The sequence below is a fragment of the Meles meles genome, chromosome 4, assembly GCF_922984935.1.
Source record: "Meles meles chromosome 4, mMelMel3.1 paternal haplotype, whole genome shotgun sequence".
Classification (NCBI taxonomy): Eukaryota; Metazoa; Chordata; class Mammalia; order Carnivora; family Mustelidae; genus Meles; species Meles meles.
Window position 1 is genome coordinate 61,437,668 of NC_060069.1, and position 288,358 is coordinate 61,726,025.

The window sequence follows — 288,358 nt, forward strand, 5'->3', positions numbered from 1 at the left end:
ATCCCAGGGTCCTGGGATCAAGCCCGGCATCGGGCTCTCTGCTTAGCAGGGAGCCTGCTTCCCTCCCACTCTCTCTCTGCCTGCCTCTATGCCTACTTGTGATCTCTGTCAAATAAATAAATCTTTAAAAAAACAAACAAACAAACAAAAATTGTTATCATCTCTTCATGAAGAAGAAAACATTTCCGGTTCCTTTAATTTCATGCCAAAAGATCTAAATGGATGCAAACACAATGGGGAAGGGGGAAAAAAGAACATTCTGCCACTTTTTCCACTCTGTACTAATGGGTATTGATGCCAGTGTTGGAAGTGGTTTTCAACATTATTGAGATGTACCAATTCTCAAGCTTTTGCAGTAGAGAAACTCTTTCTCAAGTTGATTTATCAGAAACAAACAAACAAAAACAGCATTGTTAAAAATTTGGAAGGGGAGGCGAACCATAAGAGACTGTGGACTCTGAAAAACAACCTGAGGGTTTTGAAGGGTCAGGGGTGGGAGGTTGGGGGAACAGGTGGTGGGTAATAGGGAGGGCACGTTTTGCATGGAGCACTGGGTGCTGTGCAAAAACAATGAATACTGTTATGCTGAAAAAATAAATAAAATGGTAAAAAAAAAAAAACAGCATTGTTTTTAAGTGTATATATTTAACCATCACATTCAATATTCGGGGCCCATGAAAAGCAACAGAAAAAAAACCTCATGCCTTTCTCCCCACTGTCCCTGCGTGGCCTGCCGTGCTTTGGGGCTGACGTTCCTGATCCTCTGATGCAAGACAGAGCCAGCCCTCTCTGGTCCTTCTCAGAGTTAACCAAGAAAAAAAGAAAGCCTTCAGCTCACTGTATTCCTCCAAACAATTTCAGGTCAGTGATTAGTCTGATGAATCCCATGTAACCAAAACTCTGAGCTCCTTTCAAAGCTTATGATTTTTCCTCCTCTTGAGGCTGAGCTCCAGAAGTAGGGAAAGAACACTGGGCAGGCAGATTCTTTAGCTTCCAACTTTCCCACCTTTTTGTATCTCTTTTGCCCCCAGCTAATTAACGAAGTTTCTGACACTCCCAGGATGAAGGGTCAGGAAAAAGCAGAGAGGCAAAGGGGCAGGGAAAGTTTGACTCAGCAGGTGCTGTGATGTGTGGCACAGGTGTCTGTGGGACCCAGGAAGTATGTAAAGTTGCCACTTTCTCTCCTGGGCTGCTGTCATAAGTTCTTGGGAGACTCTTGCTTCTACGGACTTTCATTCACTGTTCCTGTGACAAAGGTCTTTAGACTGGTGACTAATGAGACTTCCATTGATCCCTACCTCCAGGCTCTTCTCCTGAGGTCATCTTGCTATCCTAGGTAGCTCTCTTACACAAAATCCAAGGCAAATCCCAGCTAGCTCTTGCTCTTTCTTACCTTTATCTTGTCCCCAAGAAGCATGAACCTCTGGTCTTTTATTCAAGTGCTGCCATGTCCTAAACCACACCCTCCACTCCACGTGGAGGGCTTTCGTCAGCCCTGGTACTAGGTCTCTGACAGGGTCCATGGGGTGTGCTCAAACCGCAGGAGGCACAGATCAAGTACACCAAGTGGTCTCCCTGAAGCTCCGCTCAACGATCATGGGGTGAAGGAAAAGCACCCACCTTTACCCCCTCCGTGGGGAAAGAATACTAACACCATCCAACAACCCTCTCCAAAAAATCTTCCAACTCCATCCATCCTTGGCCTCTTCAACTTTAACTGTTTTGTCTTCCAAATGGGGTGAGGGATAAAGTTTGTAAAACTAGCGTTGGTTCTACATATCAATCTGGTTTCTCCAGCTATATTTTAAGTTCACATTGGTAACAGTTGAACTAAAATACTGTTGAATGAACTGAGACTTTTGTAAACAGGAGTTAAAAACAGTCAAAGATCAACCTCTGCCTCCACGCTGTCAGCTAGGCATTTGCAGAGCGTTGGAAACACCCACATGAAGCCATCCCACTGACAAACACTGGTCTGGTCGAGCTCTTCCTATTAGAAAGGAGGAAACTGAAGCCTCGATGAGTTAAGAAATTCTCAGGATCACACAACTACAGACAGCAAAATGACAACCAAATCACAGTCCCTACATGTGTGGGTGGTGTAGTCGGTTGAGTGTCCAACTGGATTTCGGCTCAGGTCATGACCTCAGGGTTGTGAGATCGAGCCCCAGGTCACGCTCCACATGCAGAGCAGAGTGTGCTTGAAATTCTCTCTCTCCTTCTCTGTCTGACCCTCTGCCTACTTGTGTTCTCTCTCTCTCTTTAAAAATAAAATAAAATAAAAATCACAGTCCCTTGATGCCTACCCTGGTACGTTTATCACCACATAGTCCTGGCTGGCTCCTGGGTCTCTTGGAGAAGTGTAGGAAACTTGCATGGGCTGGGTAGCCCCGTGACTCTAGAGTCAGAAGCCTGGCCTCACATCCTAGCTCCTCATGCACCCCCCCCCCCCAGTGATCATGGGCAACTCTTCTGTCCTCTACAAACCTCGGGTTTCTATCCATAAAATGACATTGATAATGGTATGAGGAACATAATGGGTAATTTCCACAGAGATACTTCCCAAACTACTATGCCTTGGGCAAATGTTAGTTGTTGTTATTATTATGACATGAGGGAGGTGGTGATCACAGTTTGTTCAGGATAACCTTCGTCTTAGAATTATTACGAGGTTTATAATTTGTGACGGTGCTTAGTCACAAGAAATGCATGACCTAAACAAATTCCAAAAGCCTTTTATATAACCTTTATGCAACTGTAAGGCTATCTATTATCTAGTCTATTTATATCTATTTATATATATATATATATACAATAAATATATATATTTAAAGAAAACAATACCCATGTTCTACAAGTACTGTGGCATTATTTTTTTTTTAAGATTTTTTTTTTTTATTTACTTATTTGACAGAGAGAGATCACAAGTAGGCAGAGAGGCAGGCAGAGAGAGAGGGAAGCAGGCTTGCTGCTGAGCAGAGAGCCCGATGCGGGACTCGATCCCAGGACCCTGAGATCATGACCTGAGCCGAAGGCAGCGGCTTTAACCACTGAGCCACCCAGGCGCCCCTACTGTGGCATTAAAGAACAAACAGCAAAGGACAGATACATTTAGTCTCCATCCAAGAGCTATAAAGACAGAGCTAGATAAACAAAGGGAGATTACAGAACACCATAGAACAAAGGCACCGGCAAGGGCCTTGCCCTGAGGAATCATTCGGTAACAGGGCACAGGGCACCCACTTCAACACCACATGCTGTCTGATAGTCTTCCCAACACACAGAGGTGTGTTGGATGCACAAACGAGGTGCATCCCCCGACAGTTGACGTGGAACCTAAGCCAAGTCAAAGGCACAGAAAATGTCAGGCGACCTCAGGGAGTGTCTACAGAGGCTCTGAGGGAAGGCTGCTGGTGTTGGAGGGTGCCCCAAGGAGGAAACCCCACCCTTTACCCTTGCTTGATCTCTTTGGGTTGCAAAATATGTGCAATGCTCTTGTCTGACCTAAGAGCCCTTCACAAAGAGGAAAAGACGGGGGAGAGAGAAACACTCTATAAAGGGAAAAGCTTTCATCTTCATGTCACCATTTTGTGAGAGAAATAAGATGTCAAAAGGGAAAGGGCTTCACTCAGACCAGAAAACTCGAGTAGTTACTAGCCAATTTCAGCCTTCCTAGAAGGGATCATAAAGCCAAGCTTATATCTGTTGTTGTTGTTGTTGTTGTTGTTGTTGTTGTTGCTGTTTTAAGATTTTATTTATTTATGAGAGAGCGTGCGCGCCTGCGCGCATGAGTGGGGGAGGGGTAGAGAAAGAGGAAGAAGCAGACTCCCCACTGAGCAGGGACCCCCAACAAAGAGCTCAATCCCAGGACACTAGGATCATTACCTGCGCTGAAGGCAGACATTTAACCTACTGAGCCACCCAGGGGCCCCTACATCTGTTTTTATTTACATTTATTAAAAGCAAGAAACCCAAGTTTGGGATTAACCACATGTAAGTAAAAGCACTGAGCTAAAGGACCAATGTGTGGGAAACTAACACCTGGGTACACCATGACATAAGGTGACTCAGGTCCACCAAAGGGCACAGTGGCCCAGCGAACTCCAACAGGCAGCTCAGATCCATTTACGCCTGATACTTGGAGCTATGTCAACTGCGGAATTTTCTCAATATAATCATACATATACATGCTGAATCAATTTAAGGACATATGCACACCAACTTTATTTTGTTTTCTATTTAAAAGGTCATTTCCTCTTCAGTTTTAGGGCACAAGGGCTCTGAGAATGATTGCTCCACCAGTCTCATCTGTGAGTCTAGTCAGACTAACCCTATTGCAAAAGGCCAGATCTCGCCCAGCCCTGAAGAGATACTGTGCAGCCTATTCAGGACTCCTGGGAGACCCTGGGGCATCTAGGCAAGATATGCCTGAGTGTGGTTAAGTGGGGAATGGGAAGAGCAGTGAGCAGTTTGGAAAGTGGCCTTAAAATTAAAATCTCTTATAAAAATCTGCATTCAGCCAGCATCCATTGGCCAAGTTGGGAACCCATTCTGGATGTGCTCCTGAGTTTTCAGACTTACAGAGTATGCGTTCTGCGACTCTGAGCCCTTCCGCTGGAGACATAGAGTTTTAACAACGCACGTCCCCAAAGACAGAAGCCTAGTTCCTGGAACATAGTACTGGCTTAACGGACATTGAACTACATGACTGTTAAGCCCCAAACGTTATTTTTTTTTTATCTAACCCTCCCCTCCTCATTTACTTCTAATCTCTCATAGGGATCGGTGCTGTACAGGCAGGAACTAGTGAGTGAATGAATGAATAAATGGTTGTGTTAATTAATGCATATTGTCTGATTACACATGAAAGTATTTGTATAGCTCACGAATGTAATAGTGTTTTTTTTCCTAATGCTGTTTGCTTGAATGCAGTGCCATTATTCATTATGATAAATGCACCTTTATATTTGTAAGACTTTGTGCTATTTACAAAATGCTTTCACATGCATTATCTTATTTAATCCTCGTAGTGCTGCAAAGTGGATATTATTATCCCCCACTTTAGATAAGATAGGTGATTTGTCCAAAGTACACACTGAGCACAGAGCCAGACTTGAATCCAAGTTTTGCTGCATTTAATGAGCAGTCTTTTCCCCTGGGCTGACGCATGAGTCGGGAGGCAGAAGTTCTATGCATTTGTAAACAGACACCTGTTTCGGAAGATGTACTAGTGTTTACTGTCCAAATAGGGGAAGTGGCATCTCTAAACTCTGACAGGCTCTGCCACAAGGCACCTGGCTTGCTGCTGGCTGCATCTGTTCTTGAATCACAGCCGTCTTACGCCAGGCCACTCCACGGGACTTACATTTGATGATAACCACTTGATTCTAACATAACTAGTGTGAAGGGAAGATATTCAGACAATTATCCAGTTATTATTTTATTCACACGACGATAAACAATCTTTGGGGGAGATTTTTGTCTTTGAGTTGAGTTGCTCTATTCACGGAGATACCACAGTTGTTTCCTTTCCAGTTAAATGTCAGCCCACAACAAAGAAGCCAGCAGGCTCGAACAGCAGGAGTCAATATTAAAAAAAAAAAAAAAAAAACTAGGCTCAAAATGTGGCCTGCTTCTTAAGGCCCCTGGTGCTCTTTTTGTATACTAATGATCTGTGTTGTGAGCACTGCGACTATGGACGTCCTTATGATCCTAGAGCTGTAAGGACCTTAGAAACCTTTCAGTGTAGTAGTTTTCAAGCTTTGGAAAGATGGTACCGAACAATTTATTTAAATGAAATCTACTATAGAAGCCTGATGAGTAAAGCAAATCAAAGCACATTTGTTTTGGTTGACAAGGAGATTGTGTTGAACCTAAGGGTCCCCTCCCAAAAGAATTCTAAAGGTAGGGGATCCCTTGTTTTACATATGAGGATAGGAGGCTAAGAAAGAGAAATGACAAAGGTGAAGAATGAGGGAACACACTCATGTAGTTCTGCTACCGTTTGGGTTTCTCCATACCCCATCTCCATTCAGTTTTCATTTCTACACGGTTTCCAGTCTCCTCCCACATCCCATCCTAATTCCACAACTGACCCCCCACTTCTGGCACACAGAGCCACCCTGACATTCTAAGTGTGCCCCCACTGCTGAGAGAACATCCTATTTCCTAAATATACTGGTCAGAAGACTTAACAGAATCCCTATTTCCAGAGTCCAGGGAAGGAGGATATTAAACTCATGTTAGGGGTTTCCTCATGGACGAACTCTAGTTACTAGTCTTGTTTCTGTCTCTTGAGGTCTTCAGAGAGATCTCCCTCCATAATCCCTCACTATAGGAATAAGGATCCTCTCTCCATAAATTATATTTACCCAACATACACACACCAACCATACCCATATTGTTCCCCAACACACACACACTCTCTCTCTCTCTCTCTCTCTCTCTCTCTCTCACATAGGCCTATATGCATGCACATCAGGACAATTCATAAGATAAATAATCTATAGCAGCACTCTAAGAATATCACACCTATTCATGAGCAGGGGACACGAAGACAGTTTGGGCTAGGCTCCAGGGTTCCATATCCTGTTTATTACAGGGTTGTGGTGCACACAGAAGATAAAGCTATACCACTACGTTATTTTGTAGTTTCCTCATTATAAGTTTCCTTCTGTTAAGATATCGTTGTCCAATGATCACCAACATCTACTGAAACAGTGGACTCCCTCTAACCTAGGAGCTTAAGTGTACAGCACTTCTGGAAACAATGACTTCTTTGTCTTTGGCAGGTTTTGCAGGGAATTTACAGTCTTGAAACTTAAAGGCAGAAAACTTATAACCAACAAAGATAATAGAAGCTTTACAAATAAGTAGAGGAAATGGAAGGTCTAAATAATGAGAGCTGATTTCTACTGACTCAGTAAATGTAACTCTCTCCCTCGATCCTTTTCCAACAATCCTGCTAAGACCCACAGTGGGTAAAAGTGAAATGACCTTATCATTGCCAAAAAAAACCACCGGGAGGCAGAAATTTAATTTTAAACCACCATTTCTCAACCTCACCAGGAAGAATAAATCATCATTTGACAACTCCACGCTAACTCCATCCAAAGAATGGATGTTATTAACTCCATTTTTGGATTTGCTTTAATAACTAATAAGCAAACTCATGTAGCATTTACTATGTACCAAATAACATTCTATGCTTTTCACACACTGACTCTCCTTTTCCTTACACCTCTATAGGTACAACTGCTGGTACAATTATTTTTCCTATTTTGCAGACAAGGAAGCCAAAGGCACAGATATATTTCACAAGCTCACTAGTAGACTAACTACATCTTAGTAGGTGTGGAAAATGCCATCTTGCAGAGATTTTTTTGTTGTTGTTGATGATATGCTGAGTATTAGTTTTTGATGAGCTGTGACTATTTACAATTTCACTCACCATTTCCCTTCCCCAAAATTACACTTCACAGAAACTAATCTGCTTCCTCAGTGTGGGGGGGGGGGGGAATCTACCTGACTGTGCTCTTGTTCAAGAAATTACATCTTCATGATTTTTTGTTGTTTTGGGTTTGGGGACTAGGGGTGGGGGGTTGTTGTTGTTTGGTTGTGTGTGTGGTTTTTTTGTGTTTTGTTTTTTGGTTTTTTATTTTTATTTATTTATTTGACAGAGAGAGAGCACAAGCAGGGAGAGCAGCAGGCAGAGGAAAAGGGAGAAGCACTCACTGAACTCCTCACTGAACAGGGCACCCCATGTGGGCTTGATCCCAGGACCCTGGGATCATGACCTGAGCCAAAGGCAGAGGCTAAACAACTGAGCCACCCAGTCACCCGGCATCTTCATGTTTTATAGAGCACAGATCTCAGTGTTGAAAGTTTTCATGTTTTACAATTTATTTATTATCACTCTGGTTTTTTTTAATAGAACATCTGGTTTATTGCTATATAAATGCCCATAAGAACTAGAATACTAATATTTATCTTTGCTTTAGGGAAAAAAAATGAGTATTTAAATACTTTCAAAAATCTATACTCAGTGAGAATCGACACTTAACAAAGACTCCACAAAAGGTACAATGGATTTTGAACATTTTAGTTATGAGGCAGCTCTTCCAATGGAATTTATTTGTAACTCTGTTTTCGTTGAATAATTCCAAAGAGTTTTATAGCTTTTTAGTATCAAGACAATACTATTGTATTGTATTGTCACATTGTTTTATAGTATCCAATTCTACCATTGAAATGTTGAAATATTTTGTTTTGCTGCTTGTCAATTCAAACAGTCCAAACTGCTTTTCTTCTTTAAATAATACTAATTTTTGCCTATGCTATACATGGCAATAATTCAAAATTTTCTCCATTCTCACCTTTTTCCATTTGGAACAGCAAAATGCTTGACTAACTAAAAAACTAACTAAATGTCTTAACACTATTCCCTTGCAGATAGAAGTGGCCATGTGTTCTGACCAATGAGATATAAATGGATGTCACCGATTAGGACTTTGAGGAAACCTCCTTAAAAGTAGCAGTACAGGGGCACCTGGGTGGCTCAGTCAGTTAAGCACCTGCCTTTGGCTCAGGTCCTGATCCTAGGGTTCTGGGATCAAGCCCTACGTTGGGATCCCTGCTCAGCTGCGGGGGAGGGGGACTGCTTATCTCTCTGCCTCTGCCCCTTCCCCCCCACTCATGCTTACACATGGGCACACTCTCACTCTCTCTCAAATAAAATCTTTTTTTAAAGATTTTACTTATTTATTTGACAGAGAGAGAGAGAGATGGCAAGAGAGGGAATACAAGCAGGGAAGTGGGAGAGAGAGAACCAGACCTCCTGCTGAGCAGGGAGACTGATGTTGGGCTCGATCCCAGGACCCCAGGATCATGATCTGAGCCAAAAACAGACGGTTAGTGACTGAGCCACCCAAGCGCTCCTCAAATAAACAAAATCTTAAAAAAAAATTTTTTTTTAAAGCAGCAGTGCAGACTCAGCTAACAAGTATTTTCCTTTGCCCTTACTCTTCTTCTTCCTTCCTTCTAAGAGAGTGGATACAATACCAAAACTGGTACAGGAAGCCTGGGCTCAGGAGGCAACACGGGTCCAGTAAGGAGAGCAGAATGGAGGCACAGAAGGGGCCTGGATTATATTGGGATTATACTGGTAACAGGAAGCTACCGCACCAACCCTGTAACGCCTGGCTCCAGACATCACATAATTTGAAGAAATAAAAACCTTCATTTGTTTAAGCTTCTGTTTTTCTGGTTTCTGTTACGCACAGTCAAGTTCTAGGTGATTAAACAGAGGATATAAAGGTTTTCAACATCCTGAAGCTTAAAAATTGGGATAGGTCTACGAAGCATGGTTAAACATTCTGTTATACAGCCATTAGGTATTTTCCAACAATATTGGAAATCAAATCATCTGTTGGTGAATCAGATCAATCATTTGAAAATATGATTCAGTTATTAAGAAAGACAAAAATACTAATGCTACCATCCACCCTCCATTTATTTCAATAAAATAAATTTGGACGTAGGGGGAAGAAAAACATGCAGTATGATTTTTTTCCTTTGGAAATTGATAGGAAGTACAGAAGGTCCGGGGGTTTTCAACATGAAAAATTCTTGTGCTCAGGAATATGCATATATGTAGTAGGAGCCTCTAAATTATAGAGTCTTTAAAAGTATGAAAGTATTAATATATAGGTATACATATAGATGTATATCACCATAGTGACAAGAGCCTCCATTTAGAACGTGTCAATCATGACCAAGCTATGTACCAGATCTTGGGACCCAGAGGCAGGCCTTTAGATTAACCCTAAAATCTGGGTTTTCTTTCTCTAAATCACCATTCAAAACGTAAGAATCCTATACCTGAAGAAGAGAGGTATTCAGCTGGTTCAATGATGTATTGTTGAGTTTACTCTCTTCTTGTCCCATATCCCTGAGAAGGTCTCCATTCCCAAAGCAAATATAAAGTGAAGAGGTAGGGCACATGTGTGGTTCAGTCAGTTAAGCATCTGCCTTGGGCTCAGGTCATGATCCCAGGGTCTTGGGATCAAGCCCCACATTGGGCTCCCTGCTCTGAGCTCCCTGCTGAGGAGGAAGCCTGCTTCTCCCTCTCCCACCCCCCTGGCTGTGATCCCTCTCTTGCTATGTCTCTCTCTGTCAAATAAATAAATAAAATCTTTTTTAAAAATAAAAAATAAAGCAAAGAGATGTGGAGAGGTATTTTACATGATTAAAATTTCTCTCAGTGATAGCTCCTAACCACAACTACATTAGTTTTCTATTCCTGTATAACAAATTACCACACACTTAGTGACTTAAGCAATAACATTTGTCACTTTCAGTAGATCAGAAGTTCAGCAGGGATAGTAGGTTATTTGCTCAGGGTCTCGCAAGATTAAAACTAAAATGTCAGTCAAGCCACATTTTCATCTGGAGACTAGAACTCTCTTCTAAGTGCACTCAAGTTGTTGGTACAACCCAGGTCTTTGTGGTATAAAACTGAAGTCCCTATTTTCTTGCTGGCTTTCAGCCAGAGGTATTAGGTTTTAGCTTTGTATCCTCCTTCTCTCACCACCTGGCAGTTAGCTTGTCTTCAAGTCCAGAAAGAGAATACTTTATAGGTGCTATACTTTTTATAAAGAGATCATTTGATGAAGTGAGACCCACCTAGGATAATCTCCGTTGTGGTCCATTCAAGGCATTTGTACTCCCTCACATTCCCTGTTGCCACCCACCCTCCAGAGGAGGGGATTTTGGAGGGTCTGTGTACCAGGGGACAGAATCTTGGGTCCATTTCAAAATCCTTCCTACCACAACAACCAGGAGCATTTTGTTTTTCCAAGAAGTAGTCATGATGGTCATTTTTAGTGCGCAACTCTGAAGAGGGAAGCAATGCCTACATTCTCAACCTGATCTGGGAATATCACTGTCAACGCTGCTCTGAAATTAGGCATTCAACATTTTAGGATGACTATTCCTTCAAACTAGCATTTTTAAAAAGATTAACTGTTTCTATTTCATTCTTTTGTATAAATGCCATAAGCAGTAGCCCTTCGACACCTACCCATGGGGTTGGAGCCAAAGAGTCACAATGATGACAATCCCCTCATTAGGCTAATTCTTTAGTGTGGCCCTGGGTTTTACTGATGGAAACTTAGCAGTTTTCTATAGCCTTCTCCATTATCCACCAAGCTACTTAATAACCTTTATGAAATCTATTTCAACTAAAGCTAGCCAGAGTGAATTATTATTTGCAAATAAGAACATTGACCAAGGGGCACCTGGGTGGCTCAGTGGATTAAGCCGCTGCCTTCGGCTCAGGTCATGATCTCAGGGTCCTGGGATCGAGCCCCGCATCGGGCTCTCTGCTCTGCAGGGAGCCTGCTTCCTCCTCTCTCTCTGCCTGCCTCTCTGCCTACTTGTGATCTCTCTCTCTGTCAAATAAATAAATAAAAAATCTTTAAAAAAAAAAAAAAAAAAAGAACATTGACCAAGGTAATAGTTGATGGCAGATGTGGTGATAGTGAGAATCCAGACCATGGCAGCAGTGGGGAGGGAGTTACTTAAATTATCCCTTGGTCAAGGATACATGAGGAGTCTATCAATGGCAGGAGTTTGGCAGAGATCAAGTGATTGCAGGTGTACAAGAGTAGGAAGGAATATGGAAGAAAAGAGTGAAGATCAGTCTGGGTGCTTCTAGTAGTGTTGAGACAAAAAGACAGTGTGATGGCTAATTTTATGTGCCAGCTTGGCTAGGCCATCATGCCTAGATATTTAGTCAGTGTATACATATATAATCATTATATATATATACATCTCTCTCTCTCTCTTTCTCTCTCTCTATTGGTTCTGTTTCTCTGAAGAACTCTAATACAGATAGGCTTAAAGTTTGACCATGACCTGAATCAAGTTATGATAAACAGAACTCTATATGATCTTAAAAAGAATGTCTTATGTGGCTTGTAAGGTTGTAACAGAAAATATAACACACAGGAGTATCCTATGTATTGTTGAACTATACCAGTTTATTTCAGTCTTATCGTTTCTCTTGTATGAAAATGAAGATATTTGGGGAAGAGTAATATCACTCCTCAGACCCCTAATAATAAGAATGGGAGATATGGGAGGAGTCTGATGATTCATTACACTTTAAACTTCTTAATTTCACTGAACCAATTCTCAAACCTCAAACCTCAGTGAGGTTGCTCCTGTCTTTCTTGAATTCCATGTAATGGCCTAGACAGAGGCAATTATTTTATAAGGAAAATCCACTTCTCCTTACTCTCCTCTTCTGAGAATCCTCATGGCCTATTGGCTAATAATTAGGAATTTCCAGAGGCCTGTTGCAAAATCAAACCAGAAAAGAGAAAGCTTACACCCATGAATATTACACACATACAAGCAAGCAAAATTTTGCTAATTTAAATCAGCCAAAACCTACCAAATACATGTGGGAATGGATTTTGAACATGTTTGAAATAGACAGATTTTCTAATAATGGCAGAACAGTATTTTCCATCCCATATGCTTCCCTTTGATTTTCCTTTCATTAAGAGTTGAATTCTCTTGTTCCTTCACCTTGAATTTGAGTGGCCTTTAGCAAAAGTGAAGTTACAGAAAGTTATACAGCTTCAAGACTGGGTCATAAAGAGCAGTAGTTTCCACCTGGACCTCTTTTTAGAATGCTTACCCTAGACATCATACTGTGTGCAATCCAAGTAACCCACAAAGAGGCCACATGTGGAGTTCTTAACCCATGGCATCAGTTGAGTTCCCAAGCAGAGGCTTGGCATCAGTCACAAGACAGGTGAGTAAGCAGACCTTCACTTGGCTCCCCACCATACCCCAGCTTTTGAATCTTCCCAGTTGAGGCCTCAGACCATCATGGAACAAATATGACTTGTCCCCACCACACCTTCTCAATTCCTAATGTTCAGAATCCATGAGGTCAACAACAACAAACTTTATGGCACTGAGCTTGGAGTAGCTTGTTACATGGCCCTAGTAACTGAAGCCACACCAAGGCCAATGAACATAAATTTAGATTGGTCCTGGTGACTGATAGGATTATACATATTACAGATTCTAGAGTCAATATGCTAGGTCAAGTAGTTAGAATTTAAAGTTTTATTCAACCGGTTCACTGAAATCTGAGTTCTATAACGGTCTTCTCTAAATGAAGATGTAAAAGAAGTTGTCTGACGTTATGAAGAAGAAGAAGTACAAAGATTTAGAGATGAATAAGAATGTTGCTGAATATTTATAATTTGTAAACCACACACACACTGTGGCCCTCAAAAGAGCCCAGAAAAAACTCCTTCCACCAAACCATTGAAAAATGCATTGGTGAGAGACTATACCCTTGAAAAGGGCTATTCTCTGTGGACAAGGGACACTGCCATGGAAATGGGCTCTCTGATTAGCAGATCTTTAGTTGATTTAGTAGCTGTTCTTAACTTCAAAAGACAAAGTGAACATGGGTATGGTAACAGACAGTTGGGCCAGCACAATAATCATTTGATTCATGAGAAAGTGATCTTTGACAAGTGATCCCCAGTACAAAAACATAAGAGCAACCCACTGAGATCCTTTTTGATATAAAAAGAAAACAAAAATGGGGCACCTGGGTGGTTCAGTTGATTAAGCAGCTGCCTTTGACCCAGATCATGATCCTGGGGTGCTGGGATCGAGCCCCACACTGGGTTCCTCATTCATCTGGGAACCTGCTTCCCCTTTCCCATTGCCTCTAACCCTCCCCGCTCTCGTGCTCTGTCTTTCTCTCAAAATAAATAAAATCTTTAAAAAAAAAAAAAAAGTAAATGACAGAACAGTAAAACCTTCATAATTTTGAAGAACAAAGGCATAAAATGATCTGCCATGATAGAGTTTGAGCCCAACAACCAATGCCCAGGTCTGAGTTATTTCACAGACCTGGAAGCCCACCAGTGAAGGAGGGAGCCCAAAAATCCTTGAGAAAATACCCTATCACATGTAAATTATGTATAAATCTTTCTTCTGGCTTCTGTGGGATCTACAGCCATTTTGCAAGGATGAGAGAAAGAAAAATACTTTTGGATATTACTGAACTTTGGCTCTGAGCTATAATTAATCTATGAAAATCCAAGTTTTTACTATGGCCCACTGGTCAGAATATAAGCTAATGGGGGCCAGTTGATAAGTGAGTTTGGTAGACTTAGTCACTCTTAAAGGGGATCTGGGACTTCCACAAAACCATCTTGTTATCTTTTTCCTGGTTCTTAAAATAGAATTTGAATAGAAATACTCAGCAACTGGCAAAAACCCCATATTGGCCCTTAACTCCCATGATAAAAGTTTAAATTATGGTAGAAATGACCAAATGTAAGTCCCTAAAAGTACCTACACTCCCAAAATGTTGAATCAAAGGCAGTACCACACACCTGGGGTAATCATAGAGACTAAAAGCCACCATTTGACTATTATCATATTCTTATCTAATTTACCTATCTGGCCTTTGCAGAAGAGAGATGGATCTTGCAGAATGACAAAGAATTATTTTACAGTTAGTTGGGCTTTCACATCATAAGGATGCTATCATTTGGCAGAGAAAATCAATCCAGCCCCTGGATACTAGCTGGAACATAACTATTGATCTGGCCAATACTTTTTTCTCTGTCCCAATAAATAGAAAGCACTAGGTATAGTTTGTTTTCACCTGGCAGGGACAGACGCATACCTTCACTGGCTTAATTATCTAAGAGCACTGAACTCACGGAATGTGCCATAATTTAGTCCACAGAACATCACAGTGGTCTATAAACTGATAACTTTATGCTAATGCAACCCAGTGCAAAGGAAGAATAAGTATTCTAGACATGTTCCTAATGTACACATACATATCAAAAAATTAGAAGACATGAAAAATACAAAGACCTATTACTTCAGTGAAATTTCCACAGACCAATCATCTCAGAACTTCTCAAAATATCACTATCATCATGAAAGAAAAGTATCTCCCTTTATATCCCCTATCACTAAGAAAGAGAAGCTGTGTTTGCTCAACTCTTGTATTTTGTAGAAAATACACATGACTTTAATTAGGCTTCCCTAAATAATCAACTGGTCATCCAAAAGTCTTCAAACTTTGAGTGTGGTACAGAGCAGTAGAACATTCTTTAGAAGATCTATACTTTAATACATATCCTCAAATTTCAAAGTATGGTATCTTTTTCAGTAAGTATAGCATTTTCCTTTTTAGAAAGCCTTAGCTTTCTATTGGACCCTGGTAGAGACTGAATGTTTGAAAGCAGTACACCATGTGACTATAGAAATTAAGCACCCCACCATGAACTGTGTATTATCTCATTTACTGAGCTCTAGTCAGCTATTTATTGCAGCATCCCATCATCCTTAGGAAATGGTTTTTATTTGAACAGGCTCAAGTAGGTCCTAACAACACAAGTTGCAAGAGTAGCTGACTCATATTCTCAGTGCATCTACTCCTGCCAACCTGCTGGTCTTCTCTCAAACCACACCTCTGCTTCATTAAGAGAGCTCTATGACCAGGTGACCGAGAATAAAAATAATCGAGTTTATATTGACTCCATTGGACATAACAATACTAAGAAGCTCCCTATAGAAACCTCTGTATAGTCCTCTGGCCTACATTGTGTAGCAGTATTTCTTTGCCCCCTTTAATGCAGCTCAGTCACCCCTCCTATAGATGTGGACTGCGACATCATGCCAGTCTCACTTGGGGGTGACATGACGGTCAGTGTAGAAAAGTAAATAATCCCAATGGGCAGAACTTCAAACAGTACCCATCATAATCCACGTACCTGTAAAGGGAGATAAGCTACAGGTCTACATTAATTTTTGAACAAGAGCTAATAATTTCATTGACTAGTCAGGGATTTGGGAAGAATAAGATTGGAGAATTAGTGATAACAAATATTACAGTAAAAACCAGTCTAGACTTTTAGACTATTCTATAGTTGAGAAAATTTGTGTCCCATGTGAATACACAAAAAGACTGATAACTTATACAGAAAGTTTTCAGTAGATGGTTGGACAAGATGACCTGCCATGTGCATTTGCTAACCTCTTTCAATAGTCACGCAGTAATTCTTGAATTATAAATATATATAAATATAAATAAACACACATAAATAGCTCATGGGAAAAAAGTGGTCATTGTTTCAGCGCTTATGCATGAGCTTAACAATTTAGACTTCCTCTTCCCCAGATGTCTGGATATTACTTCTGCTGAGTACCCAGTTTGAAAGCAACACTGAACAAACATGAGCTCTGCCATATGGTACCATACCCCAAAAGGAATAACCAGCCACCTGATGGCAGGTTAATTACATAGGGCCTCTTCCAACATGGTGAGTGTTGGAATCTGTCCTCTCTGAAATTGATACATTCTAGATATAGATTTGTCTGTCTTGTCTACCGAGCTTCTGCCAGCAACACCATCTGTGGACTTACCAAATGCTCACTTGCTGTCACTATAATTCACATAACATCACTTCCAACTAGGGATCTTATTTTATACCAAAATTATTAGGACATTAGATTGATGCATTTACAATGCATTAAGATTCCCAACGAGAAGCAACTGGATTTAGAAACCAGTGAAATGACTTATTATAGATTTAGTTTTGGTACCTATCGGGAGATACCTTACAAAGTTGTGACGACCTCTTGTAAAACACTATATCTACAAAATAGTAACCAATGCTTAGTGTTTTTTCAGCCATGGCCAGAACATAGGAGCTTAGGAACCAAGAAGTGAAAATGGGAGTGGCACTTCTCATTATTCCCTTAATGGCCCACTAACATAAATTTTATTTCACATCCTTGCTACTTTCAACTACATTAGCTTAAAGATCTTAGTACTCGAGGAAGGAATACTTTCACCAAAAGACAACAATGTCTCAAACCACATGATGAAGCAGACAAGAAGATTACTATGTCGGCTGCAGGGTTAAGCAGGTTTAAAAAGTAATAATTACAGTACACAGTGTAAACATAAAATAATATTTCTTTAACACAAGAATCTCCATAAGGTGCTCCTTAGTATTTCCATGTGCATTAGCAAATATTAATGGAAAGCTAGAGTGCCCTCATCGATGCAGAACCACCAGGAGCTCAAACCCTAAGGAATAAATTTCTTAAGTAAGGAATGCCAGTTAACTGAGCCAATACTAAGCTAAAGATAAAAGTAATATGGAATGGTTAGTTGTTGATGAAGAAAGGTATACACATCCAACTAAAGACAATATACAGAAAACATAACAGATTTTCTGTTTTATCCTTGCTTTATTCAGTATATTTTGATAATATTTACTTTACAATTCAGTCCACATATAAAAATATCAAGGCAAGGTTGAGGAAATATAACCATCATTACATAATTAGATCTAAAAATGATTGTACTAAACAGAGAATCTTAGAGTCTCCTCATCTGGGAAGAGGGCAAAGATTTTGTTTATAAGAAAAATTATCAACTTATTGGGTGGGAACATAGTTTTTGTTGCTATCGTGGTTTTAAGTCTGGAAAATGGATATATGTCCAGATAAGGGATGACAGCTGTTTTTCTTGACTGTGCAAAATATTTTCAATGCTCGTCTTGTTTTGGATTGTTTCTTATTTTATAAATCTTACTTTCCCAGGTAGAGTCCCAGAAACCTCCTCTTTACAGATTCCTTTACAAACAGCACAAACCATGTTATCTGGTTTCTGCCTTGTGGGAAAATAGGATCTGCATGAGGAATTCTTTTTTTTGATGGTGTAAATGGCACCAGAGGTAGAGGTAGAGATGGAGGCCCTCTATGGAACCAATCTATGGCGTGGTTCTGGAGTTCATGGTGGTGACAAACCACAGCTCCCCAATTAGTCCAGTTCTGTGGTGTACCTCAAGGTATTGTCCCTGGAAACTTAATTTATTTTTCTGGCTCTTCCAATGACCCTGTGTAGGGAAGCTTATGGCTTATCATTTGAACTAAGATACATTTTGGTAGGATAATAATTAATAATAATTAATAATTAATAATGTCAAGGATAACACTGAACAGATGGGACATGTAGTAACTTTAATGCTGTGATTTACTTCATACGTTTTGCTGATTGAATTAGTCAAAATAGACTTGTTTTTTATTAAGAACCCTAACCAAAATACCATCAGATTTTTAAGATTATAAAATGAGTTAACAATATAAGTGGACCCTGTGTACTATATTGTGCTGATATAATGTGGGGGAGAATATTCTATTCTACAAATTCATAAAGCAAGTTCAAATTAATTCAAATTCATTGTATCTAATATATAAATATTAGTTGACTTAATGTAATCATATGTTGTTTGCCTAAAGAACTATGACTTGCACTGATGTTATATGTCTTTAATGAAGCTTAGGGAATGGAAATAAAGATTGTAATGTTCTTATAAATAGTGACTCCCTAACACGTAGGTGAGTTAAGGTTGTTAAATGCAATCCTACTAGTACAGAATATATACTTTAAGAAATCTTTAATTTCCATGTTAAAATTGGCATTATCGAATTTCTATGTAAGTTGTTATTTTATGCTATAGACATATAGATATAGGCATATTGTTGTGTACTATTAATATAAATATTTGCACTATCATACCACTGATGTCAGAAATCCAAGAAGAAAAAAGTGTCAGTCTCACCCATCATTCCAGTGTCTTTATTCAAAAAATATTACTGAACAGTTACTGGCACTTTACTGACTATTCATATAGTCATACTGAGCAATTCACATAGGCACTAGGCTAGCAGTTGAGAAGACCATGACAAGCAAAACAGACGTGATCCTAGAGACAGGAATCTAGGTTTCTCAAACAGGAAATGGAGCAATCAAGTCATAATACAAATAAATAAATGGTTACAAATTCAAATCAGTGCTGTGAAGGCAATGTATAGGACGCTCCGGAGCCCCAGGGTGGGTGCTGGGTCAGGGAAGAGCTTTCTGAGAGAGTGGATTTGGATGGATCCTGAAAATGAGGAGACAGTGACTGAAAGTAGGAGTTTGTGTGGGAGAAGAGGCAGCTCTAGACACAGAAAAAGCACAACAAAGGCTATGAAGTATACCTGGGCGTGGAATTCTGTTCAAAGCACTGAACAGAGACTTGTGCTGGTAGAGCTGAGAGCAAGGGTGAGTGGCACCTTGGGGATACTCGAGGCAGCGGCCACCCACCCCCAACAAAGCCCTAGGGAGACGAACAGAAAAGAGGTCTTGCCTAAGTCCCCTCTGCTATGCTGGGGCACTGAGTAGGTCAGTAACAGCCTTAAACAGAACACCAGGAGCTAGTGCAGAAACTCAAAGCAGAGAGAGGAGAGGGACACTCACACCAAAGCCCTTGCGGGAAAGCCCAAAATTAGGAGTCCAGACAAAACCATCAACACCAAAAAATGGCATTTAGATCAAAAGGCCAGACTGAAACAGATATTACCTATTCTCTCTTTCCCAAATCCCTTCGCCTAAGGGGGAAAAGAATTAATTTTTATTTACAAAGGATAATTGTGCTGAAAAACCAACCAAACTAATTATACCATCACCTAACCAGAAATTCGAGGAAGAAATAAAGCAGATGGGAAATTGGAGGGGAATAAGAGCCAGTAAATCCCAAACAAAATAAACAAAAACTCCACCCAGCCTAAAATGTAAACAGGAGAAAATTATTTAAGTGAATTTGCAGTTTATAAAAATTGTTTCTAATCAAAATCACCATTGAAGCAGGCTTTATTCTCACTGCACTCATTTGTATATTTAAATGTAATGCATTATGCATGTATTATGTTGGAAATCATTTCAGGAAACCCAGGTCTGCTAGGGGCTTAGAACACCTGGAAAAACAGCCCAAGAAATTGATCTCCAATTCATCCATTCTTAAAGTAAGCACTCTGGAATGTGCTGGGGTGGTCACGAGTCAGTTTGCCTCTGGTGAGCATTAGAAATTTAACCAAAGTCTCCAGAACAGCTGAGAGTGATCAAAAGGGAGTAAAAACCTCTGAGTAAAAGCAAAAAGACGTTTTAAAAACCCGGAAGAGTTCTCTTTGTCAACAGGGGGTGCTACGAGCAGCAAGACGCCTTGGGACGAATGACGGTCTCCTACATATGCTATCACTCCAACAGGGGGATTGCCATTGGGCCTTTTGCCCCCAGGACTGTCCGGATAGAGCAACTCCCAGTTAAGGAAGTTGTGTTGTGTACCTGAAATTGTGTTGTCTTCCAGTCAACACAATCATCTTTATAAAAACTGCACAATTACCTATTTTTCAAAAATAAATGAAAAATTATCCTTGTTAAACTCTTGAGAATCAAAATATCTCTGAAGCTCCCAGCACAAGTGATGTTTCCTTGTTGGACCAGAATATTTCTTTGGTTAAACACCTTACATTTAGAATCCATGCTACAAAGGACAAGGCTGTATCTCTAATCATTATCGTCACAATAAATGTAGTGAATGCTTTCAGGACAAGAGGTGTGTGGATGCCAAATATGGTGGAAAGAACAACAGAAAATATCTCCCATCTGAGATTTGCATGATCTGGGACAAATCTGATAGAACAGAATGACAGGCAAAATCACTTATCATATTTAAAATTTTGTTTTTCTTTATGTTTCTCCTATAATGTTATTGAATTCTGGAAAATTAAATATGAATGTAATATAATTCCACTGCAAAAATAAGAGCCATTCCAGATATACTCTAAGCTTAGAGGCAAGAAAAATAAAAAGTGGAGTAGCTTCAACACAATTATCAGAGTAATTCTTAAAATTGTGAATTCAGTAAATTCATTAAATTCAATAAGAAAGTGATTTATTAAATCATTTGTGAGTCAGGAAATTGGGCGAATGTCAATGGGGTGATTTTTCTATTCCTTGTGTCATCAACTGATATCACTTGATCATATGCAGCTGGCAGAAAAAGGGGGCTAACGTTTCAAAGACAGATTTATTCAATACCCAGTGGTGGCTAGAAGAATGGACTTAGTGGAAACTGTCAACCAGACACCTGCAAGTTGACTCTCAACACGGCAGCCTCAGAGTAGTAAAACTTCTTACATGATGGCTGGCTTCCCCAGAACAACGATTCCAAGAACGTAGTAAAACTTCTTACATGATGGTTGGCTTCCCCAGAACAACGATTCCAAGAAACCCATGTGAAAGAGTCTTAGGACCTAGGGTTTCTTATGAAATCCAAGACTGTCACTTTGCCCGCATTTTAATGGCTCACATAACTAAGGCCACACCAGATTCAAAGGTAGAGAATGAGAGTCCACCTCTGATTGGAAGGAATAGCAAAGAATTTGTGACCATGTTGAATCTACCACAGACAGATAGTTTGCACTTATAGCCATGATGGAATATATGCAAGGTCAACATACAAAATTCACTTGCATTTATATATATTAGCAACAAATAATGGGAGGATGAAATGTAAATAATATCATTTAAGATAGCATTGAAGCACAAAAGATACTTAACAAAGTATATATAAAAACCTGTATTTTGAGAATTATGAAACACTGCTAAGAGAAATTAAAGAAACCCTAAATAAATAGAAAGATATACCATATTCATGGTTTTCAAGACTAAATGCAGTTATGATGTAAATTCTCTCCAAAGTTATGTATAAATTTAAAGTAATCTCAATCAAAATGTTTTTTTGCATAAATTGGCATATTGATTCTAAACTTACATGGAAATGCAAAAGGCCAAGAAAAATCAAAACTATTTTGGAAAATAAAATTGGAGGACATACACTACCTGATTTTTAAGATAAAGAAAAACATGATATTGGCATAAAGACAGACATATAGATTAATAAAACAAAATTGAAAGTCCAGAAATAGGCCTAAACATATATGGACAGTTCAGTTTTTACAAAGGTGCCAAAGTAATTCAATAGGGAAAGAATTGTCTTTTCAACAAATTTGCTGAAGCAACTGGATACCTATGTTTCCAATTGGGGGATAGGGGGAAAGAACCTTGAATAATTCATTGCATCATACACCAAAAGCACTAACCATAGAAGAAAAAAATTATAAATACAATTATAAATATTTCATGAAAATTAAAATTTTCTATTCTCCAAAAGATAGTACTTTTCAAAAAATACCAAGAAATAAGAAAAGAAAGTTAAGCCACAGACAAGGAAAATCTATCTGCAATACATATAAAGGTCTTGTAACCAGAATCCTTATGAATCAGTAAGAAGACAAATGACTCAATTTAAAAATGGGCAAAAAGATGGGGCGCCTGGGTGGCTCAGTGGGTTAAAGCCTCTGCCTTTCGCTCAGGTCATGATCCCAGGGTCCTAGGATCGAGTCCCGCGTCGGGCTCTCTGCTTGGCAGGGAGCCTGCTTCCTCCTCTCTCTCTCTCTGCCTGCCTCTCTCCCTACTTATGATCTCTATCTGTCAAATAAATAAAATCTTTAAAAAAAAAAATGGGCAAAAAGATTTAAACAGGTATCTCAAGGAAGATGCATGAATGTCTCCAAAGCACACAGAAAGATACACCACATCATTACACATTTGGGAAATGCACGTTTGAACTATGACATACATGCCTATTAGAATGGCAAAAGTTTGAAAGTCTGAAAATAACAAATGTTGATGGGGATGTAGAGCAAATGAAACACCCATACATTGCTGGTAGGAATGCAAAATAGTAGAGCTACTTGGAGCTACCATTCTTAAGAACTTAAACATATATTTACCATACAACCTAGCAGTTTCACTCATTGGTATTAACCTAAGAGATGTAAAAGCACATGTCCACACAAAGACTTGCAAGTGAATGTGCATAGCTTCATTCATAAGGATCACAAATGGGAAACAACCCAAATGCCCATCCACTGGGAAGGTGATAAATAAATTGCGATATATCTATACAAAGGAATACTACTCAGGACTAAAAAGAAGAAATTACTACTATATGCAACAACATAGATGGACCACACAGACATTATAATTAGCAAAGAAAGCCAGATAGAAAAGACTACTTATTGATCCTATTTATATAATCCCGTATGATCCTATTTATATAAAGTTCTAGAACGTGCATAACTATAGTGATAAATTGCAGATAAATGGTTGCCTGGTATGAGGAGAATCAGGGAGTATTTCTACACCAAAGCACCATGAAACTTGGAAGTGATGAAGATGTTCTATATCTGGGTTGGAGGAGTATATATTCTATACAAGAGTTTATACATTTGTCAAAACCCATCTAACTACTTAAAATTGGACTATGTTGTTATATGTACATCATACCTCTATTAAGTTGATTTTTAAAAAATAAAAACCTTGGGCTGCCTGTGTGACTTAGTTGGTTAAGTGTCCAACTCTTGATTTTGTCTCAGAGGGTCGTGAGATCGAGACGACACCCCCCCCCCCCATCAGACTCTGTGCTGTCTATGGAGTCTGTTTAAGATTCTCTCTCTCCCTCTGCCCCTACTTCCTCCAAAAAGGACCAAACAAAACAAAACCCCACGTTATTTTATAAATGAGTAAAGTATATCTCTGAAATTAAAAGGTCAATATGTGGGATAAATATGTACTATAGACTCAGTCGAAGATCAAATCAGTAAACTAAAAGATCAAAAGCAATGTTTCTTAGCCCAAAAGGTCATGGCAATCTGAAATATTATAAAGTAGTAGGATATTTCAGAAAACTGAAAAGTTCCAGCAGTCATCAACAGAAGTTCTATAAAGAGGAAATAAAGAGAAAGAATTTTTTATAGAAGGAAAATACAATTTCCCAGAGCTGAAGAAATGTCAAGAGGCTTCACACGATGAGTATCACTGGCTGTGGAGAAATCACGACAGATGAAAAAATTTTTTTCAATTCCAACATAAATACTGGTGAAACTTTAGGATTCTCAAGAAAGCAAGAAAATCCTAATAGCTTTTGGACACCAGACAACATACAAAGGAACAAAGATCAGTTGGAATCAGATTTCACATTGACAACACTGATTGTTAGAAGACAATAGTGTCTTTAGTATTCTGAGGAAAAAGAAATGATTCGTAGTCTAAATTTTAGAAGCAAGTCAAACCAGCATCTACTTATGAAGGTAGAATAAAGATATTTTCAGACACACAAGAACTCAGAAAAGTCACCCTCCTAAGACTTTTGCTCAATACCTCAGATCTTTCCACTGATTTTCATCTCCACTTGATTTACTCTCTAGTCTCTCTACATCTGCTTCTGGTCTGTCCCATATATTTTTCACTCTGCTGCTAGGACGAGGTTTTGAAAATGGCATATCTCTTGGGCCTGGGTGGCTCAGTTGGTTAGGTGGTGGCCTTCAGCTCAGGTCATGACCCCAGAGTCCTAGGATTGAGCCCAATGTTGGGCTCCCTGCTTAGTGGGGAGCCTGCCTCTCCCTTTCCCTCTGCCTGCTGCTCTGCATGCTTGTGCTCTCTCTCTCTCTCTGTCAAATAAATAAATAAATGAAGAAGGAAGGAAGGAAGGAAGGAAGGAAGGAAGGAAGGAAGGAAGGAAGGAAGGAAGACAAGACAAGAAAAGAAAATGGCAAATCTCATCAATTACTCCTCTAGTAAAACCCTTCACTGAATTTCTTCTCCACACTCATCTCTAGCCACTTTCCTTTTACTCCAGTTACTTCTGTCTCCTAGGAGCCCTTCCTTCTCCCCTATTTCTCTCTGAGCTATAGTCTCTGAGTCTCTAGAATGTACCATGTACCTTCCAGATTATCTTTGCTGGGGAATGCTCTTCCCTTGCCTCATTCTTCATCTTCCTTCAGGCCTTGGTCTTAATGTTATTTCCTCAGAAAAGCATACCTTGGACCCTCACTCCCACCCCTCACCCCTCCAGCAGGTTAGATTTGACTCTTGTTCATGACGCTAACAGCACCTGTTCTTTTACTTATAATTATAGTAATTACATGATACAGCTATAACTAAATACGTACTTGTATAACCATTTGTTTAGTGTCTTGTCCCCCAATAGGCAGTAAACTCTACAGATGTAGTCTCATTTTTCCCAGAGCTCTGTGGGTGAGAATGCTGTCTGTCCCTAATGTTTGTTCTTCCCTTCATGAGGAACAGACAAGATTTTCCCATCTCCCTTGGCTATGTGTCCAGGTTCTAGCTAATGAGGTGTGAGCACAACCTGTGGGTTGTACACTTACAGGAAACGGGTTTGATCTTCAATTCCCCACTTCACCTTCCTGATTGCCAGTAAACCAGCACAAACCTTACTAAGGTCAAAATCTTAGAGAAAGATAATCGACAAGGCAGGAACAAGCAAGCATCCCTGACTCTGAGGGGCCACTCATACCAATCCTGGCATGATATTCTTGAACTATTACATGAATGAAAAAAGAAAAACACTCCAGATGAGATTGCCAGACCTCAGTTTGAAAAATACTACTCCTTCCCCCAAACAAAGAGCTCTAGAATTGCCTCTCGTTTCACTTATGATTTCTTACACACTTTCTCCTTTCACTCCTGGGTACCATAAATATTTATTATATTCAATGATCTATTTATACAATCTTTCAATTTTTTATTATCCACTTATCTAAATGTCCTCTATAAGACCCCCTGCTTCCACGTTATCAATCTTGAATTATAATGGGGAAAGAAGATGTAACTGCGAAATACCTTCTTATGAGTTCTATTTGGAGTCCTAAAGTGTCCTCACCTCAAGCAGAGATAGGCTTGCCATGCCAAAACAAGCAAATCTGAAGTCAGTCTGGAAAGGTCTTACTGTATCTTGAGTTTCAAGGGCCACTGGCAAGGACAAGCTCACACACAGACGGGACAGTCAGTTGTGTAAGTGTAGCTATCCACAGAGGAACACACTAGTCCCTGAACTGATCTACCTATTTTCCACTATGAAGCCCTCAAACTGTCTGCAAAAATGACCTTTCTAAAATGAATTCAATGATGTTATTTCCCTGCTCAAAATCCTTCATTGGCTTCCCACTGCTTTTCAGACAGACACCAAACCCTCCGTGTGGCTTGCAAGCCTCTGTAGGATCCTCTCTCTGCTTCTCTAAACTTCATGCCTCCTCTTTCCTTGCTCTCTGAGTCACCACCATGCTTGCCTTCTTCAGTGGCCTCCAAAACACCAAACCCTTACCTTTGAAGAGCAAAAGGTTATTCCTTTTGCTTGAAATGTTTTTCTCCCTCATGCCTCCCTCTACTTATTTCATTCCTACTTAGCTGACCGAACTCACACGTTACCTTTTTAGGAAAGAAGGCCTTGCATGAGTCTTCAGTCACTCACACTCCCCGTTCTATACGTATACACTGTTGGGCTTTTTCCTAGAACTTTTACCACTAGAATTATCTATTTGTAAACATATCTGATTCAACTATATCTTGAATCAGAGTTTCTCAAGTATAGCTCATGGGCCACAAGACTCATGAGAGCAAGGGCCCTATTCTGCACACCATTGTATCTCATGGTTTATGAGGGGATTTAATAAATATTGATTGAATAAAATGAATAAATGCATGGTGCGTGATTTATAAGGTAAGGGTAAAAGGCAGTCCTGCCTATCTTTGTTTTTTTAAGATTTTATTTATTTATTTGACACAGAGAGAGAGAGCATAAGGGGGGGGAGAGGGAGAAGCAGGCTTTCTGCTGAGCAGGGAGCCCAATGTGGGCCTGGATCCTAGGATCCTGGGATCATGACCTGAGCTGAAGGCAGACTCTTAACTTCTTAACAGATTGAGCCACCCAGGCACCCCTGTCTATCTTTCCCAACAGCCTGCTATTAGGGTCTAGAATTCTGTTTTAATCAAATCCAACATGGATTGAGGGCTTCTGGAATTTAACTGTTAAGACAGAAACATATGCTTATGAGGCTCTATTTCCACATGTACCTGCCAACTAGAAGTAAAGAGCTATGCCCTGTGGAAATGTTAGGCAATCCCCTACTATGTATATTCTGGGGTGAAAGGGGAAGGGAAGGCTTCCAAGAAAAGAGGTCGCATGGAGTGGTGGTTATGAGCTTGGACTTTGCACAGTGTTGGCCTGCATGGCCCAGGCCCATTCCACCTAAGCAAGGGAATGAAGAGTTCTCTTCAGTAGATCGTGAACGAAGTGTTGGGTGGTACTTTCAAGCCATGATGGTTCTACTCTCCTTTATACCACATCTAAGAATCTTCTGCAAGACTTTGATACGCTCTTGGAGCAAAAAACCTTCTCCAATTCCAATCCAACATTTCTCTTTGTTATGTGAGTTTAAGATAAAGCCTAGGGGTCATTTCAATAGGTTATTACTGAGAAACTTGATGAATAGCTTTATATTTAAAAACTATAGCTTACATGAAGTTATAGACTCATATTAGACTATTATGGGAGCAAGAAATAAAAATTTTATTGTTAAACCATTGAGACGTGGGGGTCATTTGGTACAGTGTACTCTGACGAACACCCAAGGAATGGGTTGGGTACTTGGATCCATTTATGTAATTCAGTTCCAACCAAGATTTCCACAACCATTGTAACCCAGCTATGCCTTTCAATTCTCAAGTTCTCCTGCAAGATTCCCAGACGTCTATGAGAGTATATTCTTTTTTTTTTTTTTCAGTGAGAATTTTAGGCCATGCTGGGCATGGAGCCTGACTCAGGGGTCGATCTCACAACCCTGAGATCACGATCTGAGCCCACATCAAGGATGAGAAGCTTAACCAACTAAGCCACCAGGCAACCTTATGAAGGTAGATTGTTACACTCACCTCCGGTACTGATCTCTTGGTTCTGCAGAATTAAAACTTACTCTGGCCACTTCTCAAGTGCTTCTTTATCCTCAGCAGCATCAACTAAACATGAAATCCAGGCTCTCCTCCATGTCCCCCTCCTCCTCCCCCTGCAAATTCCACTCTCACAATACTTTCATTATCCGGTTAACTTTACTGCACACTGGAAGCACAGGGAGACAGTACGGGCATATTTACCTTGTACAGTCCATGGAGCTTCAAAGAGAACAGCAGGCATTTTGTGTGACATTCTGTTTAGCTCCACTCCACCCCAGGAAATGACGAGACATGATCCACAACCTCACTAGAACCTTTTTATTCCTTAATGCTCTGCCTTTGACTGCCCCAAATATGAGAACATCAAATTTTTCTCCCTCAAGTATGGACTCCAGCAGTTTTAATTTCATGAAATTCACCTCTAAACTCTAACGTTCACGCCTGTCTTTGCAATGCCACACCCATTAAGGTCATACTCACTGTAAGAGGACCCTCTGCATTTCGAGATCCTTTTCACAGAGACCCCCAAAATACATGATCACCTTCGCAGGATATGTATAGTCTCGTGGAAAAGAAAAATACACAAATAATGATAAATCAGAGTGTGTGATTACACCTTCACAACCAAGCTACTTCTTTCACACCCCACAGGATTCTGAGAGGGAAAAGCAAAGCTGGCACGTTCCTCTCCACTCTGCTCACTAACAAAGATCTCTGAGCTTTGAGGGAATTAAAAACCATTTCCCCTCACAAAAGGAGAAAGACCTTTGGTCTACAGCTTTTTAACTTCATGACAGTCTTCTCTCTCCCCATGGAGAATGAATTAAATTGCAACTCTCCATTCCAACTCCTCAAACAGTAAATTGAAGCTATAAAGACAATTCCAATTCAAGGTTTCTTTTTGTTATGTGAGCTTAAATTGGAGCCCTGGAGTTATTTTAATGATACTTTCTTTGCTGAACAGTGTTGTGAATGGTTTTATATTAAATACTAGCTTTGTTATTGAAGCTATAGATAAATGACTCTCAGTAATAGTAACCTTTGGTGCTTCGGTTCTGAGACGGTACATTTTAAGTAAAGTGCAATGCAGAAAACAACTCCAACCCTGTAACAGTTTGATTTCAGCGTATTGCTGATCCTGGGCCAAATGGTTTAGTGCATCAGATGATGTAAATTAGAGTCAGAGTGCAGAAGGGAATATTGAGCACTTATAATCACCCATTACAGGGCTGATAGTTGATAAAAAGTGTTAATTCATTTTCATTGTAAGTATCCCCTGAAAATGCTATCATATCATAGTAGTATGATATAGATACTATCATAATAATATGATCTCTGAATGACTCATATTTTTATTAGAATCTCATGATTAAACATGTCTTCACTGATAAATTGAAATAATAAAGCTTTTTCCACTTAAGATGATACATTTTTAGGCCTCAAAATCCTTGTTTTCTCTTTTGTCCTTTAAATATTAATAGATATAATCTTCCTTTTACTGTGGTCATAAAGAAAAGTTAAATTCTATTACTATTTACTTTTAAAATATAACATAGACTCTAAGTTTTTCCTCTGATTCACTGGCTTTATTCCTTTTACATAGAAGATATAAAGATTAATATGAAACTGAGGTGAGTTAGAAATATTTTAGCTGCCCTTATTTAAGGATGAAAAATGAAAATACTACATATGATTTCTCAGTTCTATATTAGCCCCATTGAACTGATATTCAAAAACAGCTGAAAACAGATCTTAGATAAACTATGTGTTCTAAATTATTATTGGTTGACTGTACCTTTGAATCAGTATATTATGTTTTCCTCTCCCAGAAAGAGCTGAATTTCAATAAACCTTTTATGTTAACATGTTCCCCATAGAGTTAGAGTCGGACCTGCCAACAGTGTGTGTATTTTTCTAGCATCTATAAGACTATCTGAAATAAAATCATAGATTTTCAAAACTACAAGTGGCTTCAGACTCTTCAATTATAATCCAAACGGCCCACTTGCCATTCGTCAGATGGCATCTCTTTGAACACCAAGAGAAATCTTAATCAGGCTTATCAGGCTTTGAAAAAGAATAAAATGGAATTTGGGGGAGAATTTATTTAAACCAACATTTTAATAACTTAAATAATAGATAAACTAATAAGAGGCAGCAGAAGTGAGATTATTTTATCTTGGTTTTAATCTGGTTTTTAAAAAAGATTTTATGTTTTTATTTTATTTAAGGTGGGGGTGGGGAGGTGGGGAGGGCCTTGATCCCAGGACCTTGGGATCATGACCTAAGCCAAGGACAGATGCTTAACTGAGTCCCTTAATCTGCTTTTTAAAAATGGTTCGAGAATATTTTTTTTAACTAACTTTGTTTCCCTGTTTTCCTTGTGCTATTACACATAATCTATCTGGCTGCAAGGAATACTGTGTGGGACCCTAAGGAGATGAGGAGGGGAAAGGATGAAATAGTTCTAGTAGAGAAGAAGACCTGTTTTAGTAGGTCCCAGGCTGCAAGGCATTGGAAATACTCAGGGAGTTTCTAAAAATGCAGATTCCTGGGGCACCGGGTGGCTCAGTGGGTTACAGCCTCTGCCTTCTGCTCAGGTCATGATCTCAGGTTCCTGGGATCGAGCCCCACATCGATCTCTCTGCTGCATGGGAGCCTGCTTCCTCCTCTCTCTCTGCCTGCCTCTCTGCCTACTTGTGATCTCTGTCCATCAAATAAATAAATAAAACATTAAAAGTGCAGATTCCCAAGTCTTGCCCTAGAAATGTAGATCTGAAAGTTCTAAGTCAAGACTCAGAAATAGATATTAAATTTCTCAGGTAACTCAGATGATCAGTTGACCTGTTGTCCCTCATCTTAGTCCAGTTTCCCATGTTAAAGAATCTGAAATGGTTTTCATAAGGTTAAGTAATTAAAATTGAGATTTAAATCCAGTTATCTCTAACCCATGGATAATAATTATTCTAATTAATTTCTGGAGTAACCAGAAATGAGACTGAAATCCACATCCATATTCTTTTGATGTTACTGTGCTTGAGGAAGAGAGGAATGCAGGTACCACAGGCTAAACGTTGAGAACAGATGAACCAGCTACATGCTTGAGCCTTGAATAGGCCTAATATCTGCTCTGGAGGATTTGATTCAGCCAATCAATTGGCTTAATTAATAATCTTAATCAATTAAGATTAATGAAGATAATGGAAATTAGAAACATTTTAACTAACCAACAACAGGATATTTGGTACATAAGTTATAGTACATGATATGGTACAAGGGAAAATGTGTGTCTTTAACAAAGATAATATAGATGTATTCTTGGGACAGGAAAATATATTCACAACATATACGCATACACAGAAAAAAATCTGAATGATGTACATAAAAATATTGACAGTGATTTTCTCAGTGAGTGGTTTTCTCAGTGGTAGTAAAATCGGGGAAAATTTTCTAAAGTTTGCTCATCATATAGTTCACATGTTTTGACAACAATCACGTATTGATTGTAATCAACATGCACACACAACACATTCACATACAAATCCTAAAGTTTTATGGCTTTGGAGGTAACTGTTCAGTGATTCTGTTGAACTGAAGTTCAGCCCAACTAGAATAAAGATGGTGAGAAGGCTGCAGGTTTTTTCTACTTCTCTGTGGGCTATTTAGTGTGTGTGTCCTGTAAAACCAAAATAAAATTATGCATATGTGTATATTTAAATTAATTGTGTAGTTGTTGAAGGTCTGTATTTATGTAATGACTCTCCCACAGTTCCTAACATATAAATGTTAGTATAACAATAAACGTTAGTTTCCCTTTCCCTTAGGGATTTGATTGGTGGTATAGAAGGGGTTATAATAATACAAACGTATAGCCATTTTTTATTGGAGGAAAGGAGAGATTCTGTAATTGACCTAATAATAGATCTACGGTTCTACCAAAGACCTTGCCTTTTACTGTGTCTATTAATAATTTAGCTGTAGTGGTATACAAAGGAAGTGGGGTGTATTTATAGAGAAAATACTGAAACCTCCGTTGAAGATAAAGTTGTGCAGTCTAGCAATAAAATGTGTGCTATATAGTAATATATAGTAATATAGTAATATATAGTAATATATTAAATATATAGTATATATATATAAATATATTACTATCTTTTCTGTGTGGACTACAGCTCTAGTAAGTCGAAAGTGGCTATTTCTTCTATAATATATTATATATATTATTATATATATTAATATATTATATATATTAATATATATTATATATATAATATAATATATAATATATTAATATATATATTAATATATTACTATCTTTTCTGTGTGGACTACAGCTCTAGTAAGTCGAAAGTGGCTATTTCTTCTATAAGACAGGGTGTGAAGGAAAGATCATTTGCTGATTTCATAATTCCTGTACTAGTTCTGCGGTTTGGGGTAACAGATAAATGTTCAGCTTGGGAGTCAAGACAAATCTAACACCCTCTGTTGGAAGTGCCACACTGAAATGTGTATGGGTCTACACAATTGCAAGTATACGTCTACACATGCGCTATGTATCCATAAGCCAAACACACAACGTTCTTACAATATATTCCCTTTATTTTAAGTTTTTATTTAGGTGAGCTCTATACCCACCATGGGACTTGAACTCATGACCCCAAGATCAAGAGTCGCGTGCTCTTCCGACTGAGCCAGCCAGACATCCCTCTTATAATATATTCTTAAGCTGAGGATTTCAGAGTCCATAAACCAGACTTATCACTCTTTTATAGGCCATCTAAAAATAGATCATTATCTTTGGTTAAGTCAGATGCCCTGGAACATTAAAAATTAAACATTAAAAATAGAGGGATGACAGCACAAGGTGCTTTTCATAATCCCTGATTCTTACTGCCTTGGGAATTTTTTGCTCGTTTTCTGATGGTAGGTACAGCATGCTGGGGCACAGGGCAAACTGCTGGGTTGGGGATGGGATTTGGTGAGGTCGACTCCATATTCTGAGGGTATGACTTTGTATACCCACAGGAACCTGGGCGAAATCCTGGCTCATGGTCCCAAAAGTGATGATAACTAGTATTTATTGAGTGCTTATTGTTTGCCAAGTCCTGTGCTAAATATTTTATATAAATTAACTGATTTACTCTTAATTTCTAGATGAGAAGATGAGGCAGTAAAAGGTTAATTAACTTGCCTAAGCTGGTCCAACTAATAAGAGGCAGAGCCAGAATTTTCACTTAGGGCACCTGATACTGGAACCATACCCTTAACAGCGTCCCATGCAGCCTCTTCTGATATGACGGCCATGCTCCATGAGGAGAGAGGCCAGGTCTCTTGTGCTGGTATTTTATTCACAAAGCCTGGTCCTGAGTAGGTACTCAATAAATATACCAAAATAGTGAATAGATAATATCAGCGTTTCTCAAATCGGTTGCAAGGTATTTTGCAAATGATTTGTTTCAAAGGATAAAGTGCCAAAATTTCAAACTGTTGACTTCAAAAAAATAAAATAGAGGAGAATCGAGGTTGACTGGGGGGAGGGAAAAAATGTGATCATTCTTTACTCATTTGCCTTTCGATGTCCTAATAAACAAGCCCAAATATCTCAGTGGCTTAACACCTAAGAATTTATATCTCACTTACAACATGTTCACTGGAAGGTGAGCAAGTTAGCCAGGTACCTTTCCTCCATGCAGTGCCTCCATACCGAGGCTGCTCCCATGAGGCCCCACCATCCCAAGGTAAGACTCAGGAAAAAAAGTTGCAAGGTCAAGCAGGACTTCACACTTCAGCCTGAGGTGACAGATTCAGGCTATACCCCTCCCACTCAAAAGTTATTGGCCAGAACCAGTCACACAACCCCAGCCAACTACATGGGATCTGATAACTACAGTCTTCTGTGTACCCAGGAGAGAACTGTATATAGGTGAGCTCAATAATGTCCTCCATAGAGAGAAAGGAATAGGTGTTTAGTAGGTGCTGGAATTGCTCATAACCTTAGAAAAGTCTGTGGAAACGTGTCACACTGACTAGTGCGGCTTTAAGGGTAGGAGAGAAAAAAGAAGTGGGAAGACAAAATCAAAAAGGCACAGGAGGAGAGAATGTTATCATATCTCTTTTCACTTGTGAGTTGGAGAATTTATACACAATTTGTCATACACACATACAGAATGAAGGAAATTACCTCATTGTATACAAAAAAAAAAACATTTTCAATGGGTTAAGGAGCTAAATGTAAAAAGAAAAGCTATACAAGTATTTGCAAACATGCAAAAGTATATGAGTATTTCCTTAGGCTAGGAAAGTCTATCTTAAAACACAGTACAGGGACGCCTGCGTGGCTCAGTTGGTTAAGTGACTGCCTTCGGCTCAGGTCATGATCCTAGAGTCCTGGGATCGAGTCCCATATTGGGCTCCCTGCCTGGCAGGGAGTCTGCTTCTCCCTCTGACCTCCCACTTCTTCTTTTTTTTTTTTTTTTTTTAAGATTTTATTTATTTATTTGACAGATAGAGATCACAAGTAGGCAGAGAGGCAGGCAGAGAGAGAGAGAGGAGGAAGCAGGCTCCCCGCTGAGCAGAGAGCCCGACGCAGGGCTCGATCCCAAGACCCTGGGATCATGACCTGAGCCAAAGGCAGAGGCTTTAACCCACTGAGCCACCCAGGCGCCCCTGACCTCCCACTTCTCACGCTCGTTCTCTCTCTCACACTCTCTCTCTCAAATAAATAAATAAAATCTTAAAAAAATGTATTTAAACAAAACACAGTACAGACTCTATAGAGGAAAAGACTGATTTTTAACCACACGAAAATTAAAACTTCTCTTTGACAGAAAGTTGAAAGAAAATTGATATACCAGGAAAATATACTTTCAACCTACCCAACAGAAAAAAGAATTAATGATCAAAACGTATAAAAAATTCTAAATGTAAAAAAAAACACCAACAGCACCACCGCATCAAAGAGGAAATGCCAAGTGCCACTAAACTTATGAAAAGACACTTTACCTTAATAATAATTAAGAAAAAGCAAATTAAAACAGCAGTGAGCTAATTTCAACTCCTCTGATTGGCAAAAATCGACATGTTAGGAAGAATCTTGGAAACATTGTACAGAATTATGCCTTTCTGTGTAATGTTGGCAGAATGTAGATGGCAGTACTTTTATGAAGACCACTGGCAGTAGTTATTAACACGTATATTCCATTAACCAGGCGATTCTACTTCTAGATTTATATTCTACACAAATTTGTATGTACACAAAACTACATGGGCAAAATGTTCATTAAAGCATTATGCATAGCAGGAAAAAAGTGAAAGCAATTTAAATATTCAACAATAGGGAACATGACATAAATTACAGTGCATCTATGTCATAGACTATCACACATTGCAGTAAAAAAGAGAAAACGGTCATTAGAAACACCAGGGAAAGGGGCACCTGGGTAGCTCAGTCAGTTAGGCACCTGCCTTAGGTTCGGGTCATGATCTTAGGATCCCGGGATTGAGCCCTGTGTCAGGCTCCCTGCTCAGTGGGGAGTCTGCTTCTCCCTCTCCTCCACCCCTCCCACTGCTTGTGCTCTCTTGCTCTCTCTCAAATAAATAATTAATCTTAAAAAAAATCAGGAAGAATAAAACAGAACTCCATGAGAAAAGGTATGATGCTAATATTTTTAAATGAAGCATGATTTGAGCAATTGGTAGACTAGAATAGGGAGAATTCAATTGTAGTATTCCATCACCAGTGTTGTGACATTGGAACAGTAGAGAAGGAAGTACATTAACACTGTTTATCTCTGCAGTGAACAATATTTACAGTCAAGATAATGTAAGTGCTGCTTATTACTTTTCATCTTTCAGAACCAAGTTACAAAGCATTAAAGATTTAATCAAGGTTATAAAAGACTCAAAAAGTTACCAACAGAAAATTGTTACTGACCATAATAACATTGTTACAATAAAAGTAACAATGGCTAATGTGGTTGGTAGTAGAGGCTCAAAGCAATATGATGGCAAAGTCAGTCAGCTCACATCCTGTCTCTCGGAGGAGAGACCTTCCAGGGGGACTTTTGCTTGGTGTGTAGTTTCAAATTTTTGTAAATATCATATATTCTTTGTAGACTTACTAATAAATTAAAAATTCTAACTTCAGCTTTTAAGAAAAAGAAAAAGAAATGAGGGCATAATTTCTCGAAAGCTCTCTAAGACCTGTTTAAATGTCTGCATACATCTGAGTGTATTTTTTAATCTAATTATCTGAAAAACTCTATTTTCCATTTTAAAGCAGAATCATTGTTGAAATCCAACACACTTTTTAAAATGTTTCCTAGATGAATGTAGGTATGTGTGTGTGTGTGTATACACACACACACACACACACACACACACATATATACAAAGAAGCCACAGAATCCACCTTTGATTTTCCTATTTAGATCAATGTGTATTAAGTAACACATTTGAAATTCCTATAACATTAATATAAGACCAAATGAGAAAAACAGAACAGAAACATCACCCTTAGATGATGTTAAAGCATTTAATCAGGAGCACCTGGGAGGCTCAGTCCGTTAAACATCTGCCCTCCGCTCAGGTCATGATCCCAGGGTTCTGGGATCAAGCCCTGTGTAGGGCACCCTGCTCCAGGGGAAGCCTGTTTTTCCCTCTCCCACTCCTCCTGCTTGTGTTCCCTCTCTAACTGTCTCTCCCTCTGTGTCAAATAAATAAAATCTTTAAAAGAAAAAAAGCATGCACTATAATTCCCTCTTAAGCTCCAATTATAATATATTATTATCCTTACTGAAATGTCAACTGTCCTGGTTCATAGATAAAATTAGTAGCCTTTAAAAAAAAAAAAGCATTCCTGGTCTGATAGTCAACACCTATTTACCATTTAAAAATACCTTGGTGTCCTACAAGTTCCTTTGCTACATCGCTTCCAATCTCAAATTAAAAAGAAGGGGAGAGTTGAGGCACGTGAAGTGTGTGAGTGAGAGCATTTTACTCTTTGCATTTTTACTCTTACTCTTTGCTCCCTCTGTATCTTCCTTGGTGCCTGCTATATCCTTGCACAGAGCATCAAAGAGTTTCTGCCTCCTAAGGTCTGGAGACTGTCAGAAAATCTGCTGACGTCATACGCTTGAGCTCCAAGGGCTGAAATGACAAAGGCTGCCCGTCACCATCAACAGAGTAAAAAGCCAAGGGAGGCTGCTTTCTGTCTTCTGCCTTCCAAATCCTTCACCAATATATTTGTTTGGCAGAGCCCAAATTATATCTGAAACCCTACTGGCAATGAAATATGAAATATATTGTTCCCAGGTTTCTAGCCCCTGCAAAACAGGGGAGATATAAGAGTATAAAGGGGGACCAGATACATATAGACAATATCTAGCCCCTTTGTGTATTACTAAATTAATATGAATAGCCCTGTTTGACTAGAATAGAAGAAGTATTGAATATATACAGAGAAGACTGATACTGATTGGAGAGAGTTGAAGAGGGGCAAGGAAAAGGAAAGAAAACCAGACCTAAAGATGGAATGGGGTAAATGGCTATTTACTAGAGATCTGTTATAGACCATAACTGGGAAAGTTATGTCATTAAAGCAGTCCTGGAGGACAGCGATATCACTGACGTGGCAGAAAGACTTTGTGTTAGTGTGTTATGGGAGTAGAAAGAAAAGAGGAGGGTAGAGACTTGAAGTAGGGAAGCTTTTTAAGAGACAGTTTTAGGAAATCACAAGTAAGGTTAGAGAGGCTGTGGATTAGGATCAAAGTGGCAAGAATGGAGATAAACATTCTAGGGTTCTCAGCAGCAGCGTACCACCTGACTCACCCCTGTCCCCTGGAGGTGCAGCTGGCTGACTGAAGAAACTCAGAGCCTCACCAACCAGCCATTCATGTTTGCTTCTGCCATGTTATCTCCTTTTCCAATTTCTTCGGGGTAGATACACTAAATATGGAAACAAAACAAGATGAGCTGAGGAATTCCATGATGTTTCCTCTCTCTCTCTCTCTCTCCCATTGCCTAAAGAAGACCCCAAACTCTCTTGTCTCAAAGCCAAAAGTTTTATAACGAACTAACTGCACTTTCTATCCCAGCCCCATTGGAACACTGTCCCCATCAGACTGATCTTACCATTCATTCATTCACATGCTCTTCAGTCAACAAATGTTTACTGAGTAGCTACTCTATGCTTAGCCCCACTGAAGATTGAAAAGTTAAAGTCACAACAACAACAACAACATCCTCGCATTGCGGATCATACATTGTAGTAGGGAGAGGTCAACAAGTCAAGTACAGCATGTGTCATAATGGAGGAACAACAGAGCAAGACCCACCTTCATAGAATTCTCTCTGTACATTTTTTCCCCCACCTTCCCAAACTCAGTCCATTTTTCAAAATCCAAAGTAAATTTTCTGTCTACTCTATGCCTTCCATAACCCTTCAGCCCAGAATGACCTCATCTCACTCCATTTCTCCTATTGTCCGTGTCATGTTTTTGTGTACTGTTCATGCCAAAAACACTCCTCTCTTCTGAAAACCATTATATAGATGTGGTTACATGTAAACACAGGAACTTGAAAATTTTTCCTTTTTTTTTTTTAAGATTTTATTTATTTATTTATTTATTTACTTACTTACTTACTTATTTGACAGAGAGATAGAGAGCACAAGTAGGCAGAGTGGCAGGCAGAGGGAGAGGGGGGGGACTCCAAAGCGGGGATCAATCCCAGGCCCCTGACATCATGACCCAAAGCAAACGCAGACACTTAACTGACTGAGGCACCCAGGCGGTTCAAGAATTTTTCTTTTAAATGTTCAGTGAGATCACATGGTTTTTATAGCAAGATGATAATATTTTATATGTTTGATTCATGTATCTGAAGTAACAAAGTAAAACTTTAAAACACAAGACATAATGACTTGTATTGGAAATTCAGGGTTAAGCAATAAAAGGGAAGGATAGGGTCACAGTTTAAGTGGGATGGATTTAAAAGAGAAAGAGAAGTCTTTGCAATGAAGCTATGGACACAGAAGTGATGGGATAGAAGGAATTTATCTGGAATAGAATATTTTGAGAGGAACACATGAGAGTAACATTTAAAAGAAAGAATATGAGGACATAGAACTATGCTAATATAACCCTGTTCATGATGATGTCCTAAGAAGTTGAGTATTTATGACCAGAGCAAGAATAATCAGAAATAGCCTGTGAAATAACATCCCTCAAATTTGTTCAATAAGAAAAAAAATCCTGGGGCACCCGGGTGGCTCAGTCAGTTGGGCATCTGCCTTTTGCTCAGGTCATGATCTCAGGATCCTGGGATTGAGCCCCCACATTGGACTCCTTCCTCAACGGGAACCTGCTTTCCCCTCTCCCTCTGCCTGCTACTACCCCTGCTTGTATTCTCTCTCTCTCTCCCCATCTCTCTCCCTTTCTCTCTCCCTCTCCCTCTCTCTCTCTATATATATATGTCAAATAAATAAATTAAATAAATAAATAAATAAGAAAAAAAAATTTTTTTCAATCCACTGGTGTCTGTGTGTATGTGTGTGTGTGTGTGTATACACGCTTGAGTTTAATAAAATTCCTGACTCTCTCTCTAGACCAACTAAGTTAGACTCTTCTAAGGAAATGCCAAGGAATGTGTACTTCTGTTTATTATGTATTCTAAGTGATTCTTTTGATTTGGTAAGTTTAGAAAGCAGGTTGACTAAAACCATGATAGTAGGTATCAGATTTTCCTATCCATAGGCTTTCTGGTTGTCATTAGCCTTGAGAAGAACAATTAAAAACAATGGTTTAGGTCTAGGAAAATGCTGGCAAAGCTGGTTATGTCAAATCTCCACCATTTATAGTGGAAATCTATGGTAGATACTGTTGCTTGGCTGACCAAGAGTCACTCTAAGCTCCCTTGCCATTTTCATTAGCGTCTGGAAAAGCTAAATACTCACCTTCCCTGGTATTCTTATTGCTAGAGGAGTCTTTGTGACACATACTGGTTGATGAGATCTAAGCTGAGGTTTCCTGGGGTTTCTAGGAATGCTTTTGTTTCCTTGGCCTGAAAGACAGATATGACTGGTACCATTCCATGTTTTCTTCTTGGCCCAAAATCAGGTATGATGCTTCTCTAACCACAACAGCCCTTGTAGGATTGAAGGGAACTAGCAGGAAGGACAAGTCAAGAGAGACAATAACCCTAATATTGTGGACCCGGATTGTTTTCAGTGAAGAGGAAGAAGGAGGAAGGGGTGGAGGAGGGGGGAGAGGAGGAAAGGGAGCTGGAGCTCGTTCCTCAAGAGCTGAGGAGAAAAAAGAAGGGGAAGGAGGAGGAAAGAAGACTTCTATTTTTAAAAGTGGGTTTTCTATTACTTACAACTGAAATCATTGCTAACTGAATCAAAGAAAATGTAGGGTAAGCCTAGGCCCGAGGCAAGAAAAGACCCTTCATCTTTAGAAGTGCGCCTGAGTGAAAGAATAGTCTCGTCTTCTCATTAGGGCTAGATGAGAACAAGAGTGCAAGGATTTGGAACACGGGAATCTGAGTCTGAGGGAGAATTACAGAAGGGAATAGAACAGAGAGAGCTGATACTTTAGGCCTGTGCTATCTCAATAATATATTTGCCCAGTATAAGGCAAAATTAATTTGCCTTAACCACATAAATAGTAGCTTCACATTCCCTCAGTGAAATGTAAAATGGGCCTCAGCAAAGTATAGTAGTAAAGGGATTTCAACTCTTAGGGTATCTTTTAGAGGTCTCGCTGCTAAAAGCAAAACTTGATAAATTAGTAATTTGTTTTTCTGAGAATTTCACCTCTGATAGGGTAAAGAAAACAACCAGATGAACTGGTACTTTGTATTTAATTCTAACCAAAAAGATAGTTGGGACGCCTGGGTGGCTCAGTCAGTTAAGTGTCTGCCTTCAGCTCAAATCATGATCCTGGGGTCCTGGGATCAAGCCCTGCATCAGGCTCTTTTCAGCAAGGGGTCTGCTTCTTCCTCTGCCTGCCGCTCCCCTGCTTATGTTCTCATTCTCTGACAAATAAATAAAATCTTTAAAGAGAGAGAGAGAAACAAGCTGTACAATGGATGTAGAGTCAGAGAAGAAAGGGCCCAGGTCAACCCTAGACTCTTAATTCAACTCTCCATAATTCTTATTCTCAAGGAATTTATATTCCGTGGATTGAGGAAAATAAGACAAGTACTCAAATGTACAGCTACCATTTATTGAACATCTACTGGGAAAAACAGTATGATTAATCATTTATATATAATATTTAAAATATTTACATATGCTCTGCAAGGTAGATATTATCCTCGGTTAACAAACAGAGAAACTAAATGTTTATCCTGGTTAAGTAAACTGTTCAAAGCCATGCAGCTCATGAGGAAACTTGCCCCAGTCCCACTTCTCTCTCATTTATTGGATCAGCTTGATCCTAGGGGGTTAGTAAGGCAAAAGGAAGCTTTGCTCTCTTCTGCTCTCTCCTACGTATACTCAAGAACACCAAGAATTCCTTTGCATGGATTCGGCCCTTAAAACTAACAACTTTTTTTTTTTTTTAGATTTTATTTATTTATTTGACAGAGAGAGATCACAAGTAGGCAGAGAGGCAGGGAGGAAGCAGGCTCCCCACTGAGCAGAGAGCCTGATGTGGGGCTCGATGCGGAGCTCGATCCCAGGACCCTGGGATCATGACCTGAGCTGAATGCAGAGGCTTTAACCCACTGAGCCACCCAGGTGCCCCAAAACTAACAACTTTTTAACAACTGACTACAAAGGAGTAAAATTAGTCCCACCTTTGAAATCAGAATATCTGCTGAGCTTCTGGTAAGAGAACTCATTCCTTGAACAAATGACCATCATCAATCCTTCCATAATCTAAAAATATTTCTCCTAAACTGTCAGGAGCACTTAAAATGGAACTCCTTAATGATACAATATGTTAAAGAAAAAAAAAATAAAAAACGCTTTATCTTAGCATTGTAAGAGAATTTACATGTTAAAAAAAATAGAAACTCTTTAATGTTGAAAATAACAGTTGTGCAATGCATTGAAGGCTTAAAATGTTAAGTAGATAAAATTATAACATGAGAGTTTTTTTTAAACTTTTAATGAATTATGTGCTAGATTAAATGGTTGACTAGATAATACTGAAGACGACCGATTACTGACCAATTCAGGCATATATATATATATATATATATTTTTTTTTTTCCAGTTTCAGTGAAATAAGCTAATTATTCACGTTCTTCATTATAGCAGTTAATCCTTGACTGAATTATTGGAAAACTAAATTTACACTCCATATTTATTTACCTATGTAGCATCAGCTTACATGTTTTATATATAAATAATAAAGTCAATGAAGTCACTAGATGTGACTATTCTAGCAAACACATCTTAGGGTTCACAGGCTTTGGTTAGATCCAGTAACAAGAGATGGTTTCAGCCAAAGATCTTCACTGAATTGAAAGAGCCACATAACTAACGATACTCTAGATCTTGTATATCCCTGGAAGGGGAAAATATCCAATAAACTGAACACAAAGATAACATTACAACAACTTTTAGGGTACATAACACCAGCTCTCCTGAAAATTGAGGGAAAAGTTGTCCATGCTGTTCTTTCAGTGGTAAAAAAGAATTATGTTCAGAAATAAGTAAAACAAAATCTGGTCCATTCACATTTCTCCAGATGCAGAGAAATTAAGAGAAAAATCACAAGGCACATTGAATTGGTTATTTGCTTTGTACTGAGACACACGTAGACTATATCAAAATCTTCTCATTACCTTTAGTGCTGCTGTGTTGCTAGGTAGGGCTGAGCACACGCAGCATGACTGGGGGTTTAAGCCTAGCCTGCCCCTCTGGCCACACCCTGCAGCTTAGCACTCAGCGAGGTCCCACTGGAGGAAGGTATATCTAATTCTAACTGGTCCACTCAGAGGGAGCACAAAGGACCTGCATAAGTTGCCAGAGTTCCTCAGTGGCCCTGCTCTCATGAGTGACAAGGACAGAAGAGGTAGTCCAGAAAGGCTTTCTTATGGGAATGAATGTATAAGTGCGAATTCGATGGGGCCCTTCTGGGCTCCGGGTATTCTGGACAGCACAAATCTGAGACGGCAGCATGAAGGGCCACATCCTTGGCGCTTTGCTAAAGGGAGTGGGATGGTCCTATGGCTGCACATAAATGTGCACTTCTAGACAGAGGGCATTCCTATGATCCTGTCACTCTCCTTACTGGTCTGCTAAAAATCTGATCTCAAAGAGACCCCTGGCCAATACTATCATATGGCTCTGATGGAAAATATTCAACAATTTGCTCTCCTCTAACTGCCTTGCAGTTCCTTTTTTTCCCCTTGACCCTAATTACTCCTTGACCTAGAATCCCAGGGTGTTAGAAAGTGAAGAATCCTTTGAGGTCAAACCCAGCAGCCTCTTGCTTTCTGCATGATAGAACTGAGGCCACTTTGTGCTTTCTGCCCCACTTAATTCTTCTGATATCTGCTCACATTCTGCATCATTCACAAGCTCCTGGAAAATATGAGCTAGAAAATTTGCTTGCTGCAAAATCTCGCTCTGCCTTGTCCCAAACCCAAACTAAGGAGTATAAGAAAAGGAAAGAAAACAAGAAATCTACATGCTTTGAAATTTAAGGAACTGTTGATCTTCATTATATTATTTATACCCTATATGAAATTTTTGCTTCACTGGTTAAAACCTGCTTTGAGTGTAGGTAGGGGCTGTGTCTTTTAAAGTATCTTTTAATATACACAGAGTCTAGTATAGCATCACAAATGCCCAAGAGCTTAATAAATATTATTTGTTGATGATGAGCTGGTCTATTCCCTTAGCTGACTAGCAGTATCCCACATAATCTTCCTAGACAAGTGAGAATCCATCTTGCTCTTAAAGACTCCTGGGAGTGAGAATCTAAACCTTCTTCCATAACTCATTTCAGTGTCTAATAAGGCTTAGACTTTGCTAGAAAATTCTTCCCAAAAAGGTGGCATTTAGGAATGTTGTGTAGTAAACCCTAGACACTCCCTGTAGTATTGGAACCAGTCACTCGAATGACAAGGAACTGTCCTGGGAGATGGGGTGAGGGAGCCTAGGTAAGTGTTTGAGGGGAAGGTAGTCACATGAAGAAGATATTAGGTGTCTTTCCTGTTCAGAGGAAGTGACAGTGTTCTTACTTGTGAGAACTGTCCAGCATTAAAGGGATTTGGCATAAGTAGAAGTCAGGAAGTTGAGAATGTGGGGAGAGCTCTATGAATGGTGGTAGAAGGCAAGTCTGGCTACCTAGCTCTTTACATCCCTCCCTGGAGCTGTCTGTGAGGATAAAATTGCCATGACTATCCCATGGACATCAGTGTTAGTCCTGTTCATAGAAAGGAAATCCTCATACCCTAACCATGCTACAAGTGATCTGGATATTTCCTCTGCAGAGAGAGAGAGAGAGAAAGACAGAGAGAGAGAGAGAGAAAGACAGAAAGAGAGAGAGAGTGAGCACACATAAATGAAAGGGCTTGTGGAGGCAAAGGGCTACAGTGACAGGAGGTGAAGGAAAGGTTAGTAGGCACATAGCATCCTCTTAGCCCAAAGTGGACCCAAGTCGGGACTGAAAATCCAAGCTGATGCCCAAACAGAGGAATTGCAAATTCAGTGACAATCTGGGAGTGGAAGTGGGAGGGCAGACTTGGAGGGAGAAAAGGGCAGAAGTTAGGCAGTGAAGGTCAGATAAAGTAGGTGTGCTGAGATACCTGTCCTGGAAGGGATACAATAAAGCTGTGCCTCCAGGAAAATGGGTTGGCAAGATCCAGTTGAGAAGTCAGTTTCAGCCTAATGGTTGAGATACACATCAGGGCTTCCACCTACACTGTGCCCACGTCATGGGCTGCTGGAAGGGCAGGAAGAGTGCTGTGATCCAAGGACCTGGGCAGGGGGAAGGTAGGTTGGTGGCCTGGCTTTCCTTCTGGGGGCCTGGGATGAAATGCACCTGGATAAAGTAGGTACCACTGGATAGATCTGAGGAAATACTCAGATTAGGAACAATTAAGACAAATTTCAAATTCTGCCATGCTCTGATTGTTTGGAGGAGAGACATAGCGTCCACCTAGCTAGAAGTTTGCTTGAGGTGGCTGAGACCAGGCAGGGTTGGGGAACGCAAAGCCAGCAGAGTGAACGGGTACATCCATGTTGACCAAATAATTAGTCACTTAGGAGAACCCAGGTCAGTTTGGGTGACAAATGCCCTGGTCCACCATGCCTTAGCCAGTCTTTCTCAGGGTCCCCATAAACATAAAAATGTAGTTGATTGGAGAACAGTAGGAAGCAGTGGAATTAAAAAACTGAGATAACACAAGAAGTCCAAAGTGGTATTAAGAGTCTGGAGAGGAAGTGTGGGTGGAGGGGAATGAGTCATAAACAGTGGGTTACAAGCCTTTCTAGGATTGTCAACCCCTTGGAATAGAACAAAGGCCCAATACACTTGTTCCATTCCCTATTTCTTACTAGCTCCCACAAGTCATTTTCTATAGCCCTGCAGGAACCTGATGTTACTGTGTTCAAACTGTAAGTGATTTATTTTATAAATGCTGAATCACAGGACCACGATTAAAGAAAATAATCTCCACATGTAAGAAAAGAGTCCCTAATCTGTTCCCCAAATTCTTCTTTTCCTTCCTCACTTGTGTGTGCAAATGTGTGTGTTTGTGTGAATGTGTGTGTTTGTGTTGATTTGGATGTCTGTTGCAGATATCAGCATTGTCCTTAAAACACAAGTTTTGAGGAGGCTTCAAGTCAAAAATTTGAATTCAAATCCAAAGTTGGCCAGAGCCCTAAATACCAGTCCTGCTTTTCTTGGCATTTTCTGATTTCTCTGGCACACACCCACAAAAAGTAATGAAATACCATTTATTAAGTATTTTGGTTATAGTTGTCCTTACACACACTCTTGCTTATATGTTATTAGGTCTGTGTTTTACATCAAATCAAGCTGGGTAACTTATATACGGTGTTTACTAGATGCAAGGCTGATCTGTCTGTGATAGTACTGGGATAAGAGAATACTAGCTCAAATATTTCTTCTATAAATCAGAAAGATGTATATATTCCATATATATGTAAATATATATAATATAAATATAAATAAATATATATATTTAAAGCTGAGACTCTGCCCTTTAGAAAACAATGTTTTACCACATTCTGATTCAGGCTTAAGAAATTGCTAGGGTGTGGGCATGGATATTACTTATTACTAATATTCTAATCTCACATTTTAATAAGATTAGAGAGAAAGGAATCCTTTTTCCATATTTAGGATGTATTTTATAATCTTTTTTCTGCACTTGTCAACATTCCTACTATGCTATACTTAATGGTAGAACTTGTGCCCCTATAGGATGGCTGAGAATGGTAAGTCTGAAGAGCATGCCCTAAAGGTTCTGCCCCCAGCTCAAAGGTCTTTAAATTTTCTTTTATCTTACAATTCTATAATATCTCTTTGTTATGCTATAAAAATGTCCCCCACAGTACCCAATGAATGAATTGACCCTTCCAAACAATATGCGAGGTTTATCTAACAGCTTGTTTTGTGTTTCTTTTAATTTGATTGACTACTTTGGCATCATCCTTATGCATTGGTTAATTTTTGTGAATGTCAATTTTGTTAGTAGTAAACTTGTAGAGAGCATTCTAAGACTCCAGATGAAGCATTGGTCTGCTGTTCCAGATGTATATAATGAAAGCTCACCTTGAATGCTTACCTGTGCCTTGTACATTAATAAATAAAACAAGCATAATCTTTACCATCCAGAAGATCATGGTCTAGTGGATGAGACAGACTGTAAATCAAATAATCAGACAGAAACATACAAAATGGCCATTGTGATAAGCACTGTAAAGGGGCAGAAACCTATTGTCAAGAGACCATATGAATGATAGGGAGATTTGATTCTTGTTCAGGGGTCAGGAAAGTTTTCCCAAGAAAGTCATGCTTGAACTGAGATCTGGAGGAGGAGTAGAAGTACTGGGTTAAATACGGAGAGGGCATGCAACATGGGGGGGGTCCCCCAAATTTGTGAAAATTTGTGCTGGGAAGGAGCATAGCACATATGCAGAACCAGAAGAATCCCAATGTGGCGGCAACACAGAGTCCAGCATCAGAATGGGGCATATACATTCCGATCAAAATTCCACCGATATTTTTCAAAGAGCTGGAGCAAATAATCCTAAAATTTGTATGGAGCCAGAAGAGACCCCGAATTGCTAAGGAAATGTTGAAAAACAAAAACAAAACTGGCGGCATCACGTTACCCGATTTCAAGCTTTACTACAAAGCTGTGATCACCAAGACAGCGTGGTACTGGCATAAAAACAGACACATAGACCAGTGGAACAGAGTGGAGAGCCCAGATATGGACCCTCAACTCTATGGTCAAATAATCTTCGACAAAACAGGAAAAAATATTCAATGGAAAAAAGACAGTCTCTTCAATAAATGGTGCTGGGAAAACTGGACAGCGATATGTAGAAGAATGAAACTCGACCATTCTCTTACACCGTACACAAAGATAAACTCGAAATGGATAAAAGACCTCAACGTGAGACAGGAATCTATCAGAATCCTAGAGGAGAACGTAGGCAGTAACCTCTTCGATATCAGCCACAGCAACTTTTTTCAAGATATGTCTCCAAAGGCCAAGGAAACAAAAGCAAAAATGAACTTTTGGGACTTCCTCAAGATCAAAAGCTTCTGCACAGCAAAGGAAACAGTCAACAAAACAAAGAGGCAACCCACGGAATGGGAGAAGATATTTGCAAATGACAGTACAGACAAAAGGTTGATATCCAGGATCTATAAAGAACTTCTCAAACTCAACACACACAAAACAGATAATCATATCAAAAAATGGGCAGAAGATATGAACAGACACTTCTCCAACGAAGACATACAAATGGCTATCAGACACATGAAAAAATGTTCATCATCACTAGCCATCAGGGAGATTCAAATTAAAACCACATTGAGATACCACCTGACACCAGTTAGAATGGCCAAAATTAGCAAGACAGGAAACAACGTGTGTTGGAGAGGATGTGGAGAAAGAGGAACCCTCTTACACTGTTGGTGGGAATGCAAGTTAGTGCAGCCACTTTGGAGAACAGTGTGGAGATTCCTGAAGAAATTAAAAATAGAGCTTCCCTATGACCCTGCAATTGCACTGCTGGGTATTTACCCCAAAGATACAGATGTAGTGAAAAGAAGGGCCATTTGTACCCCAATGTTTATTGCAGCAATGGCTATGGTCGCCAAACTGTGGAAAGAACCAAGATGCCCTTCAACGGATGAATGGATAAGGAAGATGTGGTCCATATACACAATGGAGTATTATGCCTCCATCAGAAAGGACGAATACCCAACTTTTGTAGCAACATGGACGGGACTGGAAGAAATTATGCTGAGCGAAATAAGTCAAGCAGAGAGAGTCAAGTATCATATGGTCTCACTTATTTGTGGAGCATAACAAATAACATGGAGGACATGGGGAGATGGAGAGGAGAGGGAGTTGAGGGAAACTGGAAGGGGAGATGAACCATGAGAGACTATGGACTCTGAAAAACAACTAGAGGGTTATGAAGGGGCGGCGGGGGAGTGGGGGGGTTGGGAGGTTGAGGGACCAGGTGGTGGGTAATGAGGAGGGCACGTACTGCATGGAGCACTGGGTGTGATGCCAAAACAATGAACACTGTTATGCTGTAAATAAACAAATAAAAAAAAAAAAAAAAAAGAAAAAAGAAAAAAAAAAAGAATGGGGCATATAGTTGGGCTTCAGAGAAGTTTGGACTTCAAGGTTTTTAAACTGCTTTGTGCAAACATTTTGGAGGGAAGCAGAAAGGAAGCAGGAAGTTAGGAGTTTATTGCCAATGAGAGATACCATCTCTCTGTTTATGTATATTTAATCAATTCATAGGATTTGAAGAGATCTCTAAGATAAAATTTATTTCAAAGCTTCCAAGTATTAATTTACCTAGACCACTCCAAGTAGACCATTGTTGATGATCCCCCAAGGATCAAGTTCCTAAAATTTGTTATGGGACAATTCTCTTATTACTGTTTCTTGGTTAATATGTAGTCTAGGTGGCATGCCTTGGTCAACACAGGTACCCTTATCATGGAGATTTTAATGGGCTGCCCAGAAAAGGGGAAATGCAATGAGTGCATTAGGGAATTCCTACAGTTACTGTTAAGCAAGGAATTGTAGGTTGGGTAAAACGGCTTCCAAAACTTTTCTGCACAGCCAGTGGCTCTTCTCTGGCCTCTAAGCTGTGGTGAAAGAAAACTGCCCTACTGGGCGTTTGGTTTGGCACCCGTTCTCTCATCTTTTTCCTTCTCAAACTTCGTGTTCCTATTGAAAACTTATTGCCCCATACCATAAAATCTTCCCCTCTATTCCATTTTAAGAGGTCTCTCTGACACAGTAATTCATGTTAAATGTACTGGAAAGTTCTAATAATTATTTGGAAACCATGGATTCCTATTCAGTTCTTAGGTGAGAAACAAAAAGTGAGTTTTAAGTACCCTCCCCTCCCCACCTCCCTGCCTTAAAACCAAGGCTTTGTTGTTATGGAAGAGTCATTTGACTTTCAGTTCAAGTTCAAGGTGAGGTGAGAAGACTCTTTTCTGTCAGATAGCTTTGGGCAGATGGTAGGACAATGAGCTATCTCTCTAATAACAAGATATATAAAGTTGCTTGTTTTTAATAGATGAACTTCCTTATTGTATAGCTAGGCTCTCTAAGGGAGACATTATAACTGAGAGTCATGTTTACTAAAAAGTACAGTTTCCTGGGGTGCCGGGCTGGCTCAGTCAGGAGAGCAAGAGACTCTTGATCTCGGGATTGTGTGTTCAAGCCCCACATTGGGTATAGAGGTCACTTAAAAAAAAAAAAAAATACAGTTTCTTCCTGCTGTGGGCAGGCTCTTCCTAAATACATTGAGAGTTTCCATTTTGGGGTATTGAGTAAGGTGGCTCCTCCATTTTCCCTGAAATAGAGTAACACTGAGTTTCAATGCTTTGCGATACTGTCTTGGGCCTAAGTTCCTAATGGAATGTGGCATGAAACAGAATTCTTGCCGCGTTGCTCATGTGAGCAGCTGGGCATGGCATGAAAATCCCCAGAGCAAACCTTCAGACTGCCAGAAAGAGCTAGTCCCGAAGCTCCTCCGTGGAACGTACTTCAGGTTTCACAAAGCATCACCAGAGTCAAAACTATATGCCTGTTCCTCACCAGAGAGTCTCTCCAACTCCTTGGGGCCCTCGTTTGGGCTAAATGGTCAACACTGGAGAAGGCAGGGTCGGACTCAGGGAAAGTGGTGAGGTTTACAGTTTATTTCTTTAGAGCAGGAGTTGGCAAAATATAACCCGCAACCAAATCCAGCCACAGCCTGGAGCTACGAATGGTCAATAAATGTCTAAAGATACGGCGGAAAACAACAGCAACAAGGAAGCACATGGTTCGAGAAGCCTGCTGAAGTTAGTACCCAGCTCTTTACAGGAGAAGTTGGCCCACACAGCTCCAGAGCCCTCCCAGCTCCCTTTCTCTGCCCTCACTGCTCTTTGGCTCCCAGGAGGAAAGGAGTCCAGCCCAGCCCTCAGCTCCAGGTTTATTTATTCAGCAATTAGAGCTAACCCACCCACCCAAAGGCAAACCCATGGAACTGACTGTCCTTTCCCAGATGGAGAAAGAGTTCCTTCCCCACTTCTTCCTCCCCTTTTCCCCCTTCTTACTTCCCTTAGATTCCGCGATATGATAGGGCTGGAGGTGCCCTCCTCAGGCTGTGGGTACAGGTTTCTTTGCTAGATATCCCAAAGTAGAGCATACCTATGGAAACGTTCATAAACCAAAGTGGCATCAGGCAGAGGCAATTACCGTCAATTTATATGGAAAAAATTTCAAACATTCCCAGACACGAAAAACCGCCTCTCTTAGGTGTTTTCCAATACATTAGAGCCCATCTTGCTAATGGATGCACAAAATAAATGGAGAAAAGCACAGATGCTCACCAACACAGGCCAACACCGTGTGACACGGTGCTGGACGCTGAGACCAGGAGTATAGCTTCCAGGGAAGGAGCCTGGTGGAGCCGCACTTCCTGCTAAGGCCATGCACTCCTCTAGAACAACCTGCTACCCAACACATGGTGAGTGCTGCTTTTTCGCTTTTTGCCTCGGCTGTAAAAGGGAAAAGTCTCTCTGGATTTTTTTTGGCTAGCGAAAATGGATATGAATGTAGGACTTTTGTAAAAGCAGAGAGATGTAACATTAACTTTGAAAAGTGAGGGATACCTGTACTCCAGTTTTCAATGCCCAGAGGTAAGCATTCCCACCAGCCAAAAGCATCTGGAGACCCAGGGGCTTGTATATTCTCTGCAAAAGTAGTGAAGAGGTCTGCTCCTTGGGACTTCCTTGAGTTATAAAACCCGAGAGAGGCTTTCCAGGACCCCTGAGATCAGCTCGTGACCCATAATGCTCTCTGGTTCCGCCCCTAGAGCAGTTCGCTCCCCTGCCAGGCTCGGATCTGTTTGCTCTACGGAGAGGTGGTTAAGGGCATGAACTCATCCACCGAGATGAAAACGAAACTGATATTTACAAGCTAGGAAACCTCAGGCAAGTCACTTAATCAGCCTGTGATTCAGTTTCCTCATCTGTGGACAGGGGATAATAATGGCTCTTCACTCATCTGTCTGTGACTGGGATTAAATGAGTTAATCTGTGTAAAATTAAACAAGGCCTAAACACATGGTAGGTACTCAATAAAGTGCTAGCTCTTCCTACTGTTTGATATTCTGAGATGAAGCTGTGTCATGGGCTGGTCTTGGCTCAGGTCTCCACTTTCTCAGGCTCTTGCTCAAAGTGTTGTCTGCTCTCAAACTTAGTCGGGCTACCTCCAGAGGGTAGGCAAGACTGTTAACAGGTGAAATGAGTTTAAGAAGCTTCCCATCTTCCTTATTCTTTATACCTTTAGTATGCTGGATAACAATGACTAAAAATCCCTTGCTTCTTTACGAAGGCAGTGATCAAACATTTGATTCACAAACATTATTTAATTAGGTGCATACAACAGCCCCGTGAAATGGCTGGCATGTGGTAGGCCCCCCTCAATGTGGACTGAGTGAGCTGCGAGGCTGCCAGTTAGCAGAATGACCTGGCATGGCCATGTAAAGCAGGTTAATAAATATTTTTAATATTCGCTCTTGAGCAATATTGTTAATGCGGTCCTCATTTTATCAACGAAGATGCTGAATTTCTGAGTTGGTTCAAGTGTTGTCTAACATCACACAGTAATGCGGGTAGAGCTTCATCTAAAGCCAGGTTTCTCGGGCTTCTAAACTAGCCCGATGGCTGTTATACGGTCATTAAATAGGTATAAAATCAAATTTGTTTCACTTTTTCCAATAACAACCTTGTTACTGGGCGGTACAGTCTTCCCAGTTTGTTGCCCAAAGAGGATTGTGGTATTAGAAGGTTGTAGAGGGGAAGGGAGCTCCCCTACCTCACGGGAAAGTTCTCTGCAGGCCTTTCCCCCCAAAGGACAGGTGACTTACAAGATTGTGGGAAGGAAGTGAGAACAAGGTGCTCAGTGACTTCCCCTCTCATTTTGGTGGGGACTTGCCACAGGACAGAGTTTCTCTCAAGGGTGAGCAGTTTTCTCTGTAGGGAAGGGCTGCAACTGTTCAGTTCTGTCTTTGGCTGGGTGGGATAAGTTTAGGGAAGGGAAATATTAGGAAGCTCACTTGGTTGTATATCTGAGCTTCAACCTCCCGAAAACAAAAAAATAAGAGTTTAAGAAATGAAATAAAAACATTTGACTAAATCCGAACACAATTTACCAGTGTTCCACAGAATGCGAGCTCTGGCAAGTTTTAAAAGGTATGTGTTTAAAAAAGAGATTCTCCAGTGGGTGGCTCAGTCTGTTAGGTGTCTGACTCTTGATCTCATTTTGGGTCTTGATCTCAAGGTCATGAGTTCAAACCCCTCGATGGGCTGTATGCTGGGTGTGGAACCTACTTAAAAAAGGAAAAAACAAACGAACAAAACAACATTCATTGGGTTTACAAGGTTTTCATACTGCAAAAGTATCTCAGTCTTTAATATGCTAATAAACACTGCAAATCTCTAGAAGGTGGATTTAACATGTGAGATTTCCCAAACTTCTTTAATCCTGGAAACTTTTACTCCCAAAGCAAAGTCTATGTGCCCACGATGAATGGCACACAGTTGAGAAATCTTGACATAAGGATATAATAGTATCTGTTTTTTAAAAGGGAAAAAAAAAAGGCTGTACCTCTCAAACGGCATTTTGGGCATTCTTTTCCTAAAGCGAAGTCTGCTCACTTTCCAGCGGCTACAATAAGGGGTGTGTGTGTGTGGTTGGAACTGCAGAGTCAGTCACAGACATGAGAGTGTGCAAAGTTAATTTTCATAAGAATTGTAGTCCTGCCAGAAAAGAAAAAAGAGTGAAAACAATTCAAAATAACAGGAAGTAGTAGATAAACTGTTTGACTCCGGCTATGTGTGTCAGCAATCTACCCACAGAGGTACAGATTCCAATCTTTTGGAAGCATTAAGCGCAGCCAGCATCTGTGGATATCAACTATGGCAAAACCACCGATTTGAAAGAAAGAATGTAGCGTTCCCATTGGTGGTCATTAAGGAAGGTTCAGCATGTCTCATCAACTGTGGGAAATACTGCCCTGATGTCTGCATCAGAGCCAGAACCTCTCAGGACAATAAACCACTCAGCCCACTGGAAAGGCATTCCAGCTCACCTGGGCCAGTAGCATTGTTTACTTACTGCATCAATTTTTTTAGCCTCAGGAAAGCATCAAGTAAAGAGATGAAGTCAAGTCATAGTACTATTATTTTTATTTTTAAAGATTTGCTTATTTTAGAGAGAGAGGGAGCATGTGAATGAATGTGCATGAATTGGGGGAAGGACAGAGGGAGAGAATGAATCTCAAGCAGACTTCCCCTAACCCCCAACCCACCCAACCCCCTACGCTGAGCGCAGAGCCCAATGCAGAGTTCCCTCTCTTGACCCTGAGATCATAAGCTGAGGCGGCCGAAATGAAGAGTCAGACGCTTACCTGACTGAGCCATGCAGGCACCCTGCTATTATTTTTATTTTATGTTTGGAAATAATTTCTGTATATTTGCATTTGGTGTTTTAAACATTTGTAATGTTTAAGATAATTTGACATTTTAGAATGCCTAACAGGTTGTACTTGTGATGCCAATTCAAAACATCTATGTGGGGGCGCCTGGGTGGCTCAGTGGGTTAAGCCACTGCCTTCAGCTCAGGTCATGATCTCGGGGTCCTGGGATCGGGTCCCGCATCGGGCTCTCTGCTCAGCGGGGAGCCTGCTTCCCTCTCTCTCTCTGCCTGCCTCTCTTGTGATTTCTCTCTGTCAAATAAATAAATAAAATCTTTAAAAACAAACAAACAAAAAAAAAAAACAAAAAAAATCTATGTGGATCTGTAATTGATTTAGGTTTGTGATTTCAAGTGAAAAGATACGAGGATTTTATTAAATCTGTAAACATTTTTGCAATGTTCAAGAGAACTTAATATTCATCATATTTTATAATTAGTTTATCATATTTATAAGCATTACTTAACTACTTGTGATTCTTTTGTTTGTTGAGCACTGTAATATTTTAAAAAGAAAACTGAATACATTAAATGTATAAATGCAGTTTAATAATTCAAGGGAATTTAATTAACCAAATTGTAAATATTTCCTTAGAAGGACAGTAAGATATACAACTTGAAATTCAAAGCTTAAAGGAAAAGTAGGTTTTCAGATTTGTAATAAATGAAATGAAATTACTGTATATTATCTTCTTCACCCACAAAACTTGTCTTCAGGAACATTCCAGACCCAAATCGCCCTGTGGTGGCAGGGGTGATAAGAGGTAGGGAGCGAGTGGGACAAAAATCTTTCCTGTGAAATCAGTAGACACACTAAGAGTATCAAAGAGTGGATCTAATTGATTGATTACAACCACATCTGTATTCAATAAACATTTTTTGAGATTCTGACCTGGGAAATAATGGGTCACATAAATGTGATTGAGACACGGTTCCTCCTCTCAAGCAGTTTCTCCTTTTCCTCACTTTGCATTTTTCTGTTCTCCTCACACACTGAAGGGCTGTTCAGTGAACGCTTGCACTTTCTGGCTTGAACTGCTTAATTTCATTCAGTGGGTTAACAGATGCTGCAATCAGATAGCCTTGAGTTCAAATCCTTATTTTGCCATTTGCAGCATGTTAGATAAGCTCTTTGGTCTGATTACTTGATTTCCTCATGTATCAAACCAAGATAATATTATTTACTGCTTCAGGTTGTTGAGAAAGTTGGCGACAACAAACATGCAAGTGCTTGGCAACAAGCTAAATAAATGGTACCAGTTAATATCATCTACGGTGTCCATCAACACCCTCTCCCAAAGAGAATGTCACTTTATGTCCATCTATGATAAAATGTTTGGGCTTCTGACCCCATCAAGGGCAGAGGAGTATTGATGATAAGAGAAAACATTCAGGGTAGGAGTCAATTGAAGGGAGTAGAGGACTTTTCTGACACTCACCCTCTAGTCAATGGTATCCTGACCTATGATTTCAAATATCATTACTGAGAAACCCCAAAGTTTCCAGCTCCAATACCCCTTCTAGAGGTACCTACGCTAGATTTGTATATCTAGCTGCCTATTCAACATTTTCACTGGGATATCTGATAGCCACATCAAACTCCAAAATGAACCTCTGGATTTTTCTCACAAGCTTTCTCTTCTCCCAGCCTTTTCCATCTCAGTAAATGGCAACTCCATTCTTCTACTTGTTTGGTCTAAAATCTTGGAATCACCTTTGACTCTTCTGTTTCTCTGACATGCCACAAAATATATCTGGATTCTCTTGTTTAGCAGGTACACAGAGTGTAGCTGTACTTTTAGTCTGCTGCGACCACCATCACGCATGCTACCGTTCCCCACGGGGATTTCTGCTGGCCCCTAACTACGCATACCCCCTCCACTGTTGCATGTTGCAGTGGATCTTCGGCCCAGTAGTCTTTTTAAAACAGAAGGTGGATCAAGTCTCTTTTCTGCTCAAAACCTTCCAGTGGCTTTCCAAACTCGTGAGAAGAAAAGGCCCTTCATGTCAGACCCCTGGCTCCTTTTCCTGCTACTCTTCGGTTTACTTCATGCCAGTCAACTGGGATCATTTTTATTCCTGGAATAGAGCACTCTTGATTTTTGCCTCTGTTCCTTAGTACTTGATATTCTCCGTACCTGGAATGCTCCTTCTTCTGGTATTTGCACCCCTTCCTCCCAGCCCACTCCCCAGCTCCCTGGCTTCACTAAGTTTTCTGATCACACATCACCTTAATTGAGCAGCCTTCTCTAAAAGCCCTTTCTAAAAGAACATACACTCCCAACTCTCTCCCCACCTTATTTTACTTAGGCTGGGTAGCTCTCATTTACCTGACTTGCTAGGCTAGGTATGGTCAAATGCCCAGGTTCTGGCTAATGGGGTATGAGTGGAAGTGGCAAGTGCCACTGCTAGGACAAGCCCTGAAGGGGAGGCATCTGCTCTCTATTTCTCCTTTTCTTTTCTGGCTCAATGCCTGGAATCGGAATGTGATGGCAGGAGCTGGGGAAGCATTTTTAGGTAAGTGGGTAGAAGATGTATGTGGAGATACCAGAGCTATCTGGGTCCTTGATACCGTATCAGCTCTGGAATGCTTATATTTGAATGGCCACATAAGAGAAGAAACATTCATCATGCTTAAGCCGTTTTTATATTACCTTTGTTAGAGAAGTCAAACTATAGCCTAACCCAGACAAGTTTCTGGGACATCTGTCTGTCCTTCCAACCCTTACTGGCTGGACTCAGGACTGGCATGTACATTCCATGAGGATAAGAGCTGTGTTTGGTTCATTGTAAATAGCTTCTGGAACAGAGTGTAGCACACTAAATATTAAATAAATGTTGGTTGCATGAATGAAAATAGCAAAACCATTGACATGATGCAGGATCTTGGTGAGTGCTGCCCTGAGGAAGTACAGGGCTGGTCAGTATAAGCAAGTGATGGCTATGGAAAAGAGCTCTGCTTGTGGTTGGGTTTCTATTCTGACTGAATCACAAAGACAGGATACAACCTGTTATTCCCATTATCTGAGAGGCATAAATACCTGTAAGGCGGTTGTGTGTTGCTTTTGTAATTTAAATGAAGACTCCCAAGTAAAGTTCATTGTTGTAATGAAATCAGGTCACAGAGTCATGGAAAACTGTGACAAGGTTCACACTGATGAGGAAAGGTCACAAGTCGCATGCTAAGCACAGATGGAGAAAAGGAGCGTGTATGTTGAGATCTTGAGATGTGTGGCTGAGATGTGCATCAGTCCGGATGGCAAAAGCTGATAGCTGGAAGAACCACAGACGAAGAATTGCACAAACTGAGTCAAAATGAAACAGAAACATATCACAGGGTATCAGCAAGATGTTTGGGGGTAAATACTGCAGACAGAAAGCCACTGAGTTCCTGGGTGAGTAAAGATATAAAGAGTTATAGTTGCCAGGATAGTATTTTTGGTATTAAATATCTTTTTATGCTATTAAGTTTGTTCTGAACACTTTAATTAAGATATAAAGAGTTATAGTTGCCAGGATAGTATTTTTGGTATTAAATATCTTTTTATGCTAGTAAGTTTGTTCTGAACACTTTAATTACATAGATTAACTAATGTAAACAACTTAATATATGGTGGCTTTAAAAACATGTATAGTAATGAAAACTTGTAGACTTGAGATTAAGCCACTTTAATTAAAAAATGTTCTATTTCCTGGGTAAGGAAAGTTGCAAAGGTTAGGCAATCTTGCCATACCACACCCCCTCGGGTGTGATATTACTGAAATAAAACAAGTCAGGATTTGTTTAGTCATTTTATAATATATATGTAACTTCTGGTAACAGTTACTGGTACGAGGTTTCTCTTTGTTGAGTAATTAGCTGAAGAGTTCAAGGGAACTTTCTTAATAATGTGCCTCTTTGCTTTAAAATTTCTTAGTAACTGTAATTCCTCCTTTCTAGAAACATACTAACATTTATATTCAAAGCACAAGGATAGTTTTACGATTAGGACAAAGCACTGAAAATTAGTAACAATGGTTATTTCTTTGTCTTTGCCTCACTCTTGCGCCTAGTTCTTGTTTGAATTTTGGTGAGATCTCTGATGATGTGTACTGGATATGTTGGAACGATTAGAGGGTGCGGGTGACAATACATGTGACCTTTTTTATGGCTGCTCACTTATCTGAACATTTCATGTTGAGGCGACCCTGTCATTTCAGGTAGGTGCCAGGATGTAATTCAAAGTGATCAAAATATGGTTTCATATAAAACTCCTTCCTGATGAAATCATGGCTTTTCCCATTCAGCACATTTTATTTGTTTGTTTGTTTTTGTTTTTTTGTTCAAAGATACTTCAAGTAAAGCCTTGTTAGCATGGCAGAAGAGGTGTACTTTACTGGAACTAGTTCATGGCACAGGTCCCACCTGTGATTTTTATTATGATATTTTTTTATTATGATATTTTTATGAAGTAATTTATGCACAGAGATACCTTGTAAAGTACAAAGATGTAAACAAAATACATGGATTATTATTATTATAGATAATAATTTCATTAGGAAAGGAAGCAGCTTGGTGGAGCATATAAGAATTTCAGGCTGGGGGATTGGCTTTTTTGGGAAAGAGACTGTGACTCTGGATCTCGGGGTTGCGAGTACAAGTCCCATGTCGGTTGTAGCAATACTAAAACAAACAAACAAAAAAGAAGATAAAACACAAAAAAAGAATTTCCGGCTGGAAGACTCCAGACCCTGTTACCTGAAGGAAGGTGGGCAGAAAGGTAGAGGTCATTTTGAGGGAGACCAGGCTCCAGGTATGGAGTTGACTCTATTAAGAATCAGTGTGGCTGGGAGGTTTTACTGCCTGGAAGAGTGGTTTGACTTCAGAGTAGCTATTGCCTAGAGATGACCCATGCATGGTGGCACAAAGTGACACTTCAAAAACAAGCTAGGGCTATACATTTGTTTCATTTGGTGGCTCAGATAATGAACTCTAATTATACTGAATTTATTTATTGAAGAGAGGATTATGTTTAGTGAAATACATGTGTCATTAATCAAAGCTTAAAAATAAAAAGATACTATACTCATCACTTCTGAAACAGTCTTTTTCAAGGTGCTGGTTCTGCAGTAAATAAGCCTAGGCTTATAATCTTACTAAAGTGCAAACCTTGCTTTCTTTGTGTTGTTTCCCTGTATACTCAACACAGTGTTTTGGAAACCTTCAGTTATCTAAATTCCCATCAGGTGACATTGTTGAATCTAACATTCTCTCTTTCATATATGAAAACAGCTCTAAGGACAAACTGTGGAGATGCTTTGAACTCTCTGGTGGTTGGGTGGGAATTTCCAATATCTCTCCCTTTCCTCTGTGCCCCACCCCCTCAGGAAAAATCTCTGACTGCTTTCCCCCAACCCACCCTCCCACCCTACCCAAGCAAGGGCACAAGGGGAAAGAACCTTTGACCTTGGCTAAAGGAAGTCACTGTCTAATCAGTGAGCATTTTAGGCCACCAGGAGTCCACATGTGTAAAAGGTACTTGGAATGAACTTTTTTCTTTTTGGTGTGAAAATTTAGGTCTTTGATACTAAATTGAGAGGAAAAGGCTATGCTTTAAAATAACGAATACACCTATTTAAAATATTATGACCAAAGTATGAAAACAGAACCCCTTTATCCAAAAAGGCTGCAAAAAGTATTTTATTTTGAAGACAGCAATAACTGAAAAAAAAAAAGCACCCCACACAAAACCTAAAACGACAAAAAGATTTCTTTCAGGTCAAATCTTAAAAAGGTCCTAGGATTATGCAAAGATCTAAAACCCCCAACCCCTGCTTTCTGAGGGCCTTAGAAAGATTAACATATATGTTTTAAAAACTGGGGCGCCTCCCTTTTAAAAAACAACCCGCTGCCCTCCTTTCCTTAATCATATTGTCCCATTATCACTCATCTAAGTTATACTTTATAAACCGCTTTGATGTGGTACACACATGCAAAAAGTACACAGAGTGGATAAACTTCTACTGTCAATGCTGCCGTAGAGGTATATATTTAGTAAACATTTAGTTACATTTTTTTATTTTTGTGAAATGAGAACTGATCGACCAAACCTTTCAAACAGACCCACCAGACGATAAATACCACCATATGTTTGATTCACAGTACATTTGGGCATAAACACTTCAATTACAGCTTTGTGTTTAGTATCAAAAACCTTTTCTTGTGTGCGTGTGTTTTCTCTTACAGATCCCGTGCTCTGGATTACATTCTGAAAATCGCTTATTACAGATAAAGCCCCCTTGCAGGTACGCTTCCGAGAAACATATGTATTTATGCACACAAAGGTGTGTGCAGATCTTTTCACAAACAAATGTCCATATGATGCCTGCGTCGCGCTCCCCGGCACCTGCCCACCGCGTGGTGCGCCCAGCCGGCCACGCCACGCAGCCGGGGAGCCCATGAGGACAGGCTTGTCCCCGAACACGCGGGAGCCCCGCGGGCCTCCCCGGGAAAGTTAACCGGCGTTTCTGGTCTGGCTGCGGCGCGAGCCTCCCCGCCCCCACCCGGCCTCCGGCCGCGCGGCCAACACCCAAGCCGCCCCGCACCCGGCAGCGCGCGGCGGTGGGGGCGGGGCGGCCAGTGCCCCAGCGGCGCCTCGCAGCGCCTGCGGGTCTTTATTTTGAAAAGACTGCGCCGCACAGTTCCAGCCCCCAGCACCGCCAGGACGGGAGGGAGCGAAAGGAGCGAGGCCCGCGGAGGCCCCCACCATCCCCCCTACCACACCCCCCCCCCCGCCGCGCCGCCGCCTCCCCCGACCCCCCCCCCCGGTCGCGGCGCCCCTCCCCCGCCGGCCCCTCCCCCGCGCGCCCGCCTGGCGCAGGCCGCTCGGGTTTGTTTTGCTGCGCGGCCGCCGCCGCCGCGGGCCTCGCGAGCTCATTTGTGCCTGGCTGGTCCCCATTCCTCTCTCCCCAGTGTTGAGTGTCTGAGCCGTTGGCTGCTCCGAACCGTTTGGCTCTTTCCCTTAGTAACAGCTTTTACCTTCTGCCTCAATTCCTCTCCCCGCTCGCGCCCTTCCCCCGCGCGCCGCCTCCCCCCGCCGCCGGCCGCGTGCGCCCCCGCCCCTCCCCCCGCGGCGGGAGCACCTCCGCTCGCCACCTGGGGACCCGCGCCGCGCTCCCCGCCCCCGCCCGCCTGGCGCCCATCCCCCGCGCCCTCCGCTCGCCGGGGTTATAATTGCCTCTCACCCCCCGGAGGGGTTATTTTGGGGGTGGTTGGAGGCGGCGGCGGCGGCGGCGAGGAGGGGAATTTCCTTGTGCCTCCATTCCCGGGAGGGGGGAGCGGCGTCTGAGGCCACCGTTTCCAGGTAAGCGCTGGGGGCCGGACCCCGGGGTGGGGGCGGCCGCTGGCGTGGCGGGGGGCGCGGGCGGAGACGGCCGGGGGGCGCCGGGCCGCGGGGGGGGGATGGGCGCAAGTGGAACAGGCATTTTTCAACTTGGCCCTTTGGGGAGCTGGGGTTTTGGTGGGGGAGGGGAAGGCAGGGAAGGCATTTAGGGTGTCCCATCCCCCCTTTTCCTCTCTCAGGCTTCTTTGAAATGCTCACGTGCCTGCCCACCCCCTACCCTTTCCTGATCTCCGGGGATCCTCACCCTTATTATGTTGTTGTCCCCGAAAATGTGCACTTCGGCCTTCTCCCCTGCTTCCACCCTTCGTGCATTTACACCCCCTTTGTGTGTGTGTGTGTGTGTGTGTGTGTGTGTGTGTGTGTGTGTGTGTGTGTATGTGGGGGGGGAGGCTTTCAGGAAAGAATTTGCAGCAAATTGAATCAAGGAGCCATCATGAGGCCGACTCTTTTATAGCCTATTTTTAGCAGAGGAGAGGGATCTTTTCGGTGCATGTTATTCTGTTAGCCATGGAAATGTGCTCCCCTCCCCAGGCGCGTCCCCGGTGCAGGCGCGGCGACCCGGGCCGGCGTGCTGGGGGCTGCGGGCGGCTGTTGGGGCCGCGCGTCCCGGGCGGGGGCGCCGGCGGGGGAGGGGCGCGCGGCCGCGAGGCCGCACTCCGGGACGTGTTTATTTGTAACTTAGAGCCTTTTATCGTCTTAAGGAGGTATTTGCTAGAGCCTCTTTGAAGTTGGGTTCAGAAGTGTAGAATTGGCAAAGTTATTGCCAGCTTCCTGGTAAGTTTTGGGTGGCACAAAGTCACATTATTTTCTGACAGTGTAAAGGCCACGTTGTGAGGGTGGTTTCTCGGGAACTTCCTCTTTGCAACCGATGTCTTTTTTTTTTTTTTTTTTTAACAGAAGCAGACTTTTATTCAAATGAAATTATTAATCTTAAATGGCAGCTCGAGGGAAACCATGCATGTGTTAACATGTTCAGTATTTTTGGAAGTTCCGAATTTGCTGAAAGAGGCATCACTTTGCAGTGGCAAACGAGATTAAATTTAGGTTGTGAAAATGGTGTGTTTCATGTAAAATTTGGGTTGTAATGGTGTTTAAAAGAATGTTCCTTTTACTAGGTTACCCAGTAACATTCTCTCAAATGATTTGGTGATTACAAATGACAAATGTTACCTAATTAGAAATTAAATTTTTTTCAGTGTCTGGAGTTTACTTAATACTTAAAATCTTGGACTATGCAGGCACCAAGGTGAGGAGTTTTAATAGCTATGTCATTTACAGTCGGCTTAGGAAGTTTACTATTGGTTTTCTTGTTTTCCCAACAAGAACCTTACGCTATTTTAAACAAGCTTGTTAATAAAATGTAGTGGGAGAAATGATGGGTTATTTTTAGTGTGAATTGCCCCCCCCTCATGTAATTAAGTAATCATTTGCCTTCTCCTTTTTTCCTAAAGACTTCTTTATCAGATTGGATAAAATAAGGCCCTGGTGGTGGTTTCATCTACTTACTAAAGCAAATTATAAAAAATGTCCTGGTTACACATTGAAGGTACAGAAAGTGACTTTTTGGCTTTCCCATTGTTCGTTTTCACTTTTGTTGAATAAGATCTGTGCTACCTTGGTGTATTTAAGTAATCCTATTTCCTGGGACTGCGTGTTCTCACCATTTAATAAGTTTATAGTCTGGGGAGATAGGGCAGCTTTGTCTCCATGAAAACTGTGTCTGTTGTGTTCTATCATGGGAGTTCATGGCAAGCAAGCTTCAGAGAGCATCACTGAGGGTTCTAGACATAATTATCATTTACCTGTGGAGGAAGCGTGGGGGAAAGAAAATATGCCTGAGAGTGGTTAAGCATGTGATGTGTGTTTATACTTTCTGCTCTGAAATCGTGTTTTCCTCCCTGTTTAGAATATTATTTTTTTTCCAGTTTTCTGTAATGCATTGTGCAATGTATATAACCACAGCTATTAAATCCACAAATAACCACTATTTTTTTGCTATTTGAGTAGTTAAGATTCAGACCTATAGAGCAAAATACTACACTGTATGGAGTAGTAAAACAATATGTATGTGGAAAAAGTTTTTCTTACTGTTCTGGAACTTAATTAATGGACTTGTTAATGGCTTAAAAATTGTTGCAAGGATCACCATCAGTTTTTAAAATGCTTTTCTTCTATATCAACTTCTGTTACTAATATGGGAGACCCATTTGGTAAATGGTGTGGCCCTTGTGGAGCTTGTATTTTTGCATCGGTTGCCTCAAAGAAGTGAGAATCATTTTAATAACTTTTTACATGTGCCAGGAAATTTTTTGTTACTTGTGTTCTTAATATCCAATGAAGGTTTATCATGATTACCTTAATATGTGTCTACCAAGAGAATAAGAAATAACTATTTTCTGGGAGCCTTTCAAGCTAATAAGCAGAAAGGGCAAAAGTTTAATATAAATATAGGGGTTACTGATAAAAAGAGATGTGACTAATGGACCTTTGGAACAACGACCTGTTGAATAAATACATCTGTTCATATATAGCAATGAAATGTAAGTACAGCCTTGTCAGTGAGTAGCTGACAAAGGAATTCCTCTTGTACAAGTTACTCCAACTGTATTACTATAAAGAATTTTTTACTTGATGTGCTTTGATGAAGTTAGTAGAAATAATTTGTTGGGTTTATTCAGTTCCTGTGTTTTTTATATAAAAGAGGAATGTGAATGGAAGGGGACAGAGATGCCAGAAATATTGGCACCATCCGGGACTGTATTTTTCTAGTGCATGTGAATTTGACTTCATTCATAAAAAACATTGACAATATAAGTCACTAAAATGCAAAAAAAAAGAAATCAGTAACATTAAGACGTTTATAATCCCCATAGTATAGAAGGGTTAGGACCAGGGATTGTTTAATAAGAATGTGGTCCAGTTTGTAGACCACCATAGTGGTATCTCCTGTTATGACACCAACAGAAACTTGAGTTTAAAAAACAAGAAAGCTGTGTGAGAGCACTGATGCTGGAGAGGTTTACTATACACCACCTACGGGATTAGACTCCAGAAGAGTACGATTAATTACCCTGTTAACAAGAGCCCAAGGAAAGGGACTTCACTTGGGTTATGCTCTAGGAAAGGTGTGAGGTGCTTTCTATGTCATACTTCAGGCTAATCCCATGAAGTAGGGAGTACTGGCCTCTGCAGATGATGAAATGGAGAGGTGCAAAGTTAATTCGCTTGTCCATCAAATGATGTGTCAGGGTTCTTATCTAGGTCTGTCGGAACGCTAGTCTGTGCTCCTTCTAGATGAAAGCAACACTGCCAAATTTTCCAGCTGTTTTGTCATTGTCCTTGCAAAAAATTAGTGTTTTTAATCAAATTTATAATTCTGTAGTTGGGCAGCTCTATTGACTGGGTCAAATAATTGCGTGGATAAATGGAATTCATAGGAATCAAACATTACTGTGTTTACTCTCTAGAACCATTTAATAAGGTGCAGTCTTCTTGCAAACTGCTGTATTTCCTATTTTAGGACTGACAGTGGTGAAGTAGCCTCTCCAGGTACTGCCTTCAGAAATAATAAAATATGGTTCTGTGCCTGCAGCTAAGAAGGAAAAGCAAATAAGAGTATGTCCAACTATTCTTCTGAGTTAGTTTTCCTGAAAATTTGTATAAGAACCTCACATTAAAGCTTTTGTGTAGCATAGTGGTTTGTCAGGGGTCCTTGGGGCAAACTGCCTGGGTTCAAACTCAGGCTCCATCCCTTACTAGCTATGCAACTTTGGGAGAGTAACTCCCTCTTTATCTCAGTTTTCTCTTCTGTGTAATGGGGACAGTTAGCTTTGTATAGTTGAGAAGATTGAAAGAATTGTATGTGTAAGGTGCTGAGAGTAGTGCTGGACATACAAGCATTGTGGAAATGTAGGCTGTTAAGGATAATGATGGGTTTGGATTTGAGTTTTGCTTCTTTGTATTATATTTTGTGTGCTTGTTACTTATTTTAGTGAGGACATTTCATAGAATACATTTGGCAGTTTTATTTCCTGAGTAAAATATTTGAAATAAAGTTTGCTTAATGTATTTACTCTTGAAGTTATGATCGAAGGCTTACCTTGAAGAATTAGATTGGATTTTAACACCAAGTATCACGTTACATTGTGTAGGTACAGTGTTTGTTTTTTTTGGGTGACTTATTTTGTCTGTTCTTTTGTCCCTTGGGCTTGGACTTCTTAAATCTTGCACCATTGGAAACTCTTTAATAAGGAGTTTTTTTCAGCTCTTTAAATTTTCCAACTCTTTAAATAAAGGAATTTTGTTTTTCAGGGCTGGACCCATCAGTACACCTAGGATCTCCTTTGTAGATTGGAGTGATGACTTTAAGTAGGTTATTGTTTTCTCCAAGCTTGACCTTTCATCTGTGTTCTTGTTCTATATTTTCAGCTGCCATCAGGTCAGTTCTATTTGGGAGTTCTGTTGCTCTGACGTATCTGTAAGCCTTGTCTTATTTTCGCTTCCCATTTTTTAAAACCATTTTTAATTCAGCAATATTAACTACTAATATAATTGATGTGTCAGGACTACACAGCTGCTTTGACAAGGACTTTGACAGTCTGAGTGGCTGATACCCAGGTTTTGCAGAGGGAGGAAACCTAGGCTCAGGTAGTAAGGGATGCACAGAGGGCTTTAGGCCCAAAGTACATGGTTTTTAGGCCAGTATTCTTAACTAGAAGTTTACGATCTTCACTGTGAGAGAATGAAAGACTGAATGAATGGCTTTAGGTCTGCGTTATTACATTAATTTTTGAGCGGGTTGCTCTGTGCCGCCTTTCTTCTCCATTCTGTCTTCTTTAACTTCTTGGCAGTGTAATTTATCTGAAGTACTGGTTTCATCATGTCAGTTTCTTTGCTGGAGAACCCATAATGGCTTCCTTTTGCCAACTGGATTGAGTTCATAAGCTTCAGTGGCTTTTAAAGCTCTCTTCTACCTATTCAGCTCTAGTTCCCTCTCTTCCCTGACTGTGATTCTGGCCTGCCTATCAGAGAGGGCAGATTCTCCATACTCATTACTCCTCTGCTTTTACTTATGCTGTTCCTTCCCTTTGTCCTTTCATATTCTAGTTTCAGTCCTACTTCTTTGCTGAAGCTTTTTCTGGCCGTCTTGACTCAGGATAGTTCTTTACTGAGATTCCATTTTGTTTAATGAATATCACAAACTCCATAATTATTTATTGTTTCATGGGTTTGTGTCTCATTTATAGCCCCAACTACGTGTTCTATTTTTTGAAGGAAAGGATCTTTTTTCTTAGGTATTAGCAGAATTTTTTGATTTTCGTACCATACCATCTCTGTGTTAGACTGGATTGCTTCTACAGGGGACCATGTTAAAACAAGCAGTGATGATCTTGTACTGCTGGTGTTGATGTTGTAGAAGTTTCTTTCTGAATTAGGCCTTCATGATTTAGGTGTACTATGGTAGCACTTAGCTGCTAATTGGAGTTTTAATGCCAGTGTTGACAAGGAAGAGAAAAAAAAACTTTATCAAAATTTAGAATGAAATAAAAGTTGCTAGTTTTGTTCTCTTAATCCTGGAATTGTAGCCATGACATTGGTGAAGGACCTAGTCTGGTTGGAAATCCTGTCACATTAAGTTGGCTTTGTTTGGTTATATTTGTTACAATGAAACCTAAGATTTTGGACTTTTATTTTTTTTAATCTCCTTGGGTTTTTTGCTCATTTTCTCTGTAGTGTGTCAAGTAAGATGGTGTTTTTAGCTTTGTTTGACAACATTCTGACCACATTGGAGTCTCATTTGAGTCATTACTGTGAGGGTATTAACACTTCATATAGAGTATATATATTGTATAGTGTAAATGGGTTTAATCTACCAGAAGAAAGTCATCATAACCATCTCTCTCCAGTAGGTAAGGCTGTGGTATATCAGTTCTACATAACCTGGGTAATTTATTCCAAAGTGACTAAATTGGTATTAGATCCTTTTGAAATTTTTAATATTTGGAGTTTTAAAGTATAAGCTTTCAGCATAATTTTATTTGCGTCAAACAAAACGAGTTGGTTGTTACCCTGGTTTCTGAGAGCTTAGATTCTTAACTTAGAATTAATACAATCAAACTGTAAAGGTCATGTTGAAAGAGGAACAATTAAATTTCAGTAAACATAGAAAGAGTATCCAGATTAAGGAAAAGATTTATGTGAAATGAATAATTTGAAGGGTGAATGAGGAAGAATAGGTATTGAATGTTTAAACTGGGGAGTTTTCCACTTGTTTTCCTCTTATGTGATTGTAATTTTTTTCAGGAGGTAGAACAGAAAAGAGCATGGAAAACGCAGGTCAGAGATGGTCATTTCGATATCTTAATAGAATAATTTTTCTTTATATGAAATTGTACTCTGGACTCTCCAACTTTTATTTTCAGTGAGATGTTTGAAATTTTTAATTACCTTAAAACAAAAACAGTGAATTTTTACTTTTTAGGAATTAGATACCAGTGTACTTCTTCTTATCTTCTTTATTTTGTCTGGGATCAAAGGTGGTATCAGTACTTTTCTTTCACTTTTTTCCCTTATGTCCTTTTCAGCACACTGTGTGATAGGATGTTGTAATGAGATAATCAGTTGTTATGTGGATGTTTGCTTTATTGGTACTGTGCATCTACTTGAATGGTGGGTAGCATTTTAACATGGATTCAGCATTAAGCAAATGAAGTTTGACCATTTTTTTGCAAAGCCATAGTTACATGGGTAAATCATTTAGTTTCTAGAAATGCATATGAAGAAGGGTCATGTGAAGTGTTATGTAAAGTTAGCTAATTTATTCAAGCAATACGTATATAATCAATTACTGTATTAAAATTCCGAGATTCTGTCATTTAATTTTATGTAATTTTTTTGAGGAAGATCTACATGGAAAATTTGCTTAGAGTGTTTAAAGGCTAAAAATCTATAGCCTTACATAGAATAATAGAAAGCATTTGGCATTAGCATAAGCAAACACCTCCAGAGAAGTTATAGTAATAGTGTATTTTGCTAGTTACCTTCAGCTGCTAATAGAATACAGTTTATAGGATAGCGAGAGGTGTTTTATGCTTTTCCCTTAATTTGAACAGACTAATTGGGTAGAGTGTATACTAATTTTGTTCCATTTCTATTTTTTGGCTATCAGTAATCGTTAACTCACAGTATAAGGCAGTTGGGTCATCTACTTTGGGTTTCTGAAATAAGGTAATGGAAATAGATAATGAATGAATTTCCTTAATGTCTTTTTTTTCCCCCTGTATAATTGTTCTTTTATGGGATAGAATTTATCATACATGAGTGAATTTTTAGATTCTATTTGTAGCTGTAGTAGTGTTCTTTGGCACCTTTTTATATAAAAATGTGATATATTCTGTACTTAAATTTTGGCCCACTAAAGTGATGAGTTTAAATCACCTTTCTCTGTCTTCATTAATAAGAAATGAACATTTGTAAGATCATAGACTGGGGGTATATGTGCAGTTTGTTACTGTGTTAGGGAAATAGTCTTCCTGTTCTGTGTAAAAACTAACACGCTCTCATGAGGGGTGGGGTTACTTCTTTGACCTTGGACTTCCTTCTGTCCTGCTAACAGGTCACCAGTTTTAACATCTGTGAGAAATGTTTTGTGTGAATTGTTCCTTTACAGATTTGTTTAGAATTGATGTTCATGACTTTCTTGTTAGTATTTATAGGATATTTCTCAAAAAAAATTTAAGTGAAAAAAAAAAAACCAGGCAGAAGATGAAGTCTGCTGCCATTTTAGTTTATAAAATGAGAAGAGTAGAAGGGACATAAAACATAAACATGATGGGAGGGTGTATGAGTTCCGTGTGTATGTTTTATATGCTTAGAATGACTCCAGAAAGGTACACAGGAGACTAGTAACAGTGATTTTAGGGGGTGGGGTTGGGATAGGGTGATCATGTGGTCAGATGTGGGAGAAACTTACTTTCATGGATAATCTTTTGAACTGAATCTTGCAATGTGAGTATTACCATTTTTTAATAAGTATTGATTTTGAAAAATCAAGGCATCTGGTTAGGAATTCTGAGTCTTTCTATTGCTTTCAATTTGGACAGTCAAAAGAGAGGGAAATTTTTTCCCATGTTTTTCAGTTTTTAAAGAGTTGGAATTGTGTACATTTCTGCAAACACTTCTTTTTATTTCTCAGATTTGTTGACAAAATTAGAGCCACTGAGTGATTAGAAGCTGTTAGTTATGTTTCATGATTGGGTGATCAGAGCAGTTGAAGTGTTTAGTGATAGTGATGTGATTTTTCAAGTCCTGTCCAATGTTGATAATTAGGAATTAATTCAGTGGAAATATTAGAAGGAGATAACTGGTACAGAAGTGTATAGGTGTTGTCGGATTTCAAAGGTGTTTTGCCAAGGGTTTGGAAATCTGGTGAGAATTATGTTTCTTACAATTCATGAGTTGATTTTTAATAATTGTGATAGTCTTCGGTATAATGGGATTTGTGGGACCATAGATTCTAATATGCACGGACCCTGCCATGACTTGTGAATTTAGATATATGTATTGTTGACACAAAGGAGACAGATAAATTCAATTCTCATTCCATTTTAGGTTGCAGTTGGTGTTACTTGTAATTGTTCATTGGTTGTTTAGTGTACTGTAAAAGATTTTGCCTACTAGTTGTGCTTTTCATTTTCAACTTAATCCATTTTAATGGAAAATTTCAAGAGAAAGGTGGTACCTGTTTTTGTACATTTAATTCTGCTTCATTGTGATCTGCTTCCCTGAGAGTTTTGCCTCTCTAGTGATAAGAGGGCTGGCTAGGTAGGGTGTGTGTCTGATCTTAGGTAATTAACTCTTAACTGGAGTATGTTTAGTGTGGTGAGAAGCTCAGTCTCTGGAGCCTGGCATACCTGGCTTGTCACCCCTACTTATTAGTTGCATGGCTTTGGATGATTATGTAACCAATCCATTTGGTTTCCACTGTGAACAATGGAAAAAAAGAATATATAATACTTTCCTTATAGAGCAGTTGTGAGGATTAAAATGTGACTGTATGTAAAGCAGTTATAAGGGCCCAGCACATGGGAAGCACTCCATAAATGCTTGCTACTACTTGATAGCTTTGTGAGCTACAGCAGCAACAGCTGTAGAGGGAGGGAGAAAAGTGACACTTGTCGAGGCTTCCTGTGGCAACTGCAGAGAACTGGATGCTAGAATTCCCGATTGAGAAGGCTATGACTGCATTTGGTGACTGAGCTTTTGTTGCTTTAATTCTCTAAAATGAGAATGTGGGGACCCTGGCTAGCTCAGTTGGAGGAGCATGTGACTCTTGATCTGTCTGGCTCCTGAGTTTGAGCTCCATGTTGGGTGTAGAGATTACCTAAATAAAAATAAAACTTAAAATGAGAATGTGTACTGTGTTTCGTTTCTAATACATATGTCGTTTTGTATAATATTTTGTATTGAGTTTGGTCACATCTTGATATTTCAAGAAAAAAGTGTTACTGCCTTTCTTAAAAAAGAATTCTGTTTGCTTTGATCAGATACTGCTCTCTGGCTCTCCAGTGGATGCTGCTTGTATGGTTCAATGATTTCAAATACACATATTACATGGTAGGCAAACTTTGATTTGCACTTTCATGTATATGATATGACAGGGTATGTATGTGTGCAAAAATACTGAAGTTAAGTTGCTTTAATAGCTGGTACACCTTTTCTGTAGTCTTTGATTTAAAAACATGATTTTACAAACTTCTAATTTGATTTTATTATTTTATAAGTGATAATGATTTTTTTTTTTTTTTACCAAGTTTAGGGAATACTGGTTTAAAGTAGTGTCAAATTATAATTCTCTTAAGCTTTATGGATTTAGAGTCAGTAATCAAAATTAGAAACAAATTTCCATTTTGAGTGATAGAACACAGCACATTTATTGGTGCTGATTTCTTTAGGTAGTATTCTGAGGCTCTATTAGGATTCTGAAGTTCTGGTCCTCCAGTTTTTTAAAATATGTAGAGTAAGATAAAAAGGATAAGGAAATCTGATTGCTAATAAAAGGGAATACAAGAAAATTTTTTGAGGGTTAATCTGCAAGCAGATTAAGAACTATGAATGCTTCTCATAAAGAACAGTAATTGGGGTACCTGTGTGGCTCGGTCGGTTAAGCATCTGACTTTGCTTTAGGTGGTGATCTCAGGGTCCTGGAATTGAGCTCTGCATCTGGCTCCTCACTTGGAAAGGAGTCTGCTTGTCCCTCTCCCTGTGCCCCTTCCCATGCTCCTGCAAGCATGCATGTATGGGTGAGCGCTCTCTCTCCATAAATAAATAAAATCTTAAAAATAGAGAATAGTAAGTATTAACCAAAAGAATAACCATCATACTCAGTTTCTTATATTTCATTAAAGAAATTGGGTATATTATTTTATATAGTTTAAAAACTGCTATACCACAGCATGTTGGCTGAATGAAGTTACACCATCTGATTGAAGATTAAGGTTCCTTCTGTGAGAGTCTTAAATTGACATCCTGGCCTGTGACCACTAATCATCTGTTTCTAGCACAGACCTCTCCTTGACTGAATTGTTTGTTGACTCCTGTCTCACTAGGCAGGGCCTTCTTTGATGACAGTTGTTTTTCACCCATCTTTATTGTTGCATCTGGTACAGTGCTTAGCACAGCCTTCAGTGATATTTTAATTAACTGTATTTGTAAATCAAAGTTTTAAAATTCATCAATAAAAATGTTTTGAGACTGTGTCATGCACATTGAGTAGGGGAGGGGCAGAGGGAGAAGGAGAATGTGGACCCCCAGACAGGTTTAATCCCACAACCCTGAGAACATGACCTGAGGCCATATCAAGAGGCATAGCCACGAAGCCAGCCAGGTGCCCTTCCTCAACAGATTTAAAAAGTACCAGGGATGGTACATTTAAAAGATTATTATTTTCACTTTTCTCAGACTGTTGTTAAAACAGGCAAGGTATTATGAAATGAGAACCGAATTTATCTTAGAAGGTTTTGTATTAGTTACTCTTTTCTCCTTGTCTGTAGGAAAGTACTTTTTGTTGAAGTAGATAGCTTAATCTTTTGTATCCTTAGACCCTCTGCTTCTTGAATGTGGGTATGTTTTCTAGTTTGGTGCTCCTCTGCTTGGTTTGTTCCCTTTTTTGGGGTCATATACTTTCATGAGTAGCTAGTTGCTTTACTTCATCTAGTCTTGTTTGCCCTTACTGCATTTTCATCTGAATGTGACTCATGTGTATTCTAGTAAATAACATTGGTTGGTTCATTTGGTCTGACAAATCAACGTAGAGGTGACTTCCTGCAAGTGAGAACTGGTACTAACAGGAAGAGTTACCTGTTTTTTAGATTGTGTGTAATAGCATACTAATGAGCTTTGATAAATACGATAAATGCACATGGCTTAACTTACAGAAATTGCGTATATTGTTTTCTAGAATACACAGTGGAAACATTTATACATACTGTTTTGCTTGGCACTGTAAAAGGTGCTCAGTAAATGTCAGTTTTCTTCTCTATTCCTTATCTGATGGGTTTTTCATCACACTTGCTATAAAATCTGAAAGTCCTTCCTTTTTTTTTTTAAAGATTTTATTTATTTATTTTTTAATATTTTATTTATTTATTTGACAGAGACAGAGATCACAAGTAGGCAGAGAGGCAGGCAGAGAGAGAGGGAGAAACAGGCTCCTCACTGAGCAGAGAGCCTGATGCCAGGCTCGATCCCAGGACGCTGAGGTCATGACCTGAGCTGAAGGCAGAGGCTTTAACCCGCTGAGCCACCCCCACGCCCCAGTCCTTCCTTAGACTGTGAGGGACCCCCACCATTAATCTGCCCTGTGACCACCTCACAGTCCTTACCCTGTTTCACATCACCCTTCTTCCCCTGTTCACTGTGCCTGGCCATACCAATTGCACTCCCACTGAACAAGCTTGTTCCTGTCTCAGTGCCTTAATTGCTTTGCTCTCTGCCTCAGGCTTTGCCCTGAGATTGTCATATGGCTAATTCTTTTATGTCCTTCAGATTGCAGTTCCAGTGCTACCACCTAGGAAGTCACACTGAAATAGTTGCTCAGTCCTTAGTCATTTTCAGTTTCCTCATAGCACTTACCTCTCTGAAATAGCCTTGATCATTGTTTTTGTTTATTTGTTTTACTCATCTCTGGAACTTATACTCTATAAGAACAGGGACGGGTTCTGTCTTGTCACTCCAGGACATAAAACAGAACCTGGTAGGTGTTGTGTAAATATTTGAGCAAATTGTTCTCTCAGAAATGCTTTTGTAACAATCTGATAGCTTTAACCTGGTTCATCCTTACAGCAGAATACTGGAAATAACTCATTAAAGGTCAGCATTTAGGGGAGGGTCAGAAGAGGCTTTATTACATTGGTATTTACTATTTAGAAGCCCGGGGACATATGTGAGCGCTAGATGCTTTTCTTGGAGGAACTACTTACGGATGGTATTTGAATCAATCTGGAAGAAACAAGTGGTTAATTGAACCAATTTGAAAATGTGCTTCTGTTATAATAAATGTTAGATTTTAAGAAGTAACTTTATTTTTAAGTTAAAGTACATATTCAAGTTTATAATTTGCCTTAGTTACATTTACCTGTGTTAATTCTGTTGTGGATTAATCTTGGCCAGTTTCACCAAGTTGGTGTATAAGTCAGAGCTCTTAGTTGTACAATAGAAACTCAATTCAAGTTAGCTTAAGCCAAAAAGGGGGATTCATTGACACATGGAATCCCTAAGTGGATTGAGTAACTCAACTAGAGGGAGAGCATTGAGGCTGTAAGGCTTTAGGCACAACAGGACTAAAGCCATTTGAATGTTAACAGAAATCTCTGCTCACAGAATGTGTGTGTTTTTGTAGGTTAGTTTCATTCTCTCACAGAAGATTTTGACTTTCTTCACATGGTGGAAAATGTAACTCGTCACTGCCAAGAGTTTTTTGTCCTTTGTTTTCCCCTGCTGTAGAGGAGGGACTGCCTCCATCTCATTTGGAAAATTCTTGAAGTACTGATCAGTTAGGTTTGGGAAGTTGCCCACCATGGCCAGAGGCCGTATAGAAACTGTAGGTGTGTCCAAGTACCTGGTGGGGGCGGGGTAGAGCCGTGGGAATGACAGTTGAGTAAGCAGGGGAGCTGTTGGGCAGGCAGCCTTTTTTCCCCATCTGCCACACCAAAATGTATGCCCATTTCGACTTGGGAAGGTTGTGCCATTAATCCGTGATAGATTGTCACTTAAATTTCTCTTTTAACTGGAACTGGCACATACTTTATTGTCAACCTTTTCAAATGGATATCACTTAAAATGAGAAGTTGAGGTTCCTCATGTGATAGTAACTGTAATCTTATGTACTCTGTGGCTAATATGAGTGTTCAAATGAATTTATCTTCTCAAAATGAGTTACATATGAGTTACATAGTAAAAAATTTGATACTATTTGTTCTGACTTTGTTTTTAACATCATTCTGCTACTTTAGCAGCCAGTGGAAGCCTAAATTTGATGTCAACTGTTAGAAAAGTATCAATCGGTTAATTATACATATTTAGGGGACATTTTAGATCTTGAGGAAGATATAACTACCTAGCATATAGCAAAGTTAGTGAGTTGTATATTCTGAGCAGTTATTTTCAGTAATATTTCATCAGTCCATTAAAATAAGAAAATTGTTAGCCATGTAGAAAAAAAGTAACCCAAGAGATAGTAATTTTGTGGACTTCAGTTGCTTCATTTTTAAAATATGAAGTGGGTCTCTGAAGGTCTCTTTTGGATCAAATGCTCTTTGACCCTATGATTGCATATATAATTAAAAATTAAGTCAGTGTTCAGCCAAATTAAGTGGGAAATAATGCAGTACTGATTTCTTCAGGTTGATTATTATCTAAACTGTTTTTTTCCCTAAAGAAATATTTCTCTGACATCATCTCCATTTTAAACAGATTATTGTCAGGGAAAATATTTTTTAGATATCTGAAGAAGGAACTTCTGTTTTATCCATTAATCTCTGAGTTCTGATGTATTTGTTACCTCCCCATTTTACCATTGGGAAAACTAAAAGAAATGGCACCAAACATATTGATGACAATTTTTTCTTTAATTACCTTATTTTTAATTATATGATTATTAACTATCATAGCCAGTAATTTTTTTTTCTTAGCAGTTTAGGTTTGATCTTTATGTGCCACACATTTTAGAAATTGCACTAAAAGTATGTCTAAGTACAATGAGAAAATGCTGTTTACATGAGTAGTTTTTTAACTAAAATAAAAGTGAGGTGTTACCCACATTAACTACTAATTTAAAATCTGTGTATATTAAAAGAATTTACAATGAAAAACAGATGTGTGAGTGATATAACAGAAGAGCATAAAGATGCCAAACATGTTGGTCTTTTCTGGGAAAGTTTGGTTTATGTGTAGCATATGGTGGGTGAATTGTAGAATGATGAGAACCAACAGGAAAGGTAAGCAGGGGTCATATCATGAAGTGACTTCTTTGCTGTGTTAAGGGATTTGGACATTCTTCTGTGACAGGAAACTCGTGAAGGATTTTAAGCAGAACAGCAGGATTATGTTTCAGCCCTGTTGATGTAGTGCAATGAAGGATGAGCTGATGGTTTGAGAGGGAAAGGGGCTTAGCTCTGAATGGGAGAAAGTGGAGCTGGTAGTGTGATGATGGGTGAGAATGTCATCACATAATTCTGAGAGTATTGCAGATAGGTCCACATTTCCGAATTCTGAAAGAAAGCATTTGAAAATTTAAGAAAGAGATACTAAAAAGAGCTAAGCATCAAAATTTTCTTCTCTCTGGCTTTCTTTCCTTGTGGAGAACAGGGGTATAAAGAATGGGGGTCTGTAGGGATGAGGAATTAATATGATAATCCAGCTAGCTAATGGAAAGAAACTGGAGGGCAACACCAGGCCGGGGGGTGGGGGGTGGGGGGGATGGGGAGTGGGGGGGAGAAATGGCCATATGGGAATGGGAAATTCCCTTCTCATCATGACACCTTAACCAAGGGATAATTAAATTAGGTGCTTATTTGAGAATAGTTATAAAAATAGATTGGTATAGAATAACTAGTTCATGAAGTTTCTAGTGAGTGTAATTTTTATGGAGTTCTAGGTTAATTATTATGTATTTTCAAAACTTTTTTCTAAAGGTTTTACATTAATAGAAGTAATTCGAACCTCAGTTTGATAACTTTAGGAAGTTGATCTGACTTAAGTACTGTTTAATTCATTAAAATTACATAATACTGCTTTTTAAAAAAACATCTTGAAATAATTTTGGACTTATAGAAGAGTTGCAGAGATAGTGCAAAATTCCTATGTACCCTTCATTCAGCTTCCTCAGTGTTAAAAATCTTACATGATTGGTGTGCTTAGCAAAAGTAAGAAATTAGCATTGATAACAATTAACTAAACTACAGACTTTATTTGGATATCCCAATCCCCCCCCCCCCTTTTTTTCCCTATTTAGGATTCAATCCAGGATCTACAAGTCAACAGGAAATAATAAGAACTCGAAGATAGCAAAGGTTGCTTTTAGGAACATATGGGAGGGAGTTCTTAACCCTCTCTCGGGCCCGGTAGAGAATGGAGCAAGTCTTGGAAAATGACTATATCTTAGTTGGATGTGGAATTGAGTGGGGAGGTAGAGGAAAGGTAGGAGGAAGGGAAGCCATTTCATGATGAGTGATAGCAGTGTAATGACTACTAGGGTTAATAATTTATGAATTAGATTGAGAGGTAAGCACCTGGCTATGAGAGGTGATGGTGGAGGGGATGGGAAGAAGTGGTGGCAGGATCCATATCATGAAAGTCCTGAAGGTAAACTAAGGCATTGGAAAGTTGAGGGACTTTTGAAGGAATTTGAGTTGGAAGGTAATGTAATCAAACCATCTTGACATCACCTTGGAGTGTCTGTTGACTTCTAAGAGGCTATTGCTGTGATAGAGGTGAAAAGTGAAAGTCCTATCTAAGAACTGTGACAAGAGTTCTCAGATGTAGGGTGGATCAACAGGAGAGCTTATTAAACACATATTTTAATATTGTTCAGCTCTACCCCCAGAGTTTCTGATTTACTGGATTTGGGTTGGAGCCTGACAATTTACATTCTTAGTAGATTCCCAGGTGATACTATTGATGCTGATATTGCTGGTTTGGGGACCACACTTGGTATTTTCTGGGCTGTGATACAGAGAATGAAGAAAAGTGAATAATAGGTGGAGGGATTTAAGGAGGTGGCCACTGGATATTTACACTTCCTGATCTTTTTGTTCACTGCTGTATGCTGTCTTGATCTTGGTTTCTTATGTCCTTTAGAGTTCCTGGTTTTTTTGACTAGTGAGGAAGGGGTGGGGATTAGTTTTTGAAGACATTTATGTGGACATATGTGCAGTTTGTTCTGTATATTAGCTGAAAAATTGTATGCTCCCTCCATTACTAGAAATCTGTCATTTCTCTGTTGAGGCCTGATTATAATAGCAACTGGTTTTACAGTGGCGCTGCCTAGTGTACATGCAGTGCCTAGTTTCTGTGTGGCAGAGTTATTTCAGATAGTTTTTTATTAAGCATATATGGTATGTCTCTTTAGCTTTGACTCTTGAATGATGTTCCATGGAGAAATGTGACTAAGGGGAATTTGATTTTTTAAAAAATAATTATTAACCTGAACATGTCAGAATAGTGGTTTTTTTTTTTTTTTAAGTATGAATAGTTTTAAGATTTGGAGATGTAGCTTTTTTTTGGTTGAAAGGTGGTTATAATTTTTCTTTAGACTGGTGATTATATAGTATATAACTCTAGAATTAAAATCTGTAAAATTTGTATCCATAAGATTCAGTTCTTAATGAAATATGGACATACTGAAGTGATTAATCCCCATTTTTCCCTGTTGACTGATCAGTATTATCCAAGAAAATAATAAAACGTAAGGGCATGTGGGTGGCTCAGTTGGTTAAGCACTCCACTCTTGATTTCAGCTCAGGTCATGATCCTCAGAATGCTGAGATGGAGCCCCATGTTGGACTCTGTGCTCAGCATGGAGCCTGCTTGAGAGTCTCTCTCTCTCTTTCTCTCTCTCCACCCCTCATCCACTTGTGTGCATGATCTCAAAAAAAAAAAAAAAAAATTAAAAAGGAAAGAAAATGTAAGCACCATCACTACATTAACAGATGAAATGGAGTTTTGATTTTGTTAAAAGGACATAAATAATGTGTGTGTATGTAAACATGCATCTAAGTCTTAGGGTTCAGGAATACTAAAATTGTAAAGGAAAGCAAATTTTGTGAAAGGTTAGAGGACAGAATGATAAAAAGCTGATTGCATAGATTAAGATGATTGGTTATGGAGATAGGTACATGTTTTTAGAGATATATGTCTTTTTCAGACTTGGACAAAGTAGTGCTTAATAGTTCCTATTCAATTGTAGTAACTTAAATTCAGACTATTGAGGGGGGCCAGGTGGCTCAGTCGGTTAAATGTCTGCCTTTGGCTCAGGTCATGATCTCAAGAGTCCTGGGATCCAGCCCTCCATTGGGGTCTCTGCTCTCCCTCTGCCCTTCCCTGCCACTTGTGTTCTCTCTTGCTTGCTCTGCTCTCTCAAATAAATAAATAAATAAAATATCTTTAAAAATTCAGACTTGGTACTTTTTAAGAGTTAAAAATATAACAACAAAATAGGGGCTCCTTGGTGGCTCAGTGGTTGGGCCCCTGCCTTCAGCTCAGGTCATGATCCCAGGGTCCTGGGATCGAGCCCTGCATCTGGCTCTGTGCTCGGCGGGGAGCCTGCTTCCCTCTCTCTCTGCCTGCCTCTCTGCCTACTTGTGATCTCTCTCTGTCAAATAAATAAACAAAATCTTTAAAAATATATATAACAACAAAATAAAACAACAAAATAATCAGATTAAGGTACTTTTTTTGGAGAATCTATGATCATTAGATATTTTGTACATTTATACAACTGTATAGCAAGTGATGTGTAGGAAATGAAGCTAATAACTGCTTCAAAAATGATTTGACTTTCTAATAATGTGAACATGTTATCTGAGCAAAAGTATTCTTTCTCTTCTTGTTCCCCTAGACCCCTATTCAGTTACTTCCCTGGAGTCAGCCAGTGTTACCAGTTTCCTCTGTGTCTTTTCGGAGAAATACTATATACTATGTAAAAAAGCCAGTAAATGTGTACTTTACGTCCTCTCCTTGATATTGCTAGAAACATAAATGTAGTCATTGCTGTAACTTCTTTTTTTCACTAGTATGTTTGGATTTCAAATCAACACTTAACAGAGCTGTCTTCCCTCTTTTTAGTGGTGGTAAGGTATTTTACTCTGTAGATATACCATATTTTAACTGGTTCCCCCAGTTGATGGATATTTAAGTTGTTTTAGTCTATTGCTATGATAGTGTTGCAATGAATAACCTTGGTGCATGTATCATCATGTGTGCATGCAAGGATGTCTGATGATAAATCACTAGAATTGGAACTGCTGGATCAAAGGATGTGTATATTTGAAAGTAGATAACTACTACCAGACGGACTTCACAGAGGCTTCCTGCTCCCAACTGGAGTCTCTTTGCCTATACTCGTGCCAACATAGTATAGTGTTGCCAAATGTTTTGCTCTTCCCTAATCCGATAGTAAAGATGGTATTTTAGAGCGCCTGGGTGGCTCGGTGGATTAAGCCTCTGCCTTTGGCTCAGGTCATGAACTCAGGGTCCTGGGATCGAGACCCAAATCACCCAAATCGGGCTTTCTGCTCAGCGGGGAGCCTGCTTCCCCTCTCCCTCTTGCCTCTCTGCTTCTCTGCCTACATGTAACTTCGATCTCTGTCAAATAAATAAATAAAATCTTTTTTTTTTTTTTTTAAAGGATGGTATTTTAGTGGCTTTTTTTTTTTTAAAGTAAACTGCATGCCCCAATGTGGGGTAGATTTTAGAAGCCCAGGATTAAGAGTCACGTGCTCCACTGACTAAGCCAGCCAGGCACCCCTTGTTTTTTATTTTGAGTGAGGTTGAGTGTCTTGTATATATTTGAGTCCTTTCTTTTAGTGGACTGTTGTATTTTGGACTCTTCCACCATTTTTAATGGTGGCATAGTTACATAAGGTAAAGTACTACATAAATTTTAAATGTATAACTTTGTAAACTTTATTTGAGGTATAATTTACTTCCAATAAAAATAACAGATTTTAAATGTACAGTTCTAGTGAGTTTTGACGGCTTTATATGCCCATAAAATTCATCCGAGTCAAGATTTAGAACATTCCCTCTCCCAGAAAGAGGTGCTTTCAGAGCCCCCTTTCATTCAGTTTTCTTTGCACTTCAGGTAATCACTTTCTTCTTTCCTCTTACTGTAAATGAGTTTTTGTTGTAGTATACATGCATATCACTACCAACAAGATCAAGCTACAGGACATTTCCTGCCATGCAGCAGACTCCATTGTACTCTCTCCCAGGCTCTACCTACCGAAAGAGACCACTACTGGCCTGTACCCACTGTGGAGGGTAGATTAGTAGAGCTGGGAGTCATCATCTTTGTTGCCTCCAGCAAGACTTGTTTTCTTTTCCATTGCTATGAATATGGATATAGCACTATTACTTACCTTTTTGTGGAAGGACACATTTGGGTTTTTCCACCTTTGGGCTGTTTTGATTAAAACTGCAGTTAATATTCCTATGTATGTTTTGGAAGATTTAAGTACTTGTATCTTTTTGGTTTATTAGAAATGGAATTGATGGGTTACAAGGTATATGTATGTGTGTGTTTAACTTTAGTAGATACTGGCAAATATTTCCTCAGTTTGTACCAATTTGTACTTGTGCTAGCAGTGTTTGAGAGTTGCATTTGCTCCATATCTTTGCTGGCACTTAGTATTTGTCATTTAGCCATCCTGGTGGGTGTATAGTAGTTTCTCATGGTGATTATAATTTGAATTTTATTGATGACAACTGATGGTGAATGCCTTTTCATGAGTTGATTGTTGATTTGTTGATGCATGTTCTTTAACTGGGTGATGACCCATTTTGGAGGTTTTTGGTTTTTTTTTTTCCCCAGCATGATCTGCAAATATATTTTTTAGTGGTTTTCCCAGTGTGTCTGCAAATACATTTTTTAGCGGTTTGCCATATGTCTTTTGATTTTTCTGGCAGATTTGCTGGATTTGGTATGTAAGGTTTAAAAGAGAGGCTAACTATTGTTTCAGGATTTTTCTCTCCAGTGGCTGACTGCCGTTCTACAAATGTTGTTGCTGATTGTATACTTAAAAGCTAGGTCAGAGAAGATATGATGCTAGTTGGCCCACACCAGTTATAACACAAAGTCTTATTTTACACTGTGTCTTTTAGTTAATGAATACAGAATGAAATCAAATAAATGCATTTTTTTCTAGATTGACCTGTTTGAATTATTGCCCTAATTTAAAAAAATGAAAATATTTATCCTGTTAAATGACTGTAGTTTTTACACATGCATGTGTGTGTGTGTGTATGTGTATAAAATTTAGTTCGGAAAGGGGGAAAATAAATTGTTATGTGTGTGGCTGAACTATTTACTGTCTTTGGGTATTCACAGCCTTGCCCAGTGTTTCTTGGGGGAATCAGTCTGGTGGTCATCGTACAATCCTTTATGTAGAATTATACATACTTACTAATGAATTCAGAGTCTTTGACTTGCATTTTATTAATTGAAAATGGAATTAGCCTAACAGGTTCATTAGGTACATAAAAATGTGAAGTAGTGCAGGAAATAATCTGTTTATCTACTGATTGTAGAAATCTCTAGTAGTAAGAGATTTGGGGAAAACAAAAGGGCACATAGACTAGCTAAAATATATGAAAAGTAAGAAAGGCAAGAACTGGCAGGGTTATTGAGATAATAGGAAGGCAGAACAGAAAAACGGCAAATCATAACTTAGAATATAACAAATGGGAAAGTATGGTGTTAAATAAACATTTATTAAATAAAAAAAATCCCTAGGGGTGTTTGTGTATACTTATGTATATAAGATTGTTATTTAACTGGCTTTGATTGTTTATTTAGGACTTAATTATACATTTATAACTTTATTAAAGATTCTAGAGTGTTGTAGACTTTAGACTTGTTTGATTTAGGGCTCTTGAGTTTTCAAGAAAACCCAGTAATTGAGAGGTTGATGAAAAAGCAGAAGTTACTGGAAAGTATCTCATGAACTTTGTGCAGGGATATGTCCTGGAACAGTGGGAACTAGGGACTCAGTGGAGTCTGTGTTGGACATTATTTCATTCCCTTTTCTCTCTGTAGACCAGATATTTCTTACGTGGTCCACCACTCCACAGAACAAGGCATTCAGCAGCTCTTTAATTTATATGTTATTTGTCTAAGCTCCTAGAGAAAAGGACTTTTTTGTTCCTCTTGTCCTCATATTTTTCTTTTTTTGCTCAGATTAAGTAATATACTCAGCATCACAGGCAAATATGGCTCACTAGCCAGCTTTTAACCATTACTACATATTAAGTTAAATGAGATCTCAACTATGAGGTTAGGTCTGTGAACCCCGGGGTAGTATCAATGACCTTGACCTACTAATAAAGCTTTTTAAAAGTTTTAACAGATGAATGTGCTAAATTTTATTGAAACAAAATATCGAGTCCTTATGAAGATGTGTAAGTAGTGTCTTTGAAACTCAGCAGCATGGCAAGTTAAGTTTGGGGCCAGCACAACTTGTGGTAAAAGCATGAATGGCCATCATCAGTCTTAGCCAAGCCTTCTACACCAAGGTGGCTGCAGGAGTGTTACCTGCTTAGAGAGGGCTTTCTTGGTGTCATAGGAGCTGGTACTTTTTCTTAATACTTACTGCTGATTAAAATTGTACATTTACATGGGTGACTTTTTTTTCTCCTTTCCCAGTAGAATGTTAAGGACTAATATACCTTTGTGCTTGGAAGGGGTGTTACAAATGCTTATTTTAAGAAAGAAGAGAGAATGGATATAAGAATCCATGCTGCTAAAATGGGATGAGAATTTTATGTCTTTGTGTTTTCAAGTAGTTATTTTGATCAGATTTGTCATTTATATGTGTGTAAATTATATATATTGACTTTATATAGTTTTCTTCTTAATAAATCATGCACTTCTCATAACAGCATTGAACGTGCCCTATTTTAAAATAGAGGGTCCTTATTTTCATAAATTGGTGCTCTAAATTGTACTGTGAGTGGTAAATTACTTACCATTTTAGAGGGAATCTTTTTAGCATTAGAGAATTGATATAATTTCAAGAAGCTTGTTCATTCAGTTTTGGAACTGAGCTGTTTACTTTCCTCAGTAGCAGGAATCAGGCCTCGCATTTTAAACCCGGGGTGGAGACTGATTTCTATTCTTTTCCCTTTGAGAAAATCTAGCTCAGTGCCACATAAGTGAGAAACATCTTTGTCATTACAGGACTTAAAAAAGATTTTTTCCTGTTATTTTTACATTTTAGAGTAGGAGAGCTAAGGTTCTAACAGAATATTTCTACGTTGAGGCTCTTTGAATGTTAATAATTTTTACAGACCATATTGTATTTTTATAGCTTTTATAGTTTTGGAGGTGGGCCGTAGGTCCTTTTAGTTGTCTCAGTAGTTTAAGTGTGACCCATAAGGGTGGATGTTCCTGTTATGATTTGTACTGAGTTGTGTGTAGAAGAATGATACTAATTTAGTATTATTGCAGGAAGTTACATTAATATGGGGAGTTGATACAACCTTAAGGTTTGTTAGTGGTTGTGCACTTTTCTTGAAGGTAATGGTGGTTGGTCAAGGTGTTTAAAGTGCTACAGATGATTTCCTAATCACTTCCACACACAGGTTAGTCAGCTTCTTAGCTCCTCTTGCTGTTCTGAACTGTCTCCTAGAAGCAACACCATGGCACCACACAGGATTCCTAGTCATCAATGTATAATATGTAATTTAGGAATATGTGACTACCAGAGTTGTAGCCTTGTTGCAATTCCCATATTTGCACTGGAATTTATAACAGGCTTTTCTTCAGAAATAATCTGTAAAAGGTATTTAGTTCTCCAGTGGTTAATATTATTTCTTCCCTAGTCCTAGCATGTTTTACTGAACAATGCCATGGTGGGAACTTAAGGTATATGAGAAAGACAGGTTGGAGAATTGAAGTTACGGCAAACCTGTTAAAGCTTTTGGTGGGGGACAGGGATATGTAACCAAAATGAAACACCTGATAAAGATACTATTTATGACTTTAAATATACACTGGGTTGAGGTGTACTTTGCCTATGTAAAATACACCCATTTGAAATGGTTAATTCACTGAGTTTTGATAAATGTATATATTCATATATACATATGTATGTGTGTATATATATGTTTGTACAACCACAATTCAAGCCAAGGCACATGTTCATTACCGAAACATTTCCTTGTTCTCAGGTGCAGTCATTTACACTATTCACTCCCATCCCAGGCAACCACTGATACGCTTTTTAACACTACAGATTAGTTGTGCTTCTTCTAAATTTTGTATAAATGGAATTCCATTGCATTTTATGGTAGGGAGAATAAAAGCCTTTCAAAGATGTCCATACTTGTATCCACAGAACCTGTGATTAAGTTAAAGGCCTTGAGATGGGAGATTGATTATCCAGGTGGGTCTAATCTCATCCTTCCAGTCCTTAAAAACCACAGTCTGAGAGATGACTGCTGAAGAATAGTCAGAGAGATCCAGTTTGGCAAAAAAGCAGGCTTTGAAGATGGAGGAAGGAAAGTGCAGGAGCCAACGCTGCCTCTTAGCTGGAAGGGTCAAAGAAATGATCTCTTTTGTAAGCCTCCAAAGAGGAATGTGGTCCTGCTCTCACACATTTTCATCCATTGAGACCTGTGTCAGCATTTGGGATAATAAATTTGTGTTGTTTTTAAGTTACTAAGTTTGGTAATTTGCTACAGAAGCAATAAAAAGTAATACTCTGTGCTGTTTTCTTTTGTGCCCCCCCCCTTTTTTTCAAGATTCATCATACTGTTTCTTATATTAGTAATTAGTTCCTTTTTCATAACTCATACTGTGGAAAATCATGCTTTTTAAAATTTACTCACCTATTGATGGACATTTGGATTGTTTCCAGTTTTGAGCTTTTAGAAGTGAAGCTATTTGTGGGTATTTGTGTTCCAGTCTTTGTAGGGACATGATGTTTCTTCTTTTTACCTTGGAGTGGGATTGCTGGGTCAGGTGGTAAGTGTATGTTGAATTTTATGAGAAACTGCCAAACTTGTTTTCCAAGTGCCAGTTTACATTCCCACCAAAAGTTTCTCCACCTTGGACTCCCTTACCTTTTTATTCTTAGCCCTTCTAATTGAACTGTAGTATTATCTTCTTGTGTTTGTTCATTTTGTTGAGGACATTCATGTATCTTCTGTGAGTGGTTTAAATACTTTGCTCATTATTTGGGTTGTATATCTTCATATTACTGTGGTTTTTTAAAAATATATATATTATTTTTTGGGTACAAGTCCTTTGTCAGAACTACATAGAATATTTTTTTTCCAGTATATGGCTGGCTTTTTTTTTCATTTTTTTTTTTGTAGAGTAAAAGTTTTAAATTTTATCAAGTCTAGATTATACATTTCTTTATTTCATGATCTGTGCCTTTTGAATTTATCCTATGTTGTCTTTTAGAAGTTTTGGGATTTTAGCTTTTACTTTTAGGTCTGTGATCAGACATTAAATCACTTGGATTTAATTTTTGTTATGGGATGAAGTAAATTCATTTCTTTTTCTATGTGAATACCCAGGTGTCCAGTATTGTTGATTGAAAAGACTATCCTTTCACCATGAATGATCTTTGCACCTTTTGTAAAAAAAAAAAAAAAAAAAATTTTCAACTGAGTAGGCGCCTCCAGTACAATATTACATTAGGTGTTGGTGATGTAGGACATTCATGCCTTGTTCTCAGTTTTAGGGGCAAAGCATTCTTTCATCATCAGTTATGATGTTAGCTGAAGGTTTTTCAGATACTCTGTCACATTGGGGATGTTTTCTTCTGTTCTGACTTTGCTGGGAATTTTTATTGTGAATGGGTGTTGGTTTTTTTTTTTTTGTCAGATTTTTGTTGAATCTATTGATATGATCACTTAGGTATTTTCTCCACTATATTGTTCATATAATGGATTATATTGCTTTAACATTTGAAATCATCCTTGCTTGCACTCCAGAGTCATGATGTATTATCCTTTTTTATATATTGTTGATTTAATTTCCTAATATTTTATTAAGGATTTGTCTGGTTATGAGGAATTGAATTACAGTGTTAGTGTTTTTGCTACTGTCTTTGGTTTCGGTATTGGGGTAATGCTCATTTCAGGAAATGAGAAATGTTTGCCTTATGTATTTTTTCAGAATTTATATAGATTTGGTGTGTTTTTAATGTTTGATACAATTCACCAGAAAAGTCATCTCAGCGTAGAGTTTTCTTTGTAAGGTTTTTAATATATCAGAATTCTTTTATAGATATAGCAGTGTAGATTTTCTCTTTCCTTGAGTCATTTTGGTAATCTGTCTTTTTAAATTTTTTTCTTTTAATTGCAGAATTTACTGGCTTAAGACCCTTATTTTAATGAGTGTGGAATCTGGTTAAATTACCATTTTCATTGCTCATGATTAGCAATGTGTCTTCATCAGTTTAGGAAGAAGTATATAAATTTCATCGTTTTTTTTTTTTTTTAAGAAATTTTTTTTTTTTTTAAGATTTTTATTTATTTATTTGACAGACAGAGGTCACAAGTAGGCAGAGAGGCAGGCAGAGAGAGAGGAGGAAGCAGGCTCCCCGCTGAGCAGAGAGCCCGATGCGGGGCTGGATCCCAGGACCCTGAGATCATGACCTGAGCCGAAGGCAGAGGCTTTAACCCACTGAGCCACCCAGGCGTCCCAAATTTCATTGTTTTATTCACAGACTTGTCTCACTGCTTTTCCTCTATTGTGTCTGTTTTCTTTTGCTCTTTTTTCTACTTTATATTCTTACATTTACAGAGTTTAATTTGATCTTTTTATAACTTCTTAAGCTTAGATTTGTGATATCAAAAGCTAGCTCTTTTGTAATAGTGTATTTAGTGCTGTAAATTTCTCTGTAAGTGCTATTTTAGTGGCATCCCACAATTTTTGATAAGCCCCTTTCATTTTCATTTAATTAGTGATGATTTCTAGTTTTCCTGGTGATACCCCCTCTTTGGCCCATTAGTTATTTTAGGCATGTGTTTCCGGATTTCTGTATATTTGAGAATTTTGTACATGTTTTTTCTTTGTGGTTAGTGAAAATACTCTGTGACTTAAATCTTTTAGATTTGTATATGTTTAGTAGCTCTGCATATGGTCTATCTTGGAGATGTTCTATTTACACTTACTGTGTACTATTTTTGTTGCATGGTACTTTTCATAGATGCCAATTGAAGTCAAGTTGGTTAGGTGTTCAGATCTTATATATTTTTATGATTTTTATATTTATTTTCATTATTTATGGACTGGAAAGTGTTAATATCCAAGTTGATTTATTTGTTTCTCCTTTAAGTGCTCCCAGGTTGCATATCTTATATTTCCAAGAGTGTTAGGTGTACACATTTAAGATTTTTATGTCTTTCTGATGGATTAAGCATTTTCTCATTATGAAATGTTCCTTAGTCCTTTTCATGAAAGTACTGTGTTTGATATCACTATAATCACTTCAGCCTCCTTACATGTGATTTTTGCATAATACATGTTTTCTATTCTTTTTACCTTTAATCTGTATATTGTTATAGTTAAAGTGGGTTTCTTTTAAACAATGTGTAATTGGGTCTTTAAAAAAAACTAGGTTGACAGTTTGTTTTTGAATTGGATTTAGATCATTTACATTTAATGTAATTACTAATGTGGTTGAATTTAAGTATACTACCTTTTTATTTTATTGTCTCAGTTGTTTCTTTTGTCAATTAGTAATTTTTAGCATTTCATTTTGTTTCCATTATTGGCTTATAAGCCATACCTCTGTTTATTAACTTTCTTAATGGCTACCCTATATTTTACTTTTTGCATACTTTCACAGTGTGTCTTCAAGTAAAAATTATAGCACTTCATGTATATTGTTATGATAGTCTGTTTTTTCTCCTCTTTTTGTACTATTACTGCTCTGCATTTTATTATCAGAGGTGTTACAAACTTGAGGATACATTATTTTTGCCTTGAACAGTTGAATACATTTTAGAGGAAACTTAAAGATGTAAAGTTCTTTATATTTACGCGCATATTTACCAGTTCTGGCCTTCTTCATTCTTTTGGGTGTATCAAAGTGTTTCTGCCTGTGATATGTTTTTTCTTTCTGCTTGAGAACTTTTTTCAGCATTTCTGCTAGTCAGGTCTGTTGGTAAGGAATTCTGTCAGCTTTAGTTTTCTAGTTTTTCTGTTTTTTGATGAATATTTTGACCAAATATAGAATTATGTGGTGTTTTCTTTTTATTTGAGCAGTTTAAAGAAGTCTTTCCATTATCTTCTTACTCCCATAGTTTTTGATGAGAAGGCAACAGTTCTTTGTTTCTTTGTTGTTATTGTTGTTTTCCTGGCTGCTTTTATGATTTTTCTCTTCACTGATTTTCAACAATTTGAGAGTAGTATGTATAGCTTTCTGTATATAATTGTGAAGTTTTCTGTTTATTTTACTTGGGTTTATTTGAGTTTCTTAGATCTGTGGATTTATACTTTAATAGAATTTTAAAAATTCCAAGATTTTTTTTTCTTTTCCATCTTATTTCTGCAGCTCCAATTCAATGTTTGACTGTTTGTTATTCACACAAATCACTATGACTTTCCCCCCCTTCAATTATAAATAATCTAACTTCTTTTAAAAATAAATTTAAGTCTTGCAGAATTGTGGCTTCTGATAGATGCTGGGTATCACTATTTTCTTCTCAGATTTAAAATATTTTGTGTTGTCCTTATGAGTTCACTCTGGCCCTGGAAGGTGCTTCATGGCCTCTTTGGGAACTGTGAGCCTGTATCTCTATTCAGAAATTTTATGAAGGTCTTGAGATCTACTCGTGTGTGTTGAGGACCTGTTACATACAAGTTTTATATTATTGAAGAACATACAAGTTTTATATTATTGAAGATGCTGTTCATTATCTACCAGTGTCTTTTCTGTAAGTACTTATGATAGAAATGTCTTTATGGGTTTAGGAATAGGAATTGATGTGCTGTTTAGTAGTTGTGGCTATGAAGTTTTGAATCTTTTAGCACATTTAGGTTGTTCATAGAAAACTTTTTAATTTTTTGTAAAATAGAATATAAAATTTACCATTTTAGCTGGTTTTAAGTGTACAATTTAGTGGCATTGAGTACATTCATGATGTTTTGAATCATCACCATTATTCATTTCCAGAACTTTTTCATCATCCTAAACAGAAGCTCTGTATGCATTAAAGAATAATTCCTCAATCCCTTTTTACCCCAGGTAAACCTTTATTATACTTTCTGTGTCTAAGAATGTCTATTTAGGTACTTTATGTAAGTGGAAACTTCGTATTTTTCTTTTGTGCCTGATTTATTTTACTTAGTATAATGTTTATATTATTTTAAGTATAAAATATGTAAGTATAACATTACTCCTCCAACTTTGTTGATATATAATTGACATAAACATTTCATTAGTTTAACATTTGCAACATAATAACTTTATATCATAAAATGATTATTATATGTGAAGCTGTATGGCTTCACATAGTTACAAATTTTTTTTTCTCGTGGTGAGAACTTTTAAGATCTACTCTCTTAATAGCTTTCAGATACACAATTCGGTATTGTTAATTGTAGTCCTCATGTTGTGTGTTACATTTCCAGACTTACCTTATAACTGGAAGTTTGCTGATCACCAATGAAAAAATATTTCATTTCTTTTCATGACAAAATCATACTCAGTTATGTCTGTGTTTATACTACATTTTGTATATCCTTTCATTTCCTGATAAATACTTGTCTTGTTTTCAGCATTTGGTTACTGTGAATAATGCTTCTGTCAGCATTGGTGTACAAATGTCCATGTTTTCAATTCTTTTGGGTATATACCCAGAATTTCTGGGTCAAGTGGTAGTTCATTGTTTAATATTTTGAACAGCCATACTGTATATTTCTCATAGTGGGTATACCATTTTACATTCTCAGTGTGCAAGGGTTCCACTTCATACATATTCTCACCAAAACTTGTTATTTTCTTTTTTTTTAACATTATTTTTGTTATGGTAAAATACAACTTAAAATTTACCATGTGTACTTTTTTTTTTTTTTAACTTGAGAGCAAGACAGATGGTGATAGACATAGGGAGAGAGAGCATGAGGTGGGAGGAGAGGGAGAAGAGAGGAAAAAGAGAGAGTAAGGTGAGGCTCCATCCCAGGATCCTGAGCCAAAGGCAGATGCTTCACGGATTTAGCCACCTGAGTGCCCCATCACCATGTGTGTTTTTTAAGTATACCTTTTAATCATGTTAATAAGTAAATTTATGTTGTTGTGCAACCAATCTCTAGAACTCTTTTTATCTGCTGAATTGAAGTTACATCCATTAAGTAATTCCCTATTTCCCCCTCCTAGTCCATGGCAGCCACTCCCCCAGCTTCTGTTTCTATGAATTTGAGTACTCTGGATATCTCATAAGTGGCATTATATGGTATTTGACTGGTTTCTTTCATTTAATATAATGTTCTTCAAGGTTCACCTTTGTTGTAGCATGTATCAGAATTTGTTCCCTTTTTAAGGCTGTATAGTATTTCACTGTATGGGCAGACTATGTTTTGTTTATCCATTGATCTTTTGATAAACAGTTGGGGTGCTTCCAGCTTTTGGCTATTATGGTGCTCGCTTCGGCAGCACATACACTAAAAAAAATTGGCTATTATGAATAATGCTGCCATGAACATGAGTGGATAGGTCTTCACATCCCTGCTCTCACTTCTTTCACACCCAAAAGTGGAATTTCTGGATCATGTAGTTAATTTTACTTGAAATTTCTTGTGGAGCCGCCGTACTGTTTTCCATAGAGACTGCATCGCTTTGTGTATTCACCAGCATTGCACAAAGATTCCATTTTCTCCACCTCTTTGCCAGTAATGTTATTGGTATTATTATTTGATAATAGCTTTCCTAATGGATGTGAGATAATGTGGTTTTGATTTGTTAATTCCCTAATGGGCAGTGATATTGAACATCTTCCCATATGCTTGTTGGTCATTTGTTTCTCTTACTAGGAGAAATGTCTTTTCAAGTCTTTCTCCATTTAAAAGTAGGATTTTTTATTTTACTTTTTTTTTAAATTGTTGTGTTGTAGGAGTTTCTTTATTTTTGATACTAATCTCCTACCAGATATAAGTTGCAAATATTTTGTTCCATTTATTATATTGTCTTTTCACTTTGTTGATTGTATAATTTGATGCACAGCTTTCTTTTTTGTTCATTTGATAGAAGCTATTCTAACAGGTGTAGGGTGGTATCTCACTGTGCTTTTGATTTACAAATCCCTAATGATGCTGAGCATCTTTTCATGTGCTTATTGGCTATTTTTGTATCTCTTTTGGGAAAGCAGAAGATTTAAACAGATGTTTTTGTTCATCAGCTTCATTCCTATTTCCATTTACTTTTCTGCTTTTATTTGTATTTATTAGTTTAAAATTTTTATTAATATTTTATTCATTTTTTTTTATAATCCTCTAAATTAGTTTTGAAGCCATGGCTGGTTTAATTCTAGGTAAGATGTATTTTGGCTGGTGGAGAATTACTTTACTGTATTATATGTCGAATTTACCATTAACCAAATAAGAGGCACTAGGCAGGTCAGTTTACTTTTTTTCTGGGTCCATAAAAGACAGTAATGGTACATGATTTGGTTGCAAACCAAGTCTTCAAGCACTGTGGTTCTACAGGGTAGCATCAGCTGAATTAAAAAGCAGGACCTGGACAGACTTCTAGGAAAGATGTGTGGAAAACTGAAAAAGAACAGATGGAAGCAATAATAGTTTGATTAGGGCTAATCAAGAGCAAAGTAAATGGGATGGGATGTCAGATGCAGAAGAGGCTCTGTAAATGATGGCTACGGAGATCGCCATGGAAAATACGGAAATACGTAGAACCAGGATCAACATTGCCTGAGTAGATGAGGGAAATTAAATATGGATAAGCCTTCTAAGTTTTCCGCAAAAGCTTAGAGTATAATGGGGCTCAAAGGAGTCAATCATTTGGCTCTGGAGAAACCAAAGAGAGAAGGGATAGTGGTCTAGGAGTGAGAAGTAAGTTGTATCATCCATGAGTATAGCAACTTAAAAGTCTTGTAGACTGAAAAAGGAAGATGATTGTTGGGAGCATTTTTGGAAGAAATTTTGCAACACAGCCAGGCCAATTTAATTGAGCAGTCTAAATAAACTTTTAATTTGCTGTAATTGTAATTTTATCCTGAAATTTCCTCATATTGTTAATCTGTTTGAATCAACTTAGAGCAAATTGTAGTTAGCAGCATTTAGGACAAAAAAAATATTGTATCTATTGGGAAAATTCCTTTTACCTTTAGGAGGTGAAAAATTACTCTGAGATTTCACCATACCTGATACTGGGAATATATCACAGGTGTTCTGGAGTAGACCTGGTTTCACACTCAGCCTGTTTACTACTTTATGTAAACCATCACCAACTGAGAAAATGTGATGCAACTGGTTTTTAAGACACACTGATAAAATTAAGCTATATTGAGATACATACATAAAAATATTTCATAAGTGGTGGTGGTGTAATCTGAAAATACAGGGTTTTAAGCGTCAAAGATCTGGCTCTCTTTCCTGCTTCTGTTTATTTTTTTGAGTAGTCTCCACGCAAGCATGGAGCCCAACGCAGGGCTTGAACTCATGACCCTAAGATCAAGACCCTAGCAGAGATCATGAGTTGGATGCTTAACTGGCTGAGCCACCCAGGTGCCCCACTGCATTGATATTAAATAGGGCAACTGACCCAATTTTCTCTTCACCAGAGCTGCATTATCTGTAAAATAAGGGAGTTGAACAGCGTCTTTAAAATCAGCATCACATCTGATTCTGTGATCCTGTTTTATTACTGTTTTTTTCTGAGCTACCTTAGAAACAAGTACATTATATGTAACCTTATTTCTAGAATAGAATGAGTTTTAAGTTCAAATAAATGAGTTTAAGTTTTAAGTAACCAACTTACATCAGTGAATCTTTCATCAGTGGTGGACTTGTATTACATGGTGAGATCAAATTGAGGGTCTCACAAGTTCTTTCAATGTTGTATCCTAATTTTTAGATAAAGGTAATGTAAAACTTTGAGTGTTTCTCATTAATTAATACCTTTCTCTTCTTCACTGTCAGCAAGTTACTTTAACTGGGATTGTGTCGAAAAATCCCTACACAGTTACTTTGGTGGCTTTCCTCATGGCACTTGAACAAAGACATCTATGGTCTGTATTTTTCCACACAGAGCCAGTCCTTGTGGGGGTTGCAGATATCAGATAGAGCTGGGAATACTACCAGTAAAGAGGAATTTTTTTTTCTTTTCCTTCCCCCCCTGCCCCTCCAAACATTGAACTAGATGGGAGGAAAAATAGTGTTCAGAATCTGAGTACTTTGAAGGTCAAATTATTTTCTTTTTGCTAGGTAACTGTAGTTGCTGAAAAAGGAAGAAAGAATCAGGGACTGGTCAGTTTTCAATTTTAGTGATCTAGTGACTTTTGAGCCCTGAATTTTGGTAAGCAGAGAAGGCACCCTGCTATGAACATTTCTTAACAGCTGCAAGATCCAGTCATTTGTCTGTGAGTTTTCTCTTCTTTTGACTCATTTTGCTTTGAGGACTATACCCTGCTTGAAGTGTCAACCCCTTTGACCCTAGCCTATTTTTTCCTCTTCTGAATTCTTGAACCATGTTCTCTCAACCCCCTCCCCTCAAAAAGAAAATTCAGTTATTTTTTAAAAATCTGCTTTGCTGCAAGTTTGTTAAGAATTTAATTAATTTCTAATTTAGAAATTAGACATTTCTATAATTTTTTCCATTTTCTAAAGGAGATGAATAGTCAGGCACATTTGGCTGTTGGTTACATGCATTCTGATTGACCTGAAAGTAGCCTTGTGACACTGACTTCTAGTCTGATGTTTACTCTTGCAATAGTAGAGGTAGGTGAGAGAAAAAAAAAGGGACTTTCTGGTTTAACCTTAATTATGGGGTAAATTGTGCAGTGTTACAGGTCTTTCGTTCTCAAAGTAATTAATCAAAGATGACAGAAGTACATATATTTCTGCTTGAAGGTTTGCCTACATTGGCATTTCCTCAGTTGTTTAGAATAATTTTAGAGTAGAAGATGGCATACTGTTCGTTCTGTAAAGGGTGAGGTAGTAAATATTTTAGGTAACCACTCAAGTCAGCTTATTTGTGGTACCATAGACAATATGTAAACGAATGGACAATATCGTTTTACTGACAACAGACACCAAAATTTGAAGTTCATATGATTTTTTCATTCTCCTCCCTCCCCAACCATTTAAGAATGTAAATACTATTCTTAGCTTGTGGATTGTACAAAAACCAGGTTGGATTTGGCTCATGGGCCATAGTTTTTAGAAGAATGACGTTAAGTTTGTTTCAGTTGCTGTCATGCTATTTAAGTAATTAATTATAAAATTAGTAGAATATGAAGTTAGCGAAATAAGCTTTGAGATCTAAGAAACTTGCCATCAGCATATTATATAGCCATTTTAAGCCTTAGATTTCTTATATGTAAAATTAGAATAATACAAGTTTTGGAAATTATACTTCTTTATTATAAACAACAATCTGCCCTGGCTATTATAAGCAGAGTAGGGAATTTTTAAAGATTCTCAGGTAGCTTCCAGAGTCACGGGGGGAATGCTAGAGATACAGACTTGAGTCCAAACTTCTGGGAACCTTTCTAAAGCCATACGGCGGAGCTAGGTTTTAGAAAGTCACTGATGCTGAGCAGTAAATGCTAGATACTCAACTTGATTACAGGTGCTATTACTGTTGGCTCTGGTGCTTTCCCAGTGATAGGAGCTCTTTTTAAGTTGTAAGCAGTTGGAAATGTTTGGTTTGCTGCTGCCGCCATCAAAAACCCAGTATGTCTGTTGCTTTGGTCATGAGCAAAAATGGACTCATTGCTTACCTCTATGTCAAAGTGTCTTGGAGGTATGTATTTTAGAAATAGATTAATATACTATGTCCTTTTGGGGATTTTAAATTCTAATTTTTACATGAGAAATGGTATTAGTAATTTAGAAATTACATTGATTTATTAGGTAGTAGACCATAAAATGTGGAAATATTCACAGTTAAAAGTCTGTTTAAATTTTTAGTAGTGATGAATATGGTGGTTGTCCACAATAGTAGACAGGTAATTGTCTTCCATTAGCATGTGTACCTCCAGTTGTATTTAAACTTCAAACAACTATAACATGCTCTTTCCTAAAAACTATAATTTATGAAAGGTTTGTTTAAGTTGGTGGGTGAGTTGGTTATTTAAAGCCTAAAACCTATTCTTCTCTCAAAACCAGGACATTATAAGTAATGGATGTGTTTCCCGTGTAGCTAGTATGAGATTGTTTACGTAAACCAGTGTCTATTTCATGGAGATATGTTCTTTCATGATGGGAGCATCCTGAGTGTTATCCTCTTGCTGCTACTAGGTAGGTGGCTTTTGTCCACTGTGAAATAATGTACTTCTTGGTGTGGAGGTGAGAGGGACTCAGTTACTGCTTATTATAGATTGTATTATCTAAAAATTTTGCTTCTCCTCTTTAGTGGGCTTCTCTTGCAGAGTTCCTACCTATGGGAGGAGTACTACTTCCCACCGACACCAGGCTTCGCCATGGGACTTGCTTTGGTTAATGGAAGATGAGAAGTGATATATGTTATGTCTAAGCAGAAGCTTTAGGAGCCATTTTGTGAATTGATTTTTGTTTATTTTCCTCTGCTGCAAGAAAAATAGGTGCCAGATAAAGGCTCATTCTTTTGCCAGGATCCCAGAATGGAGAAGATATTTGTAGCCAGCCCAAAGCCAACAGAACAAAAATGAGAAATACATTTTTGTTCTTGGAAAAACAGTTGTAAAAGTGCTTTCTGTTGAACCCAACGCCTGTTAAGGGTTAAAACCATTTTAGTAATAATAGGTGCCTTTTTTATTGTCTTGATCTTGCATTATGGTTAAGTAATAGTGGGGAAAACTGCTGGTGCCTTGAGAAAAATCAGCGCAGTTGCTTCAAACTGTATTCTTTATCACCACATTTTTATAGTAAACAAAAAAGTTTTATTTACTGTCTTTGATGAAGCAGTAAAAGTACTGAGAAAAATCTTGATCCTGAGCGCCCCCCCACCCAGAAGCCCTTCTGTATGCTGAAGTATGATGATTGTCACAGAGAAAAGTACTTGTGCAGTTATTTGAGTTATGGACTGAACTGATGGAATATCATTTTCACTTGAAACAGTGATTCATTAATGTAATTCTGACATGAGCATTTGACAGACGTTTTCTTAAGTGAACAAAGTAAGCCCTTTACATCAAGGAAAAGAACTGGCAGTTTTTGTTGCTAGTGATAAAATCTGAAATTTCAAGTGAAAATTAGAATTTTGGAAAATTATCAGGTAATGTAAGCTTGACAGTTTCCAGGTAGTTAGACTTTTTCTGATGAGCTTGGTAATAATAGTTGTGAATGTAATTTAAAAAAAATCTTGGTGCTATCTAATGAAATGCCAGCATTTGGGAGATGTATCTATCTAACTCAGTGGACCAATATTTATGATTGATGAATGATGTTACAGAATTATGCATGAGTAAAAAATTCATTCATATTGCCAAACCATTGGATTTTAGTGTAACAAATATGAAAAGTTCATTGATGGGGTTTAAGATTCCACATCTCAGTGAATTTTGAAGATACTGTCACTTGTTGAGTTTTGGTATAAAATCAGATACTATTCATAACTGCTTGAAAAAGGCATGAAATATTCCTTCCTTTTTCAACTGCATATCTTTTGAGAGTGAGGTTGGATTTCCTTCATATAGTTCAGTCAAAATGACACATTGCGGTTGATTGGGTGCAGAAGCAAGTAGGACGATCCAATATCTTCTCTTAAGGCCGACCTTAAAGAGATTTGTAAAACCGTATGCTTCTTTTAGAATTTTATTACTTTATTTTTTTGGAAAATATAGTTGATTTTAAAATAAAAAATTTACATTAATATGTAATTGGTTTATTATTTTTAAAATGAATTAATACATTTTAAAGATTCTTTGTTTTAATTTCTAATATAGTATATGAAGCTGTAATTCATATAAACCGAAGTTTTTTGAGATCCTAAATTTTTTTTTTTAAAGATTTTATTTATTTATTTATTTGTCAGAGAAAGAGAGAGAGGGAGAGAGAGAACAGGTGCGTGCGCACAAGCAGGCAGAGTGGCAGACAGAGGCAGAGAGAGAAGCAGGCTCCCTACTGAGGAAGGAGCCCTATGTGGGACTCGGTCCCAGGACCCTGGGATCATGACCTGAGCTGAAGGCAGCGGTTTAACCTACCGAGCCACCCAGGTGTCCAGAGATCCTCACTCTTTTAAGGGTATAAAGGGGTTATAAGCCCAAAACATTTAAAAACTGCTGTTGTAAATGATTAGGATTTTTAGGGACTGTTTGTTACATCATGACTTAGAGATAGTGTATTGGCAGTAAGTTAAGTCATCAGTCTTCTTGAGAAATGCAAGCTGATACTATCTGTTGACTGTACTGTGATGTGACTTATTTTTTTGTGAGGTCATTAATTAGGCATTGAGGTTGCTGGGGAAAGATTTTGACTGACTTCCAAAAAATGGATTATTGTGTCTTGTGTGATTCCACATGATTATGCAAGTCTCATTTACAACAGGGAGCCTTCACATGGGACAGAACTATTTTCACACTTGGTCAGTCCAGGCATCCATACTTCTCTTCCTTAAATCATTCTGCATACCTGTTTTTATGTAAGGACCTGACCTGGAAATCTAGCCATATCAATACTCCCCATTTAAGAATTGGTATGAATCTTACGGTGTTTGCCTTTCTTGATAATGTGGACAATCAGATGTATTACCCAGTGGGAGGATTTCTTCTTCTTTTTTTTTTTTTTAAGCTTTCCTTAAAACCTCCTTCAGATGGGGCAGGAGTGTGATTGAAAATAATCCATTTCTGGGTGATAATCAGCATGTAATGCAGAGTCATGTGTAATGTAGGCTCATATTTTTTCCTCTCTGAATTAGCTAATCATAGAGCATCTCCTGTGTAGTAGGTAGGCCTTGTTTGAGGGACAAGTCAGGAGGAGTAGGTACACTGAGAAGGTGAATCATCTGCTTATGCTTCACAAGCATCCTGAATCTTGTTCTGTATATACTACAGCCACTTCGTGATGGAATATTTCTGTTATGTCAGCTTTGGCTTTGTCAGTCAGATGATAATTACTTCTGACAGCTCAAGTTTCATAGTTACCTGTGGCTAGATGTTCATTATCTACCAGTATAAAAAGTACAAGAATTATTTTCAAAAGACAATCTTGGTTTGATGAAGAAGGTACGGTGTTGCCCTAGAAACTCTTAGTGATTTCTGCTCTGATAGTCCTGGGGGGGGGGGGGGTGCTAATAGCACCTTGTGGCACTGATCTTTTGACATTTGGCGCACCTTTGGAGTCAGAGTTCATTATGGTCATGTGGCAGAACTATTTGTTACTTGCATCCTAGATTGGCTAGAGAATTTTTCTTTTGCTCTGGGCCATATTAAAAACTGCTGGATTTCAGATCACTCAGTAAATATATGTATACATGTATATTGGTATATGTTGTTTCCACAGAGCTTTCTGCTGCTTTCTTTGTTGTAGGAAGTATCGAATTTTTATTTTGGAGGGGGTATTCTGACTTGCTACACTCTATTGGCTCCTAGAACTAAGTAGTGGTGGCAAGACCTATTTTTTCTCAGGACTTTTTAAATTTTTTATTTTTATTTTTTATTTTTTTGGCATATATGTCTTATTAAGACATCTAGAGTATTGCTATTTCTCCAGGTCTTACTGACTTAATTTTATCAGTGTAGTGGACCAGTGTGATGTGTAGTGGGGTGGTAAAACAAGGTCATACAAAAGCTAGAAATTTTGCTTCAGGCATTACAGGGAATATGTACTGCTGTCCCACCCCAATGAAAGGAAATCGCTTCTGAAGTTCTTTTTGTAGAAATAGAGGAACCATTTGTCAGAACTATAGCTGCATATCAGCTACTGTGCTAGAGATCAAATTTGAATTACCAGCTGTGCTTGTAGTCATTAGATTTAGAATACAGTTATTTTGTGTGAATAGTTGTATGTCCCTTGTTAGCCAAACAGTTGTATTAAATGAATATCTGGCAGGGATTGCAACCCTTGCATCTTGTAATTCTTTGATAATTCTTCCAGGGATGCAGTATTTTGTTTGGAAGGAGTACTGCAGGGGTTTATGTCTGAACTTTCCCAATTCAGTATTACCCCACTATTCCACCTGTCATGGCATCATTGTGGGATTTTGTCAGTTGGTAGTCAGCTGGAACTACCGTCTTCAGTTACATTTTCAGCACCTGGAGAAATAAGATGAGGGGATTGAGCTCTCTGATAAATGGGCTTAGGCCAAAACTTGATAATATTATTTGAATACTGTAATCCCTTATTCTGACACATACATCACAGTGGTGCTAAGAGGGCCTCAGGGATTAGTTTAAGAATTAGATTTTATAGTCCCCAAAAGGTCAGGGTATTTCCCTTTCCCAAGTGCATGGTTACCATAAGTGGCTGTTGCTCTTTTGTGGAAAGCCAAGAGGAAAATAATAGTACTTGTGTTTGAAGGGTACTTTGCCTTACCTTCATTCTAGAGGGTCTAGGTCTAGGAACTTTGAGAGGCTGTGATTTTGTTTTGATGGCTTATGTGCCCGTCAGCCTCCGTGTGCCATACCTCGAGTTGTTTTATTTGTGTAGGTTGGGGATCAGCAGACTTTTTCAGTGGGTGCCCACATATGTAATGTTTTGTGTGCTGTAGTCGCTGAAAAAACTGTCCAACACAGCCATTGTAGTGCTAAAGCAACCATAGAGAATACATAAGTGGGCATGTCTGTGTTTGCATAAAACTTGATTTTCAAAAACATGGTGGGTCATATTAAGGGTGTGGGTTGTAATTTTTCTACCTCCAGTACAGATCTTACAGGATAATGGTGGGATGTCCTAATATTATGATTTTAGGGACTTTCTGCGTTTCTTGCAGACAAACCAGTTTGATAACCACTGGGTTTCTGTTTCTTTAACCTTGTTTGTTTCCACTTGATGTTATAATTAAGCAATCAGCAAAATCAGACTATGCATTTTGGTCACGACAACTGAAGAGCAGGGTTGGCAAGCTACAGCCTACAGGCCAAATGTGGCCTGCGTTTGTTTTTGTTGACCCATAAGCTAAAAATATTTTCCACATTTTTAATTGATTGAAAAAAAATAAAGGATGATAATGTTCTATAAGTGAAAATTACATGAAATTCAAATTTTCATATACTGTGTGAGGATTTACTGGAGCACAGCCACATTAGCTTATTTACTGATAGTTTATGGTTGCTCTCACTTAACAGTAGCAGAGTTGGGTAGTTGAGACAGAGATCTTATTATGGCCTTAACCTAATGTCCGATCTGGCCCCTTATAGAAAAAACATTTGCTGATCCCTACTCTGAGATAGAAAAATTCTTTTGTTTCACACTCAGTAACTGCCTTGTTCTCTGTCAGTGCCTTGACTCAACAGTTTACGCTGTGAATATGTTGCTTTCTGGTTTTGAACTCTCCAGTGCTCTCCTTCACTGTCCTTGTGTATCCACCTCATGTCTTTCATAGCTTTCTACTGGTGTCTCCACTTGGTCCCCAAAGGTTTGTTTTAAAGGCATTTTATTACAGATGACTGCAGTTGGTAATTTAATTTTGCCATAGTCTCAACAAACTATCAGAGTCCCATCTTACATGATTGTTTCCTTATTGCCTTCAAACCCAACTACATTACATAACATTCTCAGATTCCCAATACCTTGAAGGTTTGCTCATCACCTCAGTGATTTCACAATTTGATTTTAGAATTTAATGGTATATTTAATAATATTAGCCAGTATTTTATTCAACTTCTACTGTGTGCATGCACTGAGCTAAAGCACTTCTTACAGATAAGTGCTTAGTATAGTGTCTGCCACATCATAAGTATTCACAAAAGATTGGCTGCCATTTAGAAATAAATAGCCTTACCCCTATACTACTATAAAAAAACAAAAAACTTCATTGGCCATTAAAATTTTAAAAATCACATTAAGGGTAAACTGGAGGAAGACATAAATTAGTATTTTTTGTATATAATATTTCTCCTTTTTAAAAAGTTTGTAGATAAATCTAATAGATTTCTCATTTGCAGTAGTTAGGTATATAAAGTTGTTGTGTACACTGAGTTAGCACATAATGAACCATTGCTCCTAAGGGAAATGCAGAATGAGGTTCCTGTGAACTTCTGGTCATAACATTTTCATCAGCTGGTCAATAATAACCTTGTTTTGTGTGTTTCTGTTCACAGACCTCTTATTTTATATGTATTTTGATTCATTAATGTGGCCTTCATGGCCAACAGTGTTATAACTTCTCCATGAACGGAGTCCGTCCATCACATATTTTCTCTATGTCATATAGCCAGGGACACTACAGAACTTTAGTGCTATGTTTGGTGCTGAAAAATGGTAAATAGTAAAATCACCAGCAAAAAAACACAAAATATAGAAATTTGGCTCTACATGTACCACACAAAGGACATTTGTTTATAGAATGAGAGCTGAAACAAGAAAGCAGAATGCCATGTTATTTGCTGGGTATGTGCTCAATAAGCAACTCCAGTTTTTTGCTGTTCTGTACAAGTCTGAAGATTGCAAAGGCACTACAAATACTAATTTTGTGGTCACATATAAATTGTTAGCAAGTAGGCAGATTTCACAAATACATGAGATCAATGAGTAATGAGGATTGACACTATCTCCCCAGATGCCGCAGGGTTTTTTTGTTGTTTTTTTTTTAAGATTTTATTTATATATTTGACACAGATCACAAGTAGGCAGAGAGGCAGGTGGGGCGGGTAGGGGGAGAAGCAGGCTTCTCGCTGAGCAGAGACCCCGATGTGGGGTTTGATCCCAGGACCCTGGGATCACAACCTGAGCAGAAGGCAGAGGCTTAACCCACTGACCACCCAGGTGCCCCTAGATGCCACAATTTTTCATTTTAATTCATCCTTTATTTATATTTTAATTTTTTCACTTTTAAAGCTTCTTTTTAAATTGTGTTAAATTACATATAACCTAATAGTTTAGTTGTGTATGGTTGTACAGTCTCCAAAACTTTTTTGTTTAAAGTTTTTATTTTTTTAATTTATTTGACAGAGAGAGATCACAAGTAGGCAGAGAGGCAGGCAGAGAGAAAGGAGGGGAAGCAGGCTCCCTGCTGAGCAGAGAGCCCAATGTGGGGCTCCATCCCAGGACCCTAAGATCATGACCCGAGCTGAAGGCAGAGGCTTTAACCCACTGAGCCACCCAGGCGCCCCTCCAAAACTCTTTATCTTTGTATTCATTAAACAATTCCCCGTTTCCCTCTCCCTCCATTTCCTGGCAATTACCATTCTACTTTCTGTGACTTTGAGTACACTAGATACCTCATATAAGTGGCCTTATAGTATTTGTCTTGACTAGCTTCATTCACTTAGCATTATATCCTCCTAGTTTATCTGTGTTGTAGCATGTGTGTCTTTCCTTTCTAAGGCTAAATAATACTCCATTTTAGATATAGACCACAGTTTGATTATCCATTCATCCCTTAATGGACATCTGGGTGCTTCCACCATTTGGCTGTTGTGAACAGTGCTGCTATGGACACAAGTGTGCAAATACCTCTTGGGGACCCTGCTTTTTTTCCAACACTGTTTTATCTTTTATATGTCATATATATATTGCAAAACTAAATGTGCTAATAACTAGAACAGATGCATATTGTGAAGCAACAGGTCAAAATTGTCAGTTTGAGGTGTCTGCGTGGCTCAGTTGGTTAAGCATCCGACTCTTGATTTCAGCTCAGCTCATGGTGTCAGGGTTGTGAGATGGAGCCTGTGCTCCATGGCACCTGGCTCATGCTAGGTGTGAAGCCTGCTTAAGATTCCCTCTTTCCCTCCCCTACACTCTCACTCTCTTTCCCTCTCTCTCAGAAAAAAAAAGAAAAAAAGCTCTCAGTTTGACTTCCTCTCATTCACCAGAGACCACTGTTACAGTTATTTATAGAGTTCTTTCATATGTACACAATTCAAATGTACACGTAAAATAGGTAAAAACTATTTAATATGACTTATTTACATTTACAGTTTAGTAGTTTAATAGTAGTTGAGATCCTGTGCATACTTTTCTATATATTGTAGCTTTTTTACATAAATATATATATATCTTAAGTACTGTCTAGTACTCTAATTTGTTTTACCATACTTTTTAGAAACCAGATTTTATTTATTTTTTAAAAGATTTTATTTATTTATTTGACAGAGAGATCACAAGTATGCAGAGAGGCAGGCAGAGAGAGAGGAGGAAGTAGGCTCCCTGCTGAGCAGAGAGCCCAATGTGGGGCTCATCCCAGGACCCTGGGATCATGACAGGAGCCAAAAGCAGAGGCTTAACCCACTGAGCCACGCGGCGCCCCAGAAATCAGATTTTAAATTTAAAAGTAATGCGTACATATGGTAGAAAACCTCCAAAACGGTACAGAATAATGTGAAGAAAACTAAGAATATCTTTTCTACCTTTAATTTTCCTATTCCTTCCCATCCTTATTTCCTGGAGGCAGGCTTTGTTTGCTGTAGTAACTTTAAATAATAAATTGTATTGGGTGCCTTTGTGGCTCAGTGGGATAAGTCTCTGCCTTCCCCTCAGGTCATGATCTCAGGTTTCTGGGATCGAGTCCTACATCAGGCTCTCTGCTCAGCGGAGGGCCTGCTTCTCCCCCTTGTCTCTCTGCCTGCCTCTCTGCCTACTTGTGATCTCTGTCAAATAAATATATAACTTAAAAAAAAAAAACAGGTACTAAAGAGTCTTATTTCTTGATATATTAACCATGAGGCACATCTAATATGAAAGTTTTGAGGAAATTGGTGCATTTACTCTTCCTTATACTTCCTCTTTACAACTTTCTAAGTATTACTACAGAGTACAGGTTAGACTTTGCAACTACTTAGTTCTGTATCTCCTTTTTTGCTATAGGATGTTCTTAGAAACTGAAAAAGAATTGATAATTTTTGTAGTTACTTACTGTGTGATATTAATGAGAAAGGAATATAATACTGTTACTACACTTCTGTTCAAGGAGGATCTCCCACTGTCAGTGAGAAGAGTGTCCTCTTTTGTTTTCTCATATAAGTAAAATTTAAATTTTTCAGTCTCTAAGAAGTATTTTGACTCCATGGCAAATCTGACTAGTGAGAGCAGTGCTTTGCTTTTCCTTTATGTTATGTGTATAGAAATTGATACTATTTGTGGGGTGAAGCTGCTTGTAGCAGAGGTCTCTGGTAACCCCTTTATTTGTAGCATACATAGTGGGGACACTCTGGGTTATAGGAATCTAGTTTCAATAAAATTTTTTTCCTGGAACTTGGAGGACACTGCTCTGCTATCTCCTAGCACCCAGTATTTCTGATGAGAAGATGAATGTTAGTTTGTTGTTTCTCTTCGGCAGCTTTCTTGGTATTCTGGAATTTCACTAGCATGAGTCTGTCTAGTTATGGGTCGTTTTTCATTTGTTATGTTGTTTTTGTTTTGTTGAATCTTTTCACTCTTTTTTTTTGAAGATTTTATTTATTTATTTGGCAGACAGAGCTAACAACTAGGCAGAGAGGTAGGCAGAGAGAGAGAGTGGGGAGCCGGAGGCACTGCTTGATCTCTATCTCCAGACCTTGAGACCATGACCTGAGGAGAAGGCAGAGGCTTAACCCACTGAACCACCCAGGCACCCGAATCTTTTCACTTTGATGACTGAATCTTTCTTTATCTCTTGGAAAGTTTACCACGTTTCCCCCAGCCCAGCACCCCCTTTTGAAATTTAATTTCCCTCCACCTCTCCACTTTTGGGTGCTTTGTGTAAGTGGATCTTGGACGCCCTAGATCTTAATTCATATTTAATTTTTTCTTACAGCTTTTACCTTTTTGTTTTTGTAGGGGTTTTGTCTTTTCTTTTTTTCTTTCTCTGTTTTGTTTCTGCTTTGCTTTGCTTTGGAAGGAAGGTAAATCACTTCAGCCTCATATTATAAATAATGTGGTGTTTAATCATGCCCATTTTCTCCTGGATTTCTGTTTTCTCTGTTAACAGTTCTGTTTATTTTGTTCCATTTTATGCTGTGAGGTTTCTCCACATGTTTAGTAGATCTTGGTTAGTGTTGGGAGTTGGGCGTGTTTGCTGTAGTCTTTAGTTCTCCTCCAGGCCTCTGTCTTGAATGGTAGTTTTGGTGTGGTAGGTTCAGTGAAGTTGGGATTAGGTGTGGACATCAGGCCTCCTTCCAGGGAGTGCGGGTATGAGTCGTTGCTTGGATAATAATGGTGTCCTTAGCTCTGCAGGTGGGGAGTGCTTTGATAGATTTCACTTGGCTGGTATTAAGAAATTGATCTCTTTCTCCCTCTTTCTTCACCTGCTTCCCTGACTTCCTTTATTTCCCTTTTTGTGTTGGAGGTCTGGTGTGCCTGCCATCTTGCTGCTCTGCTTTTCTCTCATGCCTGGCTGCTCTAAACAGTAAGACTAACCTAGGCGGAAATGCCTACTTCATAGAGATCAATTCTTTGGCTTTATTCTAAAGGCAGAAGCTGCCACCACCATGTGTCTGATCATAAGTCAGAGGAAGAGGGGTCATTTATCCACAGTAAAGTAATGCAGCACCCTGATGAAGCACCCCAGTTGTTTCCTCCTTGTAGCTGTGATGAGTTTGATTATAACTTGAAACTTCTCTGACATGTCCTTGAAAAGATTTTGGAGTCCTTACCTATATGATTTCCTCTTTTTTTTCTTTTTTTTTCCTGTTAATCCATCTTTCCTACTTTCTGTCTTCCCGGATTTCCTTAAAATTTATGATTGTTCAGTGATACCTTTTCTTGTTTTGCCACAGTGCTATCATTTCATTTTAATGTAAATCTTTTTTCTGCCCTTTCAGGGGGACCTTGGGAAGGAGGAGAGAAAGATTTATTTAGTCTGTTACCTTGAGCTATAATTGACTAATTTGTGACTGACTTTAAAAGGTAGATAAGTTCTCAAACACATTTTTCTTCTTTGGTGCCTTAGGAGAATTATTAAGTCATCTTTTTTGCCCCAGTAGCAAAAAACATTTTAATTTTTAGTCTATGCCATAATGCTCACTGCTGTTCCCTGGGCATATGGCTTCTTGTAGAAGAAAGCATGCAGAGGCGCCTGGGTGGCTCAGGATTAAGCCTCTGCCTTCAGCTCAGGTCACCGTCTCAGGGTCCTGGTATGGAGCTCCTCATGGCCTCTCTGCTCAGCAGGGAGCCTGCTTCTCCACCCCCACCCCTGCCTGCCTCTCTGCCTACTTCTGATCTCTCTGTGTCAAATAAACAAAATCTTAAACCAAAAAAAAAAAAAAAAAAAAAGGAGAAGCATGCAGAACCCCATAGTGACATTGCTGGTCATCACCTTCTTCTTCTTTTTTTTTTAAGATTTTATTTATTTGTTTGACAGACAGAGATCACAGGCAGGCAGAGAGGCAGCCAGAAAGAGAGGAAGGGAAGCAGGCTCCCTGCCGAGCAGAGAGCCCGATGCAGGGCTCCATCCCAGGACCCTGGGATCATGACCTGAGCCGAAGGCAGAGGCTTTAACCCACTGAGCCACCCAGGCGCCCTTGGTCATCACCTTCTGAGTGGTTGATTTGTTTGTTTTACATAAGGTTGTATGTTTGAGTAAAGTCATCTTTTTTTAGGAGACAATATATATTGGATAATATTTATTCAGTCACTCAAGAAAATTGTCAGAAAATGATAAAATTGGGTTGTTACCTCTAGTGAAGCATAGCAAAGCCGAGAAACATTTTTGAAAATGATTTAATAAAAGCCTGAGGGAAGAGAGTGAAAAATGAGCTAATTCATTTTTGTTTCTTACCATCTTATATAGATGTGTATTGCAGTTTTTAGCATAAACTTTGCTGGAGGGGGAGAAACATGGTACTTATGTCCCAAATACCTTTTCACTTACCACCTCGTAAACCTTACTTGCTTTTTGTTGTGTTTTGCTTTTGTAATGTCTTGAGGGTGTGAGGTGAAGGGTTTTACTGCTTAAATGCTTTTAAACATTAGGCCTTTGATGAAAAATTGAGAAGATAGGTCAGTGCATACAACTGTAATCAAGACAGTGCTTATGTCTGGCTCTCAGACTTTTTTGATCTGTAGTCCACAGTAAGGTGTGCATTTGCATTGCAGCCTTATACATGTGTGTATATGACACTGGGATTAGAGTTTCATGGAACAGTGTTTGCCCTTCATGTGATGCACTTACATTGCCTATTTTATTAGCAAGAAGGGTATCGTCCACTAACTTTATCTCATGATCCACTAATAGGTTGTGACCTGCAGTTAAAAACCCCTGGCTTAGATCCTCATCTGTTAGAATAGTGGGAAAATGGAGAGATTTGGATTCAGGAGACCTAGGTGGTTCTAGTTTTTGGTCTTGGATAATTTCCTTCTTGGAGTCTGTTTTTGGAAGTGTAAAATGGGAATAATAATATCTAGTTAGCTTGATTATGAGGTTTAAAAATAAATGCAAAGTGCTTAGCAGTCCTGGGATAATAGTAGATATTTAAAAATCAGAAGGTTTTTATTATCTTTGTTAGTTTTACTATATATACCACCTGTCCTGTTGAGTACGCACTGAGATTCAAACGTTCTTGCCTTTAGGGAGGTAGATAACATTTTATTAATATGGAGACACGTAGACATAACTGCCTTACTGGTGAGAAGGATGTTAATAGAGTATGTAAGAGGCATAGTAACCTAATGGAGGAAACTAGAGTTGGGCAAGTACAGGTATGCCTTTATTTTTGAAGTTTCAAGGAACAGAGTCCCTCAAATTACTTCTAGCTGTATGGGTTTTACCTTAAGGATACATAAAGGAGATAAGGAAAAATAGGAGTTATTTAAAGCTGCAGAGATAGGTATTTCAGAGAAGTACCATTCTATTTTGACCGTATTTGATTTCATTTTCTGACTTCATGGATAATTGGCACATCTTATAAAATATGATAGAATTCTCTTCTGTTTCCTACAGTAGCAGTAAGACCAGGTCTCCAAGTCCAGTGTGTTGTTATTATAACTCATTTCTCTCACTGGGTCATGTTCTACTCTTGTTTGCTTTATGACCTCTGCTGGAGTGTCTGCTGACCTCTGTCACACTCTTGGTTTCTTTACTCCTCATTTTTTGGTTGTAAGCAACAGAAGCAGACTCTAGATACTGAAACTAAAAAGAGGAAAGTGGTGGCTCACCAAAGCGAAACAAAAATGAGTAAGACATCTAGGACATAGGAATCAGTGGGCTGACTTGGCAGTTAATAATCAGTTCGAATTATTTTCCTTTATGGTTTTTCTCTTTATATTCAGATATCTGGGAAGCATTCTGATTTGTCTAGCTTGAGTTAGGTTTCTGTCCTTTGGCCAGAGGAGGAGAAGACACTCTGATTTAAATTCCAACCAAGACTCTGTGGTAGAAGCTATGTGGTTCCTTTAAAGTAGAATTAGAGTGCTGCTCCAGAAGGGAGACTGGGTACTGGCAGCCAGAACCAGCATATGCCCAGTACTGTGTAAATGCATGTTGTGTTTGTGGAGGGCTGTATGCATTTTAGTCAAACTCCAGAAAGACAGTGTGTCTGGTTCTTCTTCATTAACTTGCGTAGTGTGTATTAGTGGACCCACATCTGGTTTAAAAAAAGTGAACAGAACTTTAGAACAGTATGTGACTAGGGCTTAGGGCACATATTTTGTAATCATGTGTTGGTGAGAAGAGAGAGATACTAAAGATGATGCCGTCCCAGGGATTTTTGATTCATTTAAACTGTGAAATTACATGACTTTATTTATCTTCTAGAATGTTTAGAGGCATTATAAAGGTTGTAGTTAGGGCGAATGACTGTGAGGAGATAGAGGCAGCAAGGCCAGTTGAAAAGCTGTCAGATTAGTTGAAATCCATTTTTTTTTTTTTAATTTTTTTTTTCTTTTTTTTTACAGATTGAGAGAGAGAGAGAGAGAGAGATTACAAGTAGGCAGAGCAGCAGCCAGAGAGGGGAGGAAGCAGGCTCCCTGCCAAGCAGAGAGCCCGATACGGGGCTCGATCCCAGGACCCTGAGATCATGACCTGAGCTGAAGGCAGAGGCTTAACCCACTGAGCCACCCAGGCGCCCCTGAAATCCATATTTTTAAGGCCCTCTCTGATCGTCCCAGCTACTTCTCGATTTTTTTTTTTTTTTTTAGAAGATTTTACTTATTTATTTGACAGAGAGATCACAAGTAGGCAGAGAGGCAGGCAGAAAGAGTGAGAGGGAAGCAGGCTCCCTGCTGAGCAGAGAGCCTGATGCGGGATTTGATCCCAGGACCCTGAGATCATGACCTGAGCCGAAGGCAGCAACTTAAACCACTGAGCCACCCAGGTGCCCCTCGAATTTAATTTTTGCTATTTGTCCCTTGCTTACTCTTCTCTAGCCATACTTATCTTTTAATCCAGTCAGACTTGTTTGGGCCTCAGAGCCTGTATACTTGCTTGGAATTCTCTTATCTTTGGTTGCCATTTGCTTGGATTCTTCTCATTTGTACCTCTGCTCATAATGTACCTTCCTTCTTTCTTGGTTCTCTTTTCTAATGGCATTGTCTGTATGTATATTTTTTCACTATCAGATTATTCTGTTTTATTTTTTCCATAGCAGTTACTTTTTTGTTTGTTTGTTTGTTTTTTTGTTTGTTTTTTAAACTTATTCTGGTAACAGCGGCAGGGAGGTAGGGTTTGGTTGCTAAAGGAGACTCACAGGACCGTAAAACACAGTGTGTATCTGACTAATTTATTGCTGAAAAAGGATGTGTGGTACAGCAAGTGCCTTGATGTAAGGTGACACATCACAACCAAAGGTTGCCTCCTAGTGTGGACCTGCAGAGGTTAAGTGTGGACTTCAGCTTGTCTCCCCTCTGTAGAGTCATACTGTCCGTGTTTTCTCTTGCAGACCAGGATCACTGGTATGTGCAAGAAGCACCATGAAACCAAGGAGCTCACAGTGGAGTCTCACCTGGGACTTCTTGTGTCCTGCTGGTCATATAGGCTTTTGACATAGGCTTCTGGGTGGGCTCTTGGCGGGGGTGGGGGTGGGAGGGTGGGGTGGGGGGTGTCTCATCAAAACCAGGAGCAAGCCATCAGTCTCACTGTTAACAACGAACAGTGCTGACAAGCAGGTACGAACGGCCCAAAACTCACTGGACCCATGGTTTCAAGGCATCATTATTAATCAGCATGTGTCATGCTTTGATTAGGTGTCGGTGTTATGAAGGTACCCTTTTATTTAGGTGGTTTACTCAGGCCAGTTCTAGGCCTGCTGGAGTTTACTGAGTGCTTTTTGCTTACATGTTTGTTTCTTTCTCTTCCACTAGAATGTAAATGCCAGTAGAGTAGGGATCTTGTCTGTATTGTAAGCTATCAGTGATTTTGTTAATGTGTGTAAGATTCAACAATGTATTCAGAATGTCCAAAAGTATTTTTCAGTTTTAGGTCTTCTTCCTTTTCTTTTTCTTTTTTCTTTCAACTTTTAGGTTTGGAAGGGCCAGGTACTTTATGTGGTGTTGAGGTCAGGACACAGTGAATGTTCCCCTTCTTGTTATTCCTTCTTCATTCCTTGAGTATCTTGTAAGGATCTTTATGATTAGGCAGCTAAGATAGTTTACCTTTTTTTTTTTTTTTTTTTTTTTTTTTGCATTATGCCCTGTGTCTTTTTTTTTTTAAAGTAAGATTTTATTTATTTCTTTATTTGAGAGAGATAGAGAACATGAGCAGCAGTGTAGGGCAGAGGGAGAGGGAAAAGGAGAAGCAAGCTCCCTACTGAGCAGGAAGCCTGATGCAGGGTTCCATCCTAGGACCCTGAGATCATGATCTGAGCAGGAAGCAGATGTTTAACTGACTAAGCCACCCAGGTATCCCTGCCATGTGTCTTTGAGAGTTGGACATAAAAAAAATTTTCTCTCTCTGAACTGTTTCCCATTAAAAAAAATTATAATATTTTTATAAGCAGGTAAGGCAATTAAAACTACCTTTTTTGATTCACCAAACACTGTGCTAAGTTTTTGTTTTTTGAGAGTGAGAGAAAAGGTACATGTTCATGCATGGCAGGAGAGGGGCAGGGGTAGAGAGAGAATCTTAAGCAGGTTTCATGCCCAGCATGGATCCTGATGTGGGGCTTGAGCTCACTACCCTAAGATCATTACCTCAGCTGAAATCAAGAGTTGGATGCTTAACCCACTGAGCTACCCAGGCACCCCTAAGTTGTTGTTTTTGTTTGTTTTTTTTACATACATCGTTTGTATCCTTATGAGGACACAACAGGATAGACAGTAATATCCCTGTTTTAAAGAAATATAATGTGAGGGTCAAAAGTTAAGCCTCAGGGCTCCGTATGCTCAAGGCTGTTCTCAGTAATAACATGGAACAGGTAGATGTGGACCTAGGTTATTAGAGCTCCAAAACCAGAGTTTTCTCATTATACCACATGGTAGGAGGAGAAGATGGCAAGTACCGTACAGTGGATGCTAGGGAGGTAACTTTTCAACATATGGTAGAAATACAGATGAGAAAAAAGTCAAAGTTCTGCCCTTTACCTCTTGCTGATTCCATGTTAACCATAACTTCTGGCACTTTGTCTTCTGTTTCCCTTTATACTTAAGTATTTAAAACTTTCTTATCTCTTTTATTGAATTCTTGTCAGTCAAATAGATATCTTGAAATGATGGCGCTGATGTGCCAGATAAATTTTGCTCTTAGATCCTCTGAAACATAGTTTTCTGTTGCTCCTGTGTTTCTGACCTTACAATAAGCTTCAGTAATTTAATTCATTTTACAATGTGTATCTGAATCCCAAATATTTTAGCCTTTTAAAATATTTCTAGAATGTACTTCTCTGAGAGATTGTAAGCATTTTTATAAATCTAAGTTCCGGTCATCTCTTTATGCGTCTCTAGTTTTGCTTCTCATTCAGGTAATTATTTTTTAACTTCTTGTTTTGAACATTTGAACATCTTACATGGCTCAAAGTTTAAAATATTGCAAAAGTATATACATTGAAAAATCTCTTATCTGCCCCCCTGGCCACTTGGTTCTTCTCCTTGGAGCATTCAATGTTAGCATTGTCTTGTGTATCCTTCCAGAGATGATGTTATTATATACAAACAAACTTATAATCTAATCTGTTTCTCTCAGCACCCCCCCCCCATCTTATATATTATACATAGTTATTTTTGCCTCCCCCGCCCATCTCCTTTTAGCCTAACAGTATATCATGGTTATCGTGTCCTTGTCAGTGCCTGAAGAGACTGGATAATTTTATCACTATAACAGGCTCCTATTGATGGGACAGTAGTTTATTTACTAATTTTGTGAATGCTGCAAGAGTAATTATATGTAAGTGATTTTGTATGTATGCAAGCATGTTTTGAATAATAAATTCCCCACAGTGAGATTTTAGGATCAAAGGATATGTGCATTTTAACATTTGGCTGCCAGATTGTCTCCATGGAGGTAGTAGTAATGGACACTCCCAGCAGCAGTATTTAAGTATAACACCACAACATGTTGTAGCACTTTTATTTTTTTTAAGCACTTTTTATCTTTACCAAACTGGTAGATGAAAAATGCTATCTTGTATTTTTTAAGATAACAGACATAATACATAAAAAAGTATAAAATACAGCTTGATGAATTTTAAAAATTAAACACACCTGTAACTACTACCCCAGTTATTACTCTATTCCCAACCCCTCGAAAGATAACTGTTACGCTGACTTCACATCATCAATTATTTTCATACTTCTTGGAAATCATACAAGTATATGTCTTTATTTATGGCTTCTTTGCTTAGCATTGTATCTTTTTATTTTTTTAAAGATTTTATTTATTTATTTGACAGAGCATGAGTAGGGGAAGAAACAGTTTCCCTGCTGATCCCTGCTCCCTGGGCTGGATCCCAGGATCCTGGTATTACGACCTGAACCAAAGACTGAGCCACCCAGGAGCCCCTCAGCGTTGTATCCAAGTTGTATCAGCAGTTCTCAGTTAAATCTTAATTTGCACTTCTCTTATGAGAGAATCTTCATGTTTCAAGCTTTGAAAATTTTATTTTCTGTAATCTGTTTTCTGTATTCATACAGGGTGAATGATCATTTTCTTATGGATCTCTTAATATAAAGGAATTTAACCCTTTACATTGGATGGGAGTTGTACCTATTTTCTGAAGTTAGTCATGCCTTTTGACGTGGCATATGATGGTTCCTACATGAAGGTTTTTATTTATTTATTTTTTAAAATTATACTTGTTTATTTGAGAGAGAGAGTGCACAAGCAGAGGGAGTGGCAGGCAGAGGGAGAAGCAGACTCCCCACTGAGCAGGGAACCTGATGTGGGGCTCCATCCCAGGACCCTGGGATCATGACCTGACCTGAAGGCAGATGCTTAACCTGCTGAGCCACTCAGGTGCCCTACATGAAGATTTTTAAAAGTCATGTAATTTTTTTTATGGCCGTTAAAATTTTTTCTCCCACTATATTGCTTTCCTCAGTAAGCCTACTGTTTCCTGATCGTCCAATAACTTTTGTTAAATCACACTCTAATGTCAGTGAAGATGCAGGTGTAAGGAAGAAATGAAAAATGATAATGCTGACAAGTGAAATTTGAGTCAAATATAAATGGGGTAGAAGAAGAAAATATTACCACTGGTTAAGAGACTCTAGATATGCGGTCAGAGAAGCTTAACAAACTTAATGGGCAAATGGTGAAAGTGGTTGTAATGAGGAGGATAATGTTCCAGAGGAAGTGATGCTGGAAAAAAACTTCATACTGATGGGACTCTTTCAGAGACACTCATGACCTTTGAAAGGCAGGGGCTAAAATGTTAGAAGCTGGTCCCAACTCAGAAGGGAGTATGACAATTCCCTAGTATGTATAAAATATAGAAGATGCCCTGTATTATAAGTTACACCATAAGAGAAGACAAACGTCAAACTACTTGATAAAGTGCCTTAATTCATAGTGGTTTTAATTATAAAATTTTACTAAATATTTTTAAAATATAATTTTATATAATATAAATATATATTAATATAAAATTTTATATAATATAAAACATTTTAACTATATTTCTTATATAACAGAGTTTTTAATGTCTTGGTAATTTTAAAGGTCACAGAACGGGTCTCACTGATTAAGGTCATTTTACTTGGTTTACTCTCACATGGTCATTTCTATGACATTACCATACAAAATGAGGACTGACAGTATATGCTTAAACAGACCACCCCCCCCCCCCCCCCCCGCCAGCTCCTTAGAGGGACCTGGTATGTTTCAGAAAATGATCTCTTTATTGTCCATTCTGACCTTGGAGCCCCTCATTGATTAAGTAGAACTGCAGAAATGGTGTGTTTCATGTACTTAGGACTTGAGTTCTTGTTGCTGCTCTGAATCTCATTTCTTCCCGAAATTGCCAAATGTGCATCTTAATAGTTTCATGAGCGTTACAAAGTGGACTGTGCAAAATCATGAAGGACAAGAATGGTTTTGTGTATTTCTTTAGAACCTATTTATTATGTACTAGACACAGTGTAAAGGTGCAGACAGATGAAAGCTGATATAATGGAATTGTTTAGAAATATCATAGAAGAATTAAAAGTTCATGATGCTGAAAAATTTAAGGCATTTTTACAGTGTTGCTGAATTCTTTGCTTTTATTCTGTGGTAATGGTGATACCACCTTGTTTTCAAGGAAATTCGTAGGAACTGTGTACGCAAATTGAACATCTTTATATACGTCAGGTGGCAGCATGCTTAATACAGGCCTTGAAACACATTTTTTTTTTTAAAGATTTTATTTATTTATTTGACAGAGAGAGATCACAAGTAGGCAGAGAGAGAGGAGGAAGCAGGCTCCCCACGGAGCAGAGAGCCTGTGCGGGGCTCGATCCCAGGACCCTGAGATCATGACCTGAGCCGAAGGCAGTGGCTTAATCCACTGAGCCACCCAGGCGCCCCGTGAAACACATATTTTAATGTAAAAATACATTACAGAAATAATTATACTTGGGCAGCAGGTCCCATACTGATTGTAATCTATGGCAGATTGATGTTTAAAACACAAAGCCTAATTTTGGATTGTTAATGCTTTTTATAAGCAGAGTAAGTTAATTGATGAACTCAGGGCTTATATTGTAAGTTACCATTGAAACTAGGTTTTGAACCTCCCAATCCAGTGTTCTTATGCCTAAAAAACCTGAACCTGAATTGTTAATTATTATAACTTAACATCATGAGCAGCTACTTACAAAGGATTTGATTTTGACTTCATTTCTCTGTAAAAGCTTGGTTACTGCATCTTCATTTTTGAGGGGGGAATGAAATGAAAGTTGGTTCTAATTATTTACTGAACACATTTTTATTCAGAATTTTTAGAGAGCCTGTGCTAAGTTCTCTGAGGGATATAAAAATGGTTGTTGGCTACCAGGAAACTTTAATAGGTGAGGTAAGTCTGGATACAGATGGCCAAACAAATAATATAGCTGACAGTCATTATCTTATGGGTGGTACGAGTGAGGACTTAAGTTCAAAGGAGTAAGCAGTAGTTTCCAACAAGGAGAATGCAGGCAGTATTCATGGATTCAGTAGAGATCAAGAACTTGAAAGATAGCTTACAGGCATGTTAACAGTAGCATGTACCAAGTGGAGCAGACAATGCTAGGGAAGTCCTAAAGGTAAAGAAGCTTCTCTGATATGTCTTCATTGTATTACACCTATTTTGCTTAATAATGTTGGACAGTTGACTTTTGGAGTATTAATTTTACCAGCTTTGTTCTCAAAGGAATGTTGCTGTATGGCTCAGAATTGTACAGTAGAGTAGGTCTCACAGTGTGGTCTCTGGCAGCATCAATGGCTCCTGCATTAGAAATGCAGATCCTTGGCTCCACCCCAGGCCTGGCAGTTGGATCCAAAAGAACCCAGCAATCTGCTTTAGCAAGCCTTACCTTTTTTTGTTTATAGTCCATTATTAGCTTTTGAAAAAAATCTATCAGCTTTATTCAGTAGAGCTTACTTTTTTAAGTATGTGATCTTTCTCTAGAAGCAATTAATGGTTAATTGCCCTTTTGGTGATTTTGATTAAAAGTCCGTACTCTCCAACTTAGTTTACTTTGATTATAACATTTTTGTCAGTTTGAAGGATAATTTTTCTACTTGAAAATCTGGAAATTATTTAGGGGGCTATTTTAATTGTCAGTGATGATTATGAAGCAAATTGCCAGTAAATCTCCTTGGCACATAAAGTATACTTGCTATTTTATTGTCACCCAGAATTTAAAACTGAGGTATTGTGGTCATTGGCTATATAGGAAGGAAACATGTCCTGATGCAATTTTTTTTATTTTTATGAAATTTTTAAATGACACCTGTCAGTTTTATACTAATCTGTTCTGAAATTATAAAAATTCATGATTTCTAATTAAAATCTAATAATTGAGAACTGCCAGACTTTCCCATAGTGGCTGCATTTTACATTTTGACCAGCAGTGTTTGAGGGTTTCAGTTTGTCTGCATCCTCAACCACCATTATTATTATTATTTTAAAATTTTATTTATTTATTTTAGAGAGCTAGAGCATGAGAAGGAGCAGAGGGAGAGCGACAGACTCCTTCCTGAGTGCAGAGCCCAACATGGGGCTTGATCTCCCAACCCTGAGATCATGATCTGAGCTGGAATCAAGAGTCAGACCCCCTCAACCACCATTATTATTGTTCTCTTGTTTTAGTAGCCTTTTTAGTGGATGTGAAAGTGGTATCTTATTTTGATTTTGATTTACATTTCCTGATGGGGAAGTGATGTTGAAGGTATTATCATGTGCTTATTGGGCATTTGTGTATTGTTTTTGGTGGAATATCCATTCAGATACTTGGTCCATTTTAAAGTTAGGTTGTTTGCCTTCTAATTATTGAGTTGTACTATTTCTTCTCATATATTCTAAACACAGGTCCATTATTAAGTTTTGCAAAAATTTTCTTCTGTGGGTTTTCACTTCCTTTGTCCTTTGGAGTGAAAAGGTTTTAAATTTTGTTGCTTGTGCTTTAGGTGCTCTGTCAACCATTGCCTAATCCAGAGTCACTTAGTTAGGTCTTTGATACATTTTGAGGTAATTTTTTTGTATGGTATGAAGTGGGGTTCTACTTTCATTCTTTTGCATGTGGATATCCAGTTGTTACAATACCCATTTCTTATAGTGACAGATTTTTGTGAATTTTTATCTATATTTTCTAGATCTTTTTTTGCACTTGAAGAGATTGAGTTTTACTGACTATTCGCACCCCATTGTCCAAAAAAGAATAAATTTACTAACTATTAAAAAGATGCTGTGAATAAAGCACTGTGTTCTGTTTTAGGAGCCATATTGTTAGAAGGACACAAACTGGAGCAGGTTTTTGTAATTGTTATGTCACAAATTTTTTTAAAATGGGAAATAGAACACGTGGGGATGAGAGACTAGGAGAAACTCCTTCCAGTAGCTAAGGATTTTCATTTAAAGTGGAGTCAGACTGGTTTGGTATATAGCTCCAGAAGCTCTGAGTACGCATTCAGGTAAACACATTTGAATCCTAGAGGTGAACTTTGATAGAGCTGTCTAATAATTTAGCAAAATAGCACCCTTAGAAGCACTCAACATCAGAGGAGCTCAAGCGGAGGTTGAATGATGGGTCATTTTGTCATTAAAATTACAGAATGGATTTCTGTGTAGAATGAAGTTTGTTGAAGGTTTTCTATTTTCCTGTTGTAGTTTGCTTTCACAGTTGTGAAGGGTTTTCTCTTCAGGGTTCATCCTTTTCCAGACTTCTGTCAAGTAGGAGAATGAGGGTGAGTGAAAATAGATTATTGTCTAGAAGGATTAAATGATTAAATGATACTCCAGTTTTTGGTTAGCTGACATTATCATGGATTATCCTGAAAATCAGTCTTAATGCATGAGCAGGGTGTATTTTTGTGTTTTCTGTGTGTGCGCACACATCTCCAACCTTTTTGGGAAACATAATAAACAGTGGGGATGAGGCACCATAGCAAGAGTATTAGTCTAACACTAAATTTAGGCCTGGTTGTGATTTGTAGATTGTGGAATGAAGAAAGCTTGCATAAAATGCAGGACAATGTAAATTGTGACAGTATAAATGGGATTTCATTTTTTTTTTCCCAGAAAGATCTGTAAGTTACCTTTCCTGATTCAAGAAGTTAATGTTCTTTGTAAATGATCTCTTAGAAGAGTACATATTGTTAAAAGGAGAAAGTGCGCTAGTGTGTATTTATAATTTTATGATAAGTATATTTAAAGCATATGTCTTAAGGTTTGGAACAAACCTGATCATTATATGAGCCGATTGAGGCAAAATAATTTAAATACCTGGCTTTAGGCAAAATAATTTAAGGACCTTTTAGTGATAAGATTCACATATGCTCAAAATAGAATTGGGAATGTGAAAAAATCAGATGAAAGAAAATTACTTTCTTTGAAGTGAGACTTTGGAATGAGCTTTAGAGTTGAACTTAGTGTGTTCCGTGTTTTAAACATTTATCTTGTTTGCCCAACTTTGGAGGTTTTACCTTCCCTTTTTTTTCCTTTTCTTTTTCTTTTTTTTCTTTTTTCTTTTTAAGTAGGCTCTGTGAGCAACGTGGAGCTTGAACACACAAACCTAAGATCAAGAGTCACATGCTCTACTGACTGGGCCAGACAAGCACCCTATTATTTTAAAGATTATTCCAAAATCTCACTTTGGGTGTACCCTGGAATCTTGGTTGGGAGTGCTTGCTTTTTTCTTATTATGTTGTTGGTACAAAACTATTAAAATGAAGTTGTCTTCTATAATTGTGGCTTTTTAAGACTTTAATTGGAAATGTATGTTAATGTGTGTATTCTTTTATGCTTAAGAACGTGAAAATACTGTTTTTAGTATATATGAATTTTCCCCTGTAGTTACTACGCATTTAAAAAAATATAAAGCATACTATCCAGATTTCCTTTTCCTTTGCCTGTTTTTGAATGTATCACCTAAAGACTACTAATGTTTATAAGGTCTCTTTTTACCTTCCCTGTTGGTAAACTTGGAGTATTTCGGATTCTAACCTTTTAGGTCAGAGATTTTGTCGTCTTCAAGTGCACAAGCGTTCAATTAGTATGTATAGAGCCAAATTTGACATTTATGTTAGAGGCAGATGTCATCACAGTATTAAGGACTTTGGGTCAGTACTTGGTGATTTTCAGGGGATGTGCTGAACTTTTTGATGCTGTTCTCTCTGTTCTGTCATCTCGCCTCTTCTGTTAACCCAACCTGGAGTAACATTCTTTTCATGCATTTTTTAGATGCGTTGACACAGTCTTTCAGTGTTCATCACATTGGTCTTGTATATATTAGTTCTGGGTCTTTTATATGTCTTATTTTAGAGGAGCAGGAGGAAATACTTGAATTGTACCCTGTAGCACCTAATAGAACATATTTCATTTAGTAGGCATCGTATTATGGAATGTATAAATTTGACAGTTGTACCCAGAAACAGAATTTTGGTGAATTTGTCAACACAGATGTATTGTAATTTAAATATATCTTCTATTAATAGAATAAAACTTAGCATATTAATACTGCTTTAGTCTCCAGCATACTTCACAATTTTGACTTTACATAGATTAATTGAATTGTTGGAATTACCCCCATTTCTTCATTTGGGGGATTGGGGCTGAGGTGGTTTTTGTAATTCCTTTAATCACTGTCTCATTCTAGGTTTCTGGTAAGGCTGTGACTCTTCATTACTTGCAACTTCCATAGATTTTGCTTGTTTACTTACAAAAAAATCCTGTAAAATTTAAAGGTGATTCTGATGAGATGGCACCTTTATGAAAAACAGGCTTGCTTTCCTTATGTCTTGTAAGGGGTTGTAGGAATTTAGGGATTTTGTTCATTTCCTCTATGCCAAGTGTCAAAGAGAGACTTGAATTCAGAGCTAGTGGAAAAAGATGGTGCCTAATTCTCTTAGGTTAACCAAATTCATGATAATCACCAGATAAGACCCTTTCCCTCAGGGAGTTAGGGTTTAAACAGAAAGTTAAAGCACAGTAGCCTGCAATCTACATGAATTTAGTCTGGTTGAAAAAACGGCACATTGTTTGGAAGTAAAGAATAGTGGTTGAAAGAAGAAAGATGTGTAAAATCAAATTGGGACTTTTTTCCTGAGACGAAGGACTGACATATAGGAAGATTTCTCAACAAAGGGTTTATTTTATCAGCTCATGGTCAATCGTCAACCTTTTTCATCTGTCTCAAAAGTCACAAATTAAGATGTGGTTTTGGTAAATAAGTGTTTTGGAACATACCAAGCCCATTCATTGAATTACTGTTTCTAGAATGTCTTTGTGCTCCAATGGCAACATTGAGACAGACTGTATGGCCCCCATAGCCTAAAATATTTACTTCTTGGCCCTTTACAGAAAATGTTTGCCAATCCCTGATCTGTATGCCTACCCATTCCTCTCAACAATATATAATTTTTTACTTTTTCTGTAAATTTGAACTCTCATATACCTTTCACATAGATTTACCAATTTTTGGTATTTTTGCATTTTGCTTTATATTATTAATCATCTCATTTTTATCTCGTAATTATTTTAGTTAAGCCATTTAAGAATAAGTTGTACACATTATGATCATTTACCTCTAAATACTTGTGTATATCTCTTAAGAACAAGGATATTCTTGTATGTAATAGTGCAGTGATCAAATTCAGGGGACATTTAACCACTGATAACAGTATTAATACAACATATTATTTAATATATTCTGTATTCAGATTTTGCGAGTTGTCCTATTGTTCTTGTTAATATTTGTTTTGCCCTAATCCAGGATCCTAGCCAAGATCACACATTAAATAATCTTTAATTTGGCGTAGTTCCTTAGCCTTTCTAGTAACAGTAGTAAATAGTAATAGTAAATAGTAATAGTAATAAAACTTCTACATTGACAGCTTTTTTTTTTTTTTAAGATTTTATTTGTTTATTTGGCAGACAGAGATCACAAGTAGGCAGAGAGAGAGGGGGGAAGCAGGCTCCCTGCGGAGCAGAGAACTGGACATGGGGCTTGATCCCAGGACCTTGGCATCATGACCTGAAGGCAGAGGCTTTAACCCACTGAGCCATCCAGGTGCCCCTACATTGACAGTTTTAAAGAATGTTTTTCAGTTTGAGTTTGTTTCCTCAGAGCAGAATTAGGTTATGTTAACTGGTTTTAAAGGAATGAAAAGTATGGAGTCCTATAACAAGGAAAAGCTATAGGTTAGAATTGAAATTATTTTGGGCCAAGTATCAAAAGTGAGGTCTGAATTCTAGTTAATAGGAAAATAATTGCTTGTCTGCTATCTCCCATATAGTTTCCATTGTGTATGTTAAAAAAAAAAAAAGAATTAAAGTATGCTGTATTTAAAGACTTTGGACTTGGACTTTGAAGGTGGTGATGTAGTTTTAAATTTTAGCTGTATTCTAATTGTATAAAGGTGAGCAAATTACTTAGCATCTTGTCATTTGTAAAATATGGCTAATATATTTCAAGTTGGAGAAGTAAATGAGATAATATATGCAAAGTAAAAGGATGCTACACTGTGTGTTATTTAGTAAATTTAGAAAAGAGGAAAATCAGTATGAGTTAGAACTGTCAAAAAAATTTTAGTGGAGAGGATTGCACTTTACCTGTGATTTGAAAAATGGGTTGACTTTGGATAAACCATGTAGGTATGAAGAATCCAGTGGAAGTTCTGGAGTGTAAGGGGATATAGTCAGATTAGTGTAGGAAATAAGAGTGGAGGATTGGTAAAAACAAAAATTTTGGAGTTGGAGTTGGAAGGTCTGGATTATAAAAAAAGTCCAGCCTTTTCCATTAGCTAGTTGTATGACATGGGGTACCTCGTTTCTTCTGTCTGGACTGTGTTTGGCATATTACCAGCGATTTTCAGAGGAGAGAGACATCCCTGATAGGTTGGGAGTAGTAAGGGAAGGCTTTCAGCAGGGAGTTGAGATGGGTCTTGAAAAATGGGTAGGCTCTTGATAGGAGGTGAAGGAAAGGGAAAATCATTAGATAAGCATACTAAATTAAAGAAGAACTAAGCCTATGGTATCAGAGGTTAAGGAGTGATGCATGTTGGAGAGTAATGAGAAATTAAGGTTATCAACTCTGAGCTCTTTAAGTAGAGTCTTTATAATTATGTGTGGCATTTAGAGTTGGAGTAGAAAAATGACCCTCTTAGTTATTTAAATAATAAAGGTTGGTGAGACACATACTGGAATATAACTGGATTCACTTGGTGCAAAAATTTTGGGGGTGGGGGCAGGGTGATGGTATTTGCTTAGTTTCCGTAGAGAGCTTAAGGGCTTTCTGTTGGAGATGAAGTTACCTCAAAATGACACCTCCCAGAAATTTAATGTAAGAAATACCAAAACTTAGTGGAAAAAAAGGGCCATTACAGGACTGTAATCAAATGACCTTGAAGAAAAATGGGTGAGGTTGATGTATAGGCCAGTTAGGCCAGTTATTGGGTATATAGGCCAGAAAAACCTTTGGAATGTTTCTGCCTGTTAGTTGATTCTGGAGCTTCTGTAGACCCAGTCACTCAAATATGGCAGTTGACCTTGGAAGAAAGTTGAAGTATAAATAAAACAATTTGCAAAATTGGTGACCAGTTGTGTATCACCATGTGGTAAAGGACCATTTTCTATTCAGAATAAATTTCAACAGTCCTATCATGTGGCAGTAAAGAAAGACAGTAAATGAATAACTGTTCTCTGTACCTCTCTCTGCCTCACGATTAATAATTTTTCTTCTGTCAGTGATCCATATCTATTTGCCTATGTATAAATAAAATCCATGGAAGTCCTGATTATATATGAATCCAGCTATTCCTTGGAGAAATAAGTGGGGTGGGACAATATTTGAAACCTGTTCTGGGAATAAACTTAATTGGGTAGAGTAGTTATATTCTTGATCCACAGAACTGCTTTTTTTTCCCCCCCCCCCCCTCCAAAACCTGGCAATCCAGGTTTTTCTGAGCTAATGCTTTCAAAGTCCTATTCTTAGTGGTAAACATAAGTATCTCTTGGTTTTATAACAGTTAAGAAATTGGGCTTCTTTACTAGTCCTCTCAGGAGATAGCAGTGCTTAAGATACCTGTGTTTTGGTTCTTTTGGTGGTTATCATTATACGTTATGTCTTCATCTATTAGCTTTAGGCACAATTTATTATTTCTCTTCAGCTTTAAAAATGAAGTGTCCTTGATAATGTTTTAGTGAAATATGTATTCTTTAAGTAATGCCTGGCGAGAGAAAATTGTTTAGATTGGCATAAAACATGAGAGTGCAATAAGAGGTTCATTAGGCAAGAGAAATACTGGGAAGTGTCCAGAAAAACATTCCTGTGTTTTCCTTTCTCACACACATAATACTTCTGACACTTCTGATCACCACATGTGTGGTAATAATTTTCCCACCAAGCAGTTCTCCACAGCACCAGCTGGATGTCCTATAATTCAACTCAGTTCTGACACTGTCTGCGTGGAGTTAGCCTCAGTCCCACAGGACTCGACTTCAGATGCCAGTTGCAAGTCCCAGGTTGTTGGCTTCTGAGTGACTGGCTGTGAGTTAGTTCCCATGACCCCCTCCTGGGTTTGATAATTTGCGAGAACTCGGGAACCACGTACATTTACCAATTCATAGTAAAATGGTGTGATAAATGAATGAACATTCAGGTGGAAGGGATGCATGGGGCATGTTATGGGGGAAGAAGCACAGTACTCCCATGCTCTAGCTGCCAGTTCTACCCTCACAGTATCTCCATGTGTTCAGCAATCCGGAAGCTCTCTAAATTCCATACTTTTGAGAGTTTTATGAAGGATTCATCACATAGGGCATGATCAGTCATGAACTCAGTCTCCAGTCTTCCCCTTCCTGAAGGATGGGGGCTGACAGTTCCTGAGCTTTAAATCATGGCTTGGTCTTTTTGGTGATCAACCCTCATCCCAAAGCGTACAGGATCCCACCAAGAGTTACCTCTTTATAACAAAAGTCACTCTTAACAAATTCTCCTGCAAATTCCAAGGCATTTTGGAGTGTTGTGTCAGACCTGGGTCAAAGACCAAATATTGGAACAAAGACATCCCTAGTGCTCTTACTAGGAAATTAAAAGCTTTAGAATCTCTTTGCCAGAAGTCTAGTATTTCTCTCTGTCCTCCTTTAGACTTAACTTCAATCTAGGTATACATCTCTGATTAGAGTTAGACTTCAAGGAGATTTAGCCTCTGCCAAGTCATTCTCTGCTCAGAGAATTCTTTGGGTACTCGGAATCTATTCTAGAAGTTTATTTTTGCATGTATAGTATGGTTCTAACTACACTGTTCTTTTCCTCTTTATAGTGTAAAATCTGTGGTCCTTAAATAGGCTCTGAATGAGTGAATGTTCAAGAACACTTGAGAGTGAAAAAGATTGAATGGTTTTGAAAGAACAGGCCTTCTATATTGGCCTGGAATGGAACCAGTTTCTTAGAATGTGGTGTAATGGTAGTCCTCACTTGAACGTTCTACGATTATGTCCTGAATTTCTGCCTGAGAATATGGATAAAATAAGCCGGGGGGGGGTGGTTTAAAAATTTATTTACTATATAGTAAGAAACGTGTAAGAGACCATTGGCCCTAGCCTTCTAGTTTCTGATTGCTTATACTTTGCACAGTATGAAAAATAGCAAATTGATGGGGTTAGAATGTTCAGTGGTCTTGTTTGATAATTCACCTTATGCTGAATCCATTCTACTCTTCAGTACTGGTTCTCTGCCCTTTGAATGAAATAACTAGTTTTGGTATATATTTCTCCCAATCAATAACGTGGAAATTAAGTGGAATTTATTAAAGCTCCAAGTGGGAATTGCTGACTTCTTTCAGATTAGAAAATTAGTCTCTGTACTATGGAATTTAAAGTTAGACTCAAATTGTTAACATCTTTATTACAACACTAGAGAAAATACCTATTAATAGGATTTATAGGGCACGTTAAATTATCCAGGGTAGCAAACAGTAGGGAGAACTGAGAGCTTACATTGCCTATAAGGAATTTCCTGAAATGGGAAACTGCAAGTTATTTCCCATTACTTTTAAAACATTTTTTTGATATTCTATCTAGAAGGAAAATAATTTTAGGCTACACAGATATTCATTAATTTGTATGACATTCAAAACCAAAATAAAGGTACTATTTTTAAATGTGGTGTAATTACGGAAAAAGCTTAATGAAAGCCTTATTAAATTTACCCATTATTTGCTGTCACTGAAAGTATCCTTCCCAGGAATTCAGTGTTGCTGTTTAGGCAGTAGTTTTATAGCTTCTCAGCTACTACTTGGAAACCAGGGTACAGGAATAATAAACTGATACTTCTTTTAAAACATAGACATTTGATTATCCAGTACCCATTATAGGTGATTGGTTGTGATGTTAATTTTTAAAATGAATATTATTTTTTAGAGGCCAAAATCTTCACCCACTCCTGCTTTCGTGTCCATCCAGTAATTCTCTTTTTTTCTTATTTTATATCTAGTATTTAATCAAGACTGGATATATCATACTGCTAGTAGCAGTCTGTTTAAAAACAAAGTCACATTTTTATTTTATGAAATAAACTGTTAATTAACATTCATGAAAACAAAGTAAAGCATTCTAGACTTTTAGATGGGTGTACCGATTGATAGTTTATTTAATCAAGTCTGTGGTTCTATTAAAGGGCAGCTCAGTGTGTCCCATCATACCCAAAATCTGGTAAAATGATGACTGCTATTAATTAAGTGCTTCTTATATTTCAGGTATAATTACATGCTTGATATGCATTATTTTCTTTAGTTCTCATAACAATATCCCTCTGAGTAGATAGTGTTAAAATCCTCATTTTACAGATGAGGAAACAGGTTAAGAGAGATTAAATAAGCAGCCTCATGTCTGGTGCTTGTAAGTGGTGAGGTCAGTACTCTTGGATTTGGTTCTGTTGTAATTCTATGTGTGGTTTCTTCCACCTTAATTCCTAGAATTTGGCAAATTATGGATAAAGCTGTGGAATGGAAAGCAATGTAAATATTTACCGAATAAGCGAATGCACTAATGTAATGAGTAACTGTTAAAAACTAGACATTTGTGTATGACTTTTGCCTTTTGTTAAGTTTGGAAATGAATGTCCTGGCATAGGATTATTAAATGCATGTGGGAAAGAGTAGAAGATTTGGTATGGTTAGAGGAGAGTAAGAGTATGAAATATTCAGGTTGTTGGAGAGGGGGAAGCAAAAAGTAAAAGTAGGAGGAGGAATAAGGTAGGGATGTAATTTCACAGTAGCCGCCAGTATATCTAGAAGATCTGAAAATGCAGAAGAACTCATTATAGTAAATGTGTAAGGGACTTAAATCTATATTCTTTCAGATGTTATTTTCCCCAGTGTTAGAATGCCAGTAGAGCAAATTTATCTTTTTTGTCTTCCCAGGACCGTAAGGTCAGAATCTGGTAATGAAAGGCATCCTCCCGCTTACTGTAAGCTGTCTGATTTCTTGAAGTACTCTTTCCAGTTTTTGTCTATAGAACAATGAAGGAGAAATAGCAAACTTTAAGCCTTTCTCAGTGAACTTCAGATGCTGATACTTCTTCCTCTTCATTCAGTTCTCCTTTGCCTTCCCACTTCCCTCTGGCCTAAAGTAAATAGTGAGGTCAGAATCAAACTGTGTACCTTAAAAAAGCAAAACTTAAGTCTTTTAAGAGTAACTGTTGTTTTTCAATTTGAATGTGCATTGTAAACAGTAGTACAGCATTAAAATGTTTCACCAAGATGTGATGATTACAATAATGTGTTTAGGTTATAAAATATTTCAGAGCTGAGTGCTTGTTAAATAATTGGCCATAGTTCTTATTCTTTACCTTTGGAACAAAAATTATTCTCCCAGTATCCTGAATTTCAGATATGGTTTGCGTCAGACTAACATTTGACTTCGTTCTTCTTGAAATTATTTTGTGAGGGAGTGAAGAACAATAGAACAATTTTATTGTCATTGATTTCTATAGTACTGTACAAATAAGGTTTTCATTTTAACCACTAGCCCTTTTGTTAGAGGGGTACATTTATATCATGTATGTATGCTTTTTTCTAGGCATCTAGAGTTGTAAGGCTGAATAAGGCATCTTCAAAGATCTGTACCTTCTAGTGAAGGGGGATGGATGTATAAAATGAAAATCTGCAGTGGTGATAGAGCTTAGGTGGGATATAGGGAATCTAAAATTTAGCCAGATGATGTAGCATATCCAAAGTCATGAAGGTACAGGGAACTAAAAATGTACTTGTGAAGTAACAGTCTAGAGATAGAAAGTAATGGTGTTTGATGATTATTAGCTATAGCTGTTCCTAGGATATAAGGGAGGAGAAAGGGCCGTATTTCTAGTTTGGGTGGCTGGGAGGATGGAGCCATGCCCAGATGTAGAGAATATAGGAAGAGGAACCAGTTTGGGGTGGGAGATGCATTAAGTGTATGCATAGTAACTTTGAAATGCTTTGGAGATCTCTCTGGGGAAAATAATGTCCAGTTGGATTCAAGTAACTGAAGATACTAGTTTAAACAAATCCAGAGGTAGGAAGTTGCAGGTTTTGGGGGGTTTTTTTCCCCTCTTGTTTTTTAGTGTGAAGAATTCCATCAGGCCTTGGTTGCTGTTGCCTTGGTTGAAAAATGGCTACTGCTTCAGGAGGCATCAGGTTTAAATGGGAAGAAGTGCTGCACCCATTACCTGTTCTCAGGAAAATAAAAAATAAAAGCTTCCCCTGCTGCCTCCTGTGCTGGGATGGCTGGGAGCCCCTGTCCCCACCCTTATTTCTGTTTAGATCTTTTCCTTTTTTTTAATTAAAATTTTTTTCAGTGTTCCAAAATTGATTGTTTATGCACTACACCCCGTGCTCCATGCAATACTGCCCTCTAGACTGTTTCACATGGCTACCTCTACCCACAAGAAAGGCTGAGAAGGTGTTAATGTGGATGTGTTGGTGCTTTGAACAAAATTGCCATTATGTTAGTGGAGAAGCAGAAGGCCACTAAATAGTTGTTATGTAAATAAATAGCTAATTAAGCAGAGAGACCCGCTATTGCCTCTTTCACTTCAAAATTTAAAAAACAACAACCGAATTTTCGGATAATCAAGTGCTGTTGCATTATAAATTTTGGGATACATGCCTATTAAAAATAACTTGAGCTTTATATTTCATCAAAGTTGTAGGGGAAGGAGATTGAGGACTACAGGTGGTGGGATTCAAGGAACCAGTAGGCATTGTAGAGAGAGTTAGGAAAAAGAATTGACCAAATTTAATGATTGATAGGGCTCACAAAGGAGATAGAGCGAAGAGTCTAGGATGACTTCCAGGCTTTTGATTTGGGTGATGAAGATTAAGCCAGAAGCAACACAGTATTTGCTGCAGAAATGGCTTTAGTGCTTTTATATCTTCCAAGACTTTTTGGTAAACTTCGAAAGTAGGGGTGTTACGTATTTTAAAATTCCATGCTTTCTTATGAGTACTGATAGGTAATATAAATAAATTTAACCAAACTCAAATCAGATGAAGTTACCGATTTCTGTATATATCTGCTTTTTTAAAAAAATTTTGTTTATTTATTTGACAGAGATACAGGGAGAGAAGGAACACAAGCAGGGGGAGTGGGAGAGGGAGTAGCAGACTCCCCGCAGAGTAGGGAGCCAGATTGCTGGGCTGGATCCCAGGATCCTGGGACCATGACCTGAGCAGGTGGCAGACAATGACTGAGCCACCCAGGAGCCCCTGCATGTATCTGTTTTTAAACAATTAAATCCACATGGTATTTCAAGAACCTATTTAGTTGTATGTAATATTCTTAAGTCCAGAGTATTTGGGAGCTGGGTAGGGATGGGTGACAAAATGTATTATTTATTGGTTGGCGGGCTTAAGCTGTCTTCTGGTGGGTGCCTATAATCCTTGCTGTACTGATTTTACCCTACCAGTGGCAGTAAGAGAATATGGAGCTAGATCTCTTTCTCCTAATAAAATGATAGCTTCCATGAAAAAAATCTTTGTCATGTTGGAATAAAGGAAACTTTGGGGAAGCAAAAGCTTTGAAAAGAGACTCAGGAGGCGTAGAGGAGAGTGGTTAAGAATTTAACCTGGCATCTGATGTCTGCTTACTTGACCCCTTATTAATTGTTGATTGTGGTTTAGGAACTGCATTGAGCCTTAAGTAAACTAGTTTTTAAAACAGACACAATACAGCTTGTTATAAGATATAAATGATACTAAGTGTGCAAGCAGTGCAGAGTTTCATATTTTGTTATTTTTGGTAAGAATAGTTAACCTCTGGGCCTCAGTTTCCTTTTGAACTCAACTGCTTTTCTTTAGCTTTGTTTAGCCTTAATATCAGCAAATGAGATTTTTCTGTGCTATTTGTAGTTTTTTTTTTTGTAGTATGTTAGTTTGGTTTTATGTCTGTGTTGCCGTATTTCTCAGTTCAGTTCAGTCAAACCCAATCATTACTTATAGGAGGTGAATCAGTCTCATAGAAACTAAGTTACAGGCCCAGGACCACTGACAGCCGGGTGTGTTGTGAGGAAAGGGTTCACCAGATGTTTTCTCCTTCTGTGGATAAATAACTGTGGTTCAGTTTTTAGCGGTGTTTCACTTAAAAGTGGAATGTCCAGAAGTATTCCTGGCCAACATGGGGGTATTGCAGCGTGGCTGCTGACTGGTTAGCTGCATCTGGACTGGGAATATGAAGGTGTGGCGCATTCTTACAGTGGAGCATGTCCTATGATGGGCTGGGTCCCTAGGAAGTTATGCCCATGAAACTCAAAATGATATTGGTCCCTCTGTGGAGCTTGGAAGTTTTAAGCAGAGGTAGCTTCCACATGCTTTTTGATGCTTGTATGAAAAATAATTGGGCTAAATAATTATAAAAGTTTTGCGTGTGTGGTTTTTTTTTTTAAGATACTATTTTTTTACTTGTCAGAGAGAGAGGTAGCACGCGTGTGTCCACACAAGCTGGGAGAGAGGCAGGCTCCCTGCTGAGCAGGGAGCCAGACGTGGGACTCGATTCCAAGACCTTGAGATCATGATCTGAGCCAAAACAAAGGTAGACACTTAACCAACTGAACCACCTAGGTGTCCCTTCAAAAGTTTTTTAAATTTAACGTATCTTCTTTGTCATTTGAAAGCATTTATGATGACCTCCATATTATTATAGTGCTAAAGATTTATTTTAAAATTTTTTATTTTTATTTAAAAATTTGTTTTTCAAGTAATCTCCATGTCCAACATCGGGCTCAGACCCATGACCCCAAGATCAGGAGTCTCATGGTCTACTGCCTGGGCCAGCCAGGCGCCCCTATAATGTTAAGTATGTAGATAAACCTGTCATTTATGATGCCTGATATTTAACCTAGAATTACAGCTCTATTATATACAGGAGATCTAGGCAAGAATGGACAGTTCAGAGAAAAATTAGAGTAATTGAAACATAAATGACTTATTTGGTAAATATAGATGTTCCAGGTATGGCTTCCAACAAACAGGAAAATGACCGTAAGATGACAACAGTAAGGTAAGACATGTCTTTATACATGACTACCTGCATGCAGAATGTAGAACATACAGTAGCTTCTTGAGCATCTCACAGCTCTCACTTGATACGCAAACTGGTTCTGAGCATCCTACTTACTCCTACAACCTGGGGGCACCACCTCCTCCTCGTGAAAAAACTCCTGTATCCCTTACTCTACTTGGACTTGTTCTTTTTTCATAACTTGTCAACTTCTACATAACACTTAATTCTAAATTATGCTGGAATTCAAATTCTGCTAGGACAAAGACCATTATTTATTGATGTATTTTAGTAAGTTTTGTTCCATTGTTAGTAAAGGGCTAACTTTAAAAAATTAATAACAGTCTAGAAGAAAGGTTAATAAAACTTTTCTTCCCCTCTCGTTTCCTCTTTCTTCCCACTATGGTTCTATGGTCTATAGTGGGATAACTCTTTAACAGTCAGTAAAAGCAACAGCAAGAATGACAGTTGTGCCATCAAACTTGGCTGAGAGATAAAACTTAGGCTTTAAGTTACGTTGCTTTCTAATCTCCTGATGAAGAATTTGGCTTTTTGGTTTGTTTTGTTGAGTAACTAAAGCATCCCTAATGGAGAGAGTTCATTTCTAGTATGTAGGTCCTTTGTTGATGGAATCTTTAGTTGCTTCCATATTAGAGAACTGGGAAAAGATAAGAAAATCGACATTTTGTTTTAAATGCAGTTCTGTCTACAGGTAGTTATATGAAGTTGATTTAAAAAATAATTACAAATATACATTTTCTTTCCCATATTTGTTATATTATGACAGGGTTGTTAAAAAATGTAAAAAAATCTTTGCAATAACATTGTAATTCACATTATGGAAGTGATTTTTGATGTCCAGTTGTCATTAAAGTATGTAAAAAAAACTAAAATACAAGCTCATTTTCTCTTAATTTATAACACGCATAATAACTCTCATTTCGTCTCACCCACTCCTTGATGAACATCAGCTGGTTTTGGCAAAACCTATGGCCAACATGTTTTCCTGCTTCCATTTGCTCTAGTGAAGAGGGTTTATTTCCAGGATTAGTCTGTTACTCTGTGACTTCATTGTTCTCTTTCTTTGTTTGCCTTTTTTTAATACTTCCCATTTTTATGATCTCATGGTAAGTCATATATGGTGTTTTTGTTTGTTTGTTTTTGCTTAGCGCCTGAATTTTTTTCTTTTAATACTGTAGCATTCATAACCCTTTCATGTCCTTTTAAACTAAGCATTTATAATTAGCTGCTATTTATTAGTATTCTGTGTGAAAACATCTTTAGGGACTTGATAAGGTTGGTGCACTCTTATTTTTAAATCATAGTTGTCATCGTTTTATAATAGACTGAACTCTGTTCATATTGGCCAGGCTGTCAAATACACTATCTCTGTATAGTTTTATACAATAGCCTCATTTTACAGATGAGGGCATGCTTTTGGTTATATGAATATGATATGAAAGAACTGAACTTTTAAATAGAAAGAATAGCTGTTCTTTCCATTCTACTTCTACTGTCCTTTAAGTGTCTGAAGATTGATCACAGAGAACTACTCAAGTTTTAATACTTTTTTTTAATTGAACTTCATTGTTCTGTATGGTGTCACATAAGATATTTGAATGCTATAGAAAACTTCTTTCCCATAGAATGGTTATATGGTTTCAGCGGAGACTGCTCGAATAATTTGTTTTTTACTTCGTCGGTTAGTTTGATTTTTTTTTTTTTTTTAAATATATCTTTAGGTCATTTAACCTAGTAGATTTATGCTTCATCCTGGATCAGTAGACTTTTGGACAGTTTTGGGAATTACTTCAGTAGCCAAAATAGTATATTGCTTGTTGCCCTGTGTGTGTGTGTGTGTGTGTGTGTGCGCGCGCACGTGCGCGCGCACACGTGTATGTGTATGAACAGTTTCACTGGAAAAAGTAATACCCATTCCTTTATGTATCCTCTGTGACTGCTTTTGCATTATAATAGCAGAGTTGAGTAGTTGTGACAGAGACCATGTAGCTTGCTAAACCAGAAATACTTAACTTTCTGGCCATAGTTTGCCAGCCTCTAGACCATTGCTGAGGAAGGGCTAAAAAGTTAGATTAAGTAGTTGTAGTATTCATTTAGTTGCAATCTGTACTTTATTTTAACTTGAGTGGTAGGCAGTGAGAGGAGAGTTGTGTTCTGTATTGAAATAAATACATTGAAATTACTTAAGAAAAGTGGTCTTCTTTCTTTTCATGTCCCCTAGAGAGGGGTACGTGTGTGTGTGCGCACGCATCTGTATCCCTTTCTCTGTATCTGTGTGTCCTGAGTGGATCAGGCAGACAACATGGATTGTATTTGTTTGTTTAAATGTTTCATTTTCAATTTGGTGAAAACAGTTAAATGGAAACCAGTTTGGCAAACCAACATCAGATAACAGTTTGACATATTTTAGAATTATAAATACATCATTTGTCCTATGTTTAGAATAAATTACATTAAGAGAAAGGATAGCCAGCCCTGATTTCTTTAAGGATGGTATTCCTGATAGTTTTTTTTTTTTGATAGAAACATTGTAATTAAATGAGCTTGTTTGATTTACTGAAGGCAAAACACTTATTGGTACTGTCTAGATTATAACAATCTTTGAAATACAAGCTCAAAGCAACTTTGAGTTTCTCTGTTTCTATTTTTTTTATTTCTATGTTTCTATTTTTTTTTATGTTTTTTTCATGTGAAAATCTGTAAGGAAATGCTCTTAGTAAAGACAAATAAGACTGACTTTTACATCCTTCAGTAGTAAATAGAAATAACAACATTTAAAAATTCTCAGCTTAATACCTAGTTTAATATAATGTACATACCTCTATTTTCTCTGCTCAAAAGACTTCAGAATGACTTTTTTTTTCTTTCTTTCTTTTTTTTTGAGAGAGAGAAGGTGGGAGGGGCAGATGGAGAGGAGAGAGAATCTCCAGCAGACTCCAAGCCCAACAGGAGCCCACATGGGGCTCTATACCGTGGCCCTGAGATCATGCTCTGAGCCCACAGTCTAGAGTCAGATGCTTAACTGACTGAGCTACCCAGCCACCTCAGAGTGGCAGTTTTCATTTAAGTAATTATCTGCTGGCATGTTTTTAATTAAAAAAAAAAAAAAGTTAAGTTTATCCTTTTCTATTACAAGGTGGAAGCTGAAGATTAAGTTTTCAGGTGTGCTCGAAAGGCTCTGCTTCACTGAGACAGAGCGTCAGGTGTGTTCATTTTGTCACTGGGTGTTATCACACTAGTAAGGTGTACTCATTGTCACTGTGTGGTCACACAGGACAACTGCCGTGTTTGGGCACATTCCAGATCTGTTCTAACCTCAGTGTTTTATCAGTGTTTCTTTCTTTCTTTCTTTCTTTTTTTTTTTTTTTTTTGAGGAGTAATGCTGTTATAAATGAACTCATGAAAGATCTAATATAACGGGACTCTCCAGTCACAGTAGTACATAGCACAGCGGAATATGAACAGGCAGTTTGAACCCTGCATAGAAGTGTGCAGCCAAGGGAGTGGGTGCAGCCAAGTGGGTGCTCACATCTGGGCCACCAATGTCAGCTACGATGTTTCTCTGGTGTGGCACTGTCATTTCAGAAGGAAGGGCTCCTCTTACATATATGTGTGTGTGTGTGTGTGTATTTTTTTTTTTAAGATTTTATTTATTTATTTGACAGAGAGATCACAAGTAGGCAGAGAAGCAGGCAGAGAGAGAGGGGGGAAGCAGGCTCCCCGCTAAGCAGAAAGCCTGATGGGGGGCTTGATCCCAGGACCCTGGGGTCATAACCTGAGCTGAAGGCAGAGGCTTAACCTACACTGAGCCACCCAGGCACCCCTTTACTTATATATATTATTTAAAAATGATTGCATCTGAATCTTAAACCAGGCACTGTTTAGCACTTTACGAATATTAAGTTATTCAACTCTTAAAACAATTTATTTTCCATATGTGAAAACTGAGGTACCAGGAGGTTAAGTAACTTGCCTTTGATGGGCTAGTATGCGCGTTTCTGAGCCTGGGAATCCAGCCCAATCTGTGTGGCTCCACAGCACAGGCTCTTTAACCCCCTGTACTGTAGTAAAGCCTTTTTTCCCCTCTTAATTTGTCCTCCTGGAGTCTAATTTGCACAGAGGTGGCCACAGAAGCTACTGATGGGCCTAATAGTACACTTGAAAGCCGAGTCGGAAGAAATTGGACAGAGCACACGTATGACCCCTTACCACGTGGCACTGTAGTAACTTCCGTGCTGAGTGATAAATACAGGTTTTGTTCGAACATTTCAGTTGATTTGTGTGACAGTTTTCCATCATACTGAGCAGAAAAAAATACATTTCTATAATTCCTACCTACTACTTACAATGCTGTCACATAAAGAGTCTCTCTCGGGAAACTCTTTATCTAAATGTAAGTATCAGCATTGCTCCTTTTGTGCTTTTTAAATGATAACTTCTCTGTCTTGTAGTCTTTTTTCTGGGTCTCTTTCTAAGATGTCTTCACTATTGTCCTTTCTTTCCTAATTCATTTTTAGGGAGAGAGGTTGAATTTATTTTTTGTTTCTTATTGTTAACCTTAAAATCAAATTAATAAAACTTTTAATGTACTTGATACAGTATGGTTCCCACCCTAGTTCTGAGAAGTAGTCACTTTGCAGTGCTAATATTTGAAAGAACTGATCCCTCCATTCCACCCCACCTCCTCATCCTGCCCATAGATTAGTTACTAGAATCTGACTAGGAAAACGCCATTCTGCCCTTGCTTGCCACAAAGTCCAGTAGTTTGGTTTTTTTTAAAGATTTTATTTATTTATTTGACAGACATCACAGGTAGCCAGAGGGGGAGAAGCAGGCTCCCTGCTGAGCAGAGAGCCGTATGAGATCCTTGATCCCAGGGCCTTGAGATCATGACCTGAGCCAAGGCAGAAGATTAACCCACTAAGCCACCCAGGCGCCCAGTCCAGTGGTTTTTTGGTTTGTTTTTTTTTAATTTATTTATTTGACAGACAGAGATCACAAGTAGGCGGAGAGGCAGGCAGAGAGAGAGGAGGAAGCAGGCTCCCCGCGGAGCAGAGAGCCCGATGCGGGGCTCGATCCCAGGACCCTGAGACCATGACCTGAGCCGAAGGCAGAGGCTTTAACCCACTGAGCCACCCAGGCGCCCCCAGTCCAGTGGTTTTTAACCCCCACTAGGATCACCTGGGGAGCTTTTCATGTACCTGATGTGCAGATTCCACTCTAGGCCAGTTATATCTGAGTGAGGGACCTACTGTGTCACAATTATGTTAGATTCTGGAACTATCTTTCTGCTAATCAAAGACCCAACATCCCTGGCAGAACTGTTTAATTTCTGGTGGGAATGTATTGTTCAGCAGAATGATCTTTGTGTTGTCCTAATTTAGCTGTTCAAATACTTGGTATCTTGAATCAAATATTCAACCTTTGGGAAGAGTGAGAAACCTAATAAGATGTAGGTTATTGTATCAGTTTTTTCTTCTAACTTGCCAGGTGCTGAGGTACTTACCTACCTACATATGTAGTCACAGGCAAAGTTTGATTTTTCTTACGAATCCTGTTACTTCTTAGATCCTGAACTATTCCTGTTGCCTTTTGTCACCTCTCTACTTGTTTCTTTCTCCCAAACTGAAAAAATAAAAAGTTGAGCTGTTACCAGCTTTGTGTTAAGAAGAAAACAGTGTCACGTCTGTCATGTTTTTAAGGCATCATAGATTAGAAGTTGCACAATTTCGTAGCAGTTTTTTGGAAAAGGAAATTATAGTTACTTTGTTGATATGTTCACTTTTATTTTTAAGGCAACTGCCAATAGTGCATATTTATCCATATGTTTTCTGTCACCTTTCTAGTATCACAACTCGTTTGAATCTGAGCCTTTTCACATGCTCACATTCTCTTCACGTTTTGAAAGTTAATGAACTAGAAACTTTTGATGGGTAGATGTCATGCCTGAAAAATAAATTTGACTTTCAGTAACACTTGAAACTGCCCAAACCAAACTTTAATTTTAAAAACCTTGTGGCTTTCTCTAAGAGAATTTGTGTTTTTATTGTCTTTAATTGGATTGCTTACTCTCTGACAGGCAGATTTCAGGGTACTTGATAACTGTCTTATTCTTGCACAGTAATTTTTTTAATATAAATTTAATACAGAATTCAGCTGCATATGATGCAACCAATGAAACTAATTCAGCTGACATAAGTAATAATAGGATGATTAGACAGACACCAATGCATGTTTAAGTTGTTTTTGATGTGGTTTTGTGGTATTGAGTATATTTAATTTTTAGGAAAATGGGATCATAATATGTAGCTTTTGAATCCATTTTTCCTGAGTCACCTAAATAACAAAAGGAAGTGGAAAATCATAGCCAGCGATGGCAGAGCTATTTGATCTGCACCATTCTGCCTTTCACTCTGACCTCAGGGTTGGTTTCCTTAAGACACTCTTCTGTTATGGCTCTTTCCCCCTTCCCACTAGCTTCATCATCTCGATTCCCAGAATATTATCAGTGTACCTGATTGGGTGGGAGATAAAAATGGGGAGAGGAGAGCGCAGACATCCAGATGCTTAGCGGCCTTGATGAATGAATACGTAGTATGTTACTAGAAATTGCCATGTGGATGAAAACAAATAAAGTCTTTAGTGAAACGGATTAGTGGAATTGAGAAGATGCAGTTGAAAGTTTTTGTTTTACAGATACATATATATTTTTTATTGTTCCAGTTGCAGGTAATTACTTTTTGTTGTGTTTTCAGTCATGTGCTAAGCAATTTAATTTGGACTTTATCTGTGACTTTTCTTTTGCCAAGAAGTTCATTTAATAAACATCTTTCTTAGCAGATTAATTATGTTAGGATTATTATGTTTTTCTCTTAATTCCTGGAATGACTTCCCCAGATTCTCCACAAATTTAAATTCACTTGTAATTTCTATTTGTTAAGGATACAAGGTAAAATTTCTTGAATTTGTTTCTGGCAACAGGTTCTAGATTAGATTATGTTGCTATACTAGATAATAAGCACGTTTTTGTTTTGCTTGTACCTTTTCCTAAGGAAAGAACCCATAATCCATTTACTTTTCAAGTGTAATAATTTTTTTTTTAAGATTTTATTTATTTATGTGACAGAGATCACAAGTAGGCAGAGAGGCAGGCAGAGAGAGAGAGAGAAGGAAGCAGGCTCCTTGCTGAGCACAGAGACTGATGTGGGGCTCCATCCCAGGACACTGGAATCATGACCTGAGCCGAAGGCAGAGGCTTTAACCCACTGAGCTACCCAGGCACCCCTCAACTGTAATAATTTTGAAGATCAGTCAGAAATACTTTTGTGCTGTTTTAAAAGGATTTTTGCATCTTAAAAAAAAATTCTCCTAATTATGTGTAGGGGGTAGATTTTAGATGTCTGCTGAATTAGTGTCTATTTCTGTGCTGAAATCCTATTCTGAAATTAATACTTCATCTCCTTCAGGTAAAATGTCCTGAAATATAGATTGTAAAAGCAAAGCTTTGTATTTGGATACAAAACCAAAGCCTACAAACATTTACTGCATTCCAAGAAGTAAAGCAAATGGGTTTAGTTTATATAGTACACAAAGTAGTTGGTGGTTTTAACGCTAATTTTGTAATGTGACTGATCACATGCTCTTGAGTTTTCTTTTTTTTTTTTTTTTTTTAAAGATTTTATTTATTTATTTGACAGCGAGAGAGAGATCACAAGTAGGCAGAGGGAGAGAGAGGGAAGCAGGCTCCCCGCTGAGCAGAGATCCCGATATGGGACTCGATCCCAGGACTCTGAGACCATGACCCGAGCCGAAGGCAGCGGCTCAACCCACTGAGCCACCCAGGCGCCCCTTGAGTTTTCTTTTAATGGCAAAATATCAGCCTTTATTTGCTACTTCCTAGAAGTGGTACTAAAATTACTGGGAATAGCCAGGCTTTCCTAAACATTTTTAAAACAAAAATGCACTGTAAGTTGTCCCTTACCAATATAATTAATTTGTGCTGTAATAGTCTCTGTTGTGTTTTATTTTCAAATACATGTGTATCTATTCCTACGTTATATTATGAATAATACAGTACTTAGTCAACTTATGGATCTTAAGAACTGTGTATTTTCTGTTCACTATTCTTAGGTCTTTTGTGGTACTGCAAGGTGAACAAGTCCCTGGTCTCAAGAGGTCTGGTAGGGGAGGCACGATAAGAGTATAAGGCACTACACAGTTGTAATAAAGGAGGCTCATATGTGTCTCAGTGGGTAATGGGGTGAATAATCAAGGGAGAAAGCAGATTTGGGCTGAGCCTCAAAAGAGATGGACTAGGTTTGTGGCCAGAGTGATAGTAGAAGGTAATTTCTGGTATGAATGAGTTACGTCATGGCAGCCAAAGTGTGCAGAAAATGGAGGGATTGGTGACCTGCTATGGTGAAGAGTAGGAGATGTGTGGCAAGTGTGATTATAAAGGCAAGTGTAATAGATACACATTTTGGTTTTTTGGGACAACTTGAATTACTTTAGTAAAAATAGTTTTAATATATATTCTGTCAGATTATCTTAAATACACCTTAGGTTTTTGTAATCTTTTTGTAGGATATATAATTCTATCTTTTAAAATTCAAATAATTCATTTTATAAGCTGAAGAATTGTGTGATATGCTTTATAAATGCACAAAATGGCCAGGGCATGGCTAAATGAGTTGACTAGGAAAACAGCTAATGTAGAAACCAAAATATGGCCCAGGAAATATCAGATCATATTATATCATATATCATATATCTATAGTTTTGAAATCCCTCTGTTTTGGGGCACCTGGGTGGCTCAGTTGGTTAAGTGTCTGACTCTTGGTTTCAGCTCAGGTCATGATCTTGGTCATGAGGTTGAGCCTCATGTCCAGCTCCATGCTCAGCGGGGAGTCTGCTGGAGATTCTCTTCCTCTGTCTCTCCTCCTACTCACAAAATCAGTCTTTCTGTGGAATAAAGAAATAAGTTTTTTAAAAACAGGAAATTCCTCAGTTTTTCGGATTGTGTTGTGTGTGCAGATGGGTGTACCTGTTGACATATTGTTTTCCACCAATTTATTTACCCTTCAGATCTTAGAATCAGATATTTATTTAACTACTTAAATGTTTATTAAATTGTTGTTATGACCCTCTCCCTTAAGGGGGTATAGTCTGAAGGGAAAAGCTAAATGAATCAATGAAGAAAATAAAAGTAGAGAAAGGATAATTAGAGACCTCTGTGAGAGTGATGAAAGAAAGACTCACTAATCACAGAAAAGTACGAGAAAACTAAGAGAGTCAAGCAGAGGAGGAACAAGAAAGACTAGCAACTGGAATGACCTAATTTAGGATTTTCCAAAGGTAGATAGATTGGTGTGAGTTTCTGTGTGGTATGTGTGTACACACCCTCGTAGTGAAAATAAGTATCCATTGGAGTACAAGGCTCTATTAGTCTCTTTATGTATTTTTAAATTTTAAAAATTAAATGTTATTTAATGTAGGGGTTCAGATTTGTACCTTTTATTCAGTCCAATGTCAGAAAGTCCTATCTAAGGTGGAAGAGTGGGAGCTCCACCAAGCAGCAGTGACCCTTCCAGCCCTTCTTCACCCCTTTTCTGGGAGAGCTTACTTTTATAAGTTTACTTATGTTTGATCATGTTGATTTATGGCTTATATTATCTAGTTTCTACCAGACCTCCCAAAACAGACTACTAATTTAAAAATTTATACAAAAAAACCTGAATATAAGAAATGTGAATAGAAAACAAGGTAATGATAACATTGATACTTTAAACTACTAGAATGAGCTTTTCACCTGCCACGATCTAATCATTTTAGAAGATAGTTAAAATCGTAAGAGATTATCAAGAAGGATATTTGACATATGAGCACATATCTTTTTTTTTTTAACTTTTGTTTTCTGTGTTTTAAGATGTACGTAATTTAGCAGCACATGTTAATTATTTATAAATAAGTAGAACAAATGTATGCAAAACTTTTCTCTGATATGTTGTAGCCTGCCAGTTTTTAAATAACAAGTAGTCCAATATAGCTTATAACTCAAAAATTCATGAAATCTTTAGGATAAAACAACTAATATTTGTAACAGATAACCCAGAGGTAAACAGAGCCTAGTGGTAACTCTAATTTAGTTTTTGTTAGGACTCAATCATGATGTCTGTAGAACATTTCTCTTTGTAGGTGTTAGAAAGGATCTACTGACTAGTTCACCAGGGTCTTGTGCCAAAACACCTTGGTGCTCACTACAGTGTTCTGAAGCGCCAGTGACTGATGGGATATTGTGTGTTGATGTAGCTATCCATAATTTCAGTGTGTTTTTGCCATGTTTAATATTATTTTAATTCCTAAAATTATAACTTCTTGGAAGTTCTGTAGTAGTAGCACTGCACTTGTTTAGTATGACCATGGAGTTGGCAGCGAGCATAAATGAGAGTTCTAGTCAATGAAAGATCAGATCAGAGAGGAGTAGACGTCAAGGGATTAAATTCTTCATTTATTCTGTGTATTTGGTTGTTATCTTTGTAGCGTTTGCTGACTTAATTCACCAGTGAGATATTGGCAGTAAAGCTCCTGCTTTCCTTTCTCTGGCAGTCCACTTGCCCTCTCGCCTGAAGCTGTGCTCCATCCAGCCCAGCACATGGTGGCGTCTGCTGTGGTCCATGTTCCACCTGAGAGCTGCCACTTTGGCAGAGTATGGGAACAATAGCTTGTATATTGACACAGAAGGCTCACAGAAAATAGCGGGCTGTGGCTTAGCAATTCAGGGGACTGTGTCAGCTCTGTCAAACGTAAACTCTGAAGAGATTGAACTTGAAACCAACCATGTGTTTGTCTTTATTAAACAGAATATGTAGAAGACCAGTTGATACCAGTCTTCATGACTCATGATATGATCATAGATTATGAACACACTGTTCTGGATCCTGTTGCAGTAATATTTGCACAAGTTAAGTTGAATCAGGGTGAAGTGTACAAAATTGCACTTTGTGCAGTTTCATCTCTTCCACTTTCATTTTGTTCATTGTGTCAGCCTTCTAGGAATGTTGTAAAGATTCAGGGCCTGCCACATATTACTCAAAAGTTGCTGTTGCTCCTCATAACAGTTGTGGAGGGAGAGAAGGATAATCACTGGTGATGGGGACCTTACAGACATAGAGTTTGATACATGAATATTTGGTATGTGAAATTTCTTAAGCTGAACTTGTTTTAGGGCACACTGAATATTTTACTCTCCTTTTTCTCAGCATCAGAAACTTGTGATTGGCGGTACCGGATATTCAATTGCACATCCCCACATCAATGCACTGCCAATGGTAAGAATCCCTCCCACTCCAAATGCTAGTATTCTAATTGGTCTTTTTATTATTCTCTTATTTGTCAGCATCTATTAAGAATTTTTAAAGTTTCTCACAGTTTGACAAAATACATCTATGTTCTGGAGTAAAGAAATTGTTTAAAAAAATGTGTGTAATTACTTAAAGTAATTTTTATTATCTAATTAAAAAAGAAAAGGGTGAACCCTTAGTTTGGAGATTTCCATTATCCATAGATTTTATAACCTCTTGGCTATGGTTGCCAGGATGAAAAGTATTATATAGCAATGATACTCTTAACAAGTGGACTATATTTTGTGAATAGAATTTTCGTGTTGAGGTTATAGCATCAGTAATAGCTCTTTGTGTTTTGTCAATCATCTTACAAAAGTCTTTTTGCATATTGTATTTATCTTAATATTTACAGATAACGGGCAGTTAAATGGCTAAAGGTCTACCTGTTTTTAGTGAGTGAATGATTTTCAGGAGAGCCATTGTTACTATTTAAAAACAACATTTTAGAAACCTTTCTCTGTGGAATAAAAATCTGTGAACTATATTATACAGCGGAAAAGCCATTCTGTAGGAGTTGAGATTTGCTTTCTTTTCTTTGTATGTCTGGGATTTTGGCAGAAACTTGTAAAGTTAGATGATAAAATCAGACTAGATTTCTAAAGTTTATTCTCACTGTAGACTAAGTGATGTCATTACTGGTAAGTAAAATCAGAATGATTCTCCCATACAAAAAGTAATTCCTAATCTAAATGGTATTAGTATGTATTTTAGAGTTCAATAAATGTAGAAGAATGAATCTTTACTTTCTGGTTTTTTAGAATTAATGACTATTTCAAAATACTTTCTATAGTACATTATTAAAATTTTTAATTATTTTACTTAATCAAACTTTTATTGTAAACATTAAATCAGATACCTTTAGAAACTGATAAAGGTTCATAGAACTTGGTGAGAAATAGTAGATGCATCAGTCTGAAATAAAAGCTACTAAAAACTAACTAGAACCAGGATAAGTGAATGAGATGAGTTATCTGTGAACGTATTCCTAGGAAGTGATTCATTTTAAAGATGAACTTGTCAGTATGTTCTTAAAAGGAAGATTTCCTCTCCCTGTTGCCTCTCTCTCTCAGCAGTTAATGGTAGATGTTGAAGAATATAAGAATTTTTTTGTACAGCCTTACCTAGCATGAAGGATCTGTGGTCTTTGTTAATTTATGAGACACTTGCTGGGTTAAGGTGCTTGGGTGACTCAGTAACCAATGTTAAATCTGCTGTTTCCTTTGGAGCGTTACAGTTTCTCATGCAAGAAACAGCTCTGTGGTAAATCAGCGCCATCATTTGGATTACCTGCCCTTGGCTTTATGTTTGAAGTTCACATTTGAAATCTGTTGGTGTTCTTGATTGTTGGAGCCTTAACAGTTTATGGCATGCCCCATTTGAGAATCCATTAAGCAGGGTATCTGAGGTTCTCATGCTGTGTGCAAGGGGAGCTCTCTTCTTCTTCTTCTTCTTTTTCTTCTTTTTTTTTTTTTAAGACTTTATTTATTTGTTAGAGATCACAAGTAGGCAGGCAGGCAGCGAGAGAGTGAGAGAGAGAGAGAGAGAGAGAGGAGGAAGCAGGCTCCCCGCTGAGCGGAGAGCCCGATGTGGGTCTCGATCCCAGGATGGACCCTGAGATCATGACCTGAGCCGAAGGCAGAGGCTTAACCCACTGAGCCGCCCAGGCTCCCTAGGGCTCTCTTTTCTTAGTGCTTATTTTCAAGTAAATTTTTCAGTGTGCCCCTCACAGAAACTATACATTGTGGTGTTTTCTGGAACAGCTCTTAGACTGTTTCAAATCAGATTATTTCCAACTCCTTTGCCAATTTTGTTGAGAAGTCCTGAAATAATTTTTAAGTCATGATCACAGAAATTTATGTTCACTTATGTTGGTTCTAAATTGGTGTCAGCGTTAGAGACGAAGAAGGCCAAGATTATAAAATAACTTGCTTGTGGTCTGAGGACACCACCGCCATTTGTACACATCTACATGATGTGCAAATACATTTATAGGTATTGGGTTCATGGTGGTAGTTTTCTCATGAACCTGAGAGATGCCCAAGTTTTTAGTGAAACCTGTGCTACATAGTATCCTATATTTTTTTCTCCTGAAAATGCCATCAAGGAATGCTTTGTGGGAATGTATAACTTCTCTCTACCACCCCCAGCCTCAACTTTTTCTGTGATACAAATAAGAATGGAGGATTCATACTCTTTTTTTGCTTACTCTTCACTTGCCTAGGTACAAGCTATTTTAACTCTAATTGCACCTTACATCTTTATCATTTACAGCTACTTTCCTAAATAAATGTTGCATACTCTTTTCAGTAAATATCTCATTGATTAATAGAAGCCATTGGCCAGCAAATATGTATTAGTACTTTAACTTTTTATTGAGCACATTTTCAGTTATACACTGAAGAAGACAGACTAGCATAATGAACTCTCACCCAGCTGCAGTAATCACCAGGTTTGTTTCGTCTTTAACCCCGTTGTTCCATGTCTCTTTTCATCCCTTCCCCCCCAGTTATTTTGGAGCCAATACATGTACCACATTTCATTCATAAATATTTTCATATGTATCTATGTAAGACACGGACTACTTAACAATATATACCACAATACCATTATCACACTTTAAAAACTGACAGTAATTTATTTTTTATTTGAAAAGGGATTCAAATATACTTTGAAAAATTATAGTAGAAAGCAAAATTTGTTATCTTAAATATTTTTAAGTGTGCAGTTAGTATACTTAAGTGTAGTGTTAACTATATTCTCATTGTACAGCAGTTCTTTAGAACTTTTTCATCTTATAAAACTGATACCCATTGAACAAAACCCTCCCATTTCCCCTTCTTGGCAGCAAGTGGCAACAACCATTTTATTTAATTTTTGGTTTTGAGTTTGATGTTAACTACTTTATACAGTATAAGTGGAATCACAGTATTTGTCTTTTGTGACTGGCTTACTTAGCATAATGTCCTCTAGGTTCATCAGTTTTGTAGCATGCAGCATGTGACAGGATTTCCTTCTCTTTAAAGGCTGAATATTCCATTATATTCATATACCATATTTTCTTTATTCATTCGTTATTGAACATTTAGGTTGCTTCCATCTTTGTCTGTTGTGAATAATGCTGCAGTGAACATGTGTGTGCATATATCTCTTCAAGATTCTTTTACTTCTTTTGGATATATACCCAGAAATGAAACTCTTGGATCATATGGGGACTTCCACAAACAGTTTTCCAGAGTGACTGTACCATTTTCCATTCCCACCAAAAGTACACAAGAGTTCTGATTTTTCTTTTCTCTACATTTTTTCCAACACTTGTTATTTTCGGTGGTTTTCTTTCTTTCTTTCTTTCTTTCTTTCTTTCTTTCTTTCTTTCTTTCTTTCTTTCTTTCTTTCTTCTTTCTTTTTCCCTTCCCTCCTTCCTTTCTTTCTGGATAGTGAACATTCTAATGGATACGAGATCATGAAAATAATTTCTTAATGTTACTAAATAGCTGTTTAAATTTTCCTCATTTGCTCATAAATAGTTGTTTCTACAAAATCACAACAAAATCCATATATTACATTTGGTTGGTATGTACATCTTCCTCTTCTGTCTCTTTACTTACTGCATTTTTTCCCTTTTAATTTATTTACCATGTGAGGTGCCTCATTTTGTGTTTTGTTAATTGCATCCCTGTAGTAAAAAGCCTCTCTTTCCCTTGTGCTTTTTTGCAAATCAGCAGTCATATCTAAGAGCTTAATCTAATTCAGGTTTTTCTTTATTTTGTGGTGTCAGGGTGACAGAATATTTCATAAGAAGGTCCTTAAGTACTCCATGAAGATGTACACATTTAGTTATCTCCGTGATATTAGGTCACTCTTGCTCACTTTAGATTTCTTATTTCAATGAGAACATGCAAGATGTTGATATCCTAATTATATCACGGCATTATTTATGACCTGTAGTATCTCTGTAAAGAGAAACTTTCCTCATCAGATACTTGGTTACTCTGTGGCACAGTTTGCACAGGAAAGGCATACGAAATACTTGATTCTTTCCTTTATTTACCAGTTTTCAAATTATTGAGTTGTTTCCTAGAGTCTTGGGAAAGTAGACCAGTGAGGACTTTTTTTTTTTAAAGTATCATTGAGCCTGTGGATTTAAATATTTTATATGTATATTGCATTACAGTATTTATTCTTAGTATGATGCTCAAATGCTCTTGGCTAAGGAGCCTTTTTAAGTTGGCTTTTACATAAACTTTTTTCTTCTATTTATAATATGTATTATTAAATATTATATATTATTAAAGTATAAAATAGCATATATTATTAAAGTATAAAATACAGACTATATAAATGAAACATGTGAGTTAAAATATATAAAATGCATATAGAACTGTCATATATAATACTGATTTTTATCTTAATACGCATTTCTATATTTAAACCAGTAGCACTAGTATGATTCCTAAATTTTGGCCTGTGTTCCACTGAAGTTTACAGTCAAAGTATTACTTTTATAATACTTGAAGTAAATTCACTTGGAAGAAAAATCCACAGTTTTTCTGCCATCTTATTATATAGTCAGGTCCATTTATTTCATTTTATGAAATAAATATTTGAAATATGAAATTTAATATTTCATGTTATATAGTAAGGTCCTTTTATTTCATTTTGTTTTTAGTATTTAGAATTTAAATATTTTGATAGTTTTGTTTTATAATTATATATAAAACATTTATGTTGCTTCGAAATAAGCTACATTTTTATTTTCTTACTCCCCTTCTAGGTAACTGATTTTTATCTGTAATTGCTAGTTTTAAAAAAATAAGCAAACCCATGTATGTACTTATATTGGAGATCATCTTATAGCACTGTATGGAGTCAGTCCTCATTCCTTTTCATGGCTGTGTGATAGTCTTCTACATGGATGTACCATATCTGTTCAAGAATGGGAGTTTTAGGTGTGATCATAAATACGCATTTTTTAAGGCAATTTGCCAAATTCCCTTAGGCATTATGGTATCTTAAATTACTTCCAGCAATGTATGAGGTTGCCTGTTTACTCACTTGCAAACAGTGTATAGTCAGAACTTTCTGGGTGTGTGTGTGTGTATTTAATCTAATCGATGAGAAATGGTGTCTCACTATAGTTCTAATTTGCATCAGTTTGTATGTTTTACAGGTGTTTGTGTATCTTCTACTTTGAACTGTTCAAAAGATAGATCCTTATTTTCAAGAAAATGTGTCAATTCTTTTTTTTTGACCAGTTTTTTGAGACCTCTTATTTTCTCTTTTTGTGATTTTGTGGTCATCCCACAACTTCTTAAAATTAATTTGACTTAACGGTAAGATTTTCCTACTAAGAAGAAATAACCATGCTGACCAGTTGTCTTAGATTTGATTTCAGTGGAATGAGACCCTTGAAAGAACTATTTTACTTGAAAAGTGAACCCAAAAATTTCCTGTGGGGGTGGGGAGTGGTGGGGAAGTAAGAGACAAAGAGGCCAGGACAGCTGCCTGAAACAGTAGGTACTTTTGGGGCTGATATCCTATACCTTGGGAGGTAGAATAGAACATGCCTCTGAGTTGTTGCATTCCAGGGCCAGTGAAGCTGTAGTAATTTGTCTGTCAACTCATTCCCTATTGGTGGAGTTATGCTGTGGGGTGGGGAGGGCATCAGCTTTTTGGCAGCTCCTCCCTGACTTAACTTCTGGCCAGAGCTGACCCTCAGGTGTTTGTGGAAAGAAGCTGCTTGGTTCCTAGGGAAATTGAGTGGCGAGATGTGCACTGGGTGCCACCAACACTTGTGCTTTAGTGAATTCTCCGGCTGCAGTTGTGTTTTTCAGTATGAATTAGTAAATCATTCTTCTTGTTCTCATGTTGCTCTGGTGTGTTTTGTTAACATCTGTTCACCCAGAACTTGATTATCCGATAAAACCAGAACTTGAGAACCGATAAAAGTTGTGGTTTGCTAGATTGAAGAAAAGGCCCCAAAGAGTTGTGACCCTCCCAAGTAGCTCCCAAGAAGCAGTGATCTCTGTTCCCTTCTTCTACTTTTTTTTAAAATTTTTTTTCTGTATTTAAAAGATTTTATTTATCTACTTGTGAGAGAGAGCGCACAAGCAGGCAGAGGGAGAAGCAGACTCCCCACTGAGCAGGGAGCCCAATGCAGGACTTGATCCCAGGACCCTGGGATCATGACCTGGGCCAAAGGCAGATGCTTAACCACTGAGCCCCCCAGGCGCCCCTCTTTTACTATCTACTTTTTAATCATATCATCTGTAAATTAATTTGTTCTTTTTGTTGTAGAAAAGTTTATTGTTGTTATTTATCATCTTTCACTGTCCTGTAATTTTGAAGTGGTGTTATTAAATGTGAGGAATGAATGGCATTACCATATAAATGGCATTGTGTGAAGTATTTTCTTTTGGTTGAGAATTTATGCCTCTGGAGAACTAATTTTCAAATCAGTAGTAAAATGGATATATTGAAAAACTCTTAGTCTCTAGAGTATTCCCCCCCTTAATGGATGAAGCTGATATATGTACAGGCTCAATTTCTTTCAGAAGGGCTTATGCCTTTGTATATGTCTGAGCAGTTGTCTCTTTGAAAATGTATAGTTTATCTTTTATTAAAAACAACAAAAAAAGATAAACTCAGAAAAGGAGAGCATATACATGTTGGAGTTATATTTAATTGATCTCCTCTATCTTTACCATTGGATGATGTTACATAATGTTGAGGCTTCTATAACTAAAATGGGACCTGAAAGATTGTAGTTATCTATCATCTGAAAGTCAAAGAAAGCTTGGATTCTTACATGGATTTAAGCCTTATATTAAATGTTGTAGTAGAACTTGTTATGGTGCGTTGTTTTTGTTATTTAAAAATTTATCTTCATGTTTCACATAATTTTGGTGTCAGTTCCATAGATTCTTAATATAGGCACCATGCAGTCAGAAACAAAACCTAGCTCTCTTCTTACCTCAAGGGACTCAGAGTAGAGTGACACCAAGAATTTAAAACCCACATAGAGGTAGAAGGATGGGTGGTTGATGGAATAACATTAAAACAAAAACTGTCCTATTCCTGACTGTTTTCTGGCCTTATTTCTAAGTATTTCCAACTTTTCACACTACCCAGACTATGTTAAATTCATTCTTACTAGGTTCTAACACATTCAGGTTGGGCCACATCCTTTCATATTAGCAAGATAGCCATAAAATTTGGAGCCTACAGGCCATTGCAAGTTTCTTGGGTGTATTGGAACCGTTAGGAGTCTCTTTTTATTTCCACTGCTCCTTTCTTTCATCAATCCATGTGTCTTTCTAGTGCATAGTAATGCATTTTGTTGTTGTTGTTACTTAATTTTTAATTTTTTTGCTCTCAAAATAAATTAACTTAGTAAAGTTTGGTATGTAAAAGACAGGAATTTTTGGTTTTAATAGGTGTACTGTTTGTTCTCTTCTCCTTGTTGGCCCTTTTTATGCCTTCAGTCATATCTTTTGATTGTTTTCCCTTGGTTCATTGGAATAGAGATCCTTCTCATTGACTGTTTTCTTCTTTCCTCTGATTACTGTTTTCCTCCTGTAAGGAGGATATTTTTTAAAAAAGAAAAAGATGCTAAAGTTCTTATTTCACTATATTATATAAAAGACAGTCTGATTTGATGTTTATTTTTATTCAGATGTTTAATGGGATCATTTTGAGTTCATTATAATCTGATACTTTAAGAGTGAGAGTGTGGAGAAGAGGCAGAGGGAGAGACTCCAGGAGAGAGGGACTCTTAAGCAGGCTCCAGGAACAGTGCTGCCAGTGCAGAGCCCAGTGATGCAGGGCTTGAACTAATGACCCTGAGGTCCTGACCTGAGCCAAAATCAGGAGTCAGACACTTAACGGACTGACCACCCAGGCACCCCTATAATCTGATACTTTTAAAAAATGACTTAGGAACGTAAGGGTTTGCGAATTTAGAACACATTACACAGAAATAATTTAAATGTGTAGGAGACACTGAAAAACATTTTGATTGATTTAAAAGTTTGGCTCAGTGGGTTAGGCCGCTGCCTTCGGCTCAGGTCGTGATCTCAGGGTCCTGGGATCGAGTCCCACATCGGGCTCTCTGCTCAACAGGGGGCCTGCTTCCCTCTCTCTCTCTTTGCCTGCCTCTCTGTCTACTTGTGATCTCTCTCTGTCAAATAAATAAATAAAATCTTAAAAAAAAAAAAAAAAATCAGACCAGAAATAGAAGGTGTAGTGAATGTTCTGTGTTAGTAAATATCTTGCTTAAATCTCTCTGTAACCTTGTGAGGTTGTTAATATCTCTGTTTTATCGATGAGGAATCCATTATTCCTGTTCATAATCACATAGATAATAAATTGTAAAGTCCACTCTGAACCAGGTCTTGTTTCCACAGTCCTTTCCTGAGTATGTCTGCAATTCTGAGAAGATTGAAACTGTGGCAGATGAAACTAGGGTGGGACTCTAGGTTCTCACAAAGATCACCTTTTTTTTTTTGGCATGAGAAACAAGGAATAAAATTGTTATACTGTCCAAGAAATTATATCTGTTTTAAAAATATAGAGAGGTTTTGGTATTTGTAAATTTACTTAAGGCTTTTTGTTGCTTTCATTCAAAGCAGGGATTTGATATTTTGGCCGAAATTTCAGAAACTAAGTCACAATAAAACCTTTGATGTTAATATTGTCTACTTTTGAAGTATATTTCGGGTTTCCTTCCCTAAATCTTTAAAACCATTTAATTGAGAAATATTTTGTTTTATAATGCCTTTTAATATATTCCCTACATGATATTTCTTCCCCACAGTTGTGGATAGGATGAAGTAAACAGTAGCTTTCATAAAAAGAAATACTTTAAATTCAGGTAGTTTGCAATGATATGGAAGTCATTTATATATCTTTTTTTCCCCCCCCTTAAAGTGGGCTCTACTCATAGTAGAGATGTAAATTTGTTTCAAAAAACAAACTTTCTCTGATCTTCTTGCCATGTAGGACTGTCCTTTTTATCACCACCGGTCTGTAGTTCGTGTATGTGTGTGTGTGTTCTGTGACTCATCCAGACACCATGGCCCTTGTTTGCCAATGTGTCCCTTTCCTCTTACCCTTCCACCTCCATATCTAGACCTGCAGTATATAGTGTAGCCACTAGCGATGTGTGGTATTGAACACTTGAAATACGACTAGTCATAGCTGAGATGTGCTGTAAATATAAAATATATAATAGATTTTGAAGACAAGGTATAATCTTGATTTTGAAATAATATTATAAGAAATCCCATTTGGGTTAAATATATATATATCATATGTATTTTATTGGGTTGTATACTGGGTTAAGTAAAATATATTATTAGAATAATTGCCCTGTTTCTCTTTAAATTTTTCATGTGACTACTAGAAATTTAGGATTATATAATGTGGTTTGCATTGTGGCTTGTATTGTATGTGTGTTGACAGTGTTGCCCTAGACTTTGCTAGTCATAGCTTCCTGACCTGTGGGTTCTCCTTATCTGCCAGAAACAAGTAATCAGAGCAGTGAAGAACTTGGCTAATGCCAAGGCCTGGGGAAGCAGGAATGACCTTTAGAGCATTCCTAGAATTAGATCATGGTGTTGCCAGGTGAACTGGGGGAGAGACCCAGCCTGTGTTCCTAAGGTGCTGTCACCAAAGGTTCTTGGTTTTGTCACAAGAAAGAATTCAGAGACAGAAACACAACACAGGGGGTGAATGACACAAACAAGAAAGGTTATTAAAGTGGAAGTACACACTCTGGGGATGTGAGAGCTGGGATGGGAGGAAACTGGAGCATGTGGGCTGCATGCCCTGGGGCCAGGGCAGTGGTGGGGGTGGGGGGGTTGGGGTGGGCTGGGTTTCTGTCTTTTATTGAGGGTTGTTAACTAGGGGTTAGAATATCCATTACTTGGAGTGGGGATGAGGGTTTTGTGAATTTTTTTCGTCATTGGGTCAGTGGTTTTCCCGTGGTGGCATCCGCCATCATGGGCCTGTCTGGTTTGATCAGGTTTCATGTGGAGTGTGGCCAGGCAGGCCTCTGATGTTCCCCACAGCTGGCTATGACTCCCTCACTGCTGACCTCCGGGTATCCAGTTAGAGCCTAAAACTACCTGCCTTCTCTAACAATGGGTCTGCATTATAAAGCTAAGTAAGTTGTCCTCACTAAGTAGATCCTAATTTTACAAAGAAGGAATTAGAGCTCAGAGAAGTGATGCCATTTCATCATTTGTCATAGTTACAGAACCAAGACTTGAACCAGATGAACTTCAGGTAGTCCGGCATTCTTTAAAATTCTGTATTCTACAAATCATAGAGAATCAGAATGTTTTTCAGAGATGAATCATGAGAGCTTGCACAGGATCTCAGGAGATAGAATAATGAGACATTTTAGTCTAGGTTTTGTGTTTTGTTTACTGTTTGGTGCTAAAGATGCAGAATGTCGGGAAATTTTTCTTTTATTATAATTAGATATTTTTCTTATCTGTGTTATTTTCTTTCTTGGGAAATCAGTTATTCAGTGTTCATGTTCCTTTGTGCTTGTACTTGTCAAATCATTTTTTTCTCTAGATTTTTCTCACTTGTAAAGTTTCCATTTGGTTCTTTTTATACTTCTGAGAGCTTCTGTCTTTTCTGTTAATATACTTTTACCTTGTGGAGGATGGATTAAAATAGCTGCCTTAACATTTTTGTTTGCTAATTCTCACATCTGAATAATCTCAAGATTGGTGTCTCATTCTGGTCTTTTTTTTGTGAATTGGTCAGATTTTCCTGATCCTGTGTATGTTAAATAATTTTGGATTGTATCTTATGAATGTTGCGGGTTTTCTTTTTTAAGTAAAACAGGTGATCCGCGTGGTTAGTTCTCCTTGTCTGTGGCATGGCAGTGTCAGCCTCCAATGCCAGTTCAGTGTTCCGAGGCTTTGCTGTGCTGCTATGGGCCTACTCCTTGCATGTACCACCCAGGTTTGTGTGGGATCTGAAGAGTGGTTTATGTCAAAGGTCTCAAAACCTTAGCTTCTTTGGGTGTGTTCTACATACATGTCTTGGGATGCCTTTGGGACTTGCATTGGTTCATGGACAGAATTACAGTATTCCCTCCTCCAGCTCTCAACATCTCCCACTCCCAGAGACCTTTTCTTGGTTTAGTTCGACTCTTTGGATCGAAAGGGACTAGATTATTCAAGCCCTTGAGGAAAAGAAAGAAAGAAAGAATCATTTTTCTGAAGTGGAAAAATAGGGAGTTATAATTTTAAAAATGAAGTAGTGGCTCCTCCTGGACAAATCCTCCCACTGATTGTGAATACAGCCTCTGGACGGTATGTGAAAAAACATGTGGACACGTAGAGCAAACAAAAACAAGTAGGAAATGGACTTGAAGCAGTTTCTTCAACAACAACAACAACAACAACAACAACAACGAAAAGGAATGGCGCTTGGGTGAGTTTCTCATCTTGCTGGTGTTTTGCTTCAGGCAGGCTTCTCCTGGCTTGTTTGCAGTCTTTACTGGCTTGAGGAATCAGATCAAATTCAGAAATACCACAGCAGCTGTAGAGTGATGGGAGTCCGGCAGGAGGAAGAGAGAGGAAATCCTGCAAAAGAAAGAACCATAATGGTGGAATACCAGATTCTGTGTAGAAACGGTGCCAAATATGTGGCTGACCCCTACACTGGAAACATTTCAGATGTCTGTCAACAAGAAAATAGATAAACTGCTGTGTACATACAACCCAGCACTGCTGAGCAATAGAGAGGAACAGAGTCTCGATACCGGCAGCAACTTGGGAGTAATTCCTGAAACAGAATGCTGAGTGAATATAGCCTTATATAAAACTAGGGCATAATGATGATACCATTTCTATCATGTCCTAAAAACAGGCAAATTTACCTATTGTGGGTTAGAGTGGGGCAGGCAAAATTAATGTTTAAAAAAAAAAAGTAGTTGGCAGGGCTAAGAAAAATGGATGCATGGGTGTTGGAGAAAAGGGTTTAAGCAGGAATGGGCATATGAGAACTTTCTAGGGTGATAGTAATACCCTGTGTCCTGTTAGGGATTTGGGTTACTCGAGTATATCTTTGAATGGTAAACCTAATATCTATCCATTGTATATTACATAAATTTTTTCTTTGAAACAAACACTGTATTAGTACTTTACTGTAAATAGTTAACAGAGAAGCTGAAGTTTATATGGGGAAAGTATACGGATCTGCAACTTACTTTGAAATGCTTCAGTAGTTAGATCAATTGAGAGACTGGTAAGACAAATAGAAATCTTAATTCTAAATCCTAGTGGTGGCCGTGTGAATACTTTTGTACAGTTTTTTAAGTGTTTTCTGCATGTATAAAATTTTTCACAATAAAATGTTATAAAATAATAGTAGGTAGTATTTTTCTTAATCAGTTTCCTATTTGTTAATAGGTTGTTAGTAATCTAATGAAAATTGATATTTTTTTATTTGAAAATACTTAAAATTAAGTTTATGGCTGTCATTTTTGTGCCTGTACATTGAGCTTTGAACTTTTTTAGGATACAGAAAGATACAGAAATGAAAATGAACAATAAAGGTGAGAAGACAAAACATACCCACACAAATAATTTGATTCCTTCAAAGTGACATAGCAAAGGCTCATTAAGATCATTTATAATACATAAATTCTGAGGGGATGGATACATAATTAGAGTATGCTTGGTGTCAAGTATGATTAATGGGAGATGGAATCCCTTGGGTTGCTTATTTTGAACAAGTTTTTGAAAATAGTATTAGAGACAAGTATTAGAATCTCTTTCCATTTTTTAAATTGACCAGTTGTCATTTATGAATTTTGGCTTAGGATGCATTTTTTTCTAAGTATGTTGTATTCATTTTTCAAAAGAAGACTGCTGCATAATTTTTATGCTAGAATTGTTAGCCAGGTTAAATTAGAATTTGGGTTTTTGAAATTATTTTTATTAACATAATGTATTATTTAGAATTTGTTTTTAAAAACCAGTATTTTAGGAATGTGGTTAACATTAACGTAGTATGTTAATGAGTTGTTGGATTAAAAGGCAAATGATCATTGTTCCAGAATTTTGTGGTTCTTTTATAACACTTGGAAAGACAGGTGTAGTGCCATTAAAATATAATACCCAATATTAAGTGTAACATTTATAAAATACTAATTCATTTCTTATCCTATTTACCCTTAGGAAATCTATTCTGATAGGCTAGAGTTTTAAAATGTCTACATCAGAATAAATTTTAAATAGGTGAGGATGAGAGAAAAGTAAAACAATATTAATAATTACAAATTAGTAATTACAAATTGTAATAATGAGATGTGAGATTTTTAGCCATTCATTTGATCAACTCATTTTCTTTCTTATTGGTAGTTTTTTTCTTCCCCAGTCCTGAAACAAGAATTTCCAACAAAACTAAGCAGTTATTAAATATATTTTAGAAAATAAAAAGTTATATGAAATTGCATAATGTTATAAGGGCTTCATGTTTTCTTAGTAACCAAAATAGTCTGAGTTGGACTTATTTTTAGCCTTTTGTTTCTTTTCCTCTCCAATTGTATTGCAGTAATAAAAAGAATTACCATTTCTAGATATTATAACTTTTTCAAAGCATTCGTGCTGCTATGTTGTGCCCAGCTTTAGCCATTTATAGTGTTCCAAGAATTCTATATTATTGATAACTAAATGAGGTATTCTGGTCTTTGAGCAAATTATACCATGTGATGCCTTACATAAGTGGTGGAAAGAATTACAAATGTGTTGATGTTCTATAAATAGAAATTTAGTTAGGAACAATCTAGTGGGCTTCATGTGATGTACCAACTAGTTATTTAAATTTCAAATTCTCCTTTAGCTGCTGCTGATCTTGGTGCCAACCCTTCCTGGAGGAGAAATTTACCCAAGTTAGTAGTTCGATCCTAAATTTTTGCAGGAGCTGGTTTTTACATCTGTATAATACTGGCTAAAAACAATATGGCTTACAGTATTTTATCATTTGTAGTATTTTTGTTAGTAAATAAGTCTCTCTGAAAAAAGTCATGGGGGTGGTAAGGTAGATGGAAAAAATTTTTGAAAACAGCTCATGCTTAAAATAGAACCCTGAATATGCTTTGCATATACATCCTGATTTCTGTTGTTTGCCATTAAGTGTAAGGTTATTTTAATCAACTCATTAGGATTATAAATCAAAATACCTAAATTAAAATGGAAAATAAATTCATTTTAAATGAAAAGTTTGTTTCACAGATTTTTCTATTATCTCAAAGATACATAGATATTACAACCATTTTAAGACTAACCAAGAACAAATTTCATTGCCATCAAGACTGCTTTATTTTTGCCTTTGTTTCTACCAACCAGAGACAATTTTATTAGTGATTCTGAATAACTTACTAGGCAATATATTGCCAAGGTGAAATGCTCAAATGAATAATTAATAGAATTGCCTGTATGCCAAGTTATTTTATAATCACTTTAGGTAGTTTTCATAAAACAGGCTTTAAAAAACAAATTTTAAGTTTTTTTTTCACTGAATGTTTCATTGTATCTTTATTTATAGCCTTTAAAAGATACAGATTACATTCTTAAAAAGAATAGGTTTGTGACAGACCTTAGTTGTGGAGATAGGTTTATCGATTCTTAGATCTTTGGAGTTTTAAGTCTGCCAGGTAAGAACCATAGCATTCTTGTAAGCAATAAATAAACTAATGGTAGAATGTCAGCTGATGTATGAACTTAAAAACGTAGTATTCAGTTTATTAGACCCTGAAGTATTTACTCAGACCAGGCAATTAATGTTATTTAGGTAATTGCCGTTAGACAACCACCAATTTTTTGAGACACCAGAGCCTTTCTATTATTTACTAGTAGAAGCTTGATTTCTTTCAGTGTAGAGAACTTAACACTTTTTAAATGTTCCTAAGTGTCATTGGGAAAAGAATTACCAGTTAGCTCTGTCAGAAGGAGAAGCCACGTTCTATTTTTAGAAATTATTATGCATAGGGAATATATGCTCATTAACAAAGAAGGCTATCACAAGCATAATTATTTTATTGCATATTAAAATTAAATAATTGTTTAATTTACCCTAATCATTTTTTCTTGTCATTTTATTTTTTGTTCAGTTAGTTAATTGGGGACGCTTGTGAGGCACTTTATCACTTAACATAATTGTTAGCCAAAAGGTGTTTCTGCACTGTTTCCTAGGTTTACTTGGGCTATCTGGCAGACCAAAGGTGAATAGGGTTTTTCAGGTCATAATTTGGTCACTCATTACTAATCTTATTTAGATGATAATGCTGCTAAGGCTGGTATATTGTAAAAACCTTTCTAGCAGTTAAAAATTATAAAGTAATTGCTGTTTGAAGTTCAAAATTTTATGAACATTGTTTTCATCTCTGTTCCCACCCACTGTTGACAATGTTAACAGTTAAACTTCACTGTTAACAAAAGTCCTACATTTTATTGCTGCTTCTTGAATTTGTCCATAGACTCCCTCAGTGTTAAAGGGAGAGGGAGAGGAGCCCTCTCAGATCTCTAATTCAGCATCCTCATTTTACAGATGAGGAACTGAGGCCTTGGGCTAAAACAGAGGTCCCCTCGCTCAGTCCAGGACTCTTTCTATTACGTCATGCTGCCTGATGTTTGTTTATGGGACTCAGCAACATCACATACAGGGTGAGCTTTTTTTTTTTTTTTTTTTTTTTTGAAATGAACACACAAAGTAATTTGCTTCTCATCAGCTGCTGTTCATCATTCCTGTCTAACTCATTCTTTCCTTTTTTACCCACATCTGTCTTAATCCATAATATGGCCTAGTTACTTGTGACTTCATTTTGGTGCTACTTGTTCTTGGCATTCAGCCATTATTTTTAAGAGTCAGACTCTTAGTAAGGTTTTTTATCAGTAACCATTGAAGCTTTACCAGGCACTATAGCAAGAGTAGTTTAAAGTTTATGACTGGATGATTTTTATAGAGTTTGTAAGTTTAGATATAAAAATGAATTACAGGTGTGTGCAAAAGTGTGGATATGATATATAAGAGCAGATGTGATACTAGATACGAGAGCAGTATTTTTGTGAAATAATAAAATGCCTGGAAATACTAGCCAGTGGTGTGACATAACCTGTGAACTCACGGATTTAAATAAGTGTATTTGCGTTTTAGATTTTTAATAATTTTTTGTATTGATGTTCAGATTCTCCCATTTTTGGCTAGGGAGTGCCTGTTCACGTTGGTTCTTGTGTCCTTCAGACAAGACTCTACTAATTTTAGGTAGCTTTTTTGTTTTCTGGTGTAAGATGGTACATGGTTTAAGATACAACATGGTTTTCAGGGGTAACTCAAGGACTTCAAGTTCTCATAGTATATGATTTACAGGTTTCTATAGGACCAAAGTGTTGTTTCCCCTCTCCTTTCCATTTTATTTTGAATTTTGATGAACACTGCCCATCATTAATTTTGCTTTTGTATAAGAAGGAAAAAACAATCTTTCAGTCATTTTTTTTTATCTGTTGTCTTATGTCACTGAAATAACCATTATGTCAGTATTTACAATTCTAAGGTAAACTAAAACACTAATGCTCAACTATGAATGCTGGATAAATTTGTTGGATTGGATAGGATACCACCATGACAGTCACCTCACACGGGTACTTTGTATTACTTACATATTATATATTGTAAAATTTTTGGAGTTCTTTGATTATTTATCAGCCGTTTTAAAGGGTCCCCACCCATCAGATAACTAATTGGGTTTCAGGTGAACTAAATCAGAGGTCCAGAAATGTCATGTGGATCTTTTTTTTAAAATCAGTGCATGAGTATATATGAATTGTGCGTGGATTGTATTTCTCATGCTGGAATGGGAGTACTGTGTTTTATGACATGAAATTAAAAAAAAAAATACATTTGAATAGCTACCGTGTGTTGGGTGCTGGATATAAAGTGTAGACTGTTTTTTAAAATATTTATAATTTGTGGTGGAAAAACAAGTATGCATAATAAAAGGTGATACAATGACATCATTAGCACTTAAATTATAATTGATCTTCCTTACATTCCTACCTACCTGTGAGGTGTGTAGTATGTTAATTTTATTCCTATTTTACAGAATAAGAAACTGGGGCTCTGGAACTTGATTTGTTGTCCAAATGTCTAAAGCAGTAGCCTTTGAAAGACGCCATCAACATTCTAATTTCTAGTCTGATAGTCTTTTGCTACTGCCCAGTTTTCAGAAAAGTAAAACAAAACAGCCAACTGTGATGTTGGTATTTGAATAGGCTTCATAAGGAGATGACATTTGAAGAATAGAATTTCAGCACCTACAGTTGGAACGAAGAGCTAAAGAAAAGCAGGGGTTTTAGAATGCTACACATGAATATATATGAGGAGCATATATTCAAGAGATGCTGTACGGCTAGATGCTCTGAGATCACATAGGGGTAACTTAAGTGCCTGGCCATTCTTTTTGGAGTGCAGTGTAGAAGTTATTAAGTAGCAGTAAATAAACATGATATAATCAGTCAGTTATGGTTTATGCCTTGGTGTCAGAAGATAATAGGAAGAGACGTAGAAGACTCTGAGGCTAATGTAGTAATACAGGTGGCAGGTACTGTAGAAAGAAAGGCCTGGCTGAAAGTGGTGCTTTACAGTAATAGGTGATAGACTCTATAAAGTTCCAGGTAAAAACCGAGGTTAAGAAGTTTATATCCAACAGGATACTAAAGTTTCAAGTGTTGTGAGTGGTAGAATCAGTGGTAATTATGGGGAAGAGGAGAAACAAATTTGGGATATAGGATATAAGTTGCCTCAGATAATACTGAATTATGAGATTCCCAAAAGGCATATAAATAGATGTGTGCATCGGTCAGCTGGAACTGAATTCCTTGAGTGGGAAAGATCAGGATATGTGGAGTGGCACATAACAGGAGAGGTATTTTCTGATTCTTTAGAGTGTTTGAAACCCTTAGTTGGGACAGTAGACAGAAGATCGGAAGGCTAAAAATGCTGTACATGTGTTAGGGCAGGAAGAAAAATGGGTTCAAGAGAGGAAAGAGGGCAGAGTCAGGAAGCCAACTGTTGAAAGTTCAAAGACAGTTGTGATTTTCTTCAAGTGGCCAGAAGTGGAGATTAAGGAGTATGAAAACCCAGCCGATTTGACGGTGATTAATAATAAAGTGTTTTAAATTTAAAAAGTCAAAAGTAGAACTTTAACAATAACAAAAATAATTTTCAAAAATATTTTTTCCTTGATACATTATATTTAAATGTGTAAATGTGGTTATTTACATTTTATACATAAAAGGAGACTCTTTCCCTTTGTCTCCCAATAGGGGGACACTGAACTAAATCAGAGGTCCATAATATTCATGTACTACACAATCAGTGTAGTACATGAATATTATGATTGTGTAGTACATGAATATTATGAATATACTATAGTCTTATTTTGGTACTCCTCTTTTAATGAACATTTATTTTATTTCTTTGTTTCCCCTTTTTTTCCACTAAAAAAACAACGTTTCTAAAACAAGTGTCCTTAGGAACTTACATTTTATTTCTCTAGGTTGTAGGGTATGTATATTTGTTGGCTGACCATTTTAACAACAAAATAACAAATTCTTATGATTTAGTCTAATATTTTCACTTGTAACAGAGGTTGACAGATTGTTTTCCAAAGAGCTTTTTCACATCTTCACTTGAAATATAGGGAAAGAGCCTTCCCCACATTTCTGTCTGAAATAGGCATTCTAGATCTTTTAAATATTTACCAATTTTAGTGAGTGTAATCTTACTCATTGTCACTTTGATATGTATTTCATTGATAAACGATAAATCTTTATGTATTCAGATATAGCTGTCTTTTCTTGCATAGTTTTTGAGTTTCTAGTCTTCGTTAAAAAGGATTTTTTCTGTTCTCTATATTGGACAGGTAGCCTCAATGTTTTGTTAAGGCGTATATGTGAAGTATGTGTGTGTTAGGTACATGGACACACACATTTATTTAAAATATCCAAATATTAAATGTATCTGGAATTTATTTTTGTCTGTTGTAAAACATGTGTGCCCACTTTTCAGATGGATAGTCACATGTTGCCGTACAAGTACAATACCAATCCATTCTTTTCCTTTGCTCAGTCTTTGTGTCTTTCAGTAGAATGCTATGTTTAGTCATATAAATTTGGTAAATAATGGGTTTTTTGCTCTTTTAAATGGAATATTATTTCTTTATCTATTTAAAGGTGCTTATTATTGGAGCAGAGAAAAAGCTATTGTTTCTGTTAGCCTCTGCATTAAATTCCCTAAAGAAAGGCTAGTAATTTTTGCTAATGATATGGTAGTATATCGTAGGAGACCCAACAAATTCTGTGGTACAATTTTTTTCTCGTTTGTATCTTTTTTTTTTTTTTTTACTTCTTTAGAAAGTCAGCACAGAAAAATAGAATAAATAAAGATTTTGAGGTAAACAAAAAAGTACTATTAGCTTTTATCAAAGAAGTGAAGTCACCTGTGATTGAGAGGCTTTTGTTGAGATGGGTTCTTTGAGGGAAGTTAAAATTTTTTTTAAGTCCATGATGGAAAATTTGACAAGGAATTAAAGGCATAATAAAATGATTACCAAATGACTCAAAAGGAGGGCAAAATGATGTTAGATACCATTATAATTTGGGATTTACATAAGTGAAAGGGCTTGAGTGGGAATGGAAAGGCTATTTGAAGTGAGTGTCAGGATCTCAGCATTTGTTGTTCATATGTCAAATCAGTAGATTTGCATCAAAGTGGAGGGAAAATAGATATGGTCCAGGAAATATGATGACGGATTGAAGGATACTGAGAAGTATCCTCAGTAATTTGAGATGACCACGAATACCTGTTGCGTTAGAAAAACTGAGTAGATGAAAGATTGAAGGAGCTTACAGTAAAAGAGAGGGGTCTGTGTGTGTTACAGTTACAGGATTCAAAGATAGCGAAGCTTTTGAATTTTGTGACATGATACACAGGTCATGGTTCGCGTGACCTGAGAAACTTGTCAAAATATGTAGGCCTGGGCTGTACCTCTGACTTTCTGAAACTTAAGACTTTTCAGGGTTGTCATGAACTTTATGACATTACTTTGAAAAGGCTGCCACGGGTGAATTTGATATGCCATACTAAGCAAGGACCGCTGGTGGGCTAGAAATGAGTGTGGTGGGCCTTTTTCTTTTTTCATATTCAGAGTTTGGCCAAAAAGAAATGGAGATACAAGCTATTAAAATTGCACAGGTAATGGAGATCAAATTGGGAATGGATGAGAAGGAACGTTGAATGTCATTGAAGATTGTCTTTCTTGTCTTTTAAAACACTATTGACTAAGTAGAAAGAGCGAGCTTTATTTACTGTTTGCAGCAAATAATAATTGAGTGTCTTTTGTGAATCAGGCTGTATTCCAGGCACAAGTATAGTAAGTAGTGAATAATAAGAATCAAGTATTTGTTGTCATGTACCTTGCATTTTTTTAATGAGCATAAGTTGTCATTCATAGAGTACTTGTTGAGTCATCAGTGTTTGAAAAAATCTCGCCTATGCCGCACATTTTATGATCCAGTCTAATTTTTTCTTTAGAGTAGTGATCTATATCAGCAAAAAACTTAATTTTGAAATGAATGCTTTCCCTGTTGCTGTTAGCTCTGACCACTTCCCTCTTGTTGTTTAGGTATTGACCTCAGTTTCTTTTACCACTAATAATACAAGCAGGGACAAGAAAAAGGTGAACCCATTTCTACCACGTAATGGAAAAAAGGAACATTCTTTTAGTTTCTAGCAGTCTTGAGTTTCAACACAGTATGCTTTTTAAATACAGAACCAGATGAAAGGGAAATAATTTTCATACTCATGCTTGCTGGCCATGAATAGACTAAATTTTTTTTTTTTTTTAAGATAATCCAGTGACATGTGATAAAATAACCAGACACAGACTAGATGGGTGGAGGTCTTCGTTTCATCTTCTCCCTCTTCCTCTCCTAATCCAAATCTCTATAGAAGTTTTAGAAATGATAGCAGATGTTTTGTATTCATCTCTGTTTTGCAAAGGCACTATTTTAGTGGGTTCAGTTTTCCATAATGTTCATACAATGCTATAGCAATCACTTTCAGTCTTTTTAAATCAGTTTTTTTTTTTTCTCTTTCAAAGAAAGTGATTATATACATGTAATGCTGTGAGATTTTTCATCAATCTGGGCAACCTGTAACAGGAAGGGAAAAATTCTCTTGTTCCATTCAGCTCTAAAGTCTGTGATTCTTTATAGGTTATTATCAGTTAGCAGTTAACTTTATATCAGCAGACCCCCCCCCCCCAAATACTACTTTCCTCCTGATTTGTGTTATACTTATTATAATTTATATTTTGAGCTTTTAGGTAAGTGGAGCACCTATAAAATGCCAAGACACCTTGTAGTAGAGTGAAAATAGGTGTGACTTGTGGGAACAGTTTTAGTCTTAAAAATGTATATAACTCACGTCAAATGCTTTTTTCTTTTTTTTTTTAATTGTATAGTTGGCACACACGTTATATTAGTTTCAGTTGTACAACTTAGTGATTCAGATACTTATTTCTAATATGTATTCATTTTCACTATAGCATTTTATATATAACATAATTCTAATTCTAACATTCTAATATTATATATTAATATAAAATTAATACTAGATAATATTCTAATATTCTGTAATTCTAATTATAACATTAGGTATTTTAATTGAGGTCAGTTTTTTTTGAGATCAGTGGCCCAAGCAGAACCTCATGTATTTTTGAAAGAATATCTCTTTTTCCTTTCATTTGTTTTAGAGAACTGTGCAAGAAAATTGTGTGAGGAAAAAAAAAAGGGTTAGTTACATAATTAATTGATAAAATAACAAAGGTTAAATATCTGATTACCATGTGATAATCAAGGGGTTTCACTCTTCTAATCGGAAAACTTTACTACTTACTTCTTAATATTTTTGGAGTAAATCAGATTCTGAAGTTGCTGTCTACAGGTGTAGATAGTTTCCTCTTTTGTCTCTAAATGCATTCCTTCTCTAAGAAACAGTGAGGTTGAGAGCAGAGAAGAAAAACACCCATTGCTCGGCCTTAGAATTTTGTTTCTTTAAAACTACTTATTTGAGCACCTTGGATACATTTGTGTTATGTTGAAGGAAGAAGGCTGTTTTTTAAGATTTTCTTTATTTATTTGACAGACAGAGATCACAAGTAGGCAGAGAGGCAGGCAGAGAGAGAGGAGGAAGTGGGCTCCCTGCTGAGCAGAGAGCCCGATGCAGGGCTTGTTCCCAGGACCCTGGGATCATGACCTGAGCCAAAGGCAGAGGCTTTAACCCACTGAGCCACCCAGGCGCCCCAGGAAGAAGGCTATTTAAGACCTGTACACTAAATTGATCTGATGAAAACCGTTGATATGTCTAGATGAACTTAGAGAGCATCAGCTCTGGAGCTACTTTCCAGAACAGAGTCAAGCCCAGGATATTATATTCAAATGAAGATCTTAATCTTTAAACAAAGTAAGGATTAGAAGACTACTAGGATACATGCTGAGTAGGAAATAACAGTCATTATATTGTCTCTGTACTCACTGCCCTCATTGTTAGTTTCCCCACCCTTCCCATTAATATGGAGAAAAGGTTAGGCTTTATGTATTACAGTGGTCCACAAAAGATAAAAGCCTTATGAGAAATTGAAAGAGGTAAAGAGAATTAAATTTTTTTCTTTTGTCTCCCAGTTGACCTTTTCAGATGGTTAGTTTTGTCAGAATTCAAGTAAGGTCTACGTACTGCTTTTGGTTTGCTAAATTTAAGCCCCTTCCATTTATTGGTATGAGAAAGCGATTCATTTGTTGAATTTCCTATATTCTGAATTTGGCTCTGCATCCTTATTCACTGTTGTCCTGTTTGTCTGTAAAGTGATAGTTGACCTGATTAAATTCACTTGGAGTTCTTTGATCATGACCATTTGCATGACACCGCAGGAGGCGTAGAGCATCTGGTTGTGTCACTTTGAGTGATGATGATACTGATTAGTTGATTCAGTTGTTGTTAGCCTAATCCACCCTTTACACATTTGCGCACCAGATTTTTCCCCAATGGGCTTAGCATCATTAATAAATTGTTGCTTAGATTCATTATTTTCTTAGGGATAGAAATGATTATTTTCTAATTATATATTTACTTTATTATTATTATTTTCTTGCATTGACTGGCTGGAATTCTGTAAAGGACTCTTCCTGATCAAGTATTGTAATATTCTGAAATAGGACTTGCACAAGAAAGGCAGAGTATGTGCCTAAATGTTTTAGTTACCAATTTTCAGAATACTGAATTGGTGGTACTCTAGTAACCTCTCAAGGTGACCAGTGATGTGGATTTTATTTTTATTTTTTATAATCTGTTTTTGAGATGGTTTAATTTACTTTATTTCTGTCTCCTTTTGACCTGACAGGAGTGGTCTTTGGTAGTCTTCTTGCTTTCTTGAATGACAAGATGTTCTAAGTTTCCTGCTTTAGCCCTGCAATTGGTCATTCCTGTAGGGAATTCTGACTTCTTTTAGTGGACAGTGTTTATTTAAAGACTGTAATCCAAGTATAGAATGCTTTTTACTACGAGGATGCTATTAACTCCTTGTAGGTTGTTTTAGGCCTAGGAAATGTGTATTTTTAGTAAGAGAAAGACAAATCACGAGTTCCTAGTTATATTTTAATTCATACATATGATTATAGGTTTCAAAACTTGATTATATTGTGTGAATTTTACTGAAAATATATGTGTTGGGTGCCTGGGTGGCTCAGTTGTTAATCATCTGTCTGCCTTTGGCTTAGGTCATGATCCCAGGGTTCTGGGATCAAGCCCCATATGGGGCTCCCTGCTCAGCAGGAGTCTACTTCTCCCTCTCCAGTTCCCCCTGTTTGTGTTCCCTCTCTTGCTCGCTCTCTATCATAAAATAAAATCTTTTTAAAAAATGAATATTTATCAGTGTATTATAAATATTAATTTTAGTTTTTTCGTATTCAGTTCCATCATATACAAGTTTCATAATAAAAGTGAAATGATCATAATGTATTTGCCATCAAGACAGACTGTTCTCTAGGACAGTGTGACACATTCAGCTTCTCACTACCTTCCTAGTGTATTGCTCTACGACCTCCAGACATTGCTAGCTTCTATAGCACTGCATCATGGAAAGAAGACAAAACAATTTTTACTGCTTCTCTATTTGTGTATATTTTTCCTTTCTGAAAATGTTGGTTTCAAGATTACTGAAAGCAGTTTAAAGTTTCTTTGCAATTCTTATTTGTCCGTAGGGATTACATGCAGTCAGAATATTGCTTTAAAGTATATTAGTTTTCTTTATGACTACAAATAACTTTGCTAGTTTTAAAAAGTATTTATTTTCTGTGTATCTTAAATGTAGATAATATTGGTTGACTGTGTCTTTGTTCTGTGTCTTCTCACTTGATCCAGGCTCTTAGAGCAGGTCCAATATATAGGACATCCTCATTCTTGTGGCAGGAGAAGAGAGTAAGAGCACCAGCAGATACTTGTAATACCTTTAAAATTGTGAGTGGATGTGGTATGTATCACATCTGCTGGATTTCCATTGGCCAAAGCATGTCACACTGGGAATGAGTAACTCACTTGTAGGAAAAGAGAAGAGTGATTTGAATTCTGGACAGTAATATGTTTGCCCACATAATGTCACTTAAATTGATCCCTGCATGTTGATGCCTTCATAGTCACCATAATTACTATTGTTTTGAATTCTGTTTTAAAGGATTTATCTATCTTACGGGCATGCTGAGGAGATAACTGAAGAGCAGGGAGAAAAGGCTTTTGTTAACCTTTATCTGTACCTGTCATCTAACCTTTATCTATACCTGTCATCTACACTTTTGAAGTACAGATGGTGGCATCTGTATTTACTAATCCTGGGCTTTATCAGCTTATTTGTTATGGATTGAATTGTATCATCCACAATTCATAAACTGAAGTCCAAACTCCCAATGAATATAAGCCTCAGAAGATAAGCCTACTTGGAAATAGGGTCTTTACAGAGAGATAAGTTCTCTGTAAAGTTAAAGTGCGGTCTCTTTAAGTTAAATGAGGTCATTAGGTAGGATCCAATCCAGTATAGCCAGTGTCCTTATAAAAATGAAATTTGTTTATAGACACAGGGGGAAAGAATGTGAAGAGTCCTAGGGAGACTTGGTGAGGTGGCTAGAGTAAGGCATCCATAAGGCAGGGAAGGTAGGAGGAAGGCCTGGAACAGACCCTTCCTTAGCACCTTCGGGAGCATTGCCCTGCCAACACCTTGATTTTTCACCTCTGACTTCCAGAACTATGAGGCTATAAATTTTGTTGTAAGCCACCTACTTTGTGGTTCTTCGTTATGGAAGGCTCTTTTGTTGATGTTCTGAGACTCAGTTTTGTTTTGTTTTTTTTTTTTTAATATTTTTTATTTATTTGACAGAGAGAAATCACAACTAGGCAGAGAGGCAGGCAGAGAGAGAGGAGGAAGCAGGCTCCCTGCAGAGCAGAGAGCCCGATGCGGGGCTCGATCCCAGGACCCTGAGATTATGACCTGAGCCGAAGGCAGAGGCTTTAACCCACTGAGCCACCCAGGCGCCCCTGAGACTCAGTTTTTAATGCAGGGTGGTGTTTCCCGCCCCACCAGCAAACAGTCCTCAGTGACCAGTAGGTTGCACCCCCTACTGGTGTCTGAGAATTCAGCTCAGTGTTGACACTGTCTGCCAGAGGTTCAGTCTTGAAAGATTTGCCCTCTCCCCCTCAGGATGCCAGTTACAAGCCCAGGTTGTCACCTGTGCTTCTGACCAACCAGCGATAAATCAGAAGTTCCCATGGCCTCCTTTTTGGGGTCAGTTATTTGCTAGAACAGCTCATAGAACTCCAAACATTTTACATACTAGATCATTGGTTTATTATGAAAGATTATAACTCAGGAACGGCCAAATGGAAGAGATGCATCAGGGCAACGTGAGGGGAAAGGGTGTGGTGCTTCCATGTCCTCTAGGCATTCCCCCCACCCCCCACCCCCACCACCTCCCAGTCTCCGTGCGGTCACCAACCTGGAAATTCTCTCTGATCCCTGTCTTTTTGGGTTCTTATGGAGGCTTTATTACACAGACATGATCAAATCATTGGTGATTGATTCAAGCTCCAGGCCCTCTCCTTTCCCCAAAACTTGGTAGGTGTGGAACTAAAAAATCCCAACCTCTAATCACAGAGTTGGTTCTCCTGGCAACCAGCCCCCATCCTTAGGTGTGGTCCCAAAGTCACCTCATCAGCATACCAAGAGAACACCTTTGCCACTCTCTTGTGGCACTCTTCTTGTGAAGTTCCAAGGATTTTGGGAACTCTGAGTCAGGAATGTGCGACTAAAACCAAATATGTATGAGAAATACATATCAAATGACCAAATGTATGTATTTTTTTCTTGTAAATTGCAATATTGAAAGCTTCACAGTTTCACAGTGACAGTTTCACAATGCAGCCTGGCTTGATTTTAAGAGTGGGAAGGAATAGAAGCTGTAACTGTAGGTTGCTGTATTTGAAGGGACTTCATTGCCAGACTAAGGAATTTTGGACTTTGCGGAAACAGTATCTTGAAATAGCAGTTTGGCAGCCAGGGCAAGAAGAAACTAGCATGAGGGTAGTTTATTTTTGTAATCTCATTGTTTAATAATGGAGTAGTCTAGCTCCTGAAGGGATATAAGAAGATGGATCCTCTGTTTAGAGTACCTTCACATCTGTTGTCCTTTTAAACTCCGAAAAAGTGTAGCATTTATGAGTTTGTTCTCTCAAAGCTGGAATTCTGTATTAAATCATACAACAGTCAGTTTTCTCGTTGATTAGAGTTTTAAAAGTTAGGTGTTACAGATTGAATTATGTTCCCCAAAAGATTTATTGAAATTGTAACCCTTGGTACCTCTGTGACTGTGACTTTATTTGGAAATAAGGTCTTTGCAGATGTAGCTAAGATAAAGTCATTAGGGTAGGCCCTATTCCAGTGTGACTGGTGTCCTTACAAGAAGCAAATTTGGACACAGACACACAGAGAGAAGACAGCCATGTGGAGATGGAGGCAGAGACTGGTGTTAGGTTGCCACAAACCAAAGAACACTTAGAGGTACCAGAAGCTGGAGGAGGCAAGGAAGGATCTACCCCCACCGATGCTTTGGTGGGAGCGTGGCCCTGCCAACAGCTTGATTTCAGACTTTAGCCTCCAGAAATGAGACAGTGCTTTTCAGTTTTAAGGCACCCACGTTTGTGGTGCTTTGTTATGGCAGCTCTGGGAAATTAAGGACGTAAGGATTTTGAGAAGTACTTTGTGATCTGCAGAGCTCTTTTTCTTAAGTTATCATATTTTGCAGATTATTAGAATGCTTTCAGTTGGGTAAACAGAAGATTCCCAAACTTTGCTGTGCATTGTATTTAACTGAGAATCTTTAAAAAAAAAAACTTGTATCTGACTCCCATCGCCTGAAATTCTGGTGTAATTAGCATGTGATGTGACACGGGCATCAGGATTTTTAAAAGCTTCCCAGAGGAGTAATGTGCCGCATTTTGAAGAACCTCTGGGGAACCTTCTAGTTTAGATATTCTCCCACCCCTCCCTACACATAAAATTTTGTTTTCATTTAGCTTTTATTAGCCCTTTACCTCCCATCCCCTGCTATTAACTTTTTAAACTATTAATAAAAGCTTTGGTCTTTTATGATTTTTTAAAAATTGCTGTATTTTATTCTTTGTTCTTGCCAGCCTGGCTAGACATGTGATTAAGTTCATCTTCATATATAAAAGCTTGTTTATAAAGTTGCTGTAAGATGTCCATTGGTATTAAAACCAAATTTTAGAAATTTCTAAGTCGTGCACATCTGCATTTGAAAGTTGAACTATATTTATATTACTTAAGTGCAAGTAAATGAAAAAATACATCTGTATTCAGGTAGACTTGCATTTCATGAAGTATACAAGTAGTATAATTATTTAAATCATTATTGGCCATTCTCCTGCACGATTGCATTGGGAATGATAAATTGAAGGACATGGAAACATTCATTTCCCCAAACACTGCTTTTTATTTTTCAGATCTCCCACTTTTATATCACTTTTTTCACACTCTTAGTTCACAAAGTAAATGACGGTCAATATCTGTGGATGTGTTCTGGGTTAATAATTTCTTTATGGAAAGTTTTAAGTTGGGAATATTTTTTGGTTTTTGTTTGGCCATGTGCTAGTCCTTATTTCTATATTTCTGTAGTTTCTCTTACCATGATTTCAGTTACCTGCTGTCAACCGCAGTCCAGCAAGCACATGACCTTTCCTCTGAGTGTTGTCAAAAACTCTCTAGTAGCCTCATACTATGTCACAGTGCCTATGTCAGTCGCTTAACTTCATCCCATCACAGAGGCATTTGATCATCTCACATCACGACTGGAAGAAGGGTGATTACTCTGCAATGAGATATTTGGAGAGAGAGAGAGACCATATATACATAACTCCTAGTATAGCATATTGTTAGTAAGCATGCCTTACTGTGCCTAATTTATAAATCAGACTCTCTCTTAAGTATGTATGCATAGGGGAAAACATAGTATCTATAGGGTTCCTATCTGCTGTTTCAGGCACCCGCAAGCCATCTTAGAATGCATTCCCCAAGGATAAGGGGGGACTTAAACAGCCCATTTTAGATCATCTGCACTTCCACTTTGTAACAAGTAAAACTATTTGTGTTTATTTTAATCCTGTAGTTTACATTAAACATCAAACACTTTGGAACTGATAAGTAATTTTTTTTTTCTTTTCAAAGACACTTGGTATATTATTCAAATTGGAGAAATTTAAGGAGATGTATTTATGCCTTTGCTGTATATAAGTTCCTTGGAAAGTAGACATTAAGTCATTATTATTCATTAACCTATTGTTAATGAAAGCATGCCATCTACCTGGCTAGAAGTGTGTTGGTGAGAGTTGAGTAATTCATGTAGAAAACCTAGAATACAAGCACTCTTTGAGGAGAGCAGTGAGCTCAGTTGGTTTTAGAATGTAGGGGTCAGAGGTGGGGTTCAGGGGAAGGTGGAAGGTGTTGTCAAAGCAGAGTTTCATTGGTAGAATAGTGGTAAGTTTGGGTGTTCTGAGTAGGATTACTTGTCCCAGGGAAAGGGATGGTGGGAGATTTTAGGGAGAGCCGTTTTTTTGCAGCACTTCTGCCTGGGCCTCAGCTTCTTTACCTGGCAAAAGGGTGACAATGGCATGTGTTACAAGGACTTCAAAAAGAACTGAAGCCCTATTATGCTTTGAATTTCTTTTAATGTATTCACAGCAGTTACTGATCTAGTTAGGAGTAATAGTGTGTGGATTACTTAGTTTACCATGATTAAACACAGATGTGTCTCTACTCCCTAGATTTCCTCTGTTCCCTGCATTTCCTGTTTTTTCTTTTGTGTCCTCAGAATGCAGAGGAACAGGTGTGGAAATTGTACCAGGTATAACCTGGAAATCTGACCAAAAAGGATTTCAGATTTGTTGCTCAGCTTGCCACCTCTCTTTATTTCTCGTGTTGCCAATAGATTGAGTACATGATTGGAACAATTCTATAGTGCCAAAGTTTTACATGATTTGATTCCATATATGTGGTGTAGAGGAGCTGCCATTACCTAGTCTTGAATGTATTCCTTTTGGGAAATAAAGGCTACGAAACAGAGACCAGCTTCGTTACAGAGGTGTAGTCTCAGAAGTGTCATTTTTATTCCTCCATATTTTATTTAGTAGATTCCATATGTTTTATCAAAAGTAGAACTTTTGCATGAGGTTGTTCGAAAAGTATCCTTTTTGTTTACAAGGTGTGAATTTACTAGATACCTATGTGTATTCCAGCATGAACATAACAGAATTCAAACAAGGTTTATATCAACTGTTACAATCTGAAAAATGCTCATGGCTTAAGAGGTCTTTTTCCTCATAAAAGTTGCCAAAAAAGATTAGCACTAATATTGCCAAGAAGAAATCAATTTTTGTACTAGCAGATATATATTCTTCATTTATGTTCTTGTAACATTAATGATGCCAAAGAACTTTTATTTATGTGTGTTATAGCAGTCAATATTTGCTGCATTAGAAATTAAAACTATGAAATTTTATGTTGCCAGTGCATTTTAGCATAACAAACCCAATCTATAACATGTTAACACTAACAATATATTTAATGAAAAATAAGTATTTTCCAAGAATTTCCAAAAAGAAGTTCATGAGAAGATTGACATTGATTTATATGCTTGCAGATTTCTATTAATCCCTGGTTTACTAGACTATAGCTAGGTTCTCATATATGCTTCTGCATTCACATGTTGAGATATGTTGTTATAATCAAAGTCTAGGAAAAATAAAATCTGGTCTTACAAAGATGTGTAATTGGTACTTTTTCAAATCAAAATAAAATTTATTTTTCAAATGAATTTGAATATTTTCTTTGATACTGCCAAGTCTCAAGTGGGTAGTTTATTGATTAGTTGCAATGCAAGGTCTGAAATTGTTTCCATGAACTTTTTGTATTATTACATTAAAATCCATTGGTCTCTTTTGAACTTAGAATAGTTCATTTCCTCATGCATAATTTTGTGTTGGTGTTTGGGAAAATATTTGTTTACTGAGTTGTGTATACTTTCCATATGTTTATTATGCAGTAGAAAAGAGTTATTGAACATCATGATCTATATAACATCTTGATCTTATCAGACGAGTTTTTGAGTATTGGGGTGCTCTTAATCTTAAATTCATGGTGGCTGATAAATTTTCCAAATCCTGATTTTTCTCCTAAAATCTTAGGTTTTATTCTTGCCAGCAAATATTGCTAGTTGTTTTCTTTAAAGTGACAGTTTCACTTTGTTTATTTGCAAGAAAATGTCTGCCAAATTCTCAGTCTGAAAAGCCATACTTTGTCAGTTGTTCTTTGAAGTAAAAATGGTGTTCCATGAAAAAAGTAGCTAGTTCAGCTTGCAGTTCACTAATTGCACAGTGCTTTTCTTGGAGACAGTCATCGTTTTAGTATGCAGAAGTGCTTTATTTGTACTTAATGTTTTGTTATATAGGATATATAACATATATGTGTTATATATATGTGAGGGCTAAGATTTTAATAAACTTAAGTGTTTTGGGTGCTTTCATGAAATTCTTCGGTGAAGGATTTGTGTGTTTTTTTTTTTTTTTCTTTTTTTGAGAGTGTGGTAGTGAAGAATATCTGTACCATACTTACTATCTGCTAAGATAGTAAGATGTAACCACCTTGATTTGCATTAGGGTATGAGCAGTTTACCCACTACTGCTTTGTAATAACATCAGAGTGGAAGTCAATTCTGTGAAAAAGGCAGGTAATGTCTTAGAACTATAAAAATCATTTTGACCTGTGGACCCCTTAAAAAGTCTTGGGAACCCTGAGGATCTACCTACCTCACTTTGAGACTTTTTTTTTTTTTTTTTAAAGATTTTATTTATTTATTTGACACAGCATGAGAGGGAACACAAGCAGGGGGAGCGGGAGAGGGAGAAGCAGGCTTCCCACCCAGCAGGGAACCCACTGTGGGGCTGGATCCCAGGATGCCAGGATCATGACCTGAACCCAAGACAGATGCCTAAGGACCGAGCCACCCAGGTGCCCCCTCACTTTGAAATTTAATTTGTATACTAAATAAAAAGCCAGTCAAGCTTTGTTATGGATAGGATAAAGATAGCAAATCTGATTTTTAGTTTTGAGCACTTTGAACAGCATAAGCATTGAAGTACATTTACAGTGAAATGGAAAGAAATATTTTTAATAAGATGGTACTAAAAGTCTGCCTTTGCAGTTTGTCTGTAGCCTGACTGGGTCGGGTACTTAACAAAGGATGGGCACTGCAGGGCCTCAGTGTGGTTATGGAGTGATTGCACTTGATTTGTTCCTATGTGGGCTTTTTTGTTTGTTGGTTTTGGGGGGGGGGGGGGGGAATCTTACCAGACAGTACTGCCAACTGTTTTCTTTCACCCTGTGAAATTGACCTCAGACACTTTCATGGTGGATTTCCCCCATTTTTCAATAAAACTTCAAAGCCTATCTCAATTCATTTTTGTCATCAGTTTCTACTCCCATTTTCTTTTGTGTTTTGTCTTCGCAGGTTTACTGGTAGCCATCCTGTGGCGGGGGTGGGGGGGTGTTTTGGTACAGGTGTGTACCAACTTGTTATCTGAGTATTAAACTTGGTTTCCCTTGTCTTCACTTGATATGAACAAGTGTTTATTGCCTGTTAGGATGGGTGTTGATCTCATCTTGTGCCCCCTCCCCATACTTGGACATTTGATGTATATTATTCATAAATTTTTGCTAAGAGACCAATCTTCTGCACATTTTTTACTTTTGCTCTTCCAAATAATTTACCAAATATAGTGTGTCCATGGACACTTGTTTTGATTCACTTAGGACTTAGTAATCTTAGCTTTATTTACTTAGTTCACCCCCCATCTTTTATTTATTTTTTTTTTAAGATTTTATTTATTTATTTGACAGGGAAATAGGTCACAAGTAGGCCAACAGACAGGCAGAGAAAGAGTAGGAAGCAGGCTCTCCGCTGAGCAAGGATCCCGATGTGGGGCTCGATCCCAGGACCCTGAGATCATGACCTGAGCTGAAGGCAGAGGCTTAACCCACAGAGCCACTCAGGCGCTTCAACCCCCATCTTTTAAAAACCAAAGAATAGGGGCGCCTGGGTAGCTCAGGGGTTAAGCCTCTGCCTTCGGCTCAGGTCATGATCTCAGGGACCTGGGCTCAGGTCATGATCTCAGGGACCTGGGCTCAGGTCATGATCTCAGGGACCTGGGATCGAGCCCCACATCGCCCCACATCGGGCTCTCTGCTCAGCAGGGAGCCTGCTTCCCCGCCTTTCTCTCTGCCTACCTCTCTGCCTACTTGTGATCTCTGTCAAATAAATAAATAAAATCTAAAAAAAAAAAAAAAAAAAAACCAACCCCCCCAAAGAATAGTCCTTCTGTGATAAACTATTTCATAAATACTATTATAAGTAGTATTTATTTCTAATTCTAAATTCATTATACCTAGTACCTTCTTCTCTTTATTTGCCTATATAATATCTCAGTTTTAAGCAACGTTTGCATTCATTCTTGTGGTTGTCCTTTTAAACTTTAGCTGTGTTCCCGTCTTTCATATTCTCATACATGTCTGTTCCAGAGCTGGAATGGTAAGTCAGTTTGTTTCCATTGAGAAAATTTTATTACCTTTCTTATACTGGTTTCCATTCAAACAAACTCAGAGCTTTTCTTGCTAGTCAGAGGGACTAGTTTCTTGATTTTCATTTCCATACCTGACTCTTTCCCAGACTGACAATGGTTTGCCTTAAGTCCTATGACTGATTTATTGTTCAACAACTGAAAAAGATGTACCAAAAATAAGGCCTGTCAGGGCGCCTGGCTAGATCAGTTGGTAAAGTGTGCGACTCTTGATCTTAGAGTTTTGAGTTTGAGACCCATGTTGGGTATAGAGATTACTTAAAAATAAAATTTCAAAGAAAAATATAGCCTATCTTCTGTTATTTAGTGTTTTAATTTCTTGTCCTTTTCATTGTGTCATTATACCTTAGCTATAATTTATTTAATCATTAAATGCGTTTTTTATTGAGTCCACCATGGAGTCAACGTAATTTTACATTTTAAAAGGTTGTTAGAATACATCAGTGTAAACCACTTTTCTTTTATATGTGTGGCAAGTTGAATTCCACACTGATGGACTCTGAGGCTGTTCTTCAGAGGCCTTTCGGGTATAAAAAGAAATGGGCCTGTAGGTTTAATGGCTGTGTAACTTAAATCAGGGTTGACTCATCACATAATAGATGCTTTTTTACTGTTCTCTGTCTAGAGAGCTTTGCCAGACTTAATATTGCTTAATTGGGATTCAAAATTAGTGTCCCCTGTTGTCAAATCAATGGCAAATGTTCTGTTAAAAAGAATGTATTGTAAAAACTATTCTTTGTTTTGTAAAAACCACAAGATGTTGTGGGTTGTACAAAAATAGGTGATGGGTTGGATTTGACACACAAGCCATAGTTTTTAGACCCCTGGTGTAAATCGCAGTTGGAATAAATGATTGACATTAGAAGTCTCAATCACTAATGAATAATTGGTTTGGTACACCATTTGCCCAAGTCTTTACATATATCGGTGTTACAAAAGATAGTTGATCCTAATAAGCATCATGCATAATACTTAACTGTTTTTTTAATGAATTTGTTTTCTCTTTCCCAAATTCTGGAGATGTCTATCTGAGATCTGACAGTCTTTAAAAATTTGTTAAAAGTGCTTTATTAAAAATCACTGTGTGATCTGGTAACTCTGCATAGGGTATTATGTACTTGGACTGACTTTAATCATTGAAGTTTAGAAGTGAAAGAGACCATCTAATATTTCCTCATTTTATAGATGAAACAGAAGCCCAGAAGATTCAAATCTGTTATCCAAAATTATATAAGCTATCTACTATCTTATTTTTTTGTCTCATATTATCTTTAATTTATATCTGAGAGCTCTGGATTCTGGTGAAACCAAGAAAGAAAGAAAAAAGTAATTTAGGAGTTTATCTCTTCTAAATTATTATCACCATACTCTAATTTTTTTTTTAAGATTTTATTTATTTATTTGACAGAGACAGAGATCACAAGTAGGCAGAGAGCCAGGCAGAGATAGAGGAGGAAGCAGGCTCTCTAGCAGGCTCCCTGCTGAGCAGAGAGCTGGATGCAGGGCTTGATTCCAGGACCCTGAGATCATGACCTGAACTGAAGGTAGAGGCTTTAACCCACTGAGCCACCCGGGCGCCCCCATACTTTAATTTCTTAAGACTCCTCAGCTTTGGAACTTCAGTGACCATTAATTTGATTAAAAAACAAAGCAACAAGAACCAAAAGAAAAAATGTTCACAGCACAAAAATTTCCTGTAATTATTAAAAGAAGAAGAAATTAGCCTTTACACTCTTAGAAAAATTACTGGAAGATGCTTATGTGCCAAAATTAGAAAGTAAAATGCCATCGCCTGCTAATTTCCCTTCACAAACTATCTTGTTCACCTTTTTAAAAAATATAAACTTCTCTTGAAGATGCCATAGATTTTTTACTGGCACTTTATATTCAAATCATTAAAAATATACCCCCTCCCCTCAAAAAAAACCTTATATAAATCAAATGAAATACAGAGGTTATTTTAAAAAGTTGTTTTCTCCTTTTTGGTGGGAATGCAAATTGGTGCAGCTACTGTGGAAAATAGTGTAAACCTTCTTCAAAAAAAAAAAAAAAATATATATATATATATATATATATATAAATACCCTATAATCCAGTAATTCCAGTATGGGTGTTTTGCTCAAGGCAAACAAAAACACTAATTTGAAAAGATACATGCACCCCTATGTTATAGCAGCATTATTTACAATAGCCAAGATATGGAAGCAGTCCAAGTGTTCATTGACAGATGAATGGATAAAGAAGAGGAGGTGGTAGACTATTACTCAGCCTTAAAAAAATGAGACCTTGCTGTTTGTAACCACATGGGTGGACCTAGAGGGTATAATGCTGAGTGAAATAGGTCAGAGAAAGACAATGTCTGATTCCACTGATACGTAGAATTTAAGAACATAACAAATGAGCAAACAAAGACTTTATTTTTTTAAGATTGATTTATTTTAAAGAGAGAGTGCAAACAAGCAGAGGAAGGGGCAGGGGAGGAAATCTCAGACAGACTCCCCACTGTGTGGGAGTCCAGTCATAGGGCTTGATCTCATGACCCTGAAACCATGACCTGAGCGAAAATTAGGAATAGGATGCTTAACTGACTGAGCCACCCAGGTGCCCCAAAAAACCTAAAGCCTAAAATAGGTGAAGAAGATTAAGAGTACAGTTGTGGGGATGAGCACTGAGTAATGTTCAAAATTGTTGAATCATATTGTATACCTGAAACTAACATAACACTGTATGTTGATTATACTTAAGTTTATAAAAGGATGTTGTCTCCTTTTTAATAGTGTGATTAAAAATTATCTCACTAGATTGGGTCTTTAAAAATACAGTTTAAACTTAACATTTGTCCTAATGTAAACAGTGGTAGAATTTTTGTTTGTTCTATGGAAACATACTTCTTTACCTTTCTTTGGACTTAATATCACAGGAAGCTTTAGAAAGATATCCTTAGAGTGTTTGACAATGAAGCCATAGTTGTAGTTCATGGTTAATATATAAACACGTGTATACGCTGTTGTTTGCTGTTGATACTTTAAGAAATCAGCCAGATAATTTGATTTTGTTGCACTGGGTTTTGGTTTTGTTTTAGTTTGGTTAATATTATATTAACATAAGCTGAAGTGTTTCATTTAGAGCTTTGTGTTTTTTCTTGAGATTATCTATTTCTAAATCTTAATGTTGCACTTTATAGTTTACAAAAGTAATTTGGTAAACATGATTTCATTTAGTTTAATGAAATTTTGTGAAACCTTGTAAGATTTAGCAAGGCAAAAGTTGAGAATGTATTTTATACATATTTTAAGCTATATTACCAATGACTTTCAAAGCTAAATCTTAAGATAATCTTTATTCTGCCACATTTTATACATACAACAGTGTTATTGCCTAACATTTGTAGGATTGTAATTATTTTTAATGAGGCAGGAAATTAAGGGTAATGCATTTTTCAGTGCTGTTCCTGAGAGTGTTTCATGGTGCAAAGGCGGGGCCAGTTCAAGGAGAAGGGGCATGGTGGGGCAGATGATTATAAAATGTTAATGTATCCTGTTAATCTCATTGTCTTTGAACAGGATGGGTTCTTGAAAATAGAGGCAAATTTTCAAAAAAGGCAGATCCTAGCAACTGTGAATTTTAACATCAATGATTTTAAAGGCTTCAGATGAATGATCAGAGTTTATAAGAATTGGTGATGATGGATATATATCTGTTTGCTAGGTCTGCCATAACAAAATCCACAGATAAGGTGACTTAACCAACAGGCATTTATTTTCTCATAGTTCTGGATGTTGGAAGTCGAAGATCAAGGTGTCAGCAGGATAAATTACTTGATGAGGCCTCTCTCCTTGGCTTGCATATAGCTACCTTCTCTCTCACTACAACCTCACATGATCTTTCCTCTGTGCACATGCATCCTTGGTGTTCTCCCTCCTCATCTGAGGACACTTGTCATTATTGGGTTAGGATCCACCCTAATGGCCTCATTTTACCTCTGTAAAGACCGAATCTCCAGACAAAGTCATTCTGAGACTTCAGAGGGGTTAGGTCTTCAGCATATGAATTGTACAGACAATTGTTCATCTCATAAGATGGTAGTAAAGCACCATGACTTTGCTAATGAGTAGATTGATTTAATTTCTCCCCTGTCTCCTTTCTTTCCCCCGACACACTTTGTTTTTTGTTTTTGTCTTTTAGTTATGATAATGTGTTTTGGTTTTAGCGAGACAGTTTGACCAGAGTTTCCTCAGGTAACTCAGTGGGTGATACGGCAGCAAGATTTTACTTTGCTGAAATAAACTATCTACTTTGCTCCACAGCAGATTGAGAACTCACACCCAAAGTAATTTTGATATATGATTCTGTGTGAGTTTAGAGACGGTTGTTGAGCGGGGTCCTGTCATCATCTGGAACTTCAGTGGGTGGCTGGTAGTCTATTTAAGCTGAGTGCCGACAGCCTGCACTGTATATGGGCCTTTGGCAATATATGTCACGTCTTGAAATTAGCACCTGCATAGGACCTTCTAGTGCTGAGAATTTTCATTCTTCATAGTCATTAAATTGTTTTACATTATATATTCCATCCTATTTTCCATTTGTTTTTTTCTGTACTGAGGAAATTTTAGTATTTTAATAACACTTCTAAATACATATGTCTATATATAGAAATGCTGTTCTCATATGACATTAAAATGAGGAAGTTAATACTGAAGAGGAAATTAAAGTGTAGAATGCTTCGTCCCATACATAGCACGTAGGAATTCCTCAGTAATCACAAATACTCTTCTGCTTCGTTTTCCTTAACGCTCGAATGAGAAGCAGTGTGCACATACATAGGAGCAGAGGTGACTTGGTACACTTTAGACATTTGAATTTAAAGGAAAATACTCTTCCAACACTGTGCCTATTACAGAAACCTGTAAGCCACTTGCATTTTACATCCTTTGCTTACCTATTCTCTCAGCCTTAAGGTTTATGCTTTCATAATTTCTTTATTTTTTCTTACCCAAACTAGTATTAATTGTTTTCTTCACGGCAACCTGTGAAGTTGCCAGTCTGGCCCTGGTCTACTTTGTTTAGCTTTGTTTAGCCACATTTCCAGCCCCTGTCATGGTGCCTGATGCATTGGAAGTGTTCCAGTTTTGACTGAGTAGTGCTTTAGTGCATTTGTCCCCTCTCAGGTTTTGTTAAAATTGCATGACTAATGTAGTGTTTACTTTCCACTTTTCACTACCCCACTGCCACAACTGTATCTCATCTACGTTTGTTTGGACTGGTTTATCACCCTAAATAATTGAAGTAACTTAGGAGAAATCCATTCCTGTAGGGGAACAGGATCAGAGGTACCACTTGGCATAGGAGATGAGCTGTAGTATTTTAACTACTCCAGAGCATTTCTGCAGGAATGTCCTCTGTTTTGTCTCTAGTTTAACACATATAAAGTGTGACTCCCCGGAGGGCTGTGCTCTCTAGGCACCCCACTTTTATGGATAATTCTTCATACTTTGTAGTCTGGAAACAATTCAAAAAAATGTGACCCCCTCCCTCCTTTTCTTGTTTCCTCAAATATAATCTATCACTAATTTTAGTCATTTTCTTGTTTTAAAAAATCTCTTGGATAATTCCCCCAATTTGTCTGCCTTTTTTTGTTGCAGCTGAGAAGTCTCAAATTGGGTTAGACAATAAAATTAATTTTTGACTTCTTTAACTGAATTAGAATGATAAATTGGTTTCTGAGAGTACTTAATCCAGTTGCTTAATAATTTGATGTCATTAATAACATAGTTTCTCTTGTCTATCTTCCCTGGTGTCCTCTGTTTTTCTCTCATCTCTGCTCTAGCCTCAATGAGGTACATAGTGTCTTTGTTATCTGCCCCCTCCTTTCTGAAAGGAGAAGGTTGTCTTTCCTAGAAACCAGCAAACGTCTTCTAGCGTTTCATTTACCAGGTGTGATTGAGATGGGGTAGAGGGAGGTGATATGTGTATATGTGTATATGTGGGGGTGGGGTGTCAGCCCTAAACTGAAGATGTAAATAAAATATGCTGGTTGACTAAGCTATTAAGTAAGTGCCTTCCTTTGGACCAGGAGGTCCATGTCATTTAAACCACAGGGCTGGGAATGACTGGAGTAGTCCTCCAGATGGAAAGCAGGCATAGTGGTGTCTTTTGTCAGACTGTGACAATGGACACAGTTGCAAGAGGCAAGCTGCAGTTTTCACCATCTTGCTGGTTATAGTCACTCAGCAGTTCTCACTTGCTGAGTTCCAGAGAAGCCTAAGGTATCCTTCCTTCTGGATGATCTCCCAGCACCATACCATCCCCAACATAACAATTACCTTGAGCACCTGTGGGTCATTCATATTTATTTTTAAAGGTAACCCAGAATGTCCCAAGGTGGCATTGACAGTTACTTGCCAAATTAAAACAATTTTTTAAAAAAGTTATTTATTTGAGAGAGGGAGCATGTGCGTGTATGTCTATGTTGGCAGAGGGACATCTCAAAGTAGACTGCCCACTGAGCATGGAGCCCATTGTGGGTCTCCATCTCATGACCCATGAGATCATGACCTGAGCAGAAACCAGGAGTCAGATGCTTAATCGACTGAGCTACTTAGGGGTCCCAAAATAATTCTTATTTTCAATATCAAAGTTCTTCTAATAGCTTTCAATATTGTTGATCTTTTTCATCTTTTGAATAAACAACTGTGGCAGATATTTGTAGATGTATTTACAGATGTATTTTTTGTTCTGTCACAATTTTGGTGATGTTGAATATTTTTAAATCTTTATTCATCTTTATGGTCAGAACGTTCTTGTGTTTATTGTTGGTGAAATTGAACATTTTCCTCAGTGTTTCAGCTAGAGGGGCCATAAATTGGTTTGTTCTCTTGAGTGGACCCAGTCTGTTGGTATTCAGTAAGAATCAGAATAGCCATGGGGGGGGGGTAAGTGGGGCAGAAAAATAGGCGAAGGAGAGTGGGGGGCACAGGCTTCTATTGATGGAAGATTAGTAAGTCAGGAGGTAGAAGGGTGCGGCAGGAGTATAGGCAGCAGAGTTGTAGTAGCTTCGTATGGTGACAGATGGTACCGCACTTGTGGGGAGCATAATATATTGTGCACCATGCTAGGCACTAGAAACTAACATGACATGTTAGCAACACTTCAGTTTAAAAGAAACAACCATTTATTTATTCCCTTTCGTCCAGTTACTTAGTTGTAGAGACTTTTCCTGATTCTGAGAACTTTAATTAAAGCACACCTACCAAAAAGAAATAAAAGAAACAACTTTAAGGTTAAATATCCTGATGGCAGTCTTAGAGGAATGAAGGTTTAGGATCATCCAAATAGTTGAGAACTCAAAAATTAAACTAATATGTCTGTTATAAGATAATATGCCACCACTACATATTGTGTAAGATAAAATAATTTCAATTAAACATTTGATTTTGGATCATGCAGAGGGTTTCCAGATCTTCTTAATAATGTGTGGTAGGCAGGGCACTTAAAATCTTTCTGGTTTTATGTCTATCCATAACTTTCCCTGTCCTTTCATTCTTTTACATTTAAAATGATGTGATAGAGGTTTATAGTTGGGAGCTGGCTTACTCCAGCAGTGGACCCAGAAAAGAATGTATGTCTGTGTCCTGGGAGATGATTAAATTTGTGAGGCACTTATTGTTCAGTGTGTGTTTGCTGAACTCAGTTTTGTGATCCTGGAAGTGTGTACATTCTCAGTTGAATGAATCCTAGCTAAATTGTCTCAGCAAGCCTGTTCTTGTAATAGTTGTTAAATTATTGTCTATAATGTCTTGAAGTAAAATATTTCATAGTGAACATTGAAAATATTAAGTGTACTTTTAATGTAAACACTTGGCTAAATATTAGTTAAGACTAATTTTTATATTTACTTTTGACTAATATAGCCATGGATCTGACTTAACTAATTGCCTGTAACTGATAGGAGTTTTGGATAAAAGCTCTTACGAGTTTGTAGGCTGTTCTGAGAGTTAGGATGGAAAACTACAAAGTCATTTACTTTTTTTCCATTTTTAGAACTCATTCATTTACTATTTAAGTAAGGCAGAATATACCAGAAATTGCTTTGGGTCAGGGGACATGTGGGTGGCTCAGTCAGTTAAGCACCTGACTCTTGGTTTTGGCCCAGGTCATCAACTCGGGGTCATGAGATTAAGCTCCTCGTCAGGCTCCTTGCTGAGTGTGTTGCCTCCTTAAGATTTCTTTCTCTCCCTCTGCTCCCCCCTCCCAAATCACTTTGTGACTTTTGGAAGTATTATTCATTTCGAATATCTTGTTCATTTAATAGTCCATCAGCTCCTTGAGGGCAGGACTTATTTTTACCTCTGCAGACCTGACACCCAGGTGGTATAGGATAGAGACGCGATGAATGTCTCGGTGCTGTTTTGTGATCTTGTTTAAAGGTAGTTGTACAAAATGGAGGAGATGCAGTGGTAAGACTTCTTGTATACACTTTGAAAATGAATGATAGCTGGTATCTGAATGTCTGGTCTTCACCTGGGATGGATGAAGAGTACTACATCACATTATAGAGGACCCATCTTAGCTGTGTTAGCCAACAGACCAAAATGGAGCAGTTGTACAAAGCCATCATGAATCCACTTAAGAGGTAGTCTGATTTCGCTCTTTGGCACACAGGCTTTTAAGGTATTTTGAAAGTGAAGACTGATGTTTTCAGTCAAGAGTGTGTCTTAATGTTTTCTTTTTGTTGTCCAATCTCCTGTTCTTTTCAGGTGTCTTTTTGAAATTACAATTTTAAAAGGGTCAGTTTAATACCAAACCATACTCTAGAATTAAGTGTCTTTGAAAATGGATAAACTTAAGTCTTTGTAGACTCTGTGTAGTTTTATTGCAATTGGGACCAAAACCTCTAGTACAGATTGCATTAAACTTACAAATCTTTTTCTTTTAATGATACCTTTGTTTGTATGTTTCTCTTCACTAACTGAACTCTGCAAGGCTTGGGTGAACCTTATTTTATCTGTCTATTCTACTCTCAGCATAGAGATTTGTCTGCCCTAGCAACATACATGAGGAGCAATAAGGTTCTTTCTAGGAACGTAAGAGCGAGCTGAAGTAGAACTACGGGTGGAACAATACTTTTAAATTTGAACAGTTTACCCCTTTCCCTTAAAAAATATTACTCTTGATTCCAGAAATTGTTAGAGCACTGTGATCAATGAAATAAAAAATAAATAGCAGTTTGAACAGATAAGAACTTTTCTGCTCTACTTCTTGGGCATTTTTTTGTGATGATCTTTTAAAATCTACCAGCATTATGTAGTTATTATAAGAACATTTATAGACAATAACATATCATTTTGGTTTGTATTTTTCTTTGCCCTGGAATATATTAGGTAATGCTGAAAAATCACTGATCACCGCTTTGTAAGTTGAGACATTGATGACCTTAGCTTATTAGAACCAAGCTTTGTTGAAAACCTATGCATCTTAGGTACTTCAGCACCAGTGTTTGAATGTTGAAGTGAATGATATATTAGAGGAAAATAATACTCTTTTTTTGTCAGTCTGTTTCACTTGGATTCCACCTAGCACATCTCATTTTGGGAAATCCTGTTAATGAAATAATGATGAATTGTTCCCCTTACAAACAGATATCCATGATTGGTCAAATTATGATTTAATTTCTTAGAATTCTGTAATGGTGTGGGATTGGGTTTGTTTTGTTTTTTGAGAGAGAGCACATGTACATGCAAGAGTGGGGGTGGGGTGCAGGGGTGGGGGAGAATCCCAAGCACACTCCATGCCCAATGCGGAACCCAGTGTGTGAGGCTCAGTCTCACGATCCTGAGATCATGACCTGAGCCAAAATCAAGAGTCAGTACTTAAGCGACTGAGCCACTCTAGTTGTTTTGTTTTTTAAAAATTATTCAGTTTAACAGGCTTTCAAAATTGACTATTTAATATATACTCTGAATGCCAGATACATTGCTACATATTACTGTGTGTCAGGATAAAACTGAGGAAGATACCCTCCAGGGCATGAGTCACCTAATGTACCATAGTACCATCTAGACAAGATGTCCTGAGCCAGAATCATCAAAAGAGTATTTACCTTTGTCATTCTAAACATCCAGGTTATTAATTGTACCTCCTGAGTTAATTTTGTGGAAGAGTACCTTTTTCTTTCTATGAAGATAATTGTGACTCTTTGTCCGTGGTTTCTCTTCTTCTCTTCTCTTCTGGATTGTGAATCCAGATTTCCTCAAAGAACCTTTGGTTCTTCCTTCCACCTCATTCCTTTGTCCAGCTGATCACACTTTGGAACCCCTGTACTTCTCCCTGGCTTCAGTGCCACAACCCAGGTTTCGTTCATTAATTAGGTCCCTGAAACACGCTACTACCGCAGCTCTTATTCCAGTCCATCTTCCTTCCAGTCTCTTCTACATGTCAGAGCCAGGATGATCTTTATACAGTGTGGTCTGGTGATTCTGCCACCCGCTTAAAACCTGTCAGTATATTTTCTCTAAGTGATGATGTCAGGGTCCCACAGAACAGGGTTTTGTTTGTGTTTTGAGCCTTACTTCCGTGTTTTGTTTCTCTTTCTTCATCCAGCCTTTCCACTAACTATTACCGCTCACTGGATTCCTTCCATTCCCTGCCTTCTTCCCACAAGTATTTATGTCATCCCTCTTGTAGTCCATCCTTCCGGGTCTAAACACCAGTGATACTTTCTTTAAGATGTATTTCCTGGCTACAAAATTTGGTCAGGAATTCCTCTGTGTGTGTCATTGGAAAATTGTTATTACTTTCTGGTTTGTCTTCTTTCCTGTGACAGAGCTTGTTGTGCTTAGTCACCACTTTTTCCACAACTTAGGGCAGCAGCAGTTTCCCTCACACAGTAGCCTACTCAGGTGTTTGTTAATTTATGACTTCTACATATCCCGTGAACTCTGCCTCATAAAGAAACTGATGATGGAGCAGGACAGTCTGCACAGGCACATAGTGTTAGATAGCCCTTTACTGAATAGATGTCAGTCTATCCTTTTTAAAATGCGGGACCAAAAAAGTACAGTCTGTGGTCAGATCTGGCCCACTGGTCTTTTATAAGGACCACAAGCTAAGAAAGGTGGTTTTGTTGTTGTTTTAAGTGCTTGAAAAGAAGTCTGAAGAGAAATATTTTATGATCCAACTTTATCATATGAAATCCAGATTTCAGCATCCATAAATAAAATTTGATTGGAACATGGCCCGACTCATTTGTCTACATCTTGTTTGTTGCTGCTTTTGTGCTACAACCATAGAGTTGAGTGGTTTTAATAGAAACTGTGTATGGGTGGCAAAGCCTAACATATTTACTGTCGGACTCTGTACAAAAGATGTTTGCTGACTTTAAAATAATTTCTGTGACATGAGAACAGATAAGTATAATGAGAACATATCTAAATTAGGTCTCCATTTCCTTTTTTCTCCTTTCTCTGAATTCAAGATTTAAGTATGTCCATTAAGAGAATATCATTTAAGTTTTGAAAACTGTATTCCCACCTCTCTGCTTTACAACGTAGCCAGATCTTTCTGAAACTTGAACATTGCAGGTTAGATGTTGAGAGAACAGAGACATCAAATCCTCTCAGATATGTAGACAAAACCAATGTAGATGGTTCATCCCTTACCCAGTGGTCTAAAATCATTCTTTTCCTAAATAAATAATATCTGATTCCTAAAATGTGCTGTTCTTTTTTCTTTCTTCTTCTTTTTTTTTTTTTTACAGTTGAGAAGAGGAAACAACTTTTTAATGCTATTTGATATAGTTATATAAAATACAGTGCTAAAGCCCTTCTCTAAATTTTGAATCCTTTTTGCAAATATGTTACCTTGCAGAAAAATAGACCAGCCACGTTTTGGTTGTATAATCTATTACTAACTATTGGAATAACTTTTATTTGTTAGGGTTTATTATTAGGCAATATAGAACCTTCATTTTACATCATTTAACAAAATCAAATGGTTTTTACAACATTGTTTACGTTTTGTTTAAAAAATATTTTATTGAGAAAATACTTAATTAACTTTGTTTTATTTTTAGGGTTATATCCTGTGTTGTGACCTCATGGTTTAAGTGGGAATAAAGATGAGTATAAGCAGTGATGAGGTCAACTTCTTGGTATATAGATACTTGCAAGAGTCAGGTGAGTACTCATAAAGTAAATAGGCCTCAAATTATTTTAATATTCTCAAAATAACCTTTTATGCATTTGAAATTTGTATCAGTCCAAACTGTTGAACTTTGTATGTTTCCTTAATGTCTGGACTGCCATTTTAAAGCTATGTGTTACTGCATGGTTTAACTCTCTGACTCTTTCAAATATGTTGGAATCATCTCAGGCAAATATTTGTTAACAAATGGTTTGGCTTTCAGTGTTCAAAGACCATTTTTTATAAGTTGTTATGAGATTGCACATGGTCAGTAGGAACATATAAACTTTCAGATAGCATCAATTTGATAATGTATGTTCAGAATCCTCAGCTAAATGTTACTGATCCTAATTGCAGTTAGCATTTCAATAACTAAATTAACCATATTTTTTCGGAATGTTTTCTTGATCATTATCCCTATCGATTTAGTTTATCCTTGACCTGAATTCTTACTGATGTGTTTATTGGTGGGTGTTCAATATGTTAAATCATTGGAGGTCATTTGTAATAAATATTAAGTAAATCTGTTCATTTTTAAACAGATTAAGAGGCATCTTAAAACGGAAGACTACAAGGGAAAATGTGGGATGGATTAAGCAAGAAAATGTAAAAATAGAAGAGGGAAAACTTGGGGTGGACGGGACACAGGACCTGGGAAAGATTGACTGCACTGGTGCATGCAGATTGTTAGTAGGACTTCTTACCATTTGGAAGTTGAAAATAAGCTGGAGAGGTTGAATTTTAGAAATCATAAAAGTTGGAACGTTGTAGTAGTAAGTTGAGGCATAGTGTTTGTGTACAAGGGTAACTGTGGTTTGCTCATGTGAGGGAGGACAGAAGTCTGGAAGTAGGAACTGAGCCCTCAGTTTTGACTTTGAAACTGTAGTTATTCTGATAGGGCTTAGTCATTGTCCTTTCCTATGCAGGGAGTGCAAATGCCCCTGTTTGCTGAGCTTTTGCCAGCTGCGCTCCAGTTCTGAGCTTTGCTGTCCCCTGGGGGTTCTAGTCCCAGGCACCATCGCTGCTTCTCTCTGGCCTGAAAGAGCTGAGAAAATGATGGCTAATGAGGGCAGAAAAGGAGAAACTAAAAGCCGCCAACTAAGGCAGAATAATTTATTCTGAAGCTTTGAAATGAATGCATCTTGTTTTGTTTTGTTTTTCTTTTTCAACTGGTGGGCTGGTATTGAAGGCAGATCCTAAGACGATATCCGTTGAATATTTTGAGCAAGATTAAAATGATTAATGAAGTGGAAAAAGTAGTGACCTGACCTAGTGATTATTAACATATATAAGACAGGTGCACATGCCTTAATATTGTTACTTGGTAACTTTGGCCAAAATTGAAAGAATTGTTGGGTTAAATGGAACTCCTGCTTTTTCTGCCTTTGAATCTGACTGCCATTTGAGCCAGAGCTTTGAGACCTCGGACACTAAAGTAGAAAATGCTGTGAAGGGCCAGTAGAGTAGATGAGAAATGTATGTAATGGCTTGTAGGTGTATTGTAAAGGCAACTGCTTAGGTTGAATCACAAGAAACCGTCGTTTTCTGGAAACAGTTGGAATAACTCAGCAGCATCCAGTCTATGCTGAGATGAAATGAGGCAACGTGAAAGTAGAGATGTTGATGAATGCTCAGATTTTGTTAGCAAACAGAAGCCTACAAATTGGTGTGTGATGTTGCCACAAAAAAAAAAAAAAAGAAAAGAAAAGAAAATACAGCAAGTAGAAGAGGCAGTAAAATAATACCCTGGAGTAATTTTTGTAAGAGTATCCAGTGGTTAAATATTATCAGAAGTCTTGAAGTTACTAATGTTCTCAGAGAAAATCCTTTGAAATTCCACGTTTTAAGGTGTTCTGTGTTGTAGTAAAAATAAAGCAAGAATTGTATTTAAAAAAAAAAACTTTGTGTGGTACACTGCTGCTTATCATAATAAGTCCTTTAAAATTTTTTACTGTATTCTATGTTGTGCTTTGTGTATTTAAAAAGGTTTATATTTTATAGTGTACCCATCATGAAGTGCGATGTTAAGCCACATCTCTGAAAATGTGAACATCAGTCCCTTTATTAAATGTGTAACTTCCTATTTACATTGTTATTTATATGGGGGAAAATCAGGTTCAACTAATGACATTTGACTTATGGCAGTTTTTCTAGGGAAAAAAAAAAATTTGTGCAACTTGCCACAAATTTAAGAACTGCCTATACCAGAGTTCTGAAATTTGATCCTCTGACCACCTGCATCAGAATCACTTAGAGAATGGCTGGTGGGGTTCAGGAATCTGCATTTTACAGATGTCCCAGGTGATTCTTTGGTATATAAAGTTTGAAAGCCACTGGTCCATATTAGTTGTAGGACAATTAGAACTTGGCAAGAAAGTTGACATTAGGTATGTAGCATGTTCACAGTATCTTGAAAGAAAAATTATATTTGGTAGCTATTTGAGATAAAGTAGAAAGCATGAAATGTACAAATTGAGATTGGGGTGTGAGGATATCTCCGACTAAGCATTATGGAGGTGCCACTAAAAGTGGTGTATTTGTATTTATAGGCAGGATTTTATAGGAATGATGAGGCATGTCTGTATTGTAAAGGATACCATGAGACAATCATTTGAAGTTACTTCCAGAAGTAGGAGATGGGAAAGAGTTTAGGAAATTGATAGTTCTGCCAGGTCAGACCAGGTTTCAGACAGAGCTCAGAATCTGGCCATCTCAGCACTTGGTGACTTATTCCTTCTTGATTCTGATCTCTAATTATATGTAAAAATGGCCATTTTGCAAGTAATTTGATTTTGGAATACAGTAATTCCTTTTCTGGGTGCATTTTGGTGTATTTTGGGGTACTGAATTAGATTAGGAGATAGGAAGAAAAGAAGCAATCATGACAAAGAAAATGCCTGTGAAAAGACCTTCACAAGACTGTTTTTTTTTTTTTTAAAGATTTTATTTATTTGACAGACAGAGATCACAAGTTGGCAGAGAGAGATGGAAAATATTTGGTAGCCGGCTCCCTGCTGAGCAGAGAGCCTGATGCGGGACTTGATCCCAGGACCCTGGGATCATGACCTGACCAAAGGCAGAGGCTTTAACCCACTGAGCTACATAGGCGCCCCAAAGAGAGAGTGGGAAGTAGGCTCCCTGCTGAGCAAAGAGCCCCGATGCAGGGCTCGATCCCAGGACCCTGAGATCATGACCTGAGCCGAAGGCAGAGACTTAACCCACTGAGCCACCCAGATGCCCCCCGACAAGACTGGTTTTTAAAGACTACCACTTCTAAGGAAAGTAAAATTTTTCTTGCTTGTCTCATTTTCTAAAAGCCCTCAGATAGAAAGTCCAAAAAATACCTTATGAAAGTTTGTTCTCTTTTGATAAATGTATAATTTAGATATAATGTTTTCCAACAAGAACTTCTAATATTTGTTCCCTGTAAATACTGTTTAACGTTGACTAAACGAAAATCTAACGTTGACAGATAATGGTATCTGTCTCCAGAGAGAATAAAATCCCTTAAATTGTTTTAAATACTTTATACTATGTGATGACCATCCTATTATTACTATTATCAGCACTAGAAGATATTATCTATTAAAAGTCTGTCCCTCTCCCCAAATTATATAACTTGATTTTTTTCTTCATCCATAAAAGTTGTTGCTTATTCAAAAGGGATTACATTATGATATTCAGCCTCAAATGTTTTATAGGCTTCTGTTTGAAATAAGTTATCCTTCCCTACTCATTAAACTAATTAAGAGGAAAGTATATTTATTGTAAGATGTTCTTATTAAATGTTGTAACTTAATTTTTCTCAGTTTTGTCTCTAGCCAGTTACTTTAGTCATCACCATTTTGTACTTCATTGAAATAGACATAGGCTTTCATAGGCAACAAAAATTTTCTAGGAAAGAAAATTTTTTCTCTTTTGAGATGACTTGAAAATCGAGTGAGTATATTTGACAGTGTAGTACTGATTGACTTGATTATTCAGTATGCTCCATTTAATTAGCATTTGCCCAAGGGCATTAATAATTTGATTGCCCTAATAACTCACATCTAGCAACTATATGCAGAATAAGCACTAAGGGGTTACTGCTAATGCTAAGTTGTATGGAGCAGAACTTGATACAGTGTTAATTTTAAAAGAGGTAAGGTGGTTTGGACCTTTTAAATTTCCCTCCCTCCCCCACCCCTTACATCACCTTTGAGTCTTCTAGTTATTGAGTATTTTTTTTCTAGAGAAATTGTACTGGCAATTATTTTGAATTTGTGCCACCTTATTTCTTGTTGCTTTGTGTAAGATATAATTTTATTTTGCTTTAAATTGTGTATTTGGTTTGGGGGAGAATTCTTGTTTCTATGTAAAACTGTCATCTCTGACGTGTAAGAGCTCAGTAGCATTTCGTTGAATGGTGTACTTAATATTGGACGCTGTGAAACAGTTGCATTTTATGATTGAAGACTAACTGGAAAATGCAGGAACAGTATGTCCTTATGACTGAACTATTTTCTAGATTTTGATTCTGAATGCTATTATTTTTTAAAATCCTCATGTTTTTAGAACTGATGTTCATCCAGTCTCGGTTTATGAAAAAGTGATGATGTACATAAGCTTAAAGTATTTGGTTCATGAAAGATCATCTTTTGTCTCCCATCCCCAGCTCTCTCCACTGCTCACGAACTGTTTCCAGCAGATATTCAGTCTCTCTGAATGTAGGCCTTGCACCACCCCACTTTTTCTGAGACGGTGCTTCCTTCAGATGTTCTGTTATTTATGAAAGCATACACACTTAATTTAGAAATCTACACATAATTGTAGTAGGCATAAACTAACCCAAAAGTTTATGTATAACAATAAGGTTCTGATCTGTAACACCATGGAGCCTATTTGTTGTGTTTTGTTTTGTTTTTATTTTTTTCATTTAATGATTGGTATTAACCCCTCCCTACAGTGGCTAAGAAAATGTCAGTAATCAGATGATAGTGTAGTTTCTCTTGATTGAGATAAAGGTAACTGGGCCAGATAAACATTCCTTCTTCCGTATCCTGCTGGTGCCACTTATAAACACTCTTGAACAATGAACTGAATGGAGTCAGATTAAACCGGGTCTCAGTGCCACTAGCCATGAAGTCCTGGACTGAGGAGAGTTCAGGATTGGGTATGTCCACCTCTAGTCTTTCTTTTCATTTTTATGAGTAATTGGTCAGCTACAGAAATGCAGGTTAAGTATATATACATTTTGCTTTATAATCAAAATATGCAATAACATGGATTTGTCACATATAGTTGTTGTACACACGACTAATTAACAATAAGCAGCAAGTACTTGTCAAAATAGTGGTAAATTTTATACTTCCAAATCAGTTTTTCTCTTTTATAGGCTGAATGATTATTTTTTTTTTTTGCTGATAAAGGAAAATTCCTATTTACACATTACTGCTGACATGCTTGTTAAAAGACAGATGTCGTTTAATAATTACCAAATAGAGAACTTGTTCAGTCTTACTAGTAATCTTGCTAATTTTGTTCAAGAATAGCCAGCATAATAAGGGTGAAGGGAAACATAAATTGCTGATGGCACCATAGATTTGTATAATTTGGGGGCAATGCAGTTGTGCAGTTATGAAAACTTCCTTTAAAATTCCTGTGCCCCCCCCCATGCAAAGTTTTGAGGGAATCCATCCTAAGGAGAGAAAAATAAATACCTGTTAAAAGCCTATACATGTAGGTATTTGAGGTAACATTCCTAAATAGTAAACACTAAGAAAATCTAAACTATCCATCGATGAGATGAGTAATTTACTAGTTGAGTACATTCATTGGCCAAATAGTATGATAATAAAAGTAGTTCAGATAATTCATGTAGAATGTTCATGGTTATATGTATTTTTAAGGACAAAATTAGGATACAGAAAATAGCATCCCTTGTGTGTTATATTGTGTTGTATTGTGATGTGTCATATTGTGTGTTATATTGTGATGGAGGAAAACGGTGTATAGAGAAAAAAAGGAAATACAAAAATATTAACAGTTGCACTTGGATTTGGTATTGTAGTGTTTTTCCTTCTCCATGTTGTCCATTATTTTTTTAATAAGTACTGGGTCTAAATCTCCCAACATGCAAGATCCCCTGCAGCATTTTTGCTCCTCCTTCTTTTCACCTTGTCTAGAATCTTTTAAGCATGTTAAGTATGAACTTCTCAGAATAAACAAAAATCTGGGTCTGCAGGACACAGTTGCAAATGGATTTGGGGACAAGGAGATTTTGTCGTGATGGGAGCAGGAATGTAATTTTCTGGATTGGTTTTTGGTTTTGGTTTTGTTTTTGTTTTTGTTTTTTACCTGAAGCTTCAGTAGGATCTTGGGTTATTAGATTTTCCTTCTGGACTGTGTCATGATAATAGTTCAGCTTTGTGTGTTGTTGGTGTTGTTGAGTTTCTTTGTACCACAGCAGTGATGTTCAAGGCCATTCGCATATCCCTGCAGTCTGTCTGAAAGGTGAATTGGGTTGCTGGACAACCAAAACCTTTTTGAGAACACAGTCCCTGTCATCCCAAGGGAATGCCTTCTCTGAAACAAGCAGTGTGCAGAAAACAGTGGTTTTGTGATCTTGTTTTTTATATGGGAACCATGCGAAGTCTCATGGGCTCCTGGGTCACCACACCTCTCTCGCCACTGCTTGTCTTCATTCTTGAGTTACTGTATACTGAACTTCATGGTTTTTTAGCCTCACTTTCTTTCTAGAATCTCTTTTCTACCTCCCAAATCTTAATCACCCTAGCAAATTTGTAGAGTACTTGATTATGGAGATATTATTACATCAGATTTGCTCTTACTCCTGGAAGAAAGGGATGCTATGATTTGCTCTTACTCCTGGAAGAAAGGGATGCTATTTTAAGTAGTCAAGTCAGTCTTTAACATCTCACAGATATAGGTGAATCTCTTTTGCTTTCTGTACTATGTAAATCAAAAGCGTCCCTAAAAAAGTGTTTCCTGCACATGTATTTACAGATAAATGGAGATGTTTTTTGGCATAACCTGGTTCAAGTTTTAGAAGGAAGATTTTAAGTCATATATTTTTTTTTGATTCATAGGTTTTCTGATGTGCCAAAATACATTATAGTAGAATTGCGTCCTGATTTAACAAATATTTATTGATAATTAGTTAAATTAGGTAACATTCTAGGTTTCCAGAATGAAAAGACATCAACTCTTTCTTCAAGTAGCTCAGTCTAACATCATATACGTACAAGATAACCATTCAGTGTGGTAAATACCATACATGTAACTAACTATAGGATTAACATAGTAGAGAAAGATCATCCTCTGGGGTAGTGTAAAAAGGACTTCCCCTCCATTCAGATAGGAGGAAAGAACTTAGGAACATATAAGCTATAAAAATGTGAGATAGCATAGCATATTCACAGTACTACAGTACTACATATAATTGAGCATCACTTAAACTTAATGTGTAATGGGAAGAAGGGTGGGGAGCATAGAACTGGAGAGATGAATATGGAGAGATAAGTAGGGTCAGATTACAAAGGTAACTGTGTATCGTACTTAGAAGTTTGGCCTTTATTAGGAAGTGCCAAAGGGATCAGGGATCATTGAAAGTGCCCAAGTAAGGAGTGATGTGATTGGTTTCGTTTCACAGATAATGCCCTAGCTGTAGTGTGGCAAATGGACTGGGCTGGGGAAAGAGGAATTTAGGGTAGTAACTGTAGACAACAGATGATGGGGACTAAACTCCAGATTCCAGCACTAGCAGAAAAGGAAAGCTAAGCTAGTATTGTTAGGATTTGGTGACTGGTGGAGTACCAGGGTCCAGGGTGAAAGTTAGGATAACTTTCGGGTGTAATGAAGGAGGTCAAATTTCTAAGGAAAATGAGGTTTTAGGGAGGGGAGTAAGAAAAGTAGTTTTGAATATAATTTTAAGCTGCCATATAGTGCTAGGATTATGAATTTAAAAATTAAAATTGAATTCAACATTTACTGAGACAGAGTGTTTTTAATTGTGGACCTTTTTCAGAGTAGACATTAAATGTGAAGTGTCCAAACAATGCTAATAACCCTTTCAGTGTTGTTTTCTTACTATTTGAGAGCATTGTAAGCACATGTGTGATAACTGGAGATGGATATAAGCACCTGGGGCAGCTTCTCTCCTGGGCTGATAGAAAAATTCAGGATACACAACATGCCAGCCCAAAATCGATGTTGTTCCACCCGCTACTCTTAGGATCTTCTTGAACATAAGCTTGAACTCTTATCTAAGCAGGTTCTAAATGTGATGAATTTTGATTATTTAAATTATATTCATGAATTAGAGGGTTCAGAAGTCCTGGACTTTGCTAAAATTTGTAAGGTTTATGAAAATCAAAACACCTGAAAAGCATTGCTAATAAGATGTCTTAATGTTTCTTGCACTATTGACAGCACTTCCTAACAGCCTGAGTTGAAATAGAACAATGATGTACTCCTTTGTTTTCTGTTAGTAAATAGGAGCTCACTCCGTCTTTGCTTTATCCTTGACCGTATATCAACGTAACTGTTTAGTAGGAGAAACGAAATGTAGTGGTTACCTCCATGGTCTCTAAATGAATTTAAATCCTCATCCTCTTAAAGATAATGTGGTGTATATACACAAAGGAATATTACTCAGCCTTAAAAAAAGAAATCTTGCCATTTGCAATACCGTGGATGGAGAGAAATAAGTCAGTGAAAGACAAATACCATATGATTTCACTCACATGTGAAATTGAAGAAACAAAACAGATGAACATAGGGGGAAAGAGACAAACCAAGAACAGACTCTTGCCTGTAGAGAACAAACTGAGGATTACTGGAGGCAGGGGTGGGGGGTAGGTGGGAGGCTGGATTAAACTGGTTATGGGGGTTAAGGAGGGAATTTGTTACGAGCACTAAGTGCTGTATGATGTTGAATCACTAAACTGTACACCTGAAACTAATATTACACTGTATGTTAACTAACTGGAATTTAAACAAAAACTTAAAATATAAATCCTTATCCTATTAGTGGCAGTTTTCCCATCTGTTAGCTCAGATTATAAAATAATAAAACTATGTATGTGTGCATGGTGGAGACCCTCCGTAAATGGTACTGTCTATCTTGAAGTCTTTGTAAATCTCTGAGCCACTTCGCTGTTTAGCTTTTTTTCCCATTTATGATTGTTTGTGGAATTTATTTAGGGAAGGGCATATAATTGAAAATGGGACTCTGCAGCCTCACTGCTTATGGATTTCACTGCTTTATCTTTTACCATCTCTCCACATCCTTCCCAGCCTTTAGTCTTAGCCTTCTACCCTGGCAATCTGGAATCTACTCAAATTCAAGTAGTTATGGGTTTCCTGATTGGGACAGTGATGCAGAATCATGCTCCTTTTCGTTGGTATATTTCTTAGTTTCATTGCTATGTCTTTTGGCCATCTCTGTGGGCTGAAAACCATAAATATGTTTAATAATTATCGTGCCTATAGACAAAATCACGAGTTAAAATCTAAGTCTTAAAAGTAACGTCCTTTCACTTCTCACTATGGGTTGCAGGAGTAGAATGGCCAGGTGTTTCCAAGGGGGAAGGAGCCATGAGGAAAACCAACTTAGGTGTACTTTGTCTACTGACTAGTTAAAATCTTTCCTAGCCACATGCTTTGTGTGAGTCCATAATATTTTATTCTAGACTGTTCATAAATGCCACAAGAAGCCTAAAACTGGGAGCACAAAATGCAGCAAGAAAGAGAGTTAGCACTAAAAAGGCTAGGTAATAGTTATTACATGGATTAAATCCATTTAAGTCACAAGCCCATATTCATTCAGTTTACTTAGTATGGAAGTTTCTTAACATTCCATATTATATGTATAATGTGATTGAATTGTTTAAAATACATTAACGATGGTTACTGTGTAATGATAAGCTCTGATGGATGTTTTAGTAAAGAGAATACACATGGATCGATCATTTTACTAGAATTTTACCTTTGAGTTTGAACTTAACTTTCATAAAAAGTAAGACTGATTTTGAAGGGTCAGGGGTGGGAGGTTGGGGCAACCTGAGGGTTTTGAAGGGTCAGGGGTGGGAGGTTGGGGGAACAGGTGGTGGGTAATGGAGAGGGCACGTTTTGCATGGAGCACTGGGTGTTGTGCAAAAAGAATGAATACTGTTACGCTGAAAAAATAAATAAAATGAGAAAAAAAAAAAAAGTAAGACTGACATAAAGAGATTTTTATTATGTGTTTTGGGTTTAAATATTTCAAATTAAAATAAAGAATTGCTAATAGAAACTCAGTAATTACTTGCTAACTTTTATTTCCTAAAGCTTTCATTTAGATGGTTTATTACTAAGTGGCAAAAAATTAGTAATTTTTTTTGCATTTAACTCATACATACAGTGAGATTTAAGCATAAAAATTACTTTTATGTTTTATAAATTAACTTTAGTTTGCTTTTTATTTCCTAAGTTTAAAAATTCTGCAAAATATGGATTTATACTGTGTTTGATAATTTTTATATAGAAATTCAAATACAGTACAGAATAATAAATGTCACCTTAATTTATCTTGGCCTAAATTATCTTCAGTGAAGCAGTGGACTCACATGATTTCCAAACCCCCAGCTTTAAAGTTTGATGTTATTCTTTGAGGAAAATGATGTGCCGTGGCTAAATTTTATATGTGCTAGAGACTTTATATCATATGTTGTGTAATTAAAGTGAAAAGGAAAATATGTAAAAGTTAATATGCTTGGATTTGGGTATGTCTTTCTTTTTTTTAACGTATTTGACCCTAGTTAACAGTCTGGGATTTTAGATGGATTGTGATTTTGAAAGATTACAGAGGTCTTTCATTTGTGTCCTGTAACATGTTGTCACTAGGAAAATAAATTCTTATACCTTTTCTTTGCTTTCAGGATTTTCTCATTCAGCGTTTACCTTTGGTATAGAAAGCCATATCAGTCAGTCTAACATAAATGGTGCCCTTGTCCCACCTGCTGCATTGATTTCTATCATCCAGAAAGGTCTACAGTATGTAGAGGCAGAAGTTAGTATTAATGAGGTAAGGAAAATTTATTTCAATACAAACTCTTAAATTTGTCCTTAAATCTGCTCTCTTATTTTTTCATTCATTATCTGACGTCAGCTTCGCTAGGTTAACAGAATTGAAGAGCGGTGTTTCTTATGTCACAATCAGGTTGAACGGGCAAGGCCTGTTGGCTTCTAACTGTAAGAACCATTAGTTCTAGTTTATTTCCCTTTTTAGGGTTTTATAAGTAAATAATAAATAATTTTCTATAAAACAATAACATTGTGCTTTGTGTTTCTTAAATACAACAATACTGAGAACATAATTGATGGTCTGAAAAATGACAAAACCTCAGGTTATTTGGTTAGACCTGATTTTGGAAGGCAGTTTATAATTAAAGCCAACTCTTGATATTTTTGCCTATCTAATAAGATCCATGTATAGATAAATTCAGGTATCAGCCAACTATGACCCATGAGCCAAATCCTGCCTGCTTGCCTTTTTTTACATTGGAACACAGCCACGCTCATTCACTTACATGAATTGTTTTGGCTACTTGGGTGCTACAGTGGCAGAGTTGAATACTTGTGATAGAGACCTTATGCTCTGCAAAGCCTAAGATATTTACTGTTTGGCCTTTCACAGAAAAAGTTTGCAAACCCTAGTCTAGCTAAAAATTTTCATATATGGTCAGGATTTATAACACGTGGAGCTCAGATAGATGTGCCAGGTTTTATAAACCAGAGCACCCCATCACCCCACTGTACGTTGTCCACCAGCTTATCATGAATCAGGCCTTACAAATGCATATTCGTAACTCATTTACCCAGTTTCTGTTTCTGAGTTGTTCTGTTTCCTTGTGCCTGCTGGAGAACTTTTTATTAATTGTGAGCTTCCTAATGCCAATGAGAGGAGCTTTGGAAAATTACAGCTACTCCATAAAATTAAAGAGCACCAGTCTCAGAGTTACGATGGTACTTCTTAAGTGTTAGTGTGCATACGACTACCCTAGAGAGCTTGTTAAAACACGGGTTCTTGACCCCTTCAGAGATTTCCATTCTGTAGGTTTGACTGTCCATTTACAACAAGCTACAAGCTGTGATGGCAGTGCTTTTGGTCCTCAGGTCACACTAGGAATAGTGTCAGTTAGGAGATCCTCATTGCCATTGACTGGGGCTGTGTGACTTCTGCAAGTCTTTAAACCTGATTGTGCTTCTGTCTCAGCATTAGTAAAATGAGATGATTGTATGGCAGAATACCTGAAGTCTGTTTCTTGTTTCAGTATTTGAATGAAATCACAAACTTTTGAGCCCAACAAAGCTATTTTAAAAGTTTTTAGCTGTAAAGAGGTATTTATTCTAATGTGGCACCAAGCCTCCTACCATTGTATGAACTCTTTCATATTGGTCATTGCTTTTCCCTGGCAGAATTGTGGAATCTAATTAATAAACTTTTTATAACCTGGGCCTACGTTTTATTACTACTTTCAGTATTTTAACTTTCTCTGTGCAATATTTCACAGTATTACCTAGGTGAGGGGGAGGAAAATTGAAACAGCTCTTCGCAGTTGCTTCATCCTAAATGTGTTCTCTTTCATGGTTCTTTTCTCCAAATTTTCCACATCCAGGATGGTACCTTGTTTGATGGTCGGCCAATAGAGTCTCTGTCCCTGATAGACGCCGTAATGCCTGATGTAGTACAGACAAGACAGCAAGCTTACAGGGATAAGCTCGCACAGCAGCAAGCGGCAGCTGCCGCCACCTCCACAGCCGCCACAAACCAGCAGGGGTCTGCAAAAAATGGAGAAAACACAGCAAATGGGGAGGAGAACGGAGCACATACTATAGCAAGTGAGCTGAAATAAGAATTTCTAAAAATGCCTTTGCAGAAAAAGTATTTTTCTTTATATGGATGTCTCCTCTTCCAGACTGAAGTAACATCATCTGTTTCATTTATGCCAACTTGTTTCCCTAACTTGTATCACAATTCAGATTTTTATTCCTGAAGCTCCAAAAAAAAAAAAAACTAGACTTATTTGCATGGATTTTATTTTCTTCTTTAAATTTTTAGAAACCATTTTCTACTGTTAGATACATTTTATTGTTTGCATTTGATTTCTAAGGAAAATTTGTGATACTAGTCATTAACACAATAAAGCTCTGACATGGAGATACAAAGGCAACTCTCATGTTATATGAATGATATCAGCAACCCCTACTGGCAGAAACTCAGAATGGTGTTGACATGGATTATATTTGATTCAGATCATTTTATCAGTTTAGCCTTGTGTGGCTCTAACCTTTTTGCAGTCTTTCTCACTGCCTCCCCACCACCCAAACACATACTCAGGTACATCTTTTAAAAATAGTAGGGTCATACTAAACTAAAGATGGGAATTTATTTCTCATGTACAGTTATTTTCACCATTACCTGACATAGTTTAAAAAAAAAAAAAGTTGCACTATATATTATAAAGGAGGTATTTGCTGATTAAGACTTATCCCCCCCCCCAAAAAAAAAGAATTATCCCCCCCCCCCACCAGGATGTTGTAATATTACCTAACTGGCATTTTCTACTTGTTTCTCATGACACAGATAATCATACTGATATGATGGAAGTGGATGGGGATGTTGAAATCCCTCCTAATAAAGCAGTTGTGTTACGGGGCCATGAATCTGAAGTTTTCATCTGTGCCTGGAACCCTGTTAGTGATCTCTTGGCATCGGGGTATGTTTCTCAAAGTGAAACTAGAATGTATTTTTTATAAAAATATCATACTGAACTATTTATGAAAGCATTACTTACATTTTCAGGTTTTTGCTGCTTTGTGGTCCTTTTGCCTCTGTAGATCTTTATTCTTCATAACACAATCTTAGAAGTTTTTTTTTTAAGATTATTTATTTATTTATTTATTTGACAGACAGAGATCACAAGCAGGCAGAGAGAGAGGAGGGAGCAGGCTCCCCGCTGAGCAGAGAGTATTTGACGGGCAGAGATCACAAGTAGGCAGAGAGGAAGGCCCAGAGAGGAGGAAACAGGCTCCCTGCAGAGCAGAGAGCCTGATGTGGGGCTCGATCCCAGTACCCTGGGATCATGACCTGAGCCAAAGGCAGAGGCTTTAACCCACTGAGCTACCCAGGCGCCCCATTAGAAGTTATTTTTTTAAGATATATTTATTTTAGAGACAGAGCGAGCACAAGTGGGAGGGGGAGGGGCTGAGAGAGAGGGGAAAATCTCACACAGATGCAGTGCTGAGCATAGATCTGACACAGGGCTTGATCTCATGACCCATGAGATGGTGACCTGAGCCGAAACCAAGAGTTGGTTGCTTAACTACGCCATCCAGGTACCCCCATAATCTTAAAAGATTTAAGTAAACTTACTTCTTCAGGAGTGCCTAGGGCCCCCATAATGGAGACTAAGGAAAATACTGGAAATGGAGATCCCTGAGAGTCTAGTTTTTATTTGCCTTATTAATAATAGTGTGTAAATATGTCACTTTGATTCTGGGTACTTGAGAATATGAGGATTTAAAATATGTTGTATACTTTATAGGTCTGGAGACTCAACAGCAAGAATATGGAATCTTAGTGAAAACAGCACTAGTGGCTCCACGCAGTTAGTACTAAGACATTGTATACGAGAAGGAGGGCAAGATGTCCCAAGCAACAAGGATGTGACATCCCTAGATTGGAATGTGAGTATCACTGTATTATCCATGGTGAATGTAGTTCCTCATCTACATCACTTCTCTGAACCTCCGACGGATAGCAGGGTTTGTCCATTTGTTGAGCTGCTTTTGAGTTTCACTAATAAGAACAATGAACTAGGACTGGCCATTCTCGAATGTGGTGTTAAAAACAAAGACTGGCCCTCCAGCAGTTGAACCTTTGTCCATCTGGTGGTTGCCCACTCTCTGCTTTGTCTTCTCCCATGTAAAATACAAGTGTTATAATGATACCTGCATAAATGAGGTAATAGATGAAAGGCACATACTAAGTCCTTTGCTGGGGTGGGTAAGAGAAATCTCCATAATAAAAAAGCATGTTACTGTTTTTTCTTATTTTGTATGGACTGATGAGAACTTCACTGCTGACTGCCTTTTAGGGACCATTAGTCTAGGTTACTTCCAAGCTCTGTTCTAGCCATAGGAATCTCACACTTTTATCATTCTCTATGTCGTTCCACATCTTCCAGAGATAACTTAACTGCTCTGACTTACCAGGTTTGAGCTCCTGGTTCTTTATAAAGCTTCACCTTTTCAGTTTCAAGTATGTGATAAGCAGCTTAGTTTGTTTCCATTCCCATGATTAATTTGTGGAAAATTAGCATTTTTAAAGGTCTTATATCTTTTCCTTTATTCCATGTTGCCTTTTTCCTTCCTTGTGACTTTTTATCCGTTTTTTACCTGCTCTTTGTGAAGTATAAGAAGCATCTTAGACAATTTCAGCGTTCCCAAGCATTTCATGGGGTTCACCATTCTTTCCTCAGCAAGTGAACACTCTTTCCTCCTCTGGTCTCTGTTCAATAACTTCTGTGCAGCTTTCCAGAGGATCTTCCAAGTCTCTTTCCAGTGAATGAGATCTGTGTTTAAAAATGGTATATCTAGCTAAATTTCTCAGTGTCTATGAAATTTCTTCTAAAACAAATAGGTAGGGTTTTTGTTTTTATTTTTAGTGTTCCCTCACAAAATTTCTAGCAGTGTATTCACTCTTTCCCTCCAACGAAGACAACAGTTACAAAAATGAGAAAGAGGTTTAGCACACCCACAATATTTATTGTTTGGTTGTAGGGTCAGGACTAAGAATTATCTTCTTAATGGGGCCTTATTATATCTTAAGTCAAAGGCCGTATCACCTTGATATGCTGTTTGGTTGAGAGACCATATGTTAACTTAATGAGATTTACAGGTTACACTGAAAAGGATGTTTAACAAACGTTTGTTTGTTGAGCGTGGTGATTCTCAACTACAAATTACAGTTTTTAGAAGTGTGGACTTATCAAACATACATTATTCACTGTGAACTTGAATCTTCCACTAAAAGGGGAAAACATTATCCTTGATTAATGATTCTTTTCCGTGACCAAAGCAGGAGCCTACGAGATATCTGATCTTTAGAGTATTCTTTTCCTACTGTGGTGGTCCATGAAGTAAGACATTTGGGGTCCAGTAGTTTAAAGGAATCTTCCCATTGTGCCGAGTCTGGAAATTAGCTTTTGCTGTTGGTTTCAGCGTGGCTGTTTCTTCCTCAGATAGAACCAAATTCTGTCAGAACTGAGTCTATAACCCCTTGTACCAGCATCTGTTTTTCATTTACCTGCACAGCTAAATGGCTTGAGAGGTCTGAAAGGGGGGCAGTCTTGTTTTCAATTCCCTTTCCAAAAAGCATCACAAAAAGCACTAAGGCGGGATTTCTTTCTGTGTCTTCAGTAGTGTTTACTAATCCCAGCAATAGTCTCTTTAACACACTCCGTAACTTGCACTTCCATAGATCTGTCCTTCTGTTGTACCATTCATCCAGGCCAGGCACAGTAAGGGAATATAAGATTAGAGAAATTGGTATGGATTTCTCCTAGCACTAAAGTAGTTCCAGGCAATTGTACTCACTTCATTAACTATAAAGTCAGCCTACACTCTTTTCTGGCTTTTTTTTTAATTGGTAAGGATTTCATATTGAGAAAGAATTAACCAACGAAAGAAACATTCAATGATATTTAAATATCTGATCATCTGAAACGGCAGTATTACTTGGCTCACACACAAGCCTCATTGAGACAGTAAAAGATTTAAAGGGAGGACCATATAAAATTGTCTAATCATAACAAAATGTTTTAGCCAGTTTTGCTTTTATTCTTTTCAGTCATTATAAGACTATGATTTGGGTGTCCTTCCTAGTTGACCCCCCTACTCCCATCTTGAGTCATGTGCCTCTGTGAGAGTACCATAGACCTTTGCATGTGTGTAAGGGTGGTGGTAGTCCTGCTCCAAAGTAGTTCCTACCATTTTTGAGACTTGGATATAAGGCTCCCACACTGACTAGATGCTGATTAAATTTTAGCTTCATAGCAGGGAAGGGTGTTTTGTAGGCCTTTGGTACCATCCCCCAATTTTGAAGCAGAGAATATCAAGATCTACTCTTCCTAGGGTTTAAACATGAAATAGTCAAATAACAATGAAATGCCCTTTCTGGATTATATAATTGAAGGAAGTGTGTTTCTCTGACAGAGTGAAGGTACACTTCTAGCAACTGGTTCATATGATGGATTTGCCAGAATATGGACTAAAGATGGTAAGTAAAGCATTTTTCTTTTTATATGTTTTAGTTGATCTAAGTTATAAAGCTTGAAGAATTTTTAATGTTTTTCTTTTTGAATATTAGGTAACCTTGCTAGCACCTTGGGGCAGCATAAAGGCCCTATATTCGCATTGAAGTGGAATAAGAAAGGAAATTTCATCCTAAGTGCTGGAGTAGACAAGGTAAAAGAATGTTAAACTAAGTTTTATAAAGGTTAGTGTGTTAGAGTATAACTGAAAGTAATGTTTTCTTCTGTGGCTCTTATAAGCAAGAAAACATTCGTATATAGGAAATTCAGGTATGAATTCATGGTGATAATAGAAATACTCTTAGATTTTCTTTCAGCTTCTTCCTCAGTTTACTCATCATAATACCATTTATCTTTTATCTTTGTGACCACTCATCTTTGCTCAAATAATGGATGTCATACCTCCCATACTCTGCTTCCTTTCCCTAGTTTCTAGTTTATCTCAGCCATGAAAATGGCTCTGGAGTGATTTCTTGAGAAATCTTAGAGCTAGTCAGTTAGCCGAACTCCTGCTGCTTAATTGAAAATGTGAAAAATGCAGGGTCATTGCAGCTTTTCCTACCTAACTAGGCCTGGAAATAGGGGTAGGTTGAAAATAAGGCCTTCTTGCTTTTTCATTTTCTGCCTTACCTCCCAAAATGAATACAGGTATAAGACAGTTTTAATCCAGGAAAGTGTATGCTTGTGTGCTTGTTAACTGAGTGAATTGTCAAAAATGAAATCAGAGAAGAAGAAAAATAGAGGAGGCCAGGAATAGGAGGGAAAAGTCCTATTAATAACCACTGTCACTGTATAATACTTTACATCCCGAAAATTACAAAACTAGTGGTGGGAGGGTGTTTAAAGGAATTGTGAATATATCCATGAGATTTATGGGTCATACTTGGATATAATGTACAAGACGTTGTTTTAAATATTGTGAAAATTCAAACTGCCCGTGTATGTAAATATGAGCTTTAAAAATCTTAGTATTGAAAATTGGTTGATGACTTTATTCAAGAATTTGCCTCCTAATAGCTAAAGAGCTTTAAAAAAAATGGCATTAAATACATGATTGCAATTGAGTTTCTTCTTTTTTTTTTTGCAATTGAGTTTCTTCTTTTTTTTTTTCCCAAGATTTTATTTATTTGACAGAGAGAGATCACAAGTAGGCAGAGGCAGGCAGAGAGGGAGAGGGAAGCAGGCTCCCCAGGACCCTGAGATCATGACCTGAGCCAAAGGCAGAAGCTTAACCCACTGAGCCACCCACGCACCTCGCAGTTGATTTTCTTAAGCAGTGTAATATGTCTGGTGTTTCGTAGACAACTAATAATAGTTCCTTGAAGGAAGTTGACTGATGAAAAATCACCAGGGGGAAAAAGCAACTACTTAATAGTCATTTTCCCAAGAATGGAATATACCCTCTTTGTACTTTTGGGGATAGAGTAAATGTTTAAAGTTAAATTCACCCTGACATTTCCTATTGCTTTAGCATAGTTAGGCATCTAATTTATGCACCTATTATGAGCTTCTTTTAACCTCTTAATATATTTTTCTTTTCTTTTCAATCTCAGACTACAATTATCTGGGATGCACATACTGGTGAAGCCAAGCAACAGTTTCCCTTTCATTCAGGTAAATCTTCACAATTTACATGAGAACTGGGGCTTTCTTCTGTTTTTCTAATTAAATTTTTAAAAGCTATAATTCATATAAAATCTTGAAATATCAAATATCAATCTTGTTACTAGTCCTTTGAGGAGTTGATGTTCCATGACTTTCAGATTGTTAATTGTCAGGGGCTCATCAAACATTTTCTGTGAAATGTACCATTAAAAAATCATTGGCAGCCTAGTGCAATTAGGTTGGTATTATCTAATGGTAAGAACGTAGATCTCTGAATCAGGAGGTTTAAGTTTGAATAGCAATTCCATCCCACTTAACAACCTTTTAGACAGAGCAAGTCATTTAACCTCTGAGCCTCGCTTTCTCTATCTATAAATGAAGGATAATAATTACGCCTATTTGTTATGAGGATAGAACTAAATAACGTATATATGGAAATACTATATAAACTTTACAAACTCATACGAATTTAGGTGGTGGTGGTGGTTCTCATTTTGGACTCATGTTTCTCAGTCAGTCCTCCTATGTACCTGAAATTAAAAAATAGGCTTGCCCAGCATTGTTGGAACTTTGGTGCTTTAAATGGGTTTCTCTTTTAAAAGATAATTTGATACTTAAATACAGTAATTCAGCCCATCTCCCAATAATGTGTTCCTTGGTATAGAACCATGCATGCACCGGGGTATATAACCTGATGAGTAGGGACAGCTGGATTTTAGTACCTGCTCTCTCTTCATGCTGTTCTCAGGGAGTTTTCCTGATGATCATTATTAAACTAGAACAAGATGCCTAATAACTACAGTTGACCCTTGAACAACACAGGTTAGAACTGTGCAGGTCCACTTACATATGTGGCTTAATTTTTTCCAGTAAATACAACTGCAATACTGTAAATTTATTTTCTTTTTTTATTATTTTCTGTAGCTTTATTATATGGGTACAGTATAAAATTCATATAACATACAAAATATGTGTTAATTGACTGTTTCTGTTCATAGTAAGGCTTCCAGTCAATAAGCTGTTAGTAGTTAAGTTTGGGGGAATAAACAATTCACTGCGGAATTTTGGCTGCATGTGGAAGGGCTTGAACCCCTGTGCCACTCTGGAGTCAGCTAAGTTAGAGCAGTAGGACTGCCTGAGTTCACTGCTGCTTTAAAGACTTTGTTATAGTTGGAAAGAGTTTTGATAACAAGGCTGATGAAATTTAACTGGTTATTTTCACATTATTGGTAACATCCTTTTTGCACATAGCCAGTGGCACAGCATCACCTTTAAAACTGAAACAGCTTCTGACATTCTGGCTTTTTGTCTTTTTTCTGTATAGTGTGACTAAACAAGCCAAATAAGGTACGAAGTGACCACTGTGCAGTGTCTGGGTAACATAAGTGTGCAACCATCATATTAAACAGTTCAGCTTCATTAAAGCTTATCACAGTAATAGGTGTTTACACATCAGTTTTTGCTTACCTGTTTTACTTCCACCTTTGTTTCTAGTCCTCTAGGCCACTGGCTCTTCTATCCAAAAATTTCTGACTGCTAGGAGTAATGCAAATTTGAAATAAATTAAGGGTTTGGTACTGTTACTAGCGACTATATAACATAAACCACCTTTGTGTTAGAGATGCTCTTTGTATACAGGATCCCATTTAGTCCTGACTGCAACTTGATGAGGTCAGTGGTATTGAAGTCATTTTATTAGTAAATAAGCTTTTTACCCAGGATATTCTTTCTTGCCATGCTTTTTGTTTTTTTTAAACAGCTTTGTTGAGGTGTAATTGTCATAAAATGGGCTATACATACTTAAATTGTACAGGTTGATACATTTTGACATGTATATATCATGGAAACTGTCACCACACTCCAGACGATGAATACACCTGTTAGCTTCAGAAGTTTCTCCTGCCCCTTCGTGATCTCTCCCCTTCTTCCCTAGACAACTACCTGGTCTTTCCACACCAGGAATTAGTTTACATCATGTGAATGGAATCATCCTTTTTTTTGGTCTGGCTTCTTTCACTCTGAAAAATTGTTTTGCATTCGCTTTAATTGATAAATAGTATTTTGTTGTGTGAATACACCAGTTTGTTTATCCATTCACCTGTTGAAGCAAATTTGGGTTGTTTCCAGTTTGGGGGGCTATTATAAATAAAACTGCTGTCAGTGTTCATGTACAAGTCTTCATGTAGACTTGTGCTTTCATTTGTCCTCTGCAAATGTCTAAGAATAGAATACCTAGATTATATGGGAAATATATGTTTAACTTGTTAATAAACTACTGAACTGTTTTTCCAAAGCCTACATTTTCACCAGCAGTGGATATTCTAGTCCCTCCATATCCTTGCCAGCACTTGATAAGCGGTCAGTGTCATTAATTTGAGCCACTCTAATAAGTGGGTATTGGTATCCCATTGTGGTTTAATTTGCATTTCCTAATGACCACCGATGTTGAGCATCCTGTTATCTGCCTTTTACCGTATATAGATCTTACTTGGTGAAGTAGATACTTCAAAGATCAGATCTTTTAATTTATTGTTTTCTTCTATTGAGTGTTGGGAGTTCTTCTTGTATTCTGGATACAAGTTTATCAGGTATTTACAAATGCTGTCTTACAGTCTCTGGCTCACCTTTGCATTGTTTTAATAGCATCCCTCTGTGTCACCTCTATTTCAAAGAAAAGAAAAAGCAACAGTTTCCCTCAAAGATCAGGAGTTATTACTGTTGATGAGTTCTGTAAATTATTTATTTGTTCTTTTATGTATCATGCTTTCAGTGTCAATCTAATTTGCTCTTTTTTTCTATTTGCTTGATGTGGAAGTTGAGGTCACTGATTTAGACCTTTCTGCTTTTCTATAATATGGATATTTAGTGCTATAAATTTACTTCTGATTACTACTGACATCTCTGTTTGTATAACACTCTCTTTTCCAGTAATGTGTCCTAATTATTCCAGCTGCCTAGGTCTCTGTAGATTCTCAGCTTTTGTCTCTTCAAGAAATTCATTGATCTCTGCCTAGAGAGATTCCTCTTTCCTATGCCAAGACCTGAACTTTTTTCCCCCAGATAGTAAGCTTGGGTAGTTAGAAGGGGCACACTGGTGGTTGGTTCCCATTTTTTCAGGAACCTCTGTCTTTTATTGCCTGGTGTCTACTGTCTTGAATTGTTTCTCATGTATTTTGTAAGTTTTCTGGTTGTTTTGGGCAGGAGATAAATTTGGTTCCTATTACTCCATCTTGACCAGAAATGGAAGTCCGTCATGCTTTTTAAGTTACCATATTTTAATTATTGTACTACATTGTCTCCCATATACACTCTTGCATAAAGCATAAATCATGATTACAGCTGAGTTACAATAAGTGGCCATTTCATACCCATACTATGCCTAGAAGTAGTAATAATGTTCATGAGAATTTGGAGAAATTAGGCCCCTTATACTTCGCTAGTAGGTTTGTGCCGGTGCACTCACTCACTGTGGGAAACAGGACAGTTCCTCAAAAAGCTAAACATAGAATGACCATATCATATCATCATCCAGCAATTCTACACCTAGGTATATGTCCAAAAGACTTGAAAGCAGGGACTTGAACAAATTCTTTGTCATTGTTCATAAGAGCTTTATTCACAGTAGCCAAAAGGGGGAAACAGCCCAATGTCCATCAGCAGACATGGATAAACCAAATGTACTCTACACGTACAATGGATTATTATTCAGCCATGAAGAGGAATGAAATTCTGACATATGCTGCAACATTTATATGCATTACACGCATTATGCTAAGTGAAATGTCTGTGCAAATGTCCTTTATACACATTATGCTAAGTGAAATAAAGCAGACACAAAGAGACGAATAGTACGATTTTACTTATTAACTATCTAGAACAGGCACATTCATAGAGACAAAGTAAAGATTAGAGGTTCTCAGGAGTGGGGGAAGGAGGAAACGGGGCATTATTGCTTAATGGCTACAGAGTTTCTGCTTGGGGTGATGAACAAGTGGGAAAATAGTGATGGTTGCACAACTTTGTGAACATAATACCACTGATCTTAATAAAATGACATTTTAGGTTATATATGACCACAATATTTAAAAATTTATAATAAAATATGCCCAAGCCCATTGAATTGTACACTTTAAATGGATGAATTTTATATTTATAATATATTTATATTTTAATAAAGCTGTTTCTAAAAAAATGCAGATGAGTAATAAATGTCTTTCTCTCCTTACTACATAGGGTTGTTTCATTTGTTACCTTTTTAAACTATGAAAGATGGAGGAGGTAATAGAAATACATCAAAAATTGCAGGACACAAAAATTTTGATCTTAGCTCCAAGATTTTAAAAGATTGTGTAGCCCTAGGCAAATTAACTTTTTCTAGTCTCTTTTATCATGTATAAAAGGAGATCAGTAATAGCGAATACACCTCTCACATATCACTTACATAAAAATGCGTCTTGTTGTGAGATGCATTTCTTTTTTTCTTTTTTTTTTTTTAAGTTTATTAAGTAATCTCTGCATCCATCATGGGGCTTGAACCCAGAACCCCAAGATCAAGAGTCTTGTTCTGAGCTAACCAGGCACCCCATAGAGATGTATTCCTTTTCTAAAGAATTTGTATCACCTAGACTCCTTTTATTTTAAGAGTAAACAAAAAGGAGGTAGGTGTTCTTAGATTACACCAGTTTTGTAACCACTGTATTTTATGAGGCAGATGTTGCAGCATTCCTTAACTTTCCCCAGTTAGCTTTACGTGGCCATACAGTTTTTGTTTTGTTCGGAACCTAATGGTGTATTTGTTTAAGGGCCACTTTCTCAGCCTCCCATCTCATATTTTTGCAGACAGCTCTGCATCAAATTAACATCTTGATACAATGTGACAGATTCTTGGCATTCTTCATAGCATTTTATTATACTTTTGTTTTCTAAGTTTATTAGATTTTTCAGCCCCCCCCCACCACTTAAGACTAGAACCAGTTATTAAAGAAACATTTTGTTAAAATTATTTTTCAAATGATATCTTATGTAACAGTATTTAATGTCAAAATGAAAATATAGTAGGTATTGAGTCATTGAGTAAGATTCCAGTCACGAAAACAGAATCTAATCCAAGAAGGGGAATTTAGTACAAGGAAATAGTTGCAGAGGTGTTAGAAGAGTGAAAACCAGAGGACTATGAGGTAACCTAGAGTGTAACAACTGCAGAAAACCCAAGACTGTAGAGAAGGCAGGATCCAACTACCCAGTGGGAATTAGAACTGGAGAAACAAGACTGCCCGGCAAGAACAGGCATTTGGAGTAGCCGTTGCCAGACACCCAGCCTTGAGAGAGAGGAGAGCAAAATTGCCAGACTTCTCTGTTTCTCTTGACCTTGGGCTCTTGACAGGGTCTCCCACTATATGGATCCATCTGAAAACCAGTAGGCACAGGAACCTGGGATATGTAATTTGCAAGAGTCCACCCACTGTGTGTAGAGCACAGCAGAGCAGAGTGTGGTAAAGAATGGCCCTGAGAGGGGCGCCTGGGTGGCTCAGTGGGTTAAAGCCTCTGCCTTTTGCTCAGGTCATGATTCCAGGGTCCTGGGATCAAGCCCCACATTGGGCTCTCTGCTTGGCAGGGAGCCTGCTTCCTCCTCTCTCTCTCTGCCTGCCTCTCTCCCTACTTGTGATCTCTATCTGTCAAATAAATAAATAAAATCTTAAAAAAAAAAAAAAAGGAATGGCCCTGAGAGCAAGCAGACCGTGAACAGGACAGTCACGAACATGGGTCTGAGGTGATGCGATGTGCGTAGACAGCAGTACGGTTCATACATAGTGCTCATCAAAGTTGGCCTGCATTTTTGTTACTGGCTGGTTTAAGTTGGATTCTCCCAGAAGCAGACCTTCAGCCAAGCATTTGAGTGACATGATTTATTAAGGAAGCACTCAGAAGAAACAAAGGAGGAATTGTAGGGATCAGGATGGAGAAGACGGCCCCGCTCAACCTGATCCAGGCAGGGCTTTGGGGTTTTTAGTACACCTTGAAGTTTTTCTCATCTTGAACCACATGCTAGATTTTTGAGTCTCCCCCTTTTCCCTCCCAAACCCAACTACATACCACCAGACATTGGGTACTCGCCATCGTTCGGGGGCGGGGCGGGGGGTGCTGTTGGAGGCAGCAGAACAAGGCATTCTGAAGAAGTTTACCATGGGAGCCCTTAGCACCAAAACACTTGGAAACTGGGACTCGGACACAGCACAGATAGACCGGGTCTGCAAAGGAGGGAAAGCACAGACACCTCCGAAGTCATATTGCCTTAGATGGTAGTAGAACTCAACCTGCTCTTGACTCTGCTTGCTTGGCTTATTAGTCTAATGGTGCTCAGAATACCTATTTGTAATATGCGCAAAGTAAAAATAGCTACTATTATGCATAGATATATAACAATGAGGAAGTGTGTTTCTTTTCTCTTTCCCATAGACACAGTTCTGACCTACTTTATTAAATGCTTTGTATCTCTAATGGGAATATAGAGCTTCACTCTAACTTTGTGTTTTTCTCGTTGTCTGTGTTTGCTCTGAATGGTAAACTTGTTCTGTAAAGGGCAGAACATAACATTTTTAGGCTTTATAAGCTGTAGAATCTCTGTTGGAGCCAGTGTGGTCTGCTCTTGAAGTGCAAGGCAGCCATGATAATATGTAACCAAATGAACTTGTCTAGGTTTTAATAAAACTTTATTATAAGGACACTAAAATCTGAGTTTTATATGAGGTTCACATTGATAGGTCTTCTTTTAATCATGTGTCATCTTTTGATCCTCACCCCCAGCCAAATGAAATGTAAAAACTTCTCTTGGGTAATGGGCCATAGTGTCCACACTGCTGTAAATCCCTTGTTTTTTGTGTGCTCCTATCGCTTAACCCAGTTACTTGCTATCATTACGTTAATCTGCATTACTAATTACAGAGAACTTTTGCACCTTGCAGCAGGGGGAAATGAAAAGAAAGAATCTCTAATCATATCAGAGCTAAAATAACTATTAATAGCCAGCCAGCTTTTGAGTGTCTTTTTTAATTCAATGATACAGGTTTTAAGAAGTATTTGACAAGAATCACTTAGAAGAAAATGTATTTGCGATCATATGCAATATTATTAAGTTGGGCGGATTGGAAATTATTCAGCATAACATTTTTCTAACTTGTAATATACAAAGTCTGTTTCACATACATCATCTCACTTGATTTTCACAGTATCCTTGTGTATTAAGCTTAAGAGTTTTATCCCCCTTTTTAGATGAGGAAAATAGCATGAGAAGTTAAATGACTTGCTTGGGACCCCACGGTTAGGGGTGGCAGAACCAAGCCCCCTTGTCCATTGAACACTTGAGAATTTTAGAAATGAAGTATAACATCACTTTTAAAGGTTTACAAATGCAATACCAAGAATGCAGTGCTAGTAATTTACAGAGCAAGCTCTCAGGAACCCTAATCTTCTGTGTTACTTTCTGTTAGGCCATGTCTCACATAGAGACAGCTGAACTGAAATTTAGTATTTGTGGTATTTAGATATCTTCATTTTTAAAAATTCTATTACTGACTTAAAAATTATAAACTAAAATGCTTAAGTTCGTATTAGCATACTTAATGTCCAAGCATGGTTCAAAACTAAAGCTCCTAGATTTCAGTACATGTGGAATGAACACAAACCTGGCCCTTTCTCCTTTTCAGCACCAGCACTGGATGTTGATTGGCAGAGCAACAATACCTTTGCTTCTTGTAGTACAGATATGTGCATTCATGTCTGTAAATTAGGACAAGACAGACCTATTAAAACATTCCAGGGACACACGGTGAGTAGCCTCCCCTGCCCCAAAGTGATGATGATGAATAAGTAATATTACAGAGTGGTTTTGAAGTGTGTATGTTTAATATCCAAAGAGCAGTCAGGTCTAAAAGTGAAAATGTGAATATTTCCTGTTATTTTTAGAATGAAGTAAATGCTATCAAATGGGACCCAACTGGCAATCTTCTGGCCTCCTGTTCTGATGACATGACTTTGAAGGTAATTCGAATAGTGGGGATACATGCAGTGTCACGAAGAATGGCTGCTCTGGCCATTTTTAGATTGTTCAGAATGTCTGTCTTAGAGTTCATCGAACACTTAAACCCTGGGGGCCAGGATTTACTTTTTAATACTCTTTAATAGCTAATCATTGTTTTTTATGTTTTATTTTGTGAAATATTTCAAATGTTTAAACATCACAAATAAATTCTATTTAAAAATAAGACTGGGGGGAGGGGGGTTGGAAGAGGGGGAGGGGGGCTATGGACATTGGGGAGGGTATGTGCTATGGTGAGTGCTGTGAAGTGTGTAAACCTGGCGACTCACAGACCTGCACCCCGGGGATAAAAATACATTATATATTTATAGAAATAAAAAGAATAAGATTTCTGTGGTTGATAAAAGACAGTAACCACTTAAGTCAACTGGAGATTCTATGTGGAAATAAATTCCAGACACATTCAAAAAAAAAAAAAGACTGGGGCGTCTGGGTGGCTCAGTGGGTTAAGCCTCTGCCTTTGGCTCAGGTCATGATCCCAGGGTTCTGGGATCAAGCCCCGTATTGGGCTCTCTGCTCAGTAGGGAGCCTGCTTCTACCTCTCTCTCTCTCTGCCTGCCTCTCTGCCTACTTATGATCTCTGCCTGTCAAATAAATAAAATCTTTAAAAATAAATAAATAAAAATAAAAATAAGACTGATAGGAATTGTGGTGCTAAGAAACCTGCTGTCTTAAGTTGTCTTCTAGAAGATCATATACTGGTGCAATTAAAGTTTACTTGCACGTATAAAAATTTGACTAATAAGTAACAGGTCTTTATAACATTTGTGGATTTTGCTGAAATTCTGTGAATTGTATAAATTTGATTTTGTAGGGTGAATGTATATCATCCTTGCTAGAAGCTGATCTGTAGCAGAGAATTGCTTAGTTGGAGAGTGAGCCTCGTTGACATGCGAACAGAAGCAACTCAGCATGGATTTATGTTTTTCTTGTCAGTGTGACTAAAAGAAAAACTAACACCTTGCACCTGTGCACATCACATTTAGAGAAAAAAAAAGCATTTTGAGATAAAGAACAACCTAATGCTAATCTCCAATATTAATGACGCTTTGAGCCCTTTCCTGCAACATAGTAACTCTCTGAAAATAATTTTATTCTTGACTCTGCAATGCCAGCGGCTGCAGATGTGGTGACCCTTACAGATGGAGGAATCATGCGGGAAAACTGCTTTTCCTCCTGTGAACAGAAATAAAACCTTGGTAACCTGGTGGGGTTTTTCCCTTAAATACCTGCTGTGTTTTTAGTTACATAGTTTTCTCAAGCCTGGGCTCCCTTGCAAGCACTGCTAGTAAAAAGATTTCCTTATTGCTGTTGTTTTCTTTGCATGCATGTGTATTACAGTCATAAAATGAAAACCTTTTGGAATACAGTATGGCACATATGTGGAAATGAAAGAAGGCCAGTGGCTGGAGAGTCTACTGAGTTGCAGTTAGGTTAAGTTTGAGCTAGAAAGTGTTAGCTTTTTGTCCTAACAATAATCAAAGGTCAGAATTTTAAAGCAGAAGCGAGATGGGTCAGTAAGATATTGTGTAATGGAGCAGTTCTGAGCACATGGAACATGAGTCGGAAGGTCTTGAAAAAACTGAACAATGCAAGTGGAGGTGCTAGGTGGGCCTGATGCTCCAGGAAGAACTCTACCCTTGGCATAAACATCTGGGACTTCTCTGCAGGTGGGTGGTCATTCAAAGCCATGGACTTGGATGAAGCTGTATAGGGAGAGAGAACAGAGTAAGAAAAGAAGGCAACCTTAGAATTAGAAAGTCTTAAGAAACTTCCAACAATTACCAGCCCAAGAAGAACAAGCTTCCAAAAGGAAACTGAGAAGGAATGACCAATGGAAAGAGTGTTCAGAGAAGAATGTTTCAAGGGAGGTGATGCTGTGGAAAGGTCAAATGAAATAAGTTTTGTAACATATTTTGGGGGCTTATTTACATGGAATTATAAATGTGTAGGATCCCAAAACATTATGGGTTTGTTTCATTATATCTCATTAGATACATTGCAGACAGACATGTGAAACACACCTAATTTTTGTGGAGGTTTTTTTTGGTTGTTGGCAGTTGTGTTTTGATACGTGTTTGTGTTTGTCAAGATTTACCCTCATGTCTTTATTGAATGGTTTTGCTGCAAATACCCCAGAGTCGGTTTCTCTTAATTTTTGCTCAGTAATAATATGAATTTTAAACCTCTATACACATGTTTTCAGCTCAAGCAAGGCTAATTATTCTCTACTCATCATTTTAACTTTAATTATTGCTTTGTTATTTTTCATGGTTTGTTCGGTGTGAGTCATTTCCTAAACTTTTATTATGGTAAGAAAACATCTGTTTTATCAGATTTTTAAGTGTACAGCACAGTATTGTTATCTGTGAGCATGATACTACAGACTATAGAACTGAAATTTTACACGTGGATTAGCTGGTCCCCCGATCCTCTTCCCCTCAGCCTCTAGCAGCTGCCAGTCTTCCCTTGGTTTCTGTGACTTTGACTCTTTTAGATACCTCATATAAACGGAACCATGCAGTATTTGTCCTTAAGATTCATCCATGTTGTTGCATAGTTAGGAATTCCTTTTTTTTTTTTTTTTTTTTTTTTTAAGGCTGAATGATAAATACTCAATTATATGTAATACCATATTTTCTTTATTCATTCATCCATTGATGGACACTTGGGTTGTTTCCATATCTCAACTTTTGTGACTAATGCTGCAGTGAACGGGGAGTGCAAATATATTTTTAAGATCCTGATTTTAGTTCTTTTGGATAAATACACAGAGGTGGGATTGCTGGATAATATGGTAGTTCTGTTTTTTTTTTCTTTTTTTTTTTTTGAGTATCCTCCATACTGTGTTTCATAGCAGCTAATCATTTTGCATCCCCACCAACAGTGTATAAGTGCTCTAATTTCTCCATGTCCTTCTCAACATTTATTGTCTTTTTTATGTTATAATAGCTATCCTAATAGATGAGAAATGATACCCTATTGTAGTTTTGATTTGCCTTTCCCTTATGTCTAGTGACATTGAGCATCTTTTCATATACCTACTGGCCATTTGTATATCTTCTTGAAAAAAAGGTCTGTTCAAGTCATTTGCCCATTTTCAAATTGGATTATTAGGGTTTTTGCTGTTGAGTTACAGGATTTCCTCAAACATTTTCAGAATTAACTCTTTATTTATAGATACATGGTTTGCGTATGTTTTCTCCCATTCTGTCAGTTGTCTCTTTATTGTCCCTTTGCTGTGCAGAAGCTTTTTAATTTTATATAGTCCATTTGCCGTTTTAGTTTTGTTGCCTGTGCTTTAGTGTCCGGAGGAATGTATTATTTGCAAGTTGCTTATCTATTTGCCCTTCTCTGTTGAAAAATACTTCCTGATTCTGAATCCTAAAAGGAATTTATAATCTACATCTTTTACTTAAGGGACAGTGTTAAAACTAATACCTTAAACATTTTAGGATCATTACCTAAAGGACTTAATAAATGTTGAAGTTTGTACCATCTTAAGCTCTCAAAGCTAATCTTAGAACTACAGCTAATTCAATCTTGAAGTCTCAGAACAGTGAACATTTGGAAAGGACTTAGAGCTAATTTGTCATTTTTTAAAAGAGAGATAAATATTAAACATGTTCTGTATTTTAATTTCTTTGCAAATAGTCCCTTGATCTCTAATCACCATTCTGGTTGTACTGCTTATATTTTAGATTGGCACAGTAGTATTTTAAATGTATCCTTTGTATGGGACAATATAATTGCATACATTTTTCTTTTTTGCACAGATATGGAGTATGAAACAAGACAATTGTGTCCATGATTTGCAAGCACATAATAAAGAAATTTATACTATCAAATGGAGTCCAACAGGGCCAGGGACAAATAATCCAAATGCCAACCTTATGTTAGCAAGGTAATATTTATGTTTTACTCTCCTTTTATGAATCTTCCACATAAAAAGCTTCTAATAAATATGACAGAGTTAGGAAAGATTCCATGAAATGGGAGTGTATCCTTCAAAAAAAAAAATTTTTTTTTTTTTTTGATGGGAGCATTTAAACTTGGAGTTTTATTCTTATTTCAGGGCATAATGGGTTTTTATATTGAGTTATCAAATATTGTATGAAATATTGATTAAAACTCAAGTAATTGAGGCATAGTATAATAAAGTTTTTAAGCATTAAAATAAAAAAATGTAGTCAGTACATTGTTCAAAACCATGAATCAGTGAATACAGAAGAATTAAAAGAGCTAAGGGATACAGTGAAATTAGCTCATTTTGTTTTTTCAGTTTGGAGGCTTGGAGATGCCCTTAAGCTGCCTTGTCTCCTCTATAGTTTGCTTCTAAAACATTTGCTTCCTAACATCCCAGTCTGCATCTCACAAGGAACTTGTGGCTGGCTACTAGAAATGGCTGAATATTATTGATCGGGGGTGGGGCTTGGGAATATTCCATTACTTATAAAGTCATTTTGTTTCCTCCTTGCTCAGTGCATCCTTCGATTCTACTGTTAGATTATGGGATGTAGACCGAGGAATTTGCATCCATACTTTGACAAAACACCAAGAGCCTGTGTACAGTGTGGCTTTTAGTCCTGATGGCAGGTACCTGGCAAGTGGTTCTTTTGACAAATGTGTGCACATCTGGAACACACAGGTATGTCTCAGTTATTTTAATCATCACCTGCTTTTATAGTTACAAGAAGCACTTGCCTGTATAAATTCTTTTTTCTCTTTTGTCATTCCTTTTATGACATCACTCAATCTTTAGTTTTTGAGTGAGTACTTTTTTTGAATTTACAGCCAAATAAAGACTGAAGCCAGTTGAAGTTATGTTTTCCTAATGTAGACCAGAATTTAGAAATAAATTTAGGTTCTTGTTTTATTTTTTTTGAGTTTGCTGACCTGAAATGTGAGAGTTTAAGATACATATTTAGATAAATGATGTAGTTTCTTTATTTTTAAAAAAAACTTGTCTTTGAAGGAGCTATAAATGAGCAGTTCATAAAATGTACTAAAGGACAAGATTTTATGGCTGAACAGTGATTTATCAGGAATAGACTTAAAACTATACTACCTTTGTAGCAACAGTTGTATAGAGAGAGCCTTTCCTAAAAATGGGGAAAACAGCCAGTTACTTTATTTCATCTTCTCACCTTTTTAGTGTTTATGCTCCACGTACTGTTTTTTTTGTTTGTTTGTTTGTTTTTTTTAAGATTTTATGTATTTATTTATTTGACAGAGAGAGAGAGATCACAAGTAGACAGAGAGGCAGGCAGAGAGAGAGGAGGAAGCAGGCTCCCTGCGGAGCAGAGAGCCCAATGCAGGGCTCGATCCCAGGACCCTGAGATCATGACCTGAGCCGAAGGCAGCGGCCTAATCCACTGAGCCACCCGCAGTCGCTTGACTCCTTCACCCCATCAGTGACCACTTCTTAGCTGGTCATAGTACACCCGTATTCAGTTACTGTGAGCTCTCTCTCTGTGTGGCTGATCGTCATATTTGGTCAGACTATTGTGCATAAGTCATCATTTTCAAATATCATTTTTAATTAAGTTACTCATTCAGATGGTCTCCCCTAAATACTAAAAAGGTATACACTGGGAAGTCTTAGAGCTCCCATTTTCTTTTTGATGCCTTACAAGTAACTATTTTTATTAACTTCTCTTTCATACTTCCTGACATTTTTTGTGAATAAAAGTATTAAGATTCTGTCACTTTTATACTCTCACTGTTTCATTTTTTAATTTATATTTTTAATCCCCTTGGTATTGATTTTTATATGTATGATTTGAGGTAGAGATATAATTTTTATATTTCTAATGGCTAGCCAGTTATCTAAACACTGTTTACCCCTTTGCTGTCTCATAATGCAACTTCTTTCATATAGCATGTTCTTACTATGGTTTTTTGTAGATTCTCTTATACTGCATTGATAGAAATTTGTATATGCCTGCATTGTTAGCATAGTTTTAATAACGTATAGATCCCTTCTCATTGTCTTTTTTCTCCCTTCATTAAAGTCTTATAATTTTCTTTATGAAGATCTTTTTTCTTAATTTATTCTGAAGTGCATTATGGGTATTATTATTAATCATAAATGACGTCTTTTTAAAAACATATTTATGTTACTTACTGGTTGTTGCTTGTGTTTGGAACATAACGAATTTTGGCATATGGAGACTGAATCCTTCCGCCTGTCTGAGCTCTCTTAACTGGTTTTAATGGTTTAGGTTTCCCCTTGACTTCCTTTATTCTTTTTGTTATGATTGAATAGCAGAGACTTTCTAAGTATAATCTGTAGATAATCTGCCAGTTGTATACATTTCCAGTCACTTATTTACTCCATTTTGAAAAAATCAATTTAAATGAAAATTGGGTATAGAAATATAGGATTCTAATAATGGAGGATACATGTAGGCTCTTAGGGGGCATTTGAGCAACTGTCCATACTGTTTAGATGTATCACTATTGTATGTCAAAAAGTATTGGGAGCCTGGGTGGCTCAGTGGGTTAAGCCTCTGCCTTTGGCTCAGGTCATAAATTGAGGGTCCTGGGATTGAGCCCCGCATCAAGCTGTGGAGAAGCTCAGCAGGGAGCCTGCTTCTCGCGCTCTCTCTGCCTACCTCTCTGCCTCCTTGTGCTCTCTGTCAAATAAATAAATAAATTCTTTTTTAAAACATCATTTTACTTTTTTCTTTTAAGTTTGAAAATAGTAAACTTATATTTAGTGAATTTTTAGTGCACTCAGTGTCTTTTTGTCAAATATAAATCTAGTTTTTTCTCTCCTCATTTGGATTGCCATCCATATGATATGTTACCCAAGCATTTCACAGGTCAGTTGTATTAATCCATTGGTCTCCGTTAATGTTATTGCTCTAGTTGGTTGACCATGATATTTTAGTTCAGTTATAGCCTACTTTGAGCTTAGAAATTGCTAAGTGCTTTGGAAAGAAAGTTGTTTGGAAAGAAAGTTTTTAAGCACCAAAGCTTACTGTCCTATAGATTTTAATTCCTATACATTGATTTTAGATTTTGTTGGTGCCACTCCTTTCTCCTAATTAACCATGGAAGTACACTCAATACCTACTAGACTCACGCTTAAATTAATCTTTTAAATTGCAAAAAAACTTTAGGTAGGGGGAAGAAAACAGTTGAACCTTTCTGATGTGATCAGCTGTAGCAGTGCACCTGTGGTTTCTAGAAGAGGAAAGCAAGGGAAAAGAGACTTCTGACTAAGTAATTAAATTAGGATTGGTTGTCTGAGGACATATTTACAAGGTACATGACTTGCTGCCGTGTAGTTTTTAGGTGGATCTGCTACCTCTACTTTGGCCTTTTTAGGTTTTCATAAAGCTGAGACATACTTCGGCTGGACAGAAAACCAGAAGCATATATTTTATTGTTTTCCGGTTTCTCACAGCAGAGACTCTGATCTTTGCCCTGTTTAATGACTGGTTTCCTAGGAGAATTTTTTTTTTTTTTTACAGAGTTTAATTATTCAGTGGGTGGCTGAATAATTTTGGTTTCCTTTTTTTAAATTTTTTTTTTTTAATTCCCTCTATCTTAGGGGGTTCTCAGTAAATATAGAGTAATTTAACAGACTTACACTGGAATTGTCTTTACTAGTTTATTATACTTTCTCTTTAGGATGTTTTAGCAAAGAAATTTGGACTTCATTTTGTGTCTCTACATGTTAGCCAAACTTATGCACCACCCTTCAACAACAACAGTTTATTTATGACAAGACATAACATTGAATGTTTACTCCATGGTTAACTGTATCAAGGAGGCCAAAGATAGCTAAGAATGGTTATCACTACTGGAGAAACAGAGAGAGAAAGTGTGTGTGTGTGATCTGTTGAGAGCAGGCAAGTGTTATCATTTTATAGAAGGGTCATCACATTTCTAGTATTTCAAAACTTTAAACTTTATTTTGGAGTCAAAGCTAAATTCTATCTGATTGCTTGAAATAATGCCGTATAATATTTTTACCTAAATAATTTGGATTTATAATAATATATGTTCTCATTTTTAAGAATGTTTCTTTCATTTTTTTAGACAGGTGCTCTAGTTCACAGCTATAGGGGAACAGGTGGAATTTTTGAAGTTTGCTGGAATGCAGCAGGAGACAAAGTTGGAGCCAGTGCATCAGATGGTTCAGTAAGTATAATGAAGTGTTTCCAAGGGGGTGGGCGTGTAAGCATAGTAAATAAATGTGGCTTATTGTGGTCGTGACTACAAAAGTCTTCTTTTCAAAATACATTTTATGGCACTGATCTTTTTTACTGGAGGTTGTATATTTTTATGTTTATTTCACTCAAATAATCTGAATAAAATATAGGCTGTGTTTGCCAAAAGACTATCTTCATAACCAAGAAATGGATGGTTGTTTTTAATGGAAACCTTTGTTGATGAAATTGAGTGTAGAAGAATACCGCTTGGAGAGGGATTTGAAATTTTAATGCCTATTTCTACCTTGTCTTCCTTGTGGAAGAGTGTTGGTGGCCCAGGGCGGGGCAGGTAGAGGCAGTTGAGTCCTGCACCGAGGAACATGTGATACTGAAAGACTTTCAGGATGACATTGGCCAGCTCTTTATAGAAATACTAGTTTTGCCTTCCAAAGCTCTGAAGGCAAAGGGAAAATGAAGAGGCTGTTAGCCATCAGCTGTTTTCTGAAGGTACAGCTTAATATAATCTGAGATCTCTTTCACGTAGGCCCGAAAGATAGGAAATGGTCTATCTTGAGCATATTTTTTTCTATTTTTTAATTAACAGAGAGTAGATCTTCAAAATTTTAGCCATGGTTCTTTCTCTATAGTATTAGCCCGTAGTTGTTTCCTCCACCTCTTAGATGATTTGTCTGATTTCTGTTCGTTAAGTGCCCAGTCCCATGATTAATGTTGGCTTTACCAATTTCATGAACTAGGAGGTAAACATTAAACTAAAAATGTACAATGAAATTCTTAACGCACTTTTGATTATTTTAATTTCTTACAGGTTTGTGTATTAGACCTTCGGAAATAGCGCTACTAGTTGGAAGCCATGGACCGACTATGAATGTGTACATAGCCAAAATGACTGTCCCTGACCCATGTACTGCTATAGTCCCACTTGAACCATGGCCAGTCCACTACAGCCAAATCTAAAAGAAATATATACATACAGTGTATATAAACAAAATTGCACCCTGAAGATGACAGAATTTTGTCACAGCTTGTGAATTCTGTTCACCAAGTGCTGGAATCTAATCTGCTGTGCCCCTAAAATAGCATTTAGAAGTTTTGGATATGAAAAACAGAAGAGAGAAATATGCGTTATAAAAGCAGCCCATATGTGTACCAGTTTTTGGATACTAATGACAGCCTTGTTTCTCCCCTTTGAATCAGAAGACACCATGGATTATATTCTTTTTTCCCTTCAGTAGTTGAGCAGTTTGTATGTACAGAGAAAATGGACTTAACAAAAACTTGCAGCAGTAGTTCGTTCTTGCTTTTAAACTTTGTTTTTGGTTTAGTTTATGGATGCATGAAGTAAGGGAGTGAATCAGTTTCTTGTTTATATTTTTTTCACCTTTTAAACAAAAATTCTTAAAAATATTTTAATGCATTCTTTTGAAGAGATAGATATTTGGTACATTTTATGGCTCCCAGAGCATATATTCAATTGGTGCATGTTGTGGAAGGGGGAATTGGAAATTGAATGAAAATAGATGACTTTTGGTCATGTCAATCTGTAAGACACATCAGTAAAAGGATACTATGCTCTGTTTTTTTGTTTTTGTTTTGTTTTGTTTTTGTTTTTTTGTTCTTTTTTGGTGATGTGGCTTAAATGCAATAGTTTCTTTTTTGGGACATATTTCTGCCAATTAAAGACTAGAAGGGCACAATTTTTTTTAATACCATAGAGAAGATGCATAAAAAAAATCTTCTGATGTTTTGTAGCCATAACTAAATTATGGTTAAAATGTGCACTATTGTGAAAAGGAGCAAAGTAGGTTTGGGGGTTTTTTTTTGTTGTTGTTGTGTTTGTTTGTTTATTTGTTTTGCTTTGTTTTTTAAGAGATTAAAATGTTTCTGGATAAGGATTAGCTTCTCAAAGTGTCCATCATTCTATGTAGAAGCTTAAATATGTAATGTAACCAAACTCCAGTATTAAAAATCTCTCATGTTGTTTTTCTTTATACAAAGCAAGATAACGGCATATAACACTGCCATTACATGGCAAAATGTTTGCTACCTTAGTTTAAAAACAATCTTTAAAACAAAAGACTTGCTTCAAGGTGTTTTTAAATAGCAGTGATTCACAATTTAAAAAAAAAAAAAAGTATAATTGCACTAAGCTCCCTGCTGCTCTGATTCTGCATTCGTGGTACTTGTGACTACATTTTTTTCAAATACGGATAGATTTAAGCTGCTATTTTTTTTTCTTAGTAATCACTACTATATCATGTCTTTTACTCTGTTTATAATATCAAGTATTTTCTGAAAGGTATAGGTATCAGAGCAAACCTCTTCTTGTGTTCATGCAACTAAAAGCTAAAATATACAGAATGTGCAAATGATAGATAGCATGGGGCTGTGTTTATATATATGACTAACAGGTTTGTCATGATTAATGTAAGTATCCACAAGTGTCCATTTTGAAGAGAATAGTTGTCAAATTTATATCTCAAAGATTTTAATTAAGGAGTTGCTTATTATTAAGCTTAGCAAATTTATAACACTATTTCTGTCACTAATTATTTTGAGGCCTTTACTACTAAAATTTTAACCTGTGTTTTAAGTTGAAATAGAAACCGATTTAACCCAAGTAACGCAGCTTTGATTATCAGCATTTGTTGTTTTGCTGTTTTTACAAAACAGCATTGATTGAAGCAAGTCTTGGTTTTACTAAGGTAGGATAGCATTTGCTATTGGTAAAGAGAATAAATACACTTAATTTCACAATACATTGTTATATGTACCCCAGTTGTTGTTAGTGGGGACTATGATACTGTAATAATATTTTTTAAAATTTACATCCAGAGAGGCAGTCATTCATGATGGTTTTGTGCCAGCTGTTTTTAGGGTTTTGGATCACATTATAGATATTTAGAACTATTACCCTGTGACCTATGTAGGAAACCTAATATGCTGAGTATCTGGCACTTGAAATCCTGCTTTTATTGCTAGAGGTCCACATCTGTGGTTGACCTCTGTTGTTGTTTAAAAAAAAATAAATAAAAATTTAAAAATCTGTGCAATAACTTTTAAATGTGCTCCCAGGAATAGACACAAATGTTTTGAGTAGGTTAAGCTGCATTTTCCTTTAGTGATGCATCTGTCAATTGCACTGAATTTAAATCTGAAAGTCAGAGGTGATTATTGATAGTACTTTTGTATTTTGATATGGACAATTTATTCATTTGCATACAGTTATTGACTTTTTTTCCCCAGCTGATTTAAAGATAGTCAAGAAGTTCTGCAGTATAGCTGCCAGAGTAGACAGCTACCTTTTGATGGTATTGTCACCTTTTCTTTCTTTATTTCCTTTTTTAATCTTTAGCTGTTTTACTTAAGCATAATAGCCACCATAGGACATATAAAAGATTATAAATACAGAGCTTTATTATCCTAAAATCTTGGGTCTTTTAAGTATAAACCTTATTGGAAAGGTATCCATTTTGTAGGCTTGGGTTCTTCATGAGCATATAGTCGTTTGTTTTTGCTGCTGTTCTCAACATCATCATTGCCTGCTGATGTGCCACGATGCTGCTCCAGTAGACAAAAGTAAGATTGCCTCAAATTTGAGCAGTAACTTGATTGTAAGAGACCAAGTTTCACGGCCTGCACGATTCTGTATTTGAGGTTCTTGGCTTGTTTTTCCTTCCTTTTTTTTCTGAGAACTTATTCCTAAAGATCAACTGATTCCAGTAGATGTTTTATGGTATTCATTGTATATCATTGTATAAGCTACTGTAAGAAACTTACAAGGAAAAATAGAAAGGAAAACTTGAATGAATAGAGTACTCATTGATTAAAGTTGAATAAAGAAAGAGCAGCTGTCACTCTTAAACTTCATAAAGGAATATCTTCTTTTTCTTCTCCATGTAGGAATCGCATACATTCTTTTATCTGTTCCAATCCCCATTTCTGTCGTTGATCAGGTACCATCATTGAATTTCAAATGACTTTTAGAAGTGGTAACTTTTAATTTCCTAATAGATTTTAGAGTATATTGAATTGTTTTAATAATAATTCTCTAGGTAAGTATGTTTTAGGATTAAACACCTTTTACAGATACTGAAAGTGCCTCCTTTTGTGGTGTAAAAAACAAATTATGGTGCAAAAAGTAATTATTAGATTGAATTACATGAAGGTTTTTTGCTTTTTGACATAAAAATGTCAAGAGAAAGGCCAAAGATTTGTACTTTTTCACTTACAAAGCACTCCTTTTTTCCTTAGACTTCTTCCTGTCAAATTAGATTTAATGAGAGAGTACTATTTTTAAGGAGCTATCTGTTTATGTAGAATGATTTTGTTAAGAGTAATGTAAACTATTATTGCATAGAGGCCTGAAGAGGAGTATGCATTTTTGCTATTTGATGGAATCACATGTGATTCGCAAATGATTGCCCTGATGTGAGCGAAAATGTTAGAATTTACTAGGTAAGCAGAAAAATAAATCTCAAATGCAGTGCTGTTTACTCTTTTCAAAACCGTTTTCATCTTAAGCACATTGTACATTTCTATAGAACCTGCATTTACTCTCACATGCTAAGGGTGGTGCTTGCGTTTGGTGAATTACTGTTGACTGTTTCCACAGAAACTTTTTCAGTGGACCAACATTGTGGCATGGCAGCAAATGCCAACATTTTGGGGAATAGCAGCAAATCTACAAGAGACCCTGGTTGGTTTTTTGTTTGTTTGTTTTTGTTTGTTTTTCCTTCTGAATCAGCAGGGATGGAAGGAGAGTAGGGAAGCTAAGAATTACTCCTTCCGGTAGTAGCTCTGAAGTGTCACATTCAATATCAATTTTTTTAAACATGATTCTAGTTAAATGTAGATGAGAGAGAAAAGAGGAAGTGTTCACTTTTTTTAATACACTGATTTAGAAATTTGATGTCTAATACCAGTAGTTCTCAAGTATTAATAGCATTCTTTATTTCTGCCTTTCTGTTGACGGTGTTGAAGCAGGGTGAATAACTAGGGCATCTTTTTCTTTCCTCGTAAGCTGTTTTACGATGTTTTCTTTGGAGTTTCTGCATAAGTTCAAGAAAACATTCTGCATGTTGTATCTAAGTCTGATGTACTTACTTATCCATCTCATTAAAAGCAAACACAGACTGCGTTTTGTGGCTCTGTGACCCCTAAATACAGAACCAATTTTCTTCTTAACTGACTTTGACATTGTAGCTATGATGTTCTTATTTTGATTTTGGCAAATCCTTTGGGTCTAATTCTGTGAGCCTACCTATAGCACTGGATTAAAATGTCTGCATCATTTCTTTAGTTATCCAGTTAACTTTAAAACTGTTGTAAAAGTGTAAACCAGCCCATGACAGTTTTTTGTACGTGTTAAAGAACGTTCTTGTTCAGTTTTCATGATTCTTGTGCAAGGAAGACTGATCCAGATGTTCTCTGCTGTCCTGGACCATGTTAATTACACTCACGATGTACTTTGGTTCCACATCACAATGATTTGTCCCCAATGACCCTTTTATCCTTTCTAGGCACATTTTTGTTGTTGTTGTTGTTGTTGCGGTTTCCCTTTGCATTGTATTGCTTTGACAACTGTAATTTGAATCAGATCTGAAAGAGGTCCAGAATAAAATATATTTTGATATTATGTTGGCTGTGTACATATATGAAACCTTTGATATCTATGTAGTTTGTATAGACTATTTACTAGTCAAGTAAAGAGAGAGGGATGCTATTTCTTGTTTACAATTTCTTGTTTACATTTTAATTGCATTTAATCCTCCAATGTTTATTGTAGAATAAACTTTTCTTGCTCTGAGTTAGCCTTCATGACATAACAACATGTCTGTTCTCTACCACACTGGTGTTTAATCAGTTACAACAACTGCCGTCAGAACCCAAACCCACTGTTTTCCGTAAGTGTGTTGTTTTCTAAGATAGATACTTTAAAGTAAGCCCATAGATAAAATTAAAAATTTTACTATTTTATTACTTCTCACAGATGAGATTTTTTAAATGAAGGGATTATTTACTATTTTTATTAAAGAATAATAGAGCATTTAATCAGCTAAGAAGTAACAGTCGCTTTGGAATTATTTTGGAAAATAATGCTGTATTTAAAGGACATCATTTCATATAAACTAAAAGAGACCTCAGATTCATTTGCTTAGTGTGCAAGTTAAGCACAAAACCGTGTGTATATATGTGGCTGAAGATTTTAGGGCAGGATTCTCAACTTCCTTAGTGACATTTTTTTCTTCATATAAACCAATTCTAATTTAATAATTTTCTTCCTTAGCTAGTTGCTTATGTTGCTAACAAACCTTATAATCTTTGAAGAACGATACCAGTCACCTTCCAGTTTTAATTAATCCCAGCTCTTGAGAGTTACTTAGAGACCCTTTGTAAAAGAATCATTGAACACTTTTTTTTTTTTTTTCTAAAGAAACACTTAGTCTTCAGGTCTTCTGCCTTTCCCTTTCATTTCCTTAAGCAGAAACTAACACAGGCAAAGACTTGTCATGTTTTATTAAATGATAAGTTTTTACAGTTGCTAGAGCTGTCTGACAGTCTTTCATTTTCAGAGGGTTAACTTTTATTGCATGGCATAGATTAATAATATTCTGCATTTTACACTTTCAGAAAGTGTTGGACTACTAAGGATTATAATCCATCTAAATTTAAGGTAAAATCAAATCAGTTTCAGTAGTCATAGAAGGGGTTATTTTTAATTTCATAGTTGTTACACTTTGAAATAGATCAAATTTCTCACCTAGTATACATAGTAGCAGATGAAAGTATACTGTTTCCCCAATATATTCATTTGCAAAATGCAGTGGAGGAAAAGACACTATGGACAGTAGATTTATGGTGCTTTTCTCTGCTGTACCAAAGCTCTCTGTCAACAATGAAATGTTAACCCTATGCTACTTTTTCTGCATGTTTCTTCTTAAATGTCATATCTCAATGCTTATTTGTCCTAACTTGTAATATTTTTGTATTAAATTTTTTAGGAACTCCTTGTAATTTATTTATAATTTAAAATATATTAAACACAAAGTGTTTAGTAAAGTACAGAAGACAATTATTAATGTTTGTTGGTTGTTGGGTTTGTATGATCACTTATGCAAACAATTCACACTTTAAGAACTAGGACCAGTGGGATGGAATCTACACAGAAAAAGATAATAACAATTCTTTTTTTTAAAGTTTGTATATTATACTAATCCAGTGTCAGAATGGGCTGCTTTAAGAGATACTGTACTATCAGAAATATAAAAAATATAGTTTAGAGGGCCACTGGGCCAGACTACTGTAGAGGAATTCAAGAACTGAGGGAATACCTCAAGTAGTCAAACTCTTGCTTTAAAAATCCAGTCACACTGAATTTAGTCTGAGACATTAAAAACATCAGGTGTCAGAATCTCATACATTCAAATGAAAGGATTTCGAAAAATCTGTACATTGTCAGGTCCTTTTCCACATAAGCTCTTTTTGACGCAATTAACCTGGTCAAGTAGTGTATGTAAATTATCTGATTTTCCAGCGTGGGTTCCTGAGGAGAGTATACCTCAGTAGAGGATGGGGAATAGCACAGTTAGCACACATACCATCATAAAAGCCTAGAGTCATCAAATAATTCAAATGAAGTTAAATAGCACATAAAATTGTAGCTATGTAGTATGTTTAAAAATACTTCCATTTAAGTGGTTGAAATAATTTAGTGTATGGAAATAAGCTGAAGTATGAAGTTGTGTAAATGTGGTGTTGATAACTCCAGAATAAATTAGAGGTAAGTAAACTTTTTACAGCGTTATTAACCAGGAGTCCATTAGAACTCTTTTTAAAATAAAATACTTGGCCCTGCCCTGAACCTACTGGCTGATACGGTAACATAGGGATGTGTGCATTTTTTGTGCTTATTTGTGTGCCGTAAATGATGGGGGAGGGGGGGAGGCTAGGGAAGAAAGTTGGGTAACGGGCATATTGTATATTTATTATAAAACACATGCTTGTAAGGACATTGAAAAATAATAAATTCCCATTTCTATGCTCCCAGCTGGTTCCTCAGTGGAAACCACTTATATTTTGTCCTTGCAAACATTTTTAATACACACACACACACACACAAAAAAAAAACCCCACCGTAAGTGTAGTTGTATTTTTTTGCTGATTTCGAAAACTTTTTCACTAAAATCGTCAGAGACTTTTGTCCTGTAGGTCCTTACCTATGCTGCAGAAGTAGAGTATACCATAGAGGTTCTATGAGCATGAATTCTGCCAGACGGCCTTGGCTGAATCCCAACTCCCCTGTGCAACTGTTGGACCTAAGGAGCTATTTTACTCCTCTTCCCATCTGTGAAATGTGAGAAATTGGTTATAAAGATGAAAACTGTTCATCACACCCAAGCCCTTAGAGAATTGTGCCTGGTTGTAGCAAGTGCACTATGGGATGCCATTATTTTGATTTTTTAATGGTTGCATTATATTATACACCATAATTTAGGCCCCAATAATGTAGATTTACTTCTTCACTGTTTCCTATTATAAACGGCAGTGCATTAAAGAAATATTATGTATCTGTAAGATTCAACAGTTGATTCTGATGGATACACACTGGTTACTAGGCACTTACACAGACTCTAAAACTCACCATCCACCCATTTTCTGCATTCACCGAGTCTTTTTCAAAAGGAATCACTTGGTGACAAGGGAGATTTCTTGGGAAATGTCCTTAAGTCGTTTGTCTACTTACTCAGTGTGCAGTAACAAGAGAATAATTGAGACCAATAAATAGCATTCAGGTGACTGGAGTTAGCAGAAAACTAATCTTTTAAACCCATCTCACTAGTCATTGACTATTAGAGATATGGCCGAGGTTTTGTGAAAAATGGAACATTTTTGCCACGGAGCAAAATACATAAATCCAATTACAAATTTCATGGGACTATCAATATTTAATGGCATCTACTAATGTATATTAATATTTGGGAGTCAAATTCCTAGTCCATGTGCTAGAATAGCAGACGTTTATTTGTTTCTAGGACTTTGTAAAATGCCATTTTTATACATTTTACCCTCTTGAGTCTTCAGCATATCTATATATTTGTTGAATATCTAGAGTATGTCCCAGGAAGTGTGTTGACCACTGGATATACAACAGTGAGCAAGAGAAAAATAGGTTCTGCTCTTGTGAAGTATTAGGGAGTTAGGTTGAAGAAGCACCTGAACTTGCTGCTATTCAGGGTCGTGTGTGTGGTTTTTGTTTTTTGGGGTTTTTTAAAAGATTTTATTTGACAGATTTAAAGCAGAGGGAAAAGCAGGCTTCCCGCTGAGCAGGGAACCTGATGTGGGACTGGATCCCAGGACCCTGCCTGGGATCATGACCCCAGTCGAAGGCAGATGCCCAACCAACTCAGCCACCCAGGCACCCCTCAAGGTAGTGTTTTTAGTGGCAGGGAGTACCTCATAGTCTGGACTGTTGCCCCCTACACTAAGAGAACTTAGTTGGCTATTTTGTCCTGGGACACCCAATATGGTCCTCCCTGTGATCCACTTTGCACCTATAATTAATTACTTGTTATAGGTTACTCATGTAATGATTTCAATTATAATTTTAAATAGTCTGTATTTTCAGCTCCACTTATTAAACATTGTCTATCCTTACCACGAAAGGCAGAGAAATGAAACACTTGATCCCTCCTCACTGTAAGAGGTTTGTTATGATTTTCCCTTTTTAATGATAGACGTTACTTCTGTTAATCACAGGGACTCATAAATGGAAACTCGTTCCAGTTACTGTGTGTGTCTCTCAAACCTCATCCCTGCTAGGTTTTCAAAGGTGTTTACACAAGAAACTGTATATGAAGCAAAGCACCTCTTCATTAATAGCTGCAGGAGCTATACCTACCAACCAGTTAGCTGTCGAAGAGAAGCTGGTTTGGAGTTTGTGGTGTAGGGCTTTGCTACTCAAAATGGCCCAGCAATCTCACCTGGAAACTTGTTGGAAGTGGTTTCAAGTTCCACACAAGGTCCCAATGAAACAGCAGCTGCAATTTAACAGGATCCCCAGGTAAACTGTACACAAAGTTTGAGAAGAAGTACTGCAGGGTCCAAGTCAAAATAGAAGATTTTGTACCACTTCTCCCCCACATCTCTCCTGGATTCTTTGAACAAAGTATCTTGGGATCCCGTAACATATTTGCTGGTTGTAGTAGGGTTAGAGGAAAGGAGGAAGAGGTCCCCAAGAGATACTAAGACACAGCTTACTGATTAAGGCAGTAATAGTAAAATGCTACATTATTAAAGTTTCTCTTAAAACAGTAATCCTGTCAATCTTGATTCACAGTATCTCGGGCTCTGACAATCAAATTAACTGGGTGATCATGGCCAAGGTGCCCACTCTCTGTGCCCTTCTGTTGAAGTTGGAATAACGATTACCTGCCCCAGGTTATAAGAAATGAGATGATGCATAGTTTTTAACACCATGCCTAGCAAATAGGCATGAGGTAAAGTACAACCATTTTTGTTTCCTGGTGGTGATGCAGCTGGAGGATGCTAGGATGATGTGAGGAGTGGTAGTTCCCGTCTCCCAACCCCTTGTGCTGAAATTTTCACTTTCCGTTGTTTTCTATAACCACAGCTGTTTACGCTCAGTTTCATACTGCAGTAAGTTCAGTTCTCAGTTTGAGACTAGGGTTCTTCACTGCTGGGTACATTTGGACCTGTCCTTTAGTTGGATGGACTTTATCTTCAACTATGGCTAGCGAGTTCTGTCTTGAAGCCTTGTGTGTTTGGGACTTGTGCTGTCTTACACACACAAAACGGATACTGGATACATTGTTCTTGCACCACATTTTCTCCTATCTCTGTTGATCAGCCTGAAAGTGTAAGTCCAGATCTCCCAGCAGGAGAACAAGTGGTAGTCCACCCAAGGTGTACTAAATCAGAACGCATATGGAGTGAGGGTCCACAATGCTCTCCAGAAGCTTTTAATTTCCACTGAAACTACAGAACCACTGTGGTGGTGTCCCACCATTTTCCAGCAGTCACCACTACTGTGCTGAAGGCCACGGCCATCATGGATTTGCCTCCTTAGAGGTAATGTTTTTGCATCTGGATTTCCAAGGATTCTTTGCCCTTGAAACTCAGTAACTTCTCATGATATGCCTGGATATTAGTCACTTCCGAATCTGCCCTAGAACATGGCAAACCCTAGTAAGCACAGTAGCCACACATTCACATTTTCCTTGACTTTAAAAAAAGCTTACTATAATTTTGAATATGTCTCTTACTCATATTTTGTGGAGCCTTGCTACAGGCCCAGCTGCAGTCGGTAACCATGACTCCCCAGCAGCACCAGTTAAGCCATCGTGTGACTTTTATCTGCTATTCTCAGTAGGCCCAGGGAAGGTGGATGTCTTAGGAGATGACCAGACTAATAGCACCAAGGAGCACTGAATGGTGCACGTTTAGCTAGAAGATCAGCACTCCCAAGGAATTACAGAACATGGGGCTCTATAGTCAGGAGAGTCCTGGGACGGGTGTGGGTGACACTTGTAAGGAAGTTGTGGTTTCCGGTATCTAGAGGGTTTCCATGTTTCTGGAAGGAACCATCATGGCCCACCTTAAAGGCAAGGATAGCTGGAGTAAGTCTGCCTGTCATGGAGGCTTCCAGGGAGAGATTTAGCAGCTCTGCTGCAATGAGAGGACCTGCTGAACAGGTCATAGAGTTATGGTTACTCCGAGTGGTTGGTGAGAATGTGTGGCAGTGCCCAGGGGAGGTGGGCTGTGGAATCCAGGCTAAAGGCCGGGACACAGCCATGTTCTGATTAGCACTTGTGAATTTAAGGGGCTGAGGAGGCTCTGTCTCCTGCATTCAATCACATTCTTGTCTGGCCATGCTTGAAACAAAGGCATTGTACCTCCTGTAAACTTTCATCTTCCCTTGATTCACATAACTGCCTCTTCCTGAAACACCTTCTCTCCTTCCTCATTTGTCTAATTCTCATTTTTAGATCCTACCAAGCCAAGGACTTCCGGGAAGACATGCCTCCCACCTGCTCATTGCTCACTTCCTTCTGCCCCTGCCTCCACTCCCAGGGGCTCAACTGTCCCTTCCAATTTCTCAGTGTCCTCTCCACAGCTCTGATTAGACACTTGCTTCCTGTGCTGCTGCTTACGTTGGGTTCCTGAAAGTCAAATCTAGCTACTAGACTTCTATCTGCATACCCAGAGCCTAGAACAGTACCTGGAAAATAGTAGCTTTTTGGTTTGAGACATTGACAAGAGTGGGAAGCCCCTCTGGGTGAGTACATTGTGAAACAAGAGAAGGCAACATACTAGAGTGAGAAAAACGCCACATTCTTCCTGTGGATTGGTGACCTTGACCAAGTTACTTCACATCTGAACACCAATTTTGTTATCTGTAAGCAACATCCATATAAGATACCTTGCTTTCAAGATGCTTCTAAGGATTAGCAGTCCTATAAATCCTATAGCACAGTGATTGGTCTAAGGCTATTGTACCTGGCATGATTATTACTATCACTATTTTTACTGTTACAAACATGCCAGACACCCCCCCCCCCCCCAAATTTGTCTGACAGGATAATTTGTTGAAAATAGTCAGTTGTAATTAGATTTACAAAGCACTACTATTACGGACATGAACGTGGAAGTGGTTTATTGAACAAACTGTTATTCACAATTGTATTTTGTTAGGATGGGATATCTTAAAATGTCATTGTTTTTTGCATGAAAGCCAGTTGGATGATAATGGTGACATGCATGTCTGTGTGATCAGCTCCCTGTGTTACTTTATCAGCATTTGTTTATGTTTTGTCCTTAGTCTCTACTACATTTTCTTTTTTTTTTTTTTTTGTATTGTCAAGACTTGGAAAATGCACTTTTAAAAGCAACTCTGTGCCAAACATCCATTTTGTGATCTATTATTTATAGAAAAACATCAGAAAGTGCATCAATACTAAAAACCGAGTTACTAAAGACATAGCATTTCACATTTCACTTTCTTTTGGCTTCCATTTCAATTATCTCACTAGACTTCAATTTTGAAACATTAATCAAGGTCAAAAGAGCACTCTGCTTTTCAGTGTTTGGTCACATTTGTCTTTCATACACAGACCTTTTGTTTTATGTAATTTTTTTCCCATTGTGGTAGTAATACATGCTCATTTTAGAAAATTTTAAAGTACAAAATGCTGGGGGTGGGGGGAGCTGTATAAATAAAGAGAATAGCAGAGGTGTAAACTTTATCTAGCTTGGAGCAGGATTCCTCAGTACTGCTAAGTGTCATCCTTTAAGCCGCTCCGTTTAGGAACAGGGAGGACGTCCTACTGACCAACGTGGAGCATGGAGCATGAACAGGAAAGAGAAAATATTGTATCAGGTCCCTAAGATTGTGGAGTTTTAGGGTAGCATACTCACTTTTTTCCCCTTCCTCTGACTCACCTGGGCATTTTCTCTTAGAGCAGTCTCTGATAATTACACAGTATTTTAGACACTTTGCTATGCATTTGGAAGCCTAAATCAGTAAGTTCTGTTTCAAAGAGTATTATACAGCACTTGTTTTTGCGTGATTTGATTTGATTTGATTTCAGTTAATATATTAAAACATCTTTTCATGTCATTCTTGTTAAAAACAACTTTTTTGAGCTCTAATTGACAAAGTATGTATTTAAATTAGACAAGCATATGTGTCCTGACCTATGTACACACCTGTGAAACAATTACCCTTACAAAATGAACCTGTCACTGTCTTGCCTTTCAGAAGTCCCTTGCTCTTAGCCCTCCCTGTCCTGCCCCTACCACTCTTAGACAACCACTGAATTGTTTCTGTCACTAGTCATTGGTTTACATTTTCTAGTATTTTATAAAAATGGAGTCATTATGTATTCTTCTTAGGGTTGGGGATAGCCTAGCTTCTTTCAGTCAGCATTATTATTTCATTCTTTTTTTATTGCTAAGTAGTATTCTATTGTAGGGATATACCATAAATTATTTAACCAATAATTTCCTGAATGTCTGGGTTGTTTCCACATTTTGACTATGACTGATAATGTTGCTATAAAGATTCATGTAGAAGACTTATTTGTGTATAAGGCCGATACTTTCATCTCCCTTTGGTAAATGCCTAGGAATGCAATGGCCGAGACATACTGTTAGGTGTATGTTTATTTTCCTAAGAAACTGCCAAACTGTTTTTTAAATTGGGTATATTATTTACTGTTTAAACATTTCAACCAGCAAGGTTTGAGAGTTCTAGTTATTCCACGTCTTTACCCACTTGATATGGTCAGTCTTAAAAAAAATAATAAAATTGTCTTTTGGATAATTTTAAATTTACAGAAGAGTTACAAAGATAGTACAATAAGTCAGCTTCCCCTGGGAGAAGTACATTTGCTACACTTATCAAAACTAAGAAATTAACATTGTCATCATATTTGAACAAGACTGGAATTTATTCAGATTTCACCAGCTTTTCCACCAATGTCCTTTTTTGGTTCCAGGATCCAGCACAGCGCACCACTCACGACAGTCTCCTCCAATCTGTGACGCTGTGTCAGTCTCCCTGTTTCCTGTCCTTGCCATTTATGAAGAACTCTAGGCAAGAGCTACATAGGGTGCCTCTCAAGCTGGGTTTATTTGATGTTTTCTCATGACCAGAGTAGCATTATTTATTTTGGGAGAAAATACAGCAAAATTTAAATCTCATCATCACATCATTGCAAGGGATACACCATATCAACACGATCTATGGTGATATGAATTTCGATAATTTGATAAAGATAGTGTCTGCCAATTTTCTCCAATATAAGGTTCGTTACTACTTTTCATTCTCATATTCTATTCATTAGAAATGAATTACTACTAATTCCAGTTCATGCTCAAGGGGGAGAGAAATTAAGCCCACGTCTTGGAGGAAAGAGTATCAAATACTCTATGGACATAGCTGAAACCACTACAGTAACCAGTACCTATTTCGAAGACTGTTTTGAGGCTGTGCAAGTACCCTGCTTCTCTAAGTGTTGCTACCTCCTTTCCACACTCATGGGTAGATCTTGCCTGCATCCATTACTTACTGTAGTGTTTTAACAGTGATTTTTCTATTTTCCTCATCCCCCTTACATTTTTTATTTGGAATTCTGCAAGGAAGATTTGTCCCTTCTCTCATACTTTGATGTTTGTTTGTTTATTTTTATTTATTTGACAGAGATCACAAGTAGGCAGAGAGGCAGGCAGAGAGAGAGGAAGGGAAGCAGGCTCCCCGCCGAGCAGAGAACCCGATGCGGGGCTTGATCCCAGGACCCTGAGATCATGACCTGAGCCGAAGGCAGAGGCTTTGACCCACTGAGCCACCCAGGCGCCTGTGTTGTTTGTTTAATAACTTATTTGTATTAGTGCAAAATGTGGTAATCCCTTAAGACCACCCTCACTTTTGATAATCAGCTGCAAGCTTGGGGGTCCTCAAGACAGACTTCGGGCTCAATAAGTCACTAAAAGGGCTCCAGAGTTCAGCAAAGCCATTATACTCACAGTTGTTTATTTTATTTATTTTTAAAAGATTTTATTTATTTGAGAGAAGGAGCGAGAGGGGGGTGAGGCAGAGGGGGAGGGGAAGGGACAAGCAGACTCTGCATGGAGTGTGGAGCCATTCCTGGGCTCGATCCCAGGAACCTGGATCATGACCTGAGCTGAAATCAAGAGTGGACCACCCAGATGCCCCCTCACAGTTGTTTACAAGAACAAATTAAAATCAGCCAAGGAGAAGAGGAGCATAGGACAGGGTCCAGAAGACACCAAGTGCACAATTTCCAGTTATACTCTCCCACTGGAGTCATGCCAACAGCATTTCCTTCTCCCAGCAATGACGTATGGCAACACTGACAGAGTACTGCCAACTAGGGAAATTTGCCCAAACTTTGGTGTCCAGTTTTCACAGGGTTGGGTCACATATACAGAGTTGATTACCCATGTTGTTGACTGTAGTTTCCAGCCCCTCTGAAGGCTGAGCTGACAGGGTCTGGCCCAAAGTTCCCCCAACCCCCACCCCCCACCCCTCCCATCACTTTGTTAGCATAGATTATCTAGCCTGGCCCAAGGCCTCCCAGTAAACAAAGACATTTTTATCAGGCAGGACCCCCAAGGGTTTAGAAGTTATCTCCCAGGAGTTGGTGGCAAAGACCAAAGCTCTCCTCAGGCAAGATTAATTCTTTACTGAGAAAATGTTATCCAATTGTAGATATTTATTGTGTTCTTTAGGTTAGAATCCAATGCTATCATTATTTTGTTGCTCACATATTCCTTACTTGGTCATTGAGGTGTCTTTTATCTCTGCTTCTGTGCCCTTTCAACATGCCTTCTCCTAAAAAAGCACTTTGCCACTTTTTGACACTTCAAGATACTTCAAGTATATCTAGTATTTTCCCTGACCCAGCTATAGAGAAAGCTGTTTCTTCAAAGAGCTGTGTTTCCTTTCATTGGAGAAAATGGCATTTAGAAAACAAGACCTGGGCTTTAGGTGTGTTCATTGCTACTAGGTCCCTTTACTGACTAGAGTTCGCATACAGATATAGGTATGTGTATTAACCCATGTATGCTTACATCTTTATCTTTCTTTATATATATTAAAATAAACATGAATTCACACTGATATCTCTGACTCTAACCCAGCACCACTTTGGCTCATTCTAGCCTTCCCCCCTTGTCTACATGTCACTCCTCTCTTGTAATGTAGCTCTGGTTATCTAGAATTTATTTACTTATTTGTTCCATCTTAATATACATGTAAAGTAGTTGCACAATTACTAACCTGTGTCCATATATAAAACAAAATGTATCAACTATAAAACAGTGGCTTTTTGTGCAGTTCCTTACTCTTACAGAATCTAGTCAGCAGTGTTTCCCAGCGTTATGTACAGCTTTCCGTTCAAGAGGATGCCTGAAAGACCCTGAACTCACCTCCAGGGACGCACCAAATTTACACCTATTGATTTTATACCTATTTATAGAGCAGCTCCTCTTGAAGAAGGGCAGAGGACTGACTGAAGAGCTCCTACACCACGGAAGATGGAGAGAAGGGCAGGTGCGGTAGAGGTGATGGGGGTCGGAGGGGAACCCCACTACCCAGCCAGGAAACTGCCATGGGGGCCAGGACTAAGGGCTCTGGGGTACAGAAGGAAAGCCTCAGTTTAAGGGCAACTAGAATATAAAGGAACCAGTGCTGGAACCCAGCCAGGCTGCAAAGAGAGGGTAGCCACTGGGGCTCTTTCTGGGCTGGAGGGCTGGGGTGAGCAGGGTTTCTGCTCCCTTTGCCATAACAATGACGACCAACCATTGGGAGCACAGTCCTGTGGGGGAAGTGGTGGGGGGCACTCTGCTGCTTCTCAGGATCTGGAGCTGCCCCAAACCCCCCTTCCAACCCTCCACCCAACCCAGGTCACGGGACAAACTTAGAGTGAAAAGAGCAGCTGGAATATAAAAGACCCAGCTCTAGAAGTCCACCAAATCAAGGGAGAGCAGCTGGAACCCGCTTCCAGTGGGAGGGGCCAGTGAGAGCCACGGTTTCTGTTCCACAGCTACTTGGGTAAGTTCCTTCCCCACCACCTCCCCGCGCCACCCCAAACTCCTTCAGTGATGTTATGTCATTCATCTGTAATATAATGGATTTAATGTCAACCTGGATTTCATCCTGACACCCTGGTTGAATTATTTTTTAATTTGCATGCAGTAAAACTCACTCATTATAGTGTAAAATAAATGCATTTGACAAATGCTGAGTCATTTATATATCAGCCATCAAAATGCCACAAAGAAAATGTTCCATTACCCTCAAAATTCCCAGGTACAGCTGCTTTGTGCCCAAATCCGCCCCCTCCTTCCACACTCACTCACTGATCGGTTTTCTATTCCTATACTTTTGCCTTTTCTGGGATGTCATCTAAAGGAAATAATAGATGTAGCCTTTGAAGTCCGCCTTCTTTCAGCTTTTTAAAAGCAGTTATGATTCATCCATTTTGTTAGGTCAGTCAATAGTTTGTTCCTTTTTATTGCCAATTACTATTCCATTGTGTAGATGTACCATAGCTTTTTATCTGTCTTGACTGTTGAAAAGTGTTTTGGTTGTTCTCAGTTTTTGATGATTACGAATAAAGCTACTATAAACACTTCTGTACAGGATTTTACCTAAACAGAAAATTTCAGTTCATTTGGGTAAAAGAATAGGAGTGGGAAGAAGAAAGCAGTTGTGTCATTTTTTTGTTACCACCACAAGTGGAATGAGAGTTCCTGTTCCACATCCATCTGTAATTGTCAGCTTTTTAAAAAAGATTTATTTATTTATTTATGAGAGAGAGAGAGCGCACATGGCGGGGAGGGGCAGAGGCAGAGAGAGTCTCAAGCAGACTCCGTGTTTAGCATGAAGCCAGATCTCATGACTCTGAGAGCACGACCTGAGCCAAAACCATGGGTCAGACACAACTGACTGAGCTCCCCCAGGGGCCCCAATTGTTAGGCTTTTTAAACACCATTCTAATAACTGTGTGGTAGTGTCTCAGTGGTTGTAATTTGCATTCCCCTAATGACCAATGAAGCTGAGTGTCTTTTCATGTGCTTATTTGCCAGTCCTATGTCTTCCATGGCAGGATCTGTTCAAAACTTTTGCTCATTTTTTCAACTAAGATGCTTGTTTTCTTTTTAATTGAGTTTTAGTAGTTTTTCATGTTATGGATAGGAGTCTTTTATTAGATACTTTTTAAATTTGAACAGTGTCTTCCTAAAGCAGAAGTTTTTAATTTTGATAAAGTCCAATGTATCATATTTTTAAGCAATCAGCAGTGGGTGTTGTATCTAAGAGCATCATATAGTTGCAATCATATGGTATGTTGCCATCCAGATTGGGTTCTCTCACTTAGTAATATGTATTTAAGTTTCCTCCACGTCTTTTCATGGCTTGATAGCTCGTTTTTTTTTTATTGATGAATGTGTCCGATTGTCGGTATGTACCACAGTTTTTGCATTCTTCAACTGAGAGCCCTCTTGGTTGCTTTCAAGTTTGGGAAATTATTAATAAGCTGCTATAAATATCCATATGGAGGTTTTAGTATGGATATACATTTCAGCTCCTTTAGGTAAATACCACAGGTGCAATTAATGGATTGTATGGTAAGAATATGTTCAGTTTTGGGGCGCCTGGGTGGCTCAGTGGTTTAAGCCACTGCCTTTGGCTCAGGTCATGATCTCAGGGTCCTGGGATCGAGTCCCACATCAGGCTCTCTGCTTGGCAGGGAGCCTGCTTCCCTCTCACTCTCTCTGCCTACTTATGATCTCTGTCAAATAAATAAATAAAATCTAAAAAAAAAAGAATATGTTCAGTTTTGTAAGAGACGGCCAAATTGTCTTCCAAAGTGGCTTTACTGTATGAGCATGAGAAGAATGTGATTCTGCTGTGGGAGGCAGTTTTCTATAGATGTCAGTTACATCTAGTTGATTGATGGTGTTTTGAGGTCAACTGTGTCCTTACTGATTTTCTGCCTGCTACATCTGCTCATCTCTGATAGTGGAAGTCTCCAACTATGACGGTGGGTTCCTCTACTTCTTGTATTTCTGTTAGTTTCTGCCTCCCGGAGTTTGGTGCTCTATTCTTGGGTACAGTAGGGTAGGGATTGTTATGTCTTCTTGGAGAACTGACCCTTTTATTATTTTGTAATGACTTTATTCATCCCTGATACCTTTCCTTGCTTTAAAGTCTGCTTTATCTGAAATTAATATAGCCACTCCTGCTTTCTTTTGATTAGGGTTAGCATGGTGTAATTATCTCCATTTACTTTACACCTACATGTGTATATCTAAAGTGGATTTCCTGCATATGACATATAGTTAGGTCTTATTTTTTGATCCACTCTATCTCCATCTTTGCACCCCCCAGCTTTATTGAGGTATTATTGACAAAGAAAAAGTATATATTTTTAAGGTGTACATGATGTTTTGATATAAATGTGCATTGTGAAATGATTGTCACAGTTAAACTAATTAATATATCTATTGCCTCATATAGTTACCTTTTCGTGGGTGTGTGATGAGAACACTTGAGATCTACTCTCTTAGCACATTTCAGATATAGAGTATGGTATTATTAATTATAGTCACCATGCTGTACATTAGGTTTCCAGAACTTATTCATCTTACACCTGAAATTTGTTCCCTTGACCAGCATAATAGCCCCTTTTCCCCCTGCTCCCCAGCTCTTGGTAAACACCATTCTACTCTATGTTACGATGAGTTAGACTTTTCTTCTTTTCAGACTCTACATATAAATAAGACCATGCAGTATGTGTCTTTCTGTGACTAGCTCATTTCATTTAGCAGAATGTCCTCCAGTTTCATCCAAATTTCCTGTCACAAGTGACAGGATTTTTTTCTTGTTTTAAGGCTGAATAATATTCCTGTGTGTATGTGTGCGTGTGTAATCCATTTTCTGTATTTGTCAACACTTAAATTGTTTTCATATATTTACTACTATGATAATTCTGTGATGATCATGGGAGTGCAAATATCTTATTGAGATAGTAATTTTATTTCCTTTGAATATATGCCCTGAAGTCAAATTGCTGGATCACATAGTAGTTCTATTTTTAATCTTTGGAAATGCTCCACACTGTTTTCTATAATGGCTGTACCAACTTATATTCCCACCAACAGTGTACAAGTATTCTTTTTTCCCCATACCCTTGCCAAAGCTTACATTTTGACTTTTTTAAAATTATTATTAACATATACTGTATTACTTGCTTTAGGGGTGCAGGTTTGTAAATCATCAGACTTATACAATTCACAGTACTCACCATAGCAAATACCTTTCCCAATTGCCATAACCCAACCACCCCTATCCCTTCCCCTCACCCCTCAACAACCCTCAGTTTGTTTCCTGAGATTAAGAGTCTCTAATGGTTTGTTTCCTTCCCTGGTCCCATCTTGTTCCCTTTTTTACCCTTCCTACTCCTCACAGCCCCTGCCTCCCTCGCAAATTCCTCATACTAGAGAGATCATATGATAATTGTCTTTCTCTGACTGACTTATTTTGCTTAGCGTAATACCCTCTAGTTCCATCCACATCATTATAAATGGCAGGATTTCACTTTTATTTGGATGGCTGCATAGTATTCCACTGTATATGTATATATACCACATCTTCTTTATCCATTCATCTGTTGATGGGCATCTAAGTTCTTTCCATAGTTCGACTATTGTGGACATTGCTGCTGTAAACATTCAGGTGCACATGCCCCTTCGGATCACTACACTTGTATCTTTAGGATAAATACCCAGTAGTGTGGTTGCTGGGTTGTAAGGTAGCTCTATTTTCAACTTTTTGAGAAACTCCATACTGTTTTCCAGAGTGGCTGCACCAGCTTACATTCCCACCAACAGTGTAGGAGAGTTCCCCTTTCTCTGCATCCTCACCAACATCTGTATTTCCTGACTTGTTAATTTTAGCCATTTCTGACTGGTGTGAGATGGTATCTCACTGTGGTTTTGATTTGTATTTCCCTGATACTGAGTGATGTGGAGCACTTTTTCATGAGTCTGTTGGCCATTTGGATGTCGTCTTTGTAGAAATGTCTGTTCATGTCCTGTGCCCATTTCTTGATTGGATTATTTGTTTTTTGGGTGTTGAGTTTGATAAGTTCCTTATAGATTTTGGATACTAGCCTTTTTTCTGATATGTCATTTGCAAATATCTTCTCCCATTCTGTCAGTTGTCTTTTGGTTTTGTTAACTGTTTCTTTGTTGTGCAGAAGCTTTGGATCTTGATGAAGTCCCAATAGTTCATTTTTGCCCTTGCTTCCCTTGCCTTTGGTGATGTTCCTAGGAAGAAGTTGCTGCGGCAGAGGTCGAAGAGGTTGCTGCCTGTGTTCTCCTCAAGGAATTTGATGGATTCCTTTCTTACATCGAGGTTCTTCATCCATTTTGGGTCTATTTTTGTGTATGGTATAAGGAAATGATCCAGTTTCATTTTTCTGCATGTGGCTGTCCAATTTACCCAACACCTTTTGTTGAAGAGACTGTCTTTTTCCATTGGATATTCTTTCCTACTTTGTCGAAGACTGCCTGACCATAGAGTTGAGGGTCTATTTCTGGGCTCTCTATTCTGTTCCATTGATCTATGTGTCTGTTTTTGTGCCAGTACCATACTGTTTTGATGATTACAGCTTTGTAATAGAGTTTGAAGTCTGGAATTGTGATGCCACCAACTCTGGCTTTCTTTTTCAACATGACTCTGGCTATTTGGGATCTTTTACGTTCCATATAAATTTTAGGATTATTTGTTCCATTTCTTTGAAAAAATTGATGGTATTTTGATAGGGATTGCATTAAATGTGTAGATTGCTTTAGGTAGCATAGACATTTCACAAAATTTGTTCTTCCAATCCATGAGCATGGAACATTTTTTTCCATTTCTTTGTTTCTTCCTCAATTTCATGAATATAGTTTTCTGAGTACAGATTTTTTGCCTCTTTGGTTAGGTTTATTCCCGGCATCTTATGGTTTTGGGTGCAATTGTAAGTGGGATCAACTCCTTAATTTACCCTTCTTCTGACTTGCTGTTAGTGTATAGAAATGCAACTGATTTCTGAGCATTGATTTTATATCCTGAAACTTTAGTGAATTCCTGTATGAGTGCTAGCAGTTTTGGAGTGGAGTCTTTAGGGTTTGTACATAAAGTATCATATCATCTGCAAAGAGTGAGAGTTTGACTTCTTTGTCCATTTGGATGCCTTTTCTTTCTTTTTGTTGTCTGATTTCTGAGGCTAGGACTTCTAGTACTATGTCGAATAGCAGTAGTGATAGTGGACATCCCAGCCATGTTCCTGACCTTAGGGGAAAAGCTCTCAGATTTCCCCATTGAGAATGATATTCTGTGTGGGTTTTTCATAGATGGCTTTGATGATATTGAGGAATGTACCCTGTATCCCTACACTTTAAAGAGTTTTGATCAGGAAAGGATGCTGTACTTTGTCAAATGCTTTTCAGCATCTATGGAGAGTATCATATGGTTCTTGTTCTTTCTTTTATCAATGTGTTTTATCACACTGATTGATTTGCAGATGTTGAACCATCCTTGCAGCCCAGGAATAAATCCTACTTGGTCATGGTGAATAATCCTTTTAATGTTCTGTTGGATCCTATTGATTTGTATTTTGGTGAAAATTTTTGCATCTGTGTTCATCAGGGATAATGGTCTGTAATTCTCCTTTTTGATGGGGTCTTTGTCTGGTTTGCTATTGATTAATAACAAAATCAAAGAAACACATTGACAATAATATAATAATAGTAGGGGGCTTTAACACTCCCTCACTGAAATGGACAGATCATCCAGGCAAAAGATTAACAAGGGAATATAGGCTTTAAATAACACACTGAACCAGATGGAAATCACAGATATATTCAGAACATTCTGAATATATCAAGGTAATGTTGGCCTCATAAAATGAGTTTGGAAATTTTCTTTCCATTTCTATTTTTTGGAACAGTTTCAGGAGAATAGGTATCAATTATTCTTTAAATGTTTGGTAGAATTTTCCAGGGAAGCCATCTAGCCCTGAGTTCTTCTTTGTTGGGAGATTTTTGATGACTGCTTCAATCTCCTTACTAGTTATGGTCTGTACAGATTTTCTATTTCTTCCTGGTTCAGTTTGGTAGTTTATATGTCTCTAGAAATGTATCCATTTCTTCCAGATTGTCAAATTTGCTTGAGTAGAGTTTCTCATAATATGTTCTTATAAATGTTTGCATTTCTTTGGGTGTTGGTTGTGATCTCTCCTTTTCCATTCATGACTTTATTAATTTGGGTCCCTTTCTCTTTTCTTTTTGATAAGTCTGGCCAGGGGTTTATCAATCCTATTAATTCTTTCAAATAACCAGCTCCTAGTTTTGTTGATCTGTTCTACTGTTGGTTTCTATTTCATTGATTTCTGCTCTGATCTTTATGATTTATCTTCTCCTGCTGGGTTGAGGCTTTTTTTGCTGTTCTTTCTCCAGCTCCATTAGGTGGAGGGTTAGGCTGTGTACTTGAGACCTTTCTTGTTTCTTGAGAAAGGCTTGTATCACTATATACTTTCCTCTCAGGACTGACTTTGCCATGTCCCACAGATTTTGAACAGTTGTGTTTTCATTTTCACTTATTTCCATGAACTTTTAAAAATTCTTCTTTAATTTCCTGGTTGACCCATTCATTCTTTAGTAGGATGCTCTTTGCCTCCATGTATTTGAGTTCTTTCCAACTTTTGTCTTGTGATTGAGTTCTAACTTCAGAGCATTGTGGTCTGAAAATATGCAGGGAATGATCCCAGTCTTTTGGTACTGGTTGAGACCTGATTTGTGACCCAGGATGTGATCTATTCCAGAGAATGTTCCATGTGCACTAGAGAAGAATGTGTATTCTGTTGCTTTGGGATGGAATGTTCTGAATATATCTGTGATTTCCATCTGGTTCAGTGTGTTATTTAAAGCCTATATTTCCTTGTTACTCTTTTGCCTGGATGATCTGTCCATTTCAGTGAGGGAGTGTTAAAGTCCCCTACTATTATTGTATTATTGTCGATGTATTTCTTTGATTTTGTTATTAATTGGTTTATATTGTTGGCTGCTCCCATGTTAGGGACATAGATATTTAAAATTGTTAGATCTTCTTGTTGGATAGACCCTTGAAGTATGATATAGTGTCATTCCTCATCTCTTATTATAGTCTTTGGCTTAAAATCTAATTAATCTGATATAAGGATTGCCACCCTACCTTTCCTTTAATGTCCATTAACATGGCATATTGTTTTCCACCCCCTTACTTTCAATCTGGAGGTGTCTTTGGTCTAAAATGAGTTTCTTGTAAACAGCATATTGATGGGTCTTGTTTTTTTTATCCATTCTGATACCCTGTGTCTTTTGATTGGGGCATTTAGCCCATTAACATTTGGGGTAACTATTGAAAGCTATGAACTTAGTGCCATTGTATTGCCTACAAGGTGACTGTTACTGTATATTGTCTCTGTTCCTTGGTGGTCTATTATATTTAGGCTCTCTCTTTGCATAGAGGACCCCTTTCAAGATTTCCTGTATGGCTGGTTTGGTGTTTACAAATTCTTTTAATTTTTGTCTGTCCTGGAAGCTTTTTATCTCTCCTTCTATTTTCAATGACAGCCTAGCTGGATATAATATTCTTGGCTGCATATTTTTCTCATTTAGTGCTCTGAATATATCATGCCAGTCCTTTCTGGCCTGCCAGGTCTCTGTGGATAAGTCTGCTGTCAATCTAATATTTCTACCATTGTATGTTACAGACCTCTTTTCCTGGTCTGCTTTCAGGATTTTCTCTTTGTCACTAAGACTTGTAAGTTTTACTATTAGATGACGGGATATGGACCTATTTTTATTGATTTTGAGGGGAGTTCTCTCTGTCTCCTGGATTCTGATGCTTGCTCCCTTTGCCATAATAGGGAAATTCTCTATTATAATTTACTCCAATATACCTTGTGCCCCCCTCTCTCTTTCTTCTTCTTCTGGGACCCCAATTATTCTAATATTGTTCTGTCTTAATGGTGTCACTTATCTCTCGAATTCTCCCCTTGTGGTCCAGTAGTTGTTTGTCTCTCTTTTGCTCAGCTTCTTTATTCTCCATCATTTGGTCTTCTATATCACTAATTCTCTCTTCTGCCTAATTTATCCTAGTGGTACGAGCCTCCAGTTTTTATTGCACCTCACTAGTAGCTTTTTTTATTTCAACTGGGTTAGATTTCAGTTCTTTTATTTCTCCAGAAAGGGATTTTATTTCTCCAGAAAGAAATTCTCTAATATCTTCCACGCCTATTTCAAACCCAGCTAGCACCTTGATAATCGTCAGTCTGAACTTTAGTTCTGACATATTACCAATGTCTGTATTGATTAGGTCCCTAGCCATCAGTACTGCCTCTTTTTCTTTTTTTTTTTTTTTTTTTGTCTTGCATTTTTCTGCCTTGTCATTTCATCCAGATAAGAATATATGAATGAGAGAGTAAAATACTAGAAGGGTGGCAAAGACCTCAGAAAAATATACACTAACCAAATCAGAAGAGACCCAAGACTTGGGGGAGAAGAAAGAGGAAAAAGAAAACACAAAAATAATACACACACACACACACACACACACATATGTGTGTGTGTATGTGTGTGTATATATATATATATATGTGTGTGTGTGTATATGTGTATATATATACCTACTTGAATAATCCAAGGTAATTTCTATTTTAAGGTCAGTTGATAAACAACTTTAATGTATATATAGTATATATATATTAGTTTGGTGAAAAGAACAAAGCCACCCACTTGATTTTGGGTGTATTCTGGTCTCTTAGAAGAAACTACCTTCCAAAAGTTTAAAGTTTAAAGGGTAAACACAATGAAGGGATGGAATATGACTGTAAAGATGAAAATTTAAAAATATTCTATAAAAGGAATTGATAAGTTGGTTGGAAAAAGAAAAAAAAAAAGAGGAGAGAATGTGATCAGGCTGGAGCTAGTTTTAGGGTATATTCTGATCTATTAGAAGAAATTATCCAAAAATTTTAAAGAAAAAAACCTATTTGTATACAAAAAATAAAGGAAAATACAATGAAGGGATAAAATATGAGTATAACAATGAAAATTTAAAAAGAGTTTCTAAAAGTTAATGATAAGATAAAATAGTTAAAAAATAGGGGCGCCTGGGTGGCTCAGTGGGTTAAAGCCTCTGCCTTTGGCTCAGGTCATGATCCCAGGGTCCTGGGATCGAGTCCCGCATCAGGCTCTCTGCTCAGCAGGGAGCCTGTTCCCTCTCTCTCTCTGCCTGCCTCTCTGCCTACTTGTGATCTCTGTCTGTCAAATAAATAAATTAAAACAAATTTTAAAAATAATTAAAAAATGTTAAAGGAGGAAAGAGGAAAATTTAAAAAAATAGAATAAGAAAAAAAATTTTAAAAATTTAACTTTGCGGGGTGCCTGGGTGGCTCAGTGGATTAAGCCGCTGCCTTCGGCTCAGGTCATGATCTCAGGGTCCTGGGATCGAGCCCCGCATCGGGCTCTCTGCTCAGCAGGGAGCCTGCTTCCTCCTCTCTCTCTGCCTGCCTCTCTGCCTACTTGTGATCTCTCTCTCTGTCAAATAAATGAATAAAATCTTAAAAAAAAAAATTTAACTTTGCAAGACTAAAAGGTCATGGGGAGAAAGCCATGAATTCCATGTGTTGCTTTCCCCTAGCTCTGTAGTTCCTCAGTTCTCGTTGATCAGGGAACTTGGTCTTGGCTGGATGTTCTTGCTAATCTTCTTGGGGAGGGGCCTGTTGCAGTGATTCTCAAATGTCTTTGTCCGAGGTGGAATTGTACTACCCTTGCCAGGGACGTGGCTAAGTAATCTTCTCGGGTTTGCTCTTGGTAACTTTTGTTTCCTGAACACTTTCCATAGAGCTTTGGAGGACAGGAATGAAAATGGCAGCCTCCCAATCTCTGTCCTGGTGGATCTGAGAGCTTGGGGTCCTGCTCCTCAGTGTGCCCTCAGAGAAAAGCAGTCAATCCCTCCTGTCTTCGTGGTCTCTGGCCACAGTCCTTGCTCATCCTACTTGTGACCCAGCGTTTCTATCTTGCTTCCGCTTTCAAAATGTAGTTTTTATTTTACCTTCACTCATTCCTTCTCTGATGTTCTTCCTTTTTTTATTTAGATCTTATTTTCTGACCTAGATCATTTTTCTTCCATTTAAATAAGTTCTCTTAACATTAAGTGCAAGGCAGTCTATTGACAACAAAGTCTCTCAATTTTTGTCTGGCAAAGCCTTTATTCCTACTTCACTTTTGAAGGATTCTTTTATAGGATACAGAATACTGAGTTGCTGGTTTTTTCTTTCTCAACAATTTAAATTCTTAGCTCCACTCTCTTCTTGCTTGGATGGTTTCTGAGAAGTTGTATATAATTTTTTGGTTCATCGATAGATAAAGTGTTTTATTTTCCTCTGACTTATTCCATTTTTTAAAAATCTTTGTGATTCTGCTGTTTGAAAATGATAGGCCTTGGTTTATTTGTTTTGTTTTTTTTTGCTGTTGTTGTTTCAGTTTTTTGTTTTATTTTTGTTCGTTTATTTTGGCATTTTTCCTTCCCAGTATTCTCTGAGCTTCTTGGAGAAGGTTTGTTATCTGACATTAATTTGGAGGGAATCTCAGTCCTTATTCTTTCAGATATTTCTTCTGTCTCTTTCTTCTTCTGATATTTTTATTAAACATATGTTATACTTTTTGTAGTTGTCCTTGTATATACTATTTTGTTTTTTTTTTTCAGTCTTTGTTCTCTTTGCTTTTTAGTTTTGGTGGTTTCTACTGAGATATTCTCAAGCTCAGAAATTCTTTCCTTAGCTATGTCTAGTCTACCAATTAGCCCCTCAAAGACATTCCTCATTTTTGTTACAGTTGTTTTGATCTCCAGCATTTCTTTTTATCTCTTTTTTAGAATTTCCATAGTCTCTGCTTTTGCATGCTAACTCTTTTATCCATTAGAGCCCTTAGCATATTACTAATAATTGTTGTTTTAAATTCTCAGTCTCATAGCTCCAATAGCCCAGTCATGTCTGATGGTGATACTAACACTGTTCAAATGTGTTTTTTGCCTTTTAGTATGCCTTGTAATGTTTCCTTGCTGGCCAGACATGATGTACTGGGTAAAAGGCACTGCTATAAATAAGACTTCAGTAATGTGGTATAAGTGTGTGGGGAGAAGAAGCACTCTACAGTTTTAGGATTAGGTCTCAATCTTTCAATGAGCCTAAGACTTGGAACTGTGAACTTACAAGTGTTTTTTAGTCTTTTCCTGCCCCTTGAGGTAGGACAGGATGTCTAGGGCTGACTGGAGTTAGGTTTTCCCTTCCCTCAGGTCAGTTCAGTTCTGATAATAATAATAATAGCAGGGGTAGGCTCTGGTTAACTAGTTTCTTCTGAGGGCAGGCCTTGTTAAAAAGAACAGGGTGCTCTGATATATTTCAGAATAGTTCTTTTTTCCCCCTGCCTCTTCAAGAAGCCTAAGGGAATTTTTGTCTGATATTTACCATAGGAACCTAGTTGAGGTCTTGTAGGTAAAATTTATAAAAGTGTGGGAGCTTGCCATGACTGGGTCTCCCTGGAGTTTTTGACTGTCAGACTTATTCTCACTGAGTCTCCAGCAATTGATTGATTACAGTGTGGGTTTTCCTGCCCATGGATCCAGTGGCTGTTTACACTGTTAACATTTCTGCTTCTATAAACATGTCCTCCTTTATGCACACTGTTTTTCTTAATCTTGGAGACAGAAGTTTGCCCTATGTCCTCACCTCACCTATGTCTTATGGATCTAAGAAGAGTTGTTTCTTTTTTTGCTTTTTGTTTTCAATCTGTTCTGCTTTTTTCTTGTTAGGGCCAAGCACTAACTTGCAAGTTCCTTACACGTGGGACTGGAAACCAGAAGTTTTAACTTTAATTTACATCAGACCTACTTGAATAATCCAAGGTAATCTCTGTTTTAAGGTCAGTTGATAAACAGCTTTAATTCTGTCTGCAACCTGTATTCCTCTTTGTCATAGCATATCATATTCACAGGTTCTAAGGATTCAGGTGTGGATATCTTTCATGGTGTCATTATTCTGCTTATCACACCTCTCTCTCTCTCTCTCTGTTTTAAAATATATACATATATATATATACATATATATACACACATATGTATATATGTATACACATATATGTATATATATATATTATATATATATATATATATATATATATATATATATATATATATATATTAAAGAGAATAAGATCCTGGGGAATACAGGTTAGAGATCACTCCTCCTACTACTGCTAAGGAGCTGTTGCTATTGCTGGATATTATTTAGAAAGATTGAGCTATGCCCACCCTTCCTATCATCCAATAGGTAGCTAACTTTGTGTTCATTGTCTCAGGGAAGGCATATGGCAGGGCAGAAAACAGAAATATTCTCCAAGTTTTTCTGAATTTTGTTACTCAAATGCTCAGTCCTTAGGAAAATTTATGAGTTTTGGTCATAGTAAGGGTGTTACAAAGAAACATGAAGGGAAAAAGATTTTCTCTAAACCACAGTTAGTGCCAGGGGGCTAGGGAGCACAAGGGGAGAGAGAGCTAGACTAAGAGATTGAGAGACAGAGAGAAGAAAGATCAGTGAGTTCCAAGAACAGAGAAGACCATTTCCTGCTTCCAGATAATATTACATGGATTCTACAAAATTCAGAGGGGACTCGCTCCAAGTTGTGTCTAGGGAGATGAGACCTGTGCAGCCAAGCAAAAGATTTCCATATTCCAAGAAGAACCCAGAGATAGCAGAGAATCTCCAATTCTAAAGAGGTCATAAAATTGCAAAAAACATGCTAATCTCTTGTACCAATAAAGGATTATCTGAAAAACACGTCCTTCCCGTGCTTTGGCATACCAGAAGACCCTAAGACTGTGGTAGTTCCCAGGGAAGGAGGGTGGTGGGAATGTCATAAAGTACTAGGGTATTTTTTCCTTTGACCTTGTGGAATGGGAAGACTGGAGGATGACTCAGAGTCAGCAATTAAGTTTTATTGAAAAACAAACAAAGAAAATTCTGTTTCTTTAACACTTTGTTGAATTGCATTCATTCCTGGTGCTTTGTTGTTAATTTATCTGAAAGTCAATCATTCATGCTGCATTCACAAAGTAAACTGTTTCGTGTTCAACTATTTGAGGAAGAGTATGAATAAGAGTTGTTTTTTATACATATCTCATCGTAATTCCATGACAAATGAAACTTATTTAACAACCTTCAACTGCAAAATATAATAAAGGTCCCATTGTAAGTTATACTTTGTTAATCACTTGGTTTTGACACATTCTGGTAAACAGTAATAGAAAGATTCAGTGAGGTTTTAATCTGAACCTGCTTAAAATATTTCCGCTCTAAAGTCTCTATCATAACTTGATAACATTTTTACAAATTCTTTGCTTTCTTTTAAAAGAAATTCTCCAAAATTGCTTTTTGACAGGTAATGACAACATTTTAGACAAATAGCCTGAAATGATGTTTCTTCATTTCCAGTGCTGTGTTCCAAAATGAAATTAGTGTTCTTCAGAGTGAAGATCATTTCTTGAATTTTCAAATTCAGCTGAAAGAAAATGGAAAACCTCTCAGTTAATCTGAACGGAACAATTTGAGAATTCTTGCATGATCACTCAGTTCTAAGGAAGGAAGCTGCTGAAGAAGGCACCCCTGCAGGCAAGTACTTCTAAATGAAACCCGTGATACCACTTCATTACACATAGCAAACTGACTACTGTAAGAGCGGCCATTATAAAACCACAAGCTCCTCCCTCAGAGGGGCCATTCCCCTTCAGTTTTTAGAACCAGCACCTACCATGGAAGGGTTTTGAATGAATGACTGCCTAAACAACTTCCTGTCTGGACGGACTGGACTGATTCATTTTGTGTCACACGTATAGAAGAGTACCTGGCACGCGGTTTACTCAAAAGACATTTTAGGTTAAATGAAGGAAAGAACAAATGAATAAACGAATGAATAAGTAAATGTGGCAACTCATGATTGGTCAGTAAGGTCTGGTGTATGCTGTCTTCACAGGGTGAAGACTGCTGCATGAACAGCTGTTCCCATCTGCACTAGTGGCCAGCTCTCCACCGGGTTTCTGGTTTGCTGCGCTGTGGTCTCTGAGTGGTGGAGGGAGGAAGGAGCATCTGGGTCTCAGTGAGTGGAGTTTGACGCATTTCACCCAACCTCTCAGAAACTGCCCCCTTCTTTGTGACTTGAGAAGCACATCGCAAATGTAACAGGGTTTCCCTGAGGATTAACCAATATCATACAAGGTTGTGCCACACTCTGCAGATGTTTAATGTTGTTATTTGTTGGGGAAAGGAGATGTTCTGAGATTATGGCAGTGCTTTCCTTTTTAGAAAAGAATGTACGGAAGTGTATCTAATCGTTTTGTTCTTAAAATTGGTGTTTAATTAATTTGGATGAGTTGATTTATTTACTAGGTTATACTTTCTAGGGTTGTTATGCAAATCCAGCAGAATGGTATGTCCCTGTAAGCCCAAACCGTGCTCTTGTCAGTTTCCCTTTCTTACCTTTAGGTATTACTTATTGAAAGTCATTTAGCCAACTTCTTAAAAACTTTAAAAATAATTGGAAAAAAATGAATCATGGTTATCATCAAGGTAGGTTAACCTAATTACTTATGGGACTTCAAACTAGTCTCCATTAGTAGTTTTTCTGTGTATTTGCAAAGACAATGAGATCAGTAAATTACAAAATAATGACACTACATTAAGGATGACATTAAAAATACATTTTGCATAAATATTTGAGATTATGAACCTAAATGAAACATAGAGATTATGAGTTTAAAGACCTAAGAAGAGGGGCACCTGGGTGGCCCAGTCTGTTAAGCGTCAGACTCTTGATTTCAGCTCAGGTTGTGATCTCGCCATCTGTGAGATCTGGCTACTCCGCGGGCAGGGTGCTGAGAGAGAAGTCTGCTTGAGATTCTCTTTTCCTCTCCTTTGGCCCCTGCCCCCAGTGTGCATACATGTGTGAGTTATGTCTGTGCATGCGCATGTTCTAAGTAAATAGATCTTCTTTTTATTCATTTTTTATTGTGTTATGTTGGTCGAGTAAATAAATAACTCAAAAAACTCAGTAAAGTTAATGTTAAAAAATGTCAAGTGTTTTGGTGAGAAAGTTAAGATGATAGGTTATGATCTAATGATCAACCTTCATCTAATGATCTTGGCACAAAGATTTTAGAATTAGGAGAGGATACAGAGATAACTTTTAAATGGAACTGCTGGTGTTTTGCTTGTTTCCTTTGTTTTGTTTTTTAATAGATGGAAAGACTGAGGCCAAGAGGGGTTAAGTGAAGGTTATCCAAAGTTTAACAGGTGAAAGTAAATAAATATTTAACAATGTCAATAAATATTGAGGCCATGGTACCAGACAAAATATGAACTCCACAGGGCAGGAACTAGAACCTATGGTACACACAGGAATGATTTGTTACTTCATAAGTTGAACCAGTGAGAAAAGATAAACGTACTAATATGTGGTCCTGGTGAAGATTTTCTCCAACTTATTATTTACTGAAAGCAGGGTAGTGTTGTAGAAATCTGGCTCTTAAAGGAATAACTTGAATAACCTCGGGCAAATCTTGTGGTCTTTAAAATTCTGGGTTTTTAAAATTTATATGGTGGAAATAAATAATACATGCGGCCTACCCAGTGCTCACAAGGTATATACAGAATCACTTGGAAAAGAATAACTTAAGTCCAAACTTAATTTTTCCATTAATAGCCCTCTACCTACAAGGGTGCTCAAGTGTGGGGCCATGCAGCTCATGGCCGTACACGGACACAGGCTGTGAGGCACCTCGATGTTTGGCCTTGAGAGGAGTTAGCGTGGCAGTGGTCACAGCTGTCTGAGGTCCTTCTGCCCAGACCCCGCAGGTCCCCATTGCTGGGCCCCTGCTAGCATTTTCTTTTCCTGGGCTCCCCTCAAAAAACCTGGAGAATGATCATTTATGTATGGTGACATTTCAGTGACAGCAAGATGGAGGAGATCAGTCTCAAGTGAAGGATTATAGGAAGATCCACTTTAAAAATAGTGATTTTGATACTTCAGCAGCAATAAACTCAAAATATGTGATGTTCTCCTTTTCACTTTTACTGGAGTGGTTCTCAAGAGGAGGAGCTCTTGGACTGCTCTCCTAGAGGCGCTGGGGAATGTAGGGCATTGTCAGGACAGCTGGGTGGCACTCTATGTGTTTGCGTAGCCCTGACATCTTAGAGTGTGCCCGAAAACCTCACACAGGGAGGAGGCGCCCCTCCCGCGGTGTGCAGCGCACCTTTCTCAAAAGAAGAGCGCAGTGACAGTCCCGCATCGAAAGCTCAGGACTCTCCAGAGCATTCTGCTCTAGCGAGACACTGTGCTACGGTACACGGAGCATTTCTGGGATTCCAACCGCTTTTGAAACGTAGATGGATGTCTTCCTAGCTGGGCAACCTTCAACAAGCTACTTGATTTCTTTCATGCTCTCTTTTCTCCCACTTACAGTGAGGGGATAAGAACACTGATTTTTCAGGGCTGCTGCAAGGGTTCAGTGGCACGATGTCTATCTGAAGTGCTTAACGCACATAGGAGCAGCTTGATGAATGGTAGCGTTCTTCTTTCCATGGGGACATGTGCACTTATTCCACACAGATGCCTGCTCTAAAAAAAGATGGAGACGGGAAGCAACTGTTTATATAAAGCTGCAGAGACACAGTTACAAGTCCTCCTGGGTCTCCTCAGTTCCTCTGGGGTCAGCTGACTGAAACCCTTTGTCTGATTTTAGGGCAGTCGGGGCAGGCTCAAGACCTCATCCCTCCAGACGGTTCACCGGGGTGTGTGTGACAGTCCTCCGGAAAAGCCCCTCACCCCATCCTGTAGGCAGTGCTGTAACATATGTGGAGTTGCGGGCTTCCCCTTTTTGGGGTGCCAACGTCAACCCAAGAGTAGTGAGGTTAGAGACCAGTGCAAGTAAAAGAAGGGGCCCTCAGTCAGGGAAGGGCTGGGAGGTAGTGGGGTGGGGGGAGAGAAGTGGGAAAGGGATGTGCACAGGCGGAGCTGGGGGCCAGTGAGGTCAAGAACCAGGCCATCTTTTACTCACGTGTCCTAGTCCCCTAGTGAGTATGAGGCCCATGTTCTGAAAGACTCCTGAAATCTGGGCCAGCAGATGCTTACCACAGAAGCAGGGCTCTTCACGGGACCCATTAAAATAGCCACGTTCCTTCAAATGGCTTTTGGTTGCCTTGGGGATCTGGCCAGAGTCTACCTGTCCAGTGTCACCCCCTTCTCAAACAGACCATGCTTCATCCACTGTGAAGGGATTTCTGTCCTTTGATCTGAAGGCTTGTTCTGGTCCTTTGGCCTGTCTCATCTCCTTAGGATGGCATCTCCACTCCCCCTTCTGCCATCAGTTGTCTTTAAGGACACACCTTCACTCATTTTCTCAGGAAAGTCACACTTGTTTCTGGGTGTTCATTCCCTGTGTTCTTATTGTATTGATTAATTACTGAAGCTAAGAATCATTTAGCTATCAATATGTGGTGAATATGATTATTAGTCCCCCAACTACGGTACAAATAAGACTTAATTTTCTATGATTCAACTTCATATCAGCCTTTGAGCTCCAAATCCACCAAGCTAGAGGAATAATTTAACCTTGGAACTTTCCAGACCTTTTCTCTAGAACCCATCCCCACCCCAGGGTTAAGCTACAGTTTTGGGATCCAAATCATGAAGCAGGGTGGGTGGGGAGGAGGTGGAGGGCCATGTGGGCCTAGTATTTGGTGCTCACAGGTTGTCCTTGAGAAGCTTACTGTCCCTGCCTGTGCGAACCCTTCAGATCCAGCTTCTCCCTGCTGCTCACACTTTCTCCAGGGATATAAGAATCTTTCCAGGTTGACTTGGTTTTGGTATTGACATTCCATGCCACTGACTCCCTCGCATGGCCACAGAACAGGGCGAGGGGCTCTGCTTCCATCACCAAAGAACTTCCTGTCTCTTTTCCCCTGAAGCCCACCAGAGTCTTCTTTCAATCTGGAGGGGGGAGTCCTAGTCCTCTTTCTTCTGATACTTCTCTCCACAGACTATTTAAGCATGGACTTTCTTTTCCACATTTTACTTCCTCAAGCAAACTCTAAATTGTCTAATGGGTTTAAGCCTTTTGAAAAACAAAGAATCCTGGGACGCCTGGATGGATCAGTGGGTTAAGACCCTGCCTTCGGCTCCAGTCATGATCCCGGGGTCCTGGGATCTAGCCCCACATCAGGCTCTCTCCTCAGCAGGAGCCTGCTTCCCCACCTTTCTCTGTCTGCCTCTCTGCCTACTTGTGATCTCTCTCTCTCTCTCTCTGTCAAATAAATAAATAAAATAAAAAAAAAAAAGAAAAGAAAAACAAAGAATCCTTCCCTGAGGCAATGAGTAAGTAGCTGACTATTTGAAGGATGAATGAAAAAAAAAAATGGGGGTGTGGGGCAAGTCCCTTAAGATCCCAGAACAATATTCCAGCCACAGCTGTACGTCACACTCTGCTGAGCACAGGGACAGAGACCCAAGTAAACATGAAGTTAAAACATGCCCTATGTTTATCCAAATTCTACAGCTAACCGCAGGGTAGTACAATGACTTTTACTCCAGCATTTTTTTCTGAGCTGCTTTTGTCCCTTGTGACATTTTCCAAGATCCTTTCAATGTCTCTACACCAAACTTGCCTATCTGGACAAAGTACATGTCCAGATCGGAGCATTAAAAAGAATGGAGTGGCAGGAGCCAAATGAAAACACTGTTCTTTCTCTCTGTTACGTAAAGAATATGCATCAATTGATTGACCTTTTCTGCGAAAGACTCTCCCCATTACAAATCAAGATATGGAATAATTTCAGCTTGTATTAGGGGAAAGGAGTGTGTTTTTCTGGTACTTTCCCCCCCTATTATTACTTTACTGTTTTCCAGAAACAAACAGCAACAAATACTCCCGGGTGTATTTAAAAGCAGATTTCATGTCTTCTTAAGTTCTGCATTTTGTTGTTTTTAGTGGTCAGGTTCAATACTGCAGCGTATAAAGTTCCTTGGTGTCTTTGTAAGAGGATGCAAGGCTGGCTCACCGTCCTTGATTTGCTGTGCGCACATGCGGTCTCACTCTGGCAGGTGTCTAGGGAAAGCACTTCCCTGGGAGGCACCGGCACCGTGTTTCTGTGCATATTAATGAAACTCCACAACTTTGCTATTCTCACTTAATCACTTTGCTGCCACTTCAGCTGATTATGGCCTTGGATAATTGCCACAGTGAGTCCTGTATTTAGTGGAAACAAAATCTATTGATGATAAACATGTGGTCTATCAAAAGCCAGAAAGATGGCTCTGAATTCGGATCGTGCAGTAAAAACAAGTACGTAAAGTCATTAGATTGAGCAGGTGTAACTTTACAGAGCCGGGAAAATGATGAGGAGAACTTTAGATCTGAGGGAAGAGGCAGCATCAGGCCTCATTATAGTAAAAGCTTGGCTAGAAAATAGATTTTTCAGGGCATACTTGCGTGGAGGTGAATATTAAATCACCCAGTTCCCTGGGAGGTGGCGGAGGGAGGGCCCAGCGACCGGTTGGGTAATGAAAGGACCAGAACTTGAGCCATCAGGATTGTCCTTTCTGGTTGGGCTTGTGTCCAGGTGTGCTTGATTAGAAGACTGAACCGATCGCATAAGGCCCAGGGTGTTCCCATTATACGGACCAGGTGGCTGGCTCAGTCCACAGAATGGGAACAATACCATAGAACTGCACCGTAGAATGGGTGACTTAAACAACAAACATTTGTTTCTCACAGTTTTGGAGGCTGGGAAGTCCAAGGTCAAGTTGCCTACAGATCCGGTGCCTGCAGTTCCAGTGTTTGGTGACATGGGCCTACTTCCTGGTTCATAGGTGGCTGGCTGTCTTCTTGCTGTGACCTCCCATCATGAAAGCAGAGAAAGAGTTTCCCTCTGTGGTCTCTTCTGTAAGGGCACTAATCCCATTCACGAGGATGCCACCCTCATGACCGAATCACCTCCAAAGGTCCCACCTCCAAATACTATCATATTGGGGGCTAGATTTCAGTATAGGAATTGGGGGGGGGTTGCAAACATTCAGTTTATAACACTGTGCTTACCATTAAAAAAAAAAAATCAGAGGCTCCTGGGTGGCTCAGATGTTTAGCGTCTCCTTTTGACTCAGGTCATGATCCCAGGGGCCTGGGATGAGCCCTGCATTAGGCTCTCTGCTCAGTGGGGAGCCTGCTTCTCTCTCTCCCTCCACTGCTCCCGCTGCTTGTGTGTGCGCGTGCTCTCTCTCTCTCTGTCAAATAAATAAATAAAATCTTAAAAAAAATTTTTTTTAAAAAAATTCAGTTTTCACATATTGTGCACTTAATATCAGAGAAATGTTCTGCACACCTGGGTGTCTTGGCTCAAAGGAAGCCTCCAGGACTACACCGAAAGAGACAGACAGAGCACAGATGCTAACTCCTGAATCTCTTTGAAATCCTACCTAAAAAGTGACTTAGATGGTAGGCCTAGTAATGACTCCCCCAAAGATATCCCCATCCTAATTCTTGGAACCTGTGAATATTACCTTACATGACAAAAACACAACTTTGCTGACAGTGATTAAGGATATTGAGATGGGGAGATTATCCTGGATTACCTAGGTGAGTGGAGAATGCCATCTCACACACACCCTTGTAAGGAAGCAAAAAGAGCTTGGACAGGGACAGCAGAGGAAAGGCACTGTGACTGCGGAGGGACGGGCTGGTGTGATGGGGCCACATGCCAGAGATTGTGGCTGCCACTAGCAGCTGGGAGAGGCAAGGTCTTGGGGGAACGTAGCCTTGCTCACACCTTGATTTCAGCCCGATGAGACTGATTTCAGACTTCTAGATTCCAGACTGTGAGAGAATACATTTTCATTGTTTTAAGCCACCCGGTCTGTAGTAATTGGTTATAGCGCCAAAAGGAAATGAATCCAGCTTTCTTCAGGCAGCCTCTCTGACCTCTTCTTGGGGGTCAGGTGCCTTCTACATGGCTGGCAGTACCAAGTACTTGGTGGGTCTAAGCCGTACTGGCCCTGCTCAGCCATGTCCTTTGTCAGGGTGTTTTGCCCACTGGATGGAAGTTCTGCCAATATGGGGACTCAGTTCTGGTCTTACTCATTTTTGTAGCCCCAGAACCTAGCTTTAGTTTTGGCTCCTGGTAGACACGTACTGAACAATTGAGAAATATAAATTTGTTGGCAACGTGTTATTTTTAAATCGTGTTGTATTTAAAAGTTGGCATCTTAGTTTTCTAGAAGGTATCTGTGTGTAAAGAGCCAAATTCCAGAGATAGTAAAGAGCCAAATTCCAGAGATCCCCAAACAAGTGGCAGCTTTAAAAGAAAGGGGGGAAAAAGATGCTTCTGTTGGAAATAGCCTATGTTTACAGAAGAACTGGCATTTGGAAAATAATTTTATATGTAAATTTCTGAAGCTATTGGTAGGTTCAGGACATGTACTCCAAAAGACCGTACCTTGGCATTTGAACATTTTAAGCTGAAGGAATTTGAGAAATGTCAGGTGCTGGAAGGCTTCTCTTATCTCCCTTTTCTTCCTTGAAGCAGGTCAGAAGACCCTCCTGGGAGAGGAGCCCTCCCTAGACCCACAGGGAAGGAACATCCTTATCTTGAGACTAGACTGCCCAGAGGAATCTGAACAAGCAGGCCTTGAGGTTTCCCTCGGTTTATCACCCTTGGCTCATACTCTTTTGTTACAGGATTTCTTTTCCTTTGGTGTCTGCTGTTCTTGGTCACGCTGCTTCCAAGGATGAAGAGGTAGACTAGACAGAGGGAGCGATGGGCAGCAAAGCAAAGTTTACTGAGTGATAACACAAAGCTCCCAAAGAGGGAGGGGACCCAAGAGGGTTGCCACCAGAGTTTCTAAGTCTACGAGTTTTTATAGGATTGTTGGTGGGGCTGTTTTAATCTGATTAACCCTCCCAGAGCCTGTCATCAACCTGACAGTCAGGTTTTTGTAATCTATCTATCACGTGGAAAAGGATGAAGGGCTCCTTGTAAAACCCTTTAAAGGGTGGTTTCCTCTTAGGGTGGGGGCCCCTTGTCCCTGCCTGCTGTTCTTCCAACTACCCTTCATTATTTTTTTTTTTAATTTTTAAAAAAGATTTTATTTATTTATTTGACAGAGAGAACTCACAAGTAGGCAGAGAGGAGGGAAGCAGGCTCCCTGCTGAGCAGAGAGCCTGATGTGGGGCTTGATCCCAGGACCCTGGGATCATAACCTGAGCTGAAAGCAGAGGCTTAACCCACTGAGCCACCCAGGCGCCCCCCCAACTACCCTTCATCACTTTTGTCCTTTCACACTTTCCCAGGACCTTCCACTCTTCATCAGATCTAGCACAGACATACTCAAGTTTCACTGCTTAAAATGCTTCCTTGCCACGTAAACTGTATATTAAATATGTTTTTATGCTTTTCTCTTGTTAATTGATCTCTGCCTGGAGAGCCCAGTGAGAAGCTAGAAGGGTAGAAGAAAAAGAACATTTTCCCTCCCATACAGTATAAAGTTTGAGTAGAAAACTGTACACAGCCTAGTATTATTGCAAGCTCTTATATTTGGTTTTCTCACTGGTCTCCCTATCTCGTTCTACTTTCCATGTCCCTTCCCTTATACAGGGGTTAAGTTCGAACTTGATAGAGGTGCAGTCACTCCAAAGTTTAGTTCCCTCTGCCTCCTAACCTCATCTCCCACCACTCACTTAGACAAAAACATCTCCATGTGAACTTACAGTAGTATCCATCCTAAGGGTCCAGCATGCTGGTGTTTTTGTTTGTTTGTTTTGGTTTGGTTTGTTATGTTTTATTTTTTTTCCTTTCAGGGCTGTTTTCTCTCATCCCTGCTTACCCAGACCTTTTACCCTTCAAGGACCTGATCAGACGCCACGTCTGTAAAGCTTCCCTGCTCCACTGTTGACTGATTCATCCGAAATCTGATAACGTTTGGCTTTGTCATGTCTTTTGATTTCACTAAATGGTGAGAATCTTTTTGTGTGTGGATTCCCTGTCTTTTCATTTAGCATAGAAATGGAGGCAGAAAGTTTGTTCTATTATGTCACTAGTGATAGTCAACAAATATTTATGATAAATTACTAATACCCTGTGACTATTTGAATAAGCGATGATTATTTCCTGAAGCGTTGGTAACTACAGCCTGTTTCTAGCAGTATGATTAGAGGAAGAGGGTAAGTAATTGATCTCACAAGATGCAGTCTCCACATTCTAATTTGATGAAATTTCCTTTAAAGGGATGCCCCACGCCCCACCCCGAGTCCTACATTGAGCTTTCTTAATAAAATGCCTTTGTAACAAAATGGTCATATATAAGACACAAGAGCTCAGACTTTGGGACATGTGCCAATGTCAGACTCTGTTTTCATCTTGGTCTTATTGGTGTCCTAGGGTCCAGGTTGCCCTGTGCAGAGACAACTGAAGGGAATGGGTGTTATCAATCTCAATCATCATGGGCGGTGGTAACTCCAGAGATGGTGGGTGGTGGCCATTGGTGAGGGAAGGACTTCCTTACTGGGAAAGAGTTGGTCTGAAGAAGCCTCACATGGTTTTAAAAGTGGGACTGAGTTGCTCCTGGCCATCTGGAGTCATGCTAAGGACAATAACAAGGGCAAGTACCTGCTTTTTGACACCAGTAACACTATCAACGTGGTAGATGGTAGTCAGCTCCTAACACAGCTGCCTGGGGAAACCATGGTAGGGCCTTTTGGTCACAGGAAAATATATTTGGGTTTTGGCTTTATTTATAACAGTAAGAGTAACTTGGGATGTGAATCAATGGTTATGGGGATTTGGAGACATGGAAGGTGCCTTGGGAATGACCATATTTTCTGCTAATCTAGGTATGCAAGTTTTAAAAATTGGCATAGTTGGGAATAATTTGTTTGCCCTAAACTTAGTAAAGAAAGACACTTTGACAGATACGGTTGGTAGGGTTGTACAGCTTTCCTAGCTCCTTCCTCTGGTACTAGGAGACAGATGATCCCCCCTGGCATTTTTTCCTCCTCTTCAGTACTCATACAAGCACTCATTTAGTGGCCACGTGCTGAAATTCGAGCCGGTAGGACATAAGTAGAATTGATTTGTGTAACTTCTAAGTACTTTCTCACTTTAAAAACAAACAAACAAACAAACAAACAAAAACTGCTGTCTTTGGTCTTTGTTTTCCCCTCTCCATAGGCTGCTACATTGATGTAGTGTTGACCCAGCTTCTGTTATGAAGGGCAGTGCCCTGGGGTGATGCAGAGCGACAGAGGGAAAGGACTTGAGCTCCTGAATTAACTCCTGAAGTTACCCAGCTATATTGACCCACCAGGCTGCTTTTCGATGCCTTTGTTTTAGGAGGGTCATTTTTTATTGTGACGAATACAGAAATTAGTACTTAACATTACAAAAAACCTTAAATATGTGGCATTGCCTTAGGTGTTAGGCAGTGGGCACTGGAAACATAGAAACTGCAGATATTGGAAACTTGATGAACTTTGTGATGTCAAGACAACATTGGGTAAACTGCTTTCTGCAATCAGAAATACAGACTCCATTTCTAAAAAGTCATTAGTAATAGAGAAAGCAGTTGGAGAGAGTAAGCGTATTTGTGTGTTGGTTGCTCTTTGCTGTTTTTTGCAGGGTGTTATAAGAAAGAAATGAGCGCAGGCAAGAACTGGCCAGCTTGCAAGAAGAGCTGGAGTATGATAGAATCCCAAGGGCTTTGAGTCCCGCAAAGGCAGAAGGTAAGTGTTACAAGAGTGTTCTTCACAGCCCTCAATACTCTACCAGACAGAGTTCGACCTGGTGGCAGAGACTGGATGAAGTCTGTTGTGTCAGATGGCCTCAAAGGACTTGCCATGTAAGTGGAGAGAGAGTGACAGCTAAACGGAAGCCGGGAAATAAGGCACACTACGAAATCATGCCCAGGACAAACCATAAGAGACTCTTAATCTCACAAAAACAAACTGAGGTTTGCTGGGGGTTGGGGGTAGGGAGAGGGTGGTGGGGTTATGGACATTGGGGAGGGTATGTGCTATGGTGAGTGCTGTGAAGTGTGTAAACCTGGGGCTGTACCCCTGGGGCTAATAATAACATTATATGTTAATAAAAAAAATAATAATAAATTAAAAAAAAATCATGCCCAGGAAAGTGTTCTGGGTGATTACTGACACATTACGTCAGACCAGAATCAAATAGACCAGAAACCTATCATGTATTTGAGCAATTTCCATTGCCAAAAGACCATGGGCCTGTGATTTTTCAATCTTAATGCAATCCTGAGGCTTCTAAACTGGCACTGGTAGGAAGCAGTCTACAAGGAACTGGACACCCTCAACGGAGGGCTCAGGAGAGAAATGTCTTCAAGCTCAGATGCTACCACGAGAACAGTGGACAAGAAAGAACCACCCAGAGGCAAGACCATGTGCTCAGGGGATGGATGGACAAGGGAGTTCTTCCCTGAAACTAGAAGCAAGGTCTAACTATAGAAAATACCCTACTTGCCCACTGCCAGGGCAAGACTCTTGGTAATTACTGTCCAGCAAGGCTCCATCATTGCGAAGGACCAGCAGCTGCTGTGTTTTTTGATTCTTTTCTTTTCTGAGAAGAAATTTCTGTTGTGCTTATCTTGTCTCATCCTCCATTATTTATTGAGGATGTTGTGGGGGCAGGGAAGGGCGAGTCAGGGGTTGGGGAAGAGGACAAGCTATAACTTGTCTATTAGAGATGCATCCCGATCTGGTGAAGGAGACTGCCCATTGTGGATTTCGGTTGGGTGCAGTAATTGGATGGGACTTTGACTCCATCTTTCGGGGCGCCTGGGTGGCTCAGTGGGTTAAAGCCGCTGCCTTCGGCTCAGGTCATGATCCCAGGGTCCTGGGATCGAGCCCCACATCGGGCTCTCTGCTCCGCAGGGAGCCTGCTTCCTCCTCTCTCTCTGCCTGCCTCTCTGCCTAGTTGGATTTCTCTCTGTCGAATAAATAAAATATTAAAAAAAAAAAAAATCTTTGACTCCATCTTTCAGAATGGGTTGAACGTGTTCTGTGTGAAGGAAGAAAGGGATCTATATGGATAGATGGGTGATCAGAAAAGTAGACTTTGGGAAACTGCCATTTAACCCTAGATCTCTTTCCAGCTAGGTGTGGACATCTGACTAATCACCGGCAAATAGAAAGTGACCTGCAGTAATATACATAACTTTGCAATCCTTTGCAACTTAAAGACAAGCATACTTCCCTAGATTTGGGCTGTCTCACTCTTCCCCTAGGTTGTAGTGTAGATGTTTGAGAAAGTTAGCTTTTACAGTGTGGTTGAGGACAGGACCTTTGGGGGTGGGGAACGACAATTAGAAAACACCTGTGTGCCTAACCTGTGTAAGTCTCTCCAGCTCCTACTGGACATACTATTCTTTTTTTTTTTTTTTTAAAGATTTTATTTATTTATTTGAGAGAGAGGGTGAAAGAGAGCACGAGAGGGGAGAAGGTCAGAGGGAGAAGCAGACTCCCTGTGGAGCAGGGAGCTGATGTGGAACTTGACCGTGTGATGCCAGGATCATGACCTGAGCTGAAGGCAGTCACTTAACCAACTGAGCCACTCAGGCACCATGGACACATACTATTCTTGAAAGAAAAAACTTCCATCTTATTTAAGAGACTCTTTGTTACAGCAATTTAATCTTTATCCTGGTTAATATATACTCCAATTTGGCTTCATGTGCAAATGTTTGTTAAGTGAACACATGAAAATATTCTGGATAACATATGGCAAGTTTTTACTATTCTAAAGAGTTAGATGTCTAGATTGCTGAAGACATGGGTACTTTCTCAGTGTTACCTGAGTGGCCATTTCTACAGATTAGGGAAAGTGGATGTCACTCTGTTTGGGCCCCTGTAACAAAATATCACAGATCAGTGTGACTTATAAACAACAGAAATTTATTTCTTACAGTTCAGGAGACTGAAAGTCTGAGACCAGGGTACGAGCCAGCATGATTGGGTGAGGGCCCTCTTCTGGATTGCAGATTTTTTTATATTCTTGCATGGCAGCAGTAGGGGCTGGGAAGCTCTGTCCACTCTCCCATTCATGAGCGCAAAGGATTCACCTCCTAATACCACCACCTTGCGGATTAGATTTCTACCATATGAATTTTGGTGGAGATACAAACATTCAGATAATAACCATAGGGGATCATTTCTGGACATGACTCTGAAAGCCCAGTTTGGGGAGTGTTAGGACACAACAGAATGTTGTACTTCTGTAGTCTTCCTTGATGTGGTTCTCATGTCTGGGTCAATAGATCTCGGGTTGAACCACCATTCTTGCAACTTTCACGATCTTGACTTTCTCTTCCAGAGATCTTCATTTAGTTCCTAGTGATTTCTCCTGTACATCTAAGTAATTTGCAAGCATAATGGAAATGATCAAGGTGAGACCCCCTTTATACTCCTAAGCCCTCCAAAATGTGTCAAAGATTCATGAGAAGATATCACTTAAAATCTCGTGTGTGCCGGCTCTCTCTGGTTAAAATCCTCTCACAAATGTCTTCCCATGGGAGCTGCATACTTATTTATAGTGTGTGATATCCCTTAACCCGGTCATTAGTAGAGAAATCAGTAAGTTACAGTCAAAAAGTATTTCCTTATACTCTATAGCCACCCTGCTATCCTTATTTGCAATGAGATTTCCTAATAATGGAAATCATAGGGAAGTAGGTGGGCTTCCTGTTCGGGAATTACCAAAACACTTCCTAGTTTCACTTCTCCATTTCCTTAGAGTGCCTCCAGTATTTTATTCTTACCTTCGCTCTTAAGTATGAGAATATGACATTAATTTGTTCATAGGCTAGGACTCTTGAGTTTGTGATGACAGTGACTTGGAAGAAATATTAGACCTATCTCAAACCACCTTTTTGTAGGTGAATGTCACTTAATAATCCTTACCCTGAGTATGGAAGAAAATCATTAAATATCTAAAAGTTTCTCATTATGTTTCTAGTTGTTCTGATTTCTAAACAACCTCTGGTGATCTTAGAGTCCTTGAAAGAAGATTCCAATGATTAGATTCCAAAAGAGTGACTTGGAATTTAGGCTATTCCTGTCACCTTGGGTTTTCCTCTGAGTGGATTTAGGGTGGGACTATTTTTAAATTAAACCAGCTCCCCTTCTTTCCTGTGTACTCAGTATAGTATACTGAGTATACCATGTACTCATACTTAGTATATCGCTGACATTCTCCTAACTTGGTTATTTGCCCATCCTTCCTTATGTTTTCATTACTCCTATCTTGGTAACAAACGGCCTCAACTCCCCAGCTGGTTAAGTGAACATCCCCCCCAGACTTCTGTTTTTTCCTTTCCAAATAAGTATACAACCTGTATGATCATTTGATATTTTGTTCCTATCTTTGGATGACATAATTTAATTTTTTATGCTCACATGCAAATAAGCATTATTCAATAATAAAAAGTGATAGATGTACTTGAATCAAAAGCTTTGATAATTATAAATCTTTAAATTAATTAATGAGCCAAAGGCAGCTAAACATTAGCATTTAGAAAGATCTCTACAGCATTAGCTACTAATGAGTTCATTTAGATCCACAGTACAGCCCATTTTGGAAGGCACAGACCATATTTAATCATATTCATTCAGATCTAATATTGAAATTATGAATACAAGGCATTGTTGAGTGTGAAATTACCATAGAATTTTAATTGTTAAACACATTTCTTGTTGGTTCTCCTAGATGAATGATAATTGATGAGGAAGTAGGTAACCTGTATAAAGTGGGCCATTTAATAAATAATAAGGAATTCTAAGGTTCTTCATTCAAGTTGATCATTCACATGCAAATTTTAAAATTTATTTGCCTCATCTGCTTTGGAGGTTCTACTGCCCTAAGGCGAGCAGGCTGCATTTTGACTGTTTTCCCCTTGTAAGGGAGGAAAGCTTTTCCTTTATTCCCCTCCAGGTTCCTTGCCTGGTATAATCATTAAACTTATATATGATAGATTAACAGGAGAAAAACAAATTTTAATTTCATACATTCAGGGGCCCATAAAAAATATGAGACTCAAAGAAGTGACCAAAGTGGGCAGCTTTTATGCCTTTTTGACAAACACTACATTTGTGAAGAATTGACAAGACAAAGGGATTTGGGCTTCGGGTAGCAAGTTAGTGATGCAGTAACAGGGTTTGTTTATATGGTCTTCTCAGCCTTACATTCCCTATCTCTGGTGATCCCGATCCCTTCTGCCTTCCTGGCAGAGGGATATGCCCCTTTCACAGAGGAGACTTATTTCCTGCTTTTAGGGAGACAGAGGAAATGGCACTGTACCTGCTGTTTTTTAAGTAATCTTAATCATCATACCAAAGTGATATATTTTGGGGGGTGGCATATTCTGCTCTCATTTACCCTTTCGTCTGTAAGTTTTCTTTTTTTTTCTGAGAAAATGTAGGAAATTTTAGAAATGTGTCATCTCAACAATTCTGTTATAAAACTTTTTAATTGAAATATAATAATACAGAAATACTCCCTGCCCCCACCCAGTTTACATTCAGTTACTACCCACACGCTTATCCTGACTTCTAATAACATTGAAGAGTTCAGCCTATCCTGGTACCTTACAGAAATAGAATCATACTACATTTTTAATTGTTTTTTTTTTTTTTTTTTTTTGGTCTGGCTTCTTCTACTTAACATTATATTTTCAAGATTTCTTCATATTGCTTCATGTCATAGATTATGCATTCTTATTGCTGTATAATATCCCTTTGGATGAACAGCCCACAACTGATTTATCCATTTTACTCTTGGAGGATATTTGGTGAGTGTCCAGTTTCTGGCTATTATGAATTATGCTACTCTGAACATTCTAGTACATGTTCTGTTTTTTTGCTTTTATGTTTAATTTTGGTAAAATATGCATAACAGAAAGTCTACCATCCTGGTGTGAAGTGCAATCACATTGTCGTACAAACTATCTCCATAACTCTTTTCATCTTGCAAACCTGAAATTAATATACCATTTAAAGAGCATCTCCCCAGCCCCCTCTTCCCCCAGCCAGTAGCAACCACCATTCTACCTTCCTTTTTTTTTTTTTTTAAGATTTTATTTATTTATTTGACAGACAGAGATCACAGGTAGGCAGAGAGGCAGGCAGAGAGAGAGAGGAAGCAGGCTCCCTGCTGAGCTGAGAGCCCGATGTGGGGCTCGATCCCAGGACCCTGAGATCATGACCTGAGTCTAAGGCAGAGGCTTTAACCCACTGAGCCACCCAGCACCCCACCATTCTACCTTCTGTTTGGATGAGTTAGACTACTCTGGGTACCTCATATAAGTGAAATCACACATTAGTTTCTTTTTGTCACTTCCTTATTTCATTTAACATAAGGTCTTCAAGGTTTATCCATGTTGTAGCATGCATCAGAATTTCCTGCTTTTTAAAGGCTGAATATTTCATTGTCTGCACAGATGATGTTGGAGTACATGTTTTTGATGAATATATGTACTCATTTCTGACGAAATTATGTGTAGTTGGGTCACAGACTATGCAAAGGTTCAACTCTAATGTATCTTGCCCAACACTTCTCCGTGGTGCTTGTACTAATTTACACCCCACCAGACTTGTGTGAACTAGCTACAGCTTAATGCAGTGAAATGATGGTTTCTGTTAGCTAGGTGTACTCCCACAGCCAGATGCTATTGTAGGAAAGGAAACATAGGCTTGTATTGAGTACATTTTCATTTCTCATACTCATGCTGTTCGCTGAGGTAAATTAGCGGCTGCCATTGATGTGGTTCATTTCTCACTCACTAAATAGTTCAGTGTGGGTGTTTCCTGGTATGGCAGTCTCCTGTCCTCTGACAAGTGAGTCAGGGATTCAGACGCTCTCTTTTGTGGCTTCACAGTATTCAGCATGTGACTTCCAATGTCACCCTGAGCTTGGACATCCAGAGGAGGGCGCGTGGAGGAGGCACACCATCTTTTTAGCTCTCTCATCCAGGACCTGACACACGTCCTTTCTGTTCATAGCCCCTTAGTAGGAGGAGGTACAGAGCCATGTCTAGACACAGGGCGTGAGGGTGCGGGTGGAGGTGGCTGTTCCCCGACTGGGCAGCTGCTTCCTTTAGCAACCCTGAGCTCTGGAAAAGGAGCACAGATACTTGTTGGACAGCTAACTGTGTTTGCCACACTTGCTTTTGCATTTTTGTGTACCACCCCCTCAGAAGCTATATTTTGCTCAGGATCCCTGGCTTGAAGCCTTGCTGACAGAGTTCAATGGAAGGATCTTAGAAAACTTGCTGGAAGGAGTTTGTCATGGACAAACACAGTATGTTGTTAAAGCATAGCTTACAGGAGAAATAATTTTTTAAACATGCTTATCTACCATTGGCTTCTGTCTGTGTGGTAACATCTTTTATAATCCCCTCACTGTTTGAGGCCTTCCTCAGACCTTTAAACTATAACCAAGGAAAGGGAGAGCGATTTGCTGGGAAGTTGGGAAGTGAGGCTGCATCAGACTATGTTTGGGGACATCTGTCCTCTATGATCTCCTCCAGTATCTTGGTAGATCCCTGGCAAACACCAGATATTTAACACTTGCAGTCCTTACTTGAATCAAAGCCTTGGATTTGAACCACTTGGGAAAAGCTTCAGGTCATTCAGATTTCTGCCATGTCCAACATCTACCTATTAAATACAAGACAAGCATGCAAATCACAGAAATCCAACACAACAAATAGGAGAAAGGTGGTGGGTCCAGCAGTAGTTATCCATTCTATGGTCATAATGCTTTTATTCTATAAAATTAACAGGACTGCACTTTATTACTCAAACCATTAGCATAAGTAAAGAAAGTAGTGAAATCTCTTTCCGAGGTAACAAGGAGAGCTGTCTGGCTCAGACCTGTTTGGAGGACCTTTTAGTCTTCCTTCTCTTTGATCCATAAATGGAGTGACCTATATACATTACTGTTTGGAGTTGCTTCCTTTTATCTGCTTCCTAAAATGTGTTTATAGTTCTCAGTTATGTTATGAGGCTGTTTTCAGTTGAATGAGTTTTGAGGTTTTAAAAATGATTACGTTGCCATGTGGCACTCAGTGTTGTCCATGTAAGGAGTGGGTGTTCCGTAAGAGGAGGAGGGAGATGTCTCCAGAAAAAGAGAATAGCTACACGTATTGAATCCTAATGGTGGGCAATTACAGTATGCCGCACCCCTGATGTGCACAGGGAAGAGGAAACTGAGGTTCAGGGAGGTGACCTGCCCACGGTCACGCAGCTAGTAACGAGGAGCCGCAATATGAATGTTGATGTGAGTCACAGTCTCTGCAACCGAGAGCCGAAAGGTCCTCTTAAAGGAAGGTGCTGGAGAAACCTGAGGGTGGCTAATGAAACACAGATCATTCTCATAGACTTGCCTTTCATGAAATTGGCGACCCCTTCCATCGTGAGGACCCCACTACCTTTTACACTTATCACCAAAGCCTTTCCCAGTGGTAGCTAGAGCTATTTGTAAAATAAACAGAAGCTAAAAAGCGATCAGAGTTTTCTGGGGTTAGAATGGCTAAGTATTCTTTTCAGTTGTAACTGATTTCTACAAGTGAGCGTGTGTAAGGGAGCCGTGGGCCAACATTGTGTCCGGCCTTCACAGTTAAAATGTTAATAGCCCATTAAGAGTGTCTTCTCCATGTTTTCTTTCAGCACTCCATTGGCAGAATAAAAGCTTGCTTTCTAGAACTTTAGCATAAACCCATTTATAAAGCAGGGCACTGGTCTTGCTGCCTTGAGAGTAACGGATGGCAGTGATGTTCAGAAGCTACTTCAGTGTCGTTATTTGTTCTGAAAGTGTGCAGAGCTGCTGAGTTTCACAGCCATTAGAAGCACTGGTTTGTAATAATAAATACCAATAAAAGATACAAGTGCTCTAGGGAACCAAGAGATTTTTCAAAAGGTGGCTTTATGCCTGTGTACCTTATGTCAGGCTGCCTCAAAATGGGAATTTATTTACCAGTGGGAGAGGCAAATTAATTCTGTAGTAAAGGGGAGTTTAATTTGTTACCCAGTCAGAAGGAAACTGTGGAAATATCAACTGTAACTATATCAAGAGTTTATGGGATTTTTTTTGTTTTTGCTTTATTTTGATTCCCAAAGTATTGGTGACTGTTTGACGCCTGCCAAACAAATCTATCAATTTAGGGAACATTTACATTTTCCAATTCCTTCCCATGTTATTTTCAATCTCAAACCTCAAGTACTCTATTTGATGAATTCCATAACAAATTTAAATTAATTGGAAATACTTTACCAGAGGTATTAGAGTACATTAAATTAAAAACTCAATTCCTCCGTTGTCCTAACTAGATATCAAAGGTTCACGTGTGACTGGGGGATACCATATGAGTCAGTACGGGCGCAGAATACGCCCGTTTTCTCAGAAAGTTCACTGGATAGCCTTCTTCTTTTGTCTTCTGTCTTCTTCATGTACCTGGTCAAAGGGAGAAAGAAAGTGCGGAGGAGGCAGACTCTCTTCTAAAAAGTCTTGGCCTGGGGACACCCGGGTGGCTCAGTTGGTTAAGCACTGGACTCTTGATTTCAGCTCAGGTCATGATCTCAGGCTTATGAGATCAAGCCCTGTGTTGGGCTCTGTGCTTAGTGGGGAGTCTGCTTAAGATTCTCTCTCTCTTCCCTCTGCCCCTCCCACTTATACTCTTTCTTTCTCTCTCAAAATAATAAATAAATCTTAAAAAAAAAAAAAAAAGACCTTGGCCTGGACATGGCATGCATCACTTCTGGTCACATTTCATTGCTGGAAATAAGGTCTTTTGAACTTCTATGCAATAGGGCTTGGTGTCTTAGTCCTTTCAGGTTGTAAGTAAAAATGTGTGAATTACAAAAAAAATTACAAAATTATAAGATATGAAAAAGACTTATTATCCTGGTTGTGAAGGGCAACAAAGTTAGACCTATTGTTGGGTTGAATGAAATTATCTAATTTAAGTTGTTAGCCTAATGTTTAGCACACAGGGTATGCTTTAGGGCTATAAATTATTATTAATGTGAGAGCAATGGCTCAGTGGATTGGGCCGCTGCCTTCGGCTCAGGTAATGATCTCAGGGTCCTGGGATCGAGCCCTGTATCGGGCTCTCTGCTCCGCAGGGAGCCTGCTTCCGCCTCTCTCTCTGCCTGCATCTCTGCCTACTTGTGATCTCTCTCTCTGTCAAATAAATAAATAAAATCTTTAAAAAATATATTATAAACAAAGCCGATAGGCTTAATTATATAAATATAAAAACCACTCATACTTCTGTCCCATAAAAATCAATTAAACTAAGTAAAATAATCATATAAAAGAGCATATAAGCTCTGTAAGTGTATCTAATGACTTCTGCTTCACCAGGCTGCAGTACCAGTAAGGCCATTATCTCAGTATCAGATTCTCGTTTTCACCCCTTGGAGTCCTTTCATCCATAGGTTTATTCAGTCCAAGGTATGTCTTCAAAATATTGGCTTCTCAGAAAGAAAACTGAAAAAACCCAACCAGTCTTCAATAAGACTGATGTGCTGCTACTCGGGGTCATGTAAGGCACTGGGGATTCTGCTAGTTCCTTCTTAACATATAAATCTGATGTGCCAAGTTACTCCATCTTAATGGCATCAGAGCATGGACAAGCTCCCTTTATACTGGCTGCCACCCACACGACCGCAGAACTGCTGCCCACACTGCTGTGTAGAGGAGAAACATGAGCCCTTCCTAGTTGGCCTCCTGAGGCCATATTCTTTCTATTATCTCTTTATCATTCCCAAAGTCTGTTTGAAGTATACCCCACCCCTGTTCTTCCTCTTACCATCATTCCCATCCTATAGTTTCCTACTCGAGGCTCCCAACAGACATTTTGAATGGCCTGACCTATGTGGTTTTCCTATGGTCCTTGCTCTTTGAAGTATCCCTGTTCACTGTGATGACTGATTTTTTTAAGACTTATTTATTTATTTTTTGAGAGAGAGAGAGAGAGAGAAAGGAGGGAGGGGCAAAGGAGAGGGAGAGAGAGAATCTCAAGTAGACTCCCTGCTGACTGTCGAACCTGACTCAAGGCTTGATCCCATGTCCCTGTGATCATGACCTGAGCCAAAAATCAAGAGTTGGATGCTTAACTGACTGATCCACCCAGGTGCCCCTGTGATGGTTAATTTTATGTGTCAATTTGGCTGGGCTCAAAGATCCCTAGATAGCAGGTAAAGACATTACTTCTAGATGTATCTGTGAGGATGTTCTGGAAGAAAGTAACGTTTAATTGAGTACGTTGGGTAAAGAAGTTTGTACTCACCAGTGTTGGCAGGCATCTTTCAATCTGTTGAGGGCCTGAATAGAACACAAGGTGCAGAAATGGTGAGTTCTCTTTTATTTTGAATTGGGACATCCATCTTCTCCTACCCTTGGACATTGGAGCTCCTGGTTCTTAAGTCTTTGGACTCTGGGACTTACTCTCTACCCCTCCCCTAGACAGGGAGTTGCACCGTTGACTCCCTTTACTTCTCAGGTCTACTGTCTTGGACTGAATTACTTCATCAGCTTTCCTGGGTATCCAGGGTGCAGACCACAGATAGGGCCAATTGTGGGTTTCTTGGCCTCCATAACTCTGTGAGCCAATTCCTATAATAAATCTCCTTATATATGTATCTCTATATATCCTAGTGGTTCTGTTTCTCTGGAGAACTCTAATACAACCACATTACTACATAAATATTATGAATAAAGTATTAATATTAATAACATGTAAAATGAATGGAAATCTATACAAGTAATATTTAAAATCCACTGAACAAATGATTAAATACAAATTCTAAATCTTTCTTGTCCCCTGCGGGACAGAATGCAGTTTCTAGCCCTTCATCTTTAGTTTAGCTCTCTCTGTGAGCTTAGTTTTGAGTCTAGGAGTAAGAGGGGAGTTAGTATTCTTACCAAAAGAGGAACTTTGCAAACAGCAAGTGGCACAGGCTTCTAGCGAGAGATTGGTTAGTGGTTGAAAACATTTGACTGAAATGTTCCTTTTTAAAAATGAAATTTAAGTGCCACTTCTAATAAAATTCCAGAGAAATAAGCTTTGATAGTTGATATTTATCAGATGGACCATAAACAGATTGGGGGATATGCATTTGAAAAGTTGTACAAGGTGATAGTTTTACTCAGTGGTTTTAAGAAATAATCATTTTCCCCCTTTATGTACTAGTAATAAATTTCCTTTGTGTGGAAGAAGAAAGTACAAATAAGTGGGAAGTTAGGAGTCTGGACTCTAAAGTCAGACTCACCAAGTTAGATTCCAGCCCTGCCACTTCCCACTGTGCCCTTGGGTAAGTATTTTAACCTCTCTAAACCTCAGTTCCTCATTTGAGAAGAAGGAAAATAATAGCAGCTCTCTGGGGGGGATGGGCTGGGGTTTCTGTGAATATTAACTGAGGTCATGTTTGTAAAGTGCTTAGCATGCATAGTGAACGCCCAATTAATGTCCATTATCTTTTTTATCACCCATAATCCCACCACTTAGAGATCGCTGTTGTTAACATTTTGATGTATGGGGGGAGGTCCTGATTATCTGAATATTTATTATGAGTCACAGCAGTCACCATGTTGTAGAACGTAGCTGCATAAAAATATTCACTAACTGACTGAGCAATTATCAAAGACCTGCTCTTCGATACCCCCACCTGCTTCAGCTTGTGCCAGCCTTGCAGTGTGTCAACACCCCGGGTTTCAAGGCAAAAACAAGGCCAGTGGTCTGAATCGCACAACAAAAGATGTGGGAGTTCCTGCAAGCACTGCTGGGGGCTTTGAGAAATGTGCATCTGGCAGCGTTAGACCAGTTAACAACGGAAGAAAGGAAAATCAGCTGTGAGAATGGTAGGAGAGGTCCTTCAAAAGAGAAGGATTTGAATATCAAAAGATTAAGAGAGGCTCTTAGGAGAATTGATGGGGCCCTCAAATATTTCTCAGAAGAGACTCTTCACCCTTGCTTTTTAGAAAGGAGCTAATTTTGCTGCATGCTTTCTCTAGACGTCCTGCCGTTGAATGAGGCTATGCCCATGGCCCCCCAAGTGGGACGATCAGAGTGTGTTCTCTGATGTAACAGAGCCTGTAAATATTGCTTTAGAAGCAATCCAAGTCTGCAGAGACACCCTTTTGTCGTCGCCTCCCCTGATTCCAGACTGGGCCTTATATAACAAAGAGGATTGTTGGCTCTACAGAAACATCATCTATTTTTTAAAAGGATGAGATCTCTTTGCCTTTTTTTTTTTCCCCCACCCCAGGCTTTAGAGAGTTTTTGATAGCAGAACTCCATGTTTTTGGTAGTAGGATCCTGCTGAGAAGCTGATAATAGTTAATTATGCTCCTCTCAGCAAAATGAACATTCATATCCAGCATGAGAATTTTCATACAGTTTGAAGGGAGGCCCAGTGAAATCCATTTACAGATTACAGGTTAAGAAACCATGTTTTGTCATATTTCAGTATCTGAAAGTATTTATGCATTCCTGAACTTCAACTTGAGTGAGCTTTCATTCAATAAACACATAGAGCACATTGGCCCTTCACCTACACTTGAAGGGGAGAAAGGAGAAATATTGGACATAGCTCCTGAGTTGCAACGAGACCAAGGGAGCACCCAGAAGGTGCAGATAGGATGTAGTAGAGTGGGAAGACACTGTCAGTTTATGTAGGTAGAGAGTTACTCAAAAATATCATCTGCAGCTGGTGGTACGAGGAACCAGCCCAGAATGTGGGGAGGGAAGGGTTGGGGTCCAGCCAAGTCTGTCTGCACCTGCACACCAGGATATGAAGGGTGCAGAGAAAAAGGCACTTGAGTCAAGGATTTCTTACATGTTCTCATCCAGGTCATTCGGGCCAGACTGCTGTCAGGTTTCTAAGAACTAGCCTGCTCAGTCAGTGTCCTCATCTGTCAGCTCAGCCCGGTCGCTGGAACAGTGACCACAACCTTGTTAAATGCACCTGAGAATGTTCTTAACTCTGTCATGCAAATTAAAAACTGAGGATGAGTTTATTTACATCATGACAAAAGCAAAGCTGTTCACTTAAACAGCACCCCCAAACCCAAATATATTTAAAAATCATTTACAGGCAGAGCTCCTGGCTGGTGGTGGCTTCCTCATGGATTCCTCCTCGCTAGAATATTGAGGAAGCCCTCAACCAGGTGGCGTGACTTATTTCTGCACAAGCTCCGGAAGGTGCAGCTCTCCTTACTCTAAATATACCATGCAAAACACTTGCTATAAAATGAATTCTCTTCCCTCCTTCTGTGGCTGTGAGGTTTCCTAGGCCATTGTAGCTTTTAGCAGGAAAAGGATTGACTGGGACCTAGAAGAATCCTTCCCTGTGGCTTTGTGTCTCCTTCCTCTCTTCCACTGTTCACTCTCCTCTGGAGCAGCAAGAGTTAAAAGGATTTGGCTTGCTGACTTGCCAACATTTTGCTGTTTAGCTCTTGAATCTTCAGTACAAATGGATCCCATCTGCAGATTAACACCGACACACCTGGCTTGGCTGAAATAAGAAGTCGTGAAGCTCTGGGAGACAAGACCCACATGCATTTAGAAGCCAACTTCAGACAGGGCATGACAATTACGAGATAATCTGATATGAGCAGAATCTTGAGGGAAGGCTCTGTGATGGAGATGTTGGTGTTGTTTTGAAGTCTCCATGATAATCCTGGAAATGTGAAGGACAGCCTGGATGTGGGAAGGAGAATGGAGTGTGGAAGGATCATGTTTCCCAGGAAGACAATGGGGTGCCGAGCAGAGAGCATGGGACTTACAATCCATTCGTTTGTACAAATATGTCCTGAGAACCTACTACGTGCAGACACTGTTCTAGTCTGGGTAGAGAGTAGTGAACCAAAGTCCCTCCCCTTGGAGTGCACGCAGGGTAGGGTGAGAAGATCCACATTTGAGCTTGGCGCTACAAATTATTATCAGCCTCTTTGAACCTGTACTTCTTTACCTATGCAACTGAGGTACACAAGTTCCTTCCCATTCCAGTTAGGAATAGGGTAAGCAGGTGAAGCAACCGTACCATTTAATAAGCTATAAAATTCGATGGCAATTTTAGTTACAATTCTCACTAGCAAATGACAAGGTGTATGATTTTTATCTTTATTTCTTGAGGGGGGGTGTACTCCTGGCTTTTAAAATACAAATTTTTAGAAAAAGAGCAAATTATCACTGGATCCCATAAGACATCAGCACTGAGCTCACCTACCTCCCCTCGGTCGACCTGAAAGTTGTGTCCAGGACTATAGCTTTTGGCTCTGAGGAGAAGTAGACGGTGAGCAAAACGGAAGGAGACCAGAGACTTGATGTCGGCTGGCTACAGGTGATGCACAAAATACTACGGAGGAGAGAGCTGTTTGTGCCCTGTCATGTGGGACATACGCTGATCAGGGAAATGTGTCTCCCAGCTGTGGATTTAAGGATCCAGTGTGCTATGAGCTCGTGGATGAGGTGGAGAATGACGTATTTTTAGAAAGTTCATTAATAGAGCTATGTTTCCTGAAGCCCACAGTGGTCAGGATCAACCACAAATACTGTATTTCTTCCTAAGAGCTTAGGCTTGAAAGCTATGGATTTCTTTCCTTTATGTCTTTGAAAATTTCTACATGGTTTATTGGCTGTGGTGACCTAAATACCTTCATCAAGCCGCAATTAAGTTCTCGGGACTGAGCCATGTGCCTCTATAGGAGGTAATTACAAAGCTGGATTAATTTGCCATTGAATATTTATGTAAGCATAAATATTGCAGAGGCAATTAAACCTCAGGTATTTCTTGAGGTGTGGATAAATCAATTTACACTGTGTTCCTCCAGTTTGTTTCAGAGAACGTGTTTGACAGGAAACAGAAATCTTTGTCAAAAGGCAAAAATACCCTAAGAATCCATCCCTCCATTAATTTTCTTTGCTCTCTAAACATACCCTGTGAAGTAATTTCATGTGTTATTGTAATTCTTTCCAACTGCCAGAGATAATAAGTCAAAAGACATTGAGAGTTCTTTCTTGTCAATACCAGGAAGTCAATCTTCTGTCTATTCCGGTATAATTGAGTGCAGTGAGAATCAACTGATTTCGCAGATATTAACTTTATCGAATATACAAACGAAAGTGTTATAGGGAAAATAATTTCTCAGTGAACTGCAGAGATAACTTAGCAATCAGGATATGCAATCTCCTTTTGGTCTCAAAACTTACTCAAAGGCTGGAGCGTGCCTGCAATTCACCCCCTTTCTCCCCGAAAAGCAGTGATTTACAGAAATGAAACCTGCGGGATACGTATTATGCAAGCGCTCTGGGGAAGTGAATCACAGCACATCCAAACTAAAATTGATGGAGCTGCGGTGGAAATAAAGTTATTAAATTTGTGGTGAAGGGGAAAATGCAAAAGGTAACACTTTAACGATATCTCGTATATAAAACCAATCAGCGGTTTCTGCAGAAGTTGCTACTTGCAGCCATCATGTCCTCTGCCCTCCTCACTGAGCCCATCACACACAGCCAGCCTCCTTCTGCACTTTTGGCCTTCTCTTGTCATGCTAGTCAACATTTCAGATTTTTAAAATTTTTACCTCCGTTCTAGATTCAGAGCTGCAGCTTGTATTCTTTTCTAGGTACAAGACCACCAAAGCCAGCTCACGGCCTTTATTCAAAACCAGGTGGATTTAAACCGATTCAGGTATGATTTTTTCTACAGCAGCCGAACATTTCAAAAAGCTAAGTCATCTTTATCTAGATCTTTCCTGTGGTGGACACATTGACGTATCCTAAATAGAGAAGTTCAAGGATTAAAGACCTTAATTAACATTAATAAATTAATGTATGATAGCTTGTTAAAATAGAAACTACAGGAAGGTAGGGGTCTATCCGAGTAATGCCTTGTGGCTTGGATATGGAGCAGTGGATGCCGGGTAACAATCAAAAAGGAGCCACTTTTTGAGCAAGTGTTACTCTTATTTCTGAATATACTGAAGAGTAGAGAATTCTGAAGGCTAGTGGAAATGAGAGACTGAAGTGTTTGTAGAGACTTATTCAGCAAAGCCAAATAGAATCAAGAAGGGAAGGACTTACATATGCCTAGGAATTAGGTTCTTATTTTTTTTTAACACTGCTAGTGAGGAAGTAGATTTACAATTCAAAAAGAAATGTTTTCCCCTTTGAGGTTGATGGAAGGAGGAAGATGTTAGCTGAAGAACACTTCGTTTTTCTTAATTTCTAAGCTGAATTTAGTATTGGTTAATTCCAAGGCATTTTAGAAGCAGGAAAAACAAGAAAAATATTGAGGCCCCAAACAAAACAGAATCAATAACTGTGAAAGATGATGCTAACTCTAGTTTGTAAATGCGAAGGTGGCGACCAGGGTGATTTTGCAGACTGTGGGCTTTCCCACTGAAATGTTGTGTCATTTTCCAGGGAAGGGATGCTGGTGTGACCCCAGTACAGTGACAGGCAGCTACGCAGGAACCCCTCCGGATACAAAACCCAGTGTGTGCCCTGAGCTTAATTTGAACATTTCTTCGTGAATGAAGAATGTGTTTCTGTTTTCTTTGTTTCTTCCTTTATTTAATTCAAAAATGGAATTAAGAATAAGTTTTCCATCACAGATTCTCTTAAGAGTATAAGAATATGCAATCACATTTGGAAAAACCAACAAAAAATCTTTTCACAGAGATAGTCTTCAGTAATAATGTGTACAATAATTATCTGTAAAAGGACTGTCATGAATAAACCTCTATCCCTTTTTAATATTTTAGGGCCCTCATTAATTCTTGAGTTTTTCTAAATTTGGTTATAATGTCTAGGGTTTTTCATCTCATAGACTGCTGCTTGTCTTTTTACCGAATAACCACGGACAGCTGTGCCTCTAGAAAGTAATGGGGTTGACTTTTTCTGACTTTTCACTTTCTTTCTTCAGTTTTTTGTTGCCATGGGTGTGCCTGGCTTGATTCTAACAGCATTTCCCCCCTTTCTCTTCAATTGTCATCAATCTTGTTTAGAAGGAGAGTCTAGATGAAACAAGCTGGTTAGAGTTGTGTGTAAAGTAAATGTACAGCAACTATGAGTGATGGCCTTGGGAGCTGTATCAGTTAGGATCAGGTTGGTCTGCACATAATAGAAAAATCCATAACAACATTGGCTTAAACAAGATAGATGTTTGTTTCTTCCATTACATAAATCTGGAAGTAGGTAATTCAGGGCTGGTATGGGGTTATGGCAGATTTTATCTTTCAAAGACGGCTATAACAATATCTTCTGCTCTTTTTAAATTATGATCTTGCCATTCACTGTTCTCTTTCCCTGGAGGTAAATATGAGACCCCCTCTCCTTGAACCTGGGCAAAACTTGTGACTGTCTCAACCAACAAAGAGTAGGAGTGACACTGTATTTTCCGAGGCTAGGTCACAGAGGGTTAAACAACACTTGCTTGTTTTTGCTGCCATGTTGGGAGAAAGTCCAGGCCACGCTGGGAGGAAGTCCAGGCCACACTGGGAAGCCATGTGTAGGTGTTCCAGCTTAGAGCTGTGGCACCGATTGGGGCCAATAGTAAGCGTTAACCTTCACATATGTGAGGAAGTCCACGAGCTGAAGCCAGCCCACATGAGAAATCCTGAGCAAGGATTAGGCTTAGTCAACACTTAGGCCCTTGAGCAACAATTATAGTAACTAATTGCTGTTGTTCTGCACCACCAAATTTTTGGTGGTTTGTTACTCAGAAACATAAGATTGGAGTAGGGACTCAAGAAAGTTCTTGGTGACCCAGGTTCTCTGCTCTATTATTGCTAGCACATAACCCTCAGCCTTATTTTTTTAAAAAGATTTATTTATTTATAATGAAAGAAGGCATGAGCAAGGGGAGGGGCAGAGCGAGAAAGAGAGAGAAAGAGAGAGAAGACTCCTTGCTGAGTGTAGAGCCAAAATCAAGAGTCAGATGGCTTAACTGACTGGCCACCCGGTGCCCCTCATCCTCATGTTTTAAGATGTTGCTAGAGCTCCAGTCACCCTGTCTGTATTCTAGGCAGTAGGATGGAGGTATGGAAGAAGAGTGCAGTGCCTTCCTTTCGGGGATACTCCTGGAAGTCCTATCTGGTATTTCAAGTTTTTAGTAGCTAGTATTTAGTTACATGGTCTCTCTTAGCAGCAGGGAAGGCTGAAGAAGTGAATCTCTTATTTGGGGTTCTAATGTACCCACCTAAAAATTGGGTTGTTTGAGGAGGAAGAATTAAATGGCTGTTGGTTTCAATAACTGGTGGTTTTGAAGGTTTTCTCATGAGCCAGGTACAAAGAGCTTTAATGCACAGAAGCTGGCACTATTTTACTATGTTCTCAGCCACTTTGGCTGATGGTTAGGTTATAACCTAACATGTGTGTAACTTTCACTGTAACTGGAAATTTAGTGTGCTTATTCTGATTTCTGCATGGCTATGGTAACTGATAAGTAATACCTGATAAGTATCCTCTAAACTTCCTTTTAAATTATCACAAATAAGCACAAAAAAGTTGATACCAAAGCTATAAACTGAGGAGAAAACAGAAATAGTTGAGTCCAGCTAGACTACTTTTCCTGCAACATGGTTGGGATTAGATTTTGAAGAGCATTCTATGGCTTCACAAACTCCACCCCCCCACTGAACCAGAATATTACAGATAGAGGAGAAAACTTTGATAAAGGTCAATGATTGCCCTTGACTCTGGATTCGGAGTCCTCCCCAGTTGATGAATCAGGTAGCGGTTTTCGTTTGTGTAGGAATTATCTTCTGAACAAGATAGGTCTGTGACCTGTCTCCCAAATCTGCTACACTTCCCCCCAAGAATGCTCCTTTCTGATATCCATTAAGAGGTCTATCTGCAGACTACAACTTCCAGAATTCTGAAATACAGCTGGGAGGAGATCGTGCAGGATAGGTCATGAGGAACTGCATCCTGGGATATCTCATTGCTTTAGGAAAGACTCTTATGTAAAGGCAGAATTGGGAAAAGGAGAAGAGGCCAGAGCAAAGCCCATTGGAGTAGGGTGGGCATAGATCATATGAACAAGTCTTCACTGAAGGACTCAGAACATACATCTAGGAGAAGATTCCCCTGGACAAATGCCTATAGGCTCCATAGTTGGACAAAAGGCTGGGCACAGTAACCCTCTCTTCAGGTCTAGAACATATCTAGTCCCCAAATGCTTAGGGACTCCACACTGTGTACAGAGAAAGAGAGAGCTCATTTCATTCAGAGACCAGTAAACAAAAATCCCCCTAATCTCAATCAGATAGAGAAAATTCACAAAATCTTTACCAAACTGATATTAAGTGTTTATTTTTTTTTAAAGGGCAAAGAGAACACAAAGCCTCTGGGAGTACCTTCCAGCCATTAATGATTCTGTCTGATCTGTTGCTATCCCACAAGTACACCTACAGGCTGTGTGATGAGAACTGATGAGAATCCACAGACACTGAAAGATTTTCAATCACCAAATATTCAATTATGTTCTCTATGTCCTATTTACTAGAGCGGAGAAGCAGACATTAAAGAAAAATGGTTTGCCATAATAGAAATTGGTTTCAGTTTCGCAGACACTGTACTCTCCTTGTTGCATTTGTTTGCTAGTGTAATTTAGCTTTCCACTAGCAAGCAACACAGACAATACTGTGTACAAGGAGAAAACATTGAACATTTGCTTTTAGGTGACCTGGAAACAGAGTTACATAAAATGAAAAAAAATTTTTTTTAACCACTCCACTATCTCCACTCATTGCCTTATAATCTTCTGTCTTTCTTTCTGTTATTCTACCGATCCATTTGTTGTCATTGTACACTACCTTTTAACATGCATCAGTGGAGAATAACTGTTAAAGAATATTATGGAGGCACCTGGGTGGCTCAGTGGGTTAAGCCTCTGCCTTCAGCTCAGGTCATGATCCCAGGGTCCTGGAATTGAGCCCCACATTGGGCTCTCTGCTCAGCATGGAGCCTGCTTCCCCTCTCTCTCTGCCTGCCTCTCTGCCTACTTGTGATTTCTATCTGTCAAATAAATAAATAAAATCTTAAAAAAAAAAGAATATTATGGACTGAATCTTTGTATTCCCCCTCAAATTCATATTTTGATGCCCTAACCCCCAAGGTGATGGTATTTTGAGGTGGGACCTTTGTGATGCCATTTGGGTTAGAATAGGCCATGATCAGGGTGTCTCATGATGGGATTAGTGGTCTTATAAGAAGAGAAAGAGAGACAGATGTCCCTCAATCTCTGCCATGTGAGGACACAGTGAGAAGGCAGCCATCTGTAAGCCAAGAAAACAGCTTTCACCAGAAACTGAATTGGCCAGCACCACGCTCTTGAATTTTCCAGTCTTCAGATCTGTGGGAAAATATATTTCCCATCCACTTTAGGGTATTTCGTTATGGCAGTCTGACCCAATACAGATTTCTATTTAATGGTAATATGAAAGATGATGATAATGACAGATAAGATTTGGATTTGTACCATTTGTCAGGCATTGTCTTAGATGGTTTACCTGCTTAAGTGCCTCTAATTCCAAGCAACATTAGGAGTTAGGTGTTGGTAATTGGTCCCATTTGATAGGTAAAGAGAGTTTAAAGTCATTGAATCAAAGTCCTATAGTCAGGAAGTTGTAGACCTAGGACTTGAACCGAGGACTGTGACTCCAAAAACGATATCCTTTTCCAATATAAGGTTTAGTACCTCAGTTCTGAAAGTAGTCAGTTGATGATTGTAGCTACCATGCATGTTATGCTTTATTTTGTAGAGGGTACATCTATTTGCATCTGCTTCTCACAATATCCCCAAGAGTAGGTATTACTGATCTTGGCCTCAAACATAGGTATACTGGGGTCACACCTACTGTGCCTTCTGTAATGCCTAATTTGTCACTCCACTTCCTTTTTAAAGATTTATTTATTATTAGAGAGAGAGTGGTAGGGAGGGGAAGAGGGAGAAGAGGGAGAAGGAGACACTGAGTGTGGAGCCCAGAAGGAAGCAGGGCTTGATCTCATGACCCTGAGATCATGACCTGAGCTGGAATCAAGAGTGGGACGATCGACGGACTGAGCCACCCAGGTGTGCCATGCCACTCCACTTTGTAGCAGTGGCTGTCAATGCCCATGCTATCCTTTCAAGTCTTATCGTGTCATTATAGGTGAACTGCATTCAGTTCCCAGAACACATCTCACTTGCTGAGGACTTGAGCCAGGACTTGCTGAGACTGAGCCAGTCTGTCCATGTGCCCACCAGGTCTGAATTCCCAGGTATTGACACTTTCCTGTTTTCCCCCATCATAACCCTCAACCAATGACTGATGAGAGTTGCTGTATAAATGCCCACCTTCCCTCACTGTGGGTGGCATAATCTTGACGGATGTCCTTCAAAGGCTCCTGGATGGGGGTTGAGCCCCAACTGCTGGTGGGACTAACTTGCTTGTGGACATGTCCTTTATTGTTTGCCTTCTCATCCCTGTCTCAGTTATCCCTCTTTTCCTGCACCTCTCGAAGAATTTGCACTTGAATTCCTTGTCTCAAATTCAGCTTCTGGAGGAACCCAAACTAAGATAACTCTGCATTGTTGTGGGACAGTCATTATATACTTTGGCACTTTAGGTCTCCATTATTTTATCTGCTCTCCCCAACCACATTGTAAACCGTATGAATATATAGTTGTTTCTTCATGACACCTGGACTCTCGTGTGTTTGGGATTCAAGAACATTGTGAGGAGACTGAGCAGCCCAAGCCACGGATACTGGGTGGAGCCTCCAGCAGCAGGGTTGAGCTCCTGATGCAAACTTGCTGTGGGCTATTATGGTGACTCACATACCCCTAACTCATTCTGCCCAGTCACATTTTATCTTGAGATGCTTAATGATCTCTTTGCATTTCATCCATTAAAAACGATGACTATCTGGAAAGTAGCACTCTGATTTCCAGTTATCCCTGGTGCTGACAACTTCCTAGGATTTTTCCATAAGCTTGTGTTTGGAATTCATTCATTCATT

The 288,358-nt window shown here is 38.2% G+C and overlaps 1 protein-coding gene across 10 annotated transcripts; it reads left to right on the forward strand.

Moving 5' to 3' along the window:
- The first annotated feature begins 57,374 nt into the window (after nt 1-57,374).
- TBL1XR1 (TBL1X receptor 1) lies at nt 57,375-230,028 on the forward strand. 10 transcript variants are annotated; one of them, XM_046002238.1, is made up of 17 exons: nt 60,222-60,280; nt 142,707-142,775; nt 158,424-158,539; nt 188,251-188,353; nt 199,280-199,425; nt 201,020-201,242; nt 201,988-202,120; nt 202,949-203,090; nt 205,620-205,683; nt 205,774-205,871; nt 207,271-207,331; nt 215,026-215,147; nt 215,285-215,359; nt 219,194-219,321; nt 219,900-220,065; nt 223,470-223,571; nt 224,409-230,028. In XM_046002238.1, exons 4-17 carry the CDS (start codon nt 188,296-188,298, stop codon nt 224,433-224,435), a joined length of 1,545 nt encoding a protein of 514 aa, XP_045858194.1. In that variant the 5' UTR covers nt 60,222-60,280; nt 142,707-142,775; nt 158,424-158,539; nt 188,251-188,295; the 3' UTR covers nt 224,436-230,028. The 10 variants fall into 10 exon arrangements, with proteins under 10 accessions (XP_045858187.1, XP_045858194.1, XP_045858190.1 ...); XM_046002239.1 differs by lacking the exon at nt 60,222-60,280 and adding an exon at nt 60,879-61,338; XM_046002234.1 differs by lacking the exon at nt 158,424-158,539.
- The last annotated feature ends 58,330 nt before the right edge of the window (nt 230,029-288,358 follow it).

Bases quoted from the DNA above. Each gene is read 5' to 3' on its own strand.
- TBL1XR1 (XM_046002238.1), top strand. From the start codon at position 188,296: ATGAGTATAAGCAGTGATGAGGTCAACTTCTTGGTATATAGATACTTG. The intron at 205,872-207,270 runs GTAAAAGAATGT...TTTCAATCTCAG, and splicing joins TAAGTGCTGGAGTAGACAAG to ACTACAATTATCTGGGATGC. The intron at 215,360-219,193 runs GTAATTCGAATA...TTTTTTGCACAG, and splicing joins CTGATGACATGACTTTGAAG to ATATGGAGTATGAAACAAGA.